At 34.3% G+C, this 252,281-nt stretch overlaps 6 protein-coding genes across 10 annotated transcripts in view; 2 read left to right on the top strand and 4 right to left on the bottom strand.

The window, feature by feature from the left end:
* Positions 1 to 18,181: 18,181 nt before the first annotated feature.
* LOC148303767 (uncharacterized) lies at positions 18,182 to 31,877 on the top strand. Of its 2 annotated transcripts, none has more exons than XM_088269402.1 (8): positions 18,182 to 18,362; positions 20,767 to 20,929; positions 22,041 to 22,157; positions 23,170 to 23,227; positions 25,952 to 26,049; positions 27,073 to 27,281; positions 27,807 to 28,036; positions 29,609 to 31,877. In XM_088269402.1, exons 1-8 carry the CDS (start codon positions 18,352 to 18,354, stop codon positions 30,112 to 30,114), a joined length of 1,392 nt encoding a protein of 463 aa, XP_088125528.1. In that variant the 5' UTR covers positions 18,182 to 18,351; the 3' UTR covers positions 30,115 to 31,877. The 2 variants fall into 2 exon arrangements, with proteins under 2 accessions (XP_088125528.1, XP_088125527.1); XM_088269401.1 differs by having other exon boundaries at positions 29,606 to 31,877.
* A 4,399-nt stretch (positions 31,878 to 36,276) lies between these two features.
* On the bottom strand, positions 36,277 to 42,223 carry LOC148303766 (BLOC-1-related complex subunit 7-like). The gene is made up of 3 exons (XM_088269404.1): positions 41,953 to 42,223; positions 39,324 to 39,526; positions 36,277 to 37,142 (listed from the first exon to the last, which is right to left on the bottom strand). The coding sequence occupies exons 1-2, from the start codon at positions 42,088 to 42,090 to the stop codon at positions 39,347 to 39,349; spliced, it is 318 nt and encodes a 105-aa protein (XP_088125530.1). The 5' UTR covers positions 42,091 to 42,223; the 3' UTR covers positions 36,277 to 37,142; positions 39,324 to 39,346.
* Positions 42,224 to 55,180: 12,957 nt separating this feature from the next.
* LOC148303765 (uncharacterized) lies at positions 55,181 to 162,420 on the bottom strand. Its single transcript, XM_088269381.1, has 11 exons — positions 162,269 to 162,420; positions 151,004 to 151,114; positions 111,486 to 111,549; positions 86,479 to 86,784; positions 68,192 to 68,384; positions 64,549 to 67,381; positions 63,514 to 63,687; positions 61,627 to 61,866; positions 59,482 to 60,143; positions 58,868 to 58,977; positions 55,181 to 57,540 (listed from the first exon to the last, which is right to left on the bottom strand). Exons 4-11 carry the CDS (start codon positions 86,636 to 86,638, stop codon positions 56,828 to 56,830), a joined length of 5,085 nt encoding a protein of 1,694 aa, XP_088125507.1. The 5' UTR covers positions 86,639 to 86,784; positions 111,486 to 111,549; positions 151,004 to 151,114; positions 162,269 to 162,420; the 3' UTR covers positions 55,181 to 56,827.
* An 11,315-nt stretch (positions 162,421 to 173,735) lies between these two features.
* Positions 173,736 to 183,412, bottom strand: LOC148303764 (uncharacterized). The gene is made up of 6 exons (XM_088269382.1): positions 183,188 to 183,412; positions 180,957 to 183,025; positions 179,596 to 180,243; positions 177,534 to 178,139; positions 175,392 to 176,351; positions 173,736 to 174,742 (listed from the first exon to the last, which is right to left on the bottom strand). Exons 2-6 carry the CDS (start codon positions 182,814 to 182,816, stop codon positions 174,242 to 174,244), a joined length of 4,575 nt encoding a protein of 1,524 aa, XP_088125508.1. The 5' UTR covers positions 182,817 to 183,025; positions 183,188 to 183,412; the 3' UTR covers positions 173,736 to 174,241.
* Positions 183,413 to 183,851: 439 nt separating this feature from the next.
* On the top strand, positions 183,852 to 195,893 carry LOC148303763 (uncharacterized). 2 transcript variants are annotated; one of them, XM_088269419.1, is made up of 6 exons: positions 183,852 to 184,034; positions 185,453 to 186,487; positions 188,590 to 189,261; positions 190,844 to 191,485; positions 192,070 to 193,086; positions 194,863 to 195,893. In XM_088269419.1, the coding sequence occupies exons 1-6, from the start codon at positions 184,032 to 184,034 to the stop codon at positions 195,388 to 195,390; spliced, it is 3,897 nt and encodes a 1,298-aa protein (XP_088125545.1). In that variant the 5' UTR covers positions 183,852 to 184,031; the 3' UTR covers positions 195,391 to 195,893. The 2 variants fall into 2 exon arrangements, with proteins under 2 accessions (XP_088125545.1, XP_088125546.1); XM_088269420.1 differs by lacking the exon at positions 183,852 to 184,034 and adding an exon at positions 184,130 to 184,297.
* Positions 195,894 to 203,081: 7,188 nt separating this feature from the next.
* Positions 203,082 to 252,281, bottom strand: part of Rhp (GTP-Rho-binding protein rhophilin) — a 164,967-nt gene continuing 115,767 nt past the window's right edge. The window contains exons 3-17 of one of the 3 annotated variants that reach the window (XM_088269383.1): positions 250,570 to 250,686; positions 247,342 to 247,469; positions 221,524 to 221,677; positions 218,199 to 218,340; positions 217,963 to 218,054; positions 217,420 to 217,569; positions 216,880 to 217,038; positions 215,083 to 215,161; positions 212,472 to 212,622; positions 211,244 to 211,393; positions 209,707 to 209,834; positions 208,230 to 209,116; positions 206,860 to 207,012; positions 205,862 to 205,900; positions 203,082 to 204,645 (exon numbers count right to left, since the gene is read on the bottom strand). In XM_088269383.1, coding sequence (XP_088125509.1) covers positions 204,433 to 204,645; positions 205,862 to 205,900; positions 206,860 to 207,012; positions 208,230 to 209,116; positions 209,707 to 209,834; positions 211,244 to 211,393; positions 212,472 to 212,622; positions 215,083 to 215,161; positions 216,880 to 217,038; positions 217,420 to 217,569; positions 217,963 to 218,054; positions 218,199 to 218,340; positions 221,524 to 221,677; positions 247,342 to 247,469; positions 250,570 to 250,686 — 2,742 coding nt within the window. In that variant the 3' untranslated portion in view covers positions 203,082 to 204,432. The remainder of the gene's footprint in view (positions 204,646 to 205,861; positions 205,901 to 206,859; positions 207,013 to 208,229; positions 209,117 to 209,706; positions 209,835 to 211,243; positions 211,394 to 212,471; positions 212,623 to 215,082; positions 215,162 to 216,879; positions 217,039 to 217,419; positions 217,570 to 217,962; positions 218,055 to 218,198; positions 218,341 to 221,523; positions 221,678 to 247,341; positions 247,470 to 250,569; positions 250,687 to 252,281) is intronic. The other 2 variants (XM_088269385.1, XM_088269384.1) reach the window with 2 other exon arrangements.

The following is a 252,281-nucleotide window of genomic DNA, read 5'->3' as shown; positions in this document are numbered from 1 at the left end:
TACATTAATTTAAGTTTAATCAAGCTTTTACATCAAATTAAGTTTAATCAAGCTTTTACATTAAATTATGTATAATTAAGTTTTAACGTTAAATTAAGTTTTACTACGTTTTTAGTTGGAATGTATAAATATTTTGTATTTGAATAAATACTATGTTGTGTATACTCTGTCCGTTTGGTGAGGTAAGGAATCTCGCAGTCGATAAAGTGCACTGTGATAACGTGTAATTTCATTATACAGTTGGTACAGGACTGCTATCGCTCAAGCGAGGAGCGATCTCTACTCAAACAAAATACTCACATAAACGGTTGCCATCCAACACTGTTGTACTGCAATAATTCTGTATTACTCCATATAAAACAAACTGGTGGTTAGCGCGTTTGTTTAAAATGCCGGAGGTACCGGGTTTGATCCTCAGGGGGTCAAAGTAAAGAGTGATTTTTCATAAAATATAGAATTTTCATATTTATTTTCATATTTTAATATTAATTTTCATATATTTCGTATTTAATATATTTAATATTATATATTTGAATATTAATATCATATATTTAATATTTCATATTTTAATTTTCATATATTTAATGTTGCCCTGGGTTGGTACCTGAAGCGCTTGACTAATAAATTTGTCTTTATGTAATGACATATCATAACAACACCTGCTTCGATACGATGCAATGCCCTATGCACCGTTTGGTGCGGATAAAGGTCAGATTTTTTTCTCATTTCAATTTCACATGCTAAATACCACTATTCCTTGAAATCTATTGTGACACGTGTTTCGATTCCGCATCATTTTCAAACCATAGGTAAATGATGCGAAATGCATCGAAACACGTTTCACAATTGATTTTAAGAATAAGTGGTACTAACCAAGTCTTCTTCTTCTTCTTCTTCTTCTTCTTCTTCTTTTAGGACTAGGTCCTGTCATTCTCGGGTCGCTCCTGGGAGGTGGACGACCAGCTATCCTTCCATCGTTTAGGTGGTCTTCCTGGGGGTCTGATCCCGCCTATGCTGCTGTCCGCTGCCACCCTCACCACTCGATCCGAACTCGCTCTTCTCACATAATCTCTCCAGAAACGTCTTCTTTCTCTTCCCAATTGACCAAGTCAATTTAAAATTTAATATGGATTATAATTACCACATAGTAACTGCCGAATCAAATAATTGAATAATTTGATTATTCATTAATATATCAAACTTAAAAATAAAAAAAAAAAACTAAGCAACGCCATACCGATGTCTTTCCAAACAATCTTTGACTCTTCCACATTCATGCATTTTATCATGCCGATTATTATTATTTATTTTAATCAATATGAAAAAAAGCGGCATCATCACACGCCTAACCTAACCTAACATAAAATAACCTAACCTAACCATCGTTAGTAAGTTAGATAGTTTTGTTTTTAAAACACTCTCCTTATCATTCATCGTTAACTTTGTGTAATACCACTTTTTAAACACTTATTATGACTACCGGTCTCGGTATAATCTTTCCGCCATCAGGTCATTAAAATAAAATTAATAATTTTATTTTTTTATTTTTTTCCATTTACGATGGTATGAAATGGCAGCGGCATAGAGCCTCATCGGCCAGTTGTGCAATATGGTCCCATCTGACCTCAAGCTAATCATAGGCTAACTGCGGGTAGGTCCAGACTATTACAATTTATAGCTTTATATACATAAATATATATGCAAACATTTTCAAACCTCATCTTCTTTCTATCACCAGAATACACTGGACAACAATGATTTTGTACCTGAAATTTTGGTGACTGATTTGGACTATGTTAATCGTTCTTATTCAAAGTCTATATGGTGACATAGTTTTGTCCGCCTCCGTAGTGTAATAATGGTCAGTACGCTCGGTTACCGTTCTGGAGGTCCCGGGTTCGATTCCCAAGGGGGGTAAAATAAATATAAGTGATTTTTCACTGTAATATTTATTCAATATTATTACCCCAGGGTACCAGTCCAGACTGGTACCTGAAGCGGAGGGCTGATCATCTTTCCTTCATGTTTAAACGATCAAGATAACACTGCGTTTATATGACGCAGTGCCCTATGCATCATTGGAGTGCGGATAAGGGTTTTATTTTTATTATTAATCGGTCTTATTCAAAGCACATATGGTGACAAGCTTGTATCACGTCAAGTTTTGATGTTACAGTCATAATATTGTTTGTATAAAACCCATACGTTGAAACCGTAATAGTAGTTGGTATCTAGACATGCTTTAGTCTAAGGTCTAAGGGATTCAAAAAAAGTATTGATAATTATGGAGTAACAGTGGAAATATAATAAATTATTAATATTGAAAACGATATCATTATATATTTATTTATATTTTTACATAAATAATAAGATAAACTTTAGTCTATATCAGAATTAAAAATATCCATAAGTAAAAAATCTGACACGCTATATTTTTTTCCTTTCATTTTTGAATTCAGCTATGCAAAGTGCATAAAGATCAGGTATTTTCAAGCCAGTTACAAAATAAAAGTTGTAAATTGTTGGCCAGTGTTATTATCAATGCCAAGAAATTTCAAAAGGTTCATATTATTTTTGACATCTCATCAAAGATGAAGAAGAATATGGAAGTCTGGGCATTTACGGGGCTGACGACCGTCATAGGCTGGTTTAAGTGATCACTTTACACACGTGTAACATTCACCAATTCTACCCATTATTGAAAACCACATCACTCAAATTCTTGAAAGTTCTTTATAATATATATGAACCAATTTGGAAACCTAAACCTTAATAAAAAAGCTTCTTTACATCTCACCAATAGATGTCTCTAGTGAGGTTCTAGTGATTCAAGAACAAGGTTTCCAAATTGGTTCATATATATATATAACTTCCAAGAATGCTTTTTTCTGGCGTTTCTCGTGTATGTGATTATAATCCAGGATTCGGACTTCACATACTTATAAAAGAGTTTCCGCTCAATAAATAGCTTCTTTTTATCTCACCAATAGATATCTCTAGTGAAATTCTAGTGATTCAAGAACAACTTTTCGAAATCGGTTCATGTATATATACATTTTAAACCAGCCTGTGACGGTCGTAAGCCCCGTAAATGCTCATACTTCCATATTCTTCTTCATATATGTTGAGATGTCAAAAAATAATAAGTTATACTTAAATTAAAAATAAAAATACACATTTAATGAAAAAAATATGTAAATATTTTTGTCATATGTTTACTTTCACAAATAAACATATCGCTCACTCCTTTCAACAACGTCATATATAAAAAAACTTGATTTTTCAGGAGAACGATTTTAAAGTTAAAAAATATAATACAATGTATTTAAAATAAATATCAAGCTACGTACTGATTTTTTTACTGTGCAACAGATCTTTTAAGGTAAAATCTGAAGGTTTTTCCATTTGAAAAATATTTACTATATTTAAAAAAAATAATTAAACAATACCTTTTCTTCAAAATGCAAGAACAACACTCTCTGCCCTGTAACGGGTAAATATTAAGTTAAAAATATGCCTCTTTTGCTGGGATATAGTACAATTTCTGGACATTCCGAAAACATGCACAATTGAAAATTGACGATTTTTGATATATGACGTTGTTGAAAGGAGTGAGCGATATGTTTAGTTTCGTTTTGAGACGTTTACAGACATATGTAGTTGCGCGTCAGTTTGACAACTGTGCGTCATTCGGACAGCAATAAATCAATGGCTTATGTGTATTTTAATAAATACATAAGTAAAATGATGCGAGCAATTTAAACGAGTTCATAATACGTTATTTGTTGTATGCGCCCAAAACCGATTAAGAATACATACGAGGTTTTCTTGTCAGTGAAATTTTACACAATTTTTTGTTTGTCACGATCCTAGCTGGGGTCGGCAACCATTTTGAAATCAATAAAAATACTTATTTTTACAAAACAACAAAGTAATATATTTGTCCGCCTCTGTAGTGTAATTAATGGTCAGCACGCTTGGCTACCGTTCTGGAGGTCCCGGGTTCGATTCCCAGGGGGGTCAAAAAAATATAAGTGATTTTTTCAATGTAATATTTATTCAATATTACCCTGGACTGATACCTGAAGCGGAGGGCTGATCACCTTTCCTTCGTGTGTAAACGCTCAAGATAACACTGTGTTTATATGAAGCAGTGCCCTATGCACCATTGGGGTGCGGATAAGGGTTTTATTATTATTATCATTAGTAATTTATAATAATAAAAATAATAAAACCCTTATCCGCACCCCAATGGTGCATAGGGCACTGTGTCTTATAAACGCAGTGTTATCATGATCGTTTTACACATGAAGGAAAGGTGATTAGCCCTCCGCTTCAGGTACCAGTCCATGGTAATATTGAATAAATATAATATATAACCACTCTCATTAGTTTTTTTTATTTACCCGTTTCGAGAGGCACCCGTCTCTTCGTCAGGACAATCACTACCACAGCATGCAAACAATACTACCCTTCACTACCATAGCACTATTTACACATTTAAAACTACACAAAATGTTTAACACATGTGATTTTTGGTCGAGCCGAAGACCAACATGCACTAAGGGTTGCAGCACAAACATGCGTTAAGAGCCGAGGTCAATCATGACCTGACCATGTACATGAGTTCACTAGAAGCTTTCCCGAACCACCAATAGATGGTATATGTCAACTCAAATATGAAGTGTTATGAGATTTATGATATATGTGAGTTCCAAAAAAAATCAGTAGTGTGGTTGTCAATCATGGGTAGAATGGTAAATGTTGCACGTGTTTGAAGTGATCACTTATACTCCATACTTGTTATCCATATATTGACAAGTCAAAATGTATGATGAATTGTTTAACCAGTAATAAAAAATAAAAAAAAAAACAAATAATATCTGCATTTTTTAATTAAAAATATACAATATTTCCCTTTTTTTAAAATTCTTTTGCATTTCATAATTATAAGTACAAAAAAATATATAAACAATAAATAATATTGTTTTATATTTTTTTGTTTTTATTTTTTTTGTTTTTGTAATTAAAATACAAAAAAAGATCCCACAAAGGCATGGCCTGTGTGTGGGTATACATTTTATTTTGGGTTATAATAATAAAGGGTACTGGCAAGAATACAATAGATATCAAAAATAAAATAAGATTATAAGGGCTTATATAAACTATAAATATTTGATTTTGATAGAAAACAAAAAATCAAAAAAATGAAAAAGAAAAAAGTTAGCAAATATGTACTATATGAGTTGTACGTTTAAAAGAAAAAGGTACTTTGATCTGTTTTTTTAATAAATAATTTAAGCAAAATTTTAAATCTTTTATTTTATGGTTAAAATTCAAATCAAATTAATTTATGGTTAAAATTCGTCAATTTTCAGTTGTGCATATTTTCGGAATGCCCAGAAAATGTACTATATCCCAGCAAAAGAGGCATATTTTTAACTTTATATTTACCCGCTACAGGGCAGAAAGTGTTGTTTTTGCATTTTGAAGAAAAGGTATTGTTTAATTATTTTTTTAAATAAACCAAATATTTTTCAAATGGAGAAAAAACCTTCAGGTTTTACTTTAAAAGATCTGTTGCATAGTAAAAAGTTCAATAAGTTGCTTGATATTTATTTTTAATGCATTGTATTATATTTTTAAACTTAAAAAACGTTCTCCTGTAAAATCAAGTTTTTTGATTTATGACGTTCTTGAAAGGAGTGAGCGATATAAGCTTTGTGGAATGAATTAAACAGTTTTGGAGGTATGAAAAATGAATGTAAAGACACTAAAGCGCAAAGCCGCGAGTCTGGATTTACAAAAAGGGATTTCCATTAAATTATTCAATCTTTGGCAAGATATATTCATCAAATAAATGTTGGCGCATGAAAACATACATATTTTAGACACTGTATTGCTTCAGACCAGATGAGGGGATCACTCTCTCTACAGCAATCAGATCTCCACAGGAGTTTCGAGTGAAATGGAAGGTTGACGACCAATGCAAGGAGCACGAGACAAAATTAGATATGTGATTCTTTTGTATTGACAATATTTTCAAAGTTCAATTCATTTATATGTGTCAAGAAATCAAGTTACTAGACCGCGGGGGGCCCAGGGATGCATTCGAGTCTCCACAATCATTCTTTCAAACTCTTTTTCAGAATCGTTTTCTTTATTAATTATAACCCTTATCCGCACCCAATGGTGCATAGGGCACTGCATCGAATTGACGCAGTGTTATCTTGATCATTACTTACATGACGGCAAGGTGATCACTCTTGCGCTTCAGGAACCAGTCAAGGGTAGTATTAAATAAATATTAAAGTGTAAAATCACCAATATTTATTTTCACCCCCCCTGGGAATCGAACCCGAGACCTCCAGTACGGTAGCTAAACACGCTGACCATTACACCACGGAGGCGGACAGAATTATTTTCTTACTTTATTTATTGTTTCGGCATTCACTTTGTGGTAAAACATGATAAATTGTAAAAGAAAAACAATACTTTATATTAAGTTTATATTTAGACCTGGAGATGGAAGCATAGCTTCCGAAACTAGTCGTTTTAATAAAATAAACTCAATTAGTAAAAAAAGAGTGTTATTTTTTACAACTTTCTAACTTGATATAAAACATCGTTCCTCTTTATATGAAGGAAGATGGAAGTCTGGGCGTTCCAGAGCTTATGGCCTGGCATTTGGCTGGCTTAAAGATGTACTCTCAAATGTTTTAAATCAGTACGCGAACGGTTGCGTGAGAAGCCACACGTGTTGTCCACGCACTTTTTTTTTAGAATATGTATTGGAATTTGTTTTAGAATTGGAAAGAATATGTATTGAAAAAATATTTTTTATAATTCCTTACCTTTCAGTAACTCTTTTTTTTCGAAATCATATAGTTGTTTCGGAGAAAATTTTATTTTTTCAATACAAAATCGGTGTTTTAAGCAACTTCTAAAAAATCTTTATTTTTTCTGGTTTTAACGAAAATTAATGTATTGTATAGAAAATATTACATTTTTCTTTGCGATAAATATATGGTTTTGAAAAGAAAAGAGTAATTGTAGGGTAAAGAGTTTAAAAATATATATATTTAACCCCAAAGTTAGTGTTTTCTATTTTTAAAATCTTCTTCTTCTTCTTTATATAGTCCTATGACTATATCCTGTCATTCTCCAGTCTGCTCCTGGGAGGTGGAAGACCAGCTATCTCTCCATCGTTTAGGTGGTCTTCCTGGGGGTAAACTATATTCAAACTTCGGTTTTATTTTTTTTTAAAACAAACATTCTAAAAAAAAATCAATTTATATTTTTAAAAAAATTGTACGCAGCCAATACGTCTGGCTTCTCGCGCTGCTGGTCGCGTTCTAAATTTGTACTTTTGAGATCTCACCCTTAATAGAAAATCTTACAAAAGAAAGTTGCCCATCACCAATTTTCAATTTCAATTTAAATTTATATATTTATGGTTAACATACACATTACAAACTTAAATTTAAATCGTATGCATTTACCAAAATAGAAAATAAGCACGAATACTATTGCGAAAGGTGTAGAAGAATCCCGCTTCGGAAAACTCCTTCAGACACATGGAACAGATCAATATCCAATGAGATATTGTTCAACATGGCGTTAGGCCAACTTTTAAAAAATTTAACTCTAATTTTATTTTTTGGACAAAAATAATGCTGGGTTTTGGATGCACCCATGAAGATGATGGATGAACACGAGAGGTGTGTGTGTGTGTGTGTGTGTGTGTGTGAGGGGAGGTGGAGGGGGGGATGACGAGTCGGTATAACAGGAAATGATAGGTTTAAAGTGAAATATTCAAATTATGTTTATCACTCTTTTTTTCACATCACAGTATGTAAAGGGTTCAGAGAAACCATATTATTATGATAATACATCTGAAATTTCGTTCGACTCCGTAGTGTAGAGGTTAGCGCGTTTGTCTAGCGTGCTGGAGGTCCCGAACTCAAATCCCAGTATGATCAAAATAAAAATTACTAATTAATTATTATTCTAAATAATTATTTGTCCGCCTCCGTAGTGTAATGGTCAGTATGCTCGCCTACCGTTCTGGAGGTCCCGGGTTCGATTCCCAGGGGGGTTCAATAAATATAAGTGATTTTTTCACTCTAATATTTATTCAATATTACACTGGACTGGTACCTGAAGTGGAGGGCTGATCACCTTTCCTTCATGTGTAATCGATCGAGATAACACTGCGTTTATTTGAAGCACTGCCCTATGCGCCATTGGGGTGCGGTAAGGGATTTATTATTATTATGTAATTAATTCTTATACGAATTTTGTTTATTTATTTAAACTTCATGTACAGAGAATAAATAAGTACATTTGCGGGCTTATAGCTAAAAAGCAACATCTTCCAACCAACCAAATTTTTACAACATACCAACTTGAACTGACATCTTCCAGAAGCTCACGGCTGATCACCTTCCTTCATGTAATTAAAGATCAAGATAACACTGCATCGATAGGATGGATAATAGCAGTTATGGCTAGAGTATTCGAGATTGCATACCCGAACTCGTACTAGCTTGAGTTACTTCGACACTACTAATGTAAACGAACTCCTTGGTCATATATTTTTTTGAATTGAGTCTGAACTCGCAAACACCCATTTCAGAAAGAGCCCTGCACCCCAAGGGGCCAGACATATCTCCAACGCATTTTTTTATAGAATTAATATTGGAAATCGTTTTTTTAGAATATAACTACATATATTGTATAATATTTTCATCATTTTTTAACTCCATGCCTTTCAATGACTCTTTTCTTTACAAAACCATATGTTATATATTAAAGTTATATTTTAAATAAATATAAAAAAATAATAATAAAAATTTAAAAAAAATAAAAATGCAGTTGTAGTTTTGTCCGCCTCCGTAGTGTAATGGTCAGCATGCTCGGCTACCGTTCTGAAGGTCCCGGGTTCGATTCCCAAGGGAGGTTTAATAAATAGAAGTGATTTTTTCACTCTAATATTTATTCAATATTACACTGGACTGGTACCTGAAGTGGAGGGCTGATCACCTTTCCTTCATGTGTAAAACGATCGAGATAACACTGCGTTTATATGAAGCAGTGCCCTATGCACCATTGGGGTGCGGTAAGGGATTTATTATTATATAAATAATGTATTAAATATATAGCTTATATATAGCTGCTCGTGAGTGGATTTACTCTTTATGAAAGTTACTATAATTTCATGTAATTCATGAGTGAAAATTCTAGGCAAAAAAACACTCTTTTTTGGCTGAAGAATCCGCATTAAAAGGATTGAAAATAGTGTTGCCAGATTGGAGCAAAAAAATCCGAGGTAGGAACTTGCAATTTATTCTCATTCCGTCAATTTATTTAACCTGGCGATTTTTTACGTTCAACTTTCAAATGCTCGTTTTTCTCGGATGGCATAAAAACGTCGCGCTACTGCGATATTTCCAATATCCGCGTCTCTTTCATCCTTGGCCGTTTTGGGGACGGGTGACCGAGACGGGCGTATGATTTGGAATCGGTTTGACAATAGCGTCACTGGCTGTCACAGAAGGGCATAAGGAATGATGTGGATTGATAAAAAAAGAAGAATTCTTGAATATTTTACGCGGGCTACCTTCGAACTGTGTTGCCAGAATCGATTGAAACAGTTTTCTTTAAAAAAATTCGACGCGTACAATTGAAAATTGACTGATTTTATAAAATATTTAACTCACCAAGTAATGGTTACTGTTTTATATTGGTTAATATTTTTAAATCAAATTATTCATTAAGTTCAGTACTTTCTTTATGCAACATTTTGAGTGTGTCCAAATACTTCGCTCACTCCTTTCAAGAACGTCATAAATAAAAATACTTGATTTTTCAGGAGAACGTTTTTAAAGTTTAAGAATATAATACAATGTATTAAAAATAAATATCAAGCCACTTACTGAACTTTTTACTGTGCAACAGATCTTTTTAGGTAAAATCTGAAGTTTTTTTCTCCATTTGAAAAATATTTAGTTTTTTGAAAAAAATAATTAAACAATGCCTTTTCTTCAAAATGCAAAAACAACACTTTCTGCCCCGTAGCGGTTAAATATTAAGTTAAAAATATGCCGCTTTTGCTGGGATATAGTACATTTTCTGGACATTCCGAAAACACGCACAACTGAAAATTTGCAATTTTTGATTTATGACGTTCTTGAAAGGAGTGAGCGAAGTCTTGTTCACAAAATCTGGATTATCTCCAATTAGAGGAGTTATTTTCATATTATTTTTTGACATCTTATCAAAAATGAAGAGGCTGACGACCATCATAGGCTGGTTTAAGTGATCACTTTACACACGCGTAACATTCACCAATTCGCTCTGTTCCATGCGTCTGAAGGAGTTCTCCGAAGCGGGATTCTTCTACACCTTTAGAAATAGTATTCATGCTTATTTTCGATTTTTTGTATACGCTTTAAATTTTAAGTTTCTAATGTGTATGTTAATTATAAATAAATAAATTGAAATTGAAATTAAAATTATGTAGTGTCGGGTTGTGGTCCCGTGGTTAGTGTCACAGACTCTTAAGTCAGAGTTTCTCGGTTCGAATCCACTCTACCACAATTTGATACATATTTCTAATAATGAGCTGCTTAGGCTCACAGAAATAGTATGAAATTGGAATATTTTTGTAAATAATAAAAACAAAAATACTATTTTTTAAACAAATAAGTATATAACAATTACATCATTTTTCTTAAACACAGAAAAATTGGAGGTTTAACTAAAGGTTATTCAATGTAAATTACAGCAAAAAAATTAATGATTTTTCGACGCGCTAAAATTAGACAAGAAATATTTCAAATAAAATGTTTTTATTTTGAATCTGACAACACCAATACCATCAGTCAACAAATCAATCACTGACACACTAATATCGCCCCAAAAGCCGGGGCTGCAAGTTCCATAATGGCTTCAGATTCTCGGAAAATAACCCTAGAAAATACAACTAGACCCGTTTAAAAAAAAAAAATCTGAATAACCTATAAATATTTTTGTAGCAAAATGTGTAATAAATTTTTTTACGTTAATTTATCCAGACATTACTATTTATAAATGACTCATAAGGTATTATTTTACGAAAATGACAACATTTTGAGTGTGTCCGAATAGTAAAAAGAAGTAATTTTTACATTTTTTTCTTTACATATATTTTGATTAATAATAACTGGTCAAAATATAAATTACGTAAAAATTAGAAAATCATGTTTTCAGGCGTTTCACAGTATGTAAAAATATCGACTTTCGCACAATTCGCTATTTCGCGCATTTAAAACTTCTTTTCATCTTTTTTGGCAATAATGCAAAAATATTTTGTTTCCGTGCAGTGAACATATCGCTCACTCCTTTCAAGAACGTCATAAATCAAAAAACTTGATTTTCAGGAGAACGTTTTTAAAGTTTAAAAATATAATACAATGTATTAAAAATTAATATCAAGACACTTATTGCACTTTTTACCGTGCAACAGATCTTTTTAGGTAAAACCTGAAGGTTTTTTCTCCATTTAAAAAATATTTAGTTTATTTAAAAAAAAAACGAATTAAACAATACCTTTTCTTTAAAATGCAAAAACAACACTTTCTGCCCTGTAGCGGGTAAATATTAAGTTTGAAATATACTTCTTTTGCTGGGATATAGTACATTTTTCGGGCATTCCGAAAATTGACACACAACTGACATGCACAACTGAAAATTGACTATTTTTGAAAATATATGACGTTCTTGAAAGAAGTGATATTAATATAACAGTGAACATACTAATGAGATGATTTAATCTCATTCTGAACCCTTGACTAATGAATCTCTAATGGACCGACAAGAGAATGAACATAATATACAAATTCAAAGTGAGGAAAAAGAACCTAAAGAAAGCAACCCTAACAAAAAAGAACGTAGCTTTTACGCTTCTCGAGACATTTAAAAAAGTTATGGAAAAATGTTATCCCAATGGAGAACACATATCGCTCACTCCTTTCAACAACGTCATATGTAAAAAAACTAGATTTTTCAGGGGGTCGTTTTTAAAATTTAAAAATATAATACAATGTATTAAAAATAAATATCAAGTCACGTATTGAACTTTTTACTGTGCAACAGATCTTTTTAGGAAACCTGAATGTTTTCTCTCCATTCGAAAAATATTTAGTATATAAAAAAAAATAATTAAACAGTACATTTTCTTCAAAATGCAAAAACAACACTTTCTGCCCTGTAGCGAGTAAATATTAAGTTAAAAATATGCCGCTTTTGCTGGGATATAGTACATTTTCGGGGCATTCCGAAAACATAACACAACTGAAAATGGACGGTTTTTGATACATGACGTTGTTGAAAGGAGTGAGCGATATTTAGAGCTTTAAAGAATTTGAGTAGTGTGGTTGTCAATAATGGGTAGAATTGGCGAATGTTACACGTGTGTAAAGTGATCACTTAAACCAGCCCATAACGGTCGTCAGCCCCGTAAATGCCCAGACTTCCATATTCTTATTCATCTTCGATGAGATGTCAAAAAATAATACTATAGTCTTTTTTGATTCAAAGTGAATTTTTAATTATTTATTAATATACGGATTTCCAAAAAGTCAGTGATACAGAGTGAAAAATCTCAGTGAAAATAAATAATAATAAAAATAAACAAATATGTGTAGGTACCTACTTACCGGCAAGTTAAAGCAATTCGGTGGCCGTTTTTACCCGTCAGCCCTAAATTATATGAAAAAAGAATACAAAAAACGTCGGAATAAATTGCTTTTCCCTCCAAAGCGACGCCAGCAGCGCCAGTCGTCTCTTTCTCTCCTCCTAATAGAGCTCGTGAGAGCAACAGGGACGGCACGTTTCCGTCGACTTGTGTTCGAGATGCGCGGCCAGTCCGAATGAGCATTGATCTTCGATCGTGACCAATAAAGCAGCATTCTTGTTTTGGAAAACAAACATGGCGACTTTTTGCGCGGTTTTCTAGATTGTCAAATGCGGTATTTTTTTGCCGCGAGATGCAAAATCTGCCAAAATTATATTTCGTATTTTTATATAACATATAAAATGATAAATCTCTTTTGGTTCTCATATTTTATTTCAAATAATTTTCCGTGATATCACTTTTCTTAGATAAGATTAGTAAATTTAATTTAAAAAAAAATAATTATAAAAATTGCATTTTTCTTATATTTCAGTTGTGAATACGTAATCCAATTCCACATATCAGCTGTTTCATATTTCAACTGTAGATTCATATTTCAGCAGTAGATTCGATTTCCAATTTCATATTTCACTTGAAGATTCGATATCCAATATTATTTTTCACCTGTATATTCGTAATCCCATTTCACATTTCTGCTATAGAATTTAAGCCATATATAATCCAATTCATATTTCAGCTGTAGATTCGGTTTTCAATTTTTATATTTCACTTGTAGATTCATATTTCAGCTGTAGATTCGGTTTTCAATTTTTATATTTCAATTGTAGATTCGTATTTCAGCTGTAGATTCAGTTTTCATTTTTTATATTTCACTTTTAGATTCATATTTCAGCTGTAGATTCGATTTTCAATTTCATGTTTCAGCTGTAGATTCGAATTCCAATTTTATATTTCACCTGTATATTCGTAACCCCATTTCATATTTCTGCTATAGAATTTAAGCCTAATAATCTAATTCATATTTCAGCTGTAGATTCGATTTCCAATATTATATTTCACTTGCATATCTATTCGTAATGCTATTTCATATTTCTGCTATAGAATTTAAGCCATATATTGTACTTATAATCCAATTCATATTTCAGCTGTAGATTCGATTTTCAATTTCATATTTCAGATGTAGATTCGATTTTCACTTTTAGATTCATATTTTAGCTGTAGATTCGATTTTCACTTTTAGATTCATATTTTAGCTGTAGATTCGATATCCAATATTATATTTCACCTGTATATTTGTAATCCCATTTCATATTTCTGCTATAGAATTTAATCCATATATAACCTAATTCATATTTCAGGTGCAGATTCTTTATCCAATTTCAAACATTACCTGTAGATTCGTAATTTAATTTCATATTTCAGCAGTAGATTCGATTTCCAATCTCATATTTCACTTGTAGATTTGATGTGCAATATAAAATTTCATCTGTATATTCATAATTGCATTTCATATTTCAGCTACAGAATTTAAGCGATTACATATTTTAGCTGTATATTCTATATCCAATTTCATCTTTCACCTGTTTATTCGCAATTAACCTTAGATAACTAAACATTCGTCAACGCGACGACACCCTTCTCCGAAAAAGTCAAGTGCACATACATCCCTGCACCCCGCACCCGCCAGGCTTTATTAACAGAATAGTGATTTATTGTTACATGTCTCTTACATTCATTCCTGATAAACCAAACTTAAATGTCACGTAACCAGTTACTATTTTTAGTAAATACTTTTATAATTTTCACGTTTTTAATTGCGTAGTTCGCCTGACGAATATTTAGTTACTATGTATCTACAAATATATTTTAGTTATCCAGGGTTAATATTCCTATTTTAGCTATAGATTCACAATCCAATTTCACATTTCAGCTGAAGTTTATAACGCAATTTCCTGTTTCAGCTGTATTTTCATAACTTAATTTCCAATTTACGTATACCTACATTCAAAGCCCAATTTCCTATTTCAGCTATAGATTCATAGTCTATTACATATTTCAGCTCAAGTTTCGTATCGTAAATCGATTTCCTATTTCACCTGTACATCCGAAAAATGTACTTAAAATATTTCTTTAACTTCAAATTGTAACTATAATATTTTTTATAACTCTGGACCTTTGCATCTTTAGTAGATAAGTATATGTAGGTTTATTATTTATTCACTATAATCTGTTATAGTATTAACGCAATGCCGTTTACACATTAAATGTGAAAACAAAAACGATAAAACATTGCGTTTTTATTCATATCTATCATTAAAATCCTAACTGTCCATCAAACCTTCTAATTTAGTTTTTCCTCTACCTCCATCCTTAAACTCCCTTTTTTCTATGCCATCCTTATTATCATCAATTTGTAATTTTCATTAATATTTCATATAAAGTAGTTTCATAATTAATTCAGCAGTAATTTGTAATTTGTGTGTTGTGTTATGTTCAAGCACTATCTACCCTCGGATTGAAAACAGCTATATAAAGTAAAACACATTTTGACCAATATCACTAGTCAATTTTTGGTTGGCTGGAAGATATTGCTTGTAGCAATAAGCTCGCCAATTTACATATATTTTTCTGTACATGAATAAAGGAATAAATTGTTACCATGTATTTTACAATAACTCAGGACCTCTGCATATTAATTTATTATATACTTCATATGTTATATATGTTAATGCAATCCCTTTTACACATTAAATGTGAAAAACCACATATTCTTATTCGAAAAAACTTTGGGTTCTGACATTTGTTTTAGGCGCTGTAATGAGTATTATATGGTTTATTTTAATGGCGATTTGGTTATTTATAGTCTAAAGCCATGCTATACCTTCTATTTATCGCCTTTTAGCCATAATTCTACTCTGCATAGTGTATAGTAAGGCACAGTGCAATATGAGCGCCTCACAGAGAATGCAATAATTTATTCCCGATATTGAACTCGAAGTAATATTGTGGAAAAGCACGTACCTTGACCACTGTCTACCATTAAAACATATTACATCTGCATGAGGAAATATGAACTTAGTCGAAAGAAATAAATGCGTTTATATTATTTATTATATTACGAGTATATTATATTATTTATTTATTATATTATGACATCTCAACAAAGATGAAGAACAATATATAAGTCTGAATGTTTACGGGGCTTACAACCGTCATAGGAGTGATCACTTTACACACGTGTAACATTCACCAATTCTACCCATCATTGACAACCACACTACTCAAATTCTTGTAGTTTTATCGTATATATATGATCCAATTTTGAAACATTGTAAAAGAATCACTAGAATGTTCACTAGTGACATCTATTGGTGAGACGAAGAAGCTTATTTATTGAGCAGAATTTCTTATATCGTAGTCATACAGGAGAACGCGACCAACTAACAAATACGTAAAATGTTCAGGAGGGCCATTTGAGTCATTTTTGCTTGGCAAGAAAATAAACATTAATGCAGTTAGTCATTTTTAACAAGTCAATGTATTATACTTCCAAGTTTTTTTCAGGGCAATATTAAGCTAGTAAGAAATGAAATATCTTATTGTTTTTTGACATCTCATCAAAGATGAAGAAGAATATGGAAGTCTGGGCATTTACGGGGCTGACGACCGTCATAGGCTGGTTTAAGTGATCACTTTACACACGTGTAACATTCACCCATTATCTGGTCAAATTATAAGCTTTAATAATAAAAATGAAAATGATATTATCTGGCGTTTCTCACGTGTGTGATTATAATCCAGGATTCGGACCTCACATTCCAAAAAGAGTTTCTGCTCAATAAAAAGCTTCTTTTCATCTCACCAATAGATATCTCTAGTGAAGTTCTAGTGATTCAAGAATAATGTTTCATAATAAAGTGATAATGATTCAAGAATAATGATTCATAATACTTAAAAGAATAACGTTTTTATAATACTTAAGTGGAATAATATTTTTATGGATATTTTAGAATGCAATCCATGTATCAAGTGATCTCTATTTTCTCTTCGTATTTTGTTAAAACATTGTATTATTTAAATAAAAATCTTGCTTGGCGCTTTTTGTAGATTGCCCTCTTTTTGCTAGGTATTTGCAAGCGTAACTTAGGTCTCATGCTCGAAGTTTTACTATTATACGTTACTCCGATGTCACTTTATACGCTCCGACGCTAAAAGGTTATTTTGCAACAGGTAGGTACTTACTTTACCTGCTGCATAACAACAACACGCACTTACCCATTTTAAATCTTTAAATATACAAGTACCTACTCACACAATAATATTATATTTTGGTGACACAATATACCCCGCATATATATTTAGAGCACTTCTCTTTGGTTCCTTAACGGTATGAGGTTCTTAGGTTGCCTCTTAATGTCAAAATTTATTCCGATTTTATACCGACAACTAAAAAAACTGTCGTCGACTCTCAAAATTTCATTTCAGTCGTGAACGGAGAAATTTTTACTTGGCTCTCTTTTTTTCTGGCGCCCGTGGCACTCCGACCCTCCAAAGGCATTATTATTATTTTTAAATATATAGATAATATACTTAAAAATAATAATAACACTAATTTATATGGCGCCATTTTCATCAAAAAGTATTTAGGTGACAGTCTTTTCGTAATTTTTTTGACAGGACTGCTTTCGAAGAATGTTTACCCTTTTTTCTTTATGGATATATTTGAGTAACGATAAATGTTTTATTCGAATGATTATTTAATTATTGACAGAGTAATTATTTAATCGGACAAGTGTATAAGTACATTTGGTGTTCTATCTGCACCTTTGAGAAGCGGTTACTTCAAATTTTCCGCCTGTTGGCTGTCATCATGTTTTTTTCTGTACGTAGACGTGTTTTACTATGAAAACCTGATCTGAATTCAAATGAAATAATGAAAAATAATATTAAACTTATCAAATGTAGGTTTTAGGCCCCAAAAATAGGAATCGGAGAAATGTCTTCTTTTTCCTCGGCTGGCGTAGAATGATACGTATAGCGACATCTTTGAACATTTTACCGACACTGTAGAAATAGCATTCCAATGAATTCAACAAGATGTCAGCGATCAATATAAAATAATGTCACTAAATATTTTAGCTCCTGAGGAGAAGTAAGCCCCGAATTAACAAATAGTTCATTTTTATTATACGAACATTCAAAAAATATTAATCCATACTATAAAAGTAAATACCGCATTGTAAACCCGCAGATAAAATTGGGTGCATTGAGGTGAAGTTGAAAGTGCGTGTATTTTATCGGTACGGAAGTGAAAACCTACCCACGTTTTTGTAAATATATTTTTAATACAATTTTAAATAAAGTAAGCATAACATCATTTTAAAATCGATGTTGTTGATTTTTTAATGCGGACGAAACTTCTTATTGGTTTTATTTTTTTAATTTATTTTACGTGATTTACTAAAATACTTTGTCCGACATAATTTACGCAGGTGTTAGTTTGTGTCAACGTTGACAAATACAATATGGCGGTTGTCAACAAATACTCGAGAGACTTGTCAACAGAGTAAATGACATTTTGATAAAAGTGAATTAATTTTAACCGTGTACCCTCAAAACAATCAGGATAAATGTTCTTCTAAGTGCCAAACGCGAGAAGTACCGCAACTGCGATGTCGGATAGGTGCGTACACCGTCTGTCGGACGCTCTTTGTATAAACAAAATAATTACGCATATTTTAATTATTTGAACTTTTCCCCACCTCGGTTTGCTGTAATTCACAGCTGAACATTTGGCTGTATTTTGGTATTCTAGTTTACGGTTATCACATGTTATTGTTGTTATCAGAAGCTGGCGTAGTTACGCAATGTGCATAATAAGATATTGAGATCATATGTTTTCTATTTTGGCTGCCGTAATGGACTGAATTACTTAATTATTTTAATTAATTGACATGCTACTTCATCCCGGCTCTTATATATATATATTTCAGGGAATAGTTTTTCATCATATAATTGTAATTAAATAACGTATTACAATTTAAAGTATTTTATTTACAGTTTTCTGTTGTTTTTGTTTTATCAAATTTTATGACAGTGATAAAAGTAATCGTGACTTCATTTTCCGATACAAAAAAATGTTGTAATATAAGTTATGTATAGTACCTAGAATACAATCATATTGGGGCACCTAGGTAGTTTAATTACTTTAAAGGTGTCACTTGACATGGAACATGTATCGTTCTTTCCTTATTATATGAAAAAAGAATCCTCTGGGTTGGAAGAAGAGACATGAGGGGTTGATGCTCTCAGGTGGCATTCTAAGGACATGTCCCAACCATGTCCACCTTCTCCTCTTCAGGACTTCCAGTATGAGGGGCTGTTGGGTTCTTCTCCTCACATCGTCATTCCTGACAAAGTCATACTTTTGACATAGATTTGTTCTGCTTACTGCAAGGGTTTTCGAAAATACCCGCGTGCTGAGAACTCTTTATAACTCCTTGGTGCGAAGTAGACTCGAGAGTGGCTCGATGATTTGGGGGCCACACGAGCTTAAGTACTCTCTTATGGTAGAGAAAGTCCAAAAGAAGTTTTTGAGGTATCTCTACATGAGAGAGTACGGCTATTATCCTTGGCTCTACCCGACCCAGTTTCTCCAGGGTATGCTTGGCTACAATAGTTTTGAGACTAGAAGGAATGTGTATTTGATTACGCATTTTTATCAATTGTTGCGCGGTATGATCGATAATCCTGAAATTATCCAGAGCATTGGTCTGTATGTTCCCGATAGTTACCTAAGACAGCGTCGGCATAGATTGTTTCATATTCCTATACACAGGACCAACCTGCTGATGGTTATGCCCGTAGGAAGAGCTACCGCTATGTTGAACAATATCACATTGGATATTGATCTGTTCCATGTGTCCGAAGGAGTTTTCCGAAGCGAGATTCTTCTACACATTTAACAAGAGTCTTCTTGCGTAATTTTTAATTTGTTTTTTTAATGTATACGCCTTAAATGTTTGTTTGTAATGTATATATTAATTATTGAATAAATTGAATTAAATTGAATTGAATTGAAATACCACTTTACACCCAGTATTCGCCTCAGGCACCTATTTGCAAAACATTGCAGTATCTTGCTCTGAGTTTTGATGAGGTGCCACGACTCACACCCGTACAAAATTAATAGCGTTAACGAATATAAAAAATAAAAAATGATAGATGTTTCATCTCAAGTTGAGACAATATTGATATATCATCCGTAAGGTGAATAACCTTTGTTCTTCCCAAGAAAGAACACTATTGAACTAAAGAATAATTTCCACTATTCATTTTGGGACATGGGATTATGGTTAACAAGACTGAAACACAAATAAGAAAACACAGGGAAAAATTTAAAATATAAAACAGGTACAGTAAATAGGCATATAAAAAAAACATAAGGCAAGAAGCATGTTTAAAGGAAACTAATGACAAAATATAACTAATCACTAACACAAATATCTCACACGTAAAATACATGTGGAATACTCATCGGGAATAGTATATACGTAACTTATGTATGTAATATGTTTAAATATGGTTTACCACTTCGTTCTTCCCAAGAAAGAACACTTTCCATTCCTCGCCATAACACATCATTCTTCAGTAATTCCTTCTCTGTCCAAGCGGCCAGACTATGGAATAAACTACCTCTCCGCGTAAATAATGCACCTTCTCCAATAACTTTTAAGAAATGTTTGAGACATTACTATCTATCATTAGAATCCTAACTGTCCATCAAACTTCCTCCCTTAGTTTTTCCCTCTACCTTCTTCCCTAAACTCCCCTTTTCCTTTGCCTTATTATCATCAATTTGTTATTTATGTTTTTTTAAATGTTCAAGTACTATCTACCCTCTGATTGCAAACAGCTATATATGGTATCAATCATTTTGACCAATATCACTAGTTTGTTTTTGTTTGGTTGCAACTTATTGCTTTTTAGCAATGACTTATTTCTTTCTGTACACGAAGTTCAAATAAATAACCCAATGTCCGATAGAATAAAATAATAATAAATTGTTTTCATTCATCCGGTTCCAGGGTGGATAAGAAGAAGGATGACGGCCCGCAGGAAGAGAGTCCTGTGGAATCTGCCGAGGGGACTCCGGAGACCGAGGAACATGTGGAAAAGGGAGAGGAGGCTGCTGAAACTCCTAACTCCGGGGGCTGGTGGGGCTCATGGATATCGGCAGCCAAGGACAAGGTCTGCAATGGTTTCAAGTCACCACCCTTCACCCTTACATCGAAAGCTTCCTACAACATTTCCGGATTCAAACAGGCAGGACAGGCGCTGTGTCGTAGTTGGGTAGATGCTCGACTGGGAAACTTGCATCGCGGGTTCGATTCCCGCAAATTGCAAAATGAATTCAAGAAAGATTTATTTTCAGTTGTTCTGGGTGTTTGTGATGTATTTTTCACATTTACCTTCCCTATCCTTACTATCCTACCTGCAGACAAGCATCTAAAATAGATGCTTTGCGGGTTATTCCTAAAAAAATAAAGAAGCAGGCTTCCTGTCTCATACTTGCAGAGAATTCTTTTACCAATTTTATTTATTGATTCGGCAGTCTCTCTGTGGTAATATCTAATATCTATCCATTTTTAATTTAAGTTTTACTTGGTAAATACCTCAATTTTTTTAAATCTATTGTGACACGTGTTTCTGAAATATTTGCCGAAACAATCATAATATACAGGGCTTTTTTTTTTAAACAAAAAAGGTCCCAGTACTCACTTAATGTTAAGCGTTTTACTAAAAAAAAATAGTTTATTACTTACTTACTTATAACCCTTATCCGCACCCAATGGTGCATAGGGCACTGCATCAAATTGACACAATGTTATCTTGATCATTACTTACACGAAGGTAAGGTGATCACTCTTGCACAATACCATATTTTATCATTTTGAAGAATTATATAAATGGGGGTAAAACTAAATATAACTAATTTTTTCACAGTAATATTTATACACTATTACAATGGACTGGTACCTGAAGCGGAGGGCTGATCACCTTTCCTTCATGTGTAAAACGATCATGATAACACTGCGTTTATAAGACACAGTGCCCTATGCACCATTGTGGTGCGGATAAGGGTTATATATATATATATATATATATATATATATATATATATATATATATATATATATATAAAATATATGTTGTAATTACGTAGGAGCAAACATTGTTTCGTCTAATTGGTTTAGAAAATTTAGAAAATAAAATTTATCCATGATAAAAGGTGCCGGAACGCCGTTCCAGCACTTTGCATGAAAAAAAGTCCTTAAAATATTTATTTATTTATTTTCAGTCGGTAGAGGTGCTAGGCATGGTAAAGAAAGATCTGGATGAGCTGAGTACAGCCGTGAAGAGTGAAGCTTCTCACGTCATCAACACCACATCGTCGGCCATCGGGAAGACCCTGAGGGTAGGACAATAATCCAACTTAGTCCTAACTATGAATTACTGCAATATCCGCAGGTTTATGTATCCTCAGATGATATTTTTTCGTATTCTAACTTGGTGGTATTGATTTGCCCGACCCGAATATATTAATGCATTGTTTTTTTTCACTAACCCGAGCAGTGTTCGGGTAGTCTAGTTTCGAGTTGTTTCGTGATAATTTCCTGCACTGACGAATTTTCTCACCAAAATTCGACTGTTGAGTGGTTAATAAAGTAAACTCACTTGCATGGAGGAATAAGTATCCTCTGCAAATAAAAAATATATATAAATATATATTTTTTTATTGTGTCTTCTTCTTCTTTCCATGTTCGCTCCCTAGGTGGAGCATATGGCCAACACGAGTCGTCTCCAAGTCACTCTGTCACGCGCCATCTCCTCGGCTTCCTCCCAGGTCAGTCCGGCGTCTCGAAGTTCCGCTGAGTATAGTCGGTGAATGGTCGTTAGCGGCCTTCCGGGGCGCCGGAATCCTCGGGGTTGGAAGAAGAGACATGAGGGGTTGATGCCCTCAGGTGGCATTCTAAGGACATGTCCCAACCATGTCCACCTTCGTCTCTTCAGGACTTCCAGTATGAGGGGAAATACATATAATAATAATTTTTATTGTATACATTTATTTAAATCACAATTTTTACATATTTGGAATTATTTTTTTGCAGAGACCCCACCCCACCTTGTGTGTCTTGTCGGTTTATTTAGTCGGAGTAATTTTTAATACTTTTTTTTATTGTTTTTAACGATTTTAACCTTATACATATGCATACAAAAAAAGAGAGAAAAATTAAGAATATAAACATTTTACAATTTTCATAACATTAACTCTTGATCATTTACCCATTCCTTTATTTTGCCTTTGTTCCATATTTTTTTTGACCTCTAACATCCGTCGGCAACAAATTAAAAATGTTCGGAACGATATATTCATTGAAGTATTGATGTAAATTGAAAGTAATGTATTTTTTACTATTTTTTTTTAGCTGGATGAGCCTGAATCTACAGCCAACACGATGAAGAAAAGTTTTAGTACATTTATGGGTATGTTTTATTTGATCATACGTAATTTTGCATCTACCTTCGTAGTGTAGTGGTAAGCTCGTTTGGCTAACGTGTTGGAAGTCCCGGAATCATTTCCCAGGGGTCAAAATTAATACACAAGAACCTCTCATAATGAGGAAAAGAGATTGTGTAAAAAATGCTTCCTTAACCCGACGGCCGCGGGCGACTCACGGGTGAGTCGCCCTATGCTTGCCTCGTACGCGGGCGACTCATATAGGAGCCGCGAAGTTTCTCCCGCGATATTCGAATGAAAATATACTGGCCGGTGGTGAAACTTATACTCTAAAAAATCTTGAATCATTACACTACTGACATCTTTTGGCATCAGTCTAAAATAAGGTTCCCAGCCAACCAGACGACACTTTAAAGACAAGCCCTAATTCTGATTAAATCAACAGCAGATTTAAATGTTCCCGCGCCGTAGCGAGCGTGTGACGTAAGCGCGTATTTGGTTCAGATAAGCGGTGGCCTGCACTGACTTGAAACATAAGTACTCTTTATTTTGCGAATGTGAAAAACTATCATTAATCTTATTAAGTTGATTTAATTTATTAAGGACGTGAAGCATTATTTAATATGCAAACAGTAATCATGTGGTGGCTGTTTTTAGTACAAAATGCATAGTGAGATATTTTAATATCTGTAGAAAGTGAATCGAACTTTATTGTGTTTTAAACTTTTTTCGTTTTATTCATTAAAAAAATTCGTGAAGTGATTTATGTAGTGTCAAGAAAAAGTATAGTAACAATTACGTGATTTAAAAAAAGTGATTTTTAAGTACATATATTTTAGTTTACTTCTTAAATTTAAAATGTCAGGTCCTAGTCTTAGCGGTGATGAAATTTTGAAAAATCTGGAGTCAATAGACTCGGATTTTGAAATGAGCGGAAGCGACAGTAATAGTGAAGCTGCCGAATCTATTTATGATTCCGATATGGAGATAAAAGTCGAAGAAGGGGATGAAATTTCGTGCGATGCAGGCCCTTTTGTACCAATGGTACATGAATTCGATCATTTCACTTCAGGTATTAATCCTGATACAATATTAACCGAAGATTCTACAGAGCGGGACTTTTCGAAGATTTTTTTAAAGGATGAAATAATTTTTATATATACAAGATGAGCACTCTCGATTTTACGGAAAAGGCAAGAATACATAAATAGGTGGACACCATAATTTCGGAAATATATGTTTTCATTGAAATTGCTTTCGCGATCACGAGAAATAAACATCTGACGATAGAAGAGCAATCGTTGCGTTATTTATGTCTTTTTAAGTTTAGTGTGTATTATTCTAAGACCTTTTCAAGTGTTAACTATAAAAACCACAACGGCTCACGGCGGCAACAGTCTGGTGCGGTACCCGCGCACGGCTCTTACGTGCGGTATGTATGTGTGATGTGTATATGCATGCATCTACTTATGTAGTGTCTATATGGCGCCGCCGGCCTTGTATGGGAAACGATCTTCGATGATTTATCAAGATTTAGTGACGTTTTAGGAGTTTATTTACATTTAGAAACGTACTTCGTAATGTTGGTGATGATTTCTTTAACACGGGTTGTTGAAATACATACGTTATTATTGTTTAAAGTCGTAATTTAGATTACGCAAATGGAGTGCCGCGTGTGACGGGAGGATGGGTATATCTAAGACGCGTGTAAAAGGTTAACGAGGGATGTTTCACATAATGACTTGAGGCAGTAGCAGAGCAATAATTTGATGGTGTAATAAGAGAAATGCTGAAAGCATGGGAAACGTATATTGAGAAGCATTACCCTTTTAAGGAGGTCACTACGGGTTCTACAAATTTATTAGATGATAATGTTGTGTCATATTTTCAGTACTTTTAAAGATATCGCTCACTCCTTTCAACAACGTCATATATAAAAAATCGACAATTTTCAGTTTTGCATGTTTTCGGAATGCCCAGAAAATGTACGTTATCCCAGCAAAAGCGGCATATTTTTAACTTAATATTCACCCGCTACAGGACAGAAAGTGTTGTTTTTACTTTTTGAAGAAAAGGTATTGTTTATTTTTTTTTTTTTAAATATACTAAATATTTTTCAAATGGAGAAAAAATATTCAGGTTTTACTTAAAAAGATCTGTTGCACAGCAAAAAGTTCAATAAGTGGCTTTATATTAATTTTTAATACATTTTATCATATTTTTAAACTTTTAAAAAGATCTCCTGAAAAATCATGTTTTTTTTTTTTATATATGATGTTGTTGTAAGGAGTGAGCAATATATTCTTAAAAAACATTGGTGAATGTTACACGTGTGTAAAGTGATCACTTAAACCAACTTATTACGGTCGTCAGCCCCGTAAACGCCCAGACTTCTGTATTCTTCTTCATGTTTGATGAGATGTCAAAAAATAATTTGAAAAATACTCCTTTAACTTGTTAACCGGGCGGGACGCATAAATACGTCCAACGCAAACAATATCGGGTACGGGAAGGACATATGAATTTGTCCTTGAAATATATGTTTATTATATTATATATATGGACGTATATTTATGGAACAACAAAGGTATTAGTGATCCATACATGTCTCGACATGAATTTAAGACACGGAGTGAATCAGTATTCGCGCCCCTTACAAGTTGCGGTTAACAGGTTTATTGGAGATAATCCAGATTTGTGAGCAAGTATTTGGACACGCTCAAAATGTTGTATTTAAATTTGTATTCCAGATCAAGTAAACACAGTATTGAACCCGTCTCCGGATGATGATGACACTGAAGTCTACATCATCACGGATGGAGAACCAGTTCCTCTGACGCCGCTCCAGGTAGGGAAACCACTTCATCATGTCAAAACGGCATATCCTGCTTATTTCAGAAGCCAATTTTCATCAGCCTACAGTTGATCTGATGACGGAATATCGGATCGTGATGTAGAGTTCTTAAATGGTATTACACAAAGAGAACGATGAATGTGCGACAAAACGATGTATGATAGATGTTCTAATGGTGAAATAAAGAAGGAATGCAAAGCTGAGACAAGCAATATCGATAAAATTATGAAAGGTGTGTTGAGATGGTTTGGATATGTGGAACGAATGAGTGAGGAAAGAACGGTAAAACAAATTCATAAGGCGAATGTAATTGGAAAAAGGAACAGAGGAAGACCGTGAAAAACTTGTTACGATCAGGTAAGCCAAATGCTTGAAAGCGGTCAGGTTAGGAGTTGAAACAATCGGCGGATTTGTATGAGGAGATGCATGAACGTGGAAGAGGTGAGGAATGTTTGCAAAGACAGAGAGGTGTGGCGTTCTATTCTCTCTGCCTACCCTAGCGGGGAAGCGGCGTGATAGTTAGTAGTTAGCAAATAACTGCAATATCTGGCGTAGCGACACAACCGCCGTAAAAGACGACCTGCGCGCTACTGGCGGAGTAAAGACGTTGTAAAGACAACATGCGGGTACACTTACAAAGCACGCCACAAGCGCACACACAGAAAAAATTGTGTATTGGTGATTTAATTCCTGATATTTTCACAAATTATTTTTTTCCGTCGCTGAAAATCAATAACTTTGTATTATAATACTTTCATATAATACATAATTATATTATGAAGGAATACAAAAATTCTGGGCCGGTATCTATTATATTTTATATTGATATTCTCATTTGAAAAGTTAAGTTGTAGTAAATACATATAACTGGGAGGGGAAGGTTAACAATAAAATACAACATAGTAGACCCAAAAAATTGGTGTTTGATTTAACAATTAATACATAAATTAGTATTTGTATCCATGCGTTGTGCGTGTGTGTGCGCATATAAAATATAATATATCTCCTTCTGCGCAGAAGGAGGTGCTGGCGTTGCAGCGGCTGGACGCGACGTACCTGGTGGCCCCCGAGGGCGAGGCGCTGGGCCGCCTGCAGGCCTGGCGCTGCGTGCACGCGCCCCCCGCGGCCCCCGCCCTGCAGCGCCTGCTGCGCGCCTGCCCCGTGCTGCGGGAGAAGCTCGCGCGCCTCGTGCCGGCCGCGCTCTCCGCCGAGGACTTCTGGGAGAGGTAGGCACTTGCGCTTATTACTTATATCGCAAATTAACACATTGTAGTCGGGCGCTTCGAACAATAGACTCTAGTCTATAGCGGACGTTTTTCGCGATTAGCACAAAAATATATCACTTTCACAATTTCTAAACCAAATAATATTTTCGATTGAAATTTTCAAAGAAATCATATATGATATTTGATCATCAAAAATAAATTATAATCATAATTTTTAATTAAGTATTCCGTATTTCACAATTTTAGTTTTCACTTCTTAGGACATTATCAAACACTTGAGTGTTTGATAATGTCCTAAGAAGACGAAACGCGTCACGTATACATAAATACACATAAATAAATGTAGAATTCAATCCAACAAACCTTGTTTTATTTTGGATATATTACCCAACAATTCAATATGGAATTCTACCAAGTCTGCAGTTACAATAAATATGATAGTCTTGTGATTTTTCATATTGATTCATTAGCCAATAAAACAACATCATGAGAAATCCCTATAGTGTCTTTTGTCTCTCGTTCCAGGTACCTGTTCAGGAAGGCGCTGCTGGAGGACCGGCTGAGCAACCTGCACAGCGCGCTGGCCTACCAGCCCACGGACGCGGTGGTGAGCAGCGTGCTGGAGCCGCTGAGCGGGGCCGCCTCGCCCACGCCCGCCGGCACGCCGCCCTCGCCCTCGGACAGCGTGCGCTCCAACTGCGGCTCCTCCCCGCACCTGGCGGAGGCCAACGATGCCGGCTCGCAGTGGGACAATGGTAATAATAATAATTATTATCTTGGATGATTGATATAGTGCTATTTTCGTAAAACACTACCTCAAGGGCGCTTATACAGATTGGTAGTGTAAAGGCAAAGGGGTATACCTGCAAAAAATTACATATTCTAAGTTTGTTCCACAAAATGTCTAAAATAGTGTATTCCACAATCTGGCAAAAGGATATAGCTGTAGTTGCAATACTTATTTAGTTTTATTAAGATATGTCCGATTTTTTGTCCGCCTCCGTAGTGTAATGGTCAGCACGCTCGGCTACCGTTCTGGAGGTCCTGGGTTCGATTCCCAGGGGGGGTAAAATAAATATAAGTGATTTTTTCACTGTAATATTTATTTAATATTACCCTGGACTGGTACCTGAAGCGGAGGGCTGATCACCTTTCCTTCATGGGTATACGATCAAGATAACACTGTATTTATATGAAGCAGTGCCCTATGCACCATTTGGTGCGGATAAGGGTTTTTTTTATTATTATTATTTAAGATATGTACATATACCAAAACAACAAAATATTTAATTTTACAAGTTTGTTTTTGCTCTCCTGTAAAATTTGGTCTGAGACAGATAAACCCCTTTGCCTTTACACTACCGAGATATGGATTATGATATAAAAATGAAAAAAAAATAAAAATCATCAGCTGAGTCTGAAGGGGGAAAGTGGAGTCGCCGTATTATGGCGCCTTCTTCTCGGTCTTCTTGGGCTGGAGCATCTCCAAGATGTAAGGCAGGACACCTCCCGTATGGTAGGGACCTCTCTTCCACAATTCATGCACCTCCGCTTTTGCAGCAACGCGCTAGTAAACGTCGGTTTTACGATTGATTATACTTAGACTTCTTCTTGTCGTTAATTACATAAGTTATCAATCTATTCAATCGGATTCTATTAAATGTGCGTCATCTTCTTTTTCTGTTTACTGTTAAATTATTTAACAGGATTTTTAAGATATAAAATTTATAAATTATTGGAAATTTTATCCACGAAGGCAATTTACATACATGCGCGTATTATGTATGTATTTAACTAACCAACGCGCAAAATTAGTCCTACTCTGTTGGGTTTTGACTAGAAGATAATCATAAAAAAAAAATTAACATCATAATTTTCCAAAACAGCTCAATATCACATATTGGACTTTAAATACAACACATATAGATTTTTTTTATTCACACCTACACCACTTTGATTACACGTTTACATCGTTTCCTTAGTTTACATCATTACTTTCTTTAAAAATTATACTACCTCAATAACAAGTTGTCAGTTTATCCTTCACATGGCAAGAAGTTTGTGTTGCATTGATGAGTCCGAGTGCTGCTCGGGCAAATCCTATTCCAACTGGGTGGTATTAATTTGCCCGACCCAAATATATTCATGTATTTGTTTCCATGGTGATCATTTTCTGCACCGACCAATTTTCTCGCCAAAATTCGACTGTTAAGTGGTTAGTTTATACTGCTTCAGATACAACTTCTGAAAAATGGCCAACTGTCAGTCACCCTTCTAGCTGCCAACAGTCAATATGTCATTGCTCACACTCGAACCTGTTCCAGAAGACTTCGCGATGGACGTAGAACTGTCGGAAGAGCAGCAGATAAAACTGCTGGAAGAGTACGAGGAAGAAATTCGCACCGCCAAGCAGACCGCGACCGCGCCGGCCAAGCAGGCGGTCGCCCCGTCGCCCGCCAAGTCGGCATCCAGCCCCCAACTCTGTCAGACGAAATCCCCGAAGAAAACTCAATCGCAGTCCAAAATAACCCCCCTGAAAAAGACCCCCGATTCGAAATCGAAAAGCTCCGATACGGTCGCGAGCGTGCAAAAAACCATGGCGAAGAAACTGACGCAGGGACAGAAAAAGCCCGCGCAGAAGGGCTCCAAGCCCTCGGACATCCAGAGCAAGCTGGTCGAGGACCACTTTGTGGACGAAGACCCGAAGAAGGGGAAGGCCAAGAGCCTCTCCGAAGAGCTCGCAGACAAGTCGGCGGTTGCGGACAGCGCCAGTAGCAACTCGGACGAGAGTTGGGAGAAGGAATTCGAATTTGAGGACGGTAAAGAAATTTGACTCGAGAAAATCGTTTCTTAATTGAATTACTGTTTTTTTGTTTTGTTTTTTTTTTGTTTAATTTGACTGTGTCCATAATTGTAACGAAGACCAGTTTTGATGTGTAGTATTCGATAAGTCGCAACTTAACCTGTGAACCGGGCGGTCCGCTGTCCAATTACGCAACTTGTAACGGGCGCGAATACTGATTCACTCCGTGTTTTAAATTCATGTCGAGACATGTATGGATGACTAATACCTTTGTTGTTGGAAAAATATACGTCCATATATATAATATAATAAACATATATTTCAAGGACGTATTCATATGTCCTACCCGTACCCGATATTGTTTACGTTTGACATATTTATGCGTCCCGCCCGGTTGACAGGTTAATTTTCTCTAAATCCAACATTTTTTGTGTGTCCAAATACTATTTCAAAAGTCTGGGTTTTCATAAATATGATGGAAGTTTTTTTTTTATCTATGATGCACGGCAATGTTTTGTATGTAATTTTGACATGCATATATTTGTGCGTTACAAAAACATAATGTTCCTGTATTTGGCACATTTTTTCCCTTACCTTCAAGTTTATATTTAAAAAATATGTAACATCCAATTTCTTATTATGTTTGCTTTGGTAGGTGTCACTTTATTACAAAATATCATCAAATACTTTCTAAATTAAAAATATAGCTTAAAATAATTCTTTCAATGTGATCTAATGTCTACAACATTTTGAGTGTGTCCAAATACTTGTTCACAAATCTGGATTATCTCCAATTATAGGAATTATTTTATTTATTTTATTTTTTGACATCTCAACAGAGATAAACCTCACATACAAATGAAAAAGTTTCTGCTCAATAAAAAAGCTTCTTTCATCTCTCCATAGATGTCTTCAGTGATTGAAGCACTGTTTCGAATTTGAACTAATATGTAATATATAGAAGTTCCAAGAATTTGAGTAGTGTGATTGTCAATCATGGGTAGAATTGGTGAATGTTACATGTGTGTAAAAAGTGATAACGTAAATAAGCCTGTGACGGTCGTAAGCCCCGTAACTGCCCAGACTTCTATATTCTTCTTCGTCTATTTTGAGATGTCAAGAAATAATGATTGAATGTCGCCCGCGTTAAATTTCATTTCCTTAACAAACTTCGCCATCATAGCAAATGCGTTATATCAACAAGCTTTTACTGCAATTGGTAACACTACCATGGACTAGCCATAGAGTTCTCCGTTACTTATGGACACAATCAAATACAGCAAACTATATATTCTTAAGATGAATAGAATAATGTTGTTAAATTTGATAAGAAATTTAATTTGCAGGTTTTAAATTGCAAAACTTTGCATTTTTTTACTTGAGAAATGTACTAAAATTATTTCGAAATAGTATTGCGTTTGTTCCAATTTTCTAGCAATTCAAAAATGCTTGAATTATGAATCAAAAAAATAAAACAAGATGTCAAAATTAATGTCCATTTTGACTTGTTGTTTTATTATTGTGTTATTGTGATGTCTAAATTAGTGAAATTTTTGGTGTTTATTTGATATTTTTATTGAAAATAGCATTTGATATATTGATTTACCCAAATTTATCAATTCATTTCTTTTATCGTTTATCTGTCACTAACTAACTGTCAATAATGGGTAGAATTGGTGAATGTTACACGTGTGTGAAGTGATCACTTAAACCAGCCTATATGACGGTCGTCAGCCCAGTAAATGCCCAGACTTCCATATTCTTCTTCATCTTTGATGAGATGTCAAAAAAAATAACTAAGCATCATGCTGCTCCGCAGGGGTAGGCAGAGGGAATAGATTGTCACACCACTCTTGTCTTTGCAAAATTCTTCACCTTTTCCGCATTCATGCATCTCCCTATACATACGCGTCGATTATTCTGACTCCTGAACTGACTGCTTTCAATTATTTAAAATACTTGATTATGCTTAGTTTTCTTAATTGTTGATAGTGCATATCTCAGCCATGCATTTTTTCCTTATTTCACCATTCAAACATCTGTTTTACATTGTTTTGCCACATATTCGTCTGAGATATCGCATTTCGACTGCATTCAGTACACTCCCAACCTTCTTTTTCCAACTCCATGCTTCGCTTCCATACATTAGGTTGGTACCCCAGGACTGGCAGTACATAACTGCAAAATTAACTATCTAGCCTTACAAAATATACCAGTTTGCGAAATGATAAGGATTTATGAGCCAGTGCCTTCCGTACTATGTAAATATACAAGACATGGCCTAAGTTCGACATCATATTGCATCAAGTATTATCATTGGACCTTCTCTATCTTCATCTCCGTGTTATTCCTCATTACTGAGGGTTGTGACCCTTGTGGAAGCAATGACTATTCTCCAGTTATCCCTTGACTGCGCTGCACCTAGCGCCCCAACCACCGAGGTGCCTGCTGCTGCCTTAACTCCATCGGTCCGTCAGGTGGGGATTTTCCTCTCCCTCTCTTCTCCTCCAGGCTACCAATCACAACCAGTCGTTCCAGGCTATCCTCGTTGTCACGCACAACGTGTCCATAGAACTGAATCTGTCTTGTACAGACACTGACCAGAGTCAAGCCATCCAAGTGTAGTTCCTGGCGAATGGACTCGTTGGTGCGTCTAGCTGTCCGTGGGATTCGGAGCATGCGCCTCCAATACCACATTTCAAAAGCGTCAATTTTTCTTCTTTTCTGATGTTTTTATGGTCCATGTTTCAGCAGCATAGAGAAAAATGGAGTGGACCAAGCTCCTGACAAGCTCTATCTTCTATTCACTTGCACCAAATGGTGCATAGGGCACTGCATTAAATAATGCGTCATTGTCATTACTTTATTTTATTTATTGTTTCAGCATTTACTTTGTAGTAAGACATGTTGAAATTTTTAAAGAAAACACTTGTTTTTTTACCATTTTAGTTTATTTTATGACAACTAGTTTCGGAAGCTATGCTTCCATCTTCAGGTCTAAATGTAAACTGTTTACATTTAGACCTGAAGATGGAAGCTTAACTTCCGAAACTAGTTTTCATAAAATAAACTCAAGTAATAACAAAACAAGTGTTTTCTTTAATAATGTCATTACTTTTTGTGAACTATCGAGCGTTAGCATTTTGTTTTTATCTTAAAGATGTATTTTGTAATTGTATATTTGTATTAAGATTAATAAAGGGAAAGATGGGTTAGTTATTGATCCCTTGAGCTGATTGGTTAGTCATTGATTTTTGACTATCATATTAATAATATTAACATCATTTAACATTTAATATATAAAAGAAGACATTCATATTTGACTCCCTTGTGAAAAATGAACATTTTTTAGTATTCATAGGCTTTTGGAAAACTTGAAACAGATTCTACGAAATAAAGAGGTTCCGACCTGTTTAAAAAGAAAAGTTTATGAATCCTGCATACTGCCAATGAGCGCATATGCACTAGAGACTATGGCTCTGACAAAGAGAAATGCAGAAGTGCACACAGCGATCCGTGGAAAGATCCATGCTTGGTATAGCCTGAGGGATTAAATTAAATATGAATAATTTATTTACAGTAAGTAAATACGTAAGTAAATAAATTATCTGGTCAAATTATAGCTTGAATAATAAAAATTAAATATGATATTTTCTGGCGTTTCTCATGTGTGTGATTATAATCCAGGATTCGGACTTCACATACTGATACAAGAGTTTCTGCTCAATAAAAAAGCTTCTTTTCATCTCACCAATAGATGTCTCTAGTGAAGTTCTAGTGAATCAATGACAATGTTTCTGAATTGGTTCATACATGTAGAACTTCCAAGAATTTGAGTAATGTGGTTGTCAATAATGGGTAGAATTGGTGAATGTTACACGCGTGTAAAGTGATCACTTAAACCAGCGTATGACGGTCGTCAGCCCCGTAAATGCCCAGACTTCCATATTCTTCGTCATTTTTGATGAGATGTCAAAAAATAATATAATTATGAATATACCAGGAAAAAAACCAAAGTAGAGACATCATGGATCGCGTGGCAAAACTCAAATGGCAGCGGGCAGGACATATAGCGAGATAAGACCCCACAAGATGGACCCCAAGAATTCTATGATGGAGACCTTGGGAGAGCAAAAGAGGTGTCAGAAGACCCCAAAAGAGATGGTCTGACGATATAGTCGCTGTGGGGGGTAGAAACTGGCTGCAAGCAGCAACCGACCGGAGTAAATGTAAAAAAGGGGAAGAGGCCTATATCCAGCAGTGGGCTCGTAAAGAAGAAGAATTCATACAATATTTTTTTTTCAAGTATTAATATTTTTTTAACTAACTTAATTTTTAGTTATCCACCATGTATTAGAGGGTGTTTTTGTCACCAAAATCGGATGTGTCCATCAAGTCTTCGGCTTTTAACACCACGGTGGATCAATTTAATTTAAAAATAATTGACTGCTGGCTGATAACACTAGAAATTCAATTTCAATTTTTCAATTTATTTATTTCAATAAATAAATACATTACAAACTATGAAAAAATTCAATCATATACATCAAAATAAAAATATATGCAAGAACTATTGCTAAAGGTGTAGAAGAATCCCGCTTTGGAAAACTCCTTCAGACACATGGAACAGATCAATATCCAATGTGATATTGTTCAACATAGCGGTAGCTCTTCCTACAGGCATAACCATCGGCAGGTTGGTCCCGTGTATAGGAATGTGAAACAATCTATGCCGACGCTGTCTTAGGTAACTATCGGGAACATACAGACCAATGTCCTGGCTAATTTCAGGATTATCGATCATAAATTAATGTTTGCCATTAAATGTCATCTGGTTGAGGTTATGTTTCCGCGGTGGGTGATGACTTTCCGCCCCTCCGAACACCACATCTAAGGACAAGCCTCCTCGGAAGTCAACAAGAGAGCCAATCTGTAGAAGCTCTCCCTTATTTGGTAGCCTTGGCATCTACGTGTTGAAAAAAAATCTCCCACACCACTCCAGTTCCTTAGCGGTGTACAATTTACGGAACGAGTGAGGGTACGCAACCCCGAGTGCCGTAGTGATTGCTGCTCTTCCCATTTCACCCGCATTTTTCCTCAAGGGACTCGTACAAATTAGCTGTGTACACATTACACAATCTGTTATGAGTACGGTTATGCAACCCTGAGTGCCTTAGACATTGCTTCTATTCTCCGACCCTCTCACCCCTTTCCTTCCCTATGTATATATATACACGTAATGTCCTTGACTTGCGTCATCTTCATCCCACTACCAAGCTAACGCTGCATGGATCCGCTGTGATGCCCTAAGGGCTGTCCGGATGCGGATGAGTCCAGAATGGAGGGGAATTTTAGACATTATCATAATCTTTATATTTATAGTATACATAAAAATATATTTAAGATAATTGAGTGAAACTTTTTTTGCATTTTCTCTTTTATTCTGTTAATTAATATTACCTTTTAGATAATTTGTTTTTTCTTCGTAATAGGGTCTTTTCACACATATTAAAAAAGAAATCAATTTACTCAAAAAAATGTATTTTTAAATATACCATAACACACTATTAGTGGTACCTATATTTAAAAATAATACTATGCTAAATGAATTTCCCAAATGCATGTAAAATACAGATATTTCAAATTACCTACAAATTTTGCGCACTACAAAATCCGTGACTTAGCAACTGTTGTTTATTCCGTGCAATTGTACATACCATAAATTTTGTTGGAGGACTTTAGTCCGCCTCCGTGGTGTAATGGTTAGCGTGTTTAGCTACCCTGCTGGAGGTGCCGGGTTCGATTCCCAGAGGGGGTGAAAATAAATTAGTGAATTTACTGACACTCTGATATTTATTTAATATTACCCTATACTTTTACCTGAAGCGCAGGAGTGATCGCCTTGCCTTCATGTAAGTAACAATCAAGATAATTCTGCGCCAATACAATACAGTGCCCTATGCACCATTGGGTACGGATAAGGGTTAGAAGTAATTTTCTTATTTTTTTAAACGGAAAATTTTAACATGTTTTTTAGTAACGTCATTAGACTAAATATTTAAAATGTTGCGTAAAGACCCTATTGTTATTTTAAGAACAATTGTTATGAACATTGCTTTGTTATATTATATAAATAAATTTACGTTTAAATTTATATCTTATGTATTTAATGAAAAAATAAAACTATGTAAATTTGTATTTTATTTAAAGTCACATTTTATTATTAACTTTTATTACTTAAAACAAAAACTATTCACTACTTTCATAATTGAATCTATACATACATGATTTAATATGCAAATATAATTTTTGTATAAGAAAATTCATATTTTTTTCTTTTACTCTCCCCAAATTAGGTGTAAACCCTCCATTAGGTGCAATAGCTCGTACTTGTCTCCTCTCAGCACATGCCCCAGATAGGACACCTTCCGGACCTCGATATCAGTCAGCAACTGTCTCCCTGCTCTTGCTCTTTGGAGCTCATTTGCGTTGCCGACCATATATTATTTTTCAATTGATTTGGAATTATACAGCTTGTACATAAAAAAAATGCGGGCTGTCGAAAGCTTTTTCGTAGTCTACAAAAAAAAATATGGTTGGGACATGTCCTCAGAATGCCACCTGAGAGCATCAACCCCTCGTGTCTCTTCTTCCAACCCCGAGGATTCCGGCGCCCCGAAAAGCCGCTGACGACCATTCACCAACTATACTCAGCGGAACTTCGAGACGCCGGACTGACCTGGGAGGAAGCCAAGGAGATGGCGCGTGACAGAATGACTTGGAGACGTCTCGTGGTGGCCATATGCTCCACCTAGGGAGCGAACATGGAAAGAAGAAGACCAAAAAAAAATATGAAAAAATAGTTAGATTGACAATGATAAAAGCCAATTAAATAATTCCACATATATGTTATGAATACTGTTTTATTTTTGTATTTTAAAAGCGAAAAAGAGTAGAGAAGCCACACCCACGTGTGTGTGAGAGATTGGTCCATTGGCACTGCCAATTTCTAAGAAAAAATGTGTAATTCATTCCATTTTCTTAAATCCACTTTGAATCTGTAAAATAAAACAAAACTAAAATTCTTCTTTGGAAAAAATATGCATATGATAACTGTTTTATAATTCGTAAAAAATAGTAATGTAGTGCAACATTTTGAGTGTGTCCAAATACTTGTTCACAAAATCTGGATTATCTCCAATTACAGGAGCTATTTTCATATTATTTTTTCACATCTCATCAAAGATGAAGAAGAATATGGAAATTCTTCTTCATCTTTGATGAGATGTCAAAAAATAATATGAAAATAACTCCTGTAATTGGAGATAATCCAGATTTTGTGAACAAGTATTTGGACACACTCAAAATGTTGTAAATAAATTATCTGGTCAAATTATAAGCTTAATAATAAAAATGAAAATGGTATTTTCTGGCGTTTCTCATGTGTGTGATTATAATCCAGGATTCGGATCTCACATACTAATGTAAGAGTTTCTGCTTAGTAAAAAGCTTCTTTACATCTCACCAATAGATGTCTCTAGTGAAGTTCTAGTGATTCATGAACAAGGTTTCTAAATTGGTTCATATATATAGAACTTCCAAGAATTTGAGTAGTGTGGTTGTCAATAATGGGTAGAATTGGTGAATGTTACACGTGTGTAAAGTGATCGCTTAAACCAGCCTATGACGGTGGTAAGCCCCGTAAATGCCCAGACTTCCATATTCTTCTTCATCTTTGATGAGATGTCAAAAAATAATATAGTAATGTAGTGGTTAGCGCATCTGATGATTTTGCTCACGAGGTCCCGGGTTCAATTCCCAGGGGGGTACAAATAAAAATGAGCTGTTTTTCATTCTTATATTGACTCAATATCATCCCAGACTAGTACAGTGGAACCTCTCCTAGCAAGCATAATTTGTTCCAGAATCTCACTCGTTAAGCAAAACATTGTTTTATATTATTTTTTGACATCTCATCAAAGAAGAATATGGAAGTCTGGGCATTTACGGGGCTGACGACCGTCATAGGCTGGTTTAAGTGATCACTTTACACACGTGTAACATTCACCAATTCTATCCATTATTGACAACCACACTACTCAAATTCTTGGAAGTTATATATATATATATATATATATATATATATATATATATATATATATATATATATATATATATATATATATATATATATATATATATATATATATATATATATATATATATATATATATATATATATATATATATATATATATATATATATATATATATATATATATATATATATATATATATATATATATATATATATATATATATATATATATATATATATATATATATATATATATATATATATATATATATATATATATATATATATATATATATATATATATATATATATATATATATATATATATATATATATATATATATATATATATATATATATATATATATATATATATATATATATATATATATATATATATATATATATATATATATATATATATATATATATATATATATATATATATATATATATATATATATATATATATATATATATATATATATATATATATATATGTATATGTATATGTATATGTATATGTATATGTATATATATATATATATATATATATATATATATATATATATATATATATATATATATATATATATATATATATTATTTTTGAAACATTGTTCTTGAATCACTAGAACTTCACTAGAGACATCTATTGGTGAGATGAAAAACAACATTTTTTGTTTTGACTGGTGCGGAAGTCCTGGCTCGCAAGTGAATGTGAAAAAGGGACTTGCCCTTTCTCTGTAACTCGTTATGCGAAATGACGCTTGTTAAGGGAGCAACTTTTTCAAATTTTTATGCAAATTACTCATTATAAGAGGTTCCACTGTACTTAAAACGAACGACTAGTCACCTTCCTTTGCGTAATAAATCATCAATATAACACTGCATTGTTGGGATGCAGTGCCCTATGCACCATTGACCCTCTTGGTAATCAAACCCGGGACCTCCAGCACGGTAGCCTAGCACGCTAACCACTACACTATGGAGGCGGACAATAAATATTAGTGACTTTTCACTCTAATATTAATCAAATATTATTATGGACTCGTACTTCAAGCGCACGACTGATCACCTTCTTTTGCGTAATCAATAATCAATATGACACTGCATGGATGGGATGCAGTGCCCTACGCACCGTTGGGTGGTGAATGTAAGCGATCATCTTCTCATGGCCGCCACCTGCTCCTCGATCTCGTCCAAGAGCTGTGCCGACTTGACCATGTTTTCATTTTGGAAGCCGAGATGGATCACGATCAGTTCCATCTTCTTCAGGTTGGCCTCCGTGTTGTCCATGCAGTGTTCAACTTGCGCAAATTCCCTGGACGATCGTATCAGCAGCTAAAAATGATAAAACAACATTTAAAAATGCAACGCCGAGATGAGCATTATTCATATACAACATTTTGAGTGTGTCCAAATACTTGTTCACAAAATCTGGATTATCTCCAATTACAGGAGTTATTTTCATATTATTTTTTGACATCTCATCAAAGATGAAGAAGAATATGGAAGTCTAGGCATTTACGGGGCTGACGACCGTCATAGGCTGGTTTAAGTGATTATTTTCATATAATTTTTTTGACATCTAATAGATGTCAAAAAAATAATATGAAAATAACTCCTGTAATTGGAGATACTCCAGATTTTGTGAACAAGTATTTGGACACACTCAAAATGTTGTATATAAGCATTATTCATAAATTTACAAAAATTGTCCGCCTCCGTGGTGTAATGGTCAGCGTGTTTAGCTACCGTGCTGGAGGTCCCGGGTTCGATTCCCAGGGGGGGTGAAAATAAATATAAATGATTTTACACTGTAATATTTATTTCATATTACCCTGGGCTGGTTCCTGAAGCGTAAGAGTGATCACCTTGCCTTCATGTAAGTAGAGATCAAAATAACACTGCGTCAATTCGATGCAGTGCCCTTGCACCATTGGGTGCGGATAAGGGTTATGCGATGGTTTGGACATATGGAAGGAATGAGTGAGGAAAGAACGATAAAACAAATTTACGAGGCGAATGTAATTAGAAAAAGGAGCAGAGGAAGACCGAGAAAAACTTGGCTTGATCAGGTTTGCCAAATACTTGAAAGTGGTCAGGTTAGGAGTTGAAATAATCGGCGGGTATGTATGAGGAAATGCATGAACGTGGAAGAGGTGAAGAATGTTTGCAAAGACAGAGTGGTGTGGCGTTCTATTCTCTCTGCCTACCCCTGCGGGGAAGCGGTGTGATGGTTAGTTAGTTAGTTTTTTTTCAAATCTAAATTATATTGTAAGTTTTAACACACCTTAACAATTTATACGTAATTTTATTTGAATAAACGTTAAAAAAAATATCAAAAAATTTGAGTTTTCTTTCGGTCTGGAATGCATTATTGTATTTTTCATTTATTTGTTTGTTACGAGTGTTTCGCATAACGAGTAAGATTCTGGAACGAATTAAACTCGTTATGAGAGGTTCCACTGTAAATTAATAAACATATCGCTCACTCCTTTCAAGAACGTCATAAATCAAAAAACTTGATTTTTCAGGAGAACGTTTTTAAAGTTTAAAAATAAAACACAATGTATTAAAAATAAATATCACGCCACTTATTGAACTTTTTATTGCGCAACAGATCTTTTTAAGTAAAACCTGGAGGTTTTTTCTCCATTTGAAAAATATTTGATATATTTAAAAAAAGAATTAAACAATACCTTTTCTTCAAAATGCAAAAACATCATTTTCTGCCCTGTAGCGGGTAAATATTAAGTTTAAAATATGCCGCTTTTGCTGGGATATAGTACATTTTCTGGGCATTCCGAAAACATACACAACTCAAAATTGTCAATTTTTGATTTATGACGTTCTTGAAAGGAGTGAGCGATATGTTATAAACACAGTTATATTCCGCTATATTTATAAGTAAATGTGTTTTCTGTATCGAGTTAGCCACCCTGACATTTTGTGAATATTTAAACTGTGTTTTCTGAGTAAACGGCAGCTCAAACCCCACACAGTGTATATATTTGGTAATTTTTCATAATATTCTTTATATCTGTTTACAAAATTTTTCCTTTTTTAGGATTTATTTTTGTTGAAAAAATCACAGCCAGCTGGGTACGGCCATATTAATACTTTGAAAGGGGTAAAAAAATCATATCTTGATTTTCCAATTTTTACAGTACCTGCTTGACTAAGGTGAGAAGAAATAAAACATGAATAGATTTGGCATATAATTTGTAAACTCCATTTTAATCTACATATCAAATATTAAAATCAAACACAGATTTTTAGAGTACCCGCAGGGGTAGGCACAGAGAATAGAATGCCACACCATTCTGTCTTTGCAAACATTCCTCGCCTCTTCCACGTTCATGCATCTCCTCATACATACCCGCCGATTGTTACGATTCCTAACCTGACCGCTTTCAAGTATTTGGCATACCTGATCGTAGCAAGTTTTTCTCGGTCTTCCTCTGCTCCTTTTTCCAATTACATTCGCCTCATAAATTTGTTTTACCGTCTTTCCTCACTCATTCGTTCTACATGTCCAAACCATCTCAACACACCTTTGCATTCCTTCCTTATTTCACTATTCGTGATAATTGTTTCGCCTTGTTATGGTATTTGCATTTACATTAGTTTTAAAATGCCATAGCAAGGCGAAACTATTATCACAAATCTTATTTGATGTGTTTTTAATAAAATAAAAAATAGTAGACTGTAAAAGTAAAAAAAAAGACTGAGATCTTGTTGCTGATATAACAAGTCCAACGTACCTCGTTTGTTTTTGATCCTCGTTGAATTTGTCTCGTGAGGGAAGCGATATTATTCACGTTGACTTGCACCCTTTCTGCTAAACGAATTTTGGAATCTGCGAATAAACTTCTCGCGCTGCTTGAAGATGCTGATGCCATTATTCAGTGGCCAGACTCAGTGGTACAGTCTGAATAAATATAAAAATTTAACGTAGTTATTACAATTTTCAATTCTAACTTTGACAGCAAAGACCAAATTTGACAGCGATCAGCAATTAAAAATATTTTAACCATAGATTTTTGACAATTAGACTGCGTTTTGCTACTTTTAGCGATCTACAGGCGATCATAGTAGAGTGATGTTAAGTTGCTGGCGTCGTGGAAACTGAAATATTTCCAGTTTTCAAATAAAAAAATCTTCTTCTTCTTCTTCATCTTGTTGTAGGCCTTGTAGCCTGTTTTTAATATTAATAAAAAATACACATCATGAATAAAAACTGTGTATTCATTGTCACCTTATTTTTGTGAAGTGAAAAAAAGTTTAATAATTTTCATTTCAGTCTGAACTCTCGAGCTTTCAAACAGTTTATAATAAAAATACGTAATTGATATGGCTTATCTGAAACAATACTATCCACGTACTTAACTTTGGGACTATTCTATGAAGCAAATATAAAATTCTAGATGGGGTGCGAAGGCGGTGCTATCATCGTACCACGTATCGTATAAAACTAACTAATTAACTAACTAACCATCACGCTGCTTCCCCGCAGGGGTAGGCAAAGAGAATCAAATACCACACCACTCTGTCTTTGCAAACATTCTTCGCCTCTTCTACATTCATGCATCTCCTCATTACCCACCCGACAATTAATACGACTCCGCATCACCCGACAATTATTACGACTCCGTATCGTACAATCAGAACTAAATGTTTCCTCACACACGGTGTTACATCTGATAACGGTGATCACTCGAGCGAAAGTTTTTATCTCGAATTGTAAATTATACAATCTCGTATTTGAAACCGATTTTTTAATGGTTATCGTTGAGTGATCATTGTTCAGCGTTCTTAATTCAGTTTTGGAGTAAGATTGCTCACCACTCGCACGTTTCCCCCCTACATTTCGAAAAATTCCTCCAAGGACTTAACTCACCTTCCATCTGAACTACGATTACCTGAAAAAGGTTAAAATTATGTTTTTTTTTATAAATGCGTCAATTTGCTTCGTTATACTTGGGGTACCTACTTCGTTTGTTCCATACAGTATGACGAGCATGACTTTGTTTATGTTTATTTGCTCAAGTCCTGTCAGCTGTCATGTATTTTTTTTGACATTCCACGAAAAATTCAAAAAAAACCCGTTGGTCGCAAAACTGAGATAACCTCGGCCTTTGATAACCTGAGATAACCTAGGCCTTTGCCCGCCACTCCGGTTGACCCGACAGTGCTCGAGCCGAATTTGTTGAACGAAAACCGGCTTTTTACCATAGACTTTAATTTTTTATATGCGTGTGTAATATTTTTCAATAATAATAACAGGTTTTGCGCAGTGTTTTTGGTGTAGAAAGAGATATATATACAGTCATTTTTGACATTTTTTTCCTTTGATAATCTGAAGTTTTTTGCGTTCTGAACATATCCCCAGTCCTGATAAGAGGGGTTCTACTGTAACTTACAGTTGTAAATGGAAGTTCTACTGTAAGTGGGATGGGGGTGAAATTCGCAATAAAATTGTGTAAATAATTGATTGAAGAGTGTTAAAACATTGGTTTAACTGCAAAATGTTAATGATAACAAATCGACAGTCTGTTGGAATGTTTTACAACTAGTCCCTGTATGTTGCCTAGTTTATCTTGTGAGGATTCTCTCGAAAGTTGGGTTTGGTATATTGGACGATGGCGATTATTCAAACGTTTGTGTTCCTGGATTTAGAAACTACCGGATTTCCGTGGCAAGACGGCAGCAGCACCAAGGTCACGGAGCTCGCGATGGTCGCCGTGAGTCGAGACAGCTTACTGAGCACGAAGCCTGGAAATCTCCCTCGAGTGATGCATAAATTTGTCCAGTGCTACAATCCCAACCGTCCGATAAACCCGATCGCTTCCAAAATAACCGGGGTGACAAATGAACTGCTGGAAAATGAAAGTCCTTTTGACGCCAATTCCGTCAGAGGAATCAAGTTCTTCCTCACGCAGCTCCAAGCGCCGGTTTGTTTCGTCACTCACAATGGATACGGTTTCGACTACCCCATTCTTCGGGCGGAGATTGGTGACACGAACATCCAAATCCAACAAGACGTGATGTGTGCGGACTCTTTACTGATGTTCAAATATGTTTTGAAACATAGAGAGCGCCCGAAATTGATCGAGACATTAATCCACAAGGCCGAAAGCGATTGGGATGTAGAAATTGACGAAACGGATCTTGTTTTAATAGAAAATCTAGAAAAACAACACTCTGAACCTGACTTGAGTATGCCAAATATCATGACAGTCAGCTCCCCTGAGAATACGCCGGAAAAGAGGAAGCTATCATCATTCTCCCCCGGATTCAGCGGAAATAAACGGTTGACTTTGAACGGCAGGCAGAGTTTCAAATTGTCGAATTTGTACGAAGAGATTCTGGGTCGGAGCCCCGTGGATGCTCACAGGGCGGAAAGCGACTGCATGATGCTCTTGGAATGTTGCATCGGCATTGCTGACGAAGCGGTGAATTGGTGCGACTCCAGTTGCGAACTGTTTTCCCAAATATCTCGAATGCAAAAGGGGCACAAGTTTCCTCGCCATGTGGCAAAGAAGAAGCTATTTCCATCTCAGGAGTAACTAATTATCGAGATGTTTTAGTAATAGTCTAAATACTAAACGTGCAGATTGGCTTACAGGGAAATGTTTTTATATGCAATTACTTTTTATTAGATATTAGTTTTGTACTGACATATCGCTCACTCCTTTCAAGAACGTCATAAATCAAAAAACTTGATTTTTCAGGAGAACGTTTTTAAAGTTTAAAAATATAATGCAATGTATTAAAAATAAATATCAAGCCACTTATTGAACTTTTTACTGTGCTACAGATCTCTTTAGGTAAAACCTGAAGGTTTTTTCCACATTTGAAAAATGTTTAATTTGTTTATAAAAATAATTAAACATTACATTTTCTTCAAAATGCAAAAACAACATTTTCTGCCCTGTAGCAGGTAAATATTAAGTTAAAAATATGCCTCTTTTGCTGGGATATAGTACATTTTTCTGGGCATTTCGAATACATGCACAACTGAAAATTTACGATTTTTGATTTATGACGTTCTTGAAAGGAGTGAGCGATATCCGAAACTTAATTTTATATAATAAAACCATATAGTTTTTCCACATATACTTATGTGGAAAATATATACAAATATATATTTATAAAGTGATTTTTTCACTATAATATTTATTGAAGGTATTTCTTGATTTGGCGTTTAATTTGTAGAACTCCATTTTAATTTATGTATTAATTTTAAATCAAACACAGATTTTTTGAGTCTACTAAGTTATATTTCATTAACAAAGACGTTCATTTGATAATGCCATAACTAGGCGAAACAATTGTCGTAATATAATTTTTTTATGTGTTTTTGTTAGTAAAATACAACTTAGTAGGCTCAAAAAATCTGTGTTTGATTTAAAATTAATATATAAATTTACTCAAGGTACCTGAAGCGGAGGGCTGATCACCTTTCCTTCATGTGTTGACAATCAAGAAAACACTGTGTTTACATGATGCAGTGCCCTATGCACCATCAGGTGCAGATAAGGGTTAATTTTTTTTTATATTTACAAATATATACACATGTATATTAAAATATTTAAAATATTTTCAAATATATGTGGAAAAAACTATATAGTTGTTATTTTATCATACATTATATAGTCTATATATATATTTACTCGTTTATATAGCCTTCGACGTTACCGGGTTCTTACGCTTGACAAATCAGTATGTGCAAGCCGAATGTGACATTTGTTAGTTGGAATGTCACCATCGTAAATTGACACAAAATAAATTTGACAAAGTCAATGTAACTTTCGTAAACTAGTAAATTAAATTACACTGTGGTGTATCAACAAATAACAAAATTAGTTTTTAAGTAATTTGTACATTTAATTATACGTTGCTTGTCTTTGTGATTTTTTTTTACAAAAATGTGTTTGTGTAATAGTATTTTAGTTTGCTTCTGGCAATATTTTAATGGCTCCATCAATTTGTGTTTTAACTTTTTTTATTATTTATTCTAATCAGACACTGGATTATTGAACCTACGGATAAATCAATATATAGGTTGTTTTTTTTAATAATAGCAATAAATTGATGTTGGCACCTGCCATGTGACATGTTGCGCCATCTTGTTGTAACCCTGTGTCACATCAATGCCATTCTACTGAGGTACGAAGAAGTCAGTAATCATGGTTCTGTAGCGCTCTCCATTGACCGTAACATTCTGGCAGGCATCGTCTTTAAAGCAATATGGGCCAATGATTCCACCTGCCCATAAAGCACACCAAACAGTGACTTTAAATGTATGTAAGGGCGTCTCGACAAAGGCTTCTGGGTTTTCTCCACTCCGAATTAGGCAATCTGCTTATTGACATAGCCATTTAACCAAAAATGTACCTATTATTTTTTGACATCTCATCAAAGATGAAGAAGAATATGGAAGTCTGGGCATTTACAGAGCTGACAACCGTCACAGGCTGGTTTAACTGATCACTTTACACACGTGTAACATTCACCAATTCTACCCATTATTGACAACCACACTACTCAAATTCTTGGAAGTTATATATATATGAACCAATTTTGAAACATTATTCTTGAATCACTAGAACTTCACTAGAGACATCTATTGGTGAAATGAAAAGAAGCTTTTTTTATTGAGCAGAAACTCTTTTATTAGTCAGTAAAAGAGTCAAATAAAGGTCGTCAGCCCCGTAAATGCCCAGACTTTCATATTCTTCTTCATCTTTGATGAGATGTCAAAAAATAATATGAAAATAACTCATGTAATTGGAGATAATCCAGATTTTGCGAACAAGTATTTGGACACACTCAAAATGTAAAAATGTACCTCATCGGTGAACAAAGTTTTGCATTGAAAAGGAGGATCAAGCTGAATATTGTTTTTCAGCAGAAGAAAGTCTGTAGTTCTCGAAACTAGTCATGTTGAATGCTATATATTTAAATCATCACATTATTGTCCCAAATTAATAAATACTATGTTTTTAAAATATACCAATTGACATTTTAAAGATTTTTTTTGTTAACTTACTCAGTTACCCATTCAATACTTCGATTGGGTTCACAGCAGCCATCTTTGATTGGATTTAGAAAGCTTTTACATTTAGTAGAGACGCTTTTATTTGTATGCGAGATCCGAACACAAATAATTTCGCATACTGGGCAACGCCTGAAAACATGATTTTCACTTTTTTTTTGTATACAGCTTGTGGTTTGACCGCGGTTTTTACCCTATATTAAGGTATATATATGCCTCTTGTGTACCAATGTTTTGATTTAATATATTTTAGCATAAGTTTTTGGCAGATGGTGATAAGAAAAACAGTGATCACTTCAAGAAACACATCCGTAGTCTAAAGGCAAAGGGGTATATCTGTCTCAGACCAAATTTTACAGGAGAGCGAAAACAAAATTGTGAAATTCAATAACTCATTTTCAATAACACATATCTTTCATATCTTAATAAAACTAAATAAATATTGCAACTACAGCTTTATCCTTTTGCCAGCTTATGGAATACACTATTTTAGACATTTTGTGGAACAAACTTAAACAGATAACCCTTTGCCTTTACACTATCGACATTTTAAATACAGTGAAACCTCTATCATTCCTCGAATAATCGCTTTCCCGGATGTGTCGTTTATTTCTCCTACCCCAAATTCATTTCATACAAAAATAGTTTGCATCCATTGTTTCTCTATTACGTTATTACCATATTCATAGTTATACCGATGTATGATAGATGTGCGAATAGTGAAATAAGGAAGGAATGCAAAGCTGAGATAAGCATTATCGATAAAATTAAGAAAGGTGTGTTGAGATGGTTTGGACATGTAGAACGAATGAGTGAGGAAAGAACGGTAAAACAAATTTGTAAGGCGAATGTTAGTGGGAAAAGAAGCAGAGGAAGACCGAGAAAAACATGGCACAATCAGGTATGCCAAATACTTGAAAGTGGTCAGGTTAGGAGTCGTAACAATCGGCGGGTATGTATGAGGAGATGCATGAACGTGGAAGAGGCGAAGAATGTTTGCAAGGACAGAGTGGTGTGGCGCTCTATTCTCTCTGCCTACAGGGGTAGGGAAGCGGCGTGATGGTTAGTTAGTTAGTTAGTTATATTACCATATTCATAGTTTAAATTACGGTGCATAATTAACATATTTTATCAATGTTTTTTAACATTCTTCTAAAATTTTTACATTCTATGAAAATATTCCAAAGTGCGGGATAGAAACTATCAACAGCTTGTGTGACGCAAGATTGACAGATATAGCTGAAGTGGTCGATATTGATGAAGAGGAGTCGCTGCCTGTACCTTCATTTTTAGAAGCATGCACATTCTTTAAAAGATTGAAAACTTTTTACTACGCACATTCTCAATAACCGATGCCGAAAAAATATTTTTTGCAAAGCCGAATTTACTGTTGACTTACGAAAATAAAAGATTAAAAAACAAATGTCGATCACAGATTATTTACAATGCAATCAATTTTAATATTTTTTTTGTTCTTTATAGTTTTGTATTTTTTTTAAATAAATACATTTGTCCACATCTAAAGGTAGGGGTAAGTTGTCCGCCTCCGTAGTGTAATGCTCAGCACGCGCGGCTACCATTCTGGAGGTCCCGGGTTTGATTCCCAAGGGGGGTAAAATAAATATAAGTGATTTTTTCACTGTAATATTTATTCAAAATTACCATGGACTAGTACCTGAAGCGGAGGGCTGATCACCTTTCCTTCATGTGTAAACGATCAAGATAACACTGCGTTTATATGACACAGTGCCCTATGCACCATTGGGGTGCGGATAAGGGTTCTATTATTATTAAAGGTAGGGACTGACCGGAGCATTGCGTCGTAACGCAACGTCGTAACATCGCTCGCGGCGAGCATCTGAAACAATGGATGGAGCGCTCGGCTCGCTGTACTGACTATATGAATGCTCGCTTTGTAACGTGTTACGTTACGGCGAAATGGCTCCGGTCAGTCCCAACCATAAAATTTATATTCTCCTAAGAATTTTAACCTACCAAGGGTTATGCATATTGGGTATATTCACTCTATCGTATCTCCTTGTGTGTTGACTTCTTAATCCCGCATTCATTGTTTATTTCAATAGGTTCCTTTAAAAATTATTAATAGAGGTTTCACTGTATATGTATTCAAATATAATATAAAGGCTGTGAATAATATTTTTGGATGATGTAAAAATTTGATTATAAAATCTTTGTTGTAATAAAAAATTATTTGTTAAAATTTTTATTTTAAATTGAGATCTCAAAAAATTTGTGTCGAAATTTCGCAGCAATCCAATGGTTGATTCAATAATAACTTAAGGAGATTTAAGATTTTGAACAAATAAACGCTTTTATTTATGTATATAGTTATTTTTAAGGAATGCAATATGTGTACTTTTAAATCCATTCACATAGAAATGTAATTTTTTGATTTGTAACAGTCTTTAACCAGAAGTGCAATATGTAAACTACATTTTGTATCCATTTATAATGATTGACTTTTATGTATTAGTTTTAAATATTATAATTTTTATTCAATTTTGATTTACTAAATGAATAATCTATTTTTTAAGATAAATTTGTATAATTTTTGTTAATAAAATATTTCTATATTTTTGGTAAAATTTTGTTTTTTTTTTATTAAATAAACCAACTAACTAATCACGCCGCTTTCCCGCAGAGGTAAGCAGAGAGAATAGAACGCCATTGAATCGTCTTTGCAATCATTCTTCGCCTCTTCTATATTCACGGTCCTCTTCGACCTATCACAGGCTGCTTTAAGTGATTACCTCTATACACCAAGCGCGGTCCGTCCATACATGCTGTGGATGCTCCGCATCCCTTGCATTTTAGAGTAAAAAGATTTGGACTTCTATCCTTAAACAGCAATACTGCAATTTAAATATTTTGGTATTTCTACAGCGACCTTAATGTGATTTTTGTACAAAAATGCCGCTTTCCAGATTATACAAATATTATTATTATAAAACATTGTGCATATATCGTCCCGTCTCAGCGTACCCGCAACAAACGACACGATACAAAGATCGCGGGCGAGTCTAAATACACATACATTCTCAAATACTGTGAAATGGGTAAAACGCCCGTACGCAAGCAATACTTGGTCTGGAAGCGATGTGTAAACCGCATGCACAGTGCCAGAACCTACGTTCTTTCCGCGCATGTGCACTGAGATCCGCAAGCCAACATCCATATCAACTGTATACGATATATTAATATATTAGTCATTAGACAGCATCCAACATACAAAAAACGTCTTTAATACCAATTTGTATTATGAACAGAATCACATACTCTATTGGATTGTTCTTAGTGCGCATTGCTTTGACAGTTTGCTGCTTTTGAGCTTGAATACTGAAGTCAAATTGTTATTGAATATTATCAACCTGCGATTTACTTCATAATTTAAATAAATAAAAATGAATTGATCATGTTTTTTATATGTAATTATTAATTTATGGATTTATGGAGATGGCGTCTAGATGTGCATATTTGATATCTAGTACGTAGTAAGTACGAGTATAAACATTTGATGTCCAGCATCCCTTCTACAAAAAGTCACCGACCGCCACTGCTATACACGTGTCACATTAATCATTCTTCTTCAAACCCTTATCCACACCCGATGGTGCATAGGGCACTGCAATGTTATCTTAATCGTTAAACATGAAGGAAAGGTGATCAGCTCTCCGCTTATGGGACCAGTCCGGGGTAATATTGAATAAATATTTGAGTGAAAAATCACCTTTATTTGTTTGATTCCCCTTGGGAATCGAACCTGGGACCTCTTGTATTGTAGCCAAGTTTGCTGACCACTACACTATAGAGGCGGACACTTGAATAGTCCATTTGCAAACCACATTATGTTCAAAAATTAAGTTTTTTAGAATTTTTTTTAATTAATGTTTTACTTAGTAAATACCACTATTTCTCCCAGCAGCGTGATAAGTTAATGGCCAAATATTGAGTTGTGTATATTTACAGAAATAGTGGTATTTACTAAGTAAAACATTTATTAAAAACCGATAGATTTTACCACAAAGTGACTGCCGAATCAATTAATGAAATTTTTAGAAAATGACTCCAATCGGTAGAAAATTAAAAATAATAACGTCCATATTTAACTATAATAACGTCCATTTTAATCTGCCAAAACTCGTTAAGTTAGGAATGAAATGGAATAGAAAAATCAATACTCTGGCAAAACCGCAATGCCGATCCACAGTTCACTTTCTAAAATCTCTCAAAAAACCTCAAATCGGTAGAAGATAATACTCTACTGGCTGCCACCATTGGCTAAAAAACTTAATTTTTCTACATAACGTGGTTTGCAAGTGGACTACTCACTTGACATTGGTGTACAATATTATTTTTTGACATCTCATCAAAGATGAAGAAGAATATGGAAGTCTGGGCATTTTCGGGTCTGACGACCGTCATAGGCTGGTTTACGTGATCACTTTACACACGTGTAACATTCGCCAATTCTACCCATTATTATCAACCGCACCACTAAACTTCTTGGAAGTTCTATATATATATATGTGAACCAATTTTGAAACATTGACATTTCATCAAAGATGAAGAAGAATATGGAAGTTTGGGCATTTACGGGGCTGACGACCGTCATAGGCTAAATAAAAAGCTTATTTTAAAACTCACCAATAGATGTCTCTAGTGGAGTTTTAGTGATGCAAGAATTCTTGCATCACTAAAACTCCACTAGAGACATCTATTGGTGAGTTTTAAAATAAGCTTTTTATTTAGCCTATGACGGTCGTCAGCCCCGTAAATGCCCAAACTTCCATATTCTTCTTCATCTTTGATGAAATGTCAAAAAATAATACGAAAATAACTCCTGTAATTGGAGATAATCCAGATTTTGTGAACAAGTATTTGGACACACTCTAAATGTTGTAGGTATGCAATAATAAAATGCGTCATTGTGTTATTAATTATTCATTTATTTTTATAAAAGTATTTCAAATGTTACAGTTTTAATACACAATGTCAGGAAAAACATATTTACAAAAGTCCTTAAAACAAATGTCTTTGACATATCTTAGTATAGCACCGTAATAAGCTTAAAACGTAATGGTGCCAATTCACAAAGCCTTCCGCTAACATCAAAAGTATAATTTAATTAATTAAAATTAACTTTGTTTTAAAATCACAAGAAATATTTTATTATCACTTAATTTTGTCCGCCTCCGTAGTGTAATGGTCAGCACGCTCAGCTACCGTTCTGGAGGTCCCGGGTTCGATTCCCAGGGGGGTCAAATAAATATTAGTGAGTTTTTCACTGTAATATTTATTCAATATTACCCTGGACTGGTACCTGAAGCGGAAGGCTGATCACCTTTCCTTCATGTGTAAACGATCAAGATAACACCGCGATTATATGACGCAGTGCCCTATGCACCATTGGGGTGCGGATAAAGGTTTTATTATTTTTTTATTATTAATTATAATGTCTACCGGTTTCAAAGCTAACCGCTTCTTTTTCAAGACTGATTAATACTAAACTTTTCATCAAAAAACTCATCATCCCTGATCCCTTTTGGCTGTAACTGCTAATCAACGCAAAAAATCCAACTGAGATCTACCCAAGCTCTTTTACCTAACGGCCAAAAAAAATTGTTAAGTAGATAGTGTTTTAGTATTAATCAGTCTTGAAAAAGAAGCGGTTGGCTTTAAAACCGGAAGACATTATAATGTTACGGCGCAATATTTGTAGCAACTATGACCTTGTGCGCCTGCTAGGGGCAGGGCGGGGCGTACGCAGGGAATGTTTACGTTAAATCCCTTATGAGATGGATGTAGGGGAGACTGCACACACTTTTCATTGTACTGTCATGGCCACCTGTTGAATAAACCGATTGCATCCTAATTATGAGTTATTATTACCTATACCCGAGCCCCGTAATAATAATTAAGTTGTAATAAAATATTTATAGTAATTTTAAAACAAAGTTATTTTAATTATAAAATGGAAAATCGCAAAGTTATTGCTTCAAATATAAATTATATATAATTTAATTCTTCTCCAACACTTAAAAGCAATGGAAACATGGCGTTGTTGATTTTAAATGAAAGATGGATGGTGGTGCCAAGAAGACATGGGAAACGTGTTTCGATGCATTCAGCATCATTATAAAAAGTAATATTGTGTTTGATCATGATGCAGAACACATCTTAACACGTTTCGCAATTGATTTCAAGAAATAGTTATGTTTACAAGGTAAAAAAAATATATCCTTGAATATGTTCTAAGTAAAGCAATGACAACAAAATTGTAAGTGTGTTTGTATTGTTTATATGAAATTCTCGTTGATAAAAATGGTCAATAATTAAAAATCAGCTGTCAAAAAGACACCATGTTTGAGTATACTTAATTTTGCCACACACATTTCAACACCTTGTTATTTTATTTATTGTTTCGGCACCCACATTGTGGTAACACTTGATTAAATTGCCAAAGACAAACACTTGAGTTATATTTATTGAATTATAACGACTAGTTTCGGAAGCTATGCTTCTATCTTCAGGTCTAAGTATAAACGAAACTAGTCATTATAATTAAATAAATTACTTTTTTTGATGCCTTTAATTAAATTCAATCAATGCATTTTCGTTGTATTTTCAATATTAAAGAAAAGCTTTGAGAAATGGCTCCAATACCAACAGGAGTTTGACTCAAAATAATTTTTAGAAAACAAATTGTATCATATTTAAAAAATGAAGAGAGATAATTGTTGTATGTAACAAAACGACTGAAAAAGAATAGTGTAACATTCGCCAATAAACAATAAATGTATTTGCAAATACAAAAAATTGAGTTAAGGGAGATCACTGTAATATCTCTTAACTGCAAGTTTAGAGAGATTACTTTAATCTTGATATTACTGTAATATGTCTTAACTGCAAGTTTAGAGAGATTACTTTAATCTTGATATTACTGTAATATGTCTTAACTGCAAGTTTAAAGAGATTACTTTAATCTTGATATTACTGTAATATGTCTTAACTGCAAGTTTAGAGAGATTACTTTAAGATTAAATCAAGATTGATATTACTGTAATATGTCTTAACTGCAAGTTTAGAGAGATTACTTTAATCTTGATATTACTGTAATATGTCTTAACTGCAAGTTTAGAGAGATTACTTTAATCTTGATATTACTGTAATATGTCTTAACTGCAAGTTTAGAGAGATTACTTTAATCTTGATATTACTGTAATATGTCTTAACTGCAAGTTTAGAGAGATTACTTTAATCTTGAAATTACTGTAATATGTCTTAAATGTGAGTTTAGAAAGATTACTTTAATCTTTAGATTACTGTAATATGTCTTAAATGTAAGTTTAGAGAAACATATTACTTTCATCTTCAGATTACTGTAATATGTCTCCTATGTAACACATATCAAATCAGATCTTTGACACTGTAAATCCAAATCATTTTGCTGTTTTTTCTCTGCTAGTTTCTTAAATATGAATACATAAAACGTTTTATTTTAAATCGTTTCATTTCAAATGAATTTTGAAAATAAAAATTAGAATTCAACAATTGGTGAATTTGTTTTAAAATATTAAAATTAAATAAATTTAAAAACAATTATGGTAAATGTATAATGACTTAAATTTAAGTTTTATTTTAACAGTCGAAAACTGACATCTTCATCACATGAAAATGTTTGAAAGAATATAAACTTAAGAAAAATAGTAATAAAAATAAAATACTAATATATATATATATATATATATATATATATATATATATATATATATATATATATATATATATATATATATATATATATATATATATATATATATATATATATATATATATATATATATATATATATATATATATATATATATATATATAAAACACAAAAAATATAGCAAAAAATAAAATATAAGTTTATTGAAGGCACTTGGTTATTATTTCATAATTATTAGATAAATTTGCATTTATATTATTTTGTCAATAATATTTAATATGGCTTTGTTACTAGATACGAACATACATAAAAAATTAAAGACTAATATATATTATAAACATGAAGTTTTGATTGATAATTTTTCAATGTAAAATATCAATATACAATTGTCAACACGGTAGGTATCGTAAGTCTAAAATGTACAATTGACTCAAATACTTTAAACACGGTCAGAATTTATATGAAAGTATATTCAAGAGATATAATTTATAGGTGTCTTTACTGAGTTAGTGTCTATTGTTTTTATACGAAGGGAAGATGGAAGTCTGAGGGTTCCAGGGCTTACGACCTGGCTGGCTTGAGTGATCACTTGGCAAATTAAGTAATTTTACTGAACACCAATAATGCGATCATTTTTAAAGTAATAAATATATGTATAAATAAGCTGTTGTGAGATGCGTTTGGTATATTGGTGAAAATTTTGGTGGATGTGGAATATTGAAAGATGGTGCTGCCATCAGTTAAGAATATGTGAAATTTATAGCTTTCTCCAATAGAGTATTATCACTCGGGAGGAATATCTAATATAAAATACTCAACCTATAAAGGATTGTGTAAGACTTGTGAAATGTTTATAACAGCCGATTTATGTTATCAATATTTTCATTCATCATTTCCATTTGCGAAATTTGCCTTCGTAAAAACGTTGTTTTCGTAAGTTGGTAAAGAATGACGTCACAGAAACAAATCCACGCTACTACTATTACAGCTCTATAAAGCAGATACATAAAGGGATACGCCCCATAATACACCTGATGACGTTAAATTTGATAACGTATAGCGGTATCCGTTTTTCGTTTGATTCAAATATGTAAAGTTTAAACCTTCATATCTCCCTTACTTCTCTACAGATTCCAATACGAATAGTACCGATAGTCTTGTGATTTTTCATATTAATTTATTAGCCAACACATCATGAGAATGATCCATTGAACATACAGGTGAGATTCTTTCATAATTCGTTCATATATAGTTTTAAATATTCAATTTGATTGATATTCAAAAGCGGAATGGGAATGTTACACAAGTAAATAAAGTGATCACTTAAGCCCTGGAATAGTCAGACGTCCATCTCTCTTCATATAAAGACAAAAGATGCTCTCAGTTAAGACACCTTTAATATTGATATATCATCCGTAGGGTGAAAAGTCCTGTGTCTGATTTTTTTATTTTTTTAAATGTTAACAGAGAATTTTGGAATTTTTCGCGGTGCATTGTTCCTGTTATCCAAAATTCTCTAAATACAGAACACTAACACAACCTTTTTCAACAATGACATACAACACAAAATAGAAGACAGTATTCATGTTTTAAATTGAATTAGTGACGTATGCTACGGGTGAAAGGTTATTACGGACCATTTGATGATGACTTTTTCCCCTAGATCTATTGAAATTCTGATTTTTTAATCAGTCCCAATAATTATTATATCATTGTGCATGTTGACTGAGAAGATTACAAATTTTTTACATTCCAATTCTGATTTAGAAATAATTTATCGTAAATTTTGTAAACGATTTACAAATTTACACTTAAATACATCGATTTGTAGCGTAGATTAAATTTTTTAATAAAGTCTGTTAGTGCTCTCTGTCTTTTTACTCTTTTTCGTTATTTTAAACCAGCCGGCTGATTTGTTTGGGTCCTTGGGCATCGAAATAGAACGAGATAGTCTTTCTCTCTCTACCGAAGTTCTCTTCATGCCCTTTTGCGGTGAATCTCTTTCGAGGACATCGTTGGACAAGCTCTTCTTGTACTCTCTGGAGCGGAGATCGTTTTTGCTCTTAGACAGTGTCCCGATGTTGTGACTTATGTTCTCCTTGCTGCTGTCGTGTGCTGATCTTAATTTCCCGTCGGACTTTCGTAAGGTTGACGTGCCATTGGAGTTTGCAGCCCGGACATTTGTGTTAGGTCTTCTGGATAGTGTGGAAGTTCCTGATCGGGTTTGCACGGATCTTTCTTCACTCGGGCGGGCGTCGTACTTCGAACTGCTCAGATTCTTTGTAGAGGCCGATTTGCCCTTACCGAAAAGAAACCCTGACTCTTTCTTAACTGGTTGTTTCGGCGCCGCCTTGTCTGATCTTTTGAGAGTAGATTGCTGGTTTTGGGAGTAGTTGATGTCGTATCCTTCCCTGTAGAACCTCGGTTTCCACGGCGCGAGGACTGAGAACGATCGGGACACTGTTTTTGTCTGAGGTTGGAGCCTCGAAGAGTTGATCGAAGACACGTCGTCCCTCGACCTTCCGCGAGACACTCGCCCAGTAACGGGAATATCACCAACTGCAACAATACCCAAAATAGTCAAAATATATCGTTTATATATTATTTTGAGAAATAAAAGACTTAGTTTTTTGATCCACTCACATTTTTATTAACTAACTAGTTTAGGCAACAACCTGTTGCCCTCTTCAGGGTTTAATTTATGACTAAACATATATATATATATATATATATATATATATATATATATATATATATATAAAAAGAAACAGTGTGCAAGTTGTTGGGTTTTGATAAGGATAGGGGTGGGGGTATTTTAAGGAGATATATATATATATATATATATATATATATATATATATATATATATATATATATATATATATATATATATATATATATATATATATGTTAAGTCATAAATTAAACCCTGTGAGGGCAACAGGTTGTTGCCGAAACTAATTGGTTGTTAATAAAAATGTGAGAGCATCAAAAAACAAAGTCTTTTATTTCTCAAAATAATATATCAATATGATCCAAAAGTTAATGGTTTCAATATTCAAAACAAATATAGTTTAACTTAACCTGTCTAAGAGTATTGCTGTACTGTATGGTCGTCCAAAGAAAATTTTCCTTATAGGAGTATGGACTTACATGAACATCCGCGCTTGTGACTAAAACCCGGTTTCATTTATCTCTAAAATGGCACTTATACTGCCATCTGTGGTTGTATTCAAAGGCTAATACCACACTTCAGATAATTGTTCTGTTTTACCCATAACATTTACCTTAAAACAAAGTTATGTGACGTCATCGTAATGACGCTATCAAAGAAAACACATGGAATAAAACATCAATAATTTTGATATAAATCAACATGATTAAACATTTCAGTGTGTAAATATTTTTTTTTCTAAGAAAATATGTTGGTTATATTATTGATTGATATAAAATTACAAAAAAAAAACTAAACCCCCAGATACAGTTTTGTTAATTATCCATTTATGACTCTTTTATACTTATTCAAGCCGTGATTGATCACCTTGGCTCTTATATATAATATAATAATAAGAATAATAAAACCCTTATACGTACCCCAATGGTGCATAGGGCACTGCCTCATATAAACGCAGTGTTATCTTGATCGTTTACACATGAAGGAAAGGTGATCAGCCCTCCGCTTCAGGTACCAGTCCAGGTTAATATTGAATAAATATTACAGTGAAAAAAACACTTACATTTATTTGACCCCCCCCGGGAATCGAACCCGGGACCTCCAGAACGGTAGCAGAGCGTGCTGACCATTACACTACGGAGGCGGACATATATATAATAATAATTATTCAGACAACATAATAATTATTCATAATGTATTGATTGTTTTTACCAGTGGGAGCATGCAGGTAGACAACGCTCCTCTGTGACTGTAGACTAGACTCTCCTTCCGTGCTGCTGCCGGCTGGACTCCCGGCTTGAGGAGCTCTGCGCCTCCTGGTCCTATAAGTATTCAAACAATGTGTTAAGAATAAATCGCTCACTCCTTTCAAGAAAGTCATAAATCAAAAATTGACAATTTTCAGTTGTGCATGTTTTCGGAATGCCCAGAAAATGTACTATATCCCAGCAAAAGCGGCATATTTTTAACTTAATATTTATCCGCAACAGGGCAGAAAGTGTTGTTTTTGCATTTTGAAGAAAAAGTATTGTTTAATTATTTATTTAAATTTACTAAATATTTTTCAAATGGAGAAAAAAGCTTCAGGTTTTACCTAAAAAAATTGTATTATATTTTTAAACTTTAAAAACGTTCTCCAGAAAAATCAAGTTTTTTGATTTATGACGTTTTTGAAAGGAGTGAGCGACATGTCCAAACCAATCTCAACGTACCTTTTTTAATTTTATCAATAATGCTTATGCCTTGCATTTTTTCTTCATATCACCATTCAAACATCTATCATATAACGTTTTGCTGCTGAGTACTTGAGTAGTATTTATTCTTACCTTATATCTGTTCTGCTGCCCGTCAGCTCTTGTCTGCTTCCCCTGACATCGTGTTTGCTGGAATGGATCTCCGAAGTGTTTCTGTCATCGATCAGATCACCCCGACTTCCGCCGTACCCATTCTTCAAAGTGGTGCTCTTGCTGGTCTTCGATCCGCTGTGGCTCCGAGACCTTCGTTTCTCTCTGTAAGGACTCATCGGTGGCTTCTTCAGAGCCCCATCATCTCTGTCTTTAAAGTGGCCCTCGTCCTCCGAGTTGCTGTGGATTTCAGAGATGTTGTGCAAGTCTCTGCGGTTATTATTGTACTTTTCCCTGCTGTAGCTATTGGCGAGAAGGTTCTGGCGAGAATCGAATGTGGGATTCCCGTTTTGCAGATTAGTCAAAGAAGAACTCTTGTACTTGCTGTCAGGCTTGACGGATCTGTCCAGAGCGTGTACGGAACTCGACAAAACCTTTCCTGATCTCGTTAGAGTTGATTTTCCGTTAGTTTCTTGGGATCTCTTTCTCAGGGTGTTTGTCTTTGAGCCGCTTCCGGTAGATTCTTGGTCCGTGTCGCCAAAGAAACGCAGGTTTTTGGTTGGAGCCTTGGATCCCGATGTGTATCTTTTCGGGGATATATTTGATTCCTCTTCAGTCGTTGTTAAAACACTATCTTTCTCCATCTGAAAGTAACAAATGACACCATTAAATGTCAGATTGACACATTGCAGGAAATGTTTAAAGCCTCTCTCTGCCAACACACTGTTGGTAGAGAGCGGGAGACGCTTTTAAGCATTTTCTATTTGCTTACTTTTGGTAGGGCGCGAGATACGCAACACTGTACATTGAAAGCTGCCCCGCCGCATGCCCAGATCTGATACAGAAGCATCTAGGCTTCCTGACAGATCTGCTCTTGCAAAGCAATATTTTTTTTTAACTAAGTTGCAAAATTTATTGAAAATGTGAAACAATATAAAATTGTATCCCGATTTTACTGTGAATTTACATTTAAAAGCTTTCAATATACCTGTCACTGCCAATCTAAATAAATACAAGTTTGTAAATCCGTCACCAAATTTTCTAGAAGTACCCCGTTTCGCAACATAGGTAGAAATTTAGTACGCAACATAAACAGAAGTACGCAACATTGTACAGATGGGAATAGGGTTTGCGGTTACTTGTGATTAGTATACGACCCTAATTAATGTACTAATTAGGGTCAGGGTTGATGAGAGAACCGCCCGGCAACAATGTGTTATAATTCATTGCATCAATAACTGATTTGTTGATTTCTTTTATCGGAACTTTAAATAATCCAACTGTAATATAGTTTCATTAAAGACTGACAGACTGTAAACACTATAAAATATACACACAATCTGGACTTATTGTTGAAACATTTTGATTGTTCAGATTACAGTGCATTCGTATTAGCAAGCTGGTAGTTTGACTATCATAAGATGTAATTAGTTGAATATTTCCTCTATGGGAGTCTGAATATAATATGTATATTATATATACCCTCTTACACAGTTCACACATGCACATTTTCTCTCATAAATATGTGTTCATTTGCTAGATCTGCACTAAATATTTTTTAATAATCTTTATGTTCCTGTGGTTAGCTATAATTGGCTTGTTTAATGTATATCTTTTAATGTTTTGTTTTACATATCGCTAACTCCTTTGAAGAACGTCATAAATCAAAAAATAAGATTTTTCAGGAGAACGTTTTTGAAGTTTAAATATATAATACAATGTACTAAAAATAAATATCAAGCCACTTATTGAACTTTTTACTGTGCAACAGATCTTTTTGGGTAAAACCTGAAGGTTTTTTCTCCATTTGAAAAATATTTAGTGTATTTAAAAAAGTAATTAAACAATACCTTTTATTCAAAATGCAAAAACAACACTTTCTGCCCTGTAGCGGGTAAATATTAAGTTAAAAATATGCCGCTTTTGCTGGGATATAGTACTTTTTCTGGGCATTCCGAAAGCATGCACAACTGAAAATTGACGATTTTTGATCTATGACGTTCTTGAAAGGAGTGAGCGATATGTTGCTATTAACCCAAATTAAATAAAATAAATAAAAAAATAATAAAACAAATATTTATAAAAAAAAAATAATCAAATAAAAATATGAAATGCCCTTGTTAGTACCTTGCTATCCTTCTTCTTCCGGGACAGCCTGTCCAGGGATTTGAACCAGCCGCTGCTTCCGGCCGCCTCTGTCCTCTTGCTGAGTGTCCCGTGAGCCCTGTGAGCCCTGTCATCTCTCTCTTCCCTCTCCAGCGCCTCCCGACTGCTGGCGCGCCGGGCCTCGCCGCTTATCTTCCTGTCCGAGGGAATGGCGCTGGGGGGCGGAGTCGCCAATCTGCGTCTCTGGCTGTAGTCGAAATCCTGCACAACAAAATATTCTTTAACAATGTTCACCTTCTGCCTCTGCAAAAACGTCGTCAAATTGCTGAGATTATATTTCTACTTAAAATAGCTTCTAGTTCAATTGAATTCATGTCAGGTCCCCCTGACATCGACTGTCACTTAACCCTTCACTGCATAGTGTATCAAATTTGTTACATACCCAAAAGTTAGTGTTAAAACGTTCTTTAAAAATAAAAGTAACCATTCTTTGTTGTTACTGATGAGATACATTCATAACTCACGTATATAGTTCATAATTTAGCCAAAAGACGCGCTATGAACGCCAAAATAATAACTTCACTTGTCTCTCGAAAACAAACTGTCAATGCAGTCATGCAGTCATGCAAAAAAAAGTCATGCAGTGAAGGGTTAAGTATAATTGTCCTTTTCTTGAAAGTTTTCCGCAGATACTTTGTGGCACATTTTATAAAATCTTAATGAAATTAATTAACTTTGTTTTCACCACTTTTTCATTAATAGGATTTTAGGGTTTTTATGGAGAGAGTGTTTTAATGTTTTTGATTTAAAATCAACCCTGATGATGACAAGGTATTGTCAAAACCGGTAGGTTAAATTGTATTAGTAAAAAAAGTGGTGAAAACAAAGTTAATTAATTTTATAAAGATATAATTGTCCTAGTTCCGAAAAACTAATGTTTGGATAAGGGAAAAGACGAAGGTAACATGATAACAGGATCAAAGAATCGCGGAACTAAAGTGGAACTGGGCAGGTCATGTGGAACGTGTGTCTGAAGATAGATGGACGAAGAAGGTGCTTGACTGCAGGTCTAGAACAGGACGCAGAAGCGTGGGTAGGCCCCAGACAAGATGGTTCGATGACATTAGGAAAGTGGTGGGCCTGCAATGGAAGAGAGTCACGTTCAACAGACAAGTGTGGAAGTCCAAGAGGGAGGCCTTTGTTCAATACTGGACACAAGAAGAAGGCTGAAGGAAACAAGAAGTAAAAAGAAGTATGAACCCTTTCCACTCTTACCATTTTTTCTCATAACTGATCAGCTACTCTGATCAAAAAAAAATGCGACGTTTTTCTACCATTAAAATAAATATTTTGGGTCCCTAATTTTGAGACACTCTGTCTGGCAATTCGTATGACCATGTTAATTAAGATTAACTGTATTTATCTGAAATATTTTTTGGTAGAATATACTTGGGTGATGGAGAAATCAGTGATTAAAGTTATACCTGCGCCGGGCCAGGCATTGTGGCCCACGGAGCTGCCTACTAGAATTCAATTCAATTCAATTTATTCAATAATTAATATATACATAACAAACAAACATTTAAGGCGTATACATTAAAAAAACAAATTAAAAAGTAAGCAAGAAGACTCTTGTTAAATGTGTAGAAGAATCCCGCTTCGGAAAACTCCTTCAGACACATGGAAAAGATCAATATCCAATGTGATATTGTTCAACATAGCGGTAGCTCTTCCTACAGGCATAACCATCGGCAGGTTGGTCCTGTGTATAGGAATGTGAATAATCTACGCCGACGCTGTCTTAGGTAACTATCGGGAACATACAGAACATAGAATCATACGGGCCAGAATGTCTGGCCTACAGAGTGATAAGAGTTAAAGACAGGTTATATATAAAGGAATCCTCACGGAGTGGTATGCCAGATCTGCATCTCTCCTGCTGCTGCGGCTGGGTCCCCGGTACTCCGTGTACCTCCTCCTCAAGTCCTCCGCGTTCTCTCTCTCTCTCGCAGCAGCCGCACTCTCACTCTCCTTCACCTTCTTGCTCTTCTTCGAAGAGTCACGGGAGAAGAGCTGCTTCACCTGAACACCACGGAAAAATCCCCATATAAGCACGAGTCGTATAACCGTAGCTCTTCAAATATCTACCTATTTCTAAATGTGCTTATCTAGTGATGGCCTAAATATGGGAATTGAGAAACACAAATTGTAAGAACCTTAATCAAAACTCTAGTCTGGAGTGTGCTGTTATATGGAAGCGAAATGTGACATTTAATGTGAAATTTATTATTCAATTTCAATTCAATTCAATTTATTTATTTCAATTAATACATACATACAAACTATAAAAAAAAAAAATTGTATACATTAAAATATATGCAAGAACTATTGCTAAAGGTGTAGAAGAATCCCGCTTCGGAAAACTCCTTAAGACACATGGAACAGATCAATATCCAATGAGATATTGTTCATCATAGCGGTAGCTCTTACTACAGGTATAACCATCGATCGGCAGGTTGTATATAGGAATGTGAAACAATCTGTGTCGGCGCTGTCTTAGGTAACTATCGGGAACATACAGACCAATGTTCCGGATAATTTCAGGATTATCCATCATATTATCCGCGCAACAATCGATAATAATGCGTGACAATTGATAAAATTATGACCTGCCTGGGAATCAAACCAGGGACCTTCAGCATGATGGCCAAACATGGTTACCACTACACTAATGGAGGCCGCCAATTATCCTCACTTTAGATTTTTACCTTTAGCTACAATATATATTACTATGAAAAAATATAATGATAAGCTTCCACTGTCTACTCGGGTGTGTTTTGAAGACTGACTTCATTAAATACCCAATCATTACAACAGTCGAATTAAAATTTTGTTATTATTTATGTAATATTACTTTAAAGAATGGTTGTTTTTTGTTCTTACCTTCTCTAAACCGCTTATTTTCTTGGAAGCCTTCGGGGGCTTAGAGTCCAGCTTGTCAGCAGCACTTTTCCGCTCTTCAAATTTGTCGATCCGCGGGTCGTAGAAGCTGCCGTCATCGATGCTTCTCTCTCGGTGAACAAACTCCTCCCGCCGGGACGTCGTCCTCCTCCTGTCCTGTCGGTATTCCGAGTTGTCCCGGTCGTAGTCCAAGGAGTATCTCGACTTGGGCGGGGAATGGTTGTCCTCGGTGTGCTGCCTTTCGCTGGCGATGAGAAGAGAGGATGCGAAGCCTTCGTCTTCGCTATCGTTCCTCGGATCTCCGTTTCTTACGGCCCCGAAGGCTCTGGAAGACGAAACGGCTCTTTTCGAGTGAATGTCTCCATTCGAGTCCTTCCTGTAGTCGTTCTCGATTCCGGAGTCGGCGAACTTGTTGTCGCGGTCCCGGTCGTTTTCGTATCTGCTCCTCGAAGACTCCGGCCCGGAGGTCTCTCCTCCGTAGCCCAAGTCTCTCCTCTCCTCGGAGTCGTGCTGCCTCAGGGATCTGGAGCTGGTCTGCTCCGAATAGTCGATTTGGCTCCGGAAATGCTTGTCGCTCTCGTAGTGCTTGTTTCTTCTCAGAGAGTTGTGGTAAGTCTCCGGTCGGTCGGGGTCGTACTGATCTTCCGGATGACTCTTGCCTCGTTGGACTATCTCCGGATTGGAGGCGTAATGGTCCCTGCCATGGGCGAACTTTTCCTGTTTGTACTTCGAGCTGACGTACCTCGACTGGCTGTTCAGTCCGTCTTGACTGGTTCCCTGACGGCGCGGAGATCTCGATTTGTACTTCTTGATGTCGGGAGAGTACCTCGGCCCGCTGACCTGAGAGTCCAGACTCGGGGGCTCGTATTCGGGCTCCGGAGGGAAATACCTCACCGGTTTCGGCGGCGAGAAGTATTTGGTCTCCGCGGGCTCTTCGGCCAACCGCCGGTCGATGAACTCTCTTCGGTCGATATCTTCGCCCGCGACCGGTTCGAACAGAGACGTCTCCGGGTTGAATTTAGACTTGGAACGGTGCTCCGTTTTACTCAAAGTCCCGTCTGTATCCCGGCTCGTATTCAAAGTGTACTCGTCCGTGTACCCGGATTTAACCTTTCCGTCATCTCTGTAATATTTCGTCATCTCGGAGACGTACCGTTTGGTCGCTTCGACGGGATTCGCATCCTCGACGTCGAAGTCCTTCTCGGGAGTGTACCTCGGGCCCGCGTTATTACCGGGACTTATCTGGTCTCGATTTTTCCTGGCGTTCAACCTGGACTCCAACAGATCTCTTCGGTGACTCAGCTCGGCTTTCTTTTTATCTAATTCGAAATCCCGCTCGGTGGAGCTTCCCCTCAGTCTGGCGTCCATTCCGTCGGCTCTGCCTCGAGTCCTTTCGTAGTCGACGAATCGCCGATCGTGCGACTCGTCTAAAGGATATTCGTTCGCGTAGTCGGGTTCTTTGTCCAAGAACGATCGCTGCCCGAAGTCCTTGAATCGCGGCGTGATGGGGCTGTCCGTTTCGGCAATCAGATCTTCCAAGTGCCTGTAAGGATCGTCGCCTATCTTTCTTCCGCTGTACGCGAAATCGGTGCGATCGCGAGAATAAGAGGACTGCATTCTGTGTTCCTCGTAGCCTAGGCCTTCGTCTTCTTCGGAATGATGTCCCGGCCGAATTCCGGGATTCACGGTGGTGTGAACGGTCTGTTTGGATCCGAAGTTGTCTCCGTTGCCGCAGACGACTTGGGCGTAAATGATGCCCGGCCCGTTCTCTGGGACGGTTTTGTTCACGGGACTGGGGACTCTTTCGGGACTGAGCGACCTCATGTACAAGTTGGGGTCGGGACTGACGCTGGGCTTGGTGTAGGAAAATGGCTGGTTGTTGTTGTGAGCGGCGACGCTGGCGGGAGCGAGGAGAGACGCCTTCGGAGGAGGAGAGAACTTATCTTTGTTGAGGATCTTAATCATGGTATCGACGGTTTGACCTTTAGTTAACGGTAATTTCTCGGGCGGCTTCTGACTGCTGTGGATCATCTCAGAGGGCTTCTCCGATTGTACGCCGTTTTCCAACGACTCTATCGTATCTTTGATAGATCTCTTGATATCTTTGGAGCTCAAGTTTTTAGTGTCTATCTCATCTATTAGCAATTTTCTGCGTTGCGTCGATTTGGGTAAGGTGCCGAATGTGTCGATAGTTTTCCTGGCTCGACTAAAGGATTCGTCGTTTCCAGTGAGAGTCTTGGCTCTTTTGGGGCGAGCCGGGGGCTTGGGCTCTTTGATCCTCGGCGGCTTTTCGACCGGGTTGACTTTGCGCTCCGGAGAAGAGGAGACCGCCCTGTTCGAGTTCTCGGTAGAAAGAGGTTTCTGTGTCGGTTCTAAAACGACCTTTTCGACTTTAGACGCTTTTGACTTGAAATAGTCTTCCGATAAATTGACGCTAGGCGATTCGATAATCGGGGATAACTGGCTCTTCTTGCCTAACACGGAGTTAAGATACTCTTCCGACTCGCTTCCCGTCCTTTTCCTGATAGGTCTCTGAGCTACGCTGGACTTGAGGTCGCTGACGTCGCTTTTGCTTCTCTTGACAGCTGTCTTCTTGGCCTGTTGAGACGAGCCGAGGTCCTCCTTGTCAGTCTTCTTGAAGAGATTGAGGAGTGAGTTTTTCTTGGGCTTCTTGGCGCTCACATCGCTGACGGACCTGGTCAGCGAAGACTTGAGGTTTTCCGCCGGCAGCTGAGACGTGATACCTAGTTCCTCGCTCCTTCTCCTGGGAGGATCCGAAGAGTTGATGTCGAGGGTGGGCCTGTTACGGCGACGTCTAAAAAATCAATAAAACAATGTTGAATAAGAGAGATACAAATGATTATGATAGGATTAAAGTATCTATATTCTATATCAATGGCAAGAAAAACAAACAACTCGTGACGTCATCGAGTGTGTCGTCATTATTTGTCTTAACTACAAAAGTCTGAACCTCAAAACTTGCGACCGCTGTTACAGGTTTTTCATTTTAAATGGGACCGACTGACTGTGCTTTTTATCAAAAACGATATTTGGAAACATTTGACTGTTTAAAATTATAAAAATTAAAAAGGGGAAATTTAGCTAAGAAAACTAGCTTTTATAATAGTAAAGTTAAAATCCAAATTAAAATCCATATATTAACCTATCGGCGAGTGAGTTTCTGCGGACAAAGCTGTATCTGGGTAGTGTTTTTTTTGCTATTTTTTTTACTTTTTATAATTTTACATGAAAGTCGATGCTATAAGCAACGTATTTTCTTAAATAAATAAAAAATAAACACTAGTAAACATGATTTAACGAAACATCGATAATTTTGTCATAAATCATGTTTTAAACATGTTTCGATATAAATTGTTCTAGCTAATTAAATATGTTTTTATTTGAATCTGCTCTTTGCTCATTGCTGGGAGGAAACCGCGTAAAACTCCTCAGGAGAATGTATCTGCCACACATGTACGGCCATACTCCTTCGAGGAAAGTTTGGTATGGTCGTACATGTACGTCCATACGTATTTCGGTGGATTTCGATCTCCCAGGCTAGGTTAATATGACGCATTTCAACGTCCAAAGACAGATATGGTTGTGGATAGAGCGTCGCACTGACCCCCTGGCTGGTAGCGAGTGGAAGCGGTCGGCGGGCAGGCCGCGCGGCGGGCCGGAGCTGCACGTGGACCTCTGGGCCTGCTGCAGCACGAGCTGCGCCTCCCGGGCCAGCTGCGCGCGGGAGAGCCCCTCCAGCGGCTGGCGGCGCACGGGGGCCGCGCCCGGGGGGCTGACGGCCGGGCCGCGCGACGGTCCTGACGAAGGAACACACTCAATTAGTAAGGAAATTCATAGAAGAAAAGATGTCGGTGTTATGTGATGTATGATGGTTGGAACAGCCAGGACACTAACATAAAAGCTGCAAGGCCTTTTTAGGAGATTTTTTTTAAAACATGAGGTCAAAATGAATATCGGCGTCATACAGGAGAAAATGATCAAGTGATTTTTTTAAAAAAACGTAATTATTGACTATTTCACATCTTACTAGCTTAATGTTTAGTCATATTTTCTTATTTTGTTTTTTATATTTTCTCATTTGTTTATTTTAAATACGATAACCTTAATATAAAATGCTTTAAAAAATTAATTATATTACCAACAAACATAGTTAATAAATAATAAGTTATATATATATATATATATATATATATATATATATATATATATATATATATATATATATATATATATATATACATATATATATATATATATATATATATATATATATATATATATATATATATATATATATATATATATATATATATATATTATATATATATATATATATATGAACATATATAATATATGTATGTGTGTGTGTGTGTGTTTATATTCAAGACATATTATTAAAGCAAATAAAGATGTGCTCGTTATAAAATACCTGTGCGCATAGCACTGTATGAAAGGAATTTAGGTGGCATGTGTTTGATTAATTATCAGTAATTTGTTTAAGTAAGCACCCGACATATGTTTGTTTTGTTCAACTATAAATAATGCAAGATTAAGGAATCTGACAGCTCATTTCCGCCGGAGCCTTCAACTACGAACTAGCATATAGATAAAGTCACGGTGTACGCGTAACATATTATTATTAAAATGAATACCATAAGATTAGCTAAATTACCATAGTTTATATAAAAAAAATAAGAACTATGTAGTTTTTTTAGTAACCGACATCATCAGACTGGTCGGTTACGACGAAACCCGGTCGCCGGTCAAATAAAATTAATGTGGAAAAAACTATGTACATAAGTAGTTCTTATTCAATTTCCTGTAAATGTCAGTAGAAAACTTATACCTTAGTATAGTTCCGTTTGACTTCGACTGTCAAATAAGCTCTCATAACTTATCAACTTGACTTTGGTTGTCAAATTGGCGCCCAAAAACGCATCTATTTGACATGTCATGCCCATGGGCAGTCAAATTGGTGCTCAAAAACGCATCTATTTGACTTCGGCCGTCAAATTGGTGCTCAAAAACGCATCTATGTGACTTCGGTCGTCAAATTGGCGCTGAAAAACGCATGTATTTGACTTCGGCCGTCAAATTGGTGCTCGAAAACGCATCTATTTGACTTCGGCCGTCAAATTAGCGCTCAAAACGCATATATTTGACTTCAGCCGTCAAATTGGTGCTCGAAAACGCATCTATTTGACTTCGGTCGTCAAATTGGTGCTCAAAAACGCATCTACTTGACTACGGCTGTCAAATGGGTGCACAAAAACGCATCTATTTGACTTCGGCTGTCATCACATGCGCCTCATAATTATTTTTACTATTCTTTGTTCAATCATTTGATTCACATGCTCAAACCATATATATATATATATATATATATATATATATATATATATATATATATATATATATATATATATATATATATATATATATATATATATATATATATATATATATATATATATATATATATATATATATATATATATATATATATATATTTGAACGTTTCTTTGGGGCATTCCCCTTAACCTCTAACAAATAAACACCATATAAATGATATTAACGAATTTGACTTGAAAACGAGTATATCTAGTTTTTTTAATACTCTCTTTGGTTTATCGTAGCTGATAAATTGAGAAACGCGTAACGATTTTTTAAAAACACATTTAACCCTTTTACGCGGTGTTGTTTAAAAAATGACGCATTTTTGTGAAATAATTTCTACGTTTTAATTTGCTTCCTTATTTAAGTTCTTATTTACCAACTGTAACCAACTACGCGTTTCTGTGGCTCAGTGTGGTAAAATGAAAATGAAAAACCAACAAAAAGCACACATTTCTAATGTGTTAAATTTGAAAATATTTGTGTATCAATGAAAATATCTACGAAACCAAAATATAATTGAAAACTGTCAAGAAGCATGCTGTCCGCCATGAACTTGTTTAGTGTTGCTTGTGTTGCTGTTATGTTCAATAGATAGCGCTGCCATTACAGTGAAATAGGTGTTTTAAATATTTAAAAAATATATCTGTCACAAAAGTATATTAAAACATACGCGTATTCAAATACAGCGAACAATTTAACGAAATTTCTAAAACCGATGGCGCCACTATCAGGCATTCTTCCAAATCTATTAAATAACTACTCGCATGTTATAGGAATCGAAGACAATTGCATAAATACAACTATTAAAAAAATATTTAAATTAATATTGATGGACAGAATTGTGAACGTTACACAAGTGTATAAAGTGACCACTTAATCCAGCCAAATGCTAGGTTGTAAGCCCTGAGATGCTCAGACTTCCAACTTATTTCATATTTAAACAAAAAAACTATATAAGTTTCATCTGAGTCAAGTCAGACTGTAAAGATGTGACCTATATTATTTCATCCTTAGTGTGAAAAATTCAGTGTCTGATCATAATAAATTATAATAAACCTTTATAAAATAAAAACAACTTTGTTTTTAACCACTTTTTTATTGGTACATTTTTTCCACAACCGATTTTGATAAGAACCTTGTCATCGTCAGCTTTAAACATGAACTGATGACAAGTTTCTTGTCGAAACCGGTTGGGGAAAAAAATTACCAAAAAAACTGGTTAAAACAAAGTCGTTTCATATTTATTGTAACTGTAGACAGTTGGTAGAATTTCATGTTGAATTTTTGGGTTATATATCCAAAATAAAACACGTTTTTTTGGATTGAATTCTACATTTATTTATGTATATAATAATACACTCAGTGTTTGATAATGTCACTAGAGTGTTTGATAATGTATTAAGAAGACGAAACGCGTCACGTATTAATATATACATAAATAAATGTAGAATTCAATCCAAAAAACCGTGTTTTATTTTGGATATATCACCCAACAAAGTTGTTTCATTTTATAAAGTTTATAAAATGTGCCACAAAGTAACTGCGAAATATATTTAACAAAAAATATAATAAATCTCTTCAATACTTTAGTCCGGGTTACAAAGGGTTACATGGGATACTTGGGAATGATTTATATCAAATGGGGAATGGGATTGTAAAAAAAAGTAATTTAATAATTGTTGACGCCAGAAAGAGGTCGTAAACGAATACTAGCTATCAGTAAATAAATAAAAATAACAAAAATAAAATCAACATTTTGGTATTTTAATTCGAAACGTTTTAATTATATAACAATCGAAATACGTATATGATAAGACAAGCCTTTAAAAAACTACTCGCCCAAATCACAAGAATACTCGAATTACGTATAAAATAAAATAAAGTTTTGTTTGAACTCGACAGTGAAGTCAAGCAAACGTTTAAGCGCCAATTTGACAGCCGAAGTCAAGTAGATGCGTTTTTGAGCGTGATTTTGACAGCCGAATTCAAGGATATACGTTTTTGATCGCCAATTTGACCAGCAAAGTTAAGTTGGAAAGTTTTTGAGCGCCAATTTGACAGCCGAAGTCAAGTAGATGAGTTTTTGGGCGTGAATTTGAGAACCGAATTCAAGTAAATTTGTTTTTGATCGCCAATTTGATCAGCAAATTAACGTTAGTAAGTTTTTGAGCGCTTATCTGACAGCCGAAGTCAAGTAGATGCGTTTTTGAGCGTGAATTTGACAGCCGAATTCAAGTAAATACGTTTTTGATCGCCAATTTGACCAGCAAAGTTAAGTTGGAAAGTTTTTGAGCGCCAATTTGACAGCCGAAGTCAAGTAGATGCGTTTTTGAGCACCAACACTTAGTAGATACGTCACTAAGCTTTCATCGGGCTTCCTCTGTTTCTAGCATGATCAAGTATTTCAAATGCTTGATAGTGGTCAGGTCAGGAGTCAGGAATCGGTGAGTATGTATAAGGACATGCATGAATGTGGCAGAGACGAAGATTGTTTGCAAAGATAGATCGATATGGCGTTCTAATTACCACTGTCTACCCCTGCGGAAATGGCCTAATGGTTAGTTAGTTACACACATAAAATCTCTCTTATTATTTTTTTAAGTGATCTTTCATCGTTCACTTTGTGTAATACTACTTAAACACAACTTCATGACTATGAAACCTTGTATATATGATGAAATGATTATACCGAAACCTACAGTCATAAAGTTTTTAAGTGGTATTACACAAAGTAAACGATGAATGATAAGGAGAGTGTTATATTATCATACCACAAAGTTAACAGTGCTTTTAACATACAAGATTTAAATTATAAAATGAAATTGCTATTTTCTAGCGTTTCTCATGTATGTGATTATAATCAAGGATTCCAACCTCACATGTAAATGAAAGAGTTTCTGCTCAATAAAAAGCATCTTGCATCTCACCATAGATGTCTCTAGTGAAATTCTATAATGGGTTGTGGTCCCGTGGTTAGTGTCGCGGACTCTTAAAATCAGAGTTTCTTGGTTCGAACCCACTCTACCACAACTTATTTCTAATAATAAGTCATTTAGGCTCACAGAAATAGATAAAATTCAAATATTTGTGGAAACAATAAAAACACCATTATTTCTATTTTTTTCTAAAAAAAAATCGTGGGTACAATTGATGAATGTTACACGTGTATAAAATCATAACTTAACCAGCTCATGACAGGTTATACGCCCTGTAAATACCCAGACCTCCATATTCTTCTTCATCTACGGCGAGATATAAAAACTGTATTTTAAAAATTTCTTTAAGCTTTTAAAAATATTGTTTGTAAAAATATTTTATGAACGACTGCCATTTCAAAGCGTTGATATATACATAGATAAATTCTGATAGGCGAGGAAAATAAAAAAAATACGAGCGACGATGTAATTTGTTTAAACCAGATATATATATTTGCATAACTATTCAAAAGGCTATCAAGTTTAGGTACTTTGTAAGATAGATTTATGGTTTTATCTGTGGATTAATCGGCCTCTTAAAGTCATAGACAATTTAATGCGCGAGATTATCTATGCAAAACGTACTTTGGCGCTGTGCCTTTGATATTGAGATATCTATGTTTAAAATGGCGTCAAGTGCTAATGGGAGTTAGAAAATTGGAGTTTTAAAAACTTGATAAAGTTTGACTGTAAAATAACCCAAGGAAAAAAACTCAGTCAGAATTTATCGCACGATTAATCGAATCAATACTTGACTGATAAAAAATAAAGGTTAAAAACCTAAAACACTAATACAATTAGTGATGTGAATGGTGGGATAGTGTTACATTTTCAGTTCATCGATTGGAATGGTAATCGTCAGCTTTTTTCGGTTTATAGTTCGTACCAGCTTTTAAGGTTTGGCTAGCGTGTTTTGCCAAAATATAATTTATCCATATATTTAAAAAAAATGTCTGAATATTTGTATAACAGAGAAGAACACTTCGGATGTAAGAGGTCAAAATAAAATATGTAACAAAGGCAAAATAAAGGAATGGGTATGTTTGTATTTATGTTTTTTTGCACTTGCAATCATAAAATATTGTGAAATGCAAAATAAATGTAGAAAAGAAGAAAAAAACAGCAACACACGCTCATGGCGATAGCGTGCTTCTTAACAGCTGCTGTGATTCTGTCAACCCGTTTAAAAATGCATTCGAAAATAAAACTAACTAATCATCACGGCGCTTTCCGCAGGGGTGGGCAGATAGAATAGAACGCCACACCATTCTGTCTTTGCAAACAATATTCACCTCTTCCACATTCATACATCTACTCATACATACCCACCGATTCTTCCGACTCCTGACAACACCCAAGTATCATGTCAATTTTTCTTCGGCCTTACTCGGTTTTATCACCAACAATATTACCCTGGGCTGGCACCTGAAGCGGAGGGCTGATCACCTTTCCTTCGTTTGTCAAGATAACACAGCGTTTATATGATGAGTGCCCTATGCACCATTGGGGTGCGGATAAGGGGTTGAAGAAAACCGATGAAATTTTTAAACATGTATTGTAATTGGAAAACTCGTTTCACACAACGAATTTGCTCCTGGAACGAATATAGTACGTTGTGCGAGACATCACCGTATGTTCACAATTTGGCGGATACTTTGTTTCTGCCGTACGCTAATTGAAGCGAGTGTTGCGTTATCGCTTCAATACAAATTGATTTGTATGCTTAAAATATAACAACTTTATTTGTGTTTTAATAACGGAAAACAGCTGAATGTTTGCTTTTCATTGTGAATTCTTCATTTGGGAAAAGGACCGTACTCAGTCAATTCATAAAATATATCGCTCACTCCTTTCAACAACGTCATACATCAAAAATCGTTAATTTTCAGTTGTGCATGTTTTCGGAATGCCGAAAAATTGTTCTATATCCCAGCAAAAACGGAATATTTTTAACATAATATTTACCCGGTACAGGGCAGAAAGTGTTGTTTTTTGCATTTCGAAGAAAAGGTATTGTTTGATTATTTTTTTAAATACACAAAATATTTTTCAAACGGCGAAAAAACATTCAGGTTTTACCTTAAAAGATCTGTTGCACCGTAAAAAGTTCAATAAGTGGCTTGATATTTATTTTTAATACATTTAATTATATTTTAAAACTTTTAAAACGATCTCCTGAAAAATCAAGTTTTTTGATATTTGACGTTGTTGAAAGGAGTGAGCGATGTATTAAAAAAATATATCAAAGCTACGTTTTTTTTTTAAATCTTGTTTTCAGGCGTTTCTTAGTATGTGGTATATTCCTGTGCCAGAGAAGATGCTTTGACGTAAATTGAGAGACAAAGCCTTTAACTTGTCATTAAATAAATCTCGACGAACTAAAATATGTATTTTTTGTCTTTAAAAAAGTTGAATAAATAGATTTAAAATTACACATTACATTTTTAATTTATTTCAAATACCCTACAGATTCCCTGTACTGTAATCCGAACGCTCCACTAGACCGAACAGAGGGTAAATTTTCGGCGTTCGGATTATAGAGGTCCTGCTGTATTTGATTTTACGTAAAAATAAATTTAAAATAATTTTTTTCAGGCGTTTCTCAGTAAGTAAAAATAATCCGGGGTTCGGATCTTGCATACTTCCAAAGAAAAGGGTCTCTGCTAAATAAAAGTTTTCTTTATCCAACATAGACGGATGCTGTAAACTCAATCACATAAAGTCATGAGATGGATCATACAAGTTTGACTTCCAAAATTTTGAGTAGTGTGGTTGTGAGTCATGGGTAGAATGGTGAATGTTACACGTGTATAGTGTGATCACTTAACCAGCCTATGACAGGTCATTAGCCCTGTAAATACCCAGACTTTGATTTTCTTCTTCATCTATGTTGAGATGTCAATAAAAATATGTTACAAGTGGAGAAACACAAATTTGTGAACAAAGATGTGGAACATCTCAAAATATTGTACTTATGTAAGTATATTTTTTCATATATTTTTATTTTATTTCATATCTTAACATAGATGAAGAAGAACAAAGAAGTCTGGGGATTGACAGGGTATTTAAATATCGTAGTCATACAGGAGAAAGTGACCAAGTGCATTTTTATTACAAAAACGTCATTATTGACTATTTGATATCTTACTAGCTTAATATTGCCCTGAAAAAATCCCAAGTTGATTCCAAACTTGGAAGTATAACATATTGACTTGTTAAAAATGACTAACTGCATTGATGTTTATTTTATTGTCAAGCAAATGTGACTCAAATGGCCCTCCTGAACATTTTACGTTTTTTTAGTTGGTCACTTTCTCCTGTACGACTACGATATATAACCATATCTAAAAGAAATCTATTATTTTCAGTTGTTTTGTTTACTGTCATGTAGCTGTTGGTTTTCCAACAAAAAAAAACGGAGTGGCGTGGCGGTCTATCCTCTATAGCTAGCTGAGTGGGCAACACGCCTGCTCGCAGACCAGTGCGTCCCTGAAGGATGTCGCACACGATGAAGTCATCGATGCATTAAAACTCCGTCACAAAATTTACAAAGGCGGGCTGAACCAGACCAGATTACCTATATGCTACATGCAATAAACGTCACACACGTACCCACACACACGTCTCTACACAACGCCACGGCACGCACGGCCGATCGGGGCCTGCTGCGAGATGAATATAAACAAAATAACCATGAGTGTAAGTCCCTCTCCAAGCACAAGAGCTCAGTCTCTTTTTTGGAGAGAGAGTCTAAAACTAAAAGTTTGCCATACGTATAAATGTTTAGAAAATGTATTCAATTGTACTTAAAAATGTAACTATATTAAATAATTTAAAAAAAATACTATGATATTTATTAACAACATTTTGAGTGTATCCAAATACTTGTTCATAAATCTGGATTATCTCCAATTATAGGGGTTATTTTTCATATTATTTTTCGACATCTCAACCCAGATGAAATAGAATATGTCTGGGCATTTCATTCTTTTTTTTTTGAACCTGGTAAAACCTGGGACTGGTACCTGAACAGCACCCCGCTTTAGGTGCCAGTCCAGGGAAAAATTGAATAAATATTAGAGTGAAAAAATCACTTATATTCATTTGACCCCCCCCCCCCCTGGGAATCGAAACCGGGACCTCCAGTACGGTAGCCGAGCGTGCTGACCATTACACTACGGAGACGGACAAATGTATTATGTACAAGGTTTACAGATCATTTAGTGGATTTTTGTTTGTCTAGCTTAAAACATGTTTTATTTGAATCTGTGTTGGGAACAGGAGGGATAATCTAGTGTGGGCCAATCAGGAACTTGTCAGCATTTGCTCGTTGCTGGGAGGAAACCACGTTGCACTCCTCAGGAGAATATATGTAGCACAATAATGCAATGAATTGCAAATCTGTTGTCATCGTTTCAGAACGTATTCATTTCCTTGTTGACGCCATTTGCTTCTAAGACATTAACTTGTACATATTTTAAACTCTGCATAACGCTATCGAAGTCTTCCTTATTATTGCTATTAAATTTACGAATCAAAAATTGTCTATTTAACTGTCGTCGTAGGAGCCAAGTGGGTGGCCGTCCTTACGGTATGTGCATCGTTCTCTGCATACCCCGCTAAGCACTGTACTGGCGTCATCTCCTCACGGCGGAAACTGTGTTTTTCTTAGTGGAAACACCCACAGAGAATGGATCATTCTCATGTGTTTATTATTGGCTAATAAATTAATATCAAAAATCACAAGACTATCGGTGACATTCTTATTGAAATCTGTAGAGAAGTAAGAGAGATATGAAGGTTTAAACTTTTAGACATGTATTGTAATTTGAAAAACACGTTTCAGGCAACGAACTTCCTCCCGGAACGAATTCAGTACGCTATGCGAGGCATCACTGTAGGTTCACAATTTGGCAGATACTTTGTTTTCGCCGTACACTAATGGACGATTCTCATAATGTGTTATTATTGGATAATAAATTAATATGAAAAATTACAAGACTATCGGTAGCATTCTTATTGAAATCTGTAGAAAACTAAGGGAGATATGAAAGTTTAAACTTTAGATATTTTAATAAGACAAAAAACGTACACCGCTATACGGCATCAAATTTTACGTCATTGGGTGTGTTATGGGGCGTATCCCTTTATGTATCTGCTTTAAAGAGCTGTAATAGTAGTAGTGTGGATTCGTTTCTGTGACGTCATTCGTAACCAACTTACGAAAACAACATTTTTACGAAGGCAAATTTTGCAAAAGAAAATGATGAATGAAAATGTTTATTATATCGGCTGTTATAAACACAAAACGAGTCTTACACAATCGTTTATAGGTTGATTATGTTAAATTAGATATTCCTCCCGAGTGATAATACCCTATTGCGATTATTTAGATTTCAGGGCTGTCCAAAGTAGGGACCAAGGCGTGTTTTTCATCTAGCACAAACACGAAAATTTTCACTAAGATTATTCCCTGAATTCTCTCATCATCATCTTCTAAAGGCAGCGCCTTGTTGTGTCAGCCACTTGTCTCTGTCAGTCGCCATCCTCTTGAGCTGCGGATAGGAGGAGACGTCCATGAGCCGCTTCAAATCCTGGAAGTATGAAGTTCTTGGGCGGCCTCTTGTTCGTTTTCCCAAGATTCTTCCTTCGAAGATGTTGCTAAGAAAGGTGCTATGTCTAATTGAGTGCCCTATTAGCTTGGCCTTCCTCTTCAAAATATGATTTATAAGCTCTCTTCTTTCTTTTACGTCCTGCAACACCTTTTCGTTGGACTTCCTTACGACCCATGATGTCTTGGTCATCTTCCTCCAAACCCACATCTCAAATGCTTCAAGCCGGTCTTTTTCGTACTTTTGGATGGTCCAGGTTTCACACCCATACAACAAAACACTCCAAACAAAAGCCTTTATGAATCCTTTTCTTACTTCAATTTTTAAATGTTTGTTTGATAGGAGGCTGTACTTTTTCATAAAAGTGTGCTTGGCTAGCGTTATCCTCTTTTTTATGTCTAGGGTACATTTATTGTTATATGTTAGCGTGCTACCCAGATAACAGAATTGATCCAACTGTTGAATTACTCTATTTCCGAGAAGTATTGTTGGATGGAGGTCAGATTGCTCTTTTTCAACGATCATTGATTTTGTTTTGCTGAATTCTCTATCTTTATTAAAATAATATATTTATTAACAGTATAAATATTATTTATATGATTTTATGACATCTCAGCATAGATGAAGAAGAATTTAGAAGCCTGGCCATTTATAGGGTTTACGACCTACCCCCTCTTAAACCGTCAACGTCCCAAGGACATAACTCTAAAATTTAGACTTAGCGTCACATACGGTGTTTGAAAATGATGCGGAATGCATCGAAACACGTGTTACAATATATTTTAAGAAATAGCGGTGTTTACTAAATAAAACTTAAATTTAAATAAAATGTAAGTCAAAAGTATTTTTTTTAGATGGGAGTTGCATTTATTAATTACCTTGTTTTTTTATGTACAAGGTTTATAGATCATTAATTGGATTTTCGTTTAACTAAAAAAATATGTTTTATTTGAACCTGTGTTGGGAACAGGAGGGATAATCTAGTGTGGGCCAATCAGGAACTTGTCAGCATTTGCTCATTGCTGGGAGGAAACCACGTTGCACTCCTCAGGAGAAGCCGGACTGCTGACTGTCGTCAACAGGCCTTCCGTTCCACTAGAAGAGGGTTCGGCATTTTGTGTCCTACTTTGGTTTATGGTACCAATGTCCTTCACTAGTTTAATCATGTATGATACCACCTCTCGTGAGAGTTCCTTATGAACTATACTCTTTATCTTTAAAGTTACCATAATTTCATATATGTACAGAAAAGGAATAAGCACATTTGCGGGTTTATTGCTAAAAAGGAATATCTTCCAACCAACCAAAATAAATAATAATAAAACCCTTATCCGCACCCCAATGGTGCATAGGGCACTGCGTCATATAAACGCAGTGTTATCTTGATCGTTTACACATGAAGGAAAGGTGATCAGCCCTCCGCTTCAGGTACCAGTCCAGGGTAATATTGAATAAATATGACAGTGAAAACAATCAGTTATATTTATTTTACCCCCCTTGGGAATCGAACCCGGGACCTCCAGAACGGTAGCCGAGCGTGCTGACCATTACACTACGGAGGCGGACAAAACCAACCAAAAACTGACTAGTAATATTGATCAAAACGTTTGATACCATATATACGAGTATAGCTGTTTGCAATCAGGGGGTAGATAGTACTAGAACATTAAAAAAAACATAAATTACAAATTGACATTTAAAAAAACATAAATTACAAAAGATGATAATAAGGAGGGCAAAGGAAAAAGGGAGTTTAGGGAAGGAGGTAGAAGGAAAAACTAAGGGAGGAGGTTTGACGGACAGTTAGGATTCTAATGATAAATAGTAATGTCTCGGACGTTTATTAAAAGTTATTAGAGAAGGTGCATTTGTTTCGCGGAGAGGTAATTCGTTCCATAGTCTGGCCGCTTGGACAGAGAAGGAATTACTGAAGAATGATGTGTTATGGCGAGGAATGGAAAGTGTTCTTCCTTGGGAAGAACGATGTGATAGATGATGATCTGAGAGGTATATACAATTCGTAATACATGAGTGAAATTTCACGTAGTTCATGAGTGAAATTTCTAGGCAAAAACAGAAGCTTTATAGTGACACAATTTCAAATATAAAAATGTTAATAATATTAGTATTTAACTACTTACCGAGATTTTTGTGTCTACCGGTTTCGAGACGTACCCGTCTCTTCGCCAGGACAATCACTACCACAGCATGCAAACAATACTACCCTTCACTACCATAGTACCATTTACACACTTAAAACAACACAAAATGTTTAACACATGCGATTTTTGGTCTTCGGGTCGACCAAAAATCGCATGTGTTAAACATTTTGTGTAGTGTGTGAATGGTGCTATGGTGGTGAAGGGTGGTATTGTTTGCATGCTGTGGTAGTGATTGTCCTGACGAAGAGACGGGTACGTCTCGAAACCGGTAGACACAAAAATCTCGGTGAGTGGTTATATACTAATATTATTAACATTTTTGTAAAGAAATAAATAAGTAAAAATGACTAACCAGAGTAAATGCTTTAAATATGAATAATATTGCGAATATGCAAATATAATGATATTTAGATTTCCGTCATCGTCTCTTAGCAGACTGTCACCTTTGCATCTGTCATTCTCGTCGACCTCTATCATTGCAACATCGTGCCAACTAATCGTGCTTTCTCATGCAGAATGGACCATCTCCTAAAAAGGACTTGCAGCTTTTATGCCGGTGTCCTGGCCGGCGTGGGACGTCGGAAATCGAACCAGGAATCTCGTCTCGGTCGCAGCTAACTGTACCACTCACCCACTGATCGACGATTCTTTGAAAAATGTTAATCATTTAGTTTTGTGGGTGATATCACCATCCGAAAGTTTAGGTCGATGCACACGCTGTTATTTAACTCTTCCGCACACTTGCGAAAAAATCAATTCGCACTAAAAAAACTGCTTTCTTCTTATATTTTGTAACTTAAAATTTCATTTTTTAAAATTGAATTTTTGTGTAAAAGGCAGACCGTAATAATTTCATTTTAATGACCTGATGATGGAATAATTATTCCGAAACCGGTAGTCACGAATTAGTGTTTATCAAAAACGTATTACACAAAGTGAACGATGAATGATAAGGAAAGTGTTACTTTCTTCTTCCTTCTTGAAACCCTTATCCGCACATGATGGTGCATAGGGCACTGCATCATATAAACACAGTGTCATCTGGATTGTGAACACATGAAGGAAATGTAATCAGCCCTCATGGGTACCAGTCCAGGGTAATAATATTGAATAAATATTAGAGTAAATCACTTGTATTTATTAGTCCACCCCCACTGGGAATCAAATCCGGGACCTCCAGTACGGTAGCCGAGCGTGCTGGCCATTACGCTACGGAGGCGAACAAAATCAGTGGGCAGATAGTGCTTGTACAAAATGTAATTAGATGCAGTATAAAGGATCACATATCGCTCACTCCTTTCAAGAACGTCATAAATCAAAAATCATAAATTTTCAGTTGTGCATGTTTTCGGAATGCCCAGAAAATGTACTATATCCCAGCAAAAGCGGCATATTTTTAACTTCATATTCACCCGCTACAGGACAGAAAGTGTTGTTTTTGCATTTTGAAGAAAAGGCATTGTTTAATATATTTTTTTTAATAAACTAAATATTTTTCAAATGGAGAAAAAACCCTTCAGGTTTTACCTAAAAAGATCTGTTGTACAGTAAAAAGTTCAATAAGTGGCTTGATATTTATTTTTAATACATTTTATTATATTTTTAAACTTTAAAAACGTTTTCCTGAAAAGTCAAGTTTTTTTTTATTTTTGACGTTCTTGAAAGGAGTGAGCGATATGTAAATAAAATATAAATGAAACCGTTAAATTAATGGAAACACTAGAAATTGTAATAACTTACCTTAATCCCGACAGTAACTAAGATAAATAAAAATTATAAATTTTTCGTTATATAACGTTATTTTATATAATTTAATACATACATACAAAATACACAAGAAATATATATATATACATATATATATATAGAAAACACCAAACCAAACAGAAAGATATCCCAAAATCCTGGTATTTAAGTAGGTGCGAAGAAATCGACATGTTTGCCACTGGTTATCCACAGTTTTCATGTTACAGACATGTTGCAGACATGTTGCAGACGTGTCACCGACGTGTTAGCTTTGTTATTCACGTTGCTGTTGTTATTCACATTAAATCCAGTCATTGTTATTGCTGTTATTATTCGTATGAAGAAATACGTGTATAAGTTTGTCGGTTCTGTAATATAAGTTATCAATAAAGAAATACGTGTATAAGTTTGTCTGTAATATTTGGTTATCAATCAAGAAATACGTGTATAAGTTTGTCGGAACTGTAATATAAGTTATCAATAAAGAAATACGTGTATAAGTTTGTCGGTTCTGTAATACAAGTTATCCATAAAGAAATACGTGTATAAATTTGTCTGTTATATTAGGTTATCAATCAAGAAATACGTGTATAAAGTTGTCGGAACTGTAATATAAGTTATCAATAAAGAAATACGTGTATAAGTTTGTCGGTTCTGGAATACAAGTTATCCATAAAGAAATACGTGTATAAATTTGTCTGTTATATTAGGTTATCAATCAAGAAATACGTGTATAAAGTTGTCGGAACTGTAATATAAGTTATCAATAAAGAAATACGTGTATAAGTTTCATAACTACTGTAATATCGGGTTATCAATAAAGAAATACGTGTATAACTAGTTAGTTACGAATGATAGTAATATTTTATTTAATTTATTTGTTTTTAATAATTATTACTATGTATATTATGTTTTAACTAAACTAGTAGATAATTATACTAACGGGTATTAGTACCAAGATTACAGAAAAACGTAGTTGTGATATATATATATATATATATATTATATATATATATATATATATATATATATATATATATATATATATATATATATATATATATATATATATATATATATATATATATATATATATATATATATATGTGTGTGTGTGTGTTTGTATATGAATAAAAAATGTAATGTTAGCTTGTTCAAAACTTTTAATCTCCTAAAGTAATTCACAGATTGCTTTGAAATTACACAATGTTGTATTGCTAAAAACATGCTGTTTCAATCAATAAATTAACTTTTTCATAGCGGTGGCAGCGCCATGTGTTGAAAGTAACAGCTACACGCGCAATACTAAACATAGCTCATGGCGGACAGCGTGCTTTTTGTCACTTTTTATCATTTTTTATTATTTCACAGATATTTGATATTTTCATTATTTCACGAACATTTTGAAATGTAACATTAGGAATGTGTGTTTTCTATTTGATTTATTTCCCATTTAACCAGACTGAGCCGCAGCCGGGTTCATCTAGTATTATATAAAAAGTAAAGAAGTATACTTCTCAATGAGGAAATGGTAGCAATTATATGTTGCGAAATAAATTGATAGACATATCAATTAAGTAAAAAAATTATACAAAGGTGTGTAATCTTTCTCCGTGGAATGGAGGTGATTTGATATACTTCGAGATCAATAATCGCAGGCAATTAATTATTTTGCAACAAGAAATTAATTTATTGATACAAATTATGAATCGTGAGAATTTTTAAAATTTTTTTAAAGTAGGCTCTCGATTCAGCGAACGGGTTGGGAATATTGGGTTGATGCAAAAGTAATGACCGTTTTTTATGATCCCAGGTAAAAATTATTTTTTTCATAAATTATGAATGGAATCTTCTTTTTTATGATTCCATTGTATAAAGGATGCTTTCCCTCTACTTTCTATTCAGTTTTGGCCTGGCCAGAGTACAGTAATAACCCCTTGTATTTTTTCAAAATGTCGTTCGATAAAGTGCATTTACGTATTGTTTACTTTATGAATTCCGTAAAGACAATACCGCGAGTGTGGCAACCAAAAACATTTGTGAAGTGTATGGAGCAGATGTCATCAAAGTTCAACAGGTACGAAGATGGTTTGGAAAATTCCGATCTGGAAATTTTTCACTCATTGATAAACCACGTACCGGGCGGCCATTGAAGTCTGATGACGACGAATTAAAAGTCATAATTGACACCAATCTACGTCTAACCATCAGGGAGATTGTGTCAATGATGGGAGTCAACCAAACAATCGCATTAAGACATTTGAAGCGTATGGAAATGGTTTCGCGGTACGACGTTTGGATACCTCATCAATTGTCGGCTGCCAATTTATTGGATCGTGTTTCAACGCGCGTTGCTTTGAGTGCGAGACAAAAACATGAACCTTTTTTGCATCGTTTGGTGATGGGACATGAGAAATGGGTCGTGTACAACAACGTGACAAGAAAAAGACATTGGACTATACCTGGACAAGCCCCATTAACAACTTCGAAGGCCGAAATCCATAAAAAAGTTATACTTTGTGTTTGGTGGAATAATAAGGGTATTGTGTATTTTGAACTCTTGGAACACGATAAGACAAGTACAACAGAACGATATTGTCAGCAATTATTCAAATTGAACATGGTCCTTCAAAAGGATAGACCAGAATTGGTAAACAGAAAAGGGGCAGTGTTTCATCACGACAACGCGCGACCACATGTGGCTATGATGACCCAACACAAGCTAAATGAGTTAAATTGGGATGTTATCAAGCATCCACTGTATTTTCCAGATCTTGCTCTTTCTGATTTTTATTTATTCCGATCACTGCGAAAAAATTTTAATGATGAAAAAAATTATTCAATAGAGCAGGTAAAAACATCCCTTACTTCATTTTTCGCATTAAAATCCGCGGAATTTTATACTACTGGTATTAATAAGTTGATAGAAAGATGAAAGAAGGTTAAAAGAACTGATGGAAATTATATAATTTATTAAATAAATAATACACAAGAAAAAAAAATTAAAAAAAAATATATGTAAAAAACGGTCAAAACTTTTGCATCAACCCAATACATAGCAAAATTTCATAGTTAATTATTTTTTATAGATTTGAAACAGACGTCAAGAAGCAAGATGTCCGTCATTTAAAAAAATAGTATTGCGTGTATTGCAGTTATTTTCAAAAGATGGCACTACCATCAAGTTATAAAAATCGTTTTTTTAATTAATTACAAAACGTGTTTTTACCTGTCACAAAGTTAAATAACACAATTTCTCGAAATCTATTGTGACAGGTGTTTCGATGCAATTAACATCGTTATCAAACACCATACGGTGTATGCAAGCAACTACAACATTGTCAATCAGTCCTAATTCTAAACTAATATGCAAATGATTTTACTTTTTTCTTTATATTTATAGTTAGAAGTTTTCAAAGTTAAAGTTTTTACTATAGATGTTATGTTTTCACGGTTAGAGCTTTTAAATATTATGTTTTCAATGTTGGAGTTATTACAATGGATGTCATGTTTACACAGTTAGAGTTTTTAAATGTCACGTTTTTAGTATTAGAGTTTTTACCATAGATGTCATGTTTACAAAGTTAGAGTTTTTAAATGTAATGTTTTCACAGTTAGAGTTTTAAAATGTCATGTTTTGAAAGTTAGAGTTTTTAAATGTCATGTTTTCACAGTTAAGAGTTTTTAAATATCATGTTTTCAATGTTAGAGTTTTTACCATAGATGTCATGTTTACACAGTTAGAGTTTTTAAATGTAATGTTTTCACAGTTAGAGTTTTTATATGTCATGTTTTCATAGTTAGAGTTTTCAAGTATCATGTTTTCACAGTCAAGAGTTTTTAGAAATCATGTTTTCACTGTTAGAGTTCTCAAATATCATGTTCTAACTGTTAGAGTTTCGAAATCCACGTTTCAACTGTTAGGTACAAGAAGAGCGTTAATTTCTAGATACCGTGTTACTTGTGAGTCACAAATTGTCAGTCTGTCCAAAAACCTACCGATTCGTTTTACGTGGACGTCTCTGTTGAACGATACACTTCTCTGCTTAGTTCCAGGGCTCTGTGAGTTCTCTCCCGAACTCTTCTTATCTCTTTCCTCCTCTATATTTGTCGTTTCTTCGTCTTTTGTGTGCTCTAGCGTTTCGTGTGCATCAGGCATGGGTACCTTGCTGTTTCGTCGGTTTGGTGAGTCCTCTACCTCCCTTTATCTCTGTTCAGTATTTCGGACATTAATGACTCAATTTTCGTATTTCGCTTATAAGTTTTATTCGTTTTCTGCGATCGATGATCCTCTCGCTACGACATCTGTAAATTATACAACAATGTTAATGAAAATAACGAAATTATTGCTGTGAGTAAGAAGTGTTTATGGCACTAAACTATTGAAGGTCTGTTAATAAATTGATAGAATTATGCTAAAATTACGCCTAAATATTCGCGTCTAACAATTAATGTTCTGGTCACCATATTGATAAACGATGAATGATCGATCGTCCCAAACTATAATATCAGAGATTTGATGGATATATTTTTAAAGACAATGCCGGCCAGAATTTTACGGTCAATGGGGATACAGAACGATGATTACTGACTTCTTCGTATCTCAGTTGAATGGCATTGATGTGACAGAGCTGTGGTATCAACAAGATGGTGCAACATGCCACACGGCGGGTGCCTCCATCAATTTATTGCGGGAAATTTGAATTTGAATACCTCTAAAAAACAACCTATACAAGCGTGTTTTATTTATATAACTAACTTACTAACTAACTAACCATCACGCCGCTTCCCCGCAGGGGTAGTCAGAGAGAATCGAACGTCACACTACTCTGTCTTAGCAAACATTCTTCGCCTCTTCCACATTCATGCATCTCCTCATACATACCCGACGATTATTACGACTCCTGACCCGGCCGCTTTCAATTATTTGACATACCTGATCTCTCCAAGTCTTCATCAGCTTCTTTTTCCAACTACATTCGCCTCATAAATTTGTTTAACCGTTCTTTCCTCATTCCAAATGTCCAAACCATCTCAACACGCCTTTCTTAAATTTATCGATAGTGCTTATTCTTACCTTATTTCACCTTTCGAACATCTATCATACGAAGAAGAGGAAAATTTAGTGGAAATCCGATCTCTCGTTTACGATCGAACCAGCCTATGAGAGGTCGTAAGCCCTGTAAATACCCAGATTTCCATATTCTTCTACATCTTGATGACACTGAGATGTCAATTTTTCATGCTCGATTGCTTCAATTGCTCATTCGAACATCGTTTTGCCACACATTCGTCTTATTTATTTTTACATAAAATTTAAATTTTATTATCCCGATCAATCAAATGCTTGATAGGTGTTCCGTGAGAGATGTCAAAATTATAACAAATATATCAATTGGAAAATTATGAAACATTTATGTTAATCTGAAAACAGAGAAGACAAGATGAGATTAGAAGCGCAGAAAACACTTTCACATGACATTTAACTCAATGCTGCCAGATCCGGATTTAACATCGTTGAACAACAAACTAGAAAAAATATATCAAAAAATCTAGTACACAAACATGATACACGATTTACCCACAACGAAGGTTTGATAGTCCCAAGTATTAACAATAAATATGGGAGACCAACACTGCAATATATCGTTCCGAACAATTTTAATTTGTTGCCGACGGAGGTTAGAGGTCAAAATAAAATATGGAACAAAGGCAAAATAAAGGAATGGGTAAATGATCAAGAGTTAATTGTATGAAAATTGTAAGAAAAAATATATATATTTTTTGGTGTGTATATTAGGTTAAAATAGATAAGAACAATAAAAAATGTAGGTATGTAAAAAGAACTCCAGCGACAAGACATACAAGGTGGCTTGGTGGGTCTCTGAATAAAAAAGTTAGTTTTATAAAAAAACTAAAAGTTAGTTTTATAAAAATGTATGCAGTATAAGTATTTATATATATGCCCTTATATAGTAAAGAAATAAATATTTAAAAGGAGAAAATAATTATTAAGAATTTAACATTAAAAAATAATGTATATACTATGCAATTCATACATAAATTATATTACTTCATAAATAAAAAATAAAAATTATATTTTATATAATAGTATTGTCCGCCTCCAAAGTGATCAGCACCCTCGGCTACCGTTCTAGAGGTCTCGGGTTCGATTCCCATTTCAAATAAATAAAAGTATTTTTTTTCCCTCTAATATTTATTCAATATTACCCTGGACTGGTGCCTGAAGCGGAGGGCTGATCACCTTTCCTTCATGGATAGCACTGCGTTTATATGATGCAGTGTCCTTTGCACGGATAAGGGTTTGAAAACAAATTATATTACATTTATTGTAAAATGCAAAAAACAGATTGGTGTGGCATTTTATTCCCTCAGCCTACCCTTGCAGTCAGCGGCGTGATAGTTAGTTATTTAGTTAGTTTGTTTTTTTTTGTTTTTTGTTTTATTATTTTTTTATTAACACTTATTAAGTCCGTTCCTGGTGAAGGTTCAGTCTACATATCTGGCAGTTAGGAATGTTACGTAACGAACAACGTGATTCACGTCAGTAGAAGAGCACTATACAGGCTGTCCCATAAACCATGGATAGTCCTGAAACCTGGTGTTAGACCAGGTCATGCCTGAGAGAGTGACGACCGTCATAGGCTGGTTTAAGTGATCACTTTACACACGTGTAACATTCACCAATTCTACCCATCATTGACAACCACACCACTCAAATTCTTGGAAGTTCTATATATATGAACCAATTTAGAAACCTTGTTCTTGAATCACTAGAACTTCACTAGAGACATCTATTGGTGAGCAGAAACTCTTTTATGAAAATAACTTCTGTAATTGGAGATAATCCAGATTTTGTCAACAAGGATTAAGACACACAAACAAGTTAAATAAGGTAAAAACTGGCTGCAAGCCAATATTCAGGAGTTGGAGATCAGAGGGCTCATGAAGAAAAATTTTTATAAAAATAGTTAAATACCTTGTGAATTCCTTTTTGTCGACAAATCTAATGTGATTCCGACTCGTGATATCCGAATTGGTTTAAATTCGACCCAATTTTCCGTGTTTGAGAGCGACTCTTACGAAAATGAAAAACAGCTGGTCGGAGGCGGCCATTTTGCGCCATATGTGGATGAGCTATTCGCGCATGCGCAACGGAGCCCTACGATTCTGTTATCGCTAACGACTGACCCGGTCGAGAGTGACGTAACGTCGCGATCTATGGAAATTAAATGGTATTTCTACCTTTATTTATTGATTCATTTATTTCAAAACATATTACAAACATAAGTCATATTTCGCTCACTCCTTTAAACGTCATATATAAAAAAACTTGATATTTCAGGAGATCTTTTTAAAGTTAAAAAATATAATAAAATGTATTTAAAATAAATATCAAGCCACTTATTGAACTTTTTTACTGTGCAGCAGATCTTTTTAGGTAAAACCTGAAGGCTTTTTCTCCATTTGAAAAATATTTAGTACATTAAAAAAAATAATCAAACAATACCTTTTCATCAAAATGCAAAAACAACACTTTCTGCCCTGTAGCGGGTAAATATTAAGTTAAAAATATGCCTCTTTTGCTGAGATATAGTACATTTTTAGGCAGTACGAATTAAAATCGACTTACATGGATCTGGCGGATTTTGAAAGTAGGCGACACAGTTCTAGAAAGGTCTCAGGAGGGTTTTAGAAACGCTTTTAAACCATTCTACGACATTTATAGAGCAGAAATTTTCCATTTATTTTACACATTTTTTGCTTCAAACTAGATTTCTTAGTAATAAAAAAAAAACCTACGATTCAAGTATCCAACTGTTGCAAATCGATAAACTCAATCCAATTAATTTAATATTTGAACCAGAAGATATTCAAATGAGATAATCGCATTCAAATATAATTACCTCAGCCTAATCAGTGTTAAAAAATAATAATAGGTTGGCTCGCCTTACAAATGAAGCACGATCTGCGAGTATTACAAAATGATACCTCCCAGTTTGGGCTGAGGAATTTTCGCGCGGGAAGCAAACCTTCGGATAATTGTATTCAAATGATCGACTATCCGTCCTGCGTTCCGGATCCATGATGATCCGAAATTATCATTGTTCATCTCCGATCAGAGGAATAATATAGGAACGTGACACTGAATATTGATGATTCTGAATGGTGGCTACAGATGCCGGTATGCATATCGCTCACTCCTTTCAAGAACGTCATTAATAAAAAACTTGATATTTCAGGAGAACGTTTTCAAAATTTAAAAATATAATAGAATCTTTTAAAAATAAATATCAAGCCACTTATTGAACTTTTTACTGTGCAACAGATCTTTTTAGGTAAAACCTGAAGGTTTTTTCTCCATTTGAAAAATATTTAGTATGTAAAAATTATTAAACAATACCTTTTCTTCAAAATGCAAAAATAACACTTTCTGCCCTGTAGCGGGTAAATATTAAGTTAAAAATATGCCGCTCTTGCGGGGATATAGTACCTTTTCTGACCATTTCGAAAACATGCACAACTGAAAATTGACGATTTTTGATTTATGACGTTCTTGAAAGGAGTGAGCGATATGGCGACTGTAATTTTTTCTGTATTGTCTCTGGTCCATCACGTACACATATGAATTTTAACACGCCGGGTGATTTCGTATTGACGTTCGAGTCATAAATGTGGAAGAGCGGTGTAATAAACAGATTAGTAGTATTTTTTGTCATCGCAACATAGAAGTCTGAGCTGGTTTAAGTGATCACTTTACACACGTGTAACATTCACCAATTCTTCCCATGATTGACAACCACACTACTCAAATACTTGGAAGTTGTATACATATATGATCCAATTTCAAAACATTTTGCTTGAATCACTTAAAGTTTACTAGAGACATTTATCGATGAGATGAAAGAAGAATTTTGAGCAGAAACGCTTTCATTTCTATGTATACATGAGAAACGTTAGAAAATATCCTTTTATTTTATAATTTTAGCTAATAATTTAAACACTCAATTTATTTACAACATTTTGAGTGTTTCCAAATACTTGTTTATAAATCTGAATTATATCCAATTATAGGAGTTATTTTTCATATATTTTTACTATGAAAAAAATAAAATGAAAAATAACTCCTATAATTGGAGATAATCCAGATTTGTAAACAAGTACTTGGACACACTCAAAATGTTGTAAACAAATTAGATGTCAACCAATAGATGTCTATAGTGAAATTCTAGAGATTCAAGCACAATGTTTCGAAATAGGATTGAATTTCCAAGAATTTGAATAGGGTTGTTATCAATTATGGGTAAAATTGGTTAATGGTACACGTGCGTAAAGTGATAATTTAAACCAGCCTATGACAGTCGTAAGGTCTGTAAACGCCTAGGCTTCCATATTCTTCTTCATCTTTGTTGAGATGTCAAAAAAATATATAAAAAAGTGATATTTAAATTACAGGCTCTATTTTACTCGGTATAATTCAGATGTTTTTATCAACCTTAGAAAAAAATTGGAAGTTGAGATGATCGGCGCATAATGGACCCGATTCACTGAATTTTTATCGACTGCAATACCCATCACGTCAACTTATCGACATGTTTAGACACTTTAGCACTGTTAGGTTGGCATACAGTGATAAGTGGTGCCAACTGATTGATAGATCAATCGATAAAATACAATACTCTTCCTTCTTACACTTTTTCAATCTTACTGAAACTTCTTTTATTGTTGTCATGAAACGTGACACAGCAATAATTATTTTTAATTAATGTTTTACTTAGTAAATACCACTTTTTCTAAATAGTGGTATTTACTAAGTAAAACATTAATTAAAAATGGATAGATTTTATCACAAAGTGACTGCCGAATCAATTAAAGCAATAATTATATTGTAACTACTTTTTGGTGCAATGGATCTTTGTCAGACGCGAGGAATATCTAATTTAACATACTCAACCTATAAAGGATTGTATTAGACTCGTGAAGTGTTTATCACAGCCAATATAATTAATATTTTCATTCATCATTTCCTTTTGGAAAATTCGCCTTCGAAAAAACGTTATTTTCGTAAGTTGGCAATGAATGACGTCACAGAAACGATGGAGTTATTTTAATGTTGGTGTCATTGCTAAATTATTTGTTAATGTCTATTTTTTATACAATTTCTATACATTTGTACTTAATAATAATAAATAATAATAAATTCGCACCCAAATGGTGCATAGGGCACTGCGTCATATAACGCAGTGTTATCTTGATCGTTTACACATGAAGGAAAGGTGATCAGCCCTCCGCTTCAGGTACCAGTCCAGGGTAATATTGAATAAATATTACCGTGGAAAATCACTTATATTTATTAGAACCCCCCTGGGAATCGAACCCGGGACCTACAGAACGGTAGCCGAGCGTGCTGACCATTATACTACGGAGGCAGACTTAATACCTTTTTTAATTTGTACCAAATACAATCTTATAATTTTAGTTGCACTGAGCTTCTCCAAAAAAAGAAACTGAGCTCTTATGCTTGGAGAGGGAATTTGCCGTAGGATAAAATATTCTACTTATTACTCTGAAAAAAAAAAGATCAAGATAACACCGATAACACCGATTTCACGATCAAGATAACACCGCGTTTATATGATGCAGTGCCCTATGCACCATTGGGGTGCGGATAAGGGTTTTATTATTTTATTATTATTATATTACTCTACCTTATAAAATTTATTTACAATTTCTGTCATATCGTAGTCATACAGGAGAAAGTGACCAAGTGCATTTATATACAAAAACGTGATCATTGACTATTTGATATCTTACTAGCTTAATATTGCCCTGAAAAAATACCAAAGGATTTAAAACTTGGAAGTATAATACATTGACTAGTTAAAAATGACTAACTGCATTGGTGTTTATTTTCTTGCCAAGCAAAAGTGACTTAAATGGCCCTCCTGAACATTTTACGTTTTGGTAGTTGGTCACTTTCTCCTGTACGACCACGATATATAACTGGCCTGCGTTAAGGGCTAATGATGGTTTATTGGCGACATGTCCCTTTACCCTTAGCGAGGAGCCCTTATAAGGCTCGAGGACACGAACAATGGACATTTGGTCGCAAGGCTAGCCACTTACCCACTGACCCAAACTGAGCCGCAAAGAGGACCTCGCGCCGCCCGTATAAGGAGCGGATCCAAAGAGCGGGTTTCGTAGATACGCCGTTCTTTACTAACAGCTACGGCATTAAACAATTTGACAAAAGTGTGAATTTTTTATATAATATAATTTAATTTTTTACACATTTTTTTACATTTTCTATACATTTCTTCTTAATAAAATCTTATAACTATAGTTGCGCTGAGCCTCTCCAGAAAGAGACTGGGCTGAAAAAATGATACTTGTATACGAATCTGAATTTATTCACTTCGGAGTTATTTAATATTTTTGACATCTCAACATAGATGAAGAAGAATACGGAAGTCTGGGTATTTACAGGGCTTGCGACCTGTCTAGGCTGGTGAACGATGAATGATAAGGAGAGTGTTATATTACCATACCACAAAGTTATGAATGCTTTAATAAACAAGTAATATCTAATACCTAGCTATTTTATCTGACTTAGTGGTATTATATACACAAAATGAACGATGAATGGTAAGGAGAGTGTTATATAACCAAACCACATAGTTATCAATGCTTTAATAAACAAGTAATATCTAATACCTAGCTATTTTATCTGACTTAGTGGTATTATATACACAAAATGAACGATGAATGGTAAGGAGATTGTTATATAACCATACCACATAGTTATCAATGCTTTTATAAACAAGTAATATCTAATACCAAGCTATTTTATATATCTGACTTAGTGGTACACAAAGTGAAGTACGAATGATAAGGAGAGTGTTATATTACCATACCACATACTTAACAATGCTTTAAAATAAGAGTATTATATCGAGTACCTAGCTATTTTGTCTAACTTAGAGGTATTACATAAAATGAACGATGCTTGAACGATGAATGATAAAGAGAGTGTTATATTACCATACCATTTGACTAACTTTGGTTAATAATGCTTTTAATATACAAGATATATTATATTTTGTCTGACTGAGAGTAAAACCAGTGAGATACACGACATTTCACGACATAAGTGGACCTCGGTCGTCCGAATACGGACTGAGTCATTGGACCCCAAGGTTTTCAAGGTGAAAACGAATATTTTGAGGACACTTAGCGTCAATTTGACAAATATGTACAAAAAAGACATTGTGTAAAAAAAACATAAAAATGACATTCGCGTGTAAATACAAAATTAATGAGTTGATATTTGAATTTTAAAACAATATATTTTATAAACTTTATAAAATATATCTCCAACATTATTTTGACCACTTTTATTTTTGGTACATTTTAACGGTTTCGAGAAGTACCATATAACATGTCGCTCACTCCTTTCAAGAACGTCATAAAACAAAAATCGTCAATTTTCAGTTGTGCATGTTTTCGGAATGCCCGGAAAATGTACTATATCCCAGCAAAAGAGGCATATTTTTAAATTAATATTTACCCGCTACAGGGCAGAAAGTGCTGTTTTTGCATTTTGAAGAAAAGGTATTGTTTATAATTTTTTTGAATATACTAAATATTTTTCAAATGGAGAAAAAACCTTCAGGTTTTACCTAAAAAGATCCGTTGAACAGTAAAAAGTTCAAAAAGTGGCTTGATATGAATTTTTAATACATTTTGTTTTATTTTGAAACCTTAAAAACGTTCTCCTGAAAAATCAAGTTTTTTGATTTATGACGTTCTTGAAAGGAGTGAGCGATGTGATCTTCAGGAATGGATTACTTTACTTAGAACTTATAAATGTTCAATGGTTTTTTGCTGATACTTTGTGGCACATTTCATACAAAAAAACTAAACTTAGTTTTTTTTATATTTTATAAACTTTATAAAATAAAACTCCAAAATTATTTTTAACTACTTTTATTGTTGCTGCTGTTTCTTGCTTTCTATGCTTTTAAGGGGATATTCGTTAACACAGAATTCATTCCAACGTGGACCACCGGAGAGGTCACATCGCTTACTCCTTTCGAGAACGTCATAAATAAAAAATACTCAATTTTCAGTTGTGCATGTTTACGGAATGCCGAGAAAATGTACTATATCCCAGCAAAAGAGGCATATTTTTAACTTAATATTTACCAGCTACAGGGCAGAAAGTGTTGTTTTTGCATTTTGAAGAAAATATATTGTTTAGTATTTTTTTTAAATAAACTAAATATTTTTAAAATAGAGAAAAATCTTCAGGTTTTACTTAAAAAGATCCGTTGCACAGTAAAAAGTTCAATAAGTGGCTTGATATGAATTTTTAATACATTGTGTTTTATTTTGAAACCTTAAAAACGTTCTCCTGAAAAATCAAGTTTTTTGATTTATGACGTTCTTGAAAGGAGTGAGCGATGTGATCTTCAGGAATGGATTACTTTACTTAGAACTTATAAATGTTCAATGGTTTTTTGCTGATACTTTGTGGCACATTTCATACAAAAAAACTAAACTTAGTTTTTTTTTATATTTTATAAACTTTATAAAATAAACTCCAAAATTATTTTTAACTACTTTTATTGTTGCTGCTGTTTCTTGCTTTCAATGCTTTTAAGGGGATATTCGTAAACACAGAATTCATTCCAACGTGGACCACCGGAGAGGTCACATCGCTTACTCCTTTCAAGAACGTCATAAATCAAAAATTGTCAATTTTCAGTTGTGCATGTTTACGGAATGCCGAGAAAATGTACTATATGCCAGCAAAAGAGGCATATTTTGAACTTAATATTTACCTGCTACAGGGCAGAAAGTGTTGTTTTTGCATTTTGAAGAAAATATATTGTTTAATAATTTTTTTAAATAAACTAAATATTTTTCAAATGGAGAAAAAACATTCAGGTTTTACTTAAAAAGATCTGTTGCACAGTTAAAAGTTCAGTAAGTGGCTTGATATTTATTTTTAATACATTGTATAATATTTTTAAACATTAAAAACGTTCTACTGAAAAATGAAGTTTTTTGATTTATGACGTTCTAGAAAGGAGTGAGCGACATGTCTGTTTAAGCCCATTTTTTAAGGAATATACATAGGATATTTTTTGTTTGTTTTTATACAGAATTACCTTTTTTTCCTTACCTTTCAATAACTGTTTTCTTTGCAAAACCATATAATTATTTTGAAGAAAAACTTTATTTTTCGGTGTTTATAACGGTGTTTTGAGAAAAAATTAATTACGTAAAATTTTACCTGGATTTAGCGAAAACTATGTTGCGACTTAACGAATGCTGGGCCCCAACATACAAAAAAATTATAAATTATAAAATGATACAGGAAAAGTTCTGTGAGGGTACATTATTGTAATTTTAAAATATTAGTATGATAAAAAATAAATAATTGACTACATTCTGGAATATATAGCTGTATTTCGAAACATGTTTTTTTTTAAAAGATAATATAAATTAAGCATTTTTTTAAACAATAGAAAAAAACCTATTTGTTGTACAATGAAAGAATAAACAAAGACAGTCGAGTGACCTACTAAAGAGCAAGTGAATTTAACTCCAAGGATATTTATTATAGTACAGTAAAACCTCGATATAACGGACTAATTGGGAGAAGGGGGGGGTCCGCTAAAATCGAAAGTTCGTTATATAAAAAAAAAGGTTTCAATAAACCAAAAAAAACTTTTCTTTTGTAAAGATGAACACTGTGTTAAGATATATCGCTCACTCCTTTCAAGAACGTCATAAATCAAAAATCGTAAATTTTTAGTTGTGCGTGTTTTCGGAATGCCCAGAAAATGTACTATATCCCAGCAAAAGAGGCATATTTTTAACTCAATATTAACCAGCTGCAGGGCAGAAAATGTTGTTTTTGCATTTTGAAGAAAAGGTATTATTTTTTTTTTTAAATATACTAAATATTTTTTAAATGGATAAAAAATCTTCAGGTTTTACCTAAAAAGATCTGTTGCAAAGTAAAAAGTTCAAAAAGTGGCTTGATATTTATTTTTAATACATTGCGTTATATTTTTAAACATTAAAAACGTTCTCCTGAAAAATCATGTTTTTTTATTTTTGACGTTCTTGAAAGGAGTGAGCGATATAAGACAATAAATAAACAGTACGAAACACAAACAAAATTGTTTACAACATTTTGAGTATATCCAAATACTCGTTCACTTTATCTCCAATTATATAAGTCAATATTCATATTATTTTTTGACATCTCATCAAAGATGAAGAAGAATAAAGTGATCACTTGAACCAGCCTATGACGGTCGTCAGCCACATAAATGCCCAGACAATACCATATTCTTCTTCATCTTTGATGAGATGTCAAAAAATAATATGACAAACAAAATTCTATTTACTGTTTATTTATTGATTCGGCGTTTAATTTGTAGAACTCCATTTTAATTTATGTATTAATTTTAAATCAAACACAGATTTTTTTTGAGTCTACTAAGTTAACTTAGTAGACTCAAAAAATCTGTGTTTGATTTAAAATTAATACATAAATTCTATTTATTGTCTTGGGACACTCGTCGTGAAGTGATGTTGCTGTTTGATATCGACGCGCTTGCTTTCGGTAATCCTGCAATAATCCTGATAAAGGAATCAAGTTTTGTTTGCACATTTGAAGTTGGCTATTTAAAAAAAATAATAACTAACTAACTAACTAACTAACCATCACGCTGTTTCCCCGCAGGGGTAGGCAGAGAGAATAGAGCGCCACACCACTCTGTCCTTGCAAACATTCTTCGCCTCTTCCACGTTCATGCATCTCCTCATACATACCCGCCGATTGTTACGACTCCTAACCTGACCACTTTCAAGTATTTGGCATACCTGATCGTGCCATGTTTTTCTCGGTCTTCCTCTGCTTCTTTTCCCGCTAACATTCGCCTCATAAATTTGTTTTACCGTTCTTTCCTCACTCATTCGTTCTACATGTCCAAACCATCTCAACACACCTTTCTTAATTTTATCGATAATGCTTATCTCAGCTTTGCATTCCTTCCTTATTTCACTATTCGCACATCTATCATACATCGTTTTGTTACACATTCTTCTGAGAGATCGCATTTCGCAAAAAAATAATAAATCTCTAAAATTACGAAAATGCGTTTAACCCTTCACTGCATGACTGCATTGACAGTTCGTCTTCGAGAGACAAGTGAAGTTATTATTTTGGCGTTCATAGCGCGTCTTTTGGATAAATTATGAACTATATACGTGAGTGATGAATGTATCTAATCAGTAACAACAAAGAATGGTTGCTCATATTTTTAAAGGACGTTTTAACACTAACTTTTGGGTATGTAAAAAATTTGATACACTATGCAGTGACGGGTTAGTATGATTTAACTTCGTTATCTGACGAATAGTCGAAAAATGTTATTAGATCGTCGAGATGTAATCTTACCACTGATAGCTTCATTGTTTGTCCGTTATATCCGAAGCTCGTTAAATAGAAGTCCGTTATATCGAGGTTTTACTGTACGTGCAAAATTAGAGTGCATTGTCGAGTCGGCGAGTTAGTGATACGACCTTACAAGATATAATGCGATTATTTCAATGACGTTCTTAACTAAGATCATTAATTATACTCTTCTTCTTTCATTTAAGACATCTCAAGATAGATGAAGAAGAATATGGAATATTTTGTTTTTTTTAAAGCATTGTTAACTTTGTGGTATGGTAATATAACACTCTCCTTACCATTCGTCGTTCGCTTTGTGAAAGTGGTATTGCACAAAGTGAACGATGAATGATAAGGAGAGTGTTTAGAAGTCTTACATATATGACTAATCTCGCGACGTTCCGTGATCGACTTCACAACAGTCATCTATGTTTGGATTTAGAAAGCTTTTATTTGGCAGAGTCCCCTTTTTTGTATTCAAGATCCAAACCCGGATTACTTCATATACTGGAAAACGCCTGAAAATCTGATTATTTTTTAATTTTACTTTGACGACACTTGAAATGTATAATAGTTAGCTTTTCACTTGAGAATATTCAAATTTATTTTAAATTAAATATTATGTATATACTTCGCTAACTCCTTTTAACAACGTCATATATCAAAAATCGTCAATTTTCAGTTGTACATGTTTTCGGTTACCCAGAAAATTTACTATATCCCAGCAAAAGCGGCATATTTTTAACTTAATACTTACCCGCTACAGGGCAGAAAGTGTTGTTTTTTTTTTAATTTTGAAGAAAAGGTATTGTTTAATTTTTTTTTAATAAACTTGTATTTTACAAATGGAGAAAAAACGTTCAGGTTTTACATAAAAAGGTCTGTTGCACAGTAAAAAGTTCAATAAGTGGCTTGATATTTGTTTTTAATACATTTTATAATATTCTTAAACTTTAAAAACAATCTCCTGAAAAATCAAGTTGTTTGATACATTATGACGCTGTTGAAAGGAGTGAGCGACTTGTGTGCGACCCATCATGACATGGGATCGAAATGCAGAGTGGACACCGCAGTAACAAAACACGCGCTAAGAGTGTCAGAAATGAAGATTTTAAAGAGCATATCTGGCAAAAGTCTACGAGATAGAATAAGGAACACCAGGATAAGGGAAATATGCGAGATGGAAGATGTCGTTAGGTGGGGAAGGCAACGAAGGAGACAATGGTATGCGCATGTGAGGAGAATGGAACCATCCAGACTCCCCCATACACTGCACAGCCAACCCCAAGGTAGATTGTTGGATAATATATCCGAAATCAAACACGGTTTATTTGGTTGAATTCTACATTTATTAATGCATATTATAAGCTTAAATAATAAAAATGAAAATGGTATTTTCTGGCGTTTCTCATGTGTGTGATTATAATCCAGGATTCGGACCTCACATACTAATATAAGAGTTTCTGATTAATAAAAAACTTCTTAACATCTCACCAATAGATGTCTCTAGTGAAGTTCTAGTGATTCAAGAACAAGGCTTCTTAATTGGTTCATATATATAGAACTTCCAAGAATTTGAGAAGTGTGGTTGTCAATAATGGGTAGAATTGGTGAATGTTACACGTGTGTAAAGTGATCACTTAAACCAGCCGATGACGGTCGTCAGCCCCGTAAATGCCCAGACTTCCATATTCTTCTTCATCTTTGATGAGATGTCAAAAAATAATATAAAAAAAATAATGTATATTTTAATACGTGGCGCGTTTCGTCTTCTTAGGACATTATCAAAAACTCTTGTGTTTTTGATAATGATCTTAGGACATTATCAAACACACTGTGTGTTTGATAATGTCCTAAGAAGACGAAACGCGTCATGTGTTGAAATATACGTAAATAAATGTAGAATTCAACCAAATAAACCGTGTTCAATTTTGGATATATGACCCAAAAATTCAATATGGAATTCTACCAACTGTCTGCAGTTACAATAAATACCCAAGATGATCACCAAAGAGATGCACGCACGGCCAACCCCAAGGTAGACATGGATTGACAGCTGGGAATCGACATCGCAGGAGGCTTATCCATCTTAAAACAGGCCACAAGGCCTGAAGACTAAGAAGACCAAGAAGACTAAGAAGAATATTTTAATTGCAGCTGCCAGTAGTTTATATAATGATGCTGAACTATCTTTTAAGTCGAGATCCGACCGGGGCCCGGTGATCACGAGGCCAAGGTTCGGATGGAGGCCGACTCGCTCGTGTCTGCGGCCAAATCGGGTGCATTTCCTGACTGGGCAACCGAACATATTACAATTATCCCCAAGGCCAATGGGTATCTGCAAAACATATGGCAAAATGATATTTAACCCTTTGGTCACCAAAATGTATCGGCAATCGGTACTCTAGCGAGAAATACCGGATCCGTCGGATGTGACGTCACGATTATTTATTTTAAGTATCAATTACATTTTCTGACTTTATGGTAGGTATTTTTTTCACTACACATTTTAAATTCTTATATTTATTTCATATTACCCTGGACTGGTCCCTGGAGAGCAGGAGTAATCACGTTTTCTTCGTGTAAGTAAGGATCAAGATAACACTGCGTCAATACGATGCAGTGCCCTATGCACCATTGGGTGCGGATAAGGGTTAGAATATGTTAGAGATTCCTTCAGGGTTTCATTATTTTTTTATTTCTTCAATAAGTTATAGGTGCATCAATATTTAGAATTAAATGATACAATATTTACCCGCTACAGGGCAGAAAGTGTTATTTTGCCTTTTTAAGAAAAGGTATTGTTTAATTTTTTTAAATACACTAAATATTTTTAAATGGAGAAAAAACATTCAGGTTTTGCCTAAAAAGATCTGTTGCACAGTAAAAAGTTCAATAAGTAGCTTGATATTTATTTTCAATACATTTCAGTATATTCTTAAACTTTAAAAACGATCTCCTGAAAATTTTTTTTTTAAATATATGACGTTGTTGAAAGGAGTGAGCGATATGTAAAATACTTGAATTTTGTAAAGTCGGGAGTCGGAATAATCGCCGGGTATGTATAAGGTTCCATATGCTCCACCTAGGGAGCGGATATGGTTTAATAATATGTATGAGGAGATGCATGAATGTTGGGGCGAAGAATGTTTACAAATACAGTCGCATGGCGTTCTATTTTCTCTGCCCGCCCCTGCGGAGAGCAGTGTGATGATTAGTCAGGTTTTCAAGTTAGACTATGGTTTATTTAACACGTTCTGCATGTACGGACACAGATATAGGTACGAGGTCGATTTTAGCGAATTGGGAATATAGCGAGATTTGTGTTTTTCAAACTGTGGCCAAGTTGCCTTGAGGAATTATTAGTCACACGTTCATGTTTTGAGGTATGTGTCAACACGTATTGTAGAGTCGAGGACACATCAGGAAGACGTGACACACGCTAATCTGGTAGTACTATGAATTTGGTTAATTCATTATTAAACTCACAAATGGTCAAAATTTAATTTGCATTTAGGACCAAAAAAAAAAACTAACTAACTAACCATCACGCTAGGCAGAGAGAATAGAGCTACACACCACTCTGTCCTTGCAAACATTCTTCGCCTCTTCCACGTTCATGCATCTCCTCATACATACCCGCCGATTGTTACGACTCCTAACCTAACCACTTTCAAGTATTTGGCATACCTGATCGTGCCATGTTTTTCTCGGTCTTCCTCTGCTTTTTTTCCCGCTAACATTCGCCTCATAAATTTATTTATTGATGAATGTTAGCATTTAGGACCAGTATTCGATAATTTGCAACTTAATTTTCTTTAACTTATGTGCAAAGGCAAATAGCCGCAAGTTAAAAACAGTAGTTTTGAGATAATGCTTTTTGCCAACACATGTCGCTCACTCCTTTCAAGAACGTCATAAATCAAAAATCGCCAATTTTCAGTTGTGCATGTTTTCAGAATGCCCAGAAAATGTCATATATCCCAGCAAAAGAGGCATATTTTTAACTTAATATATACGCGCTAGAGGACAGAAAATGTTGTTTTTGAATTTTGAAGAAAGGGCATTGTTTAGTTATTTTTTTAAATATCCTAAATATTTTTCAATTGGAGAAAAAACATTCAGGTTTTACCTAAAAAGACCTGTTGCACAGTAAAAAGTTCAATAAGTGACTTGATATTTATTTTTAATATATTGTGTTATATTTTTAAACTTTAAAAACGTTCTCCTGAAAAATCAAGTTTTTGATTTATGACGTTCTTGAAAGGAGTGAGCGATATATCAAATTAATAAAATTTTGCGGCATTTTGGATAATGAATATCTCGGTAAAGGAGAGAGATAGAGCAAAATCTGTCATTGTATATGATAGAGGCCAGTTATAAGAATTCTTCGAGCCGTGTTACGCCAAACAGCCGCAACTTGAGTTACGGCTAGTTGCCTTTATGCATTAGTTAAGACATCTCTCGATAACTCAAAATCAAAAATAGATACTTATATTACAAAAAAGTGGTATTTGTGAAATTTCTTGTGGGGATTGCGATAGAAAATATATAGGTCAAACCGCGAGAATTTTAAAGATTAGAATTAAAAAACTTCGTAGCGGTCTTGTTAGTAATTATTTTTGGAATTTGCAAATCACATAATAGATACAAATCACTCATTCTACTCTCATAAATTAAAATTATTACACCTTGTTCCATATAAAGGCCAAATTATGAATGATTTAGAAAATTTAGAAATCCAAAAAAACTTAAATTCTAATAATAATTTAATAAATAATATATTTTTTCAAAATTCTCCATCTTGGCTTTTTATTTTTACCTTATTTTCAAACTACACCCCCTTGACTAACCCCCCTCCTCCTAACTTACCTCTCTCCTTATTTATAGAACAGATAATTATTTATTTTGTTTTAGTTTATATTTAGACCTGAAGATGGAAGCATTACTTCCGAAACTAGTCGTCATAATAAAATAAACTCAAGTGGTAAAAAAACAAGCGTTTTTCTTAGATTTAAGTTTTGTCCTGACATTTCATGGTGGAACTGCATTTTATATAATAAAATAAGACTACTTATGTAATTTTTTCCACATGAATTTTATTTGACCAGCAACCGGGTTTCGTCGTAACCGACATCATCAGACTTTTACAATTTTATTATATTATGTATATATATAATAATAATAATAAAACCCTTATCCGCACCCCAATGGTGCATAGGGCACTGCTTCATATGAACACAGTGTTATCTTGATCGTTTACACATGAAGGAAAGGTGATCAGCCGCTCCGCTTCAGGTACCAGTCCAGGGTGATATTGAATAAATATTATGGTGAAAATATCACTTATATTTATTTGATTTTTTGTAAATATATAAATGTAAATATATATATATATATATATATATATATATATATATATATATATATATATATATATATATATATATATATATATATATATATATATATATATATATATATATATATATATATATATATATATATATATATATATATATATATATATATATATATATATATATATATATATATATATATATATATATATATATATATATATATATATATATATATATAAAATTAAATTGCAATAAATGACCTTTCTCGAATTTAAATATTTATTTCTTATAGCATGCATAGCACCCACAAACTTGAAGTGATTTCCATTTACGGCTAGTCTACCATATTAGGCGTTATAAGGTCTTGTTAAAAAAATGGCTATCGGTGACCCACATATTGAATTACAGCCAATTTAGTATTTCAAAGGTCACCAAAAATTATACCATTCTTGTACAATATGATTTACATAAACTTTTTTTTTTAAATATATTATAGTCCATTATTAAAGTATAAAGACATCATATCGCCATCTCTAAGCTAGACAACATCTGGAATGACTGGGGTGAAAGTAACAACACCAAGATGAAGCTAGTCAGGAGTCCCCATGCGTTTATTTGATTTATTTATTAGAAAACAAACAGAATATTTAACAAATAATAATAAATAATAAAACCCTTATCCGCACTCCAATGGTGCATAGGGCACTGCGTCATATAAACGCAGTGTTATCTTGATCGTTTACACATGAAGGAAAGGTGATCAGCCCTCCGCTTCAGGTACCAGTCCAGGGTAATATTGAATAAATATTACAGTGAAAAAATCACTTGACCCCCCTGAGAATCGAACCTGGGACCTCCAGACCGTGCTGACCATTACACTACAGAGGCGGACAACATTTATATATATATATACATATATATATATATATATATATTTATATATATATATATATATATATATATATATATATATATATATATATATATATATATATATATATATATATACAAATATATATATATATATATATATATATATATATATATATATATATATATATATATATATATATATATATATATATATACACATATATATACGTATTAGATTACATACCTCTAGCAACAAGCTTCCTCGAATATGCAAAATGATGTCTTGATATAACCGGAATTTTTTCGTTTCAAATCTTGTTTAACGGTGACAAGCTGGTCGAGAACACAGCCTCCATATACGTAGGTGCCTTATTTAATAAAGATTGCGTAACCAAGTTTAAACGTTAGAAATTTGTGTATATCAGCATTGAAATGACTCGGTTGATATTCATCTTAGCGTCACAGCATGACACATCTGATCGATCTGTATCATTATGGAAGGATAATCAATAATCGAAGAAAAAATCGATAATCCCCCGCTATCTTATACTTGCCTGTTCAATTAATACGTAGACTGACGTCATAGAACAATATATAATTTATTTACAACATTCTGAGTGTGTCCAAATACTTGTTCACAAAATCTGGATTATCTCCAATTACAGGAATAACTCGTGTAATTAAAGATAATCCAGATTTTGTGAACAAGTATTTGAACTCACTCAAAACGTTTATCCACTCACCCATTATTTGGTCAAATTATAAGCTTAAATAATAAAAAATGAAAATGGTATTTTCTAGCGTTTCTCGTGTGTGTGATTATAATCCAGGATTTGGACCTCACATACTAATATAAGAGTTTCTGCTTGATAAAAAGCTTCTTTAAATCTCACCAACAGATGTCCCTAGTGAAGTTCAAGTGATTCAAGAACAAGGTTTCTAAATTGGTTCATATGTATAGAACTTCCAAGAATTTGAGTAGTGTGGTTGTTAATAATGGCTAGAATTGGTGAATATTACACGTGTGTAAAGTGATCACTTAAACCAGCCTATGACGGTCGTCAGACCCGTAAGTGCCCAGACTTCCATATTCTTCTTAATCTTTGATGAGATGTCAAAAAATAATATGAAAAATAACTCCTGTAATTGGAGATAATCCAGATTTGTGAACAAGTATTTCCCCTTCCATCCCCTTCTCAACCTTTAATTCATCTTTTACCACGTTCTCAGGTGGGGCCATCTCTCCATCGCTTTCCTAGCATCATCTGACACGAGTTGTATGAAATTTCGCATGATTGAATTGTGTTGGCACACCGTTATGTCCGCGTCGGCGTGTTCTGTGCTCCGCTATCACCAACTCCGGGAAATGCCCACAACAAGCGCCTTCGGCCGTCCGTGAATATATTAACGTATCGATTCGGGAAATCTCAGCCCGACACGTGCAAAATACGAGAGCAAACCGCCGCACGAGACTTTCCCACGAGTATCGAGATTTGAGCTGTATTGGATCTGTAATACGTACAGGTCACCCCGACTTGCGAATACGACTGCTTTAGACTCGAGCGTAAGTTGAATTAATATAGATGTCAAAAAAAATACGAGATACACTTAGTATCTATCGTTTTTATACGAAAGAAGATGGAAGTCTAAGGGTCATCCCAGGGCTTTTTTTTGTTGTGAGGTCAAGGGATCTTGCATCCCTTATGTCACTGCGACCATATTAGGTCTATTATGACCTCCCTCTGTATCACAGCTCACTCTCAACACCTACATGAGTCATGTAACTCATGACCTGTCTTGGTGGTAGGAGCTTCACCTTCTCAGAGTCCAGTAGTGGTCCTACAAGGATGTGACTTGGTTTGCGAGCGAGTGCCTCACAATTATAGAGAATGTGGATTGGTGTTTCGTTATCCTTCGTACAAAATTTGCATCCCAAATAGAACAATAGAAAATACACACTTACAGAAAATAATAAAAGGATAATGATCACAAATTTAACCACAATAACGCAGATGTTTTGTTGTATGGGTGTGAAACCTGGACCATCCAAAAGTACGAAAAAGACCGGCTTGAAGCATTTGAGATGTGGGTTTGGAGGAAGATGACCAAAACATCATGGGTCGTAAGGAAGTCCAACGAAAAGGTGTTGCAGGACGTAAAAGAAAGAAGAGAGCTTATAAATGATATTTTGAAGAGGAAGGCCAAGCTAATAGGGCACTCAATTAGACATAGCACCTTTCTTAGCAACATCTTCGAAGGAAGAATCTTGGGAAAACGAACAAGAGGCCGCCCAAGAACTTCATACTTCCAGGATTTGAAGCGGCTCATGGACGTCTCCTCCTATTCGCAGCTCAAGAGGATGGCGACTGACAGAGACAAGTGGCTGACACAACAAGGCGCTGCCTTTAGAAGATGATGATGAACGCAGATGTCCTACAAATAATTAATTCGAAAAGTGATAATCCGCAACATTTTGAAACAATAGAAATACATAAAAATATAAATAATAATAAACCCATAATTAACAATATGACAATGACTAAAGCCTCCCCCCTATTGTCTATGTTCCCACTAATAAGGAATAAAAATCAAAATAAAAAGTAAATAAAAATAAGAAACAGCCCCTACTGTCTTCAACCGTCAACGTCCCAAGGACCCAACTCTAAAATTTAGAATTACCTTCACATACGGTGTTTGAAAATGATGCGGAATGCATCGAAACACGTGTCACAGTAGATTTTAAGAAATAATGGTATTTACTAAGTAAAAATTTTAATTAAAAATAGATAGGTACAATAAATGAACAAATGTTCCATAAAAATCTTTATTTTTTGACATCTCATCAAAGATGAAGAAGAATATGGAAGTCTAGGCATTTACGGGGCTGACGACCGTCATAGGCTGGTTTAAGTGATCACTTTACAAACGTGTAACATTCACCAATTCTACCCATTATTGACAACCACACTACTCAAATTCTTGGAAGTTCTATATATATATATGAACCAATTTAGAAACCTTGTTCTTGAATCACTAGAACTTCACTAGAGACATCTATTGGTGAGATGTAAAGAAGCATTTTATCAAGCAGAAACTCTTATATTAGTATGTGAGGTCCGAATCCTGGATTATAATCACACACATGAGAAACGCCACAAAATACCATTTTCATTTTTATTATTTAAGCTTATAATTTGACCAGTAAATGTCCAGACTTCCATATTATTCGTCATCTTTGATGAGATGTCAAAAAATAATATGAAAATAACTCCTGTAATTGGAGATAATCCAGATTTTGTGAACAAGTATTTGGACACACTCAAAATGTTGTAAATAAAAATCTTTAATAAGATTTTTATGAAGTGTGTGGTGAAATTATTTAAATGTTTTTGATTCGAAATAAACCCTGATGATGAAAATGTATTGTCGAAACCGGTAGGCTAAATTGAATTGATAAAAAAGTGGTGAAATCAAAGTTAATTAATTTTATAAAGTTTATAAAATGTGCCACAAAGTATCTGCGGAAAACATTCAAGAAATATTTTAACATATCCAACTTCCTATTCTTACTATCCTACCTGCAGACAAGCCTTAGAAAACAGAGAATATGCGGGCCATTCCTTGAAAAAATACTTAGACAACAATTACACCTTCTAAAAAAATATTCACGTTCGCCAATATACGTATAAAAACAGTAAAAGGTATAATGATTAAAGAAAACACTTGTTTTTTACCACTTGAGTTTTATTATAGACTACATGTTTCAGAAGTTAAACTTCCATCATTCAGGTCTGTATAATAACATACATTATATTATATTAGTTATTATACAGACCTGAATGATGGAAGTTTAACTTCTGAAACATGTAGTCTATAATAAAACTCAAGTGGTAAAAAAACAAGTGTTTTCTTTAATCATTGTAACATGTCTTACCACAAAGTTAATGCCGAAACAATGAATAAAATAAGTAAAAGGTATATTGGTTTAAGGTTTTTTTTAGATACATTATGTAGCTTAATAAAAGCAAGTAAGCTGTAGAGAATTTGGGGCAAGTTGCTTTCACTTGTGGCTAACAAAAAAACAATGTGAGATAATACACTAAGCGGTTATGTCATAGCGACACATCTGTACAATACACCATGTAACTATCCGGTGGAACAAGTACAGTAATACCTCGATATAACGGACTGCTTGGGGGGAGGGGGAGTCCGTTAAAGCCGAAAGGCCGATGTATAAAAATAGTTGTTTTTTCTCCTTTATTAACGGCCCTAGACATTTGTGCATAAACAACATTTTGAGTGTGTCCAAATACTTTTGGATTATCTCCAATTATAGGAGTTATTTCATGTTATTTTTTGACATCTCAGCGTAGATGAAGAAGAATGTGGAAGTCAGGGCATTTACGGGGCTTACGACTGCCATAGGCTGGTTGAAGTGATTACTTTACACGCGTGTAACATTCACCAATTCTACTCGTGATTGACAACCACACTACTCAAACTCTTGAAATTTTATATTATATGATCCAATTTCAAAACATTGCAAAAGAATCACTAGAATTTTCACAAGAGACATCTATTACACGTGTGTAAAGTGGTCTCTTAAACCAGCCTATGACGGAGCCTCGGAAACGCCTAGATTTTCATATTCTTCTTCATCTATGATGAGATGTCAAAAATAACATGTTGTATACTTAATGATAAAATGATGTTTTCTCCTTTGAAGTTTTTTTTATTGGTTCGAAAAGTACTGGTAAAAACAAGGATGAACATATATAACAAGGAATTATGCATTAGCCTGATATATTGTAATTATTATCGCTTTATAATTAGGAAGTGACATATTCCAGATAACGATATGGTCCGCGAAATCATTGCCGAGGTTTTGCATTCGGTGTATAGGAGTATTGAATCCAGACTCTGTCCGGCTGTTATTACAATCAAATACATATATGTATGACGGTTTCTCGTGTTTCTGGTTGGGGCGTAAATTTTATCATTTGCAATAACAAGGGAAAGTCTAATACTTAAATTTTATATATTGTTTGAAATAAATATAAATAACTCTCCTTTTGAAAATATGAACACTGTATTTAGATATACATAGACAATACAAACCACAAACAAAATTCTAATTATTGTCTTGGGATACTCGTCGTGAAGTGACGTTGCTGTTTGATATCGACGGGCTTGCTTTCGGTAATCCTGCTTAGGAAAAGAAATCAAGTTTTATTCGCTCTTTTGAAGTTATCTGTTTTTCATTATTATTTTTATAGTCAACTCTCTCTTAAATTGCAAAAAAATATTTATAAAGTAGTTGAACTTCGTTATCTGACGAACGGTCAATAAATGTTATTAGATCGTCGAGATGTGATCTTACCACTGATAACTTTTTTGGCAGTGTTGTTGTTGCTCCGACTAGGTGAAGTTTACGAACAGGACGGCATTATGTCTCAAATTCTAGTACTAGATGTATGACGTGATTTTCATGGCCACCTAAAATTGTTTACATGCGGCAGCACTTGAATTTAAGCATGTATAATATTAACAGGACGTTTTTAATTTTTTTAGACTTGACTGGATTTTTTTTGCATGATATACGAAGTCTGTTGAATAGAGGTCCGTTATATCAAGGTGTTACTATATACATAACATGTGTATTATGCTTTTACAATAGACCACCGCTTTACGAGCTCAATACAATATCAAGGCATCCTAGAGAGGTTTACATAAAGGCAAACGGTACAGAAAATATGGAGTTCCACAAGGAAGACTTCTCGGCCTAATCTTCTTCGTGGATTAATCGATTATGTTTTAAATGGAAAATGAAGTTTAATGAGGGTTATCTTGTAACGTTTGATGATCACTATCCACTTCAGTGCTCTAAGCACCGTTGTATACTAAAATAGGTCGAAATAATAGAAAAATAATTCAGGATATTGATTGATTGAGAAGATTCAACAATGGTGAAAAAGTCTATTAAGATGGAAATATGGAAGTCTGGGTATTTACCAGGCTTCCGAACTGACATCAAATAAGGAAAGAGTGCAAGGTTGATATAACCGTCATCGATAAATTTGAGAAATGTGTTTTGAGATGGTTTGGGCATGTGAAAAAAATAATTAGGGGAGGAACAGCAAAGCAAATTTATGAGGAGAATATAGTTGCCAATAGAAGCAGAGGGAGACCGAGAAAAATCAGCCCAGTGCTGCAATCCAACAACTAAGGTATCTTTAACTTTATTGGTAAGGTGTAAAAATGTAATTTCTTACTCTATAATTAGAGAGGTCGTCCTAAAGTCATCTCTGGCACGATCCAAATCTGTTTTGTCCTTATCTGAAATAAAGAGAAAATGTTCATTAATAATGTAGATAAATATTATCTCTTCCTTTTCACACCTCCAGCTGCACCTAATGGTGTATAAGGCACTGAATAATAATGAAAAATCTTACATACATATAATGTAGAAAGGATCAAAAGAGAAAGTAGGTACACACAATTTATACAAAGTCGTTTCTTTGTACGGTAATTAAGGAACGTTTTTACAAAATAAAAGATTTTTTATGAAAAAAAGTAGTTGATCATATTTACAATGTTGTTATTTATTCAAAATATTATTAAAATCCTTTTTTTAAATATCATTAAATACTATATTTCTATCCTTCAAATTGTTCTGACAGCCATTCATAAAATAATAAACCATTTTATTTTAATCGTTACTTCATTTCCACGTGTTTTTTTCATATAATAAAACTCGTTTTGACCGTACGCCATTTAACTTTTCGGCATATTATAATTCTTTATTGAAGAATAATTCATTATTATTTAGTATATATTTCTCAAAATAGTAATTTTCCCTAAACGCAATGTCCTGTTAATGTCAGGTCGCCGCCAGAGGTCGAATTTCGTTCCTTTTTCGAACCCCGCCGCCCAATCACCGCCAGCCTTTGACCATAGATAAAAACATGGCCGCCACGTCATAAAGTTGGGAGTCGTTCTAATATTGGCGGCGCTCGTCGGCTGCGAGTTTGACAGTTGTAATGGCTGTTATTAGCATATTCAATTCGCTTCAGTACCAAATTACGGGAATCTCGCAGACGGTTGGATCGACGGAGATGTTTATTTATTTTTACGTAGGATTTTATTGCGACGTATTAGAAAAAAACAACCGGTAAATAAATCATCGATTATTGCGTTTATTTGCATAAACAAACGGGAAGAACCCATGGTTTAATCAGAAAAAACTAGTTGTTTTAAAATATTAATGCCTTTATGCGTAAATACATACAAACGCACACATATATATATATATATATATATGCAAATTTATAAATTGAAATAATTTCTGAATGCATATAGCGCAATTTTTTTATGTAATAAAGTATGTTATATTACAAAATATGTTATATTTTATTTCATCAATTTACAATAATATATCCTCACTGAGTTTTCTCGTGGCGCATTTTACACTATTTATCTAGCAAATTATTTTTTTTGTTATTCGTCCATCACGGGCCGCGCAATCATGGATAACGTGGCCAAATAACACGATCAATCACGCATTTCTCCACCTGCATTATTCATTTTATAACGGCTCTTATTTAACTTATTTTATTTCGAAATACTCAGTGTTCTTCGGATTAAACGTGGCATATATGACGATCTACATATGTTTCTGTTTTATGTACAAAGATTTGGAAATGTTCAAAACATTTTAAAAGCTAGTTTTAACCAAATTTGGGTGTATAACTTTAAAAAATATGCACATTTAAAAAATAAAAACAATGATTTTAAATGGCGCTACGTGAAATTCATGTAAATTTGACGTAAAATTGAAGTTTCAAGATTACGTGCTTGATTCAATAGACTTTTATTGTGACCAGATGTTCGCATTTATCTCGTGGGTCGTGGGTGACCTTTCCTAAGCTGTCGCGTTACCTTGGATATCCTTGTGTTAGCAGGTAAATAAAATAAAACATTTGTACTTCATTCGTCTAAACCAGGCCTGGTCAACCCAAATTACACCCGGGCCGCATCGATGACCTCAAATTTTCCTAAGGGGCGCATGCAGACATTAGAAAAAAATAATTGAATTGTTTTATAGCAACGAATTTCTTACTTATTGTGATTCTGTTAGTACAAATTGTAAATAATTTCAGTGCAAAGGTAATCAGAAAGTACAATCAGGGTAATTATGAAAAAAACATTACTACGACCAGATGTGAGAAGAAAACACACATTGAACAAACAAAAAATGTATTTGTATAGTAATAAACATTAAGATAATTTTTAACAATCAAAATTATTAATTATGACACATAAATCAAAGTATTCAAGTAAAGTATTCAAATTATGACACATAAATCAAAGTATTCAAATTATGACACATAAATCAAAGTATTCAAAGTATGACACATAAACAAGTATTCACAATTTTATTTTAAAATTAAAATGTAACTTTGTTTTAAAATCACTTTAAATATTTTATTAAAACTTAATTATAATGTCTACCGGTTTCGAAGCTTACCGCTTCTATATCAAGACTGATCAATATTTTAGTATTGATCAGTCTTGATAAAGAAGCGGTTAGCTTCGAAACCGGTAAACATTATAATTAAGTTATAATTGAATATTTATAGTGATTTTGAAACAAAGTTAGTGCTTCAAATATGAATAGTAATTTTATTTGAAATAAAACCAATTTATCAATGGTCACTCAGAACGAGATTGGAGTTTCTTTTCGCTTGCTTAATTTTTCTAAATCTATTTCAAAAGTTTTACAACTTAACTGGTTTTCGAGATTTTTCGAGATTACTTTAAATTGGCGATGCAGAGCGTGCGAACGGATATTGTTCACTGTTTTTATACCAACATGCATGACTTTGGTCATAGATAATACTTGAGCGTATAAATTTTGTTGATATATCAAACCGTGTATCACAAATATACATCACTAGTTGAAAAATATATTCTTCATATAATACATGACCGCGGGCCGTGGGTTGGCCACCCTTGGTTTAAACATACATATTCATAAACCTCGACTGCCTAGTTTGATAGAGGAAGAAAATATTCAACAGAATTTACAGAATTTGATCATTTTAATTTGAACTTTTCAACGTGGCAACCTATGTCGCTCGTGCTCAGAATTTGATAGGCGTGAAATTTCCCTATCGGGTCCGCGGCAATTACTCTTCAATGATAGGCAGGAAGCATTTAAAACATATTTTTTCTACCATAAACTCCTTAGTTAATAATAAAAAATAAATAATAATCCCTTTCCGCACCCCAATGGTGCATAGGGCACTGCTTCATATAAAGGCAGTGTTATCTCGATCGATTACACATGAAGGAAAGGTGATCAGCCCTCCACTTCAGGTACCAGTCCAGTGTAATATTGAATAAATATTAGAGTGAAAAAATCACTTATATTTATTGAACCCCCCTGGGAATCGAACCCGGGACCTCCAGAACGGTAGGCGAGCATGCTGACCATTACACTACGGAGGCGGACAAAACTCCTTAGTTACGAACAAAATATGAATTACACTAGATTAATATTTTAAAAAGACCATATTTTAAGCACTAAAAGCTACTTTATGAGACCTATTTCCAAGAAAAGTTGACGCTCTTTTTTTGTTATGACTTTTTTATTCGAAAACATCACGTCTTTCGACTGAGAAAAGGTGAATTGTTCATAAATAATGTCTAATGCAACTAATATAACAAGGAAGGGTTTTCATAATACCATTCGAAGTAGGTACTAAGTTTAAAAAATCGGCTTTTAATTATTATCTTAGAAGATACTAGGTTTAAAAAAAAGAGTAAAAATACATTTAAAAAAATGAAGATAACCTTGAATGAAATTTCTAGAACGTAGTACTATGTATGTATTATTAACATATTATTTTAATATATTTTGTATATTTAAGCATTGTTTACTTTGTGGTATGGTAATATAACACTCTCCTTATCATTCATCGTTTACTTTGTGTAATACCTTTTAAAAACTCTACTTTACGACTACCGGTTTTGGAAAAAAACATTCGATTTTAAGGTCACAGAAATCAATTTACACTTGACGTAAAGAAAATTGACAGATTTAAGAAAAAAATTGGCAAAAAGGTACTAGACCATAAAAAATAAGGAAATTGTACCATGAAAAAATATACTCGATCAGTTTCATTAAATGCAATATGAGAGAATGTTACTCCGCCTTTTTAATATGGTTAATTGAAAAATATAATAATGTAGTTGGATATCAATCTAAAGATGACGTGAAACTGAAGAAAATTGACACATTTAAGATGAAAGTTGTCAAAAAGGCACTAGACCAAAAAAAATAAGGAAATTGTGCCATAAAAAAATATACTCGATCAGTTTCACCAAATGCAATATGAGAGAACGTTTCTCCGCTTTTTTTCTATGGTCAATTGAAAAATGGTTGGATTTAATCTCCCCTAAGTTGGTGTGGTCTAGTTTCTAGACAACTCGAGGAGAGTGTAGAGATCGGCCAGTGAGTCATATTAAGTACTTGATTGCTGTATTGTATTGCTGTATACATTACACTGCCCATCCACCGCAGGTGGGATCAGGTTATAGCCAACTAGTCACCCGCCACCCGTCAACTGATCACCTTACAAGGAAACTGCTGTACGCAATAATGGAAGAGATGGACTAGACATCGTCAAAGAGAAAGAAGACCGAGAAAAACTTGGCTTGATCAACTATGTCAAATACTTGAAAGTGGTCAGGTCAGGAGTCGAAATAAGTAATAGGCCGGTATGTATGAGGTGTCTGCCTCCGTGATGTAGTGGTTAGTGTGTTTAGCTACTATGACGGAGGTCCCGGGTTCGATTTCCAGGGGAGGGATGAAAATAAATGCTAGTGATTTAACACTCCAATATTTATTCAATATTACCCTGGTTACCTTGCCTTCGTGTGTTAACGATCAAGATAACACTGTGTTTACATGATATAGTGTACTATGCCTAATTTGGGTGTGAATAAGGGTTTAAAGAAGAAGAAGAAGAGGAGATGCATGAGTGTAGAAGAGGCGAAGATTGTTTCCAAAGACAGATTGGTATGGGGTTCTTTTATCTCTAAATCGAAGTGATGGTATGTTAATTGGTCATTGTTAGTTTATTAACATTTTTGGCATCTTAACATAGATGAAGAAAAATATGGATGTCTGAGTATTCACAGCACGTCAAAAATGTAAAAGTAACTCTTAGGAGTTAGAGTAATATGGAGAAACTCATATTTCTGAACAAGGATTTGGACACGCCCATGTGAATTAGTTTATTTAGTCCGGTTTTCTTTTCACCTTCAGTTCGAGTCTGCTTTTATCAACCTGTATCAGCAAATGTATCTCGACATGTTCGTTTTCCATAAAGTTATGGTCATTTCTCTTGCTGAAGACTTGGTGCCATATCGGTATGGTAGCATAGCCATCCCACCGTAGTCCGAGAGATGGAAAAGTGGAAAATATGCGTTTCATTAAGATAGAAACATGGAAAGTGTATCTAGAACCTGTTCGAAGATAAAAAGACTGGAATAAGAGACACTCGGTCAAACTTGTTGGTCGTTTATATCCATAATTGGATCACAAAGGTTTTTCTTTTATCGACAAGTCAAGCAGTGAAATACAATACAAGACTGAACGATATTGTTATTTATTCTACCGTATTTGACAAAGTTTCATCAAGTTTTCTGTATGTAAATTAGGTTTTCTCTATATAAATATTATGAAATTGCTGTAATGTAATTAAAAATGATAAATGTACTAAAAAATCTCCTTGCTTTTTGCAGAAATACGGTACGTTGTCTTTCACCATCGTGTAAATTTATTTTTTCCAGTTAAAAATTATACCATTGTTTTCTCCTCTCTCCCGTTGATCTGACATGTTTTCCTGTTAAAACACGTCTAAAATAAATAAAAAATACATTTAACTATAAAAGAAACGATTTAAATGAAAAAAATAGTTTATTTCTATATACTTACACTTCAAGGAGCGATTTTTTAAATTTACGCTTAAAGGAAATTTCTAAATATCAAAGAAAAACCAAAACTTCTTAGTACACTAGGTACATCTGTAGTTTAGAGAGACACTGACCCTGGAATAGCTCGGAGCTGGATGCTTGCAATTAAGTGGTAAGGGTAGAGGAAGCGATAATGTGAATTTGTCATAAATTTTATGACAACGCGCCCGCTGGGAAGGTCAATAAAATCTGATTGTGCAAGTCCGCGAATTTCCAACATTGAAAAAGGATCTAAAAAATAACCTAATAAAACACTAAACCTCAATAAAGCATTATTCCTTGGGTCGATTCGTCCAAGCCTAAAAAGGGCAAAAAACAATGAATGCGCAGGATTGCCGTATCAAATCGAATGTTTAAAAAAGCCCGAACACAATACCGTGGCTTTTTGTGCGTTTTATTTCATCCACGAAGTCGGGAAATATGTTTTAGAGACAGAAGTCAATGCTTCTATGACCTTCGTTGTCCTGGAACCTCCTTTGGGTCTCTTTTGGGTATTGTCCAAGAGGTCACTGTACCTTTAAAACATGCTAATTAAATTCTGTCTCAAGACGTTGTTCGCATTCAAATACCTCCTGATGTTGTGAATATATCGATTACGTAGGCATGTGGCTCTATAGCGTTTTTTTTTATCACTTAACCCTATCAGTCTTTTTACTGATATCTCAACATATATTAATAAGAATATTCAAGTCTTGCATTTACAGGGTTTACGACTTTTCATAAGCTGGTTTATATTATTCTGATTCCTGACCTGTACACGGCTATTTATTTATTATTTAATAGTATTTCAATCACTTGCTTATGTCCAATTTTTTCGGCCTTTCACTGCTCCTTTTTCCAACTATATTCGAATCATAAAACTGTTTACCGTTCTTTCCTTCCTCATTCGTTCCATATGTCCAAAACATCTGAACACTTCATTGTTAATTTTATCGATAGTCCTTATCTGAGCCTCGCATTCTTTCCTTATTTCACCATTCGAACATCTATCATACAAAGGAGAGGAGAATTTAGCAAAAATGCGATCTTTCGTATGCGATCGAACCAGCCTATGAGAAGTCGTAAGCCATTCGAATACCCAGACTTCCATATTCACAAAATTGTTTAATGTATAAGGGTTTGAAAATGTATGATGAGATGCCTGAATGTATGAAGAATGAAAAGAGTCTTTTAATTACTTTATGAATATGTAAATATATTATGTAAATTAAGTTTAAATAATAGTTTATATAAGTGTAATATAAGCTTATTAAAGAAATAAAATTCAAAAAATCTTCTACATCTTGATTACATTGAGATGACAATTTTTCACCGTTTTTTTCTTACCCATTCGTTAAACTCTTTCTTATAATTCTATTACCAACATTCAGAAAACACGTGGAATAATCAAATATTTATTTACATTTTAATTGATATCTCGACATAGATGAAGAAGTTTATTTTGGGAGTATGGAAGTCTAGGTATTCATCTATACACTGCGTAACATTCACCATTCTACCCATTGTTGACAACCATATTGATCAGCAATATTATGTTTATAATATTGTATTTATGTTTCAATTGAAAACATCTAGCGCGGTGGACGACTAAGGCGCGGAACAAAATGTTTTTTTTCAGTCATAAAACAGGTTTTATACTTAAAGTTACAAATCATAAGGTAAGGTATGGAAGGAAACGGAAGAGGCCTATATCCAGCAGTAAAAGATAGAAATTTAAAAGAGAGAAGAAGAAATCCTTTGAACGTCCTTATCACTGTCAGCGGGGCATGTAAGTCAATACAAACTAACTATCGAAGTAGATGAAAAGCGCAGTGGACCAATAAGGCGCGGAACGAGAAGATTTTTCCGTCATAAAACAGGTTTCATAGCTAAAGTAACAAAACGTAAGGTAAGGTAATAAAAACATGCGTTTCGTTTCCTATTAGTGCATTGTTTATGTGCAGTTTGAAGTAAGGTACAATGGAGTCAGAGGTGCAATTCAACATCTCGCAGAACCTGTCAGCAGTTAAAATCTCAACCGGTGAAGAGTATGACATATGTGTGACAAAATTCCTTACCGAGTACGCCAAACGTGCAAGAACGCGATATGCCGATTGGGCCGAATTCAGAAACGAAACCGTACTGAAGTTAAACAACGGCATTCAGGCGTTTGTCTCAAGTTGAAATACTAGCTAACTAACTAACTAACCATCACACTATCTGCATATCCTTACAGGGTATACAGAGATAATAGAACGCTACACCAATCTGTATTTGCAAACATTCTTCGCCTCTTCCATATTCATGGATCTCCTCATACATACCTGCCGATTATTCCGACTCCTGACTTAACCGCTTTTAAGTGTTTGAAATCCCTATCATGCCAAGTTTTTTTTCGATTTTCCTCTACTCCTTTTTCAAACTACATTCAGTCAGCTTCATAAATTGGTTTCACCGTTCTTTCTTCACTTACACGTGTCCAAGTAAGTTCCGTACATTGGGGTTGCAGTCAGAATTGTGTACTGCCAGTTTAGCTTTCGCTGATAGGGTTTTATTTGTTAAAAACAATTTAGTGCACCATACACTCTGTTCCCAGCATTCACCCTTCATCACTTTTAATCTTTATATCCCAAGAAAACGTACTTCTCAAATATACGAAAACATTCAATTTGATACAATTTGACAGGCGCCGTGGTTCCCGGCGAAAACTGTCTCATCGGAGTATGTTCTTGTAATTCTGCCAGTGTTATGATATTGTCTCACTGACGTCAGTAGTCACCGATGACACGGAGCGTTAGTATCCACACACCATACTAACGACTCGGCCGATAGAATACTAAGAAGAAAACGTTTCGTATAAAAGATTTCTTTGTTCGTTAGGATAAGATACCATTTTAGTGAAATTCCAAGAAAGAATGACGCCATTTTTTCCGAGTAATTTTTAAAAAATATATATTTTTCAAGAATATTTTATGTACAATATTTATTGAGAAACCTTTTAACAAACATAAACAATAAACAATATTCTTAAAGGCATTTCAAATGTCCCTTAGAGACAAAATAAAGAATTCACGCATTCGTGGAAGCCTGTAACAGGCATCAATAGTAAGGTAGAGGAAAGGCAATTGAGATGATATGGACACATAGGACGCAGAGAATCTGATCATATTGTGAACCAGGCAATCGCCATGGATCTTCCTCGAAAGACATCTAGAGGAAGACCAAAGAATTCATAGATGCTGCAGAAGATAACATGAATCGAAGGCATGACCTTGATAACGTTGTCCATGATAGAAGGATCTACAACCTGAGGACGAGGAGAGCTGACCCCAACAGTCTGCAAAAACGATAAGTTTGAATGGAGCCAGGAAGAAGAAGATGAAGAATGGCATCCTTATATATTGATAATATTATAGTTTTGAAGCAATAAAATTGGCTTAGTTAATATTGTCGCATTTTCCTACCGCGATCGAAGACATTAACATAAATTTGCGATTAAAATGAGGCATTCGAATCAATTATTCCCGATATTTGTATAGGCCGAGAACGCGTTCGCGTGGGTGAGATGATGCGTGAAACAGGCGAAACTCTGCGTGATTATCGTGTATTGTGGAATAGCTCCGGGGAGGTAATGGGATTAATAAATCAACGTTATGTAAAACCTGTTAGCTCTTGTAATGCAGGCACATGTGTGCACACAGTGCTTAGACGAACATCGGCTAAAGTCTGCAGCCAGCGTTTTGAAAATTCTAGTATTCCAACACTGATATCAACTACATATTATGTAAAGACGGTTTAATTGACTAACTAACTAACAATACGCCTCTTCCCCGCCCCTGTAGGCAGAGAGAATAGAACGCCACACTAATCTGTCTTTGCAAACAAACTTCGCTTCTTTCACATTAATGCATCTTCTCGCAGCTGCCGATTATTCCGGCTCTTGACCTGACCACGTTTAAGTATTAGAAATACTTGATTCTGCCAAGTTTTTTCGGTGTTCTTCTGATTCTATTTCCAACTTCATTCGCCTCGTAAATGTTTTACTGTTCTTCCTTCACTCATTCGATCCACACGCCGAATTCATCTCAACAAACCTCCTCAATTTTTACCGATAGTGCTTATCACAGCCTTGCATTCTTTCCTTGATTGAATTATGTAAACAAAATAAAATTAAACCATATCCGCTCCCTAAGTGGATCATATGGAGTCCACAAACTGTCTCCAGACTTTTCTGTCGGCTTCCAGCTCCTTTCCATCCTCCCAAGTCAGATCCGCGTCCCGAAATTATGATGAGAACTGCCGACGAATTATCAGCAGTGGTCATAATAATGGTCATAAAAATATCTAGCATTAAAACAAAACGATTTTATAAATCATAGTTTGAACAAATTCATGGTTTGAAATTATTTTCACAACATGTGGGTGTGTCTAAATCCTTGTTGACAAATCTGAGTTTCTCCTCTTATGAGTTATTTTAACATTTTTGACATCTCAACAAAGATGAAGAAGAATATGGAACCCTGGATATTTACAGGGCTTACGACCTGGTGAAGGGTTAGTAAGTGAGAGATTGTAAGCCCTGTAAAAATTCAGACTTTCATATTCTTCTTCATTGAAGTTATGATGTCAAAAATGTAAAAATATACATGTTTCAGCAGTTTTTTTGTTAAAATATTATTTTTGTTGACATGATTTACTTGTGCTTTGAGCATTCCATAGATGAAGTAATGGGAGCGAGAGACGTCCTTGCGGAACACCATGAGACCCATTCTCGGAAAGTATTGTAATGACCAATTAGGGTGCAATTTTATGGGATGTTGTGATATCCTGTAAAGATGTTAATGTAGTATTATAATAAAGTGGACATGGGAGGAATACATATGTCAATTCACACCACTTAAGGATGAGATCTGGAACGTCAAAATTAAGACGCGATCGGCCGCGCTAGGGTTAGACGTCTTGTCGCACTTAAAAATGCATATTGAAAAACTATATACGTAATTTATTTTGTATATTAAAAGCATTGATAATTTTGTGGTATGGTCATAAAACACTCTCGTTATCATCCATTGTTTTTTTACTTTGTGATGATGGAATGATTTTCCGAAAACGGTAATTACGAATGAGTGTTTATAAAAGTGGTATTACACAAAGTAAACAATGGATGATAAGGAGAGTGTTATATTACAAAACCAAAAAATTAACAATTCTTTTAAAATACAAAATATAAGTGTTTTGAAAATGTAATTCTTTATCTTTCAATAACTCTTTTCTTTTCAAAACCAATTATTTATTTCGAAGAAAAAATCTTTCAATACAAAAACGGTATTTAAAAAATACCGTTTTTGTATTGAAAGTTAAAAAAAAGGAATAAAACATTTTTTTCAATATAAACTCTAAAAAAACAAATTCCCGTAAAATAATATTTTTTTAATGTGCGCAGAGACATCACTGAATTGTATGTTTGCGAGTACCCCATTAAAATACATACACAGAAATGAAACGTTCTAAGAAATGGGTAATTTAAACATGTATTTAGTTTTTTCGCCGTAATTAAGATGAGTCTGACGCACGTCCAAAACATATTGATGCTTTTAATATGGCTAACGACCAGATTATGTGGTCGGCATACGCTTTAGCGGTTGATTAAACGAGCTATAGGCCAACACAGGTCCGTGCGATTCAAATTGAGCCAATACGCGGTAATAGCCCGCTAAGCCGAGGTTTAATATTCAATTAAACCGAGCCATGTATCAATCTATAGAGGAGACTGAGGTAAACTTGTTATTCAAAAATATAAAAAAGAAAAAAATTTAAACACCAAGAAATAAATTGAATGAATTTTATGTGTGTTAATCTAAGAGAGAAAATAACACTTAAAAAAGATAAAAAATTGTATAATTAAAATGTAACTTTGTATTAGAATCACTATAAACATTTTATTATAGCTTAATTATAATGTCTACCGGTTTCGAAGCTAATTTCTTCTTGATAAAGAACCGGTTAGCTTCGAAACCGGTGAAAATTATAATTAAGTTATAACAAAATATTTATAGTGATTTTAAAACAAAGTTACATTTTAATTTTAAAATGGAAAATCACAAAGTTAGTGCTTCAAATATAAATTATTTGAAAAAATTGTATTACCAAGAAACACAAATAACAAGTGTAAGTCTCTCTCCAAGCACAAGAGCACAGTCTCTTTATTGGAGAGAACTGTATAGAAAATAATTAAAAATTAAAAAAAAAACTTTTGTAACTATTTCAATAATTCAAAATAAAAAAAAAATAATAAACTTACGTTTTTTTTATATCTCAACATAGATGAAGAAAAAAATGGTAGTCTGGGCATTTACAGGGCTTACAACCGTCATAGGCTGGATTAAGTGATCACTTTACACACGTGTAACATTCACCAATTCTTCCCATGATTGATAACCAAACTACCAAATTCTTGGAACTTCTAATTATATTTATTAATTTCAAAACAAACAAAATTAATGAGTTAACTGGAGACATCTATGTATGATAAGACGAGAGAAGCTGGATTATATTCACATACTCGAGAAATGCTAGAAAACATATTTAATTTTTATTATAAATAAAACCAGTTGATTTATTTTACAACGTTTTGAATGTGTCCAAACACTGTTCACAAATCCGGATTATCTAAAAAAAATCACTTATATTTATTTGATCCCCCTGGGAATCGAACCTGGGACCTCCAATACGGTAGCCGAGCATGCTGACTATCACACTACGGAGGCGGACAATGTTACACGTGTGTAAAATTATAACTTCAACCAGCATATGACAGGTTGCAAGCCCTGTAAACATTTGACCACATTATTTTATTATACAAAATACGCACTGCCTCAAGTGGTAATTCTACCCAGCTTTCCTCTCAACTCCTTCATATCTGTTTACAAGGCGTGTAATATAGTCACGTACTGCGGATCGTGACAGGAAATGTACCCGTGTTTCAGAATACAAGTCGGCCTGCCTAACCACTACGCCACGTACGAAATGTTCCCGAATCGCGTACAGCCTGTAACAGCGCGCACACCTGTTGTACCACAAATGTACCATATGGGATATCAATTATACACCAATTTACAATATGTAACTATCTAACTAACTAATCATCAGGCTGCTACACAGCAGAAGTAGGCAAAGAGAAAAGAACGCAAGACTAATCTGTCTTTTTTTAAAGAGAAATATTTTTTTAAAATTTAATTTAATTTTTATTTGTATACATTTATTTAAATCACATTTTAAACATAAGTATTTAGAACTTTTTTTTTGCAGTGACCCACCAAGCCACCTTGTGTGTCTTGTCGGTGGAGTTCTTTTTTAATACATTTTTTATTGTTTTTAACCTAATATAGACACAAAAAAGAGAAAAAAATTAAGAATATAAACATAAAATTAACTCTTACAACATTTTGAGTGTGTCCAAATACTTGTTCACAAAATCTGGATTATCTCCAATTACAAATGAAAATAACTCCTGTAATTGGAGATAATCCAGATTTTGTGAACAAGTATTTGGACACACTCAAAATGTTGTAAATAAATTATCTGGTCAAATTATAAGCTTAAATAATAAAAATGAAAATGGTATTTTCTGGCGTTTCTCATGTGTGTGATTATAATCCAGGATTCGGACCTCACATACTAACATAAGAGTTTCTGCTTAGTAAAAAGCTTCTTTACATCTCACCAATAGATGTCTCTAGTGAAGTTCTAGTGATTCAGGAACAAGGTTTCTAAATTGGTTCATATATATAGAATTTCCAAGAATTTGAGTACCGTAAAGTGGGTATACATTGCACCAAAATACTGCATTTTTTCAAAAAATTGTCTATTCAGATCAGGTTTTTTACTTTTTCTGAGGTTTCAACTATTGCAATGTAATAACACATATACCTGTAACATGTCTGACACATTTTTAAATTTTTATCTATTTTGCCTATATTTTTTTTTAATATTTATATTTTGGTGCAAAGTATCCCGGGGTAAAGTACAACTTTGCACCATGATATTTTCTCTACACTTTTCGTACTAGAATCCAAATTTATGCAAAGTAAAGGCTATCCTACAAGTTTCATTGCACCTCGTGAAGGGTTTTGGCTCACAGTTCGCTAAATGCAGATTATATTATTGTATAATTATGGAAAAATAAGACACTTGATAGAATTTTTTTTTTAAATATTAAAAAATCTAACAAAAATGTTTTTTTTTCCAATACTGAAGGTTTGAAATTATATAAAATAAAAGGTGGATATTAAAACATATCGTTCTACATAGATAATAGGAATTAGAATTAAATTAGGTCTAAATATGGTCAAGTTCCGGGACGGTAAAGAAACCTCTTTTGGATTGCATTTTCGGTTCTTTTATGGAACCCACTACATCCTTCCAAGAATATTGAAGAAAGTCATCCTTCATCGGCCACTTATACGATTTGAGACTCTCCTGCATGGATTTAACAGCTCTGTTTTTCTTTATTTCCAAAAACTGTCCCGGAAAATTTTATCCTTCATAATGAAATACGACATATTCTCCCACCTTCTTTTTTACTGGTCCTAATGACACTGAGGAACAAATACGATAACTGGTTTCAGTCATCGTTTTTGTTCTTCTCCCTCTTCCTCAAAGCTTCCGTGTGAACTATTATCAGTTAATGCTAGATATGCTGGAAGTTTCGATGCGGAAGGTGGGATCATTGATGTAGTTGATTCAGGTGGCATTTGTGTCTCGTCAACGTGCATTTCGACATTTGGATCGTGAGCAATGCTCTTACCTGGTTCTATCGGTATCGTTTTCCTGCGTTTTAAGACTGAATTCTTTGGGTTGAATCTGTTTTCTTCCAAAAAATGTTGTAAACTCTGGCGCACGTCATCGTCATACGCTTTTAATGGCAACCGATTAAGCAACTGATTAGTTTTAGCACCAGTCAAGGTTTTATGTCTTTGCAAAAATGATCTTATCCATTCAGAGCCTGGTACGATGTTCTTTAATATACGTACTCTTCTGCCAAATCTATCCAAATAGGCTATTAGAACGTAGCGAATGTTAAAAACACTCACTGGGAAATCGTACCCACTCATGTCTACTATGCAGTTTACGAAGGATTGCTCTTCGCCCTTGTCACATATCGGAGGTTTTCCCACAGGTTTTGTGTGCTGACCTTTGAGTTTATAGTTAATCGTCCTACTGGGGATTTATATTTTTTTTCAGCCTTTCTTTGACTGATTGTACCATTTCGAATAGCCTCTAAACACTGCTCCACTCTCTTCGGTGTAAAATCGCAGTATCGTCTGGCATAAGGCCGCTGTTTGTGTGTTATTTTTGAAAAAAATATACCATCAGGAATTAAGTAAGTACACTAAACCTATAGATATTTAGCAAAAATGTCAAGTTGTATTAGCCGTTTTAAGACTTTTGATCAAATTAATTAACTATGGCCCTTTGTGGATACTTTGCACCAGGTGCAATGTTACCCCAAATGTAGTCAATACAAGTAAATTCTTAAAAAAATATAATTTTTACATAAACTTGACAACGTAACCAAAAAATACAACATTTGAGAAAAGCAGGGCCTACCTACCTACGATTTAGAGACCACTCACTTGTTGTAACTTGTTTCAGTATACTGATTACATTGGATTTTTTCGGACACAATTTTCAGACAGAAAACTTTCTTTACGTTTGGACAGGAAATACGCATTGAAGCAATAGCGACCGAATGTTACTTCTTTAAACTAAAAAGTAGATTGAAGTGCCATCTATCAGAAACAATAGAAAAAAGAATGAAAAATGACATGATAGCTCCACAATTTCTTTACAGAAGGTGGTGCAAAGTATCACCCATGGTGCAAAGTATACCCACTTTACGGTAGTGTGGTTGTCAATAATGGGTAGAATTGGTGAATGTTACACGTGTGTAAAGTGATCACTTGAACCAGCCGATGACGGTCGTCAGCCCCGTAAATGCCCAGACTTCCATATTCTTCTTCATCTTTGATGAGATGTCAAAAAATAAATAAACTTTTGATCATTTACCCATTCCTTTATTTAGCCTTTGTTCCATATTTTATTTTTACCTCTAACCTCCGTCGGCAACAAATTAAAATTGTTCGGAACGATATATTGCAGTGTTCGACTCCCATATTTATTGTTAATTATTGGATATTGTCAGTTCTTAAATATGAATTGTGTTTTTATTATTTACACAAGTATTTCAATTTCATACTATTTCTGTGAGCCTAAGCGACTTATTATTAGAAATAGGTATCAAATTGTGGTAGAGTGGGTTCGAACTGAAAAACTCTGACTTAAGAGTCCGCGACACTAACCACGGGACCACAACCCGAAACATTATTTGCCTCTTCAGCATTCATGCATCTTCTCATATTGATCTGCTGATTATTCCGACTCTTGGTCACGCCCAAATATTTGGATATACTTGTTCATTTCGAGTCTTCCTTTGCTTCTATTTCTAACAAGATTCGCCTCATAAATTTGTTTTACCGTTCTTTACAAATGTCCAAACCATCTCAACACACCTCGGCTGTCCAAACTTAAAACACAGTAAGGGACATTTTTTTTGCATTTTTTGACTAAGTAGAATCTACTTAGTACAAAAATGCAAAAAAAACCTACTACAAAAAAATGTCCCTTACCTACTGTGTTTTGAATTTGGACAGCCGACCTTTCTTAATTTCATCGATAATGCTAATTTTTATTAATCGATTCGGCAGCCATTTTGTAGTAATATCTATCCATTTTCAATGTAAGTTTTACTTGGTAAATTTCACTATTTCAAACAGTGATATTTACCAACTTTTAATGCATTATTTCCTTTTATCATCATTCGAACATCTATCATAAATGGTTTTGCCACAGTAAGATATCGCATTCCGACTGCATTCAGTCTACTTTCATCCTTCTTTTGCCAACTCCATGCTTAACTTCCATACATTACAGTTGGCATTAGGCCTTCATTTTGTACTCCCAGTTTAGCTTTCACTGTGCCGTGCATAATCTACTCTCATTTCAATATTTTTATCATTCTTTCTATCCCTAGAAAACATTCTTCCCAAATATACAAAACCTATTCCAAAGTTTCCACATCTTGAAATACTTAAAAAATAGTGATATGTAGATATATATATATATATATATATATATATATATATATATATATATATATATATATATATATATATATATATATATATATATATATATATATATATATATATATATATACATATATATATATATATATATATATATATATATATATATATATATATACATAATATCAAAAGAATTGATACATAAAACCAAAGTATGCGGAAATTGCAATGAATTAGCGAGCGAATTTAAGCACCAAAAAACAAATGCAAAAAATCGACAAGAATTCTTTCCAACACATATTTTTAGATAGGTACATATTTATTTTTATTAGTAATTATATGTTATACTTAAGTATGTAACACGAGATTTTCATTAATTGGCGCATATGATAGAATTTCAGTAGGATGTATAATTATTTCATACTATATATCATTCGTAACAAGAACCATTTAACTAATTTATTTATTTTTTGACAAATTATCAACCTAATAACAAACCACGTGAGATTATTAAGTACATAAATACCAATATTTTTTAAAAATCTATTGTGACACGTGTTTCGATGCATCATTCCGCATCATTTTCAAACACGATAGATTTTAAGAAATAGTGGTCCATATTTACTTATAAGTTTATAAGTATAACTTAAATTAAAAATGAATAGATTTTACCAAGTGGCTGCCGAATCAATGAAACTTGAAATTAGTCGATACATTTTGAGATTTCTATTTTCTAGGGATGGGGAAAGATTGATAAAGACTTAGAAAGGAGAGTGAATGCTGGGAACAAAGTTAATGGTTCACTGAAATCAGTTATAGCAAATAAAAACCTATCAGAGGAAGCTAAACTGGCAGTGCACAACGGAGTCCTGGTTCCAACTCTACTGTATGGAAGTGAAACATGGAGTTGGCAAAAGAAGGATGAAAGTAGACTGAATGCAGTCGAAATGCGATCTCTCAGAAGAATGTGCGACAAAACGATGTATGATAGATGTACGAATAGTGAAATAAGGAAGGAATGCAAAGCTGAGATAAGCATTACCTATAGATAAAATTAAGAAAGGTGTGTTGAGATGGTTTGGACATGGAGGAAAGAACGGTAAAACAAATTTATGAGGCGAATGTTAGCGGGAAAAGAAGCAGAGGAAGACCGAGAAAAACATGGCACGATCAGGTATGCCAAATACTTGAAAGTGGTCAGGTTAGGAGTCGTAACAATCAGCGGGTATGTATGAGGAGATGCATGAACGTGGAAGAGGCGAAGAATGTTTGCAAGGACAGAGTGGTGTGGCGCTCTATTCTCTCTGCCTACCCCTGCGGGGAAGCGGCGTGATGGTTAGTTAGTTAGTTAGTTATTTTGTGAACGTTTATCCATAGATAAAAACAGTTTTCTATTTGAAAAGTGCAGATAAAGCTTCGATTTATTAAGGCAAATATCTCCTAATACTCTTCAGAATCCAATTCTATATCATCCAAATATTAAAATATGTCATTTACTCCTTCTACGCTTAGTACAATAGCAGCAACAAACATGAAACACGGAATGACATATTCATATTTATCGAAGGCGTGAAACGTCAAAATGTGGCCGCCATTTTGCTGAAGAGGACGCTACAATGTCAACTGCTTCCTACGACGAGGTATCTAGCGAATGAACAGAACTGGAAACGCTGTTTTATCAATTGTCGAGAAATAATCGATGTCTTTTTAAACGTGTTACAGCCGCTAAGAGCTAGGAAATATAAGCAAACATATGAGATGTGATATTGGAGGAAAATATATAAATTAATGAGCGAGGTAATAAATGATAAGTTGTGTATTTTGTATATTAAAAGCAACGTTACGTTTATGGTATGGTTATATAACACTCTCCTTATCATTCATCGTTCACTTTATGTAATACCACTTAACAAAAATTAAGTGGTAGTACACAAAGTGAATGATGATGATATATTATGGATATTTTTTAGTTTCGTACTGACATTTCTTCGTGGAACTGTATTTACTATGCACTTCTGGATTTTTTGGAACTCCTAGGTACATTCATCAAACTCGTGACCCAGTACATGTGAGTTCACAACAGCCATCCATGTTGGAATAGGAAAGGAATTTTTAAGCAGCGACTCTTGTTATTTGTATGCAAGGATAAAATAAATAAATAAATAACTCTTAAGTAGAAGATAATACAGATTTGTGAACAAGTTTTTTTGTTGCTGTCGGCAAAGCACCCAAAATTGAGAAATACATTGAACAGTATTTGGACACACTCAAAGTGTTTAAAATATATATATATATATATATATATATATATATATATATATATATATATATATATATATATATATATATATATATATATATATATATATATATATATGTGTATATAAATATATATATATATATATATATATATATATATATATATATACATATATATATATACATATATATATATATATATATATATATATATATATATATATATATATATATATATATATATATATATATATATATATATACACCCCAGGACAAAAAAATTTACGAGTCCTCAAAAAAACTAAAATTGACACATAATGAATTATTCTTGATATTTAATTAGTTTTTTTTTGTATTGTTTAACATATGTGATGACTACTCGTTACTTCAAGGTTAAAATGAAAGATCTTACTCATGAATTGTACTTAGAAATTGCCATTATATACCAGGTATCAGATTATCCGAACCTTAGAGACCCATAACGGTTCATTTATGGTCGAGTGTTTGTGATGGAGTAATAAAAGACATGTAATTTTTTAATTCATATTTAAGAAGAAGGTTCTAATCGCTTTATTTTAAATTAAGGTATTTTACATTTAAACATATTTATAACATTTAAAAATATTTAATACTTAGTGAAATTACCTTTATTATTTATAACACGTAAAATTCTATTACTTAACGAAGCGTAAAGCGAATCTTAAATTTCTGATGTTATTTCTTCTTCCTAAACTTGAATCAAGTTTTTTTTAATTCCTCAATGTTTTTTTTATTTTTTTTCCCAAACTTTTTTTTTCATAATCGCCCATAAATTTTCTATCGGGTTCAAATCAGGACTATTCCCGGGCCACGTCAACGATATTAAACCAATTTTATCCTTGTATTCAATGATCTGTAAGAAAAACAATAAATTATTTATCAAATGGTCTACAAAGTGCATTAAAAAATAAATATTTGTACTCACAGTGCGGGCTCTATGGCACGGCGCCAAATCGTCCTGAAAAATCGGGTCCGCGGTATACTGCGTAATGTCCTCGATTGTTGGAATAAGATGGTTTTTCAACACTTTTTTGTACTGGATGGTATTCATCGTACCCTGTATAAAATTTAGATGTCCCAAACCGTACGCTGTCATGCACCCCCAAATCATGACGTAGGGTGAATGTTTAACGGTTCGAGTGACGCACGACGGATGGTATCTTTCCCCAAGTTTTCGTCGAACTATCTTTCTGCCGTCTGGACCAAAAAGGTTGAATTTTGATTCATCGGAGAAAATAACATTTTGCCAATCCTCCAAGGTCCAATTCTGGTGCTCCTTAGCCCAATCCAGTCTAGCCTTCTGCATTTTGTTCGTCAGTAATGGTTTCTTTGCGGGACTTCGTGCTTGGAAACCATGCTCCAACAGCCGCCTGGACACTGTTTTTACTAAAAATGTTGATTAGCTGGTAGACTGCACCTCTGCGTGTAATTTAAGTGCCGTTAAAAATCGATCGCGCGTAACAATTTTTTTTATTAAGCGATCATCTCGGGCAGATGTCGCGCGCCCCCATCCGCTTCCTTTTTTCCGTTCTATGGATCCAGTTTCTTGGATTTTTTTAAATAAAAACCTCACTGCACCTTCTGAATACCCAACTTGACGAGATATTTTACAATTAGATATGTTTTGTTGCGACAGTGTGATTATTTTGGATTTTATCGCAATCGACATTTGCTTTGCACTTTCCATGATTGTTGTGTTATGTTCCCTCAAACGCGGGTAAAACAAAATTGTTGAGACATTTTAAAATGTAAATATTGTAGAAAGGTGACACAAAGTGTCTTTAATTTATTGAACAAAAGAAAGAGGTATCGATAAAGGATTTCTTAGAAAAAGAGTTCAGTAAAGTCAAGGCGTGCGGTAGCAAGTAAACTCGTAATTTTTTTTGTCCAGCGGTGTATATATATATATATATATATATATATATATATATATATATATATATATATATATATATATATTTATAAACATGAAAAAAACTAATCAAACCTAATAAAAAGCTTCTCTTCTCTTCTCTAGTGATGTTCAATTGATTCAAGAGCAATGTTTCGAAATCGGATCAGTTATATAAAACTTCCAAGAATTTGAGTAGTATGGTTGTCAATAATGGGCAGAATTGGTGAATATTACACGTGTGTAAAGTGACCACTTAAGCCAGACGGTCGTCAGCCCCGTAAATGCCCAGACTTACATATTCTTCATCATCTTTGATGCGATGTATAAAAATAATACTAATCAAACCATCGATTCATGGTGTAAACTATGTATCATTCAAGCCGAGTGTGGGAATTTTTTTTTATATAATCGGTGCAAAACTTTTCTGTACTTATGTTGTATGATTCTATCAGTCTTCGGCCATTCGTCATAATTACGGAAAAAGAAAGGATTGATTAATATACGAACGAACGTGTTGTTACGAACGAACTATTAAAGATTCAAAACGTGCGATAAAGAGGAAAAAATAACAGTTAGTTTTGTTACGTGTAACGCGTAATAATATTTTTTTACATAAACTGTATACATTTATTAAAAAAAATATATAAACATATATTTTTGTAAAGACCCACCAAGTCACCTTGTGTATATTGTCGGTGGAGTTCTTTTTAAATACGTTTTTTATTGTTTTTATCTATTTTGTATCTGGTTGTGGTCCCGTGGTTAGTGTCGCGGACTCTTAAGTCAGAGTTTCTCGGTTCGAACCCACTCTAGAACAATTTAATACCTATTTCTAATAATTAACCGCTTCGGCTCACAGAAATAGAATGAAACATAAATATTTGTGTAAATAATAAAAAATAAAAAAATATTTATCTTTTTTTTAAATTATTTAATTTCTATTTCATATTAATACTGCAAACATCGTTAATGTGAATACCTGCCCACATCTTTTATTCTTAAGACTAGCGAGTGCGTTAGTTGTCAAGGTGGTAAGCCTCCGCAGCGCGCTGTCATAGTCTGTGCGCGCGATGTGTACTCAAGTTTTTAGACAAGATTTTCAGTACTATTTTGAATCATTAGTACTATTTAGCCTCATGATTTCAAGTAGTATTTAGCTCCCTTTCTCTTCCGTCTACGTTATATCTATCTTCTCTGTCATGTAACGAAATGTACATAATAAACGTGACGCTGTCTTAAAGTTTCGCTGTCAATTTACATCTAATTATCGATTATCGAATCGCCGCCTAAAAAGTATTACTTAAAAAATTGAGTAAGGCTAATAAAAATTGAATGTAACTGACAATGAAATGTTATTTTCTTATTTTTTCCTTATTAAATATGTTCATAGTAGCGTTTTTTGTCATAACTACGTTTGAAATTATCATTCAATTTGATCAAGGTTAAAAAGACGTTTTTTTGGTATTTATACCAATGTCTAATTTTAAATAATTATTATGCTTAACTTGCAATTAACATTAGTTTCGCTTTTAATAATACAAACTGCGTCATGTTGCGTTTTTTTAAACAAAATTATAAGGTGTATTCGCAATTCCTGTTAAAATTTAACATAGTAATGAAAAAAGAACCTTTAAATCGCAATCACAGAATTCAGTAAGCTACATGTATATCCACACTACCCCACATCGCACTGCACGTCCAACCCCAAGGAAGACGACTTTCGGACAGACCACCAAAGATATGGATTGGCAGCTGGGAATCTGATTCGCAAGAGACTAATCCCTCTTAAAAACAGGATACAAGGCCTACACATACAATGCTCATATTGCTTAGGTACTCTTTCCAACAACGTCATATATCAAAAAACTTGATTTTCAGGAGATCGTTTGTAAAGTTTAAAAGTATAATAAAATGTATGAGAAAATAAATAACAAGTCACTTATTGAACTTTTTACTGTGCAACATATCTTTTTAGGTAAAACCTGAAGTTTTTTTCTCCATTTGAAAAATATTTAGTAAATTTAAAAAAATAATTAAACAATACCTTTTCTTCAAAATGCAAAAACAGCACTTTCTGCCCTGTAGCGGGTAAATATTAAGTTAAAAATATGCCTCTTTTGCTGGGATAAAGTACATTTTCTGGGCATCCCGAAAACATGCACAACTGAAAATTTACGATTTTTGATTTATGACGTTCTTGAAAGGAGTGAGCGAAATGTCAAACCGTAATAATTTTATTTTAATGACCTGATGATCGAATGATTATTCAGAAACCGGTAATTACGAATAAGTTTTTTAAAAGTGGTATTAAAGTACATTTTCTGGGCATTCCGAAAACATGCACAACTGAAAATTTACGTTTTTTGATTTATGACGCTCTTGAAAGGAGTGAGCGATATAAACTAAATATGTTGCAAATCCTTGTACATAATAAGCAAGGAGAATTTTCTAAGACAACTAATATATAATTTTTTTTCATTACTGCTATTTTTAATTCTCAATTTTTACGTGGCGCACTGTGAACAGTAGCGCCGATTTCTAGGCTATTTTTTCGCCAGAATTCTGGCCGAATTTGACATTTGGCTTCGACTGTGGCTATACGACGCGGGCATGCCCGGTGTTGATACAGCGCCGGCCCATTACACAACACGTCTCGGATTCGGTGTTTTGATACCAATCCTCAAGGACAACCGGTTTCGGCGCTAATGCCCAACTCGAGATGACGTCCAGCTAATTCACTAAGTGTCGGAGGGAGAGGAAACGTAACGGATAAATGCTGCCCACTCATTATCGCGAGACGATCATGTGAATTTAAATGGTTCAAATCGCCTCTTTACGAATTGCCTTGTATAGGAATTTCACGACTATCGTATTAGGAATTTTGATGAAACTAAACTCGGCTGTCCAAACTCGGCTGTCCAAACTTAAAACACAGTAAGGGACTTTTTTTGTCATACGTTTTTTTTTGTATTTTTGGACTAAGTAGATTCTACTTAGTCCATAAATGCAAAAAATACGTACTACAAAAAAATGTCCCTTACTGTGTTTTGAGTTTGGACAGCCGAACTGCTACAATGGTTTTGTACGCAAAGAAGCACAGGATTTTCCAATTTTTATAGGAAAACTGGATTGACAGAAAAATATGACACGTAGCTCACTCCTTTCCACAACGTTATACATCAAAAAAACTTGATTTTTTTAAATAGGAGGTCGTTTTTAGAGTTTGAAAATACTTTTTTTTTTCAAAAAAAATATCAAGACACTTATTGAACTTTTTACTGTGCAACAGATCTTTTTAGGTAAAACCTGAAGGTTTTTTCCCCATTTGAAAAATATTTAGTATATTAAAAAAAAAATTTAAACAATACCCTTCTTCAAAATGCAAAAACAACACTTTCTGACCTGTAGCGGGTAAATATTAAGTTTAAAATATGCCTCTTTTGCTGGGATATAGTACATTTTCTGGACATTCCGAAAACTTGCACAACTGAAAATTGACGATTTTTGATATACATACATACATATACATACATGCATGTATATGGATAGGTAGATAAGATAGAAAATAATAAGTGGACATAACCTAGTAATCTTCTTCTTGTGCTAACCTTTGTCTGCACCCAATGGTGCATAGGCCACTGCATAATATTGGCGCAGTGTTATCTTGATCGTTACTTACATGAGGGCAAGGTGATCACTCCTGCCCTTCAGAGACCAGTCCAGGGTAATATTAAATAAATAAGAGTGCACAATCACTAATATTTATTTTCACCCCTACCTGGGATTCGAACCCGGGACCTCCAGCATGGTAGCCGAATGTAGGGATCATTACACTACGGAGGCGGAGTAATACCATAGCCATAATATGTATTCAAACCCTAGAAATGATCTCAGCATATTTATCGGTTTGCATTATATTTTAATACCGTTGTTTCTGCAAAAGTCAACTAGATTTTTACCAAAACAAACGGATAGTTTATTTTCGAGTCGTGCTCAAATATCGCTCACTGCTTTCAAGAACGTCATAAATCAAAGAACTTGATTTTTCAGGAGAACGTTTTTAAAGTTTAAAAATATAATACAATATTTTAAAAATAAATATCAAGCCACTTATTGAACTTTTTACTGTGCAACAGATCTTTTATGTAAAACCTGAAGGTTATTTCTCCATTTGAAAAATATTTAGTATATTTAAAAAAATATAATAATAAATATAAAACCCTTATCCGCACCCCAATGGTGCATAGGACACTGTGTCATATTAACGCAGTGTTATCTTGATCGTTTACACATGAAGGAAAGGTGATCAGCCCTCCGCTTCAGGTACCAGTCCATGGTAATATTGAATAAATATTACAGTGAAAAAATCACTTATATTTATTTTACCCCCCTTGGGAATCGAACCCGGGACCTCCAGAACGGTAGCCGAGCGTGCTAACCATTACACTACGGAGGCGGACAAAAAATGAATTTTTTAAAAATGAAATATTTAAAAAAATAATGAAACAAAACCTTTTCTTCAAAATTCAAAAACAACACTTTCAGCCCTGTAGCGGGTAAATATGAAGTTGAAAAATGACTCTTTTGATGGGATATAGTATATTTTCTGGGCATTCCGAAAACATGCACAACGGAAAATTGACGTTTTTTGATTTAAGACGTTCTTGAAAGGAGTGAGCGATATGCGCGAACGAGTCTGCGGATAAACTTTTTATTTGGTGAATGTCAAATGTCCACCTGCCAAAAGACTGACTCGATGCCGACCTTGTGGCGACTTCGCAATTCTCTCAACTGTCAATAAGGCACCGAAAATCCACCACGGAAAGACCATTCGGTCCAATCCGAACAAATACTTGGTATTAGATTCAAGTTTCAGAACAAAAAACGGTTGGCGTATTTATAATTCCGTATTAGAGCGTTATTATTTATATCAAAATGAACATTAGAATATTATTGAATATCGCCAACTTCTTTCAACAACGCCATATATCGAAAATCGTCAATTTTCAGTTGTGCATATTTTCGGAATGCCCAGATAATGTCAAGAATCAAGTAATAATCAAGATAACACTGCGTTTATATGACGCAGTGCCCTATGCACCATTGGGGTGCGGATAAGGATTTTATTATTTATTTATTATCTCCATTTAGGAGTTCAATTATACACAAGTTCTAAAAATCACAGCAATATGGATGTTTATTAATGGGCAGAATAGTGAACGTTACACGAGTGTATAAAGTGATCACTTATTAGGCCGGAAATACTTAATAGAAAGATATTTCGCACACTCCTTTCAAGAACGTCATAAATCAAAAAAAGTCAATTTTCAGTTGTGCATGTTTTCGGAATGCCCAGATAATGTACTTTATCCCAGCAAAAGCGGCATATTTTTAACTTAGTATTTACCCGCTACAGGGCAGAAAGTGTTGTTCTTGCATTTTGAAGAAAGGGTATTGTTTTAATATTTTTTTAAATATACTTAATATTTTTCAAATGGAGAAAAAACCTTCAGGTTTTACCTAAAAAGATCTGTTGCACAGTGAAAAGTTCAACAGGTGGCTTTATATTTATTTGTAATAAATTTTATTTTCAAACTTTAAAAACGATCTCCTGAAAAATCAAATTTTTTGACATATGACGTTGTTGAAAAGAGTGAGCGATATGCCTCATAATTTTTTTTTACTAATTCGTTCCACATGTCCAAACCATCTCATCACGCCTATCTTAATTTTATCGATAATGCTAATCTTAGCCTTGCTTATTCTTTCCTTGTTTCATCCTTAAAACATAGTTTTGCCGCACTGAGAGATCGTATTTCGACTGCATTCGTCCTTCTTTTGCCAACTCCATGCTTCACTTCCATATTTTAAGCCGGTATCTACCAGAACTCCATGGGTACTGCCAATTCAGCTACGGCTTCTATGAGATCTCTCTTTATAATTTTTCTATTTTTATTTTTTAACTAACTAAACATCACGCCGCTTCCCCGCAGGGTTAGGCAGAGAGGATAGAACGCCACACCAATCTGTCTTTGCATCACAATCTTCGCCTCTTCCACATATACATCGTTACGTTTGAGAAGATGTATAAATATAAATCTTCTCAAACATATACGCCAATTATACCGACTCCTGAACTGACCCATTGCAAGTGTTCAAGATCTGCCTGATATTTTATTATTTCCATTTTGTTTTATTAGTTATCGTAGTCTTTAAGTGGTATTTGAGACATTGTACGATAGAAGATTAGTTTATAAGATGAAGGTATCAAATAAAATAAGAAAAATCATCATAGTTGGTTGGATAACGAATTTGACCCAGTTTGAAGTAAGTATAGTTAAAATGGAATTGTATGTATGCACTTTGCGTCACGCTTACATAAAGAGAAGCAAATATTTAAAGTAATTAAATGTATATCCTTTTAAGTAATAAATACTCGGACAGTTCTGTATATGGGCTTACTTGAACACTTGTGCTGTAGAAGGCACGTTTTTAAATGTAGGTTCAACCCTTTTATTAGATTGAAGTTCGGCTGTCCAAACTCAAAACACAGTAAGGGACATTTTTTGTAGTAGGTTTTTTTTGCGTTTTTGGACTAAGTAGATTCTACTTAGTCCAAAAATGCAAAAAAAAACGTACTACAAAAAAATGTCCCTTACTGTGTTTTAAGTTTGGACAGCCGAGTTGTCATCTTACTATAATTTTTACCTTTTTTGACAATTTTACATTGTACTTTACTGTGCTTTATTTTGTCCGCCTCCGTAGTGTAATGGTCAGCAAGCTCGGCTACCGTTCTGGAGGTCCCGGGTTCGATTCCCAGGGGGGGTCAAATAAAAATAAGTGATTTTTTCACTGTAATATTTATTCAATACTACCCTGGATTGGTACCTGAAGCGGAGGGCTGATCACCTTTCCTTCATGTGTAAATGATGAAGATAACACTGCGTTTTATATGAAGCAGTGCCCTATGCACCATTGGGGTGCGGATAAGGGTTTTATTTTATTATTATTACTTTATGGAAACGTTCACAGAACCACAAGATCCAAATAAGTCGATTTTTTTCGACATTTCAACATAGATGAAGAAGAATATGGGAATCTGGGCATTACATGGATTACGACCGACATAAGCTTGGTTAAGTGATCACTTTACACACGTGTAACATTCACCAGTTCTATCCATGATTGACAACCACACTACCCAATTTTTTGAAACTTCTAGATAACTTTCTAACTAACTAACTCACCATCACGACACTTCTCCGCAGGGGTAGGCAGAGAGAAATAGAACGCCACACCACTCTGTCTTTGCAAACATTCTTCGCCTCTTCCACGTTCATGCATTTCCTCCGATCTTGCTGATTATTACGATTCCTAACCTGACCACTTTCAAGTATTTGGCATACCTGATCGTGCCATGTTTTTCTCGGCTTTCCTCTGCTCCTTTAACCGACTACATTTGCCTCATAAATTTGTTTTACCGTTCTTTCCTCACTCATTCGTTCTACATGTCCAAACCATCTCAACACACCTTTCTTAATTTTATCGATAATGCTTATCTCAGCTTTGCATTCCTTCCTTATTTCACTATTCGAACATCTATCATACATCTAACTTCTAGATACATTGATCAAAATCGTAACACAGTATGCCCGAGTTCTAAATAGTCCTCTACGGTGGGATGAGGAAAGCTTTTATTAAGCTGAGCTTTTGTATGTGAGGTCCGAATCCTGGATTATATTAACATACATGAGAAACAATTATTTTAGCATGTCATTTGACCAGTTATTTATTTACAACATTTTGAGGGTATCCAAGTACTTGTTCGCAAATCTGGATTATCTACAATAAGTTATGTAAAAAATAAGTCCTGAGTGGATATTATCCTGATTTGTGAATAAGTATTTGGACACACTCAACATGCTTTTTCTTTTGTTTCAATCTTGTGGATTGGTCTACAGCGACAAATGACATCTCCTTCACCATTCTAGTCTATTTCCCGAAACCTTCTTCAGCTCATATGTCGAGCAGCCTATGTCCTCGTATAAGTCGCAAATATATCCGCGGGTTGTAAGTAGAAAAAGACAATAAGTAGAAAATTTTATTAATTCTATATTTTTATTATGAAGTATAAAATTGAGATACGATATATCGCTCGCTCCTTTCAACAACGTCATTTATCAAAAATCGTAAATTTTCAGTTGAGCAGGTTTTCGGAATGCACCCAGAAAATGTACCATATCCCAGCAAAAGCAGCATGTGTAATTGGCTTTCTTTTTTTATGAATGTAACTATTTTTTGTTATATACTTTTACTAAATGTAAAGCTGTACAATTCCCGAAAAAATATATATTTTTTTAAATTTTAACTTAATATTTACCCGCTACAGGGCAGAAAGTGTTGTTGTCGCATTTTGAAGAAAATGTATTGTTTAATTACTTTTTGAATATACTAAATATTTTTCAAACGGAGAAAAAACATTCAGGTTTTAACTAAAAAGATCTGTTGCACAGTAAAAAGTTCAATAAGTGCATTGATATTTATTTTTAATACTTTGATTATATTTTTAAACTTTAAAAACGATCTCCTGAAAAATCAAGTTTTTTGATGTACGACGTTGTTGAAAGGAGTAAGCGATATGTGTAATATATATCGTGAGAACAAAAATATCTATCCCATTTTTTTCAAATCCAAATTCAAACTTGAATTAGGAATCGTGCCGCAGATCATGGTGTTGCCAGTCGACCTTCTCCGAGCGGCTACCGGTGTGGCCACCACTCTCTCACGACGGCCGCGGAGAGTGTTGCCAGACCTGCGCTGACATGCCCGTAACTGGACCGCGGTAGGTACCTGCCCGATCTGGCCACTATCGGACTAAAGGACTATGGAGTGTGTTGAGAAACTTGCAAAATAAGAAACAGCGTGCGTGCAAAAACACTGACCGAACGCTGCGCAAGCACTTGTTATTGTCAAGAAATGAAATATATATATATACACATATATATATATATACATATATATATATATATATATATATATATATATATATATATATATATATATATATATATATATATATATGTATATATATATATATATATATATATATATATATATATATATGTATATATATATATATATATATATATATATATATATATATATATATATATATATATATATATACATATATATATATATATATATATATATATATATATATATATATATATATATATATATATGTTCGAATAGTGAAATAAGGAAGGAATGCAAAGATATATTATCCTTAAAATATTTTTGCAACTTATCGTGAAAAAATTTATGTACAAATATCAACATATTAAATTTAAGTCTTCTTCTTACAGATAACCATTTTAGTTCATCTCTCATTCCTTTTACATTGCTATATTTATTCTTCCCAAGAACTATTCTCATCGCCCTATTTTGTGCAATTTCTAGTTTATTTAGATTTCCTTCGTTTGCTAAAAATAACACTGTTGAGCAGTAATCTATATGTGGAAGAATGATTGTTTTGTAAATTAGTTCTGCAGTATCTTTATTTAATTTATTCCTTAATCTACTAAGGAAAAATATTTTTTTTGATATTTTTTTATTAACGTGTTCAAAATTTGCATTTAATGTCAATTTTGAATCTAGTATTATGCCCAAATATTTCATTTCATCAACCTTTTCTATGGTTTCATTATCAATATATATATTCATCCTTGGGTTTGGCTTTCTTCTTCCTAACTCCATGTATTTTGTTTTCCCAACATTAAGCTTAAGTTTATTAATTTTGAGCCACTCGGATATTCTGTTTAAGTCCTCGTTTAATTTTTGTATGGTCTCTGTATAATTTTCTCCCGCTATATATATTAATGTATCATCGGCAAATAATTGTAGTTTGCAGTGTTTTATTATATTAGTGATGTCGTTTATATATATTATAAATAAAATTGGTCCTAGAACTGATCCTTGGGGAACTCCTAAATTATTCTCCAAAGGTTCAGATATTTTGTTTTCTATTTTAGTTACTTGTTTTCTTCCTTGAAGATATTCTTTGAATAAATTGAGGGCCTCAAAATATTTTAAGGATAAAGTTGTCTTAAACAAAAATTGTCATGAATATGCTACTAGACAAAAGGATAAAATAAGACTACCATTATTGAAAAGAGCTGAGTCGCAAAATTGCTTGATGTATAAGGGTTTAAAAATGTATGATGAGATGCCTGAATGTATGAAGAATGAAAAGTGTCTGAAAGAATTTAAAAATAAATGTCTAAGTTACTGTAAGGAAATGTAAATATATAAAGATGATGTAAATGTATATAATAGTTTATATTAGTTTTAATATAAGCTAACTTAAGAAATAAATAAAAAAAAAAAAAAAAAAAAAAAAATATTATGTTTAGATACCTTATGTTTTTCTCATTGTTTCTTTTAAATATGCTTCTTATGCCTATTTATTATCCCTGTTTATCGTTTTTATATTTTGCCATGTATTGGTTTCGGTTATTCAAAAAAATATATCTTTTTGTAACTTTATTATTTGTGTTCCAGTCTTGTTAACCCTAATCCCATGTCCCAAAATGAGAAAGAGAAAGTACTCATCGGGAATATTATATATAACTTGTGTATGTTATATGTTTTAAAAAATAAATAAATAAATATTGTTTATAATTTGAATTGAAAACGGAAATTATATCTGTTTTATAACACTTAGCTGAGTGCAGTTAGCCAAATCAATTATTAGAAGCGAAAGGCATTCCATGCTATTGAAGGCTACAGAGGTCCTTTGTATATTATATTTTATATAGTATATTAAAATATTACAAAATTAAACAACATACAATATTTAGGTATCTAAATAGACAAAAACTTAATATGCGACATGTAAACTGATAATGGATTTTTGTCAGACGGGAGGAATAACTAATTTAACATACTCAACCTATAAAGGATTGTATTAGACTCGTCAAGTGTTTATAACAGCCGATATAATTAATATTTTCATTCATCATTTTCTATTGGAAAATTCCCCTTCGAAAAAACGTTATTTTCGTAAGTTGGCACTGAATGACGTCACAAAAACGATGGAGTAATTTTAATGTTGGTGTTATAGGTAAATTATTGGCGGCTCTATTTGTTGATGTCTATGGTCCACCCTCCCACCCCCCCCCCCTCCCCTCATATTGTATAACACAAATGATAGTGTAGTGGAAAACAAACAATCCTCACTACTACTATTACAGCTCTATAAACCATAGACAATAAAACGATATGACGTCATAAAACGTTCGATGACGGAAATTTGATGACGTATGCGAACGCACGTTTTTAGTTTTATTAAAATATCTAAAGTTTAAACCTTCATGTCTCCCTTAGTTCCCTACAGATTTCAATAAGAATTTTATTAATAGTCTTGTGATTTTTCATGTTAATTTATTAGCCAATAATCCAACATCGTGACAAAAGCCTATCAACACTGCCTGGAAACGCACAAAGAACTACACAAGATCGCAAAAAACAGAAACACATCGAACAAATCCATACCTCTTTTGGTCAAAAGATCTTTGATTATTATGCAATAAAGTTGTACAACCTGCTTCGATTAACCATAAAGTCATTAAATAAATAAACTAATCATAAAAGAACTATTAATAAATGGATATACAACATTTTGAGTGTTGTAAATGAATAAACTGGTCAAATTATAAGCTAAAATAATAAAAATTAAAATGAAATTTTCTGGCGTTTCTCATGTATGTGATTATAATCCAGGATTCAGACCTCACATACTAATATAAGAGTTTCTGCTTAGTAAAAAGCTCCTTTTCATCTCACCAATAGATGTCTCTAGTGAAGTTCTAGTGATTCAAGAACAATGTTTCGAAATTGGTTCATATATCGCTCACTCCTTTCAAGAACGTCATAAATCAAAAATCGTCAATTTTCAGTTGTGCATGTTTTCGGAATGCCCAGAAAATGTACTGTATCCCAGCAAAAAAGGCATATTTTAAACTTAATATTTACCCGCTACAGGGCAGAAAGTGTTATTTTTGCATTTTAAAGAAAGGGTATTGTGTAATTATTTCTTCAAATATACTAAATATTTTTCAAATGGAAAAAAACCTTCAGGTTTTACCTAAAAGATCTATTACACAGTAAAAACTTCAATAAGTGGCTTGATATTTATTTTTAAAATATTGTATTATATTTTGAAACTTTAAAAACGTTCTCCTGAAAAATCAAGTTTTTTGATTTATGACGTTCTTGAAAGGAGTAAGCGGTATATAGAACCCCAAGAATTTGAGTAGCGTTTTTGTCAATAATGGGTAGAATTGGTGAATGTAACACTTGTGTAAAGTGATCACTTAAACCAGCCTATGACGGTCGTCAGCCCCGTAAATGCCCAGACTTCCATATTCTTCTTCATCTTTGATGAGATGTCAAAAGTAATAAATGGATAATAAAACGATATGACGTCATAAAACGTTCGATGACGGAAATTTGATGACGTATGCGAACGCACGTTTTTAGTTTTATTAAAATATCTAAAGTTTAAACCTTCATGTCTCCCTTAGTTCCCTACAGATTTCAATAAGAATTTTATTAATAGTCTTGTGATTTTTCATGTTAATTTATTAGCCAATAATCCAACATCGTGACAAAAGCCTATCAACACTGCCTGGAAACGCACAAAGAACTACACAAGATCGCAAAAAACAGAAACACATCGAACAAATCCATACCTCTTTTGGTCAAAAGATCTTTGATTATTATGCAATAAAGTTGTACAACCTGCTTCGATTAACCATAAAGTCATTAAATAAATAAACTAATCATAAAAGAACTATTAATAAATGGATATACAACATTTTGAGTGTTGTAAATGAATAAACTGGTCAAATTATAAGCTAAAATAATAAAAATTAAAATGAAATTTTCTGGCGTTTCTCATGTATGTGATTATAATCCAGGATTCAGACCTCACATACTAATATAAGAGTTTCTGCTTAGTAAAAAGCTCCTTTTCATCTCACCAATAGATGTCTCTAGTGAAGTTCTAGTGATTCAAGAACAATGTTTCGAAATTGGTTCATATATCGCTCACTCCTTTCAAGAACGTCATAAATCAAAAATCGTCAATTTTCAGTTGTGCATGTTTTCGGAATGCCCAGAAAATGTACTGTATCCCAGCAAAAAAGGCATATTTTAAACTTAATATTTACCCGCTACAGGGCAGAAAGTGTTATTTTTGCATTTTAAAGAAAGGGTATTGTGTAATTATTTCTTCAAATATACTAAATATTTTTCAAATGGAAAAAAACCTTCAGGTTTTACCTAAAAGATCTATTACACAGTAAAAACTTCAATAAGTGGCTTGATATTTATTTTTAAAATATTGTATTATATTTTGAAACTTTAAAAACGTTCTCCTGAAAAATCAAGTTTTTTGATTTATGACGTTCTTGAAAGGAGTAAGCGGTATATAGAACCCCAAGAATTTGAGTAGCGTTTTTGTCAATAATGGGTAGAATTGGTGAATGTAACACTTGTGTAAAGTGATCACTTAAACCAGCCTATGACGGTCGTCAGCCCCGTAAATGCCCAGACTTCCATATTCTTCTTCATCTTTGATGAGATGTCAAAAGTAATAAATGGATAGTGGAAACGGATAGATCTGAATTAGATCGCGTCATTCGGCCATGTCGTATTTAATTGCATATCATAAACAATTTTCTTTCAAATAATTTTATAAATAAGTATTGTAAAATGCGGCCTTGATACGGGAAAACTCAGTGAGGGCACTGTATTGTAAATTTTAATTATGAGTACTATGAAAAATAAATAAATAAAGTATTGTTACACATATTGAATTTTCAACAATTAAATTAAAATATGCGATTTCTCCGTGAGAGTTGATGCTATGATTATATTATGGTCCTCAAAATTTGCAGCAGGGGTCGTCAACTATTCACCCAGAAAGGTTCAATGCCTATTTAGTTACAATGATTAATGAAAACACTTGTTTTATACCACTTGAGTTTTATTAAAGACTACATGTTTCAGAAGTTAAACTTCCATCATTCAGGTCTGTATAGTAACTGAATGATGAAAGTTTAACTTCTGAAACATGTAGTCTTTAATAAAACTCAAGTGGTACAAAACAAGTGTTTTCTTTAATCATATATTTAGTTATATTTCGTATATTAAAAGCATTGTTAACATTGTGGTATGGTAATATAACACTCTCCTTATCATTCATCGTTCACTTTGTGTAATACCACTTTTATAAACACTTATCCGTGACTACCGGTGATGGAATAATCATTCCATCATCGGGTCATTAAAATAAAATTGTTACTGTTTGACATTTCGATCACTCCTTTCAAGAACGTCATATAGCAAAAATCGTCAATTTTCAGTTGTGCATGTTTTCGGAATGCACAGAAAATGTACTGTATCCCAGCAAAAGGGCATATTTTTAACTTAATATTTACCCGCTACAGGGCAGAAAGTGTTGTTTTTGTATTTTGAAGAAAAGGTATTGGTTAATTATTTTTTAAATATACTAAATATTTTTCAAATGGAGAAACAAACATTCAGGTTTTACCTAAAAAGATCTGTTGCACAGTAAAAAGTTCAATAAGTGGCTTGATATTTATTTTCAATACATTGTTTTATATTTCTTAACTTTAAAAATGTTCTCCTGAAAAATCAAGTTTTTTGATTTATGACGTTCTTGAAAGGAGTGAGCGATTTGTACAAAAATAAAATTTTGAAAAGTGGGCTCGAAGTTCAATTTAGTTGGTCTTTGTCAAGGGCAATTCCGATCCCCGTCCAATCTCGTATATTCCGGAGCCAGGAGATCTGCCTCCTGCCCACACCTCGTGGACCCTCCACTAGGTGCAATAGCTCGTACTTGTCTCCTCTCAGCACATGCCCCAGATAGGACACCTGCCGGACCTTGATATCAGTCAGAAACTGTCTCCCTGCTCTTGCTCTTTGGAGCACATTCACGTTTCTGACCATATCGGAGAATAAAAGAGGCGTCGGAAGACCTCAAAAGAGATGGTCCGACGACATAGTCGCTGTGGGGGGTAGAACCCGACTGGAAATGGAAAGAAGGGGAAGAGATCTATATCTAGCAGTGGAGGAAAGAGGGCTCACGAAGATGATCATACCAGCTCTCGCGAGAGTTCCTTATGAACATTCCCGGATATAAAATCCAACACCAAGTGACTCCCAAATCAATTAGTTCTTGCGTCGAGTTGTTTTAAAGCTATCCGCAGGAGCGCGGAGGAATCTCTCCGGGCCGGATGTGGTCCACGGCCCGCTAATTACCCATCACTACTCCAGATCGCAATACGGAGCACAGAGCAGCGTGGGCGAGGCGGCGCGTGGGCGACCCGGTGGGAGTGTTGCAAAAATGGCGTTGCGCGAGGACCGGCTGAGCGCGGAGTGACGTCACGCCGAGGAGGCGGCCAAACCTGTCGCTAGAGACTCGTGGCCAAATAGAGACGGAGCCAAGGAAGTGTCCGAGACAAGAGTGGACGAAGAATCACGAGAAATCGATTGGGACATGGAGGAGGGCTGTCGAGCGACGAGCCGAAGGTTGTCGATGTGATCTGCTTACGGAGCACATGGCACTTCTTGGTGGACAGTGTTCAGGGCATGATTTCTCAAACGTTTTTGACACATGAACCATTTATCATTTTTCCCCCTTTGTCTGTTTTTTTAGATGGGAATTGCATTTATTAATTACATGGCTTATTATATACAAGATTTATAGATATTATTTTTTGACATCTCGTCAAAGATGAAGACGAATATGGAAGTCTGACGACCGTCATACGCTGGTTCAAGTCATCACTTTACACACGTGTAACATTCACCAATTCTACCCATTATTAACAACCACACTACTCAAATTCTTGGAAGTTCTTTATATGAACCAATTTTGAAACATTATTCTTGAATCACTAGAACTTCACTAGAGAAATCTATTGGTGAGATGAGAAAAATAAGATTTATAGATCATTAAGCGGATTTTTGGTTTTTCTTTCTAAATAAATATATTTTTATTTGAATCTGTGTTGGGAACAGTAGGGATAATCTAGTGTGGGCCAATATGGAACTTGTCAGCATTTGCTCATTGCTGGGAGGAAACCACGTTGCACTCCTCAGGAGAAGGCGGACTGTTGACTGTCATCAGCAGACCTTCCGTTCCACTAGAAGAGGGTTCGGCATTTTGTGTCCTAGCTTGAATTATGTTACCAATATCCTTCACTATTTAAACCACTGTCCGCGTAGTATTTTACAATACAAGTTTTTAAAGGAGTCATATGATAATAACATCATGATATAGTCCGAGAAGAATTGCCTAAATCTATAGGTGCTGAGATGAAAACAGATCCGCCTTTCTTGGTAGGCTGTTCAGCAGACCAATCATTCTCCTTAAAGGCAATACCGATAGCAAATTGGTTCTGACTCGGGAAGAACAAATGGTCTGTAATCTGTGTTGCCTGGCTCTAATATATCAGGATTATAAACTAATCAGTTTAGAAGCTTGAATTACATCATGAGCAAAGCAATTTTTCTTCTGACCCTCAAACTTGCGATACCAAGCATACCTAAAAGGAAGAGTGATGGATGCTGCAATGGGTAGTATCCATACTCCTTCATGTATTATAAAGATTATTATTAGCACTATATGCGTATTATATGTATACAACACATGCAAAACATCCGTCTCAGACGATGATTTGACCGTTTTTTTCAATAATTCGATTAGCTGAGCGAACCGCCTACCGTATTGTACTATTTTTATTATTATTGTCCAGTCAGCACTTAAAACGTGGAACACAATGAATTCATTAGATAAATTGAAATATAAACAGATGTTTTGAGTTTATAGTTATAAGAGATTGAACCGTTCAAATAGGTGCCATAGAAGGATGCTCAAAATGGCATGGGATGAAATTGAGATAATTCTCAATAAAGATGTTTTAAAACACACAAGAAAAGAAAAGACTAATTTAGGCCATTTCTAGCATGTTTTTCGCAGATACTTTGTAGCACATTTTATAAACTTTATAAAATAAAACAACTTTGTTTTAATAATAATAATAAAACCCTTATCCGCACCCCAATGGTGCATAGGCCACTGTGTCTTATAAACGCAGTGTTATCGTTTTACACATCATGATCGTTTTACACATGAAGGAAAGGTGATCAGCCCTCCGCTTCAGGTACCAGTCCATGGTAATATTGAATAAATATTACAGTGAAAAAATCACTTATATTTATTTTTACCCCCCTTGGGAATCGAACCCGGGACCTCCAGAACGGTAGCCGAGCGTGCTGACCATTACACTACGTAGTGTAATGGTCAGCACGCTTGGCTACCGTTCTGAAGGTCCCGGGTTCGATTCCCAAGGGGGGTAAAATAAATATAAGTGATTTTTTCACTGTCATATTTATTCAATATTACCCTGGACTGGTACCTAAAGCGGAGGGCTGATCACCTTTCCTTCATGTGTAAACGATCAAGATAACACTGCGTTTATATGACGCAGTGCCCTATGCACCATTGGGGTGCGGATAAGGGTTATACCACTTATACCAACCTACATGGACTACGACATGAACTACATACTTCACTTAGCTTCTGCTTTTAAGTTTTTATTTAAATTATTAACTGATTTTAACGCACCATTCACTCTGTTCCCGGCATTCAGTCTCCTTCTCTATATTCTGTATATCGTTATCAATCTATGTTTTATTGATTTTTGTTATACATATAAATAAATAGTTTAAAACAAAAATTGTCATGAACATATTACTAGAAATAAGGATAAAATAAGACTGCCATTGTTGAAAAAACTGAGTCGCAAAATTGTTTGATGTATAAGGGTTTAAAAATATATGATGAGATGCCTGAATCTATGAAGAATGAAAAGAGTCTGAAAGAATTTAAAAATAAATGTTTTGTTTGCTGTAAGAAGATGTAAATATATATTTAGATTATGTAAATTAAGTGTAAATAATAGTTTATATTACTTGTAATATAAGCTAAGCTAACTTAAAAAAAAAAAAATTAAACAAAAAAAATTTTACTTGTAACCCTTATCCGCACCTAATGGTGCATAGGGCACTGCATCAAATGAACGCAGTGTTATCTTGATCATTACCAACATGAAGGCAGGGTGATCACTCTTGCGCTTCAGGAACCAGTCCAGGGTAATATTAAATAAATATTACAGTGTTAAATCACTAATATTTATTTTCACCCCCCCCCTGGGAATCGAACCCGGGACCTCCAGCACGGTAGCTAAACACGCTGACCATTACACCACGGAGGCGGACAAATAAATAATAAAAACATATGAATCTTAATCTAAAAAGATTCTTTAAATCTTACCTTTAGATTTTTCAAAACAATTTTTTACTCACTAAAGTATTTTAATAAATTTAGAAATCACAACAATTGAAAACACTCAACAAAGATTCGTATCACTTGTCCCGGCTTGAACTGAAAAAGAAAGAAAAAAATACAATCAATATTTTATTTAATGTTTCAAAAACTTTGCTCACGAAATATGAGTTTGTCTCCACTAATTACATTAATATTTTTTTATATCAACAAAGATAAAGAAAAATGTCTAAATCTGGGTATTTAAAGGGCTTATAACCTGTCATAGGCTGGTCCAAGGATGACTTTATAGACGATTATTTATTGTACTCAATTTTCAATGTATATTCACATATCGCTCACTCCTTTCAAGAACGTCATAAATAAAAAATCGTGAGTTTTCAGTTGTACATGTTTTCAGAATGCACAGAAAAAGTACTACATTCCAGCAAAAGAGGCATATTTTTAACTTAATATTTACCCGCTACAGGGCAGAAAGTGTTGTTTTTGCATTTTGAAAAAAAGGTGTTGTTTAAGTATTTTTTAAAATAAACAAAATATTTTTCAAATGGAGAAAATACCTTCAGGTTTTACTTAAAAAGATCTGTTGCACAGTAAAAAGTTCAGTAAGTGGCTTGATATTTATTTTTAATACATTGTATTATATTTATAAACTTTAAAAACGTTCTCCTGAAAAATCAAGTTTTTTGATTTATGACGTTCTTGAAAGGAGTGAGCGATATGTCACAATTAAGGTGCTTTGTTTCCAAGATGATTTGAGAACCAAGAACGGTTAATTTTACACGTAAAAAATGATCACTTAAAGCAGCCTATATAAACAATAGATGTTTCATCTCAAGTTGAGACACCTTTAATATTGATATATCATCCGTAGGGTGAATATGACAGTGTTTGTTTGAATAAATAATAATAAATCGTTAATGAATTTGCTCGTTATAACCGTTACTCGTCAAATCCGAGAAAAGGTATTTTTTTAAATAAACATACCTATCACACGAAGTTCGTTATCTGGAATGGTCACATAACACAATATGTTGCAATTGAAACAAAATTCAAACAATTCACCCATTACACACATCGCTCACTCCTTTCAAGGACGTCATAAATAAAAAAATCGTCAATTTTCAGTTGTGCATATTTTCGAAATGCCCAGAAAATGTACTATATCCCAGCAAAAGCGGCATAATTTTAACTTAATATTTACCCGTTACAGGGCAGTAAGTGTTGTTTTTGCATTTTGAAGAAAAGGTATTGTTTAATAATTTTTTTATATAAACTAAATATTTTTCAAATGGAGAAAAACCTTCAGGTTTTACTTAAAAAGATCTGTTGCATAGTAAAAAGTTCAGTAAGTTGCTTGATATTTATTTTTAATACATTGTACTATATTTTTTAACTTAAAAAACGTTCTCCTGAAAAATCAAGTTTTTTGATTTATGACGTTCTTGAAAGGAGTGAGCGACATGCCATATTTTTCTGTCAATGCAGTTTTCCTATAAAATTTGGAAAATCCTGTGCTTCTTTGAGTACAAAACCATTTTAGCAGTTTCACCAAAATTCGTACGATCGCATTTTTTCGAGATGTTCTTTTTAAATGCAGATAAAATATAGATACATAGTCATAAATTGTTGATTTAAAAGAGGTTAGGAGTCAAGTCACATATTTGAACGGGTAGAATTTCAAGGATAAGTTAGGTTGCGGGATTTTTTCTTGATAATGTGGGCGCTGGAGGTATCTCTCAAGCATAATTAAATGATGTTCTGTTCCATCAGGTATACTAATATCAGCAATACGGTGTGATGGATAGCGACCATCGACTTCACTATACACGGCTTACTGTATTTAAACTACACCAACGCCCAAATGTTCAGGACTCTTTTGAAAAATATTTTAAAAAAAATGGCACGGCAAGGCAAGTGAATCAGACGAAAAAGTGAAACGTTCAAGTATACGTGTGTGTATGTGTGTCTATGTGTGTATGTGTGTGTATGTGTGTATGGAATAACTTATGACATATATCGCTCATTCCTTTCAAGAACGCCATAAATAAAAAAACTGATTTTTCATGAGAACGTTTTTAAAGTTTAAAAATATAATACAATGTATTAAAAATAAATATCAAGCAAATTATTGAACTTTTTAATGTGCAACAGATCTTTTTAGGTAAAACCTGAAGGTTTTTTCTCCATTTGAAAAATATTTAATTTATTTAAAAAAAATAATAAAACAATACCTTTTCTTCAAAATGCAAAAAACAACACTTTCTGACCTGTAGCGGGAAAATATTAAGTTTAAAATGTGCCTCTTTTGCTGGGATATAGTACATTTTCTGGGCTTTCCAAAAACATGCACAACTGAAAATTTACGATTTTTTATTTATGACGTTCTTGAAAGAAGCGATATGTTTTATGTAATATATGTAGCTACATAAATATAGATATATTTATATTTATATGTATATATATATATATATATATATATATATATATATATATATATATATATATATATATATATATATATATATATATATATATATATATATATATATATATGTATATACATATATATATATATATATATATAATATATATATATATATATATATATATATATATATATATTTATATATATATATATAAATATATATATATATATATATATATATATATATATATATATATATATATATATATATATATATATATATATATATATATATATATATATATATATATATATATATATATATATATAAATATATATATGTTTCAACAAAGTATTATCGAAATGCATACATGAATTTTGATGTATTTACAACATATTGAGTGCGTTCAAATACTTGTTCACAAATCTGTGTTATGACATTTCTACATAGATGAATATGAAAGTCTGAGTGTTTACAGGGCTTATTACTTGTCATAGTGAGTGTTTACAGGGCTTATTACTTGTCATAGGCTGGGTAAGTGATCACTTTTCACACGTGCAATATTCGCAATACCACCCATGATTGACAACTACACTACCCAATGTTTTGGCACTCCTACATATATCATCAATAAAAAGCATACATCATCAAAAAAGATTCAATATAAAATTTAATACTGACAAAATCTAGTCTTCAACCAGATCAGATGATCTCATCGACGCTGTGTTCTATCGTTATTTAAAAAAAATGATTATGTGAAATTCCGAATTATAATATGAAAATGGTGCTTTATATGTGGCCAGTAGTGTATTTACATTTTTTACTATGGACCCGTAATTTTATGAAGATGAATGTAGGAAGAGAGGTAGGTAGATAGATTATATATTGTAGTATATTAGCAAAACGGAAATTCCTTGAAGCCGCAATAAACACACCCCGACGTATTTTTTTACTATTTTTATTTCTCATAAAACCATTAAGATGCAATAAAAATTACTTGGTAAAACATGCAATGATATACGCTGAATTTTCAGATAAAATATTTTTTATTACCTTTACACAGCAAATATAATTTCATTAATTGATTTGGCAGTCACTTTGCGGTAATATCTATCCATTTTCATTTAATATTCATTTTAGTGCCTATTTGGATATTGCATGTGCGTAACTTAAATTTGAGGAGAGCGTTACATTTTGGAACTATTTAAAATTTGCATTTTCGAAACTTAAATTCGAGGAGAGTGTTACATTTTGGAACTATTTGAATTTTGCATGTTCGAAACTTAAATTCAAGAAGAGTTTCACATTTTGGAACTATTTAAATTTTGTATGCTCGAAACTTAAATTCAAGGAGAGTGTTTAATTTTGGAACTATTTAAATGTTGCATGCTCGAAACTTAAATTCAAGGAGAGTGTTACATTTTGAAATTTATTTTAATTTCGCACGTTCGAAACTTAAATTCAAGGAGAGTGTTACATTTTGGAACTATTTGAATTTTGCATGTTCGAAACTTAAATTCAAGAAGAGTTTCACATTTTGGAACTATTTAAATTTTGTATGCTCGAAACTTAAATTCAAGGAGAGTGTTTAATTTTGGAACTATTTAAATGTTGCATGCTCGAAACTTAAATTCAAGGAGAGTGTTAAATTTTGGAACTATTTAAAATTTGCATGCTCGAAACTTAAATTCAAGGAGAGTGTTACATTTTGGAACTATTTGAATTTTGCATGTTCGAAACTTAAATTCAAGAAGAGTTTCACATTTTGGAACTATTTAAATTTTGTATGCTCGAAACTTAAATTCAAGGAGAGTGTTTAATTTTGGAACTATTTAAATGTTGCATGCTCGAAACTTAAATTCAAGGAGAGTGTTACATTTTCAAACTATTTGAATTTTGCATGTTTGAAGTATATTTTTTTATTATTATTTATTTTGCAGTCGTCCACTGAAAGGATGTTTCTGGCAGTGTCAAGTATTATTTTTATTTACAAACAAAAAAATAATAGAAAATAATAAAAAAATCAATACAAAATTTCATAGTTTAAGGAGAAATAAACATAAATTTAAGGAGAGTGTTACATTTTGGAACTACTTGAATTTTGCAAGCTCGAAACATAAAAATCGGTAAACTTACATTTCGGAGCATATTTTAATTTTGCAAGTTAGAATCTTGAAATCCGGAAAACTTACAGTTTGGAACATAAAATCTGATAAACTTAGATATTGTCGTCACTTAGTTAAATTTCGCGATATATGCGATGAAACGATAATATATTACGAGCACTAACGTTTCGACATGTGCTAATATAAAATTAACACGTCCGAAAAGGAATATCTTAACAACCTTTATTTCGGAACGTTAAAGTACCTAGGTACATCCATACCTCCTATAACGGCCCTCTTCAATTAAGGCAGGTTTTTGATTTACGCCCTAAAACGTTTCGCTATAACGGTAAAAAAAAAATTTTCGATGTCGATATATCTACAACATTTTGAGTGTGTCCAAATAGATCCAAATCCAAATCAAATAGATCCAAATCTCACCAATAGATGTCTCTAGTGAAGTTCTAGTGATTCAAGAACAAGGTTTCTAAATTGGTTCATATATACAGAACTTCCAAGAATTTGAGTAGTGTGGTTGTCAATAATGGGTAGAATTGGTGAATGTTACACGTGTGTAAAGTGATTACTTAAACCAGCCCATGACGGTCGTCAGCCCCGTAAATGCCAGACTTACATATTCTTCTTCATCTTTGATGAGATGTAAAAAAATAATATCGATATATCTACATGCTGCCAATCTTGCGCAAGCGCAATCTCGATGCACACTCTTTTCGAAAAATGATGAGGACAGTGATCTGCAGGTTACCATTTCTTCATCGTCTTCAGATTAAAGCCATTTAAAAAAAATATATATATGTATACATACAAATATTTTATGTAACATGAAGTTGTTTCATTTTTGTTCATAGATTATTGTTGTTTTTGGAATCTGTTATTATTTTATGCACAAATGTGTGTACAATACTTGTTATGTATGTTTTTTTCATTAAAAATGAAATAAAAATATAAATTAATTTTGAATGACAAACCATGTTACATATTTAACTAATTTGGAACCGATCCCATGGAATTTGTATGAATTTGTATTAGTACACAGTGAAACCTCTATCTGTCGTTTTAAAGGGACCTATTAAAATAAACTATGAATGCGGGAAAACAATGAATGCCGGATTAAGAGGTCAATACGCAAATAGATACGACCGAGTAAAGATACCGTCCTCCCAATCTGCATAACTATTCGTAGGCTAAAATTCTAAGAAGAATACATGTTTCGGATGCAAATGTATTTATTTAAAAAAAATACAAACCTGAAAAGAATTTCAAAAAATTCTTTTGTTTTTTAACTGTTTTATTTTCGTAAGTCAATAGTATATTTTCGGCTTTGCAAATAGTATTTTTTTCAGCATCGGTTATTGAATGTGCGTTGTAGAAAGTTTTCTTTCAAAGAGTGTGCACGCTTCTGGAAATTCAGGTACAGGCAGCGGCTCCTTTTCATCAATATTGACCTCTCCTGCTATCGGTTATACACGCTTTCGATAGTTTATATCCCATACGTTGCCGTTGAATGTAAGAAAATTGGAAATAATGTAAAAAAAACTGACAAAATGTATCAAATATGCAGCTTAATTCGGACGATAAATGCGGTAAATGGTGATAGAGAAACGATCGATGCGGTTTAGTTTAGTATGAAATTAAGTCGGGATAGACGAAATAAACGACACATCCGGAAAAACGATTATTCGAGGAACGATAGATAGAGGTTTCACTGTAATTTCTTATACGGCTTTTCGCTTTGCGGCCATGTTTCGTGGAAAATATCTAGGCCGTAAATCGAGGTATTAGACGCTAAAAAAAACGTAATACAATTCGTTTGGTCTTTAGATCCTATGTTATATTCGGACTTCTGTGCTTCTACAACATTAAAGCATAAATCATACTGCATAGTATACTATCTGCATACACACATATGGTAGAACAAAATACGTTAATATGCCCTCCGGCGTATAAGTAAAGTGGTCCAGTGTATCGAGGCGATGACGCAATTCCTGTTTGGTCATCTTTATATCCAAAGAGATTGCAACAAAAGCGAGACAACCATTTTACAAAACCAGTTTGTTAAATAATTATACATAAATATCAAATTCTAAACTGGTAAATTTTGATCAACAGGGGCTGGTATTTCATACGGACGATAAAGCTACAGCTTTCTAGTGTAGATAACTTTATTTATATGTGGTTGGAAATGATAGTAGAGGAAGACCGAGGAAAATTTGGCTGGTTAAGTGAGTTAAATATTTCATTGCGATAAGTCAAATAAATATAAGTGATTTTTTAACTGTAATATTTATTCAATATCACCCTGGACTGGTACCTGAAGCGGATGGCTGATCACCTTTCCTTCATGTGTTAACGATCAAGATAACACTGCGTTTATATGCAGTGCCCTATGCACCATTGGGGTGCGGATAAGGGTTTGATGATGTGCGAGGAGATGCATGAATGTGGAACAGGCGAAGTATGTTTGCAAAGACAATGTGGTGTGTGTTGCGTTCTGTTCTCTCTGACTACCTCTGCGGGCAAAAGACGTGACGGTTAGCTAGTCCCTTCTCAATGAATTTCTTCATCTTTGTTGAGATATCAATGACGATGTAAATAACATTTAAGAATATTAAAAATACGAGTATGAAACTATAAGAAAGAGTTTTAACGAACGGGTAAGAAAGAAACATACGAGCATATCTGGCAAGAGCCTACAAGATATCGCTCACTCCTTTAAAGAACGTCATAATATATCAAAAAGCTTGATTTTTCAGGAGATCGTTTTTAAATTTTAAAAATATAATAAAATGTATTAAAAATAAATATCAAGCCAGTTATTGAACTTTTTACTGTGCAACAGATCTTTGTAGGTAAAACCTGAATGTAGCGGGTAAATATTAAGTTAAAAATATGCCGCTTTCGCTGGGATATAGTACATTTTCTTGGCATTCCGAAAACACAACTGAAAATTGACTTTTGAATTGATTTTCGATATATGACGTTGTTAAATGGAGTGAGGGATGTGTGTATGACACACACGGTGTTTTAAAATGATACGAAATGCATCGAAACACGTGTTACAGTAGATTTTAAGAAATAGTGGTATTTACTAAATAAAACCTAAATTTTAAAATACTATTCAACTTTATTCTAAACCTTGAGTTAAAGTATCCAAGCCCCTAAAGTTCATATGGTATATACATTTTATAAAATATAATTAGAAAAAGCATTAAAAAATGTAATTAATAAAAATGAATTGTCAAATACTATTGAGTCATATTACGCGTAGTGAGGCTACTCAAAGTAGAATTTTTCCATTCTAGCATATAAAGTATATAGGTGAGTCTACATCTGTATCAACATACCAAAAAATTAGCATTATTTATATTGACATTACATTATCGTCGCTTCAAATAGAAAAACCAGTAACTCCAAAATAATTCAATTAAATTTGTCAATCATTGATATCTGGGCAATGATAATAATAACAACATAACACCTACTCTAGGCAACTAGAAACTGCTGAAATACGAATGCTTAGATGCTCAGCTGGAGTGTCCCTTAGAGACAAAATAAAGAGTACAGCATTCGTGGAAGCCTGGCTGTAACAGGCATCAATAGCAAGGTAGAGGAAAGGCACTTGAGATGGTATGGACACATCGCTCACTCCTTTCAAGAACGTCATAAATCAAAAAACTTGATTTTTCAGGAGAACGTTTTTAAAGTTTAAAAAATATAACACAATGTATTGAAAATAAATATCAAGCCACTTATTCAACTTTTTACTGCGCAACAGATCTTTTTAGGTAAAACCTGAAGGTTTTTTCTCCATTTGAAAAATATTTAGTAAATTTAAAAATAATAATTAAACAATACTTTTTCTTCAAAATGCAAAAACAACATTTTCTGCCCTGTAGCGGGTAAATATTAAGTTAAAAATGTGCCTCTTTTTCTGGGAAATAGTACATTTTTTGGGCATTCCGAAAACATGCACAACTCAAAATTGACGATTTTTTTATTTCTGACGTTTTTGAAAGGAGTGAGCGACATAGGACGCAGAGAATCTGATCATATTGTGAACCAGGCGATCGCCATGGATCTTCCTCGAAAGACATCTAGAGGAAGACCAAAATATTCATGGATGCTGCAGGAAAATAACAAGATTCGAAGGCATGGCCTAGGTGACGTTGTATATGATAGAAGGACCTACGACCTGAGGACGAGGAGAGCTGACCCCAACAGTCTACAAAGACGATAAGTTGGGATGGAGCCAGGAAGAAGAAACATTATAATTGATATCTCGACAAAAGAAAAAGGCATTGAGAAGAAATAAGAAACATGGTATATTGAGATGTGAATATAGAAGTCTAAGGTTAGCGCATATGGCTACCGTCATGGTGATCCCAGGTTCAACTCCTAGGGGGATCAAAATACATAAATCTTAGTGATTTTTCACCGCAATATTTATATAACTAACCTTCCCGCAGAGGTAGGCAGAGAGAATAGAACTCCACAGGACTCAATCTTTGCAAACATTCTTCGCCTCTTCTACATTTATACATCTCCTTATATACACTCGCTGATTATTCTCACTCCTGACCTGACCGCTTTCAAGTATTTGACATACTATGCCAAGTTTTTCTCGGTCTTTCTCTGTTCCTATTTCCGAGTAAATTCGCCTCATAAATTTGTTTTATTGTTATTTTTTTCAGTCATTCGATTCACATACCCAAACCTGGACCAGATCAATTAGAACCTCAAATCTGTTGTCACGTAATCGGAGGGCATGTATGACTAGATGTATTGATGTGAAGGAAGCCAGGTGTGTACGTCAGGACAGAAGAATGTGGCGTTCCATCCTCTCTGCATTATAGTAGTAGTAATAACAATAGAAACAGTTGATTTAAAAAATTAATTAATTAATTAAAATAAATAACCCGCAAAGGCTCTACTTTTAGAGGCTTGTCTGCAGATAGGATCTTAAGGATAGGGTAGGTAAATATGAAAAATACATCACAAATACCCAGACCAATTGAAAATAAATATTTAAAAAAATATTTTGCACATGGCGGGAAGCAAACCGGCGACGACAGTTTCGCAGTCGAGCGTCTACCCAACAACGCCACGGCGCCCGTCAATAAGTGTCCTAATTTCATATTATATTTACACATGAAACTATGATGTCCATAACTGGGAACGTGTCAATAATATCTGGGTACCCTAATACCCTAATTGTATAGACAACGTAGTATCATGTAGAAGGTTCAATTATTAATTTGTTTTTTACATTTCTGTACAGATAATGTATGCAAAACATATTTACTAAGCAGATTAAATATTGCAAACACTTAAAACAGCTTTTTTCAGATATTTTCAAGGTTATGCTTAAAGTATATTGGGTCTAAAAGACGAAGAAAACGTAATTATATTTGCGAGGACTACCATTTTTCTCAACGGAGTTAGAAGGTTTTCTAATTCGAGTGACTACAGACAAAAAAAACATACACATAACTCCATTATTTTACGATGTATGTAGCAAAAACGATCATGTAACATTCTTGTTGCAGTCACATTTCAATGAAATCCTTTTAAGTTGTCTAAAGTAAGTGCTAAAAGCATATTAGGTATAAAAGACGAAAAAACGTAATTATATTTGCGAGGACTACCATAATTCTCACGGAGTTAGAAGGTTTTCTAATTCGAGTGACTACAGACAAAAAAAACATACACATAACTCCATTATTTTACGATATATGTAGCAAAAACGATCATGTAACATTCTTGTTACAGTCACATTTCAATACAATCCTTTAAAGTTGTCTAAAGTAAATGCTAAAAGCATATTGAGTATAAAAGACGAAGAAAACGTAATTATATTTGCGAGGACTACCATAATTCTCACGGAGTTAGAAGGTTTTCTAATTCGAGTGACTACAGACAAAAAAAGATACACATAACACTATTATTTTACGATGTATGTAGCAAAAACGGTCATGTAACATTCTTGTTACAGTCACATTTCAATAAAATCCTTTAAAGTTGTCTAAAGTAAATGCTAAAAGCATATTGAGTATAAAAGACGAAGAAAACGTAATTATATTTGCGAGGACTACCATAATTCTCACGGAGTTAGAAGGTTTACTAATTCGAGTGACTACAGACAGAAAAACATACACATAACTTCATTATTTTGCGATATCACTCACTCCTTTAACAACGTCATATATCAAAAAACTTGATTTTTCAAATAAAAGTTTTAAAATATAATAAAATGTATTAAAGATAAATATCAAGCCACTAATTGAACTTTTTACTGTGCAACAGATCTTTTTAGGTAAAACCTGAATGTTTTTTCTCCATTAGAAAAATATTGAGTATATTAAAAAAAAATAATTAAACAATACCTTTTCTTCAAAATGCAAAAACTACACTTTCTGCTCTGTAGCGGGTAAATATTAAGTCAAAAATATGCTGCCTTTGCTGGTATACAGTACATTTTCTGGGCATTCGAATCATGCACAACTGAAAATTGACGATTTTTGATATATGACGTTGTTGAAAGGAGTTAGCGATATATGTAACAAAAACGATCATGTAACATTCTTGTTACAGTCACATTTCAATAAAATCCTTTGAAGTTGCCTAAAGTAAACATCCACAGATTTGTTGATCGAAAGAAAACAATAAAATTGAATAATATCATGAAAATATATACACACCAATTAAACTCAACAGGTTTACACAATCGTCACTTCAAATCGATACTTTTTCACAAAACTAAACGCGATATTTGAGGATTTTTATTTATTTTTGTGATTTGTTTTTTTAAACCGGACGCACGACCCACCCCGGCGGAATTATGAAACCAACTGAATCGAAAGAGAATGAACGAAGGTCTTTTGACGATATAGCGATCAATCTTGAAACAATATAAATGCATTCATCAAAAGTAGCAGATCATTACAAAAAATGAGAGATAATTTTATTAAGTTGCTAATACATTTTTACTTAAATGTTTTCGGCTAAACTGATTTTTTGAATACGCCAAAACAGACCTCATAAAGAGTGAATCGGCTTAGGATTTGGATCAAAACTCGTGAAAATGTAATCTAGTTTTACGGCAACTCATCAAAAAGTTTTACAATTTTACGACTGTTATTTAAAAGTATTTTTTAATGCTTTATTTCTTTTTATAAAACGCTTTATTTGCTTAGTTAACGAGGTGCTATTTAATTATTTACAGCTAAACCTTTTAGGTGAACATAGTGCCAACAGGTTGTCGTGAAATTGATCTGGCTCGAAGGAAAAAGGTTCTAGTATTATACTATTAATTACGATACATTAATTTACTGTTATTGACACTTTTTACAAAGTGGAAGATAAATTATTTTACGTTTGGAGCGAATTGTAATTTCATACATTTGCTTTTTAGCTTTATAAAATCGACGAGGAATTTGTTGAAAAAATATTAACTTTTTTAAACTTATAATATTATATTTTTAATATTTAAAGCATTTTCTTTGTGGTTAATGATTTTTATTTTTATATATATACGTTTGTTTTTATATATATTTTTGTCCGCCTCCGTAGTGTAATGGTCAGCATGCTCGGCTACCGTTCTGGAGGTCCCGGGTTCGATTCCCAGGGGGGTTTAACTAAATATAAGTGATTTTTTCACTCTAATATTTATTCAATATTACACTGGACTGGTACCTGAAGTGGAGGGCTGATCACCTTTCCTTCATGTGTAATCGATCGAGATAACACTGCGTTTATATGAAGCAGTGCCCTATGCACCAGTAAGGGATTTATTATTATTATTATATATATACGAGTAAATATATGTTTTTTTTACAAAAATGTTAGTAATATTAGTATATACACACTCACCAATATATTCTACTAAATAAAAATGTAAACCCACAACAATTTGAGTGTGTCCAAATACTTGTTTACAAATCTAGGATTTCTTTTGTTTTTTTTGTTGACATGTCAACATAGACAAAGAAAAATACATATTTGAACACACTCAAAATGTTTTATTTAAAAATAACTGGTGAAATTATAAGCTGCATAAAAATTAAAAATCTTATTTTCAGGCGTTTCCCAGTACGTGAATATAATACGGGTTCGAATATTGCATACATCCAAATAATAGGGTGTCTGCTAAATAATAGCTTTCTCTATCCAACATAGATGACTATTGTGAACTCATATGTCATGAGATTGATCATATATCTAGGAGTTACAAAGAATTGAGTAATGTGGTTGTCAATCTGTACCCTATAAGCTTAAAATTGATATAAACGCAACCTATTTCGTTATAGTCGGTATATCAACGGCCACGCTTTGTACAAAGTACATCAGAGTCGATATATCGATTCTCAGGACATTAAAGGTTATACAAAAAAGTATCATTTTAGTAAAAAAAATGCGATAATTGATTGCTCAATGACAGATCGAATACGCGATACATATCTAAATGGATACGTTTTTTAAATATTAAAAAAAAATCTGTATTCTTTGTCCACAAATAGTCAAATATGGCGTGTTTGATAATAGGAATGAAATTGTGGTAGAGTGAGGCTCGAACCTTTGACTCAAAGTCCGCGACACTAAGCACGGGACCACAATCCTACTGTTTAATAATAGTAAAAAAAATCATTTAAGTACCTTCATTAAATTGATTTTTTTAAATATATAATGGTATTATGCAATTAAACGCCTTGTAATAGGCAATCTGCAAAGCTTGTATTTTTTTTATAAATTTATTAATACTATTGTGGTTGTACCTGGCCAAGCGTTGCTGTGGCCCAGTCTGGATAAATGGAAAAGAAATTAATAAAACATGCATTTCAAATTTGTTTACTTTAAAATACTTGCTGGTTTACAGTAATTAAGCAGGTGTCAAGAAACGTGCTGTCTGCCTTGAGCAATGTTTATGGTATATAGTATTCCCTGTGTTGTAGTTACTTTCAACAGATGGCGCTGCCATTGCAGCTATAACATTATTTTCAAATGCTATGCGATGTTGTGAAAATCTCAACACGATGTTGTGTCTTAATTTCAAAGCAGTATAATTTTGGAAGATGTTTATATATATAAATATATATATATATATATATATATATATATATATATATATATATATATATATATATATATATATATATATATATATATATATATATATATATATATATATATATATATATATATATATATATATATATATATATATATATATATATATATATATATATATATCTTCATTTCTTTATTAAGAAAAAGAAGAAGAAAAATACGAGTTGAAGTGTATACTTGTATAACACTCCTGATATATACATAATTCATCGTTCACGCTGTGAATGAACGCTATTTTCATAAAATATTACATAAAAACTGTTCTTCACGACTACCGATTTCGGAATAACCATTTACCATTCTTTCCCCACTTATACGGTCCACCTGCCCAAACCATCTCAACACACCTTTCTTAATTTATTAATAATGCTATCTCAGCCTAGCATTATTTTCTTATTTCACCATTGCAACATCTACCATACATGGTTTTGCCGCACTGAGAGATCGCATCTAGTCTACTTCCATCCTCCTTTTGCCAACTCCATGCTTGACTTCCATACATTATGTTGGTACTAGGACTCCATTATATCGCTCAATCCTTTCAAGAACGTCATAAATCAAAAAAACTTGATTTTTCAGAGAACGTTTTTAAAGTTAAAAAATATAATACAATGCATTAAAAATAAATATCAAGCCACTTATTGAAATTTTTACTGTGCAACAGATCTTGTTAGGTAAAACCTGGAGGTTATTTCTTTATTTGAAAATTTTTAGTTTATTTAAAAAAATAATTAAACAATACATTTTCTTCAAAATGTGAAAACAACACTTTCTTCCCTGTGGCGGGTAAATATTAAGTTAAAAATATGCCTATTTTGCTGGGATGTAGTACATTTTTTGGGCATTCCGAAAACATGCACAGCTGAAAATTTATGATTTTTGATTTATGACGTTCTTGAAAGGAGTGAGCGATATACTGTCAATTTAGTTTTCGACAAGATATTTAGTGCACAATGTTTTCTTTTAACATTGAAATACTTCAATCAATAATTTACGATCAACTTACACGTCAAAAATAAATTTATGTTTCAAAACAAATGTGTCGCCTAATTTCAAAATCCGCCAGATCCAATTTAAAAAGATTTAAAAATAAATGCTCTATCGGAATGCCAATCGTGGGTTTTATTGCTTAAAAATATTTATATACTTGAAAACCCTACTAAAAAAATACTTTAAAAAAGCGTTGTATCTCAAATTTCGCTATATTCATGAAACTTGCCCTCTGACCCATATCGGCCAATCAGAGAACGGGGATAGGTCAAAAATTAAGATGACGTCATTATCAGTTTGCGTCTCATGTTTTTTTTTAATACTGATTTTTTTTTTAAAAAATGGGAAAATTCTCTATTTCACAAATTTAATGTAATGATAGACAAATCTTTGAAACAAAAATGTTACTTGGAGAATTTTGCATTTTTTGTAAAATCGACTTACATGGATCTGGCAGATTTTGAAAGTAGGCGACACAAATATGTAATAACGAGAATGTATAGTAAAGGCTCGTTCTGGCTCTATTCTTCAAAACGATTGCTGTTTACAATTAATTGAAAGAGTAAGAAAATGCAACCATGTTTTGCAACATGTGTTTTCTTAATTTTTATGTTTTCACTCTTGTACGATATTTCATTATCTCATCAAATTTCTCCATAGATATCGAGTGTAAGATGGGGGTAGGCAGAGGGAATAGAACGCCCAACTACTCAGTCTTTGCGAGTAATATATATATATTTTTTAAATATGCATAAAAAACGGATATAAGTATTTGATTTTCATATTATTTTTTGACATCTCACCATAGATGAAGAAGATAATGGAAGTCGGGACATTTACGGCGCTTACAGCCGTCGTAATTTGAATAGTGTGGTTGTCAATCATGGCTGTAATTGGTGAATGTAACACTATGTAAAGTGACCACTTAAACCAGCCTATGACGGTCGTGAGCCCCGTAAATGCCCAAACTTACATATTTTTCACAATATTTTAAGTGTGTCCAAATACTTGTTCACAAAATCTGAATTATCTCCAAATCATCAAAGATGAAGAAGAATATGGAAGTTTGGGCAATTACGGGGCTGACGACCGTCATAGGCTGGTTTAAGTGATCACTTTACACACGTGTAACATTCATCAATTCTACCCATTATTCTTTTCATCTCACCAATAGATGTCTCTAGTGAAGTTCAAGTGATTCAAGAACAATGTTTCAAAATTGGTTAGTATATATAGAACTTCCAAGAATTTGAGTAGTATGATTGTCAATAATGGGTAGAGTTGGTGAATGTTACACGTGTGTAAAGTGATCACTTAAACCACCCTATGACGGTTGTCAGCCCCGGAAATGCCCAGACTTACATATTCTTCTTCATTTATGTTGAGATGTAAAAAAAGAATATAAAAATAACTCATATAATTGGAGAAGACCTAGATTTGTGAACAAGTATTTGGACACACTCAAAATGTTGAATGTGATTTTCTATGATTAGCCCTGTGGACACCACAGTGAGGGTCTTCTTAATGAACCTCCTTCTTAAGCCGTGAATGTCCCAGTTCACAAGTGAATGTCGTGAAAAGGGGACTTGCTCTTCCTCTGTTACTTGTTATGCGAAACATCGCTCGTTAAGGGGGTAACTTTTCAATTTTTTTGTTCGTTATGAGAAGTTCCACTGTGTTTATTTCTTGGAAACATTTTGGTTTGACTGGATGCTGGATGGTAGGATACAGGTGATGACGATCTAGGATTGGGTATTTTCGCTGTTTTGTTAAATTTTAACAGGATTTGTGAATAGGGGCATGTGGCAGTCTCTTCAAATTCAGAGGTAAAAAATATATTTAAACGGTCGTGTCTCGCGTCTGGCTACGCAGGGCTCGGAACACAATAGAATCAGCCAATTAGAGCTGCAAACGTGCCGAAAGAGGACCCAAAATAAAACTAAACAGTATCAACCAAATACCTAATCGTAAATTATCCCGCAAAAGGCACGGCAAAGGATAAAATATACAATTTCAAGGAATAATCATCTTCTGCGTCTGCAGTATTGGTGGTTGGAGCGTTTGTGCAGTGCGCAAAATGTTTGAGAACCATTTATTTCCTTTACAACATTTTGAGTGTGTCCAAATACTTACCAAATTAGAAATACATTTTGCTTAATTTTGCCCACAACACGGGAATACTCAGTAAAGGCACATTATTGTAATTTTTTAGTATGTGTACGTATGGTGGAATATAAATTGAAATACATTTTGAGTGTGTCCAAATACTTATTCACAAATCTGGATTATATCCAATTATAGGAGTTATTTTTTGACATCTCAACATTGATGAAGAAGAATATGGAAGCCTTGGTATTTACAGGGCTTATGAACTGTTCCCCCCTGAACGAATAACAAATTTTAATCTGGTTAAATTATAAGTTACATAAAATTGAAAATCGTGTTTTCAGGCGTTTCTCAGTATGTAAAAACAATCTGGGATTCGGGATCTTGTATACATCCAAACAAAACGGGTTTATGCTTAATAAAACTTTCTCAATTCAACATAGATGGCTCTTGTGAACTCATCATATGTACTGTGTTACGAGATTAATGATATTTGTAGGAGTTTCAAAATTTTTAAACTCATGGGTATAATGGTGACTGTTGCAAGTGTGTAAAGTGATCACTTAACTAGCAAATCGCTCACTCCTTTCAAGAACGTCATAAATCAAAAATCGTCAATTTTCAGTTGTGCATGTTTTCGGAATGCCCAAAAAATGTACTATATCCCAGCAAAAGCGGCATATTTTTAACTAAATATTTACCCGCTACAGGGCAGAAAGTGTTGTTTTTGTATTTTGAAGAAAAGGTATTGTTTAATTATTCTTTTTAAATAAACTAAATAATTTTCAAATGAAGAAAAAACCTTCAGGTTTTACCTAAAAAGATCTGTTGCACAGTAAAAAGTTCAATAAGTGGCTTGGTATTTATTTTTAATACATTGTATTATATTTTTTCTATGACGGTCGTAAGCCCCGTAAATGCCCAGACTTCCATATTCTTCTTCATCTTTGATGAGATGTCAAAAAAAATAATATGAAAATAACTCCTGTAATTGGAGATAATCCAGATTTTGTGAACAAGTATTTGGACACACTCAAAATGTTGTAAATAAATTATCTGGTCAAATTATAAGCTTAATAATAAAAATGAAAATGGTATTTTCTGGCGTTTCTCATGTGTGTGATTATAATCCAGGATTCGGATCTCACATACTAATATAAGAGTTTCTGCTTAATAAAAAGCTTCTTTACATCTCACCAATAGATGTCTCTAGTGAAGTTTTAGTGATTCATGAACAAGGTTTCTAAATTGGTTCATATATATAGAACTTCCAAGAATTTAAGTATTGTGGTTGTCAATAATGGGTAGAATTGGTGAATGTTACACGTGTGTAAAGTGATCACTCAAACCAGCCTATGACGGTCGTAAGCCCCGTAAATGCCCAGACTTCCATATTCTTCTTCATCTTTGATGAGATGTCAAAAAATAATATTTGTAAGCTTTAAAAACGTTTTCCTGAAAAATCAAGTTTTTTTTATTCATGACGTTCTTGAAAGGAGTGAGCGATATGATAAATCATAAACCCTGTAAATACCTAGACATACATATTCTTCTTCATATATGTTTGGATGTAAAAAAAATATTGAATAAGATAAAATTTTATCTGTAAAATTGGCATGAAAAATGCGTCGGGTTTATTTTGAAGTCGTAGCGTTAGACAGGATGTTTACGAACAACTTTGGTCCTTAAAAAAGCAAAAAGACTATTCAGGACTAATTTTAAAAGTCACGCAACGTGTTATTAAAGATCCTTTGAACCGTAAATCAACATTTAACGTTTATAGAGCGAGTTTTAGAAGTCATAATATAGCGAAGCCAGAGCATGGCCACTTCCAGAAAAAAACTGTATTTATGTTTTAATATTGTATGTAATCTGCATTGAATAATGAAATATGACGCATTTTTTATCAGTACGATGTTATACTTATATTGAGGTCCAGATCTCCAGCGTTCAAATCAGAATGCGCAAAGCCGCGCTCAGGGCTCGACGTGTCCTTACGCTCGATTCTTTTAAAGAGTTTATTTATTTATTAAAACTTCATGTACAGAAAAGAAATTGGCTTAACCTAACCTAATAATAATAATAATAAATCCCTTACCGCACCCAATGGTGCATAGGGCACTGCTTCATATAAACGCAGTGTTATCTCGATCGATTACACATGAAGGAAAGGTGATCAGCCCTCCACTTCAGGTACCAGTCCAGTGTAATATTGAATAAATATTAGAGTGAAAAAATCACTTATATTTATTAAACCCCCCTGGGAATCGAACCCGGGACCTCCAGAACGGTAGGCGAGCATGCTGACCATTACACTGCGGAGGCGGAAAACCTAACCTAACCCAACCAAAAACAGACTAGTGATATTGATCAAAACGTTTGATACCATATATAGCTGTTTGCAATCAGAGGGTAGATAGTACTTGAATATTAAAAAAAACATGAATTACAAATTAACATATAAAAAAACATGGATTACAAAAGATGATAATAAGGAGGGCTAAGGAAAAAGGGAGTTTAGGGAAGGAGGTAGAGGGAAAAACTAAGGGAGGAGGATTGATGGACAGTTAGGATTCTAATGATAGATAGTAATGTCTCAGACGCTTCTTTAAAGTTATTAGAGAAGGTGCATTTGTTTACGCGGAGAGGTAATTCATTCCACAGTCTGGCCGCTTGGACAGAGAAGGAATTACTGAAGAATGATGTGTTATGGCGAGGAATGGAAAGTGTTCTTTCTTGAGAAGAACTAAGTGATTGACCATGATCTGAGAGGTATATAAAATTTATACTACGTACTTTTTGGAATATAGTTTATTTTTAAATACCATTTTTTTTATCTTCAGCTCTTTTCAAGGCCATATAATTATTTCGAAGAAAAAATTATGTTTAAAAAAAAAAATCATTTACGTAAAATGTTACCTGGATTTAGAGAAAATAAAGTTGAGATTTAACGATTACTTGGCCTTAACACCAACAAAACATTTTTAAGTGTGTCCAAATCCTCTTGCACAGATCTGGGTTTCTCCACAAATCACACACGTCCACAAAATCTGGGTTTTTGAGAGCTATTTTCACATGGAAATTTTATTTGTTGTGTATGATAATTTAAAATAATTTGTGCCTATTGTATTTATAGACATTGTTATATAAAACATGACCCATTTTTTATTAAAACGATGTTATAGTCATATCAAGGGTGTACTCTCACATATACAAAATCAGTACGCAACCGTCTGCGCGAGAAATCGCACATGTTGCCCGCCTCAATTTTTTTTTATATTGTAAATTCTTCTTCTTCTTCTAAACCTTATCCGCACCCCAATGGTGCGTAGGGCACTGCATCGTATAGAAGCAGTGTTATCTTGATCGTTAAATACACGAAGGAGAGGTGATCAGCCTTCCGCTTCAGGTCCCAGTCACAGCAGCCATTTATGTAGGATTGAGAAAGCTTTTTTTCAATGATATTCATCTTCATCTTTATTGAGATGCCAAAAAAAACTGGTAAAATTCAGTAAAATATAGTTATTGACATAAGAAAAAAGGTTTAAGCATAGGAAAATAATAATTTTGACACAGTAGACATATAGTTTTTATTAGGTTACATAAACAGTTTTACAATATGCTTTCAACATAAATAATAAATTCATATAAAAATAATAAAAATGTAAAAAAAAATAAAACATACATATCGCTCACTCCTTTCAACAACGTCATGTATCAAAAATCGTAAATTTTCAGTTGTACATGTTTTCGGAATGCCCAGAAAATGTACTATATCCCAGCAAAAGCGGCATATTGTTAACTTAATATTTACCCGCTACAGGGCAGAAAGTGTTGTTTTTGCATTTTGAAGAAAAGGTATTGTTTAATTATTTTTTTTAAATATACTAAATAGTTTTCAAATGGTGAAAAAACCTTCAGGTTTTACCTTAAAAGATCTGTTGCACAGTAAAAAGTTCAATAAGTGGCTTGATATTTATTTTTAATACATTTTATTATATTTTTAAACATTAAAAACGTTTTCCTGAAAAATCAAGTTTTTTTATATATGACATTGTTGAAAGGAGTGAGCGATATATACAAAGCATATGTGTATGTGTTCGTCCAACTATACTTAAAAACAGCGTATAGGAAAATGAGCAACAATACAACAATGCATAGAACTTTGGAAAGTTTATACATAGTCCCATATATTTTCTCTGCAGATATAACACTTCAGTTTAAAGCTACTCTGTGTTTAAGATCAGGATAATACTTTAATAAATTAATTCAATTATTTATTTGTATCATACATATAATTACAATTTTAAATATATACAATAATGTGCCCTCACTGGGTTTTCCCGTGCCGACGGCATATTTTACAATACTAGTTTTAAGATTTAATTTTCAGTGATTGAATTTGATGTGGCCGGTTGACATGACCTATTTTGTATATTAAAAACATTTTTAACTTTATGGTACGGTAATATAACACGCTCCTTATCATTCATCTTTCAATTGTGTAATACTAAAGTAATGTTTTTAAAACATTGTTTGCGGGAAACGTTTAAAAGCGTCTTTTACATACTGTTGGTAGAGAGCGGGAGATGATAATAAGCGTTCTATTTGCTTACTTTTGGTAGAGCGTTGGGATGCCAAAAAACATTGTGCGGGTGAAAATTGGGTTTGCGGATACTTGTGATTAGTATACAACCCTAATTAGTATACTGTTTATGGTCGGGGTTGATGAAAAAACGTCCGACAACAATGCATTATGTATAATTACGTCGTCAAGAAAAGGCGATTCAGTTGGCTTGGCCATGTACTCTGCATGCCTCCTGAGAGCCTTAATCAAGCTTGCCTCTTTTACAAGGCACCAGGTTCGCGCCGCCCAGGACGACCACTGCTGACAATTCGTCGGCAGTTCTCGTCAGAACTTCGGCACGCGGATCTGACTTGGGAGGATGCAAGCTAGCTGGCAGCCGACAGAAAAGCCTGGAGACAGTTTGTGGATTCCATATGCTCCACCTAGGGAGCGGATATGGTTTAATAATAATTATAATTACACGGATTGAATGATAAATGATAAGGAGAGTGTGTTATTTCATATATACCCATTTCTATGATCCAATTGTTAATATCTCTTGTACGAGTATATTATTTAATTTTGTTAAAAATATACTTATAGTGGCATCTGTGGGCAGAATCTTAAAGTAATATTGCTAACAATATCCTTCAAGTGGCATCTGTGGGCAATATCTTTAAGTGATATTGCTCTTACTGATTTTTTTTTACGTCTAACCCATCGGCCTATCTGCTGCCAAACGTTGGCGGTAGGTATGTTTTTACATTAGAATAACAGCCGCAGGTTAAGCCAAGCCCACATCTGAGGTAGTTCATATTATAAAGATACTTAAGTGTGATATCTACAAATCGCCCACTCCTTTCAAGAACGTCATAAATCAAAAAACTTGATTTTTCAGGAGAACGTTTTTAAAGTTTAAAAATACAATACAATGTATTAAAAATAAATATCAATTGAACTTTTTACTGAGCAACAGATCTTTATAGATAAAACCCGAAGGTTTTTTCTCCATTTGAAAAATATTTAGTATGTTTAAAGAAACAATTAAACAATACCTTTTCTTAAAAATGCAAAAACAACACTTTCTGCCCAGTAGCGGGTAAATATTCAGTTAAAAATATGCCTGTTTTGCTGGGATATAGTACATTTTCTGGGCATTCCGAAAACATGCAGAACTGAAAATTGACGATATTTGATTTATGACGTTCTTGAAAGGAGTGAGCGAAATCAGTAAAGAAAGCTTTTTGTAATGCATTATTTCTTATAATTTATATACAAATTTACTGACGACACTTGACCAAAGATGTCCCTGTAAAGATAGAATTATTCTTTTGATTGAAATATCAATTAAAATCAGTTAGAAATCAAAACTTTACATCCCAGTTATAATGTTTTATTGATTTATTTTTTCAAGTTTTCTTGTTAATTTATCACATTTCTGATCTAGACGCACGATAAAATACGTGCATAATAGTTATATGTACCATATTTATTGGTAAAACAGTAAAAGTTATAATTTTATGAGATAGTTTATTTTTATAACTCGGTTGAATTTGAATGCCTTTCACGCTTCAAACACGCGAGCGTTATGATTGGTCGGACTTATTTGTACTGCAAAAACCAATCTGCAGTGCGTAGTACCTTTATCTGCATTTAAAGATTATTTCTATGTTTGTTCTCGTTGTATCAGGTGCAAAATATTAGCGCCTCATTGTTTGACAAACCATATCACCTCCCCTCCGGGCGGGGCAACTTCCTTACTTGCGGGGATACATTCAATTATTGTCTTTGTATACATGTTTTGAAAAAAAACTGATATGCGGATGGGTTAAATTATGACGTATGCAAATACTCAAATAAAATTATATTCTTATCTCCTTCAGGATTAAGTTAGTAAACATTTTTTAACATGTCTTTCCATTTCCAGTTGGGTCCTGTAAGAAGAGAGGCATCTATCGCAGACGTACGGTTTAACGCCGGTGTGTTTCAGCTTGTGCAGGTCCAAACTAGATTTGTATCTGCACGCAAACTGGCATTCATCACAGGCGAACATCTTCTCCTTACTGTGTGAGATCTTGTGTTTCCTCAGGTGCATCTTCTGGCGAAAGGATTTGGGGCAAAGGTCGCAGGAGAAAGGTCGCTCGTCCGTGTGAATCATCCTGTGCACCTTGACCGAGTTGACTCTCGAGTTGGAATAGTCGCAGAAGTCGCAGAAGTACAGGTCGTCTTCTTTCTTGAACTCGCCAAGTTTGTACTTTCTCGGACGACCTTGTTGCCTCGTTCCCGGCCGGTCACCCTTATCGGTGCTGTGGATTGTCGGTTGATTTTGTGCGGGGAGATTCAATGAACCGTGTGAATCGTTTTGATTCAAATTTACCAAAGAACCCTGGAATATTTCATTTTGATATTAGGTGAAATATGTTTTAATTTATATTTTATTCATTATGTGTGCAAGCCTCTAAGGTTATAATCACATATATACATATACAGTGGCGTGCACAGAGAATTAATAAGGGTAGACAGTAGAGGTAGGTAGTAAGGTGAGCTAGGTACTACTCCTAGGTTGCGTTTTTATATGTCACGCGGGTAAGTTAGAATAGGCACTGCTTTTCTGCCTATATGGAATGCATGCCCCTGCATACATACATACATATATGCACACAAACAAACACATTTTAGCTTTGTTAAACAACGTAATTATATAAGTATTGTAATAAAAACACTTGTAAAAGACCAGCATTGAGTTTATCCATGTAAACATGACTAGCTTCAAGAATTACAGATGTTTTCATCAACAGTTGAAAATACACAAATAATCTTTTTGTTGAATTTTTACCTTTTATTGAGAACATCCAAAGCCTATGAATTTTAAATTAATAAATAAATAAACTAAAATTGATAATTTTAAACTAAAAAGTTGCCTTAACACAAGGGTGGTATTTTATATTTAAACCAAAAATTAAGGCTGGAACTAAATAAAAGCCGAGAAAAAAAAAAAAACACCCATTAGGCGTGTCTAAATGCGTAATACAAACCTTAGAAAATTCATTCGCGTTGCATTTATCACTCGGAATTATTCCATCTTCCGAGTTATCATTATCCAGGTTGCCATTCTCATTTGATACATTAGCTTGAGCGTGAAGCGTTTTCACATTATGCGAAGCCCTATGTTCCTGCATCAACGACTTGTAAACAGAGGTAAAACCGCACACATAGCACAGATACAGCATCCTGGAATGTTTGAGAGTGTGTTTTTTCAAAAACAGCAAATTCCCCGCGGAGAATTCGCACAACTCGCACTCGTAGCTTCTGAGCCTGATGTGGGTGTGTCTGTGTTTGATCAGTTCCCTCTGACTCGGAAAGCTCTCATCGCAAGAATTGCACTTATTTAGGGAAGAGAGACATTTCTTTTCGTGTTTTAGAAGCGTCGCCTTCATCCGACAGCGGAAACTGCAGGTTGAGCATACTAGCATGCTGTCTCTGTCGTTTTGAATGGATATTTGTGTGTTTTTGTCTTGTTTTGGAGAGTGCGTCTTGTTGTGCTTTAGCAGATGCTCTTTTTGGCGGAAACTCGCGGAACAGACGTCACAGAGGAAGGGACGTTCGCCAGTGTGAATCATTCGGTGAACTTTCACCGCGTTCAATCGTTTATTAGAATAATTACAGAACTCACAGCGATACAAACCGTTCACCTTAATTTCTTGATTTCGCTTGAATTTCATAACCTTCCTCGAATCTTTCTTTAATTTCTTCTTTATCTTTAACTTTTTTTTCGAAACCCTTTTTGGCGAACTGATTTTTTGATATTTTTCACTGTGTAATGAGGATTTTTCGTCTTCATTTGCGCTATCGTAATTTTGAAAATCGTCAGCGTCATCAAAATTATTACTTGTAATGGAATATTTACAAAATTCTTCTTTGATGAGTTTCAAAGGCAAGTTATCTTCTATATCCATATCTGTGTCATACTGATCGGCAGTTTCAGATTTCATCACCTAAAAAAATAACAACACTTTAAATACGCGGAGTAATATAAATATAAGTTCTTTTTTGACATCTGAACAAAGATGAAGAAGAATATGGAAGCCTGGGTTTTTATAGGGCTTACGACCTATCATAGGCTCGTTAAGTGATCACTTTACACACGTGTAACATTCACCAATTCAACCCATGATTGACAACTACTAGTACTCAATTTTTTTGTAACTCCTACATATATTGATCAATCTTGTGACACAGTTCCTACGAGTTCACAACAGCCATCTTTGTTGGATCGAGGAAAACTTTTATTGAGCAGAGATTATTTAATTTATTTATTTATCTACGCAAGGTAAATCCTGGATCATACTCACATACTCACAACTAACCAACTAACCATCACGCCGATGGGGTAGGCAGAGAGAATAGAACGCCACACTACTCTGTCTTTGCAAACATTATTCGCCTCTTCATGAACCTCCTTATACATACCCATCGATCATTTTGACTCTTGACTCGGCCGCTTTCAAGTATTTGACATACGCAATCCTGCCAAGTTTTTCTCGGTCTTCCTCCGCTCTTTTTCAAACTATATTCGCCTCATAAATTTGTTATACCGTTCTTTCCTCACTCATATTAAGGAAATTCTAACTAACTAACTAACCATCACGCCGCTTCTCCGCAGGGGTAGGCAGAGAGAATAGAACGCCACACCACTCTGTCTTTGCAAACATTCTTCGCCTCTTCCACGTTCATGCATCTCCTCATACATCGCTCACTCCTTTCAAGAACGTCATAAATCAAAAAACTTGATTTTTCAGGAGAACGTTTTTAAAGTTCAAACATAAAATACAATGTATTAAATATAAATATCAAGCCACTTATTCAACTTTTTACTATGCAACAGATCTTTTTAGGTAAAACCTGAATATTTTTTCACCATTTGAAAAATATTTAGTATATTTAAAAAAATAATTAAACAATACCTTTTCTTCAAAATGCAAAAATAACACTTTCTGCCCTTTAGCGGGTAAATATTAAGTTAAAAATATGTCGCTTTTGCTAGGATATAGTTCATTTTCTAAGCATTATGAAAACATGCACAAGTCAAAATTGACGATTTTTGATTTATGACGTTCTTGAAAGGAGTGAGCGACATACCCGCATACTAAGGAAATTCGATAAGCAAAAATACAAACCTCAATAGACTCTTTAAAACCATCACAATCTCTTATTAGGGTGGGCGGTTGTTCAGTGTCGTGATTAGATTCGTGAATTTCAAACAACTTTTGATCAAAAAATATAGCGGCGCACACGCTACACATGAATTGAACGCACGTCTCGCCGTGTGCGGTCAATTCCTCTTCTTCTGCGAAGCTAATTTTGCACTTATCGCAGGTGAAGACATCAGCGATCTCGTGTGTCCTTCTGTGCTCTTCCATGTTCCACTTTTCGATGCTCCTGAAATCGCACAGATGGCAGAGATAGGTCGTTTTCTTAGCGTGCCTGTTCTTATGCAGCTGCAGATGTTGTTTTCGCCTGTAGCTTGCTGAGCACATGTCGCATTTGTAGGGTTTTTCTCCCGTGTGTATCAAATGATGCACCTTCACAGAGCTGAGATTTTTGGTTGAGAAATCGCACAGGTTGCAATGGTAGACGTCAGATATTTTCTTGCATATGTCTTTGTACTGCAGTGACAATAGTTCTTCTTGTTGCAAGAGGTATTCGTTTTGGTTGAAATAAAGGAATTGTTCTAAGGCGCTCTTACTGGATGATGTGTCGTATTGGAAGCCAGCCAGTTTGCCCTGCAATCGATATGAAAAAATCAAGATTTTATCAATATTTTGGCAAAGATAAGTTTTACGAGATAAAGATATGAGAGTCTGGGTATTTACAGGGCTTCCTGTCATTGAATGCTTTAATTGATAGTTTTGAATGGTGAGAATAGCATAGAATTAATAGCCTTGAGATTCGTTAAAATACGGCATAGATATATTATTTTAATTTTTTATTTCTTTAATTAGTTTATATTCTCACTCTCTAACCCTTATCCGCACAAAATGGTGCATAGGGCACTGCATCGTATTGACGCAATGTTATCTTGATCGTTAATTATATGAAGGCAAGGTGATCACTCCTGCGCTTCAGGGACCAGTCCAGAGTAATATTAAATAAATATTGGAGAGTAAATTCACTAATATTTATTCTCACCCCCCTCTGGGAATCGAACCTGGGACCCCCAGCATGGTAGCAAAACACGCTGACCACTACACCACAGAGGCGGACTAGCTTATATTACAGTAATATAAACTATTATTTACACTTAATAAACATCATATATATTTACATCCTTTTACATTAAATAAAACATTTATTTTTTAAATTCTATCACTCTTTTCATTCTTCATACATTCAGGCATCTCATCATACATTTTTCACTATAAGAAAAACTGTTGTAGCAACTTCAACATAAGAATGATATCATGGGTATACTGGCAAAAAACGTTAACTCTAAAATCCCTGTTTGAATAATCCCTGTTATTTAAAGTTTTTAGCCTGAATAAAATACACGCTAAATATTTTCGAGTTAACGTTTTTTGTCAGTACACTCATGATGTAAAGCTATATATTTTCAGCGGTTCTCTATGGTCTCCAACTATCACAAAGAAGATTGAAGCATTCAAAATGAGGTGGCATAGAAGAATACCATTTAGTGCAATTCATTTTTAAATGTAGCCTGTGATATGTGCAATGTAATGCTTAATGAAATAGACATCAATAATGTTTCTTTTAATACGTTTAAGACAAATATTGTTTATTTGACTAGTTGATAAAGAAAATTTTTATTATTTGATAAAAACATGTAATGTAAGTTTATTATATAGTTATACTTTTATATACATGACAGTTTATTTTGAAATTTTATTACTTAAATGAATACCTCTAATTAGAATGTTATTTTTTAAATTTTATTTTATTATGTTGTTATTGTTAAATATTCTGTTGGTTTTCCAATAAATAAATAAAAATAAAATAAAATAAATAAATATGGCACCGCATTATAATGACGCAGTGTTATAACACTGTTAGCCTCCTGCGATGCTAATTCCCAGCTGTAAATCCATCTCATTGGTGGTCCGCCCGGGAGTCGATAACTGGAGAAGAGTCATTTCTTGGACAAGGGTCACAACCCTCCGTAATGAGAAGTAAGACGGAAAAGAATAAGAAGGAATTTGAAAGTTGTACAGACAGCACACTTACATTTTCCAAGTGAACTTTCAAATGCTTGATCAGGTGCGCCTCCTTTGTGTATTTCAACTTGCAAATGTTGCACGGGAACTTCTGGAAGCTCGCAATGCTGGCTTCCTCGCAATTGGGGTTCTTCTCCGAGTGCAGCAGCTGATGCCGTTGCAAGCTCGCCTTGTGGGCGCAAGTGAAGCTGCAAATATCGCAGGTTATGATCGTCATGGCTCTAGACTCCTTCCCCTCCTTTCCGGCCGCGTGCAAGGTCTGGTGTTTCAAGAGATGGTGTTTTCTCGTGTAGCTCGCCGGGCAGAGATCGCAGAGGAATGGCCGTTCGCCCGTGTGGAGGAGCTTGTGGACTTTGACGGATCTGTGGCGACGACTGGAGAAGTTGCAGATGTCGCAGAAGTACAGGCGGTCTTTGGGATCGATCGCGGGTTGATGAGTGAGGGACTCTTCTTCGCTGTGATGTGATTGTGATGCATCACATATAGCCGTTTCTGTATCTGGGCCGGTCATACCAACAACGTCTTTAGTTGGTGACTGTGAATTATTTTTGATATCATCCGTTGTCTCTTCTTTAATATCAGTTTTGCAATCATTCGATTTCAGATTTTCTTCTTTTGCAGTTGTGGATTCCTTATTTACTAAAACATCTTGACTTTTCTGAAATAAAGAATCGGATTAAAGCTACGGATAACAAACTAACTAACTTACTAAACTAACCGCTGATGATTCTCTGCAGTGATAAACAGAGAGAATAGAACACACCAATTTGTCTATGCAAACAGTCTTCCCTCTTCCATCTTCATGCATCTCCTCATGCATTTTTTTCAAACCCTTATCCGAACCTCAATGGTGCATAGGGTACTGCATCATATAAACGCAGTGCTTCCATCCCAGCACAGCTTTCTTAATTTTATCAATAATGCTCAACTCAGCTTCACATTATTTCCTCATACATTCACGCCGATTTAATAAACAATTCTTCAAACCCTCATCTGTACCCTATAATGCATAGGGCACTGCATCAAATAAACACAGTGTTATATTGATCACACACACGAAGAAAAGGTGATCAGCCCTCCGTTTCAGGTACCAGTAGTATGGTGGTATAATGGTCAGCACGCTCGGCTACCGTTCTGGAGGTCCCAGGTTCGATTCCCAGGGGGGGTCAAATAAATATAAGTGATTTTTTCACTGTAATATTTATTTAATATTACCCGGGATTGGTACCTGAAGCGGAGGGCTGATCACCTTTCTTTCATGTGTAAACAATCAAGATAACACTGCGTTTATATGAAGCAGTGCCCTTTGCACCATTGGGTTGCGGATAAGGGTTTTATTATTATTATTATTATTAATTCATTTATACTTACCAAGTCGCCATTTTGTGACGAATTGTTTGAAAATTCCTCTACATGAGTTTTCACAATATGTTTTTTGAGTGCATTCTTTGTAGAACTCGAAAATGTGCAAACATCACACTTGAACCATTCTCTCTCATCATGCGTGGAGTTATGCGCTTTCATCTGTGATTTCTTCGAGCAGAAAAAATTGCATTTACTGCAAACATGCACTTTTTTGCTTGGATGTTCTTTTTTAAAGTGTGTTTTAAATCGCAGGCTCAATTTTGTGGCGTAGTTACAAAGATCGCATGTGTATTTTAAGCTTTCTAGATGTTTCAGTTTGTGTATCGCGAGAGCTCCGGGTTTTGAAAACGATTTGTAGCAAGTTTCGCATTTGCTTTTTCGCGTGCCGCACTTTGCGATGTGTTTTTTCATCACGAAAGGCGTACGGCAGCGATAATCGCACTTGGTGCACACGTACGGCTTGATTCCCTTGTGGATCAGATTGTGCTGGTCCATCTTGCTGCGAACGCCGCACGAATACTTGCACTCGTTGCAGAAGAATAGTTTTTCCTTGGTGTGCGTCATCCTGTGGTTCTTCAAATGCTCCTTTTGCCGGAAAGACTTGACGCACAGATCGCATTTGAACGGCTTCTCGCCAGTATGAATCATGCGATGTGATTTGACCGAGCTCACTTTTTCACTCGAATATTGACAAAGATCGCAGTTGAACAATCCGTTTACCTTTTTGAACTGTAACGACTTTTTCTTGAAATTTGGGACTTGTAAATTTTCAGCTCTATTCAAATCTGAAACCTGTAAGTTATCAGCTCTGTTCAAATTTGGAACACATAAATTTTCACCTCTATTCAAATTCGAAATCCGTACATTTTCAGCTCTATTCAAATTTGGAACATATAAATTTTCACCTCTATTCAAATTTGAAACCTGCAAATTTTCACCTCTATTCAAATTTGAAACCAGTAAATTTTCACCTCTATTCAAAACAGGTACCTGTAAATTTTCAGCTCTATTCAAACTTGAAACTTGCAAATTTTCAGCTCTATTCAAATCAGGTACCAGTAAATTTTCAGCACTGTTTAATTTTGGAGCCTGTAAGTTTTCTTCTTTATTCAATTTTGAAATTGATTCATTCTCTGCCTTGTTGAAATTTGGGACATGCAACACACTGCTTTTATTCAAGTTCAAATGTGAAATGTAAAAATTATGGGTTTTATTTTCCATGGACATTTGGTAGATATTGCCAGATATACCGTCGATAAAGTTTCCATTTTTGTATTTTTCTTCGTTATGAGGCGTAAAATTATGAGAAACATTGCCGTGCGTGCTGTAATTGAATTGATTTTCCGCATAATTTTGTTGGGGCATTTTGCAATTTATATTTTCCATATTATACTGGTTGAATGACGTGTGATGCAATCGGTGGCTTGTCAAGTGTTCTTTTTGCCGGAACGATTTCGTACAAAGATCGCATTTGAATGGGCGCTCAACTGCGTGTATCGTCCGATGAGACTTGACGGAGCTCGCTTTTTGACTGGAGTAATCGCAAATATCGCAGTAAAATAGACCGTTGACTTTTTTAAAGGGAGAAGAATCTTTATCCGGGGTCTGTTTTGTCATTTCACCTGTATTTTTGTTACTTAAAATGGTAATATCACTTTCTTTTTGATAAATATCTAGAGTTTCCTTTTCTTGTATCACCGGAGTGCTGTAATTATGCTGAGGTTCAGATTGAGTGTAGAATCCAGTGAAAGGATTCGTAATGTAGTTTTCTTGGCCCATTTTGCAGTCTATGACGCCCATGTTAAAATGGCTACTATATGAGTCCATTGCGAGGGATTTGCCGCCGTAAATATGGGGCTGATCCATGTTGATTAGATTCTGACTGGACGGATAAACCTATTTAAACATAAAAAGCGTTGATCGCTTGAATACAGCCAAACTCCCATATAAATATCAAACTTCTTTCAAGAATGAATATGTTTTCACCTCAAGGATTCTACAAATAAAGTAACTTGCAGATTTTAATCCATATTAAACAGTTTTTGAAACTGCATGTACATAGGTATGTAGTTAGCCTGAAAACAAAAGTTGTTAAATCTTGAATAAAAAACATTTTTACCATAAAAACCTCGTTATAGCAACCCAACACAATGTAAGATATTTATTTAAGAACACAAACTAATATTTTCTTTGTGTTATTTGTAAAATAATAATAATAATATTTAAAGTAAACTAACCATGGTGAAAAGTCAAGTTATTTCACTTTTTACATATAAAACATCAAATAAATATAACTCCAAACATTTTATCGCTAGCAGAGTGTTTTTAAATAACAATGCTTGTTGAGATATTGGTATCTTTAATATAAAAGTCTTGTAATAATATAAACAAACAAAACGAAATCAATGAAAACATTTCCCCAAATTCTTACTTTGGCCTTGGAAAAGTAAACGTCACAACACGCCATAGATTACACGAATAAAGATAGTAAGCTTAAAATTATCCAAATATTTATTATTTTTTGTCTTTTTCTGTCTTCGTACTTTTATATAGAAGAAAAAGATAGGAATAGTTATGGCTCATACTCTGACAAATCTTAAGCTTGCGAACCATACAGTCGACATAATAAATTTTAGTGATATGTAAAAATAACCTTTAACTAAAAATATTATAAAAACCATTTTTGTGAAACTATTTTCATAATATGGGTAGCTATTTTTTTTTAAATAATTTGTGCTCCTAGTACTAAAAAATGTGTATTCTAAAATAACTCTTATGTATAAGTATTTTAAGAATTATTTCTACATGTTCTTTATTCAATAAAGGTTTATTTGTAACATTTAGGATATTTTATATATCTATGGAAAATCTAACATGGACGGGAAAGAAAAATGAAGTTTCGTGTTTTTGTGCCGTACGTCGCTTGTGCAATGTTTGGTTAATGTCATTATTTTTTGTAAACAATTGTTTTGTTTTGAATCGGAATTATGAGATTAATTAAGTGTTGTGATTTATCAATTTAAATTATATTTGCAATTTGTGTTTACATGTTTTTTTCTGTCAAAACTCAAGACGTTTAACATGGTTAGTTATTCCTTGTTTTTTTTGACGTTTTTTATTCAATCATAGTTTTGGAATGTTGTTTGATCGTATCGTTGTCTAATGGTAGATGTTTTTAAGAGTCAGATTTTTTATCTAAGCGATCTTTCAATATTGAATCATTAAAATCAAATATGTTAGAACTGAAACAATTTGTTTTGAATTAATTTTACTAAAGTTTTGAAAGGAGATTATAAGATTTGAAAAAATAAACATTTGTTTATGTGGCACACGTGACTCTCGATACTGTAATATTTTAAATCATGTATAAACCTTAAAATATAATAAATACAACCCAGTTCATTAAAAGATACTTTTTTCTTATGAATACAGCTACAATGTGTACAATTTTTTATTTTATTAAAATGTGACTATATCAGTCGCTTATCTGTGTCAAATATGAGAATTATTATGGCTAGTACTTATCAATAATTGAGTTTTCCACTCGCAAACCACGTTATGTTGAAAAATTAAGTTTTTTAGCCAATGGTGGCAATCGGTAGAATATTACCTTCCCCTCCCGGTGATATGTATTTACTACAACTTGACTTTAAAAATGAGAAAATCAGTATAAATATTAGTATAGTAGATACGGGCTACTTTCACGTCTTATATAAAAGTATTATAATATAAAAATTTTCGTATAATTTATATTTGAAGCACTAACTTTGTCATTTTACATTTTATTATTAAAATGTAAGTTTGTTTTAAAATCACTTAAATGATTTAAAACAATTATAAATGATTTTAAAAGAAAGTTACATTTTGATTATAAAGTTTTTCATATTCTCAATATTATTAATATTTAAAGCATTTTCTTTGTGGTTAGTCATTTTTACTTATTTATTTTTTTACAGAAATGTTGAGTGGTTATATACTAATATAATATTATTAACATTTTTGTAAAAAAACTAATAAATAATGTTTTTCATTTATAGAAAAATAGAAAAAAGTATTTGGACACACTCAAAATGTTATAAATAAATTATCTGGTCAAATTATAAGCTTAATAATAAAAATGAAAATGGTATTTTCTGGCGTTTATCACGTGTGTGATTATAATCCAGGATTCGGATCTCACATACTGATATAAGAGTTTCTGCTTAATAAAAAAGCTTCTTTACATCTCACCAATAGATGTCTCTAGTGAAGTTCTAGTGATTCAAGAACAAAGTTTCTAAATTGGTTCATATATATAGAACTTCCAAGAATTTGAGTAGTGTGGTTGTCAATAATGGGTAGAATTGGTGAATGTTACACGTGTGTAAAGTGATCACTTAAACCAGCCTATGACGGTCGTCAGCCCCGTAAATGCCCAGACTTCCATATTCTTCTTCATCTTTGATGAGATGTCAAAAAATAATAGAAAAATAGATGTTTTATACCTATTAACCTTTTTTCAGGCTAATTACATTTACCCGTCCAGTCAGAACCTAATCAACATGGATCAGCCCCATATTTACGGCGGCAAAACCATCGCGATGGATTCATACAGTAACCATTTCAACATGGGAGTTATAGACTGCAAAATGGCTCAAGAAAACTACATGACGAATCCTTTCAGCGGATTCTACACCCAATCGGAACCTCAACATAATTACAGCGCCCCCGTGATACAAGAAGAAAAGCAAACCGAAGACATTTATCAAAAAGATAGTGATATTACTGTTTTAAGTAATAAAAATATAGATGAAATAATCAAGCAACCAGATAAGAAATCTTCCGCGCTCAAAAAAGTCAACGGTTTATTTTACTGCGATTTGTGCAATTATTCGAGTCAGAAGGTGAGTTCCGTCAAATCTCATCGCATGATACATACGGGCGAGCGACCATTCAAATGCGATCTTTGCACGAAATCGTTCCGACAAAAAGAGCATCTGAAAAATCACCGACTCACGCACACGCGAGAGAAGCTGTTCTTTTGCAACGAGTGTCCGTATTCGTGCGGAGTGAGGGGGAGCATGGACTTGCACAAGCTCATACACAGAGGCATCAAGCCGTACGTGTGCACCAAATGTGACTACCGATGCCGGCGGCCCTTTGAAATGAAGAAACATCGAGCCAAGTGCGATAGCGTTCTGAAGAAATGCGAGTCTTGCGATAAAACCTTCTCCAAGCGCAACTCTTTAGCCCTGCACAGAATAACGCACTTAGAATACCTTACATTCTCTTGCCGGCTCTGCGAATATACGGCCAAGTTGCGTTCAAGATTCAAGAGTCACTTGGAAAAGATGCATCCGGAAAAGACGTTTTTTATTTGCCACTCGTGCGAATTCTCTTGCACTAAGAAGAAATCGTTTAAACTCCACAAATTGACGCACGAAGATAAAAGAAAGTGGTTCAAATGCGATGCGTGCGATTATTCTTCCTCCACCAAGAGTGCCCTTAAACAACACGTGCTTTTGCACGCGGATGATGATATTGAAACGGATGATAAGGTAAATATTGTAGTGTAATGTTGCCTTTTGTATGCTGACGATGCTGTGCTTCTTGCCGATAGTAGAGAAGACCTGCAGAAGCTCGGCTGTCCAAACTTAAAACACAGTAAGGGATATTTTTTTATGGTACATTTTTTTTGCATTTTTGGACTAAGTAGCATCTACTTAGTCCAAAAAGCAAAAAAACCTACTACAAAAAATATGTCCCTTACTGTGTTTTGACTTTGGACAGCCGAGCTGGTGACAAGGGTGTATATTGTGTGCAAGGAATGTGACCTGCTGATGAATGTTTAGCAAACCCAAAGTCATGGTTTTTGAAAGACATATATTCTTTTTTTCTTTATTTAAAATTCTTTTGCATTACATAAATTCAAAAACAAAAAATATTTATAAAAAATAAAAATGAATACAAAAAAAGATCCCACAAAGGCATGGCCTGTGTGTGGGTATACAAAATAAATAGTCATAGTACAGGGTATAAGGATATACATGAATGTAGATTTTCTTCTTCTTCGTTTAGGACTAGGTCCTGTTATTCTCGGGTCGCTCCTGGGAGGTGGAAGACCAGCTATCCTTCCATCGTTTAGGTGGTCTTCCTGGGAGTCTGATCCCGCCTATGCTGCTGTCCGCTGCCACCCTCACCACTCGATCCCAACTCGCTCTTCCCACATCTCTCCAGAAACGTCTTCTTTCTCTTCCCCATCGCATAACATCTTCAACATCGCAGATTTTTCTTATTTCTGAGTTTCTAACTCTGTCGCGAAGTGTTAGGCGTAATCATAGAGTCTTCATTTCCGATGTCCTAAGAAGGCTTTTTGTTCTCGTGGTGTCGGCTCTTGAATGTAGATCTGGGTCTAAAAAAGATATAAAACAGTAGATGAATTCCTATATTTAGGAAGTAACTATGTTTTCGAGGGATAAAAAGAATAATACAGATATAGAAATGAGAGTGAATGCTGGGAACAGAGTGAATTAATGCGAAGAGGCGAAAATTGTTTGCAAAGATAAGTGGTGTGGCATTATAATCTCTCTTCCTACCCCTGCGGAGAAGTGGCGTGATGGTTAGTTAGTTAGATAGTTTGTTTCGTAAACGTTTTGTAATGTTTGGTTATAAAAGCGTTCAAGCAGCACTACCATAGCACTATTCACGCCTCAACAGTTCTGATCCGCGTTCTATCTCGTATATCCCGGAGCCGGAATATATTTTAATACTCTCCTTATCGTTCATCGTTCACTTTGTGTAATACCACTTAACACATTAGCTACGGCAATGTTTTGATAAAACTGTATCTTGAGGCGGGCGACATTAGACAGCTGTCCGGAAATATAAAATATGTCAGTGAACTTCATATTTTGAACTTGAGGTTGAACTCGAAAACAATACAAAAACGGTTAAATGGTCTCTAACGTCTCAAAATAAAATCATGTTAGTCCACAAATCACAAAAGTAAAAAAAATGTTAAAAACACTAATAAAATATTAGAAAATAACAACACAGTTTAACAACCGCCGAAAACTCTAAATCTGCGAATAAAAAATGATTTATGGGCTTTCCCCACACGCGTTTATTGCTTTGTAAGTACCAACTGCCGACTTAAGTAAAGGACAATGATCTTTGTATTTTATTTCATTTTAGGACAAAGAAAAAACCATATCCATTGTTTAAAGTTAATTTGTAACATTTCCTTGAAAACAGATTACGACCATTAGCTATGTTTTGAACCAGTAAATATCAGTATTATTTTTTATATTACAACGACATCTATCCACTACATAACAAAAGCAAAAAGGCCAAGAGATTAGAAGTTTATGACGTGTTTTTTGTATACTAAATTGAAGGTAGCCGAAATGCTCAAAAAGGTGCACCCCGCCACCACACAAGGTTTCTGAAACGCACAAATATGTGCACACTGTACACAATGTGTTAACAACTCAATGACTATCTGTTTTGGAATACTCATTCCATCATTATTACACAATGCGAAGGATGAGTGATAAGGAGAGTGAATATTACCATACCACAAAGCTGACAACACTTTTAATATACAAAATAAAATCTATTTTATTCTTTTGCTTTATTATTTTCATTTTCTACATTTCAGAAAGAATCGGATGTCTTAATAGACGAATCATCGCAGGAAAAAGAAGAAAAATCCTTGTACGCTAGTGATAATGCGGAAGAAATTTTAGATAATAAATCAGCATTTAGCAATTTGAATATGATCGCAAACGAAAGTGTAGAAGGCGCTACCCACTACAGTAGCATAAAAGACAATAATATATTGATTAATGATAGTTATATGAATAGTGGAAATCCAGTTGCTGTTACGGATGTCCAAAGTGATAAAAATCCTGTGATAAGATCATCAAATTGCCTGTATTACTGCGACGTCTGCGAATTTTCCAGCCGTAGGCTCAGCTCGGTCCGCGTACACAAGTACCTACACACTGGCGAGCGACCGTTCCTATGCGACGCGTGTCCCGCAAGCTACACGCGGCGGCAACACCTCCAGAAGCACAAGCTGTTGCATTCTAAGGGCCGCGACGCCAAGGCGGCCAGGTCCATGAAGATCTACACGTGCGGCGCTTGCAGCTTCTCCTGCGCTCACAAGGGCAACCTGCAGAAGCATCAACTGTTGCATGCGGAGAGGGATCCTACTTGTGAGAATCGAACCGCGTCGGTGCGCGTGAAGAAGTTCCCTTGCAACGTGTGCAAGCTAAAGTTCAGCCTGGAGAGCCAGATGGTCAAGCATTTGAAGCAGCATATAGAGAAGGTGAGCGCTTGACAGGTTGCTGGCAGTGTCAGTCACCGGTGGCTGACGCGAGGCATTTCAAGATGTCAAGAAGTTTTGACTAACAATTCTTTGCGGGAAACGTTTAAAAACGTCTTTTCCATACTCTTGGTAGAGAGCGGGAGACGCTTATATGCGTTCTATTTGCTTACTTTTGGTAGAACGAGAGACCTCAAAAAAATATTGTACATATCGCTCACTCCTTTCAAGAACGTCATAAATCAAAAAACTTGATTTTTCAGGAGAACGTTTTTAAAGTTTAAAAATATAACACAATGTTTTAAAAATAAATATCAAGACACTGATTGAGCTTTTTACTGTGCGACAGATCTTTTTAGGTAAAACCTGAAGGTTTTTTCTCCATTTGAAAAATATTTAGTTTATTTAAAATAATAATTTTACAATGCCTTTTCTTCAAAATACAAAAACAACACTTTCTGCCCTGTAGCTGGTAAATATTAAGTTAAAAATATGCCTCTTTTGCTGGGATATAGTACATTTTCTGGGCATTCCGACAACATGCACAACTGAAAATTGACAATTTTTGATTTATGACGTTCTTGAAAGGAGTGAGCGATATGGGAATCGGGTTTGCGGTTACTTGTGATTAGTATACCGAGGGTCGGGCGGCAGATTGTCTCAGTATAATTAGGGTCGGGGTTCATGAAAAAAACCGCCCGACAACAATATTTAGATATTGTATACATCCACCACACTACTAAAATTTTTAGAAATCACAAAAATGTCATAAAAATCACGACGTTTTTATATTTGTATATAAGTAAATAAAAAACTAACTGACGTTTATTTTTCTATTTAAAATATTGCTGATTAAGATTTACTGTAATATGTAATGTAATACTAAACAATTTCAACAAAACTTCAAATATTTGGGAATCAAATATTTCATTAAACTCCCTAAAGAAATTTAAAAAATAGAAGATATAAAAATTCTTAAGAAAAAAATAATGCCCATTACATATATCTTGAAAAAAAAATTAAAAAATTATTATACCATTATATAAAACATTAAACCTTGAGTGTAAGTCACTCTCCAAGCACAAGAGCTCAGTCTCTTTTTTGGAGAGGCACAGCGAATCTAAAACTATAAGTTGACTATATGTATGTCCGCCTCCGTAGTGTAATGGTCAGCGCGCTCGGCTACCATTCTGGAGGTCCCGGGTTTGATTCCCAGAGGGGGGTCTAATAAATATAAGTGATTTTTTCACTCTAATATTTATTCAATATTACCCTGGACTGGTACCTGAAGCGGAGGGCTGATCACCTTTCCTTCGTGTGTTAACGATCAAGATAACACTGTGTTTATATGATGCAGTGCCCTATGCACCATTGGGGTGCGGATAAGGGTTTTATTATTTGTTATTGTTATATGTATAAATGTTTAGCAATTGTATTATGTTGTACTTTAAAATGTAACTATGTTTAAAAAAATAATAAAAAATAAAAAATTCAATATTTTTAAAAATTAATAAAAATTAATTTCCCAGTAATACATATCAGTGATTGGTGATTTATTTTATATTTACTTGTTGAACTTTTTCAGGCACATACTGGAGGGTTCGAATATGACCCAACATCCCCCAAAAGCCTCCTAGACCAATTCAACGAATTCACTCAGCTAAACTGCATGATCCGTCTGGGAAATGACGGCAACGAGCGCTACAAGGACATCTGCAAGAAGATTGACGACCTCTACTGCTGCAACCAGTGCGACTTCACCACCAAGCGCCTCAGCTCCATCAAGGTCCACTACTTTGTTCACACGGGCGAGAAACCCTACAAGTGTGACCTCTGCACGGCCAGCTACAGGCGCAAACAGCACTTGCAGAACCACCGCACCAGGCATCTCAAGGAGACCACCTACCTCTGCCATCTGTGCGAGTTTACCAGCAGTCAGAAGTCGCGGATGGAGGAACACAGGAAGACGCACGAAGACGTCAGCATCTGTGACCGATGCGATTTCCGATGCCTGGATGCCCTGGAATTGGAACGGCACAAGGAGGGATGTGTCCAGATGATTTGCAGCCATTGCGCGGAGGTTTTCGGAGACCAGAGCAGCCTGGAGGAGCACGAGAGGAGCCATGAGGAAGGGGATGACCGTGCTAAAGTCAAATTGAAGTTTGTTCCGGAACCTGATGATAGCAGTTCGGAAACGCTGCTGTCGAAATTGAGCACTAGGGATAAGGTCGGTTTTATTTAGTAATTTAGTTATTATTAACAACATTTTAAGTGTGTCCAAATACTTGTTCACAAATCTGGATTATCTTCAATTATAGGAGCTATTTTTCATATAATTTTTTGGCCAAATATTCATAAGCTAAAAATAATAAAATGAATAAAATTAAAAAATGAAAAGGATATTTTCTAGCGTTTTTTGAGTGTTCGATTATAATCCATGATTAGGACCTCACATACATATACAAGTGTTTCTGCTCAGTTAAAAATCTTCTTCTCACCAATAATAGATGTCTCACTTGAAAATTCTAGTGATTCTTGTATGTACAATGTTCCGAAATTGGATCATATATGTATGTATATAGAGCTTCCGAGAATTTGAATAGTGTGTTTGTCAATCATGATTAGAATTGGTGAATGTTACACGTATGTAAAGTGATAACTTAAACCAGCCTATGACGGTCATAAGCCCCGTAAATTTCCAGACTTCCATATTCTTCTTCATCTATGTCGAGATGTCACTATATATTTGAATTTTAATCAGGATTTCAAATTAACCCCAATTAATTGTATTTTATTTTTATTTCATTTCAGACTGTCGAATTAGAGCCTTCAAACTGTAAATTTGATGAAATATCAAAACCGAATGGGGAAGACGTTTCATCAAGGCTAAAGGACAAGGAATATAAAGAAACAGACGATTATTGTAGTGGCTCCAATTTCAGCGACACAATGGCTGACCCAATGGAAGACTTCAATGATGATAACAGTAGCTGTAAAGAGGAGGAATTGTTTGTTGAAGATATAAAACATGAGAATGAGGATGTGAAGCTGAAAAAGCGAAAATTTAAACTCAAAATCAAAAAAAAAAATAAGAAATTCAAACGAAATGAACAGAAAAGAGTCGACGGATTATATCGTTGCGAATTTTGCAATTATTCCAATAAGAGATTGAATTCCGTCAAAGTACATAGGATGATTCACACTGGCGAGCGTCCCTTCTTGTGCGATATATGTTCCGCGACATTCCGACAAAAGGAGCACCTCATAAACCACAAGAACACCCACTCAACAGAAAAAACCTTCTCCTGCGAAGAGTGCGGCTTCACGAGCAAACGGCGGATAGGGCTGCTGAAACATCAGCTACTCCACAAAGAAAAGTCCTTTGTCTGCACGAAATGCGGATATCGTTGTCGCATGAAGGGAGTCTTAGAAAAGCACGAAACCAAGTGCAAGGACACGGTCATCTCTTGCGGACTGTGCGGCGAGACCTTCTCAATGCGCAGCGACCTGATCGCCCACCGGGCGGTGCACGTAGAACTAAAGACGTACGCTTGCGAACTGTGCGACTTCACGGCCAGCAATCTCTTGTACCTCAAAAAACACACGTTAAAACATTCCAAAGTCTTGTATCTCTGTTATATTTGTAGCTTTACAACGGTCCATAAGACGAACATGCAGAAACATAGACTGTCGCATAATGATAAGAATGAAATTAAAACTAGCGCGAGCGGTTGTGAACAGTTTAGAGAAATGCCCGTCGTAGAGAATCAATTCACTTTGAACGGAAATCAAAATCTAGTGAAACTGACTGAACCTCCAACAGAAATGGTAAGAATTTTATATATATTTATTTATTGATTTGGCGTTTAATTTGTAGAACTCCATTTTAATTTACGTATTAATTTTAAATCAAACAGATTTTTCGAGTCTACTAAGTTGTATTTTACTAACAAAGACATATAAAAGGGACAATTGTTTTGCTTAGTTATGGCATTTTCAAACATTTCGCCTAGTTATGGCATTCGTTTGAAAATGCAATAACTAGGTGAAACAATTGTCACAATATTATTTTTTTATATGTCTTTATTAATAAAATACAACTTAGTAGAATCAAAAAATCTGTGTTTGATTAACACATTAGTTACGGCAATGTTTTGATAAAACTGAACATAAAATATGAAAATATAGGAAATATAAAATATGTCAGTGAACTTCATATTTTGAACTTGAGGTTGAACTCGAAAACAATACAAAAACGGTTAAATGGTCTCTAACGTCTCAAAATAAAATCATGTTAGTCCACAAATCACAAAAATAAAAAAAATGTTAAAAACACTAATAAAATATTAGAAAATAACAACACAGTTTAACAACCGCCGAAAACTCAAAATCTGCAAATAAAAAATGATTTATGGGCTTTCCCCACACGCGTTTATTGCTTTGTAAGTACCAACTGCAGACTTAAGTAAAGGACAATGATCTTTGTATTTTATTTCATTTTAGGACAAAGAAAAAAACGCACCGTCTGTATCCATTGTTTAAAGTTAATTTGTAACATTTCCTTCAAAACAGATTACGACCATTAGCTATGTTTTGAAGCAGTAAATATGAGTATTATTTTTTATATTACAACGACATCTATCCACTACACAACAAAAGCAAAAAGGCCAAGAGATTAGAAGTTTATGACGTGTTTTTTGTATACTAAATTGAAGGTAGCCAAAATGCACAAAAATGTGCACCCCGCCACCACACAAGGTTTCTGAAACGCACAAATATGTGCACACCGTACACAATGTGTTAAACAATTAACACATAAATTTTATATATAGTTATAGTAATGATGGCCGATTTATGGAGCACCGTTTTTGTGGAAAATCACCTCAAGACGCTTTATAATTTACATATTAAAACAAACATAACTAACATGTGTAAGTCCCTCTCCAAGCACAAGAGCTCAGTCTCTTTATTGGAGAGAACTGCGTTTTTAATTTTAGGATAGTAAGTATGTAGAAATGTTTAGAAAGTGAATTAAAATAAAATAAAAACATTTGCTACCATATTAAATAAAATAAAAAAATTAATAAAATATTTATGGATAATAATGTCTTTTTGTCCGCTTCTGTAGAGTAATGGTTAGCATGTTTAGCTACCGTGCCAGAGTTCCCTGGTTCAGTTCCCAGGGGGGGGGGGTGAAAATAAATATAAGTGATTTTACACTCCAATATTTCCCTGAAGCGTGGAGTCTTTGACCTTGCCTTGCGTTGATACGATGCAGTGCTATATAACGATCAAGATAACACTACGTAGGCGGACTAGATGACACGAGATGAATATCCAGTCTTCCATATTCTTCTTGATTTATTTTTTTTTTTTAAAGAGAAATATTTGTGTTTTTTATTATTTACAGAAACATTTCAATTTCATACTATTTCTGTGAGACTAAGCGGCTCATTATTAGAAATAGGTATCAAATTGTGGTAGAGTGGGTTCGAACCGAGAAACTCTAACTTAAGAGTCCGCGACACTAACCACGGGACCACAAGCCGACACATTTATATTGAGAAGTCCAAAAACCCTATTCATTTGTGTTTTTTTTTCTAGGCGCCCATGATGCAGCAGCTGAGTCAAAATTTGCAAGGCACCTCGCTAAACGCGATGAATCCAACACTGAACCGCACGAAAATGGACATGATGATGCTTGACGCCTTCTACGAGAGGCCCCCTCAGGAGGCCAAGCCGCACGGCCGCCCCAAGAAGTACAAGACAGGAGAGTTCAAAAAGGAAAACGACCTGTACTTCTGCGACTTCTGCGACTACTCCAACACAAGAGTCAACTCGGTCAAGGTGCACAGGATGATACACACGGACGAGCGACCCTTCTCGTGCGACCTCTGCCCCAAGTCGTTCCGCCAGAAGATGCACCTGCGGAACCACAAGATCACGCACACCAAGGAGAAGCTCTTCTTCTGCGGCGAGTGCGCCTTCTCCTGCGGCTACAAGGCCAGCCTGGACCTGCACAGGCTCAAGCACACCGGCGTCAAGCCGTACGTGTGCGAGAAGTGCCTCTACTCATGCCGGAGGCCCGTCGAGATGGAGCGGCACGAGAAGGTTTGCGGGGCGGTCAAATGAAGTCAAAATTTTGATGGAGCGAATGTCATTATAGCTGTCTCGACTTGAAATGAAACATGTATCATTTTTCTTTAATTGAATCGGCTGTCACTTTGTGGTAATATCCATCTATTTTTGATTTAACACATTTCGGACGGGTGTTTTTTACAGCGGAGGCGGACAGTCCGCCTCCGTTGACTATTGTACTGGAGGTCCCGGGTTTGATTCCAGAAATAGAGCACTAGTAGATGGGAGTGGGAACGTTGTAGAGTAGCCTTGCATATGCCAGAGTGCTTTAAAATTTATCATACACAAAAGAACCTCAGTTTATAAGTTTCGTAATTTTACGTTTCACTAGGAATATTTTTTTAATATTGTGGTTTATGTATATCTACTTTATATGTACCTACTCAAATAGTTTTGTGTGAACAAAAACTTATATGTTTTATGCGTGTCAAGAATCAATCTACTTAATACATGTGTTAGTGAAAGAATTATTTGAAAATGACTAAGTTTTCAACAAAGATTTTCTTATGGTAAGTGATTATACTGTTTTTTGTATCATACATAATACCTAAGTGTAGCGCATCACAGTTTGACAAACCATGTCACCTCCTTTCTGGGCGGGGCAACTTTTCTTACTTACGGGGTAAATTTAATAAGTAGATTTCTGTACATTTCTCCGTCTTAATCCTCATTGCTGAGGGTTGTGACCCTTGCAGAAGCAATGACTCTTCTCCAGTTATCCCTTGACTGCGCTGCACGTAGCGCTCCAACCACTGAGGTGCCTGCTGCTGCCTTAATTTGATCGGTCCATCGTGTGGGGGATCTTCCTCTCCCTCTCTCTTTCCCTACAGGCTACCGATCACAACTAGTCGTTCCAGGCTATCCTCGTTGCCGCGCGCAACGTGTCCAAAGAACTGGAGAATCCGTCGCGTACAGATATTGGCCAGAGACAAGCCAGTCTGTACATATTTTCTGTACATATTTTCTTAAAAATACTGATATGCGGATGGGTTAAAGCGACCATGGTGCCGCACGAAAATCTCCGCATTGTATGATTGTTTTTAAAGTTCGTTTGCTTTTTAAACAATACCTACCTTCAAAATGCCACCATATAAAAATGTTTTTTTTTGTGCGAAGTTGCCACAGATTTTATTCTCGATTTCTTCATATAATAATAATAAAACCCTTATCCGCACCCCAATGATGCATAGGGCACCGCGTCATATAAACGCAGTGTTATCTTGATCGTTTGCACATGAAGGAAAGGTGATCAGCCCTCCGCTTCAGGTACCAGTCCAGGGTAATAATATTAAATAAATATTACAGTGAAAATATTAATTATATTTATTTTACCCCCCTTGGGAATCGAACACGGGACCTCCAGAAGGTAGCCCCGAGCGTGCTGACTATTACACTACGGAAGCGGACATATATATATCTTCATATACACTGGAACTCAAATCCATAATTCACCCATGTGAGACCATTCTCAGTTTTACAGGTGCTGTAGTTACCACACTACTGTCGGACTATTTTGATAAAGGTCATAATTTGTGGTTTGATAATTGGGAGTCGATCTCTGACAACTGACCAGGATAGGTGTGCCGATACGCTCCGGGTTTCACCTAAGTTAAGTGCCAATTAAGTACCCGCATTAAGTGATGATTAGTTTGGGTTTTACCCATCGTTACAGTGTACTGTGTTTCCTCGAAGTGTGTCCTTCGGTGTGAACCCTGTGACCTGTCCCAGCACAACACCACTGGGTAATACCCTGGTATTACCCAGTGGTGTTGTGCTGTGACTTAATTACTTAACTATGTAATTTACAATAGAGAAGTAGGTTTGTGGAGTTAATTAAGTCACAGCACAACACCACTGGGTAATACCCTGGTATTACCCAGTGGTGTTGTGCTGTGACTTAATTACTTAACTATGTAATTTACAATAGAGAAGTAGGTTTGTGGAGATATGCGGGAAAATGCCTGTAAATGGCCAAGCTGAGGTTAGCATTTCTCGCGGAGGCGCAAAGAAGAGGATAGCGCATAAATGCAGGATCGCGACGTGAATATAAGAGGACGTATCTAATTGTCTCGCACTCTTCTTGTGGTAATACCACATTTATTATAGTGATAGAAATAACCTGTCGCTAGCAGACAAAAAATTAACGTCCCGATATATAAGTACGTAGAACTCATGACTTATTGAGCTTTTTATCATAAACAATATTTTGAATCATTTAAGAATTTGAAATTATAAAACTAAAAAAGGAAATATTTAATTTAATGTTATTTTTGAGATTACAAAAAACATGGAGTAAGTAGCTCTTATAATACGTCAGTTCAATGTATGAGAAAACAGGAAGTGCGGAAAATTGTAATATTTACAATAATAATGCTAACAATATGCATCCACTGAGTCCCTGCATTATACAAGTGAAGGAAATCCAGACTGCCATTAGGTCACTGAAATGTAATAAAGCCGCCGGAGGAGACGAAATTTGTGCTGAGTACCTTAGATATGCTAGCGCGAGAATACACGTACTGTGGGCGCTAGCTTTCACAGCAATGTTCCGGCACTCGTTCATACCTGAGTCTCTGTGTACGTCAATAATTATACCTATTGCAAAAAATCCTATGGGAAATTTAACAGAAAAAGAAAATTACAGGCCAATAGCGATTTCCACCATGGCGGCAAAAACCATAGAAAACATAATGATGGAGAAAGCTGTTGAAAACCTAAAAACGACCGACAACCAATTTGGTTTTAAAAAAGGATCGGGAACGGACACAGCTATCTTCGCTGTTAAAAATACTATAAATATATATGTGCGCCGAAATACGCCAGTATATGCCTGTTTTATGGATCTCAGGAAAGCATATGATACAGTAGTACATCACATTTTGGAATAAAAAATACAAAAATCAATTGAATGTCCTACGACGAAATGCATGTTAAAAAACTGGAACGAAAATCTCATTTATAGAGTAAAATGGGGGACCTAAACCTCAACTCCGTTTAAAGCTCAGCGAGGACTCAAACAAGGTGGAATCACATCTCCTAGCCTATTTAACCTTTACGTGGATGCATTACATGATAGGTTAAACCAAGTAAATGCGGGATGCTCCATAGGAGGAGGGAGAGTGAATGCCATCTCATACGCCGACGATATGGTCCTGATGGCACCATCGATAGCTGGCCTACGTAAACTTATTGCCATTTGTGAATGTTATGCCACAGAAAACGGCCTAGAGTACAACGCCAAAAAATGTGAGCTTGTGGTGTTTAAACCCAAAAATTACTCATTAAACCCAAAAATTACTCATAAATTTCTTGCCCATAATTATAAATGGACAAGAAGTTAAGCGGGTAAGTAGCTTCAAGTATTTGGGACATATCCTACAGGAGAACTGTGCGGATGATGAGGACATCAAGCGCCAGTATCGTGCTCATTGCGTGCGGTCCAATATGCTGACACGCCGCTTTGCCCACTGCTCCGCGCAGGTAAAAAATAGACTGTTTCAAGTGTTGTGTACGCAGCAATACGGCAGCGAGCTATGGTGTAAGGTTACACAACGAAGCTTAAAGAGCATGAAAATATGCTACAATAACGGCTACAGAGCCTTAATGAAGTTACCCCGACACTGCAGCGCGAGTGGTATGTTTGCCACAGCACGCCTACCACATTGGGATGGCCTGTTAAGGCACCGAGTGGCAGGCTTCCGGGAGAGGCTGATGAAGAGCTCCAACCTCATCATAAAGCGGCTTGTGGAGCACAGATGGGGGCTGGACATGTGGCGGCACTGGAGCGCAGTGCTGCGTTTGCCAGTGAGCTAATTTTCGTCTACATCTCTCCAAATTTATTATTATTTTTATTTATTTATTAATTTTTTTCTTTCAATTTCTTATTTCTTTCTTATTTTTAATTTCATTGTTTAAATAAAATGTTGTAAAACATATATGGCTGACTAAGTATTGCACCCACCACTTAGTCAAGCTGGAATAAAGAGTTAAAAAAAAAAAAATACTAAATAGAATTTATATATGGTGAATTTCTACCCCCCTGTTTGAGCCGGCTAGATTGAAATTTATCGGGATACGTGTTTCAATGCATTCCGCATATCATTACTGATGTTTGATAATAATAAAATGAGTCACAATAGATTGTAAGAAATATTGGTATTGTATTTACCAAGTAAAGTACAGATTAAAAATGGATGGATATTATATTACCACAGGAGAGGTTTTAGTGACTGCTGAATCAATTAACGACACATGTTTAAAGTGATTACTTAAAACCAGCCTTTGATGGGTCATAAGCCTTGTAAATACCCAGACTTGTCCCAGGGTGTCAAAATCATTTCTAGGTATATTGGATGTCTTAACACGAGTGTAGATGATGTATCTAGAATGTTTTGTTTTTATATTTGATTAGTTTTACTAAATTATATGACTTTTACTGTGTAAAATGTACATAAATAAATTTCCTATTATAAATGACTTTTAATTTTTTTTAAAATTATAATTAGATGTCTCTACATAATTGAAAACGAAGATATTAGAAATTAATTGTGCAGCTGAGTTGGGGATCGTTGAAAAGATAAATAAAGATTCTTCGGGGTGATTTGGACATGTGGAGAGAATGGATGATGAGAGAATGACTAAGAGAGTGTATTTGGTAGATGTGAGCAAACCAATGAAACAAGGATGGCTGAAAAAGACTTGACACTACCAAAAGAAACCAATAGTCTTAATAATTAGAGGGCATACATATATGGTTAGAAGTATAGGAAGGTAGGAGTGTGTGTCAGGACAAAGAAGTGTGGCATCCCATCCTCTCTGCCTACCCCTGCAGTGGGCTGGCGTGAGGGTGATAGTAATAATAACAAAGGTAAAGCATCTTTTTATATTATTTTTGTGTTATTGTAACTATCACATGTTGTAACATACTGCCATCTATCAAGGACTTTGTGAAGTACATACCTTGTACTTTCCGTTTCTGACCACAGGTGAGAATTTGTGATTTAAATTAATCATTTTTTGGCGATAGTGTTGTGCATTAACGGTTCCACTAGGCTACAAGAGCTCACAATACTGCTCTGGTCCTACCAGACACAAAGCATGGTCTTCTTGCTGAAGCGATTTGACCTTGGTGTTCAAAGACTGGCTTTGCTAGGTGTATTTATTTAACACGTTGACTGCCAACTACGAGATTGTAGATTACATTCTTTGCTAGGACGCCGACTAGGAGTTATCTCCTACTGTGTTTACTTGCCATATTCCTGCAGCTATGATAAAATTCCTAGTATATCAGTGCTAATATGGATACATGGCGCATGGGAAGATAACAAAAAATCTATGCTGGCTTACATGGTCAGAAAGAAATTTTTAATAAATGAATAGAAAATATAGTTATGTACTATTAGTTTTTAATAATAAAATATCTTCTTTTTGTAGATCTTAGGAATCTGTTTGTGCCTCCGCATGTCGCTCTTGGGAAGTTGACTCCCAGCTGTCTTTCCATCTTTTCGGAGGTCTGCCTGGGGGTCTGCGTCCTTCAGGGTTGCCTTGGAGGGCGATATATGGAAGTCTGTCTTCTGACATTCTGTTTATATGTTCCTTCCAGCCTTATGGCCTTCGTTGTCGTCCCCACCTCACGATATCCTCCGTCTTACATGTGTAAGCATCCGGGGCATGTGCTCCGGATGTCGGTATTTCTTACTCGGTCTCGCAATGTGTTTCCGGTTATGGATCAGAGAGTCTTCATCTCGGAGGTTCGAAGTCGAGATTTTGTTCTGAAAGTATCTGCTCTTGCCTCAATCCCATAAGTGACTATTGGTCAAACACATGTTTTGTATATTTTCATAAATATACAAAACATGTTTCAATAAAATACGATTAACCTTTTAAACGCGTTAACTTTGTTCCTTAAAGACGCTCGTGCGCGGCTGTATTTCGCCGTTTTTTAAATTATTACTTTTATCATGTATTTAGCTATGAAACGATTTATTTTCCTAAACAAAAACGTTCAATGGGATTCATTGTGCCTTTTTGGTACTCTATAATACACGTGTGTCACATTATTCTTGAAATATATCGTAATATAAACAAATTAGATCGTAACATAAATAAACCAAAGCACGCATCGTGTGTCACTCTTACCCACTGGCGATGCGTAGCGTCGAGAGTGAGACAGATATAGGGCATGATTATGGCGCGGACTAATTACCGACCGCAAGAAAAATCAGGGATCTGTTGTTTTATTTATCCTTGTGATATTACAAATTATTAGTCAGATATTTCAACAGATGTCATAAGGCCGAGGATTGACGTATTATTTTATCCAAAGTTCCACACCATGAAAAAATCCCTCCAAGTTGAACTGAGGTTCGAAACTTGGAGCAAAGTGAAAACACAAACGCTTATGTCAGCCGCGTATGGGGCATGTCTTGTAAAAACACAAACGGTTATGCGAGCCGCGTGGATCCGGTTAAATAAAATTGGCTTTTTAGACCGGAATTCTGAAAATTGCCATGGCAGTCAACGTGTTAACATTACCCTGGACTGGTGTCTGAAGCGTAAGATTGAATACCTCACCTTCGTATAATTAACAATCACCTCAACATTGGGTTCGGATGAGGGTAAGAATAAAACAGGATTCGAGTATTTTAAATGTTTTATTTATCGACAGGTTAAATTGGTTGTAATATTGTTCTTCCTTGAACATTCCGCCCCAAATAAAAAGCATTTTTCCATTATAATATTTATTTCTTAGTGACCAGTATGGCATTTTACATTTTCTATTTAAATACTTAACACAAATGAAATTCATATAAGTTTTACATTAAATAACATCCGATACAATGGGCTATAATTTTCTCACCTTATTTACACTAAGAGAAAAATCGCCTTGTGAAATTCAACCACAGATATCTTATATAGTAAAAGCATCAAAATTACAGAAATTTACATCAAAATATAAATATTTTTCTTAACTAATGGGTACCTACCTAAAACACCTTTTGATAAATTGTGATATGAACTTGCCCTGAACATAATATCTATCTTTAATTGATTATTTTTTTTAAATTCATGTTTTTTCAGTAAATTATCGAAATGAAATAACTTCTAGTTTTAGTTCATCATATTATCATATTCTTGGCATATAAAAGTTCATTAAAATACATGATAATCTTAAATTTCCTTTTTAAAACATTAAGTATTCTAAAATACAGATCTTTCCCATTATAAATTAGTATTTATTAGAATTTCACCAATAGAAAAAATCAAATATCAGATTTAAAGACAATGAAAATTTCATTTATTTAGTTTTTTTTTATAAACATTTAATATCAAAATTATAATAACACCTATTATTTACGAATACATAAATAGTTTTACATAGTTTTTGTACAATTTTATTAAATTAACCACTAATAATATGTTTTAATTACATAATTCCTGCACTCAATATTTATAAATATATATTTTTCAATTTATGTATTAATTTTAAATCAAACACAGATTTTTTGAGTCTACTAAATCTGTTCTTGATTCTGTTCTAAATCTGTGTTTGATTAAACTTATCATAAATTAAAATGGAGTTCTACAAATTAAACGCCAAATCAATAAATTTATATTTTTCAATATTACAAAAAAAACAACTGTCTATAATACACAAAAATAATACATTGAAAGAATAAACAATATTTATTTTTTTAGTTGAATACCCCTTGATATTGAGTCCAGCTCTCAAACACAATTTAAAAAATAATATTTCTTTAGGTACCTACCCATCCTTACCTACACCTACTTAGATAAAAAACATATTTTTTTAAATACATTTTCATCAATATTGCAACATTTTATCATTTTGAATTCAAATAAAACAATTATTCCATTTTAACAAGAAGCTTATAGCATTTTATCATTCTGAATTAAAATAAACAACATTTAACACATTCTGAATTTAAAGGAGATATAAGCATGTAACGTTTTATGGTTCTGAACTCCATTTTTTAAAAAACATATCATTTTGAATACAAAACTTATCAATCTGTGTTTGAATACATGTGACATGTTTATACATGAATTAAAATGGGATAAAGAGACTGAAAGCGAAAGCAAGGTACACACAGTAAGCCATGGGGGATATTTACTGCTTTGCACTATAAATTTGACATTAAAACAATTAAAAACATAGCATGACACCCATTTTGACCTGACAGTATGTGAGTCACATGGGAGTATATTGTGGGTATACTGGCAAAAAAAAGTCAACTCTAAAATCCCTATTATTTAAACCTTTTAGTCTGAATAAAATACTTACTATTAGACTTAAACTTGAACTTACTTTATAACCACATAAATATGACATTTCAAACGTATGTATTTCATATGTATGTAGACAAGCGCCATGGTGTAGTTAGGTAGACGTTCGACTGCGAAACTGGCGTCGCGGGTCCGATTCCCGCCAATTACAAAATGAATTCAAGAAAGATTTATTTTCAATTGGTCTGGGTGCTTGTGATGCATTTTTCACATTTACCTTCTCTATCCTTACTAACCTACCTGCAGACAAGCATCTAAAAAAGACACTCTGTGGGTTATTCTTTAAAAAAGAAAAAAAATATGTTTTTTTTAGCCAGTTTAAAGAATATATTATTTCGAGTAATAAAAATACATTTAAAAATGTTTTGATCCACTCACATTTTTATTAACCAACTAGTTTCGGCAACAACCTGTTGCCCTCTTCAGGGTTTAATTTATTACTATTATAAACCCTGAAGAGGGCAACAGGTTGTTGCCGAAACTAGTTGGTTAATAAAAATGTGAGTGGATCAGAACACAAAGTATTTTTATTTCTCGAAATAATATATCAATATGATCCACAAAGCTAATGCTTTCAATATTCAAAACAGTTTAAAGAATGTTGAAAACTTTATAGTACTGCATTATTAAGTCAAAATTTCATATTTTGGAGTTTTTTTTTGTTGCCAGTACACCCACAATATGAACAAAAACAAATAATTTGCACGAATAAAAATAATTTTTATTATTTCATCTGAATATGACGTTGCTGGAGTGGGACCCCCGATTGGAGCTGCTGTCTCGGGAGGCGTTGTGTCTCTTGAAGGGGTTCCAGGAGGGGGCTCTCTTGGCCCCCGAGTGGGACCTGCCCGGGGTGCCCGTGGACCCGTTGCTGGACGTGGTGGAGGCCGCGGAGACGGAGCCCTGGTTGGAACCGTTCTTGTGCCCCGGAGCGCCGTTCAGCTGTAAAAGAAACATGGATTGTGATATATATAAAGTATTACCAAATTTGTGCTAGCCTTTGATAGCAGAAATTTGTATTCATCGACTATTGCCGGCCAAAGAGAGAGCGTAAGTGACAAATGACTTCTTTTCAGTGAAGACAAATTTAAAGCGCTGTAACTCGTTCATTATTTTTAATGCGTATTATTGTAAAATAATTTAGTAAAATATTCATCTGATGAGTAGTCCAGCGTATGAATGAATTTCTTGAAAAAATCAAAATTTATATGAATTACTGATTTCTCTTAATTTTAATTTAATTATTTTTCTTTATATTTTTATTTCTTATTTTATATCTTATTTTTCTTATTATTTTTTGACATCTCATCAAAGATGAAGAAGAATATGGAAGTCTGGGCATTTACGGGGCTGACGACCGTCATTGGCTGGTTTAAGTGGCCACTTTACACACGTGTAACATTCACCAATTCTACCCATTATTGACAACCACACTACTCAAATTCTTGGAAGTTCTATATATATGAACCAATTTAGAAACCTTGTTCTTGAATCACTAGAACTTCACTAGAGACATCTATTGGTGAGATGTAAAGAAGCTTTTTTTACTAAGCAGAAACTCTTATATTAGTATGTGAGGTCCGAATCCTGGATTATAATCACACACATGAGAAACGCCAGAAAATACCATTTTCATTTTGATTTTTTTTTTTAAGCTTATAATTTGACCAGATAATTCATCTAAGATGAATAATCTTATTTTTCTGATTTAAAATTATTACAATAAGTTTCTTACGATAGTTTATTATGTATTTTATGCACATGTTAATTAAAGCCTATAATTATAGAAATATTAGCCTATGTGGGATTTTTTTATGTTTAAATATATGTAAATTTACACATTACACCACAAAATGATGAGAAGTAAACAAAAAATTATGAATATACATATAACAAGATAATAATGCTTCAAATGTGTCTACTAAAAAGTAGCTATTTCTCACTCGTGCCTTTTGAGCCGGCAAAAGTCGATATGGTGACAACGGTATTATCATAATGGATTACAAAATGGCTGCCTTATGTAACTCAATTTGACAAAAAAACTTAATACAAACAATATTTCAATATCAAATGCCTTAGTTGTCAAAATTATGATACAATTTCTACATACGCTTTGTGTTTAAAAAGTGTTGGTAAATTAAATATATGCGGTACCTACCTGGTTGATTTTTCCATCTGTGAAATCTGTGGGAGTTGCCTGGAAAGATTAGAAAAATATTATCTTTGGTTAGTACTTGTCAATAAAAGTTTGACAAACTAAATACATACTATGCATTTCTTTTACTTAGTAAATATTGGTATTTAATAAAATCTATTGTGACACGCGTTTCAATGCATTTCCAACCATTATATACTATGTTTGGTATTGCATTTAAACACGTGTCATAATAGATTTCAATAATTAGCGGTATTTACTAAGCAATATTACTTTAATAATGGATAGATTAATATCACCAAAGTGGCTTCTGATTCAATAAATGCAATTAAATGTATTATAGTTGAAATATTAAATGAAATCTCAAATATAAAACATAAAACCCTGGTCAATTGATTAAAAGTATGTTGGGTTAGGATCTATGAATAAAAGAACTATGAAATCTTCAGCTCTCCTGTAGTAATACTAATTTATGTTTGGCTAATTTCGTCTGCCTCCGTCTGCACGCTCGGCTACCGTTCTGGAGGTCCCGGGTTCGATTCCCAAGGGGGGTAAAAATAAAAATAAGTGATTTTTTCACTGTAATATTTATTCAATATTACCATGGACTGGTACCTGAAGCGGAGGGCTGATCACCTTTCCTTCATAAGTAAAACGATCATGATAACACTGCGTTTATATGACGCAGTGCCCTATGCACCATTGGGATGCGGATAAGGGTTTTATTATATTATTATTATTATAATTTATTCACATTTATTTATGAAATATAATAAATAATGGCATTTAAATAAGTCAAATTAAGATAGGTTAGGTGAGTTAAAATGGCCGATAATGTGAAGAAGACAAAATCATCTGAGAGCAAGTTTAACTAAATCAGGTAAGGTTAGGTTAGGAATGGCTTATGACAGCAAGTTGAGGTAAGTCAGGTTAGGTTAGGTTAGCTTGGCATACTTGGCTTTGAGGTAGTCAATGTGACATATACATATGTATAAATTTACCTTCAAGTAGTTCCTGTCCATGGGTGTGACAAGTTTGACGTTCAGGGAATCTCCGGAGGCCTTTATTAGTTTGACAACTTCATCATGGGGGCACCACTTCACATCGCGATCGCCTATCGCCACTATGAAATCGCCTTCTCGCATTCCTCCCAGCTGAAAAATTATTTCAGAAAAATAAATATTTGAATCATAGAGAATGTTTTTGGGTGGCAAAATGATGGTTTGGCAATGGAGACGGCCATCTTTGATTAAAACTGTCACCAAAAAAAGGTGATTCAGTTGGCTAACCATATTCAGTATGCTTTGTATACATCCTGAGAGCTTCCATCCACATTTCTGTTTTCAAATTCTTGTTCACAAATCTGGGTTTTTTCCACATGTGGAGGAAATCCAGATTTCTGAACAAATATTTGGATAACGTCATGTTGAGTTGAATTGATTAAAGAAAACACTTCGTTTTTTACCACTTGAGTTTTATTATAGACTACATGTTTCAGAAGTTAAACTTCCATCATTCAGGTCTGTATAGTAACTAAAATATAAAATATAAAATTGTTCTATAAATAAGGAGAGGGAAAGTAAGGGGAAGGGGTTAGTCAAGGAACGGAGTTTGAAAACAAAGGAAAAATGGAAAGCAATGGCGAAGAATTTTGAAACAATATATTTATTAAATAATATACTTTGTTTGTTTTCAAACTCCGTTCCTTGACTAACCCCTTCCCCTTACTTTCCCTCTCCTTATTTATAGAACAATTTTATATTTTATATTTTAGTTACTATACAGACCTGAATGATGGAAGTTTAACTTCTGAAACATGTAGTCTATAATAAAACTCAAGTGGTCAAAATAAAATCATTGTAACATGTCTTACCACAAAGTTAATGCCGAAACAATAAATAAAATATTGAGTTGAATTAATTTTATATTTATCATGAAGTTGAAACAAAGTGAATTGTATGATGTATGTATGAGTTCCAAAAATTTGAAGAGTGTGGTTGTCAATCACGGGTGGAATGGTGGATGTTACACATGTATAAAGTGATGTCTCCAGTGGTATCAAAAGTACATATAATCAGAGGGCATACATATACATCTAGTCATAACTAGATGTATAGATGTGAAGGAAGCTAGGAGTGTATGTCAGGACAAAAGAGTGAGGCATTCCATCATCTCTGCCTACCACTACAGACACATCATCCAGATCATCATCAGAAATAATAAATCATAATGATACCTTAATTTTAATAACTTTAGATGGAAGACATATTATCAATATGCTTGTGGCAGAAAAAGTTGTTTATGTATAATATATTTTTTTAAGGGAAATGGTAATGATTTAGCAGTTATATTTGAATTATTTTATACTCACATCGGCCAGCGATCGTGGTTCCACGCTTGCGATAATAACGGGAGCGTCTCCTCTCACCGAAAATCCAAATCCATCTCCCACAACCTTCTCGTGACCGTTGTCAACTTCATCCGGAGAATTGTTCAGATTGCACTCGCTAGAGATCCTCCTGATCAAAGCGTCGCTGTTGGTTTTATTGTCAGATCCGCCATTTAGTTTCGTCGAAACCATGTACCCAAAATTTTCAGCACCGAGTGACTTTTGAAAGTACGCACTATTCTTTCCATTCAGGTCTTTTGGGAAAACATCGTTTTTTATTTTTATTCTGTTGCCGTCGGTTTTTATGTTGTATCGCAAGTCATTGGCGGACATGTTTTTTTCGTTATATTTCGATATCAAAGTATCTGCGTCTTGTTTCGAATTGACGTTTTTTCTGTCGTAGTTGTTGTTGTTGTAACCGTTTATATATACGCCATTTTGTCGAGTTACAGGCAGTTTTCCGTTGCTCCTTTTTCTCTGTTCCGTGTGATCAAATCTCGTGGAGTCTTCGTGTTGTAATTTATACTTTTCGTCACTTTTTATTACATCTCGTTGATAGTAATAGGAGCTGTTATCTTCCGATCGATCCCTCTTCTCATAGAGGGATACATTTCTCAGCACTTTTCCTCCGTTCTTGTAAGGAATGTCTTCGTAAAGTTTGCCATTCACGCGTCCTCTATCTGTTCTCGGTTTATCATTTCTCGAAGTTTTCGAGTTAGGTTGAGATTTCTGTAGTTGAATGAGTCTTGGCGCGCTCCAATGTCTCTTGGCGGAGAATATTGCGACTGGTCCGAGTGTTTTGAAGAGATCTTCGACTCTGTGTTGAGCGAAGTCGGGCTGGGTTAGAGAGAGTTGGAACTTTGTAGACGCTGAAATGAATTTTAAAAAAGGTTATAAATTAGCATAATTGGAATATGAAGGAGTCTTCATACTATTATGAAGCCCACAATCAATGTTGTTTTGAATTATGAAATGATGTGCTCTCTGCATACAAACTGCAAGTCTAACAGATGTCTTTATTCATTCTTCAGGATAAAGAAACCTAACAACAACAATAAAATTATCGCAAAGCACACATTTCTGGTATATTTACTTTGTGGTAATGCTATCTAATAATATCACCGTATGCTGTGTTTGAAAATGATGTGAAATGTATCGAAATACGGGATCACAATAGATTTCAAGAAATAGTGTTGTTTACACAGTAAAACATAAATTAAAAATAATTTAAGCTTTTAAGAAGATATTTCAGAAGCCCCCTTGGGAATTGGACCCGGGACCTCCAGCATAATAGCCAAACATACTGACCACTTCAATACAGAGGTGGATAAAAAATTTCCCATGTCTTAAGCAAAAAATCATCACTATTGAGGTTTAATTTTGCAAACTGCGCTGTCATAAACTATGCCGAATGCGCGGTGAGGGTTACCAAAGGTGTTAATAGAGATTGTCAACATACGCATTATGGTAGGCGGGTCGAGCTGCTCCGAGAAGTCAGGTGTGTCGGGAAGAAGAGCCGATTGGTTGATGGCCTTCTCATGATGTTGCTTTAACACCCGGCAAAGAGAAGCCTTATTCTTTAGTTCCCTGAAATATTAATAAATCTGGTTTATTCTGGAGCCAAGAGATCTGCCTTCTGTCCACACCTTGTCTACCCTCTATTAGGTGCAATAGCGAGTACTTGTCTCCTCTCAGCACATGCCCCAGCTATCTGGGGCATGTGCTGAGAAGTCCGGAAGGGGTCCTATGACCCCTTCCGGACTTTAAAGTAACTATGCTAAACCAAAATCTGCCAATCAGAGACAACTATCAGCCTTTCCTTGAAGATGAATGTTTAAGAGGATGATGACAACCATCTTACAACATATCGTGGGTACACTGGCAAAAAACATTAACTTGAAAATATGCAATTTTACTTAATGACGCATATTATAAAGTTTTCAACGTTCTACAAACTGCCAAAATACACTAAGCAGTTTGAAATGTCATATATATGTGGTTTTAAAAGTTAATTCAACTTTAAGTTTGAAAGCGGGTATTTTATTCAGGCTGAAAGCTTTAAATAACAGGGATTATTCAAACAGGGATTTTAGAGTTAACATTTTTTGCCATATACAATGTATGATATATAGAATCTCCATGGATTTATGCTGGTTTAAACCAGTAATACATATTACAGTTTCAAATTAAAAAAAACCCTACGGCAGTCCAAAAAAATCAAAGGAAAGACTGAAAGGCAAAGAATTGATGCCTTTGAGATATAGTGCTGGAGACGTATGATCTGTATTTCCATATGGACAAGCATTTCCATCTTTAAAGAGCTAAATATAGATGTCACACTTTCCTCCTTATTTTTGAAACGAGTCATTCAGTTTTAAAGACACATTGCCAGAAGAAACAATGATATCCTTGAACGTTAATGGTCATGGGAGGGGTTGAAAGTAGTAGAAGAAGAGAAAGATCTCCAGTAGATGGACTGACCAAATCAAGGCAAACAAGTTGTTTTGAGAACAAAACTCTTTTTGTTCTCAAAACAACTTGTTTGCCCCTTGATTGTCATGATGTCATGACCCTTAGCAATAAAGACAATGACTTAGAAGAAGGGATAGCCAAACAATGTGTCGATATTCAACTGGACCTGTCCAGATGGAACAGTCCATATTCCTCACATATGGGAAAATGAATCACATTTCTCACTCCAGGATTCTAGGCAAATGTTGAATTGATTATAAAGAGTACCATATTATTTTTTGACATCTCATCAAAGATGAAGAAGAATATGGAAGTCTGGGCATTTACGGGGCTTACGACCGTCCCGTGACGGTCGTAAGCCCCGTAAATGCCCAGACTTCCATATTCTTCTTCATCTTTGATGAGATGTCAAAAAATAATATGAAAATAACTCCTGTAATTGGAGATAATCCAGATTTTGTGAACAAGTATTTGGACACACTCAAAATGTTGTAAATAAAGAGTACCATGTGACATGTACATACCTGCACATCCTCTGTAGCCTGAGAGCTTCTTCGTAGAAATTGATGGCTTCGACTAAATGAGCTTTGCCGAGAGAAATTTTTTGTTCTTCTCTGCTGGCGAGGGAACCGTTGATGTAAGACCCATTCTTCAGCGGACTGCCGTCAACATTTCTAAATACAACAAACAGAACATATCAAGGATAGACCACATTTCACTTGAGTAGTAATCCTAACCTCACTAAATAAAATGTTATCTTAACACACTAGGCACGGGAAAGGTATTTCTACCCATTCCGTCGATTGAAGCTTAACCTGTTAACCGGACGGGACGTATAAATACGTCAAACGTAAACAGTATTGGCAAAGGGTAGAATATATGAATACGTCCTGTAAATATATGTTGCCCTCTGGAACGGGCGGGACCTATATTTTCCAACAACAAAGGTAATTATTCAACCATGCATGTTTCGACACAAATTCTTTTCTATTTGTTTGTAATTTTGTGTTTTCCTTTGTGATTTATATGTGAATAAATGAAAAAAGATATGTTTCATAGTCCTTTCATATATTTTAAGTATGAATAAAATATATGAACTTGTATATATGAGTGATTATCTAATTTAATTGCCATCCCTTTGTAAACGCATCTTCTGAGGAGCAATAAGTGGAGGTTTGAAAGCGCACCATAATCTGTGCAATCCATCCTCCCCCGCAATTTGTTTTGCCACTCTTTTCTCACTCATTCGTTCCACTTGTCCAAAGCATGTCAATACATCTTTCTTAATTTGATGGATAATGCTTATTTCAGCCTTGCATTCCTTCCTTATTTCTTTACCATTCAAACATCTTTTATACATTGTTTTACAGCACATTCAGATCATATATATATAACAACTATTTCAACACACTTTACTTAATTTTATCGATAGTGCTTATCTCTAATTTGTGTGAGTAATTTTTAAATGCATTTGTAAGAAAGGCTGTTTCGGTATGTAATTATTAGACTATCCTGAGTTATAATTTTATGAATATTTCCCCTGTGGAAGTCTGTCTTAGAAATTTATTAACTATTATTTTCTCTAAAACACTACTTACTAGTGCATTACTCATATTACATTATACAAGAATCCTAAATGTAAAGAAACTAATCATGTTTAGCTACTAAGTGATATATACTAATAATATAATAATAAAAGTTGCAAGCATTAGAAAATATTTCATAGGCTGAATGATATTATAATAACCTCACCTGTCATTTTTAGTGGTGAAATCACACCAGTCAGGAAGGTTAGGTTCCGACCCGTGTACATTTGTGAGACGTTCTTGTGTTTTGCTGGAGGCGGATGATCTTGTTGTTGTGGCATTGAGCAATCCTGTAGCGATATGGTGATGGGAAAGTGCTGAAATAGAAAATAAACCATTTTAACCCACTGCACCACTAGTAAAGATAACATAATTTGTTCATACAAGACACTATTTAATTTTAACACATTTTTTATTCTTCTTCTTCTTCTAACCCTTATCCGCACCCCAATGGTGCATAGGGCACTGCACCGTATAAAAGCAGTGTTATCTTGATTGTTAAATACACGAAAGAAAGGTGATCAGCCTTCCGCCTTAGGTACCAGTCCAGGGTCATATTAAATCAATATTAGACTGAAAAATCACTAATATTTATTTTGACCCTCTCGGGAATCGAGCCCGGGACCTCCAGCATAGTAGCCTAGCGCGCTAACCACTACACTATGGAGGCGGACATTATTTTTTTCTTACAATAGCATTAAGACTAAATTACACACAACATAAAAATAGTTAATTTTCATGAATAAAGTTATTGCCATTTAGTTTTGGCCTTGGCCGGCGATTCGCTGGCTTTGTGTTGCAATGGGTTAAGCCATTGAGTAATTTTTCCATTTGGGAAGACAACAAAGAAGATAATAATAAGATAAATGCAAGTGAGTAGAGTGAAACCATCCAGACTCCTCCACATTGCACTGCACGGCTGATCCCAAAGTAGACGACTCCTAGGCAGACCACGAAAGAGATAGATTGAGAGCTGGGAATCGACATAAAAAAGAGGCCACAAGGCCTACACTAAGAAGAAGATGAGTAATTTAATAATAAATAAATAATAAAACCCTTATCCGCACCCCAATGGTGCATAGGGCACTGCTTCGTATAAACGCAGTGTTATCTCGATCCTTTACACATGAAAGAAAGGTGATCAGCCCTCCACTTCAGGTACCAGTCCAGGGTAATATTGAATAAATATTACAGTGAAAAAATCACTTATATTTATTTGACCCCCCCTGGGAATAGATAAATAGAACACCACACCAATATGATTTTACAAACGATCTTCCCCTCTTACACATTCGTTATCACCTCATACATACTCCGACTCCTGACCTGACCACACCCAAGTATTTGAAGTACTCGATCATGCCGAGTTTTCCTCTGTCTTTCTCCATATATATTTTCAACTATATTTGCCTCATAAATTTACTTTACTTTTATCTATTCACTCATTCATTCCACATAACCAAATCATCTCAACACATCTTTCATAATTTTATCGATTATGCTTATCTCGGCCTTGCATTCTTTCCTTATATCACCAATCGAACATCCATCATACATCGTTTTGTCGCACATTTGTTTGAGAGATTGCATTTAGACTGCATCTAGTAATGATCCATGTTACATTGCATTAGGTCTGCAACTAGGACTCCTTTTATAATATATATATATATATTGAAAAAACAAAGCCATAAATTTGAAATGCATTGTCATTACAAATTGATATAAAATATTGATTGAGTAAGTACTTATGAAGCAATAGAGTCGAAAACTATGAAAAATGGAAAAAAATGTAAAGTTAATGGTTCTTAAAACTGTTATTTAATGAAATCAAATTACTTTCCACTTTAAACAATGTCTGCCAGCATAATTATGGTCGATTACGTTGGACAATATTGGCAAATTAATGTCTCCCATTTGATGGAAAATACCAATTATGTATAATACCAGTAATTGGGAATTTGTTATTTGTAAACAATTACTGTCGCAATCAATGTAGTGTAGTGACAATCTTACGAGCATATTTACAATTGCCTTGAGAATATGACCCTGAAACGAAAAGCATATACTAAAACACAGTTGGAGACCTTGGGAGAATAAAAGAGGCGTCAGAAGACCTCAAAAAAGATGGTTTGACGACATAGCCGCTAGCCGCTGTGGGGGGTAGAAATTGACAATTGAGAAACAGATCTTCTTTCCTTATATCACCAGTCAAACATTTATCATACAACGTTTTGCCGCACATTCGTCTAAAATAACGTATTTTGACTGCATCCATCCTTCTACTTACATCTTTCTTTTGCCAACTCCATGTTTCATTTCCATACATTAGGGTGGAAACCAGAACTCCATTTTGTACTGCCAGATTAGGTTATGCTGATGGGGTTTTATTTTAAAAGTGACTCAAGAATTTGAATAAAAAAATGCAATGTCAGACCATTTGAGTTTATTATTATAAGTATAAACATGACTAATTTTGAGAACCACAGATGTTCTCATTAATGTTTAAATTTAGTAAAATATATTAACCCTTTCCGGTCTACCAAAATATTAAAAAAAATCTAGGTAGACAGTCATTCCGATTGGAAAAAAATCTTTTGTTCTCTGCTCCACATACTGTTGCAATAGATACGAGTGGCAAAAATGTAAGCTTGGAATTTAAATCAATAATACTAATGATGAAAAAAATATCGAATAACATCCGACATGGGACTTAAGAGCAAAAAATCTATGTCGAATGAGATTCGACATTGGACCAGTAAGGGTTAAAAGCATCTTACCTTTGTAGAATTCAGTTTTGATATGGACCAATGAAACCCAGGAATATGGCACATAGCTTAACACAGTTTCTGCTTGCATCTACAACAAGAAAACAAAACTATTTCATTTTTAATTCACGTAACTCTAGATTTTCTAATATTTTAATATTGCACAGATGTAAAACAACAGCAGCGTTAAACCATTATACGTGCGTAGGTAAAAAAACATAAATAAACTTCCGGAAAACTTAAAATCTATTCAAATTATCAAACTCACCCCTACCTAGACTCCATACCAAGGAATAAATATATATATATATATATATATATATATATATATATATATATATATATATATATATATATATATATATATATATATATATATATATATATATATATATATATATATATACATTTTTTTTAAATTTACTTTGTTTATAAAAAAAAGTAAAACGAACTCCCTCTCTAAACACAAGTATCTACTTTATTAAACAGGTAGAAATGTTTTGTAAATTTACCAACTATTTTGTATTATTTAAATATGTATTTTGTAAAAAAAAAAACAATAAACAAATAAAAATCAAAATTAAGTTTAACTTAGTAAATACCACTATTTTAATCAACAAGTTTTTGAAAATTTTATATAGAATAGATTTCTTCTTCTGAGCTACTGTATTAGCTATTTCTCGAGCTCTGTCATCCAGGCAATCCCATTCCGCAGGGTGAAGTAGATAGGTCAATTCTGAATGTAAAATTATCAACTGTCCCTGCAGAGAAACTACAATTTTATTTCTTCTTTTAACCATTTTATTTTTGCACTCACAATAGCTTTATATGCCAGATAAATATTTTTTTAAATAAAGACTCCCAGTTGCACACAAGCACACAAGTTTTTACGAGTTCTTTGAGAACAACATAGTTAATTTGACATGTCGCTCACTCCTTTCAACAACGTCATATATGAAAAATCGTCAATTTTCAGTTGTGCATGTTTTCGGAATGCCCAAAAATGTATTATATCCCAGCAAAATCGGCATATTTTTAACTTAATATTTACCCGCTACAGGGCAGAAAGTATTGTTTTTGCACTTTGAAAAAACGGTATTGTTTAATTATTTTTTTAAATATACTAAATATTTTTCAAATGGAGAAAAAACATTTAGGTTTTACCTAAAAAGATCTGTTGCACAGTAAAATATTCAATAAGTGGCTTGATATTTATTTTTAATACATTTCATTATATTTTCAAACTTTAAAAACAATCTGCCGAAAAATCAAGTTTTTTGATAAATGACGTTGTTGAAAGGAGTGAGCGATGTGAGGACAATAGGATATTTTAATTTGGTAATATTGCCATAGATGTCAGTAGTATGAATAATAATTAATATTTTCAATATTATTCATATTTAAAGCATTTACTTTGTGTTTAGTCATTTTTACTTTTTTTTTACAAAAATGTTTTTCTGTAGTAGTGATTGTCCTGACGAAGAGACGGGTACGTCTCGAAACCGGTAGATATAAAAATATCGGTGAGTGGTTATATACTAATATTATCAACATTTTTGTAAAAATAAATAAGTAATAATAATTAAGGTTTGGAGCTGAAAATCTTTACATCACCACTGGGTCTAGAGATGTTGAGGTTTGAATTTAAGGCATTGTGTATAAATCTTCCATGCCAATTTGAATGACGGGATTTGAAAATACCACATACGATAGCAGAAAATGGATAGTTAAAATTGTGTACCCTAATATTAATATTGATGGTGAAAATACCACATGCGATAGCAGAAAACAGAGAAGGAAATTGCTTACCTTTTGCCTCAGTAACTGGTATTGGTGAGCTAGAGTCTGGCTTTCTTGACATAAGTCCAGGCAGAGCGGGAGGTCGTCGCATAGCTCCCTCTCTCTCGCGGCACATTCTTCTTCGGCTCCCAGCACTAGCTTTTCAAATAGACATTCGCGGGCTTGAGCCTGAAAAAATAATTGTTATAGGTGTCGTAGCTTGAGATGGAGCGCCTTTTCAATTTATCTGAGCATCCCAGGCGACCTAACGACCTGGCATTTGACTGACTAAAGTGATCACTTTAAACACTTGTGTAAATGTCTGAGACATTCATAATCTCTTCCCGAAAATATTTTTAACTTTGAGTAAAATGACTCAAAATAAAAATAAAACATAAAAAATAAGAATAAATATCAAAAAGTACCCGCTATAGAACCGTAAGCTATAAAAGTTTAATTTTTTTAAATAATAGCTGAATTTAGTGCACCATTCACTCTATTCCCAGCATTCACTGTACTTTCTAAATCATTTCTAAGTCATTACAATAAGTAGATATGGGTTTCGCTAACCAGCATGAGACTGACGAGCATATCGAGCATATCGGGGCCCAGGTCCATGCTTGGGGCGTTGGTGAAGTTCTCGTGGATGTACCGGAACATGCCGGCTGCCCTCAGGAGGGAGTCCACGGCCGAGTCCAGACCCTTGGCCTCACAGCGATCCTAGAAGATAAACATTTATAGTAAACTATCACCATGTATAGGACTGTGAGGAGCTGGCAGAAAGCGAACATCGTGGCTTCACAACTGGATCGGGATGGAGTCTGGACTGAGCGGAGGAATTGTTCTGGACAATCAAACCTTTGCTATAGTAATCGCTAACGTTGGGAGGACCTAACGCAACAAGAAAAAGAAGTAAACTGTCAGCATAAGTGTAAGGAATGTGGGTCGGTAATAAAGATATGACCATAGATAATTGGAGAAAAGAGTACCAATGTGTTAAAAACAAAGTAGTTTTATTTTATGAAGTACATTTTGTTTTATGACATCAGTGCAGCAAATAAACAATCCAAACCAAATAGATCATAGTTTTAAATAATAGTGATTTAAGCTTACCTGTTTGGCGCCAATCTGTGTGTAAATAGCTGCCATATTGAACAATATGCATGCCTTTTCAAACGCAACTGTCCTCTGACATGATGGGACACCTGGTAAAAAAGGATTAAGAAACATTAGTAAATACATATTCTTTGTATTGTAAATGAACGTCTCTTTACGGGTTCTGCTTAGTGAAAAAATATAATTATGTATTGTAAAAAGTAATAAATAAATAAATTTGAGGGGATTTTTACCTGTCAGCGAGTCGAACCACTCGAAGTATATCCCTAGACTCCTATCCGGAGGGAAGAACCTTCTCTCGATGAAGTAGAGTTGGTTGTAATACCGGAACAGTAGCGCCACTCCCGTAGCGTGCCGGACCGGTGTTCTAACAGCCTGGAACAAAAGAACAACAAGAAATTAAAAAGGGGATAAAGGTAGACTGAATGCATTCAAAATGCAATCTCTCAGTGCGGCAAAACCATGTATAATAGATGTTCCAATGATAATATAATGAAAGAATGCAAGAAAGATAGTAAATGCTCCAAAACAGACCCTATGCGACCCTAACGGACCCAAGTCAAATGTACCAGACTACAGCCAAATTACTTTACATTACCGACGCTATTTGCGCACGTTGCGCGTGGCAACGAGGATAGCCTGGAACAACTAGTTGTGATCCGTAGAATGGAGGGAAAAAGAGGGAGAGGAAGATCCCTACACGACGGACCGATCAAATTAAAGCAGCAGCAGGCACCTCGGTGGTTGGAGTGCTACGTGCAGCACAATCAAGGGATAACTGAAGAACAGTCATTGCTTCTGCAAGGGTCACAACCCTAAGCAATGAGGAATAAGACAGAGAAGAAGACCGACGCTATATTAATTTTACAGTAGATTTTATATACAAACATACATAGACGTCTTAAACATTATTCGTTAATATTAGTTTCTCAATATGTTAAAGCGCATTTGATGGCTATACGACCCTAAGGGACCCTAGCCAGATGTGCCAGATACAACAACACAAGCCAAATAACTTTACCTTATCAACTCTTTGTTATTTTAATAAAAATTAAACACTTGAATTCATTGAGTTTTATTTTTATTTACGACTAGTTTCGAAAACGATAATTGTTTTCATCTTCTGGTACAAATTCTAACGAATAAAAATATATTTAGGTGTATATATAGGTTAATAAATAAAGGTACTTTTATTCGTTAGTTTTAATTTGTACCAGAAGATTAAAACAATTGTCGTTTTCGAAACTAGTCGTAAATAAAAATAAAACTCAATTAAGTGGATTATTCAAGTGTTTAATTTTAATAAAATAATCATGTCAATCCACAAAGTTAATGCCGAATCAATAAATAACTCTTTGTTAATTAACAATAGATTTACAGTGGGTGGCCAAATTATTAAGGACACGAATTTCCTGCAACTTTCATGATTAAATAATTTTAATGAGCAAATAATTAGGTTTTTAAATTATTTTTTTATTGGTTGGGGTGCTTTATTTAGAATATAGAAACAATGTTATCATACATTTGATAAAAGCAATTTGTTTCTATCATAAAAAGCGATTATTAAACAATTTCAGAAAAACCTTAATATTTAGTTATCACACCCTTTGCTGCGATTACAACTTCCAAACGTCGGGGCATGCATCTATGCAGATTTTTGCATTGCACCGGAGATTAGGGTTACCATGCCATACTCTGATAAGAGTTTCTATGAGTTACCGCTTGGTGGTGATGACTTATATCAAGAAATCTTAAACTCTCTTTGTGATTAGTTATTCCTAAATATGTTAATAAAAGTGCATTCGATGGCTATATGACCCTAACCAACCTGAGCCGGATGTACCAGGTATGACAAACTTATATATATATATAACTAGCTAACTAACTAACTAACTAACCATCACGCCGCTTCCCCGCAGGGGTAGAGAATAGAGCGCCACACCACTCTGTCCTTGCAAACATTCTTCGCCTCTTCCACGTTCATGCATCTCCTCATACATACCCGCCGATTGTTACGACTCCTAACCTGACCACTTTCAAGTATTTGGCATACCTAATCGTGCCATGTTTTTCTCGGTCTTCCTCTGCTTCTTTTCCCACTAACATTCGCCTTACAAATTTGTTTTACCGTTCTTTCCTCACTCATTCGTTCTACATACATGTCCAAACCATCTCAACACACCTTTCTTAATTTTATCGATAATGCTTATCTCAGCTTTGCATTCCTTCCTTATTTCACTATTCGCACATCTATCATACATCGTTTTGTCGCACATTCTTCTGAGAGATCGCATTTCGACTGCATTCAGTCTACTTTCATCCTTCTTTTGCCAACTCCATGTTTCACTTCCATACATTAGAGTTGGAACCAGGACTCCGTTGTGCACTGACAGTTTAGCTTCCGCTGATAGGTTTTTATTTGCTATATATATATATACATATATATATATATATATATATATATATATATATATATATATATATATATATATATATATATATATATATATATATATATATATGTGTGTGTATATAAAATCGAGTATTTTTTATTAGGATATATAACAGCATAATATGTGAAGATTAAAGTAAGGCTTCGCACAAGTACATCCCTTATTCCAGTGTAAATGGATTACAATCTAACTCCCTGCTTGTGTTCTACTACTAGGATTATTTAGTATTGATCCATCCATATTCTTCTTCTTCTAAAAACGATGTATGACTGATGTTCGAATGGTGATATGAGGAAAGAATGCAAGGCTGAGATGAGAATTATCGATAAAATTAAGAAAGATGTTTATTGTAACTGCAGACAGTTGGTAGAATTCCATATTGAATTGTTGGGTAATACATCCAAAATTAAACAAGGTTTATTGGAATGAATTCTACATTTATTTATGTATATGCATAAACATAAACATATATAAATGTAGAATTCAATCCAATAAACCTTGTTTTTATTTATTATTAGTTTTTAAATCCATCGCATGGATGACTTACTGATAATGTATTGTTAATTCTTTGAATGTGAACAATTTTTTTTCCATAAAAACATATTTATGTTATCACTTATGGATCATGTAGAATTTTATTCACAAGATCAAGAATTATTGTTCAGTGAATATGTACATATTTTATCACAATTCTGATACAGAGTGTACTTTATATTAAAATCAAATCAAAGTATATTTCTCTACTCCCCTAAATATTACAAAGCACCCCATTAATCTGCTGTAGAATATGGATATAATGGTTTATCCGAATTTAAATTCAGTCATGTGTAATAAAAATATACAGCTTTTGTTTACATCTATGGACTTCTTAATGTTTTAGTGCAATTGTCTATAAAACTGACTATGCGGTTTGAATATTTCCAAGTAAGATGAAATTTACTCCCAATATAATATAAAATATAAATTTTGGATATATTACCCAACAATAAGAAAGGTGTGTTGAGATAGTTTGGACGTGTGGAACCAACGAGTGAGGAACGAACTGTGAAACAAATTTATGAGGCAAATGCTGTTGGAGAAGGGAGGATACAATGGTATAACGTACCTGACGCATATCCATGAAGTCTGAGATGGCCTCTTGGTATTGCGATGCGTCCTCGCTGTAGTGTTCGAGAATGAAGTCCGTGAAGGGTTCTCTGAAGTCCACCTCCTTGGTTTCCTTGAGTCCTAGTGGTATCATGGGCATCACGCTGTCCTTACTGCAAAACAAGACAAACCAAATGGTCAGATGAAGTCCATCTATGAATGGTTTCAATTAAATATATATATATATATATATATAAACTAAATAATAATAAATATATATATATATATATATATATATATATATATATATATATATATATATATATATATATAATCCAATTAAACCTTAGAACCCTAACTGTCCATCTCCTCCTCCCCTGACCCCTCCTCTCTTCCTTAAACTTGCTACCTGATTCCACTTATAAAAATATTTTTAATATCATACAATACTTAAATTCACTCAAATTAAACTAATTTCTCAATAAAATTATATCAAATCATGGTTATCAACTCCTGCCTTGTTTTATATATTCTAGAAGGACATTGGAGAGTATAATATGTAATTTAAAATAAAATAGTAATGTAATACGGTGTATAAATATAGATCACTACCAAATCGAGGTCGCGAAAGATCTTTAACTAACCATAAATTATCCTTGATACCACCAATCATTTATTTTTTTAATCTTTTTTACTTTCTAATTTCTTTGTCTGCGGAGAATTTTAGGCGTGCGATGGTTTGACTTTGTGAGGGATGAAGAGATAAGGCGTAGGACGCAGCAAATCTTGGTCACAACTGTCGTCAAGAAAAGGCGATTCAGTTGGCTTGGCCATGTACTCCGCATGCCTCCCGAGAGCCGCCGTCAAGCTTGCCTCTTTTACAAGGCATCAGGTTCGCGCCGCCCAGGACGACCACTGCTGACAATTCGTCGGCAGTTCTCGTCAGAGCTTCGGGACGCGGATCTGACTTGGGAGGATGCAAGGGAGCTGGCTGCCGACAGAAAAGCCTGGAGACAGTTTGTGGACTCCATATGCTCCACCTAGGGAGCGGATATGGTTTAATTAATAAAAAAATAATTAAACTTTCTTATTTGTGTTTCAGTCTTGTTTATTTTTACTATTATTCTGACTATGTTTTATTAATATTTTTATTTTATTATTTTTACTATATTCCAGTCTTTGTTTTTTTTTCACGGATCTAATATTCTTTCTTTTGTGTGCACGCGCACAATATTTAGAATATATAATATACAACCTTTGTTTTTTTAGAATACATATCGCAACAAATTTTTTTAACTCCTCATCTTTCAAATACTGTTTTTTTTTCAAAACCATATATTTATTTCGTATAAAAACATATTTCTTTAATATAAAAACGGTGCTTTAAGCGAAAAATTCAATTACGAAAAAAAGTTGAGATTTATCGAATATTGGGCCTTGATTCGATCGCCTTTGTCGAAAAAGTACCGATATGCGTATAATTTTTAAATACATTTATTTTTTTAGTATTTGCTAATCTTTACAATATTTTTCTATCTGATGTCTTTTGTTTATTCAGTGCGACGCATGCGACATCTGGTGGTAGATTTGTACTATATGTAGGTACTTAATAAAATGTATAGGTAGGTACCTAGGTATTTTATTACATATGTATATATATATATATATATATATATATATATATATATATTTATATATATATATATATATATATATATATATATATATATATCGTAGTCTAGAGCCTTCATATATTGGATCGCTATCGGATTCACTTCGAGGCAAACAAAGGAAGAACGAGGCAACTCTTGGGCGTCTATTATCGCGTTATCCCATGGTGTTCGCGGAGAACAATGGTTTCCCATGGCATCAGGCATCCTCCCTCTCACGGCTGGCCACTGACCCCCATTGTGTTGTCTCTTGCACCATCCCAACACCATAAGTCAACAAGAGCTATGCATTATGCAAAGTTGTTATACATAGAATATGGCCCCATACCAGATTTTTCAAAAGACTGCCTAAGAAATTCTACAGATTGATGGTGCAGCCTAATTATTTTAGCTTCCCAACGCTCAGATATCAGTCGTTCAAATTCAGCACGCGAACGGTCGCGCTAGGGGCCGGACGTGTTTCCGCACGCAATCCGCACTGCTGAACCGTATCTCCTTGCATATCGATCTTTTTAACATGTACATGTTTAACCCTGATGATGACAAGGTTCTTGTCGAAACCGAGTGGAAAAAAATGTACCAATAAAAAAATGGTTAAAAACAAAGTTTTTTTCAATTCAATTCAATTTATTCATTTATAATTATTATTGTTTTATTTTATAAAGCAGGCTAAGATTGTTTGCAAAGACGGATTGATGTAGCGTTCTTTTCTCACGTTTTTTTATAACAATCATATTAATGCCGAATAAATAATTTCCTTAATCATTAATTTATACGTTATTGGAAAAAGGAGCAGAGGAAGACCGAGAAAAACATGGCACGATCAGGTATGTCAAATACTTGAAAGTGGTCAGGTTAGAAGTCGTAATAATCGGGGGGTATGTATGAGGAGTTGCATGAACGCGGAAGAGGCGAAGAATGTTTGCAAGAAGAATATTTTCTCTGCCTACCCCTGGAATATAATATGTATATATATATATATATATATATATATATATATATATATATATATATATATATATATATATATATATATATATATATATATATATATATATATATATATATATATATATATATATATATATATATATATATATATATATATATATATATATATATATATATATATATATATATATATATATATATATATATATATATAAATATATATATATATATATATATATATATTTATATATATATAATATATATATATATATATATATATATATATATATATATATATATATATATATATATATATATATATATGTATATTTATATATATATATATATATATATATATATATATATATATATATATATATATATATATATATATACATATATATATATATATATATATATATATATATATATATATATAAATATATATATATATATATATATATATATATATATATATATATATATATATATATATATATATATATATATATATATATATATATATATATATATATATATACGCTTATATGGGGAAGCGGCGTGATGGTTAGTTAGACATTTTTTCATATAAAAAAACGATGAAAACGGTTTTTATCGAGAGGGATTTCTATCAAGTCTTGGGTTATGATCACTATAATTTCTATAGTGCAATATTTACAGCACTTAGTTCCTGCCTAGTGCTACCTTGGATAACGGCACTTGTAATGCCAGATCGGTAGGTAGACTCGGAGAAATTTCCACGATGCAAGATGGTGCTAAGTACTTACCTACGAGCATTTCGCCGGTTGCTCTTGGCTCGAGTATTAAGTCTTTTTTAACGACAGCAATTAGGTGTAGACTGGTCACGATGTCTTTAAAGTAACGCGAATGGAGGGAAAAGAAGTAAATTAATAATTATTTTATCATTTTAACCCTCTCCTACGTATATATATATATATATATATATATATATATATATATATATATATATATATATATATATATATATATATATATATATATATATATATATATATATATATATATATATATAGTAGTATATATATATATATATACATACATATATTATATATATATATATATATAAATATCATTTTTTCGAAATGCCCAGAATAAATACTATATCCCAGAAAAAGCGGCATATTTTTTACTTAATATTTACCCGGTACAGGGCAGCTAGTGTATATATATATATATATATATATATATATATATATATATATATATATATATATATATATATATATATATATATATATATATATATATATATATATATATATATATATATATATATATATATATATATATATATATACAGAAATGGTATGTAATTTATGTATTTTGTAAAGTTAGGATAGGCACTGCTTTTCTGCCTGTATGGAATGCACGCCCCTGCATTAGGTACCTAATTTAACGTGTTGCGGAAGTCAGTTACGAATGTCTATGGTCGCCGATCCTAGAAACGAAAGGAGTAATTGATCTGCAGTTACCATTTCCGTTATAAAACCGCTTAGGGCAGGTTTTGCCTCGCGCCAGTGTGTGTGTGTTGTATGCATACCAGTAATAGCGGATTGCATTCATCCGATGGATCTTCCTGCCACAATGAACTGCACTGCACTTACTCCCATATACCTTACACAACATACGCCCTGTAGAGTTGCTGCACAGATCTCTTGCCTATGCAATACTTTTACAATGGGATATTCAACTCTTTGTAAAATCTCAACATAGATGAAGAAGAATATGGAAGAATCGGTGAATGTTACACGTGTGTAAAGTGATCACCTTAACCTGCCTATGACGGTCATCAGCCCCGTAAATACCCAGAGTTCCATATTCTTCTTCATCTTTGATGAGATGTAAAAAAATAATATGAAAAATAACTGATATAATCGGAGATAATCTAAATTCCTCAGTAAGTACCTACCATCGTTTTCTTGTTTTAAATAATAATTGGAATACCTCAAAATGGCCGCCGTCATAATATTTGGCGGCAAAAACTTTTGACAGGAGAAAGCCCAAAGACAAGCGCTCGGCCGGTTTTTTCGCTTTCGAGTATGAATTCCAACGAAAGTATTCGTCGTAAAAAGTGGCACCAACACTCAAAAACCAGAACATCGCCGTCGGATTTTGTAAAAACGTGTTTTTAGAAGAAAATGTAATAAATTGAATAACGCGATGTCAAAAAATAAGAGGTTTATCAATAGAGATTGCAAGAGAAGAGCAGTGCTTTGGAATTGGATGGAAAAAATAATAATACATGAAATTGTCGAATGTTCATAGGATTGAAAGTGTCTGATGATATAACAGAATTTATGAAAAATTAAAGGAAGTTCAATGAGTTTGAAAAGAAATTCATAATATTTTAACTAACTAACTAACTAACCATCAGGGGTAGGCAGAGAGAATAGAGCGCCACACCACTCTGTCCTTGCAAACATTCTTCGCCTCTTTCACGTTCATGCATCTCCTCATAACATACCCGCCGATTGTTACGACTCCTAACCTGACCACTTTCAAGTATTTGGCATACCTGATCGTGCCATGTTTTTCAAATATTTTATATCACAATATTTTAGGTGTGTTCAAATACTTGTTCACATAATCCAGATTTGCGAACAAATATTTGGACACACTCAAAACGTTATATGTTTATGCTATGCTATGCTTTTTAAGGGATTTTTCTAATGACGTGTTATTATTGGCTAATAAATTAAAATGGAAAATTAAAAGACTATCGGTACGATTCTTATTAAAATTTGTAGAAAATAAGGAAGATATGAAGGTTTAAACTTTAGATATTTTAAACAAACGAAAAACAAACACCGCTATACGTCATCAAATTTTACGTCATCGGGTGTGTTATGGGGCGTATCCCTATATGTATGTACCTGCTTTATAGAGCTGTAACAGAAGTAGTGTGGATTCGTTTCTGTGACGTCATTCGTTGCCAACTTACGAAAAAAACGTTTTTACGAAGGCAAATTTCGGGAAAGAGAATGATGAATGAAAATATTAATTATATCGGCTGTTATAAAGACAAAACGAGTCTAATACAATCCTTTACAGGTTGAGTATGTTAAATTGTGTGTCCGCCTCCGTAGTGTTATGGTCAGCACGCTCGACTGCCGTTCTGGAGGTCCCGGGTTCGATTCCCAGGGAGGGGGGTCAAATAAATATAAGTGATTTTAATAATAGATAATCCAGATTTTGTGAACATTATTTGCACACACTCAAAATGTTGCAAACGTTATTCATCTCATCCACATTCGTGCATCCGCACCGTGCAGCCGATTATTTCGACTCCTGACTTGACCATTTTCATGTATATTTCAATTCCATTTGAAATACTTAGTATGGTCAGCACGCTCAGCTACCGTGCTGGAGGTCTCGGGTTCGATTCCCAGGGGGGCTCAAATAAATATAAGTGATTTTTTCACACTGATATTTTTTCAATAATATCCTGGACTGGTTGGTACCTGAAGCGGAGGACTGATCACCTTTCCTTCGTGTGTTCATTAAAACAATCAAGATAACACTGTGTTTATATAATGCAGTGCCCTATGCGCCATTGGGGTGCGGATAAGGGTTTGAATTGAAATGTTAAATTAGATATTCCTCCCGTCTGAAAATGGTCCATATACACCTTTTTGCACATTTCATATTTTTCTTCGTCTATGTCGAGAAGTTGTGAATAAGTTATTAAATATTTAATAACTAGAAACGAAAGAGTTCGGTAAGAGCCTGCTGCGGCGGACAACAGCGGGGTGAACGGCATTTTGGCGTACGAAAGTGTGTTGAATAATGATTGCATTGAGTGTGATGAAAAAAATAACCCAATTACGTTAGTGTGTTGATTCAAAACTCGCGGACGGAATGATTTAACCCGATGGTTGCCAGAGACGAGATATCTCGGCAAATGGCGGAGTGCCCGTATGGCCAGAGACGAGATATCTCGTCAGTACTTTTGATGACGTATTACTCCGCAGTTTTAACTCATATTGACAATCTGTCAAAAACGGAACATACATTGCCATCAGTTGAAGTTGTCACAAAATATTTTATAAAGTTTTTAAATACTTTTAAGTGATTTATCGGTATCACTTTCAGCTGACAGTTGACAGATGTCATTAGGGCTACCACTCAAACCACTTGAAATATTGATTATTTTAATCGATTGTTTTGAACGCCAGGGGTTTTTATTTTGCTCAATTTTTTTGTGTTTTTCTTATTATTTTAAAATATTCCATTGATAAATAATAGTTGTGTGTTAATATTAAATTTAATAAAAACTTGCGTGTGCGACTCAGTGTGACAACCCTGAAAATTTGAAACTGGTTTAACTTCAAGAATAAAACTCTAACAATCGATGCGGGATATAATATTTGGTAAGTAAATTATAATTCAATAAAAACAACAAAAAAAAAATCTTAACACATTGTGATCGGGCAGTTTTCGGCCGCGTACTAGTGCTGGTAACGGGTGATTTTTCGCGTAATTTCGCGCTAACGTAGACCTCTAGAAAAATTGCGATAACTTCAAAAATATTTACAACAAATTGTCGGCGTATATTTCTTGGTCACTATCTTCATTGTGGTGAGACATTTTTCTTATGGGATAAAACAAAATATAATAATATAACTAACTAAAAAAAATAACAAACTTTTAATCACAATCTTGGTAAAAATGTCTGTTTCATCGAAAATTTATCAAAAGTATTTTAACTTTTAAACACTAAAATAAAATGTAAATATGTACGTAATATTGTATATATATAATATCTATGTACTCGATATTTAGGTTTTAGCAACGTCCGACCACCAAAGAGTAGTGAAATAAACTAAAAAAAATATTATTCTTCGTCTTAGTGTTGCATGTTTACCGTTATATGTACCATTATCTATTGTCCTCAATCCCATCCAAACCATCTATTGTTCTCAAAAGATTTTTACCTGCATGGCTACAACCCTACAGACGCTATATAGCGAAAACTCAAGTATATTGGAACCCGTATTTGACCGTGGCCCGCGCTCCACTAACAATCTATCAAAAACGTATAAATACGTGATCCGCTTTCTAGCATTAATTTGCTAAACACGTATCAATACGTGATCCGATTACAATGTGTTAAGACAACTTTTTTTTTTCAAAAAAATACTTGGCCTGTTGAGCACTGCCGCGTAATTTATTTGCGGCTATGAAAAGGTTAATGACTGGCAAGAGATTATTTATTCCTTGTATGTTCTTCTTCTTCATTCGTCAAAGCCCTATCCGCACCCAATGGTGCATAGGGCACTGCATCACATAAACACAGTGTCCTCTTGATCGTTAACACACGAACGATGACCAGAAGAGTTCGACGAAGCAAAATGATCAAATATACTATTTACAAGTATATTTTAAACTTCTACATTCTTCAAACCCTCACCCGCACCCAATGGTGTGTAGGGCACTGCATCACATAAACACAGTGTCACCTTGATTGTTAACACATGAACGTTGACCAGAAGAGTTCGACGAAGCAAAATGATCAAATATACTATTCACAAGTATATTTTAAACTTCTTCATTCTTTAAACCCTCACCCGCACCCAATGGTGTGTAGGGCACTGCATCACATAAACACAGTGTCCTCTTGATCGTTAACACACGAACGATGACCAGAAGAGTTCGACGAAGCAAAATGATCAAATATACTATTTACAAGTATATTTTAAACTTCTACATTCTTTAAACCCTCATCCGCACCCAATGGTGCGTAGGGCACTGCATCACATAAACACAGTGTCCTCTTGATCGTTAACACACGAACGATGACCAGAAGAGTTCGACGAAGCAAAATGATCAAATATACTATTCACAAGTATATTTTAAACTTCTTCATTCTTCAAACCCTTATCCGCACCCAATGGTGCATAGGGCACTGCATCACATAAACACAGTGTCCTCTTGATCGTTAACACACGAACGATGACCAGAAGAGTTCGACGAAGCAAAATGATCAAATATACTATTCACAAGTATATTTTAAACTTCTACATTCTTTAAACCCTTATCCGCACCCAATGGTGCATAGGGCACTGCATCATATAAACACAGTGTCACCTTGATTGTTAACACATGAACGTTGACCAGAAGAGTTCGACGAAGCAAAATGATCAAATATACTATTCACAAGTATATTTTAAACTTCTTCATTCTTCAAACCCTTATCCGCACCCAATGGTGCATAGGGCACTGCATCATATAAACACAGTGTCACCTTGATTGTTAACACACGAACGATGACCAGAAGAGTTCGACGAAGCAAAATGATCAAATATACTATTCACAAGTATATTTTAAACTTCTACATTCTTTAAACCCTTATCCGCACCCAATGGTGCATAGGGCACTGCATCACATAAACACAGTGTCCTCTTGATCGTTAACACACGAACGTTGACCAGAAGAGTTCGACGAAGCAAAATGATCAAATATACTATTCACAAGTATATTTTAAACTTCTACATTCTTTAAACCCTTAACCGCACCCAATGGTGCATAGGGCACTGCATCATATAAACACAGTGTCCTCTTGATCGTTAACACACGAACGTTGACCAGAAGAGTTCAACGAAGCAAAATGATCATATATACTATTTTCAAGTACTTATATTTTAAACTTCTTCATTCTTCAAACCCTCACCCGCACCCAATGGTGCATAGGGCACTGCATCACATAAACACAGTGTCCTCTTGATCGTTAACACACGAACGATGACCAGAAGAGTTCGACGAAGCAAAATGATCAAATATACTATTCACAAGTATATTTTAAACTTCTTCATTCTTCAAACCCTCACCCGCACCCAATGGTGTGTAGGGCACTGCATCATATAAACACAGTGTCCTCTTGATCGTTAACACACGAACGATGACCAGAAGAGTTCGACGAAGCAAAATGATCAAATATACTATTCACAAGTATATTTTAAACTTCTTCATTCTTCAAACCCTCACCCGCACCCAATGGTGCATAGGGCACTACATCATATAAACACAGTGTCCTCTTGATCGTTAACACACGAACGATGACCAGAAGAGTTCGACGAAGCAAAATGATCAAATATACTATTCACAAGTATATTTTAAACTTCTTCATTCTTCAAACCCTCACCCGCACCCAATGGTGTGTAGGGCACTGCATCACATAAACACAGTGTCCTCTTGATCGTTAACACACGAACGATGACCAGAAGAGTTCGACGAAGCAAAATGATCAAATATACTATTCACAAGTATATTTTAAACTTCTTCATTCTTCAAACCCTCACCCGCACCCAATGGTGTGTAGGGCACTGCATCACATAAACACAGTGTCCTCTTGATCGTTAACACACGAACGATGACCAGAAGAGTTCGACGAAGCAAAATGATCAAATATACTATTCACAAGTATATTTTAAACTTCTTCATTCTTCAAACCCTCACCCGCACCCAATGGTGCATAGGGCACTACATCATATAAACACAGTGTCCTCTTGATCGTTAACACACGAACGATGACCAGAAGAGTTCGACGAAGCAAAATGATCAAATATACTATTCACAAGTATATTTTAAACTTCTTCATTCTTCAAACCCTCACCCGCACCCAATGGTGTGTAGGGCACTGCATCACATAAACACAGTGTCCTCTTGATCGTTAACACACGAACGATGACCAGAAGAGTTCGACGAAGCAAAATGATCAAATATACTATTTACAAGTATATTTTAAACTTCTACATTCTTTAAACCCTCATCCGCACCCAATGGTGCGTAGGGCACTGCATCACATAAACACAGTGTCCTCTTGATCGTTAACACACGAACGATGACCAGAAGAGTTCGACGAAGCAAAATGATCAAATATACTATTCACAAGTATATTTTAAACTTCTTCATTCTTCAAACCCTTATCCGCACCCAATGGTGCATAGGGCACTGCATCATATAAACACAGTGTCCTCTTGATCGTTAACACACGAACGATGACCAGAAGAGTTCGACGAAGCAAAATGATCAAATATACTATTCACAAGTATATTTTAAACTTCTTCATTCTTCAAACCCTCACCCGCACCCAATGGTGTGTAGGGCACTGCATCACATAAACACAGTGTCCTCTTGATCGTTAACACACGAACGATGACCAGAAGAGTTCGACGAAGCAAAATGATCAAATATACTATTCACAAGTATATTTTAAACTTCTACATTCTTTAAACCCTTATCCGCACCCAATGGTGCATAGGGCACTGCATCATATAAACACAGTGTCACCTTGATTGTTAACACACGAACGATGACCAGAAGAGTTCGACGAAGCAAAATGATCAAATATACTATTTACAAGTATATTTTAAACTTCTACATTCTTTAAACCCTTAACCGCACCCAATGGTGCATAGGGCACTGCATCACATAAGCACAGTGTCCTCTTGATCGTTAACACACGAACGATGACCAGAAGAGTTCGACGAAGCAAAATGATCAAATATACTATTCACAAGTATATTTTAAACTTCTACATTCTTTAAACCCTCATCCGCACCCAATGGTGCGTAGGGCACTGCATCACATAAACACAGTGTCCTCTTGATCGTTAACACACGAACGTTGACCAGAAGAGTTCGACGAAGCAAAATGATCAAATATACTATTTACAAGTATATTTTAAACTTCTACATTCTTTAAACCCTCACCCGCACCCAATGGTGTGTAGGGCACTGCATCATATAAACACAGTGTCCTTTTGATCGTTAACACACGAACGTTGACCAGAAGAGTTCGACGAAGCAAAATGATCAAATATACTATTCACAAGTATATTTTAAACTTCTTCATTCTTTAAACCCTCACCCGCACCCAATGGTGTGTAGGGCACTGCATCACATAAACACAGTGTCCTCTTGATCGTTAACACACGAACGTTGACCAGAAGAGTTCGACGAAGCAAAATGATCAAATATACTATTTACAAGTATATTTTAAACTTCTACATTCTTTAAACCCTCACCCGCACCCAATGGTGTGTAGGGCACTGCATCATATAAACACAGTGTCCTCTTGATCGTTAACACACGAACGTTGACCAGAAGAGTTCGACGAAGCAAAATGATCAAATATACTATTCACAAGTATATTTTAAACTTCTTCATTCTTTAAACCCTCACCCGCACCCAATGGTGTGTAGGGCACTGCATCACATAAACACAGTGTCCTCTTGATCGTTAACACACGAACGTTGACCAGAAGAGTTCGACGAAGCAAAATGATCAAATATACTATTTACAAGTATATTTTAAACTTCTACATTCTTTAAACCCTCACCCGCACCCAATGGTGTGTAGGGCACTGCATCACATAAACACAGTGTCCTCTTGATCGTTAACACACGAACGTTGACCAGAAGAGTTCGACGAAGCAAAATGATCAAATATACTATTCACAAGTATATTTTAAACTTCTTCATTCTTTAAACCCTCACCCGCACCCAATGGTGTGTAGGGCACTGCATCACATAAACACAGTGTCCTCTTGATCGTTAACACACGAACGTTGACCAGAAGAGTTCGACGAAGCAAAATGATCAAATATACTATTCACAAGTATATTTTAAACTTCTTCATTCTTCAAACCCTCACCCGCACCCAATGGTGCGTAGGGCACTGCATCACATAAACACAGTGTCCTCTTGATCGTTAACACACGAACGATGACCAGAAGAGTTCGACGAAGCAAAATGATCAAATATACTATTCACAAGTATATTTTAAACTTCTACATTCTTTAAACCCTCACCCGCACCCAATGGTGCATAGGGCACTGCATCACATAAACACAGTGTCCTCTTGATCGTTAACACACGAACGATGACCAGAAGAGTTCGACGAAGCAAAATGATCAAATATACTATTCACAAGTATATTTTAAACTTCTACATTCTTTAAACCCTCACCCGCACCCAATGGTGCATAGGGCACTGCATCACATAAACACAGTGTCCTCTTGATCGTTAACACACGAACGATGACCAGAAGAGTTCGACGAAGCAAAATGATCAAATATACTATTCACAAGTATATTTTAAACTTCTTCATTCTTTAAACCCTCACCCGCACCCAATGGTGCATAGGGCACTGCATCACATAAACACAGTGTCCTCTTGATCGTTAACACACGAACGTTGACCAGAAGAGTTCAACGAAGCAAAATGATCATATATACTATTTTCAAGTACTTATATTTTAAACTTCTTCATTCTTCAAACCCTCACCCGCACCCAATGGTGTGTAGGGCACTGCATCACATAAACACAGTGTCCTCTTGATCGTTAACACACGAACGATGACCAGAAGAGTTCGACGAAGCAAAATGATCAAATATACTATTCACAAGTATATTTTAAACTTCTTCATTCTTTAAACCCTCACCCGCACCCAATGGTGTGTAGGGCACTGCATCACATAAACACAGTGTCCTCTTGATCGTTAACACACGAACGTTGACCAGAAGAGTTCGACGAAGCAAAATGATCAAATATACTATTTACAAGTATATTTTAAACTTCTACATTCTTTAAACCCTCACCCGCACCCAATGGTGTGTAGGGCACTGCATCACATAAACACAGTGTCCTCTTGATCGTTAACACACGAACGTTGACCAGAAGAGTTCGACGAAGCAAAATGATCAAATATACTATTTACAAGTATATTTTAAACTTCTACATTCTTTAAACCCTTATCCGCACCCGATGTACATAGGGCACTGCATCACATAAACACAGTGTCCTCTTGATCGTTAACACACGAACGTTGACCAGAAGAGTTCGACGAAGCAAAATGATCAAATATACTATTTACAAGTATATTTTAAACTTCTACATTCTTTAAACCCTTATCCGCACCCAATGGTGTGTAGGGCACTGCATCACATAAACACAGTGTCCTCTTGATCGTTAACACACGAACGATGACCAGAAGAGTTCGACGAAGCAAAATGATCAAATATACTATTTACAAGTATATTTTAAACTTCTACATTCTTTAAACCCTTAACCGCACCCAATGGTGCATAGGGCACTGCATCACATAAACACAGTGTCATCTTGATCGTTAACACATGAACGTTGACCAGAAGAATTCGACGAAACAAAATGATGAAATATACCATTTTCAAGTATATTCTTAAACTTCTTCTTTCTTCAAACCCTTATCCGCACCCAATGATGCATAGGGCACTGCACGTATTAACGCAGTGACTATTTTCAAGTATATTTTAAACTTCTTCATGCTTCAAACTCTTATCCGCATCCAATGGTGCATAGGGCACTGCACCATATTAACGCAGTGACATCTTAATCGTTAACGCGTGAAGGAAAGGCGATCAGCCCTCCGCTTCAGGTACCAACCAGTCCAGGATATTATTGAAAAAATATCAGAGTGAAAAAATCACTTATATTTATTTGAGCCCCCCTGGGAATCGAACCCGAGACCTCCAGCACGGTAGCTGAGCGTGCTGACCATACACTCTCTAAGTATTTCAAATGGAAATGATATATACTTGAAATTGGTCAAGTCAGGAGTTAAAATAATCGGCGTATGAGAAGAGATGCACGAATGTGGATGAGATGAATAACAATGAATTTTGAGTGTGTCCAAACACTTGTTTACAAAATCTGGATTATCTCCAATTACAGGAGTTATTTTCATATTTTTTTGACATCTCATCAAAGATGAAGAAGAATAAGCTTCTTTTCATTTCAACAATAGATGTCTCTAGTGAAGTTCTAGTGATTCAAGAACAATGTTTCAAATTTGTTTCATAAATATAAAACTTCCCAGAATTTGAGTAGTGTAGTTATCAATAATGGGTAGAATTGGTGAATGTTACAGTTGTGTTAAGTGATCACTAAAACCAGTCTATGACGGTTGTCAGCCCCGTAAATGCCCAGACTTCCATATTCTTCTTCATCTTTGATGAGATGTCAAAAAAATGAGATGAATAATGTTTGCAACGAAATAGTATTGTGACGTTTTTTCACTCTGTCTACCCTTACGGGGAAGCGGCGTGACGGTCAGTTGGTTATTAGATAGTTAGGTAACATTGTTAACAAAAGAGAGTTGGAAATGTGTTGAAAAAAAGTAGTTATCTTGAAATCGGATTTTTGTTTACTGACGATGAATGCTCTACGCGGTTGTATACACAATAGTTGACACACCTGTGAAAATATGGAAAGGCGTTTCCATTCATGCAATTATAGTGCAGCCAGCTACGAGTGACGTGTGACTTTTTACTTTTCAATAATAATAATAATAATAAATTTGGATAACCTATATAGCGCCATTTTCGTAAAGAAATACCTCAAGGGCGCTTCACTGTTCACTTCAATCTTTATCATGATGGCAGAAAAAAATGTTAAAATCAAACACCGATTTTTGTTTCTACTAAATGTCGGGCATTCGTTTGAAAATGCCATAACAAGGTGAAACAATTGTCACATTTTTTTTGTGTTTTTTTTAAACAATAAAATACAATGTAGTAGACTAAAAAAATCAGTGTTTGATTTTAACATTTAACTTAAGCTTCATAAAAAAAGTCATGTTTTCAGGCGTTTCCTGTATGCAAAAATAAATCGGGATTCCGATCATGCATACAAATAAAAGGGCCTGTGCTAAATAAAACAAGGTGAAAAAATTGTCACAAAACTTACTTTTTGTATTTTTTTTAAACAATAAAATACAATGTAGTAGACTAAAAAAAATCAGTGTTTGATTTTAATATTAAACATAAAATTCATTAAAAAAATCGTGTTTTCAGGCGTTTCCCTGTATGTAAAAATAAACCGGGATTCCGATCATGCATGCAAATAAAAGGGTCTGTGCTAAATAAAACAAGGTGAAACAATCGTCACAAATTGCATTTTTGTGTTTTTTTTTTAAAACAATAAAATACAATGTAGTAGACTAAAAAAAAACAGTGTTTGATTTTAGCATTTAACATAACAACTTTTTTTATGAAGCTTACTTCATAAAAAAGTCATGTTTTCAGGCGTTTCCCTGTATGTAAAAATAATCCGGGATTCCGATCATGCATACAAAAAAAAGGGTCTGTGCTAAATAAAAGATTTCCTCGACCCACCATAGATGGCTTTTGTGAACTCATATATACTGTGTCATGAGATTGATCAATATATCTAGGAATTCCGAAAAGTTGAGTAGTGCGTCATCAGGGGTAGAATGGCTAATGTGGCACGTGTGTAAAGTGATCACATAACCAGCCTACGACAGGTCAATAGTCCTGTAAATACCCAGACTTTTATATTCTTCTCCATGTATGTTGAGATGAAAAAATGTATTAAAAATATAGTTATTTTTTAAAGACTTATTAAAAAACGGGCCATTAGGAAATTAATAATTAAGTAGGTACTAAAATAAAGGTTTAGGTAGGTACTTGAATATTGAACGCTTATGGCAACACTCTTCACTTTCTTATATTGGCATTTCTAGCCGTGATGTTTACAGTTCGATTCCAAATAAACTTCTAAGCCTCAAGCGATACTTTCTTAATTAGCGCGCATTGTCTGAAGACAGTAAGGATCATTTTTCTATGGCAGATGTAAAAAAGAGAAATTAAAATATAATATTTACACAAATATACTGTATATTGCATAGTGGATGATGTTGTAAAAAGAGGTTTGTCAAAAAGAGTGTAATTTTAAAAATAATTCATTTTTGTTGACATATCTTGGTGGAACTGAATGCTATAGAGGTGGCGCAAAATGAATCACCCTATCGGAAGATGTTATAATTTTTGCAAATGGCTTCGTACGTCAATCATATTTGACATTTGTGAACTAGACAGCTGCAGTATGAGGCGAATGTGATTGGTAATAGAAGCAGAGAAAGACATAATGAATAAACTTGGCATGATCAAGTATTTCAAATATTTCTCTACATACAGGTCAGCAGTCGGAATAGTCGGCGGGTATGTATGAAGAGATGCTTGCATGTGGAAAAGGCGAACATTGTTTGCAAAGACAGATCGGTGTGACGTTCTATTCTCTCTGCCTACCCCTGCGGGGAAGCGACTTGATGGTTAATAAGTTATTTTTTGTATGTAAAAAGCATTGTTAACTTTGTGGTACTATAACAATTTCACATTAGTGTACATTTGACCTGATGATGGAATGATTATTCCGAAACCGGTAGTCAAGAAGTAGTGTTTTTTTAAAGTGGTATTACATAAAGTGAACGATGAATAATAAGGAGAGTGTTAGTTAGTAAGTTTTTTTTTAAATAAATTTTCTTTGAATCGTCTCGCAGGGCCGGATGGAGTTAGCCCAGAGGGCTATGAGATAATAGGGAAAGATGCACATAGGTACTCCGATAGTTCGACGCTCTCTCGCATAGTTTACTGTTGCATATTCCAGTAAAACCGGCCCTCGGCTCGCCTAGCCATTGGACTAGGTCTGGCATCGGACCTAGGAAACGGAAGTAGTCGCTACATCGCACTAGAGTACGTTCTGCGACTGGACCTACCCTAAAGAATCTCTTCTCTGCTTTATCTTTCTAGCCCTTTTCGGCACAGAGTGGTGCTCAGGGCACTGCGCTAGAGGGAAGCTTGCAGCGCTTTTTCGGCCATCACTTATGTATACGTAGGTACGGTTTTATTTCTTCTTTATTTTAAATTCTTGTGCATTTCACTCATATAATATAATTATAAGTACAAAAATGTATTAATATTGAAAGATACCACAAAGGCTTGGCCTGTAAAGGGCACTGGCAAGAATAAAATGGAAATGAGAAATAAAATTAGATTCAAAGTGCTAATATAAACTACAAATATTTGATTTTAATAGAAAACAAAAAATCAAAAAGATGGAAATGAAAAAAAAACATGTAAATATGTAATATATCGCTCACTCCTTTCAAGAACGTCATAAATCAAAACACTAGATTTTTCAGGAGAACGTTTTTAAAGTTTAAAAATATAACACAATACATTAAAAATAAATATCAAGCCACTTATTGAACCTTTTGCTGTGCAACAGATCTTTTAAGGTAAAATCTGAAGGTTTTTTCTCCATTTGAAAAATATTTAATATTTAAAAAAAAATAATTAAAGAATACCTTTTCTTAAAAATGCAAAAACAACATTTTCAGCCCTGTAGCGGGTAAATATCAAGTTAAAAATATGCCTCTTTTGCTGGTATATAATACATTTTCTGGGCATTCCGAAAACATGCACAACTGAAAATTGACGATTTTTGATTTATGACGTTCTTGAAAGGAGTGAGCGATATGAGTTATACGTTTAAAAGAAGAAGGTACTTAATTTTTTTTTATATATATAATGTAAGCAATTTTTAATGCCTAACATATAGTCTTTGTGGAATGAATTAAACACTTATCTAAGAAAATTCTAGTGAAGTTCTAGTGATTCAAGAACAAGGTTTCTAAATTGGTTCATATATACAGAACTTCCAAGAATTTGAGTAGTGTGGTTGTCAATAATGGGTAGAATTGGTGAATGTTACACGTGTGTAAAGTGATCACTTAAACCAGCCTATGACGGTCGTCAGCCCGTAAATGCCCAGACTTCCATATTCTTCTTCATCTTTGATGAGATGTTAAAAATAATTTCCATTTCCTTTCATTTCTGTGAGCCTAAGCGGCTCATTATTAGAAATAGGTATCAAATTGTGGTAGAGTGGGTTCGAACCGAGAAATACGAAAAAATACGAGATTTGAGAATCCACACATATTTGCATGATAATAATGAAACTGTATTTATTTATTTTTGTTCAAAATCTTAAATCTTAAAAAATAAGACACCGAATTTTTTTTAATTTTGACACTACGTTACAATTTAAAACGTATGTAGGTAATCATGTTGAAATTCGTTATTTAATACGATTGCAATTTTCGATTGAAACACGTGTCATAAAGCTTTAAAATGTGGCAAATTACAGTGTTTAACGTACGTAATAGTAAGTCGATCAAGTTGATAGGCTTATTTTCAAATGATTTAAAAAATCACATACTATCGTTTATAGGTAATAAAAATAAAATATCAGTTTAGAAGAAAACGTTGCGTTATTAGTAGCCTGTTACATCATGCTGAGTAGAAATATAACAGGAAAACAGACATTATGGCCACTTACTGTTAGCATTATCGCCAGGTGGTGGACTTGAAGTAAAACGCTCATTAGTTATTATATAATATTAAAGTAAAGAAAAAAAAAACCTTATCGTAAAAGCTCAATATGTAGCATAGCAGAGATAGCAGAGAAGACCTGCAGGCGTTGGTGACAAAAGTGTATAATGTGTGCAAGGAAAGTGATTTATTGATGAATGTTAGCAAATCCAAAATTATGGTTTTTGAAAGAGAAGAATGCAGATATGAATGTGAAATATTAGTAAATGGAGAGATTTTGGAACAGGTAGATGATTTCGTGTATTTGGGTAGTATGTTTTCTAGGGATGGAAAGATTGATAAAGACATAGAAAGGAGAGTGAATGCCGGGAACAAAGTGAATGGTGCACTGAAATCAGTTATAGCAAATAAAAACCTATCAGTGGAAGCTAAACTGGCAGTGCACAACGGAGTCCTGGTTCCAACTCTAATGTATGGAAGTGAAACATGGAGTTGGCAAACGAAGGATGAAAGTAGACTGAATGCAGTCGAAATGCGATCTCTCAGAAGAATGTGCGACGAAACGATGACGAGACGACGAAGCGACCATCATAGGCTGGTTAAAGTGATCACTATACATACGTGTAACATTATTGACAACCACACTACTCAAATTCTTGGAAGTTCTATATATATGAACCAATTTTGAAACATTATTCTTGGATCACTAGAACTTCACTAGAGACATCTATTGGTGAGATGTCAAAAAATAATATGAAAATAACTCCTGTAATTGGAGATAATCCAGATTTTGTGAACAAGTATTTGGACACACTCAAAATGTTGTAAGTGAAACATTTATTTAAATAATTTTTTGAAAGGATTTATATTTCGATTGATGATAATATGTATTATGTTTAGCTTCTGTATTTAATTCCGTTGAAGACGCGATATTTCAGCACTTTTTCAATCAGTTACTTGCGCAACATACCGTAACGGCATCTTTAGTAACGGACGGATTCGTTACGCGACGCTTACGGCCTTATAGCACCGACGGTAATAACCAACGCCGTTGTCATAACAATACTAAACCAGCTGGTTATTCACTAAAGCTGTAAAATAAAACAAATGTTTTATTTCACAGCTTTTGTGCGAACGAGCGCGATCGCGCTTCCATGAGTTAAATCGAGAAATACGTCGGATTTCAATAATTCCTTTTATCTTGGTGTAGGCCTTGTGACCTGTTTTTAAGAGGGATTCTTACAAACATTGCATTTGTACAAAGGAAAGAGATAGATGTCCGGCAGGTATTAAATAGCACGATGATTAGTACGTTGTATACCTGAAAATACGTTGTATAGGGACGTTTAGTCCGCCTCCGTAATGTTATGGTCAGCACGTTCGGCTACCGTTCTGGAGGTCCCGGGTTCGATTCCCAGGTGTAGGGGGGGTCAAATAAATAAAAGTGATTTTTGCACTCAAATATTAATTCAGTATTACTCTGGTACCTGGAGGCGAGGGCTGATCACCTTTCTTTCATGTGTTAACGATCAAGATAACACTGCGTTTATATCGACGTGCCCTACGTAAAGTGCTCTAACTACATTTTTGTCAATTTTGAGATATTTGGTGTATGTTATCAACTAACCGTTACCGACAAATACGAACAAACGAAAAAAATATATAAAATAAATTACGCCTAGTTTAATAAGTATAATACTAGTTTAGAATTTCAGATAAAACCGTTAATTCATAAATAAAAATACGCTGAAAAAATCTTCTAAGCTCTCTCCTGTAAAGTAACAGATTTCCAGATAGAGTACTTTACGTAGGGGCCGTCGATATGATGCAGTCTCCTATGCACCATCAGGGTTTGAATACCTGTGAATATAATGCGACGTAGACGCGCCAACATGCTTAAGATTGTTCTCGTCAGCAGAAAGTTATAAGAATTTTTTTTTAATGTTTATTTAATATAATATAATAATACATATATTCGATATTTCGACACAAATTCTGGGGTTTTCTCCACATAGGATTTATTTATATTAATAAATCAACAAAGATGAGAAGAGTATGGAAATAAATAAGAAGGAAACGGCACATGGGATGCAGAAACCCTGATCTTGTTGTGAACCAGGCAATCGCCATGGATCTCCCTCGAAAGACATCTAGAGGAAGACCGAAGAATTCATGGATGCTGCAGAAAGATAACATGATTCTATGGCATGGTCTAGGTGACGTTATCCATGACAGAAAGACCTACAACCTGAGGACGAAGAGAGCTGTGTGGGGAAGGCAACGAAGAAGACAGTGGTATATGAGGAGAATGGAACCATCCAGACTCCTTCACATTGCACTGCACGGCCAACCTAAAGTTAGACCACCAAAGAGATGGATCGACAGCTGGGAATCGACATCGCAGAAGGCTAATATCTCTTGATAGGCCACAAGTACTAAAACAAGACGAAGGAAAATTATCGTAATCTGACGTATTTCTCCATTAAACATAGAACCTACTAGAAATAAGCCTACAACAATAAGATGAAGATGAATATAAAAAAAAATATATAAAAATAAGGCATGTTTGATCGTTTTCTTTCCCTCCTAAAATTTCAGAAGGATGAAAGTAGACTGAATGCAGTCGAAATGCGATCTCTCAGAAGAATGTGCGACAAAACGATGTACGATAGATGTGCGAATAGTGAAATAAGGAAGGAATGCAAAGCTGAGATAAGCATTATCGATAAAATTAAGAAAGGTGTGTTGAGATGGTTTGGACATGTAGAACGAATGAGTGAGGAAAGAACGGTAAAACAAATTTATGAGGCGAATTTTATTGAGAAAAGAAGCAGAGGAAGACCGAGAAAAACATGGCACGATCAGGTATGCCAAATACTTGAAAGTGGTCAGGTTAGGAGTCGTTACAATCGGCGGGTATGTATGAGGAGATGCATGAACGTGGAAGAGGCGAAGAATGTTTGGAAGGACAGAGTGGTGTGGCGCTCTATTCTCTCTGCCTACCCCTGCGGGGAAGCGGCGTGATGGTTAGTTAGTTAGTTAGTTAGTCTAAAATTTCGCATTTGGAGATGGACGTTTTGCAATTTAAGCCAACACAACGGTCAATAAACGGTTTACTTTTGTCCTCGCGACTCTTTTAAGATTTCCAAATCACTGTCATTTCGCAACATCGCTTAGCGTAGGGTAGGCGTACCATTGTTGGACATGACCCAATTATGAACATCCAAAATTACACGCATAAAGAACAACGGTATCCGTCAATTAAAGTGGTCTTTAGGTTTTAGAATGTTGAGCTGATTCAGAGTACATAAAACCAGCCAATTTTTTAAAAGATATTTTGTATTTTTAAAGCATTGTTTATTTTGTGGTATGGTAATATCTAACCCTTATCCGCACCCAGTGATGCATAGGGCACTGCATCTTGGCGACGTAGTGTTCTCTTGATCATTATTGATTGATTTGGCGTTTAATTTGTAGAACTCCATTTTAATTTATGTATTAATTTTTAAAGCAAATTTTACTAAGTTGTATTTTATTAACAAAAACACATAAACAATTCATATTGTGACAATAGTTTCGCCTAGTTATAGCATTCTCAAACAAATGTCACAACATGAATGAAACAATTGTCACAATATTAATTTTTTGTGTTTTCGTTAGTAAAATACAAATAAGTAGACTCAAAAAATCTTGTATTTGATTTAAAAATTAATACATAAATCTTGATCGTTAATTGCATGAAGGCAAGGTGATCAGCCTTTTGCTTCTTGTACCAGTCCAGGGTGATATTAAATAAATATGAGAGTGAAAATCACCCTCATTTATTTTGACCCCCCTGGGAATCGAACCCGGGATTTCAAACGTTCTGACTAATAACACTACGGAGGTGGACTATAGCACTATCATTCATCGTTCAATTTGTGTAATACCACTTAAAACTTTAGTTTATCAGATCAACTGTAGACCTTATTAGAGAATGTTTATTCCCAATCCTGTATTCTTGAAGTAGAGTTTTACACAAAGTGGTATTACACAAAGTGAACGATGAATGATAAGCAGAGTTATATTATCCACTGACACTTCGTGATGGAATTGCATTTTTAATATATTATTAGATTAAAACCAATATTTTTAGCTTTTCCACTTTTTTATTTGACCAGCGACCGGGTTTCGTCGTTACCGACATCATCAGACTGGTCTGACTGGTCTTTACCGACATCATCAGACCAGTCTGATGATGTCGGTAACGACGAAACCCGGTCGCTGGTCAAATAAAAAAGTGGAAAAGCTAAAAATATTGGTTTTAATCTAATAATAAATTAGATAAGCAGAGTGTTACATTTTCAGATAACTAAGTAAACAAATAAGCGGCAATTACAGAACAGTAAACACTCACAACAGTGTAAATAAAAGAAAATGGTTTAACTAACTGGCCAACAATGGTCCTCTTACCCTAAAATTCACTAAAGTATGCACTCTGTTACCGTCGGATGCATCCAAGGCTTCGATTAGAAGAATAATACGTTAGTCGGTGAATTATTTCGATTTCGCAAAAAAATATATGCAAATGGCCAATTTTGTAACGCGGCTGCAATTATTCGTATCTGGGTCCTATGTGCTTGAAATCACAACTGAATCCGTTGCGAAATTTTTTGTGAGCTCAAACAATGGGATATATACCTTATTTTATTTTATTAAGAAACCAATTATCCATAAGATAACATCGAATACTTATAATTAATATTTCGGATGTAAATAAATTTAACACACAGACATACATTATATATCGCTCACTCCTTTCAAGAACGTCATAAATCAAAAATCGTCAGTTTTCAGTTGTGCATGTTTTCGGAATGCCCAGAAAATATACTATATCCCAGCAAAGGCGGCATATTTTTAACTTAATATTTACTCGCTTCAGGGCAGAAAGTATTGTTTTTGCATTTTGAAGAAAAGGTATTGTAAAATATTTTTTTTAAATATACTAAATATTTTTCAAATGGAGAAAATACCTTCAGGTTTTACGTAAAAAGTTCTGTTGCACAGTAAAAAGTTCAGTAAGTGGCTTGATATTTATTTTTAATACATTGTATTATATTTTTTAACTTTAAAAACGTTCTCGTGAAAGATCAAGTATTTTTATTTATGACGTTCTTGAAAGGAGTGAGTGATATGTCTCTTCTTCTTACTGGCTTCATCCCAACTTATCGTCTTTGTAGACTGTTGGAGTCAGCTCTCTTTGTCCTCAGACTGTAGGTCCTTCTGTCATGGACAACGTCACCTAGACCATGCCTCCGAATCATGTTATATGTTATGTATAAAATGAAACCCATTCGGAGATCCAAAATAAATGATCTGAGAAGGTACTTTATGGAAAGATATATATGTAGTGATTAGTCGTACTTTCTTATTTTGTTTTTACCTTATGTTTTTTTTTATATTTTCTCATTTGTTTATTTCAAATATGCTTCTTACCTTGTGTTTTCTCATTTATTTATTTTAAATATGCTTCTTGTGCCTATTTATTATACCTGTTTTTTTTTTTTTTAATATTTTGACATGTCGCTCACTCCTTTCAAGAACGTCATAAATCAAAAAACTTTATTTTTCAGGAGAACGTTTTTAAAGTTTAAAAATATAACACAATGTTTTAAAAATAAATATCAAGCCACTTATTAAACTTTTTACTGTGCAACAGATCTTTTTAAGTAAAACCTGAAGGTTTTTTCTCCATTTGAAAAATATTTAGTATATTCAAAAAAATTATTAAATAATACATTTTCTTCAAAATGCAAAAACAACCCTTTCTGTCCTGTAGCGGGTAAATATTAAGTTAAAAATATGCCTCTTTTGCTGGGATATAGTACATTTTCTGGGCATTCTGAAAACATACAGAACTAAAAATTGATGATTTTTGATTTATGACGTTCTTGAAAGGAGTGAGCGATGTATTAGGATTAGTTTTGGTTATTTAAAAAAAAATCTTTTTTGTTACTTTATTATTTGTGTTCCAGTCTTGTTAACCTATATCCCATGTCCCAAAATGAGTATCTAATAGAAATTACTCTTCGGGAATATTGTATGTATATATGATTTACGTATGTAATATGTTTTGAAATAAATAAAAATTAAAAATGTTATCATTCTGCAGCATCCATGATTTTTTTGGTCATCCTTTAGGTGTCTTTCGAGAGATATCCGTGGCGATTGCCTGGTTCACAATATGTTCATAGAACCCGATCATATGAACCAGGCGATTGCCGTGGATCTTCCTCGAAAGGCATCTAGAGGAAGAGCAAATAATTCATGGATGCTGCAGAAAGATAACATGAGTCGAAGGCATGGCCTAGGTGACGTTGTCAATGATAGAAAGAGCTACAACCTGAAGACGATGAGAGCTGACCCCAACAGTCTACAAAGACGATAGTTGGGATGTAACCGGGAAGAAGAAGGTATTAACCAAGCAAAGAAATAAATTAAAAATGAATATGTATAGATACAAATAAAATCAAAATGTTTTCTTAAATGTTTTATTATTTTTTATAAAACATTTATAAAACTATATACATATAGGACATTTCATAAACTTTATAAAATAAAACAACTTTGTACACAACGACAACACGTGTGTTTAACCACTTCATCTTCTTCCCTTACCCGCACCCCAATGGTGCATAGGACACTGCATATAAACGCAGTGTTATCTTGATCGTTAACACATGAAGGAAAGGTGATCAGCCCTCCGCTTCAGGTACCAGTCCAGGGTGATATTGAATAAATATTAGAGTGAAAAAATCACATATATTTATTTGACCCCCCCTGGGAATTGAACCCGAGACCTCCAGAATGGTACCGAGCGTGCTGACTATTACACTACGGAGTCGGACAAAAACCCCAGTACATGTTAAACCACATAACATGTTTAACCCTGATGATGACAATGTGGTTAAAAAAAAGTTGTTTGATTGTACAAAGATATCAAAGTAATTTTGAATTCGACTCACCTATCATTCTGGTACAGCTCTACCGATGAGTTGAGAGTTGCAAGTTGCTCCTTCAACAGTTGCAAGTTGGAGTTGACGAAACTCAACTCCAGTGCAACTGTTTCTCTCAGTTTCCGGTTGTGGGTTGCCTGCAAACGAGAGAGAAAGGAGTCAGATATATTGCCAGCTTTGTGCTGCCATTTCTTGGTGGCACTGCATTTTATTTATTATAGTAAAAAAAACATGTTTTTCGTTAAATTTATTTTTTTATTAATAACCAGGTTTCGTCGTTACCCACATCACCAAACTAGTGGGAGAGTAGACAAAATTCTTAATTATATACACAACAAGAGAGGGTTCGAAAGCGATGATTTTATATATTTTATCTGACAAAATTAATTAAAATTGATTCGATTTCAGACATTTAAGACACATCGCTCACTCCTTTCAACAACGACATAAATCGAAAATCGTCAATATTCAGTTGTGTGATAAATATAGATATTATATTGTAAATCTCTTGTGAAACCCAGATATGTATGTGTACAAGTGTGACGCATGTCGCTCACTCCTTTCAACAACGTCATATCGCTCACTCCTTTCAAGAACGTCATAAATGAAAAAACTTCATTTTTCAGGAGAACGTTTTTTATGTTTAAAAATATAGTACAATTTATTAAAAATGAATACAAATCCACTTATTGAGCTTTTTACTGTGCAACAGATCTTTTTAGGGAAAACCTATAGGTTTTTTTCTCCATTTGAAAAATAACTAGTTTACTTTTAAAAAATTAATTTAACAATACATTTTCTTCAAAATGCAAAAACAACACTTTCTGAACCGTAGCAGGTAAATATCAAGTTAAAAATATGCCTCTTTTGCTGGGATATAGTACATTTTCTGGGCATTCCGAAAACATGCGCAACTAAAAATTGACGATTTTCGATTTATGACGTTCTTGAAAGGAGTGAGCGATATATCAAAAATCGTCAATTTTCAGTTGTGGATGTTTTCGAAATGCCCAGAAAATGTACTATATCCCAGAAAAATCGGCACATTTTAAACTTAATATTTACCCGCTACAGGGCAGAAAGTGTTGTTTTTGCATTTTGAAGAAATGGTATTGTTTAATTATTTTTTTAAGTATAATAAATATTTTTAAAATGGAGAAAAAACCTTCAGGGTTTACCTAAAAAGATCCGTTGTACAGTAAAAAGTTCAATAAGTGGCTTGATATTTATTTTTAATACATTTTATTATATTCATAAACATTAAAAACGATCTCTTGAAAAATCAAGTTTTTTGATATTTGACGTTGTTGAAATGAGTGAGCGATATATTATTACCCACAAATATTCACGTTTGTAATTAAAAAACAATAAAATGTAATGAAATTACTTATTTTTATATGATTTGCGAAACAAAGAGCGTTTAAATTAATATATTAAGAAATGTGGTTGCCGTTGGAAGTGGATTGAACATAAATTGTGGTCATTTGTAGAAGAATGCAAAATGAAGAAACAGAACTCGATAATCGCAGATTAGTGCATATTTCAAGAAAGGAGAAATAATAAAATATGAATAAAAACGTCTAGTGTTGCAATTGTGTTAGCTATAAAACTCGTGGAATGTAATGAATGTTTGAGTAGAAATAACATGCAAAGTATGGCGCGTCAGCGGTTTGCGGTTAAGAAATTATAGGAAATTTCTTATGCCATGCTACGATATTATTCGTCTTCTTTAAAATAAAACCTAGTGTAACCTAACCTATATTATTTAAAGAAATAAAATGACTTTTTGTTTTTTTAAACCGCTCATTTTTTTTTTATTAAACCAACTATTTATTGATTTGGCGTTTAATTTGTAGAACTCCATTTTAATTTGTGTATTAATTTTTAATGAAAATCAGATTTTTTGAGTCTACTATTTAAGTAGTATTTTATTTGAAAATAACACATAAAAATTAACGTTGTGACAATTGTTTCGCCTAGTTATGGCATTTTCTAGTGAATGTGAAGATAAAATGGACTGACGGTCCTTAAGTATGTACACAAAAAATCTGTGTTCGATTTAAAAATTAAAACAAAAAAAAAACCAACTAGTTTAAGCAACAACCTGTTGCTTCTTCAGGGTGTAAACCCTGAAGAGGGCAACTGGTTGTTGCCGAAACTAGTTGGTTTTTAATAAAAAAAGTGATTGGATAAAAAACAAAGGCATTTTATTTATCCAAATAATATATTACAATGATCCACAAAGTTAATGCTTTAAATATTAAAAATATAACCTAACCTATCCTAACCTAACCTAACCTTACCATTATATGACATATCGCTCACTCCTTTCAAGAACGTCAAATATCAAAAAACTTGATTTTTCAGGAGAACGTTTTTAACGTTTAAAAATATAATACAATGTATTAAAATTAAATATCAAGTCACTTATTGAACTTTTTACTGTGCAACAGATCTTTTTAGTTAAAACCTGAAGGTTTTTTCTCCTTTTGAAAAATATTTTGTATGTTTAAAAAAATAATTAAACAATACCTTTTCTTCAAAATGCAAAAACAACACTTTCTGCCCTGTAGCGGGTAAATATTAAGTTAAAAATATGCCTCTTTTGCTGGGATATAGTACATTTTTTGGGCATTCCGAAAACATGCACAACTGAAAATTGACGATTTTTGATTTATGACGTTCGTGAAAGGAGCGAGCGATATATGTCCTCTCTGATGTCAAACCTAATATAACCAAATGTAACCTACATTATTTTTTTGACATCTCAACATAGATGAAGAAGAATTTCGAAGTTTAGGCATTTACGGGGCTTATGATCGTCATACGCTGGTTTAAGTGATCATTTTACACACGTGTAATATTCACCAATCTACCCATGATTGACAACCACACTAATCAAATTCTTGGAACTTCTAGATATATGGATCAAACTTGAAGCATAGTGTTTGAATTGACTATAATTTCACTAGAGACATCTATAGTAGGATGAGAGAAGCTTTTTATTAAGCAGACTCTTTCATTTGTCCATCCACCATAGATGTCTCTTGTGAAATCGTATTGAATTCAAGCACTATGTTTTTATCCTTATATCACAGGAACGTTTATCATACATAATTTTGATTACATTTCGACTGCACCAGTCTACCTTCATCCTTCCATACATTAGGGTTGATACCAAGACTCCATTGCGCACTGCTAGCTTAGCTAGATAGGAAAATAATATGAATATCTTACTTTGAAAAGGTTCTCAGCTCCCGCTCGCAACCGTAATTCCTTGTTGATTTCCTGGTTGAGTTGACATCTCCTGTTTTGCAGTTTCCCTCTGCACGTGGCCACACGTGGATCTGATCCCTGTAACAAACAACAACATTATAAGTAAACATAAATTACAAATTGTAAAATTCCGAACGCATCGAAATCCCGACATTTCAAAGTCCTAACGCATCAAAATCCCGACATGTCAAAGACCTAATGCATCAAAATCCCGACACCACAAAGTCCTAACGAATTAAAATCCTGACAAACAAAGTCCTAATGTATCGAAATCCCGACACCTCAAAGTCCTAACGCATCAATGTCCTAACATGTCAAAGGACTAACGCATCAAAATCCCGACCTTTCAAAGACCTAATACTTCAAAATCCCGACACCTCAAAGTCCTAACGAATTAAAATCCTGACTAACAAACGCCTAATGTATCGAAATCCCGACATGCCTTGCCACACATTCGTACAATCATAGTAATAATACTAAATAATTTGAGGTAATCTCTTCAATACTCACCGTTCTGGTCGTGCCATAACGTTGCAACAGATTCTGTCATATCTGATTCAAGATACAATTATGATTTTTACGTATTGTTTAGAAAGTTCTGATACAATCCGAATCATGAACACAATACTGATTCAATTTGCTGGCCAGATATCAAGTCCGGGGAGATTGCGGGCCATTAGTGGCCTGCTCGCCTAACGACGCACTTTCTACAAGTGGCGATGTTCTGGGCATTGTTTGAGGCCATTTGTAATAGTTATTTCCGCAAAATGAGGCAGGCTGAACACGGTATTATAACATCTATCATCAGCGCCGGCCTATAGTGATTTTGTTAAATGGATGACTGTAACTTTTTCTTATGTACTTTGCTGCGCTAAAGTTGAATGTTAACACAAAATTTGCCCACAAGACTCTAACACTATCATTATCAACACTCTCCTTATCATTCATCGTTCACCTTGTGTAATATCAGTTTTAATAGTTTTATGGTTCGAAATCTGCAGTATTCCATAATCAAAAAAATTGAACCCAGTCATATATATAATCAAAGGGACAATCCAATCATTTAAAATTGCTGCCGGCACGTGGAATATAGTGGATGAGCATCATCGTTGAACAACAAACTAGACAAAAGTATCGAAATCTTTTAACGAGGAAAATGTTAAACTAGCCAACTGACTAACCAACACGCCGCTTCAGCGCAAGGATAGGTAGAGATAATAGAATGCGACACTATCTTCGCCTCTTCCATATTCATGCATCTCTTCATACATACCCTCCTGACCTGACCACTTTCAAGTGTTTGAAATACTTGAAAGTGGTCAAATCATCCTAAAATTTCCTCAATCTTTTTCTGCTTCTATTACCAACCCCATTTGCCTCAAAAATATTTTTTGCTGATCTTTCTTCGCTCATTCGATTTGCATGCCCAAACCATCTCAACACTTCTTCTTTTTTTCTGCATCCTAAGGATCTATTTGTGCCTCCGCTTGCAGCTCTTGGGATGCTGACTCCAAGCTGTTTTCCACCTTTTTGGAGGTCTGCCTGGGGGTCTGCGCCCTTCAGGGATTCCTTGAAGGGCGATACGTGGAAGTCTGTCTTCTGACATTCTGTTTACATGATCATTCCAGTATCGCCTTCGTTGTCGTCCCCACCTCACGATATCCTCCGTCTTA

This window comes from Brachycentrus maculatus, unplaced genomic scaffold (genome assembly GCF_059751285.1).
Source record: "Brachycentrus maculatus isolate JH-2025_06_01 unplaced genomic scaffold, ASM5975128v1 h1tg000349l, whole genome shotgun sequence".
NCBI classification, from domain to species: domain Eukaryota; kingdom Metazoa; phylum Arthropoda; class Insecta; order Trichoptera; family Brachycentridae; genus Brachycentrus; species Brachycentrus maculatus.
The sequence above is the reverse complement of the archived record's forward strand: the minus strand, read 5'-3'. Positions and strand labels throughout refer to the sequence as shown.

Bases quoted from the DNA above. Each gene is read 5' to 3' on its own strand.
- LOC148303764 (XM_088269382.1), bottom strand. From the start codon at position 182,816: ATGGATCAGCCCCATATTTACGGCGGCAAATCCCTCGCAATGGACTCA. The intron at 176,352-177,533 runs GTTTGTATTTTT...TTATTTTTTTAG, and splicing joins GTTTTAAAGAGTCTATTGAG to GTGATGAAATCTGAAACTGC. The intron at 174,743-175,391 runs GTTTGTATTACG...GAAATATTCCAG, and splicing joins ACGCGAATGAATTTTCTAAG to GGTTCTTTGGTAAATTTGAA.
- LOC148303763 (XM_088269419.1), top strand. The intron at 186,488-188,589 runs GTAAATATTGTA...TCTACATTTCAG, and splicing joins ATATTGAAACGGATGATAAG to AAAGAATCGGATGTCTTAAT. The intron at 191,486-192,069 runs GTCGGTTTTATT...ATTTCATTTCAG, and splicing joins AATTGAGCACTAGGGATAAG to ACTGTCGAATTAGAGCCTTC.
- LOC148303766 (XM_088269404.1), bottom strand. From the start codon at position 42,090: ATGGCATCAGCATCTTCAAGCAGCGCGAGAAGTTTATTCGCAGATTCC. The intron at 39,527-41,952 runs GTACGTTGGACT...TATCATTTTTAG, and splicing joins GAGGATCAAAAACAAACGAG to CTGCTGATACGATCGTCCAG.
- LOC148303767 (XM_088269401.1), top strand. The intron at 26,050-27,072 runs GTAGGGAAACCA...CCTTCTGCGCAG, and splicing joins TTCCTCTGACGCCGCTCCAG to AAGGAGGTGCTGGCGTTGCA. The intron at 27,282-27,806 runs GTAGGCACTTGC...CTCTCGTTCCAG, and splicing joins GCCGAGGACTTCTGGGAGAG to GTACCTGTTCAGGAAGGCGC.
- LOC148303765 (XM_088269381.1), bottom strand. From the start codon at position 86,638: ATGCCTGATGCACACGAAACGCTAGAGCACACAAAAGACGAAGAAACG. The intron at 60,144-61,626 runs GTACTAACAAGG...TGTTACTTTCAG, and splicing joins GGAAGAAGAAGGATAGCAAG to ATGGAGAAAGATAGTGTTTT. The intron at 58,978-59,481 runs GTAAGAATAAAT...GAATACTTATAG, and splicing joins GGCAGCAGAACAGATATAAG to GACCAGGAGGCGCAGAGCTC.